Source organism: Haliotis rubra, unplaced genomic scaffold, assembly GCF_003918875.1.
Source record: "Haliotis rubra isolate DU_JTF1 unplaced genomic scaffold, ASM391887v1 Scf132, whole genome shotgun sequence".
NCBI classification, from domain to species: Eukaryota; Metazoa; Mollusca; class Gastropoda; order Lepetellida; family Haliotidae; genus Haliotis; species Haliotis rubra.
This window is the reverse complement of record NW_025765248.1, coordinates 919,981-1,208,338: the sequence shown is the minus strand read 5'-3', so window position 1 is coordinate 1,208,338 and position 288,358 is coordinate 919,981. Positions and strand designations below refer to the sequence as shown.

Here is a 288,358-nt window from a genome sequence, read left to right as displayed (position 1 = left end):
TGACCTGTTTAATTTTATTGCTGAAAACATAATAATATAAAAATAGAAATCTTCTTTCTTTTCATTCCAACACCGCCGACTCGAACCTAAACATACCACCTCGTCATATAAAATGTTTATCTTATAATCAGTCGCTGCTACAAGTCCAAGAACGCGGGAAATGTAAATAATTTTGTCTTTATTAAGTTGTTTTTTCTCTCTCTTTTTTCCCCCCGACCGACCGGCCCATGTTCAGAACTTGGTGGCTACGTGAAACACATAAAAAATATATGATGCCCTAAATAATCAAGGCAGGTTAGTTTATGAAGGAGAAACGCCCGAATTAAAGTATCTATTTGACATTTGCCACATTGGTGAAACCAACAATATTAATCACGTCTATTTTGTTGACCAATTAATTGTTATGGAATATGTTATGTGTATGTCGATTAAAGAAGACAATGATTGATTGGAGATGATATTGTTTCGACGTTTGGTATATTTCAAGGCCACAAAGTAAGGACAAACTGCTCATGCAAGTCAAGACTAAAGTTTCAGGGGAAGGTAAACTCTGTAAAGGAAACTTTTCTGAAGCAATATTTCTTGTTCCATGAAATTATCTCTCGCATCCGAAAACTACTTCACTGTTTGTTGCGTTTGCAAAGGGCATCCCATCTGGTGTGCATCAAGTTCCTTTCTTCTGATGAGAATTGATTTAAGAGGGTGGGTGACTGTTATAAACGAGTTTGTGTTATTTGCTACATCGAATTGATATAAAATGGCATAATAATGATTTTACATTTAACGACATCAATGTAAAACACAAAGGAGGGCCATTGATCGCCGGAATGTTTCAGTCTTTCAAAGCGGGAGTCATCCCTACCGTTCCAGGTTCTGTGATCAAAGAGGGGGAATGAGTTTCTTCTGAACTAAAGCCTTACATATTTCACACAGTAACAGATCTGATCCATTGTGGGTGAAGTCTATCCCTACATCTGGTTTTACAAAGCTCTAAGTCGTTGGAGAATTTGCACATCTTCACAACTGAAATTCAGATCACCCAGTCTTCGAGGATATCCTTTCTGTTATATTTCATAATTCCCCTGAAGTACCTTCATGTCAATGTTAGCTATAAATATCGACAAATCGGAACTATTTTGGTCAGGGAGACCCGCGCTTCCCATAATGCCAAGTGCGACGTACCGGTTGTTCCGTCTGAAGAACTTCTGTAGCTTCTGAGTGTAATCAGCCAAGAAACTGATTACCTGTCCTTGAAAATTCACACGGTATTAATTTGGATAATGGTTATGTGCTTGTGAGCAGCCTTCCAAAGACATGCTTTGTGTATCCAGAAGATATAAAATAAGATCTATTGCTATCATCAAACACGATGTCATATCTTGGTACGCGTGCACTGAATAGGCTGCGCACACAGTAGTCATACTTTCCATACAGCGTCTGTACGTCCGTAAAGATGCACGATATTGGAACAATTATCACCACATTTGATATGATAAAGTTATAGTGAATTCAGTGTTGCATGTTCACATGTTCTCCTGGATTAGTGGGACTAAAGTAAGGCCAGAAATGCTTGGAAAATGCTTTTTGGCTTCAATATCAATATGATGAATTTGACACAAGATAACAAGATAAAAGCATATATGTGATACATGTACGACTCTACCTAGTTTGATATTAAAGCTCAGATGAAAAAATGCACTTGTGGGGTGACTCCACAGGAGGTAATTTTGACGTTTTAACAACATTCGTAAATATTTTAAGTACAAACTGTAGTTTTGAAATACAGACTATAATTATTCATGTAGCCTCAACTAATTAAATTACATAAATTATTGTAAATTTTTTGTTTTTTTTAACATCTATATGTGAAAAAGATGGAACTCTTGTAGTAGTTATATTCAAAATAATTACGTAAAAAAGTCTTAATTCAAATCGCATAGATAATCTTGTTCACCCATAAAAGTTTCACTTCGTGTATGAGCATTGGACTTGCAACATGCGACTTGGTATCTCTGTAGAACAATTAATTTCAAATTTACCAGTATTTCATACTGGAGGAACCTCTCGTCAGCTATGACAGGGTTTACTATAGAACGTGTAAAGCCCTTAATTTGACATATAGTCAGGATTACAAAGTTGTTAACAAATCAGTTACCTTAGGGGTCGTGTCAAAATCAAAACCAGGTAGGAAACACAAACTGGATAGCTTTGATAAGGGTGTCATACGCCGTGCAGTTTATAAACTGTATGGACGCAAAATCCCACTGACGTGTGCTAAAATACAAGATGAGATCAAAGATACAATAAATGTCTCGAAAACAACACTTATTGTAGCTCTGGTAGAAATGGGGTTCAGGTACACCAAAATGCATAGCTGTGTTTAGAGAAAAGTACTCAATCCTGTCCATGCGATCAGCTTATCTCAGAACAGATGAAGAATACCCCAATTTGGGGTTTCAAATTATATACCTCGATCAAACCTGGTGAAATATAAATCACTCAGCCGATCGGATGTGGCTTCCTTCAGATTGTTCTAAGGCACCAGTGTTACTATCAGGCAAAGGTAGACGCCTGACCATCTTGCATGCTGGTACCCGTAGCAAGGGACTGATTGGGCGTTGTGGCTTTGTTTTTGAGGCCAAGAAATCTGATGGTGATTACCATAGCGAAATGAATGGACAGGTATTTTTGGACTGGTTCGAACATCAGCTTTTATCGCAGCTAGACGAACCAAGCGTTATCATTTTGGATAACGCCAGTTACCATAATCTACGTGTCGCAGACCCACCATGAGCAATCTCAAGGCTCAGTTGCAGGATTTTCTCACTTCCTGTAACGTGCCTTGTAAACAAAGCCCCAGCACATGGCAAAAATCCGGCAGCACAAAAAGCCAATCCAGTACATCACTGACGAACTAGCTGCAAAACCTAGTTGCCAAAACCTGCTTTTATATCTTGCAAAGAAGAAAACATATTTTATACGGATAGATTTTACACTGTATGTACCTATATAATTATTTATTATTTATTATTTATAATGTTTTAATACATTAGTCTCTCATAACCCTTAAAGGGTGGCTCACTTATATGCTGTATTTTTAAAATATATTCATATATGTATTTTATGTGAGGTGAGACTGAAATAAAATATCTGTCTGTCTGTCTGCAAAACAAGGCCACATAGTTCTGCGTACACCAGTACGGCACTGTGAGCTCAATCCCATCGAGCTGATCTGGGGTAACTGTAAGAATTTTATTGCTCGCAATAATACCACATTCACGCTTTCAGATGTTAAAGAGCTTGTGTATGCTTCTTTTGCGAGAATTACCCCAGAAGTGTGGCAAAAGGCGTAAGACCGTGTTCTCAAAATCGAGGACGAATACCGTCTGCGGGACGGCGTTAACGTCAGCCGAGTTGCACTTGTTGTAATTCCGCTTGAGTCCTCGACCAGCAGTGATACTGACACTTGATATTTTGAGACGGTCCCTGACATGTACTGCCCGTGCATTACATAACGCTGTCATCCTGTCTGCCTGCCAGATGGGTCACAGTATAGTATGTTTCTTTGAAGTGTTTCTACCATGGAATGTTTTTAAGTTTTTCGATATTTTACGAGTAATCATTATGATTAGGGTACATCGTAATTACTCATATGCCATATTAGGTCGAGGCGGTATGAATGGTTATATTTGAGGTTTGACTGAAATATCAACCATTATCAAATAATTGCCCAAAAGCGTTTTCTAAGCATTTCTGGCCTTACTTAGGGACAAGTTACTAGTGTGGTTTCATTTAAAAAACATCTCGATTTTCAAAGATGTGTTTTTGTTATATTTGATGTTGAACAAAGCATTAGGTGCATTTCTGAAACTAATTATACCTGAAAAACGTCATTGTGCTTCAAGTGAATTTGTAATTGAGAAGAAAAGAGGAATGTCATTAGATGTTTGATGTGGTCTCATTGAAGTGTCGAATTACGTCAGTTCAAACAGTGTTCTGGTTCATGAGCGAGAATCATCACAGATATATGGTTATTGACCTAGGATCACTTGCACAAAGGGATCATCAATCAGAATTACTACAGCCAGATTGAGTATTGTTTTATACCGTTTTAAGAATTATTCCGTGGAGAGTTGTTCTTAACACTGCATGGACACATAAGAGAATACAACTTTTTCAAACACGATAAATGATAGAAATCGAAAGACCTGATAATTTATATTGACACCTGACAGTGACAACTTACCTTCACTGCATAATACACGAGTGTACTACAACCGAGGACTTATGTGTCCATGCCCCAGTAATGCACGCTCTTGTAAACCTGATCTAAACCTTTGAGGCTTAAGCAGCAATTTGATGAGAGATCGATGATAACCATTAACATACCATCGAGTTCAAAGTGTTATCCCTGACCTACAGCTGTTACCATGATGTTGCACCAGGATATCTGAAAGAACTTCTCCAGAAATATACTTCATGCACATACCTGAGATCCAATGATCAACTTTTATTTACCGTCCCCAGGACCAACCTCAAATCCTTAGGCCAGAGATCATTCTCATTCTGTGCTCTTTCTCTCTGGAACTGTCTTCCTTTTGATATCAAAACCTCCCCATCTTTAGCTGTCTTCAAGTCCAAACTTAAAACCCATCTCTTCTCCAAGTACTATCCTTGATACCTGCGCTTTGAGCAACCGCAACGGATGGAAAGTAGCGCAATATAAATGCACTTATTATATTTTTATTATTATAATCAGTTGTGAAGCGGATTAGGAAATATTGTGGCAGTACACAATTCGAAGGCAGTATAATATCATAACACCGATAATGTTTATAATATTGCCTTTGTTGCAACAGTAGTCAATATAAGACGAGCATATGGATGGCAACTTCTTGTTTATTGTATATTGTATAACACAACGTTTCTGGGCTACTTCTTGCCCCTTCTTCACCTGTTATACAATATACAATAAACAAGAAGTTGCCATCCATATACTCGTCTTATATATTCACCAACTTCTAAATGCCTCTAAAGAATCTCAACAGTCAAGCTTCCAAAATGGTCTTCGTATTAAGTGAGACTTAATGTGACATATCTGAGACAAAAGCACGCCCTTTACTTATAGTGTAATTGATATGGAACTTTCCGTAACATTCTGGGTTGGACTATGCTGGAACGTTGCAGTTGTAGTTCAGAGTAGTACCTTCCAGAACTCTCAATATAACTATAGTGCCCTATTCTGATGAAAAGACAAATGTCTGAATTCGATTACTGGTAAAACAACAACCCACCTAAGATTTGACACCTGGCTGTGCGAGTTTATATTTGGTTGGGTTAAGGGTCTACGGAAAGAAATGTTTATGCAAAAATGTTTAAAATGGCAATATCTTTCAGAAATGTCTTCAATGGACAATCGTGTATTTGTACTTACTTATTTTTGCAATAAGGGAACAAAAATGTTTACCTGCACCCCTTAATTTTGTGTAATCGTGAAACACATTTTCATCTAATTGAATCTAACTAATATTTGTTCATTTGTTTCATTCAGACATTATTTGATTGTTCTGAACCTTTTTATGGAATTTATAGACTAAATAATATTTACAGCGACGTAGAACAGTTTATGAAGTAAATGAACAAACTGGTGTTTAACTCTTGAAGTTGTGATCGATATTTTCTACATATGGTCCGTGTAGAAACATTATGATCAAACTGTTGCCAGGTGAGATTACTGTGGTTTTGCGCTTAGCCGACCAGTCCGGCCAGGCTAAAATCCCTTTGCTTAATTTGAGGAGAAACAAAAACACCTTGGAACCGTCTGAGGTATCGCTGTTATGGGAACTGTGCAGGAAGCGGTCATTTGGAAAATAGGGTCCGGCAGATCAGAGCACAGGAAGTCAGATTGAACAGACGATGCTGGAAGGAAATGAAGTTTAAAAACTACATAATAAAGTTGCACTGAATATTGATGGATAATCACACGAATACGAATTTACATGCAGTGTGGACATGATGAATCAGTGGTGTGCTTTCACATCACCCAAACACAACATTCACCGAGCCTCACAAATAAAGGTATACTTTTAATCTGTGATGAAAAAGTATCCCCCGACAAAATATTTCCAGTGTACAAAGCAGTTTGTGTTTGTGACATTCGTACCTTCCTGTCACATTCATGACCTATCCATGGCCATTGCCTTGACGTATATGACCTTGTTGTGGCATGACCATCACATTGACCTCCATCATCTCTTCTTGAAATGGTCTTTCCCGTGACGTTCATGACGCTTTCCGTGACACTGATAGTTGATGTATTTAAACGTTTCACCTTCTCTGTCACTAAATATACTTTTGCGATTCTCCCAGTTAGGGTGATATGTATGCATTTTATTCGATAGGTGACAATTTATCCCTTTGTCTGAACTCTGAACACAGAACAGATTGACATGCTTTGTGATGGAAACAGCTGCTTAACGCTAGCTAACAGGGACACAGCGGTTGGTGGATCAATTCTCTAAGCCTCGATTCTTTTTCAAGAACGCACGAAGCCCTAGTAATTCAAAACCAGAGACTGATGTGGTCGTGATATTACTGCAAGTCCATTCACGGTGAAATTACAATAATTTGCAGGTGGGATGCTGATATGAGATACTATTGGGAATGCGACGCTTGTCAAATAAGAACGCCCGGGGTTTGGGTATTATACGTTACCCAATTTCTATCATACATGATGGTCATGAAAATTTCGATGAACCAATATTGACGTTTCAGTGTGAAATTCCTAGATTATGGACGTTTAAACCAAGGATCCTCTTCGTCCTTCTCTGAGGTACACCTTGGGATCTGTGAGAGGATAATAGCAATATGCGGAATGCCCTTATGATGCGTAGGAAGGTACCTTTTCAAACAAGCATGGGGCTTTAGATGTATCGTCGAATTCTATAGGGCGTTGTATTACATCTTGACAAAATTCCATGGGTCTGTCAAGCCACCGACTTTCGTGCCAGTCCTCGTGATCCCCATTACGATTACACCGGGTGGCGTGTGGCATACATATGTTCCTTCAACAATGGGACAATGAAATACGCAAATTTAATAAATGTTCCTACTGACAGCCTGTGGGGTGTCTGTATTTGATAAAGGTTGCCTTAGAAATTGGTGGCTGTTTTGGAAACTCTTTGCTGTATTTGCTGTGTTGCCCAACGCCGAACCCAGCAATATTCCAGCCATATGGTGGGTGTTTGCTGAGAGATATGTGAAAGGCAATCCTGACCTGATAGTTATGACACTGTCCTGGCTCAAGGTCAGATATCTAAGAATCAGGAAGAAAGATCGGTACCCCGATGCTTCTTACCCAACAGACTGATTTATATGATGAACACGTTTCTTTCAATAGGTATATTTAGAGGCATACTTTATCATGTTAAAGTTATATATATTTACGATGTTTAAAGCAATGCCCTTAAGAAACTCACCACACAAGTGTCAGCTGAAAGGTCATTATAACCCATAAATCACAATGGAATGCATAAAAATCACATGCAATGTGTACGTGCATATTTTGTGTTACCATGCGATATCAAGACCTCCTGTTTAAAAGCATCTATTATCCATCACAAATGCTCAGTTAATTCACTTCATTGTTGTTTAAACATCTCTGTTCCAACGATCGAATTCCAAGCTGGAAAGAGTTTCCAAGTGCTAAAACTAGGTGAATATGGGATCGATTTTGAAATCGAGTTTGTCAAAGTATTTGCCATGGTTGGAGGCGGTCTCTCCGAACTGACTGTGTTGTCAGTCACATAAATCCTTCCTCGACATATAACTAAATTATCACGAGCTGTGTGTGGCTGTGGACCAATCAAGTTTCAGGCAATCTGGCATGTGCGTCCAATTTAGGCACTTGTCAATATTTCAAAGATTAAACGTGCTCTGCATCAAATGAAAAGTTCTTTCAGTAATATCTGAGTATAATTACTTGATGAAAAGTGTAATAGGGAACTCTGTTTAACAACAAAGTAGTAAGCAAGGGCGGTAACTAAGACAGCAATCATGTAGTGCGGATTTTTACCAGATACATTCTATTCTTCGCTCTCCAACGATTACTTTCAAACTTGATTTCTTTAAATGACTACAATTAATGTTTTTTCAATTGGTATACCATCTCTACTAGAATTTAAATTCTTTCCTCATACATGTGGTGATGGGTTGGTGGCGGGGTGAACTTGCAATTGGCTCGTCGCATCAACTTCGAGTTCGAGTGTCTTGATCACATTGGATAAAATTATGTATTTCATCAACATTTACCTTAGTGGAGGAAGTTGAAGGTTTTCCTTCTCTTGGATCCTATGGAAGTCTCCCTCATCCCTTCTTGATCATGGACTTCCTGTCACTTAACAGTGATAAAGGAAGGATGCGACCCAAAAGTTGACATCATGTCCGCATGGATGGCTGTTGGGGCCCTTTCAGTTGGGGGTACCTGATGACAGTGTGGTAGCCATATTCTTAAAACGAGAATGCTTAGTCATTTTGATGCCGGCAAAATATGGTTGTGAATTTGGTTCAAATGCATCCAGTGATCATGTTCTCTATTGTACTTGATACATGGACACTGTTAGGACCTTCGTAGAAACGTTCAGAGCTTCAGCCCACCCGCGTATCTCATTACTGACATCGGATGAAAATTGAATTGTAATAGAGCTCGAATACTTCAGACAGCAAAAGACTTGCGCTTTAGCTCCTGTTAAATAAGGGCTGTCTGTTTTTTAGATCAACATTATAATTATGCTAGTAAAGTAGACACAAACTTGGAGATCAGCCAGCGTGCAATGAGAACTACCACTTGGTTGGATGTTGAGTCTTATTATAAACAGATCCTTCCGTGAAACCCCCGAATATGCATCATGTGACATTAATTACAGACGCTCAAGGTTTGTTGTTGAAATTTGTGCAAAATACAATCCAGAATAATTCTAACTTGGCACCAGTCTGTGGCTTGTGAAATCGGTCGGGAATGGTAATGAACTGGTTTGCCAAGCAGTAGGAAGATAGCCTTTGATCTGTACTAGCTGATTGAGCTCCGATGCAGATCTCGCAGTCTGAGATGGGTATCCAGCATGACACTGATGGAAACCGAAGGGGTTTAGTGCATGTAGAGCACAGGAGTTGCTGGGCGCTGCATGGGAGATGGGAGTCACTGACAGCGAACTTGTGATGCGGAGCCTGTGTTATTGTTTTAAATCACCGATCAGTCGTTGTCAATATGTATTGTCCATCATGAATGTTATCACAGCCAGCGCTGTGTCTGGTCTGCTTGAGACAGGAGCCGGTCAACAGGGAGTGACGAACTCCGCTCTTGTCGAGGTATTCTGTTTTCCAAACGAGACATCAGGCAGCAGAAAAAATAAGTTGTGTTCTTATGAAATATCAGTAAGTCCGCGAACCAACGTACAAACTTCACGTAAAATGACGACCGATCAATAAAATGCGTATTTAGTTTCTTCACAAAATGGTAATATTATATATTTGCTCGACAATACATGAATGAAGATCTCTTAAGTGATTACGTGAGTCGCGTTTCGGGCCAAAGGCTGTGTCAGGTACGTGGTATAACATTCACCACTTGTGTGCAAGTAAAGCAAACCTGACTTTTCCACATCAAGATCGACCCGTGAAGATCCGGGTTAGAATTGATCTTCAGTAACCCATGCTTCTCGTAAGAGGCCACTAACGGGATCAGGTGGTCCAGACTCGATTATTTACAGACCGCCGCCATATAGCTGGAATATTGCTAAATGCGGCGTAAAACTAAACTCAACATCACGACATCAGGATCAGGGGTCAGATGGGGGTAATGGGTTAGGCTGACGTCGCAGCCACATTTCATATTGGTTCGTGCCACATATCTGCACTCATGGGTTCGAATTCCGGTTCACTCTCAGGAGTTTATGGGTTTGTCAGCATCGTACCCGTGTTGATGGGTTTCTCCCATGTGGTAATTGTGAGAGATCTGCGTCATTTCGGGGTTCCCTCAAGATACCCCTGAAGGTCCGGGTTAGAATTGATCTTCAGTAACCCATGCTTGTCGTAAGAGGCCACTAATAATAATAATAATAATAATGCTACTTTTTGCGCCTAGAATCCAACACGATGCTGCTCTCTGACGTTACATTATTACCCTGACCGAAAGGTACTTTCAAAGCTGCTACTAAGCGTTTCTCGCGACCGTATAGGTCCGTACAACCGCTTCTCAGGTACCCATTTTGAACAGCTGGGTGGACTGAGTGCAATGTGGACGAAGTGCCTTGCCCAGGGACACAACACAGTATGAGACCCAGGTCACAAATTTTGGTGTCTCCACCGGGATTCGAACCCGGGCCTTTGGCGTGAGAGGCCAGCATGCTAACCACTACACCACCGTGCTCCACAAGACGGGATCGGGTGGTCTGGCTCGCTGACTGTGTTGACGTTGACGTTGATCCATGGATTGTCTGGTCCAGACTCGATCATTTACAGGCCGCCGCCATATAGCTGGAATATTACTGAGTGCGGCGTAAAACTAAACTCACTCACTCAAAAGTCAAGCATGAAATACTCTTCAAAGCTATCATAATAGCTCCTACAGACAATATAATGTAAGGACAGTTTGTTATTACAAGAAACACAATAACTTACAGGCGAATTCATTTGGGTTCAGTGTCTATGGAAGTAAATGTATATACAAATGACTACAGGTTTAGTATCATTAATTGAACGTTGTTTACACAGACGGCAATATTTCACCATACAACAAAGGACTGTATGTAAATGTTGTCTACACAGTCAGCAATATTCCAGTTGCACCGCCGGCCAGTAAGTAAATTGTTTTCCAAGTCAGCAATATTCCAAAGACTGTCAGTGAGTAAATGTTGCTTACACAAAGACACGCAACAACGGACAATAAGTAATTGCTGTTTACACAGACATCAATATTCCAGTTACACAACGATATTTAAATATGGACCAGGAAAACCAGCTTGTGGTCTGAATAAAACATACCAAAGTTTCAACAGCAGAGAGAAAATGAATGAAACGGTCAGTGACAAATAGTGTTGATCATGACAGGCCCGCAGTGCAATAGGTTGGTTAGTAAACATAATGACTTAATACAAAACAACATACAAATTCGCCGTAGGTTCGCTGGTATACTAACCTGCAAATATCAAATGCTTGCTTCCGACAAAACTTGTTGAAACTTCAGTTATTTTCGGCATGTGTCACGACAGTCCGCAAGTGAATCGGCAGTAAAATGCCTATTGTCCTCTGCGAGAAATGACCTCTGCAAGAATCATTAACAAACGTAGGAAATCTCACGATGAAGTCCTGTAGTGCTGTTCAACGATTTTAAAGGCTGTAGACCTTGTTGGCCTTTCATTTCACCAATTCATTAATGCGGCAACTTCATTTAACGTTCAATTTGAGCATTGCAGGTTGAAACCGACTATAGTCCGATTGACTTCATTTGAGACCTATGAATTGCTCAATAACACAAAATCTAATACATGCAACAAAATCAAACTTTGCACAGTCACATGTAATCGACAGACCAACCCTGATGATTTGTCTCATAATTTTGGACACCCGAATAAAATAGTTCTTTAACAAACGATCATTATTTTGTTGTAACTTTTCGCTATTTCTTACGAGGGTTGACCACTTGCTGGTAGAACAGCCAGGTAACCAACAAGCGTGTGCAGTGAGATTTCAATTTCACACGTTCAACTCGCACACTTGGCTGTTCTACCAGCAATTGCCCCCAGCGAAAAGCGACAACAAAATAATGATCGTTTGAATAAACAACTTTTTTATTCGGGTGTCCAAAATTATGAGAAGGGTGTAAAATAAACACTCCATCGCTCATCGTTTCCTTTCAAGTGAGTGAGTATCGTTTTACGCGCTTTTAGCAATATTCCAGCAATATCACGGCGGAGTACACCAGAAATAGGTTTTAACATTGTAACCATGTGGGGAAGCGAACCCGGGTCTTCGGTGTGACGAGCGAATACTACAACCACTAGGTTGCCCCAGTTCCACGTTTTCTTAAAAGACGAAGTATTTCTAAAATTGTAAAGTTAAAGATAAACTGCCGATGCTGACGAGGATGTAGTTCTAGTTTAGTGTATATCTGATCTATAAATCATTAAAGCCAAGTCCTTCATTTCTAGCCATGACTGCTTACGTCCTTAAGTGTGTTTGTTTTCACGCACTGCGTCATTGTTTATATTCGTAAACAATCAAATCTGTTTATAGCTTTGTGGTTAATGCGTTCAATCTGAAACTGAACTCAATTCCCCATGGGCAAGACACATTAAACCCAAATGTTACATTGCAATGGTTAATGCACTGATAATCAAAGAAATATATAATTATGCTGATTCAACATCAACAATGTTTTAAAATCCCATTAAAAATGTCATTTGTAAAGAAAAAATAAAAACTTGAGGATGGATTATGTTTCAGATGATTCAATCGTTAATGAAAACCTCCAGCAATAAGTCCTCACTCTAGAGACAAGTATTTTCCCATCAAGTGATGTAGCGTGTGATCATTCACCATACAGCCTGTCCGTGTTCTCCTATGTTTGCCAAGTCTCGGACCAGTGGCAGTCATCAGTATTAAACTACAGGATTCGACAGGTTTATTACCAATATCCCGAGGTCATTCTCATCACCGCTGATGTGTCAACACAACTATCAAATAGCACGCTCGTTTGAGAATCCTTGTTTGAGTAACACTTATATCTGTTTAGTTTTTACGTCAGGACTTGTTTTAATGTGTAACGATAGCAATTCAAAGTCAGTTCCGAAAACATAAATGTACCATAAACACCGACATTAAACTGTGTGCGTATCTAGTAAAATGCACCCTGGCTTGACTTGGCGTGTGTGATCAAACAGTATGTATTGATTGCTGTAATAAAGAACTCTAGAACACAACGTTAATTGTCAAGTCAGCAAGAAAACAGAGTATCTGTCTCCAATCGGTAAACAGAAGCAAAACGAGAACAGGAGACTGTATAGAATTGGATGCAATCAAGGTATCTAGGACATGTTAACATATTCCTTATCACGTACCGTAGTTCCTCATTCATATGCGTCCGTATCTTCCCTGACATGCTAATGTTAATTTCTGAGCTTGTTACCATAACTTGCCTATTCACACCATGCTCCGTTAACGAATCGTTCTGAATTGAAGATGTTTCCGATGAAAAATAACTACCAGTCTTGTTTGTATTGCTATCAACCGCCGTGTGTCGAAGTAAAAGTTTGTGTTTCTTTCGTATTCTTTTTCATTCGTCGTTTTACGGTTGCATCGAGCTACATATAACTGGAATGAGTTACGCAGGTCCGTTCACTTCGACAAAACATTGTGTATATTTATTGAAAAATATGTATTCATATTTATTGAATTTCATGTACGTATGCTCACGTGCTACCATTATTTTCGAGCAGGACAGAAAAGGTCTGAATTTATTGAAGATATTTTTTATTTATATTTATTGAATGTATGTACGTAAGATCATGTGCCTCCGTTTGGTTTTCCAATTATGATTGTAGTGAACCGTGACAAAATGTTGATTGATAATTATTTTCTTCATACATGTTTACGCCCATTGAAGTTGGTTGGTTGGTTTGTTGTTTAACGCCGCACTCAGCAATACTACAGCTATATGGCGGCGGTCTGTAAATAATCGTGTCTGGACCAGACAATCCAGTGATCAACAACATCAGCATCGATCTAGCAATTGGGATACGATGACAGTCAGCGAGCCTGACCACCCTGATCCCGTTAGTCGCCTCTTACGACAAGCATGGGGTTACTGAAGACCATTTCTAACCCGATCTTCACGGGTTACGCCCATTGAGATGTTTACCTGTCTTTTGGAAGGCCCACGTCTACTTATTGGTAGACCATCTCTTGTACCCTACCATCACTGGTATGTATGTGGCCGCCGAACTGATCCTCATACAATGTCTTCAAAAGTTATCGTACTGGGTACAGCCTATGCGATTCCAGTGAGACTTGGTTTCCTGTACCGGTGATTTGGGTTTTGTGCTTTGATCCTTGCAAACGTATACTCGAGACAATGTTTCGTTGGTCAGGTTTTCAGTTGGTCAAATCTGATTGATTTAAAGATATTTTGTTCACAAATGTGAAAGGGATTGGGGCCAAGTTATCCAACTTAAAATACCCGCTCCCTAATATTTACATATGTACATACATACATTTTCAATTATATACATCTTAGGAAAGAATAGAGAGAAGAGATAGGAAAGTTAAAGAGAGAGAGAGGAGGGACACGACTTATGTGATTACTCAAAACGTTTTGATTGATGAATAAAAGTTTGCACACATTTGAAAACGTATTTATTCTGTTGAATAGTCATATCAGGACTTCCAAGTAATATTAATGACAATGTGATTGGAGAGTCACGTTTTAAAATATTTTGTTAAATTTAACATTAATATCTCTCTTTGAATGTTGTACAGTTTACATTCTAATCGGAAGCGATGCACATTTTCACAAGCATTGCCACAGTAACAAGAAGCAGAATCTTTCATGTTGAAACGATACAGATCAAATCTACACACCGACCATTTCAAAAACGTTTACAGTTAACAGCAAGACTGTTAGTATAATCATAAGACGCTTGTATGGCGCCTAACTGTTGGAAGCACCGTATGTTATGTTACACGGGTCAATCTATGTCAATTCTACACTAGATATTTCATTACCAGGCCCTTAGGGAATATACAATTAAGGTACCTGTGAGAAGATAGAAAGTTACCAGTCATTTTACCACCTCATTCTACCGGGTACCGACTCATTATTTAAATCATTAATTGGTACAATGTAGATGCATGTCGTCCCACACTCCAATCGATCTGGGTTCTGTTCTACGACAAAGCTCTTCAGCCCCCACCCCACCCCCAAAACCCCCAAAACAAACCCAAAACAACAACAAAACAAAAACAACAACAACAACAACAACAAAACCAAACAAACCAACAAACCAAAAACACCGCAAAAATGGCAGTACACAATGAAATAGGTTTCTTCTGTCACCCCTTCCCAGCACTTCGGTGATGTGAACACTTCCTTGCCATTTCATGTGATAGGTCTGTTGCCATTTAATCAAATAATTCTGCGACTGGCGTTGATTTCTTATGGACCTAATTGGCGACTGATCGAATCTAAAATTAAAAGGTTTCACTTTGATGACGTATGCCCAAGTCGGTGCCGTTAATATTCAGGACATTATGATCTCCTGAAATTCCAAAGGTTATCCCGACAGTAGGCCTTAGTTATGTTCCCAATGATTCGACAACGCAGACTTACTTACACCTTCATTAAATATCCCCGCTGTTTATACGAGTTCCGCTTGTTGCTAAATCTGCTACATTTAATCTTACCATCTTTGTTCTGATTTCCGAACAACTTATTCTGTGTACCTACAGAGGTTGGTCTACGGCGATCGGACGGTTACCCAGACATCTCATTTGTTGTTGCAATGGAACCGAGTTACCTTTCAGGCGAAGAGCCAATGGGCAGATAAACACTATCGATTTTAAGGTAAAATTCCAGCTTCTCGGTTTTACTTGACGGTCTAGACCAGGAGAATCTTTATAATTATACCATGGATCTGTTTGCAAGAAGGTACGTGTTCAAATTGCTGAAACAATTGATGACTTGCAGTAAAGACGTGTTAGATCCAATCTATAAGCAAATTATATGTTGCAGCTTGGTGCCAAGAGGGTAAAAGGGGGAATATTCACATGTATCTGCCTCCAAGCACGTGCAAATATGACGCTTGACTTGACAATGTAGAAGACGTTCGCCCACTCTCGTTAGCAAAGGCTAATATACATGGGCGTATCTGTGAAAGAAAACGCCAGTACGAAAGCTATATATTGCGTGTAACGAGGCGTGAACGGGAATTTATGAGATTAGACAGTGCGTTGATTCAAGACATTTCCGTTCAACGAACCAGTCATAATGTGACGTTTTCATCACCGTTTAGAACCCTATCACTGATTGATAATAGCGTACATAATTTGCTTGAAGTTAGCTTTCGTGTAATAATAATTAAGACTTTCACCAATGTTGAAAACAAACCCTCCCTCCATCGCGTAAATGAGTAAAGCCCAGCGTTCGTGTAACATATTTTGTTACACCTTATCATAACATCGACAAGAATGATAACCTCAACCAAATAGATAGTCATTAACAAGTAGTTAGCTTTCCCTCATGGCGTGCAATGCAACAGCAGTTTTTGTCTTTGGTGCCTCCATGTCTCAAGTCTTCAGGTATAATATCACTCATGCTCAAAGGTGGTTTGCAATAGAGTTGCAATATTTCCGTTTTTTGTTTAGATTTTAAAACCTGGTATGTTAGACATGTGAAGGATAAACGTTTGTAGAATATCACTGATAGAGCAGGATACGCACACCTTTTGCAAACACCCGGTGTTATTGCTATTTGACAGTTATCCAGAAACACATGCTCACTGTATGGTTGTAATTGTACAGTCGACTCTGCAGTAGGCAGATATTTTGTATGGTTATGGTAATGTTATTTTCATGTAAAACAGGAATCCTGACTACGCGATAGTTTCTACTGCAGTCAACGGCACCAGGAAAAGTTCTTGCAAGCTAGAACTTGGTGTTAATTTGGTTGTTGCGGTGATTTCGCTACATGAAACTGTCAGTGCACACAGAGGAAGCATATACGCTCGGAGAAAATGATTTATGACGTTTCAGGTGTTTTGTGTTATTGTGAGTAAGTGAGTGTGGTTTTACGCCGCTTTGAGCAATATTGCAGCAATATCACGGCAATGGGCTTCACACATTGTACCCTTGTCGGGAATCGAAACCGGGTCTTCGGCGTTACGAGCCAACGCCTTAACCACTAGGCTACCCCACCGCCCCTTGTGTTATTGTGCTGGATTCCCAACTCTTTACGAATAGGTAAGAAGGTAGACCGAGTCTGACTAGATAGATAGATATGTAACGGATATTGGAATTACTACACACCTGCTCCTCCTATACCGATTTTGCTACAACCTATATAAAAATATTTAATTAGGGAGTGTAAATTGGGAAATGCACGAGTTGTAATAAATGGTGTATTTGAAAGAAACGATAGCATAGAAATACATTTTTTACTCTTTCAACTTTGCATATTGTATAAACCCAACGTTGAAAACAACACGTCGCAGGTATAAGAAACACATGTGGGTGCAATATTCGCAGCTGGTGATTCGACCACAGGCTGTTCCCGAAAGTTGCGAGCTGGCAATAAAGTGCGCTGCTTTCTTCGAGGTCGATCGATTGTAAGGAAAAAATCAGATTCAGATTCTAAACCATCTGCATTCAACGAGAAAATTTCAACTTCAAAATATCAAACTCGGCTTGGAGCTGCAGAGGGGAGCTAGAGAGACAATCGACCCTCCAATCATGAAGTGTGATTTTATAAAAGTGAGTATTTTGAGTTAGTATTTTGACATTAATTGCAATTGCCGTTAAGCACCTACCAACACTGACCGTTAAAAATTCAATACACGCGATTGCACACATGATAATTATATTTTTCCAACCGTCTTTTGACTATCCACTTGGTGAAATGGGGGCTACCCTTTACAGCTGCACGAAGCTCAAAGGTGTTTATTTGTTTTGTCTGTTTGTTTGTAATTGAACGCCGCAGTCAGCAATATTCCAGCTACTAGTATATGATGGCTGATCAAGGGTGTAAGTACACTGGGCGATGGGAGTTAATGTCGATAATGCTTTCTTACAAGGATTTTTGAAAATGCTCCAAACCCTATGTGTTCAGATCAAGTTTTACTTTTGATAATTAAAAGTGTCTGTGTACACCCATTTTGTTTAAAATATTTTGGTTCTAGAGGCCTGCGAAAGCTCAATGGCGACTGCACAAAACACACGTACCTCACAAATCCAAGCGAAGTAGCATGCAGCGAGATGCGTGACGCATGTACACTGTCGACATTTCCGTTCAACGAACCAGTCATAATGTGACGTTTTCATCACCGTTTAGAACCCTATCACTGATTGATAATAGCGTACATAATTTGCTTGAAGTTAGCTTTCGTGTAATAATAATTAAGACTTTCACCAATGTTGAAAACAAACCCTCCCTCCATCGCGTAAATGAGTAAAGCCCAGCGTTCGTGTAACATATTTTGTTACACCTTATCATAACATCGACAAGAATGATAACCTCAACCAAATAGATAGTCATTAACAAGTAGTTAGCTTTCCCTCATGGCGTGCAATGCAACAGCAGTTTTTGTCTTTGGTGCCTCCATGTCTCAAGTCTTCAGGTATAATATCACTCATGCTCAAAGGTGGTTTGCAATAGAGTTGCAATATTTCCGTTTTTTGTTTAGATTTTAAAACCTGGTATGTTGGACATATGAAGGATAAACGTTTGTAGAATATCACTGATAGAGCAGGATACGCACACCTTTTGCAAACACCCGGTGTCATTGCTATTTGACAGTTATCCAGAAACACATGCTCACTGTATGGTCGTAATTGTACAGTCGACTCTGCAGTAGACAGATATTTTGTATAGCTATGGAAATGTTATTTTCATGTAAAACAGGAATCCTGACTACGCGATAGTTTCTACTGCAGTCAACGGCACCAGGAACAGTTCCTGCAAGATAGAACTTGGCGTTAATTTGGTTGTTTCGGTGATTTCGCTACATGAAACTGTCAGTGCACACAGAGGAAGCATATAAGCTCGGAGAGAATGATTTATGACGCTTCAGGTGGTTTGTGTTATTGTGAGTGAGTGAGTGTGGTTTTACGCCGCTTTGAGCAATATTGCAGCAATATCACGGCAATGGGATTCACACATTGTACCTTTGTCGGGAATCGAAACCGGGTCTTCGGCGTTACGAGCCCACGCCTTAACCACTAGGCTACCCCACCGCTCCTTGTGTTATTGTGCTGGGTTCCCAACTCTTTACGAATAGGTAAAAACGTAGACCTAGTCTGACTAGATAGATAGATATGTAACGGATATTGGAATTACTACACACCTGCTCCTCCTACACCGATTTTGCTACAACCTATATAAAAATATTTAATTAGGGAGTGTAAATTGGGAAATGCACGAGTTGTAATAAATGGTGTATTTGAAAGAAACGAGCATAGAAATATATTTTTTACTCTTTCAACTTTGCATATTGTATAAACCCAACGTTGAAAACAACACGTCGCCGGTATAAGAAACACATGTGGGTGCAATAATCGCAGCTGGTGATTCGACCACAGGCTGTTCCCGAAAGTTGCGAGCTGGCAATAAAGTGCGCTGCTTTCTTCAAGGTCGATCGATTGTAAGGAAAAAATAAGATTCAGATTCTAAACCATCTGCATTCAACGAGAAAATTTCAACTTCAAAATATCAAACTCGGCTTGGAGCTGCAGAGGGGAGCTAGAGAGACAATCGACCCTCCAATCATGAAGTGTGATTTTATAAAAGTGAGTATTTTGAGTTAGTATTTTGACATTAATTGCAATTGCCGTTAAGCACCTACCAACACTGACCGTTAAAAATTCAATACACGCGATTGCACACATGATAATCATATTTTTCCAACCGTCTTTTGACTACCCACTTGGTGAAAGGGGGCTACCCTCATTAGCTGCACGAAGCTCAAAGGTGTTTATTTGTTTTGTCTGTTTGTTTGTAATTGAACGCCGCAGTCAGCAATATTCCAGCTACTAGTATATGATGGCTGATCAAGGGTGTAAGTACACTGGGCGATGGGAGTTAATGTCGATAATGCTTTCTTACAAGGATTTTTGAAAATGCTCCAAACCCTATGTGTTCAGATCAAGTTTTACTTTTGATAATTAAAAGTGTCTGTGTACACCCATTTTGTTTAAAATATTTTGGTTCTAGAGGCCTGCGAAAGCTCAATGGCGACTGCACAAAAACACACGTACCTCACAAATCCAAGCGAAGTAGCATGCAGCGAGATGCGTGACGCATGTACAATGTGTCGACGTACCTCTGATGTTGAGTACACATTAGTAGTGTCTATCTAGAATAGATAATCCACCAGGGAGTACACGGTGCAGAGAACAATTGCACAGGTGTACTTACGCCCCCTTTCGAATTACCAGCTAATGAAAAAAAAATAGCACCATCGAAGTGATACAATTAGACGCTGTATTAAAAAGGTGCACATTTATGGAACGATTGATCTTTACGGGGAATCGACACTGAGCTGAAGAAGCAATTCACATTGATGGGCATGCATGGAAATAACGAGGACACCGTTACCGTCCCTTGAAGAACATGGTAGAAGCCAAGCACTGAGCCGCGGAGGGATACTTCGGTTTATTATAGTCATTAGTCTTCATAGCCGTTAACGTTACGAGTTCAATCCCAAGATTAAAGCCAGAAATGTGTAACTACAGAACTAAACTTTTAAATCAGTAAACAAAAATACACAAGATCAATGAACAATCAACATATTTTATTGGAACATACTGGATTATGTTACCCATCAAATCTCAAAAAGACAATAAGTTGGTTAAATATGTCGTAGCAGTTATAAATAACAGGTCATATTAGACGAGTCAGTGTGTTAAATGGTGTCTATAAGTTGACGACCCGTGAAGATCCGGGTTAGAATTGATCTTCAACAACCCATGCTAGTAGTAAGAGGCGACTAACGGGGATCGGGTGGTCAGGCTTACTAACTTGGTTGACACATGTCATCGTAACCCAATTGCGTAGACCGATGCTCATGCTGTTGATCACTGGATTGTCTGGTCCAGACACGGTTATTCACAGACATCTAGCTTGAATATTAACGAGTGCGGCGTTAAACAAGCAAACCAAACCAAATCAACATTTGACACACTTGAAAGTGTTGAGTGAAACGCGTGCTCCTTCCTTGAACCCATGAAACAGTGTTGAAAGCATGCAGTAACGAGTATGCCGTATGGGGAAGTACTTAAGACGCAAATCAGATCGTAGAGGGCGTCCAATCGACCTCGTCTCGCTCTTGTCCAGGTACAGTTAGCCTTCTGAGACCTGTTGCTTCCCAAAGCGGCACGAACCAGGCAATTCCCCCGAGTTCTGTATACAAAGGCAGGTGACCCTCCGTATATTTGGTCACATACCACTAAAAATAAAACAACAACAGGTGATTACTCCTAACATTGTACGAACGCTTCATTACTGCTGCCACTTACAACCATCAGAAATACACTTAATAAATATCGCCACATGAAATCAGACCACTGTTCAAGAACTGGCAAGTATCCATAGGTTGCGTTTTTCAAATGATAATTTTCTGTTCTGTATGCCAGATGGAACGAAATGCCTCACGATATCATGATAATATTGATTTTCAAAATTTCACTGGTGTATATTAACAAAGTTTGCTTCTTACCAGTTTGGCCGACAATGTTTACATTCAGTATTTTCGGCCAACACATCATCGTTATATAGGATGATTCTTGCCCTCGCGGTAACAAGGGTAATATATTGTATTCTACGGCGATTATGTGGATGGCTGTTCAATTGCAAGAGAGAATCACCCTTCAAACCCAAGAATAATCCCTTTCCATAACCCCATGATGTATAGAGACATACTGACCCCCTTAATATGAGCGTAATTCCGTCCCTTATGTATTCTGGTCCTGCGTGTCAAAGATCGTGCGTATCGTCTCTAGCTGGAGGGACTACTTTGCCTGGCGTATTGTTCTTCAGATCATAAGGGTTGGGTGTTATTGGTCCACTAATTGCACATCGCCTATGGCGTGGAGGGAGACACGTCTTTTTTTATGAGCGTCTCGTTAACTCCTAGCACCGGACCGTCAAGCTGGCATATCCTTCGAGGGAAGAACTTACAAGACGGACTCGCGTTCACGTCAAGAAAGAATTAGATCACGTATTTGTAGTATTTATAGCTTGTTCTAAATGCAATTACTGGGGTTTTGTCTAGGAAACATCGTCTGACTAAAACACTTAAAACTAATATGGATCTCTCCATGAAAGTATAGGTGTTTTTGTTCCTGAGAAATATTGAATACACCAGAGCAAAGCTGATAGGATTACCTTCATATGTCACTCTGAGAACTTCTTTTATTTTATCGCAGAAATCTTAACCAGAAATCGTTACATTTGTTGAGGCATTATTTTTGAATGACATTAGGTAAAGTAAATACTTGTCAGAATGTGTAAAAACATGTTGTTTTTTGCTTAAGTCTGCAAAAACTGTTCATACCAACTGGATATGGGGAACCAAACTCCTTAACCCAAGAGAAAAGATCAAGAAAGGTATCCAGTTCAAGTCTTGAATGATTTGGCATGTTCAAATGTGGCACTGCTCTGGACTCCATTTAGAAGAGATCTTATGTTGGTGAGCATATTTAAAAATATATAATCTATATTACCTGGAATAAGTGTAAATCTGCTGCTAAACTCTGTTACTTGCTGCATAAGCACTATTGGGTCGTCACGATATGGCTGCAATATTACTTGTGCGTTAAATATTAACTCACTCACTCACTATTGGGTTTTAAGAGATGCAAATGAATAGATATCGTATTTGATAAACGGCAAGTCTCTGTTTAGAGTCGTGAGAGATATACTAACACTATACTCTGAGATGATATACTGACACATAACTGTTTTGTTCAGGACATGAGAGTAAAATACAAATGGCTAAACGTAAAGAGTTATGTATATTTTGATAGTTTTCATCGAAACAAGTCTTTGTGCTTTGTAAAATTCTATAGCTACAGCTAAGTGTCAGCGACAAGCAATGGTATGGAGAACACATCTTTCTGATCCATACACGTGTTTTGCAGTTATGGCGCTTACAGTAAACTACGTTCATACGCTTAAAACGAACTGACGGATGTAACTGGGCTTTTTTTGCTCCGGTCCCTTGCTGTATGTATTAGTCGAAATGCGTTCAACGACCGAACCCAAATTAGTGGTCCCTTTGAGTTCGTTTTAACCGTAGTTTACTCTAAATATGGCACGATATAATGGGGGATATTCCATTTTTGGATGATATTATTTGGGGACCAAACTTTATGATTGTATGTGGAATTAGAAAGTGGTTAGTTCATTCATGATATGTTATGAATGTCGTGCAAACACGCACTTTCGTGTAAGCGTTCTTCATGTACATGTGAACTTGCCCCGTAAAGATCCGGGTTATAATGAGCCTTCAGTAACCCATGCTTGTCGTAAGAGGCGACAAACGGGATCGGGTGGTCAGGCTCGCTGACTTGGTTGACACATGTCATCGGTTCCTAATTGCGCAGATCGATGCTTATGCTGTTGATCACTGGATTGTCTGGCCCAGACTCGATTATTTACAGACCGCCGCCATAAAGCTGAAATATTGCTGAGTGTGGCGTAAAACCAAACTCACTCACTCACTACATGTGAACATGGTCATGGTAAAATTCGATATTTAATATGAAACGTGTCAGTGTTATGCGATCGATACATTTCAGTGATAAAAGCCAGAAAGAGTTCTGATATTGTTTTACACTCAAATAAACGTGATTGCTTTACATGCGGCGTCTGTCACGTCAGGAAAGGACATGCCCATTTGGCATGTAGGAAATTGGAACACGACAGAGCATGGTGATACGAGCTCTTAACGTTTTACAGTCAGTAACAAGCACATTACAATCCCGATATCGACAGACAAATAACGTTGTTGACCTACGTTGATCTGGTCGACCAAGGGCAACAAGTGGCTTTCCATAAGAAGGAAGTTTCACAGAATTACAGGTTAAAGTGGTTAGTACTCGGCGACACACATGGAACCTGCTTGTCCGACTCCCACGTGTTATCCCACGCGTTTCCATGTCGTTGACGACAGACAGAACTGCAGCATCCTGGGGGCGCGGGGGGCGAGCTGGCTAAGGCGCCAGGCTAGTGATCCAGCGAGGTTGAGGTGTCGGGATCGAGCCCACTTGTGACCGGGTGTAAAAACCTTGGAGTCAACTTTGTGTGCAGACTCCTAGTGTACAGTACACAACCCTGTGCACTTAAAAGAACCCACGAATCCGTTGGTATATGACCAGATGGTGGCGACATGAATACGTGCAAACATGTAGTTGCGGGAACAGTGAACTTGGACAAAGTATTGTGACTATGTGTCCCAGTCCACCCAGCTGTGAATGGGTACCTCGTTAGGATGAGAAAGCCACAATAGCTCGGTGCGCCTAGTGGCAGCAAGAGTTGTATACTCCCCAGGTAGTTGAGAATGATAATACGATGTACCGTTGAGATATACATCCAATGATCGAGGGAAAAAATACCAGCGCCTTGAGCATGCACCAGTTGCGTGGATATGTGCGCTATATAAATATACTATAATGATCCTGGACGCACACGTGGTATTTTGCCCGCCAACATGGACGTCGTCTTGTGTTACAGGATGACAACACAAGAGCACACAGGGGTTGTTTTGTTACTGAGTGCCTCCAAAAAGAGTGAGTGAGTTTAGTTTTACGCCGCACTCCATAGCAATATTTCAGCTATATGACGGCGGTCTGTAAATAATCGAATCTGGAACAGACAATCCAGTGATCAACAGCATGAGCATCGATCTACGCAAACGGGATACGATGACATATCTCAACCAAGTCAGCGAGTCTGACCACCCGAACCCGTTACTCGCCTCTTACGACAAGAATGGATTACTGAACATCAAGCCTAACACGGATCTTCACGGGTTTCCAATAAGAAAACTTGCCACGGCCATCACTTGTTCAGACTTGTCATGCATCAAACATATCTGGAATATCCTTGATGGCGCTTACGCCAACGTCAGCAACCACCAACCACTCTCAATGGTCGTGGCGTTGTCCTGTAGGTAAAATGAGATGAAATCAAGCAAGTTGACATTGGATGTTTGATTTGGAGTATGCCTCGTCGAATCCTGGATTTTCTTGAGAATAGAAGCGGATGAGAATTTAACATTTGCCCTTGCTTGTTGTTCTCAACGTATATGTATATATATAAAAGTCCAGATGGTGGGGGTTCCCGAACAAGGGGGTCCAAGTTTTCGTAATACATATCTGTTGTTGAGATCACCGAATGGCGAGTGAGATCCGTCTTAACCTTTGCAAATAGAGCATTGAGCTATTGTATGTTTGTGTGATTTTAACGGCACTTTGAGCAAACTCCAGCCTACACAGCAGTCATGACTGTATCTGGACAAGACAGTTCAGTGGTCGACATCATGGGCATCGATCTACGTAATTGTGATATGATGACATGCTTCAATCTAGTCATGGTGTCTGACAACCCGATCCCGTCAGCCTCTGAAAAGCATGGGCTGTTGATAAAACCGGATCTTCATGGATGTGTAGTGGTGACAGCTAAAAAAGGATAAACTGTTCAAAATCTTAACAGGGAAGAGGACAAAGATAACAAACGATTACATTAAGGGAGGCGTGCTCATCCCTATAGCGAAACAATCGCAGACAAATGTATGCAAAACGCCACACAGTTTCATCCCTATAAATTTCTGAAGAGCTCTCTTCTACCTTTGAACTCTTTGAAAAATTGAAAAAAGACGCCCCAAACAATGTGCTCCTATACTTGCGGATCTGTTTCTTCATTATATGAATCTGAATATCTGTTGGCCAAATCAGTGCAAGGCAATTTGGTCAAGAAGTTTAATTTAAGCTTCGATATCGATGGTCAAATAGCGTTCAAGAACCATCAAACAATTCTCGTCCACTTATTTACCCACCTAAACTTGAAAATAAAGTAAACAAGCTAGTAAACTCAGAGTGACAAAAACTCTCCTCAAATCTGTTTGAGAAAAGGGCGGATTTCAACTTTCCAATAATCAACATTCCCTTCATGTCACTGTTTACATTTCACAACGTTTGAGGTATAATCGAGAATGCTCGTTATATATAGATTTCAAAGAGCGTCATAAGACTTCTGCTCAGTTGTAGTTGTTCAATCAAGGTTAAAATATTCAAGGCCTGAATAAGCTTTCTAGAAGTTTTATGGTAGATATGTGAAGTGAATTTCAAATTCTGATGTATCAGTGACAAAAATGGCAATTCCCTATTTTAACTATATAGGTTCTCGTTTTATGTTTTCGTGGGAACAATTGACTAGCCTTTGCATGTGTTTATGACCGGGCCACAGGAGGGTCACGATACGCTCAACTGGTGGCATCACTATTTGATAGTGATTTATAAACACACATGCTCTGTCATCGCATCTTAGGTCAATCACTGGATTGTCTGGCCCAGACTCGATTATTTACAGACCACCGTGATACAGCTGTGATACTGCTGAGTGCGGCATCAAACAAACAAACAAACAAACAAACACACAAACAAACAAGCACATGCTCATAATACATAATAATTGTACAATAGATTCGATTCGATAGATTATAAATTTGGAAAAGGTGTTTTCGCTCTTACTTTGAAATATCATGGTGTATGTTTGTGTGCGTGTTTGAGTGTTGGTATGTGTGATGGTGGTGTGTGTGGTTGATGCTGTGTCACACGAGTTAATCAAACTTTAATCCACGTGCTCGAACACGCCGTATCAGTTGGGTTTGGAAACCAAGCATTTATCACATTACACGTCTTTATATGTATGTATGGTTGAGATACCATTCTGTCTGATCAAGTAAAACGTCCTTGTGAACTTGTGTTGTAATCCAGGTTGTGGGTGGTTAATAATGTCATGAAAATAGAACCTGTCTGGTAAGTTGCTTCTCTTACCTGCAGCGTCTACATATATCCCTCTACCTGGTGGGTGTACTGACTGCGAGTGAGATGGTGAAGATGGTCCAATGTCTCACATTCGATTAAGTCACGGCGTTATATTCAAGGACTGTCTGGGAGGTATACGGTATATCTCAAGTATTTTCGATGTTCCATGTGAAAAGACATGCGATTACCGGTGTATACTAGGGTTATATAAATATGCCTTGGATATTACCGGTGTATACTAGAATTATATAGATATGTCTTGCGTATTACCGGTGTATACTAGAGTTATATAAATATATCTTGCGTATTACCGGCGTATACTGGAGTTATATAAATATGTCTTGCGTATTACCGGTGTATACTAGAGTTATATAAATATGTCTTGCGTATAACCGGTGTATACTAGGATTATATACATATGTCTTGCGTATTACCGGTGTGTAGTAGAGTGACTGACTGACTGAGTTTGGTTTTATGCCGCTTTTAGCAATATTCCAGCAACATCACGGCGGGGGGACACCAGAAATGGGCTTCACACATTGTACACATGAGGGGAATCGAACCCGGGTCTTCAGTGTAACGAACGACTTCTTAAACCACCAGGCTACCCAATCGCCAATGGCGAATAAGGAGACACTTGAACGACCTTATCGCTTTATTTCACCACTCACTCACTCTTTATTCGCCAAGATTCCTCTTTCCACGCTTTGTCCATACCAGACTTGTAAACCCCTACAACCTGCGTCATTACGACTTTCGTAAAATCGTAAGCTCGCACATAGCTAAAATATCATTAACCTCAACCCACTTCTTCACACCGAGATCTTCTTCCACGCATACAACACAACCATACAGTCATTTTGATACCTAACCATTTCATGTTGACGAACCTCTGGCAATTCCCATTACATTATTACCGGAAGTGACTGAATTGTCATCTGATACGCCATTAAGAGGTATACCACTACACAATAAAACTAATAACAATTTCAGTGACGTTGATAAGGTTTCGTTGAAATCTGTCTTCCCCCTCGATGACTTCACAGATTCTGGTCCAATGTGTCCGCGGCGTATATATGCGACTATTGCACCTCGCGAGGGCAACTAGACTGATACAAGGTCACTGACACCGGAAATACTATACGACCGCTTACGTTCCAGTTGCATTATTGGTCACTCAATCCTGTCACAACTCCCACGGAGGATATTCCCACTCATTTCCAGTCTGCAGGCGAGTTGTTTAATGTCAAGAAGTAAACGCTCACAGGGACAGGGTTTAGTAATTATTACATGAAAGCTTCAAAACTTGATGTGCCAACACAATATGCCAATTTCTCCTGTCACACATTCGACTATTTCAAAATTTTGTTTAATTCATGTTTTACCGAAAAGCCATTATCTTTGAAGATTTTTTTGTGCCCTTGCGTCAACTAAAATGATTCCTTTTGAAATCAGGGAAAACGGCAGAGTCAACATGATGGAATGTTCTGAATAACCAATCAGGGAACACGGGTTAAAAAACTACACCAACGTCAAATAATGGGTTCTCTTCGATGGCAAGTCAGAGCAACTAGGAACTGATGTAAACACATTCATGATCTGCCAATACAGAATGTCACTCGATGACATTTTCACATGAATCTGATGCCTAATCAGATAAATATTTCCATATTGGATTTGAATTTCAGTGTACATAATTTACAGCGACGGCGTGTTAATCTACATACTCTCATGTGTCCTGAGTTGGGAATCCATCTATGTTATGATATGCGTTCCACCGTTCTTTGCCCATAACGTTCAGTTTAAAAATATATTCTATTGAACATTGACAGTTATTTCTGAGCATATGTTCGTCAACCTGTGTTTTCGTAATTGCACATGACACAGCCCAGGCAGAGAAAGTCTCAATTCCAAATATTCTAAACAGGATTAATTCATTTTCCACCTCAATATTTATACAATATATAAAGACACTTCAACCTACATCATAGTATCTCGATCCATCTTTGGAGGTGTACTGAATGCAAAGCAAAACTAAAGTTAGTCGGATTTATTAAAAGGCAACCTTATATCGGATTCGGAAAAAGCTTCGATCATGACCTTTCATGTCACTTTGATTAGCATCCAATCAAACATCATAGTCAATCTTTTACACACGTGTTGCGTACGGCTTTAGTATCCTGTCACCTCTTTCTGGACCCAAGTGGATCATCCGATGTTCAAGAGCAGGACACAACGGAAAACACCAGAATTTCCTGTATCATTTTTTTTACAATAATATACATGTACCCTTCTGGAAGGACCGTTGACAAGGTCTTTTAGAGTTCATGCGGAGCGTGTTAAGAAGAATTATAACAATCTTGCAGTCCTTCGCTTGTATGTTGTGGCTGGCCTGAAAACTGAAACAGAAGGCATTCGATTTGCTGCTAAGAACGTCACTTTCCACTCGTGTCAACGTGTGATCAGAATGTAAATATGAAAAGTAGATTGTGCAATGAATTCAGTAAGACTGCCCAATGAGTTGCCAGTGGATGCCTAGCTTTGGAAAAAAGTGTTCTTGGTGATGATGCCAAGTTGCTGTCTTCGCCATGCTTGTGGTTTCAAATCAGATTTCCATTTTCATTATACGACCCAAATTGCTAGGGGTGTCTTGGAGTTTGATAATATTATAAATCTTTGGGCTCTGAGTTGCATCCAACTTATCCAAGCCAACAAACCTGATCACCTAGAATCACCCAAACCTTCTTTGTGGCAATATATATTTGAATCTGTAAATAATAATATTAACAATAAGAATGCAAAATTCATTCGCATTAATAAGAATGATGATAATGAATTCTGATTTTGATTTGTGCAAATGTATGTTGAAACTGTAGATTGTCTTGCTGGACTGTCGTGTTGAAGGATACCTCAACTTCCATTACATCTCCTTGACCCAGGAGTCAGTATTGGACCTTTCAAATCGATATGTGTTTTAAGCTGGATTAATATTATGATCAACTGAAAACATAGATGGTGGTAGCATTATGAGTTGAAGTAGTGTAAAGATATTGTCCTTCTTCCAGGTTCCCCGCCGTGATATTGCTGGAATAATGCAAAAAGCGGCGTAAAACCCAACTCACTCACTCACTTACTCCTTCTTCCAGTAAAACAGAAGTTCATTGTTGATCAAAGTACATAATATCAAGTGTTTTAGAATTTTCATTGGCTTGAGTATTTTAAATATTGGCTAGCATAACCTACAGCCACTGATAGCCAAAGGGATGGCTTAAATCCTGCTGGGAAATCATGTAGGAAGCAGAAGCAGTCCCCTTGATCCCTAGTAAGGTGGTCAACCTTTGGTTGTTAGTGGTTTATAGCCTGATTTTAATTGGTAAGAATGAATCTTTTGATTCTACTGTCTTCTTATCTTAATTATGGTCAGGTTGGTTTTATTTTAAAACTACTGTGATATACCCACCTATTTTACTGTATATTTTAAAATGATTACCATGGTTTCATCGCTATATGGCTGTAATATTGACATTAGATCTTTTCTTCATACATCTGCACCATTGTTTCTGTAACGTGTGTTGATATCTCGGGGGATTGGGTCAGTAGCAGTGGCACACTGCCGCCATCGATTGTTGCACATATTAACTTACAAATTACTGTGTGAGATGAAGTACGACTCCAACGTTATGACTGGGACTGGTAAACTCGAGGGAAGAAAGGCGAGGAGAGGTAAGACAGAGCTGGAGTTCCCACTCCCGAGACTCATCTTGAGGGTTTGCACAATCAGACATTATCAAGGAGGATTTATTTATTTCGGTTAGATACCGACAGATAATGATCAATTATGTCAGAATATATTGATGAAGTCTGTCAATACCGAGCAAAAATAAATATTAGCTTGTTTGCCCTCCCTACACAGAAGTAGTCGTAGGGCGTAGTCAATTTTGCACGCGCAACATGTGTCGCGTGATAACAAGTGATCAGCTATTTCTTTCATCAATAAGGACTGACTGACTGAGTTTGGTTTTACGCCGCTTTTAGCAATATTCCAGCAACATCACGGCGGGGGACACCAGAAATGGGCTTCACACATTTTACCCATGTGTGGATTCGATCATCAATAAGGAAGATATTTATGCATTTTTCCGATGTGATTGCATATTTCAGTTTAAGATCAGTTTACAAGAACAAAAAGTATGCGCCATTTGTTGAATAATCGCTGTAATTATTTCTGATATTTACAAAGCGATTCCCTTGGGATGTGTTAAGTTGAATGACAATGAGCTTCGTATCAACAACTAAATGCAATGTTTTGTTTGTGTTCGAATCATAGGCTTAAGAAAAATTACTGAGAGTTATGATTGTAGTGTAGGTGGATGGTGGTTAATAATTACCAGAGAAGAAAATGGTTATGTTTCATCGGGGTTTTAAATACTAGTTAAAATACAGTTTGTTATTAAGTTGTCATAAACTATCTGCAGGTGAGCTACAGGTTTGTAAATAAACATTACAGGTGACAGGAATTTCATTCCTTGAGAACTGGGCACAGCTGACGCCGAAAATATAGAGAACGTGATGTCATCATACGAATATCAGAAATTTCGGCTCCTGTTCATGAACTTGCAGAAATCGATTCCCATCTCCATTCTGTAATTGTTGCGGTTCACATGTGCCCTACTTAGTCTGTAGTTGGAGAGTTGGGTTTAAACCCGTTTTATAGAGTATTGGAGTTATAACATGGCGTGTCTGTTTAATGTGGGAGAAAACCCCGAAGTGATGCAGTCTACGATGTTCACCTTCGTAAGTAAAACCCGTGAGCACGGGTGGCATCGTACTGACAAACCTATGATCGTGGCGAGCCGGGAGTCGAACCTACAATTATATGTTTATATGCTGTACCAAACGGACGCGACTCTTCACAGCGAATTGCGGCAGTTCAGGCGACGCCATGTTAGCGAACATAAGTCATTACGTCATTTAAATCTGCCCTAGCTCATTATGCGCATGACCTGAAGGTTTAATGTTGTAGCAAACTGTCCGCTAACTGAGCGTGATATTGCTTTCAGAAAGTTTACGACAACATCTGATGTATTCCGTGAATGATACATTTTGTAAGCGAAGGATGTTTACTGTTTAGTGAAATGATCATATAGTGGGAAAAGGCCATGTTTCTCATTAAGATTTTAAAGGGGGTTATGAAACACGCGTAATGAAGTGAAAAGATCGACATAGTAACTGACGCAGGGTCATGCCTGCTCATAGGTAACGTGTTAGAAAAAGGTGAGTGAGTGAGTGAGTGAGTATGGTAAACGCCGCTTTTAGCAAAATTCCAGCAATATCACGGCGGGGGACACCAGAAATGGGTTTCACATGTTGTACCCATGTGGGGAATCGAACCCGGGTCTTTAGCGTGACGAGCCAACGCTTTGACCAGTAGGCTACCCCACCGCCCAGAAAAAGGTGGGAATGCATACGTCTTGCACATCACCAATCAAAACATTTTGTCATGGCGACCGTGTATCTTCAGACACTGGTTTCATGGCGACCAAATACCCTTTAAGCTCTGATATCATCGCGACTCTGTGTCCGCTACACGTTGCCATCATGACCCCAGAGTATGAGATCATGACATCATTGCGACCGAATATCCTTTAAATGGTGACATCATGACGACCGAGTATCCTTTAAATGGTGACATCATGACGACCAAGTATCCCTTAAATGGTGACATCATGACGTCCGTGTATCCCTTAAATGATGACATCATGACGAACGAATATCCTTTAAACGTTGTCATCATGACAACCGTGTATCTTTTGAACGTTGTCGTAATGGCGATCGAATATGATGACATCATGGCGACCGAATATCCTTTAAATGGTGACATCATGACGACCGAGTAATAATAATGATATAATAATGTCCACTTGTATGGCGCCGTTTCCACACACTAGTGTATGCTCATGGCGCCCCGTGTGTAAAGCTAAAAAACTGCAGCAATTGTACAAGTCATTCGTAATATTTCCTGAAAAGATGGGTCTTCAATGAAGATTTGAATAAGTCAAGAGATTTTGCTGTTTTGATGGTTATGGGAAGACTGTTCCACAGTGAAGGAGCAGCATAGCTGAATGATCTGTGACCATAGTTCTTGAGATTGACAGGGGGTGTTGTTAGGAGGAACTGTTGGTGTGATCTCAGCTGTCGTGGTGGTGTGTACACTGAGATGAGTTCAGAGAGGCACTGAGGCGCTAGGTCATGTAGACATTGGAACACAATGGTCAAGATCTTGAATTCGATTCTGGCTTGGATGGGCAACCAGTGAAGAGACTTTAGGACAGGGGTTATGTGAGATCTTTTAGATGTTAGGGATACAATGCGTATCCTCTAAATGGTGACATCATGACGACCAAGTATCCCTTAAATGGTGACATCATGACGTCCGTGTATCCCTTAAATGATGACATCATGACGACCGAATATCCTTTAAACGTTGTCATCATGACAACCGTGTATCTTTTGAACGTTGTCGTAATGGCGATCGAATATGATGACATCATGGCGACCGAGTATCCTTTAAATGATGACAGCATGACGTCCGGGTATCCTTTAAATGATGACATCATGACGTCCGGATATCCTTTAAATGGTGACATCATGACGTCTGGGTATTCTTTAAACGTTGTCGTAATGGCGACCGATTTTTAAGCGTTGTAATCATGGCGTTCGAATATCCTGTAAATGATGACATCATGGCGACCGAGTAGCCATTAAACGCTGATATAGCGATCGAGTATCAGCTAAACGTTGTAATCATGTCGCCAGGATATACTTTAAACGTTTTCATCAGGGCGACAGGTTATCCTTTAAACTCTGATATCAGACAACCGCGTACCCTTCAGAAGTTTATCGCCATGTTTACATAGCATTTCTAACCATGTCAACCCAACGAGCAAAAATATACTCGATAATTCATTGAAAGGGTATGTTTTAAGGATCAGTGACACGCCTTAACAACAAGACTCTCAGCCATTTCATAACTAAAGCGCGTCATCTTTTAAGAAGCCTATTGTTAAATGAATGCCGGTGTCATGACAACCCGACAGACAAGAAATAGCGACTCTAGTCTTTGAAAGTTCAGAGAGTGAGGCCGGAAGTTTTCCTGCATCTCGGTCCAGCCGGGAGGTGAAACACCGTTAGACACTGTCTCGTAAGAAAACAACTATTAGCAACATCATGTAGACTCTTCTATGCTCGTAATTCCGTGCCAGCCCGAGGATAGCAGCCTGACTAAGCCATCGTGTAAACTCAGCATTATGCTAGTAATACTTATCTCGCAGAAACGTTTGAACAGTCGGTACGTAGTTCTATGAATGCCTGAAAAATCGATATATGTTTCCTAGTTGCGTGATTAAAGAACAACTTTGTCTTTTGATGATACATAAATGCATTTTTTGAGATTTGATAGCTCCGCTGTGCTTCAATGCGGGAGCCTTTATTCAACACAGACGAAATCGTCTTTCATATTAAGCCCTACGTCGACAGAAAGGTTTCAAGCTAATGAGACCATTTCTGGTTTTCATACGAAAAGGTCATGCATGCAAGAATCCTCTTTCTTTTTCTGAACATTCAAATGATCTTTGAGCTGACTCGGATTATGTCCGGATTGTGTCTCTCTCACCTGACATCCAGGTACAATCCGTGACATTTTAGGTCAGGTGTAATGGGTTTTTTCATAACTAAAGCTTCACAGAAACCGTTATTTAAGGCCATGTCATGGGCATTATCCGTATGCTACCATCATATGCTTCATTGACAATGGTGATCATGTCAAGATAAAAAGGTAGATGCATGCAACGTGACTTGAAACAGAATTTCAGCCATATCACGAAATGAGTGAGTATCTTTTTATGCCGCTTTAAAGCAATATTCCAGAAATATCACAACAGGGGACACCAGACATTGTACCCATGTGGGGAATCGAACGTCTTTATGACTTGCTAACCTACTAGGATACCACAACGCCCTCACTTCCGAAATGAACAACGCACAAGCAACTTCCTCTGTAAATGATCTAGTCTTCACAATGACTGACATCATGAACATCGATCTACACAATTAGGATTCGATGTCATGCATCAATGAAATTATCGAGTTTGACATGTTACACAACTGTGTACTGAGGATTTATGCTAGTTGAAATCTCTTGGTTACATGGCCTTTTGAAGCCCCAAGACTTTTATACTGTCCATCTTCCTTTGAATCACTACAAGGAATACATTTACACCAGTTTATCTATGAGAAAGTTGTCATGGTAACCTTATAACAAAGCTTATAATGAAGTACGACATGTTCCTAGGATTCTGCAATATTAGCCAACCTTTAGCGGTCTAGACACTGGACAATTAACAAGAAGGAAATTGGGAATGTCAGTACATTGTCTGCTGACGATGAATCCATCTGAATATGCCTTTGAAAATGTCTCGCCCGTATTCTCAACGGACTTTTACTTAATTGATATCAGATGCCCTGTCTTCAGCTAAAAAATGAATAAGCAAGATTGAGAACCGACCTAGTTCGTTATGGGATTACTAGATCCAGTGCTGATATTTGTTCACTTGTCTCACACAGTCCTGGGTGATCTGAGAGGATATAGTTCAGAGCTGCAACCTTAGCTGTTTGTTCATATTTAATTGTTGCAATAGATATGGGTTGTATCATCGTTGGACAACATGTTGGACAAAATGTAGTGAAATATTCATATTTAAAAACAACAATATTTCAACATTTCAATATGTGAGTAAAGTGGTAAACACTTTCACCTGCTTTTACAAATAAAAATATTTCAGAAATATTAAGGCGAACGAACTCATTTTCCTTCCTTGTCCCACGGGACAAGGTGAGTGAGTGAGTGACTGAGTTTGGTTTTACGCCTCTTTTAGCAATATTCCAGCAACATCACGGCGGGGACACCAGAAATGGGCTTCACACATTGTGCCCATGTGGGGATTCGAACCCGGGTCTTCGGCGTGACGAGCCAAAGCTTTAACCATTAGGCTACCCCACCGCCCCGTACGGGACAAGGTGAACTAGGAATAGTACAATGTATGTGTGTAGGCCTACCCATCACTAAAACGTTCAAGAGATTGCGGTGTTGGGGTAGTCAGGTGGTTAAAGCGTTTGCACTTCACCCCGAAGTCCCGGGTTCGATTCCCTGCATGGATTCAATGTGTGAAGCCCATTTCTGACGTTTATCCAAGTGTGGATTCGCGGTTAGAACAGATCACTCGCAGCCTGTGCAGCCTGTGTTCCTGGATGACTGAACCCGATCGGTGCTCACATTATCAGTCACTTGTTTTTGCTGGTTCAGCCTCGACTATATACACAACACCGTTATAGAGATGGAATTGTGTGCGGCGTTAAATAAGACGCACACGCATATACACACGCAAACATAGACAAAAACACACAAAACAGATACACACATACAAACACACAGACACAAGAAAGCCAGAAACACGCACACACACACACAAAGGGGCGCAAAATGAAAAAACGAGATAAAAACAACGATATTTGCAGGTACGCTAGGGCCTAGAGAACATGCAGATATAGCTTTCTGCAAGCGTTATGTTATCAAATGACAGCTAATGGATATGTCTGATGCTCTCACAGATAACACATTTCCACAGCTTTGAACAGCACGTGTTCATAATATTGCCATCCGACGGATGTGAATGTGTATCCCCGGGCTATGTTGCACAAGGGGCAGAGTAGAAATCACCAAGACCCTGGGAGACTTGAGTATTTCATGAGACAGTATTTCCTTAACTCTCAGCGTCAGGCATTAAACTGGAAAAGAAAGACTGCTGTTCCATGTTCCTCGTGCATTACGGTGATAACACAATCGGACAACGAACGGAAGTCAGATTAAGTGCTTGTACGTTAGGCGTTGCAATAACATCTCATATGGTGGATGTATTATATCAGCGGCTTATGAGCGATATTTTCATAAGGAGCACCGTGTACTGCTATTTGTTTATATGACCTCGTCAGTTTATAATTGATAGTTTCTTTGATTGCTCGTTAAAAGAAGCATTTATATTACTATATCAAAATAATCTGCGTCCATGTAAGTTGAAGCAGTGGTATTTCCCCCCACTGATTTATATACACATGTATATTTCAACGATCAGTTTAGTGTTGTTCTCAGAATTTTCTGTTTAGATAACTTCCCGGGCTCAAAAACACCAACAGCAATCAAACCACGCGAAATTCCGATAAACATCGACTGCCAGGAAATAATCGAGATTGTGCCAAACAGATCTGTGATCGTACATCGATCAAACTACGACAGCACTCAATCATCCCGGTGACACACTGTAAACAACACGGGATACACTATAACTAACTCCATGCAGATGATAACCAGTGGGTCACAACCAACTGGTCACACACTGTAAGAAACAGGTCACACACTGTAAACAACACGGGATACACTATAACTAACTCTATGCAGATGATAACCAGTGGGTCACAACCAACTGGTCACACACTGTAAAACAGGTCACACACAATGTAAGCATCTCGTCACACACATAACTGGACACACATTGTAATGGTCACAACTGGTCACACACCATAAGAAACAGGTCACACACTGTATCGCAACAACACGTGAGCACTGGTCACACACAGTAAGCAGCTGGTCACATACTTTAATGGTCGCAGCTGGTCACACATTTTGACATCTTCTCAGACTGTAAGCAACTGTTCACACTATCAGCATCTGGTCACACACTGGAATGGTTACAACTGGCCACACACTGTAAACTACCCGAGTTCTCGAAACAAACTTAAGTGTGAGTTTTTACTCAAATCTGAGAAAACCGTTCAAAACGCATTTCACCGTAACCATGCCACTGGGCCCATCACCACAAAAAGTATGCATGTGATTACTTGTGTTACAGTCTGAGATCGCTTAACAGAACAGAAAATCCTTCAATGAAGCGAGCTCAACGCTTACGTGCTTGTAACTCTCGTACTATAACATAGTAGAAACCTTCATATCATTTTGGGAAACGGGGCCCAGGGCCTGGGCATGGTAGATCTGATCTGATATGAACTTTGAACCTATTCCAACCCGAATTCTCATGGTTGGTGACTGCAATGAAAAGGCACTGTCTACGCCTGAATGACGGTAGACATTATCGTTCATCGTTCCCTGAGTCTTCATCAAGCAAGACATCTCTTTCAGGGCAACCAATGTTTTTCTCATACAAGATAAGGAACAGCTCAACCTTCAGATTCATCCTCAGCAAAATCGATATTGGAACACCGATTTGGCGCCGAACTAGCAACCTGTTCTGTATTGGAATGAATAATAACTTTAATATGAGAACTGATGAATATAGCCCAGTGGTTGCGTTCGTTCGTGAAGATCCAAGTTTGATTTCCAACATGTGGCATCTCTATAGAGCTTATTATTGGCTCCCCCTTAACGGATGACGTCAACACACACCTTCCAGGAATATTCTTAGATGAAAATTCATTGCGAATTCGTTTGTTTAAACTCGCTTCCCTTCGGTATCAGATCGCATATGTCGCTCAGAGTTACTACAGCACATGGTGTCGTGTTTGTTGCGACCCGAGAAACAGACTATTGCTACAGCGTCCATTATGACCTTGTCAGTAATGTCGTTCCTTTTTATACCAAAACCAAAAACAAACAAGAAACACAAAAATAACATTAAAAAACATAACATTTCCCAAGGCAGAAGAAATAAAGAGTCTATAAAACGATTCCATCAGTATCAGGATCTTGTGTTCATGAAACACTGTCAACTACTGATGATGCTAAGTGATAAAAATGTGACTGTTTCCCACCCTATCGGTGGCACCCTGTTGGATATCTCTACATTTACGATCTGTCTATCAAATATCTGCACATTTGATATACGATCTGTCTGTTGAATATCTTTACATTTGAGACACGATCAGTCTTGTTACATATATCCACATTTGAGATATAATCTGTCGGTTTAATATCTCTACATTTGAGGTCCGATCTGTCTATTGAATATCGCTCCATTTGAGATACAATGTCCTTTAAATATATCTACATTTGAGATACAACCTGTTTCTTTAATATCTCTACATTTGAGACACGATGTCCGTTAGATATATACATTTGAGATACACATTTGAGATCCGATCTGTCCTTTAAATATATCTACATTTGAGATACTATGACCATCTGGGCTACACTAATATATCTAAAGTTGAGATACCATCTGTCTATTAAATGTCTCTACATTTGAGATCCGATCTGTCTATTAAATATCGCTCCATTTGAGATACGATGTCCTTTAAATATCTCTACACTTGAGACACAATCTGTCTATTGAATTTCTCTACATTTGAGATACGATGTCCTATAAATATATCTACATTTGAGATACTATGACCATTAATTATCTCTACACTTGAGACACAATCTGTCTATTGAATTTCTCTACATTTGAGATACGATGTCATATAAATATATCTACATTTGAGATACTATGACCATTAATTATCTCTACACTTGATACACGATCTGTCTATTGAATATCGCTCTATTTGAGATACAATGTCCTTTAAATATATCTACATTTGAGATACAACCTGTTTCTTTAATATCTCTACATTTGACATACGATTTGTCTCTCGAATTCTCTACATTCGAAATACCATCTGGGTTTTTTAATATATCTAAATTTGAGATACGATCTGTCTATTAAATGTCTCTACATTTAAGATACGATGTCCTATAAATATCGCTCCATTTGAGATACGATGTCCTTTAAATATCTCTACACTTGAGACACAATCTGTCTATTGAATTTCTCTACATTTGAGATACGATGTCCTATAAATATCTCTACACTTGAGACACAATCTGTCTATTGAATTTCTCTACATTTGAGATACGATGTCCTATAAATATATCTACATTTGAGATACTATGACCATTAATTATCTCTACACTTGAGATTTGAGATACATTTGATACGATGTCATATAAATATATCTACATTTGAGATACGATGCCCCTTAAATATATCTACATTTGAGATATGATCTGTCTGTTGAATATCTCCACATTTGAGATACGATCTGTCTGTTGAATATCTTCCCATTTGAGATACTATGACCATTAAAAATATCTACATTTGAGATACGATCTGTTGAATAGCTCTACATTTCAATAAAAATTGTATAATTGCATTGAGGCAAATGACTTGACGTCAGAAACCGTCGATAATCTATACAGCTATGTGTGTACACCAGCTGTCCCACATCCTCAGACAAAATATATCTTCCTTCAAAGGAGGGCGATGGCAAGACAATATCTGAATGAATAATGACAAACTAAAGATTTCCACCCTACTACAAATATCCATTATCCCATGAAAAAATACTGCCTCCCACAGACGTTCTAGTTGACGGTAAGCAATACTTTAATGTTTTCCTGCACGAAAGTATAATTGAATATAGGATTTCTTTTCTTAAAAGATATATATATCACCAGACAGATGCTCCAGCCGAGAGAAGCATAGAACCCGAAATGCTTTGAGAAGATTGGCAATATTCTGTTTCTATTAATCTATTTCTTGACAATCAGTTTCTATATTGCATGAACATGCTTTTAACGATGAAGCAGCATCATGCTCCAGGTCATTGCTTATGGAAATCCTGTATCCATAACTGTAATGATGAAGGTTAACAAGACCCCGAGAGGATGTGTATAAGAAAGTAAAATGGCGTTCATACCCTTCACCATCTTAGATAATATTGACCTGGTTTAAATCGAGGTTAATCAATGAAAGATCGCAGATTAAAGATTCACTTTGCGTAGTTAGATCACAGGGACATAAAACACGTCTTAGGTTTTATGTTTTATCTCGAAAATACTTACCTCCCTTTCAACGAAAAAAATGATATGTATTGATATCTGTATGAATTTTTAGGGAGTGAGTGTTCCGAGTTGAGGCATCTCTGGATATTGATCTACGGAGCTGTGTGAAGAAGGATGCTGGCGAGGTCTAGATGTGTCTCATTGTTTTCTAGGATTTCACATCAGATTCGAGGGCGATACGAAGTATTGCTCAGACTAGCGGATAAATTATTGGCTAGATTTTGAAGGCAATTCTTCTACTTGATGCTTACATCAACCTGAAGGTAAGTCTTCCATGAACGCGAATCGTTAACTGATGCATATCGCCACTGATGGGGCAAAGGGATTAAGAAACACTTAAACAGTAACAGATCGATGACGAAAGGCTAATCCGCACAGTGGTCCTACTGAGTGAAAACGATTGCATACTAGTTATATAATTTAAAGTGAAGGTCATTTTCTCGGTTGCTGTTATCGGTTTGTAAAGGATTGATGTAACGGTCCAGAGGCGTTCTCGCTTGTATGATATTGACTATCCTGGTGTATCTGCTTCTTTGTCAGGCCCATAGTTCAGAGTGAACAAGTTAAACGTCTCCCATAGTTTTCGTTTCATTATAAAATGAATGGAATACTGTATCGAACTGTGTTGTGGGCGTTATGACGCGGACAACAAGTTAAATTTCCTGAAACCCTGCCAGAATTATCGATCATAGTCATTGATACAACCAGACTATATCTGGTGGCGTCGGGACTAGGCTTGGGCAGCGATCGTTTATTGGAACTGAGGGCTATTCTAGGGTTGTTCGTTGCCCCTCCCAGTTCCTTGTTATTAATGGAATGGTAAACTAATGATATAGTTCATTGATCACTAAAGATTTCAACATACCACATCCTCTGAGAGAACCTCGAGGTGTTAAGCTGCCTTAAACCCTTAATGGGATGAAGTTATTCGGATGAGGTATTTGTCTCGAAAGTCCTTTTTAATACTTAGGTTTTCGCGGATACAAACGCTGTCAGAAGGTTAGTTGAATCTATGTTAATATGTTCTGCAGTCTTTCATTGACTCTACAGATTGTAGTATGTCATTCACTGTCGCCCATTACAGTAGTCTGGGATTCTCCAGTGTCGGGGACATCCACTGAGGGTGAATGACTTCTAACAATAAGGTCGCCCTCTGAAGTCTCTTGGTGTCAAGCTTCGTTCATTGAGTTTACAGGTCACCCATTAAGTCTACGGGTGGTAAAGTGCGATAGTCCCTCCACTTAATGTACAATTCGTTTGATATCTCGGTTTGTTCATTTGTCTTCATGTCGTCCACTGGTTCGTCCATTGCCCAGTGTTCGAGCTAATGTTTCGTTATAGTTCGTTCATTGAGAGTACAGATATTAGGGTTCGTCCATTCAATGTACAAGTCGACGAATGTGAGTGTTCGTTGATTGAAATGCTGAGGTAACCCAATGTTCCCTTTGGGTATACTCAATAGATCAGCCAATGGCATGGTATAACGACTGTGTCCATAGATCAGCCATTGGCATGGTACAACCACTCAGCGTGAGTCCATAGATCAGCCATTGACATGGTACAATCACTCAGCGTGAGTCCATAGATCAGCCATTGGCATGGTACAATCACTCAGCGTGAGTCCATAGATCAGCCATTGGCATGGTACAATCACTCAGCGTGAGTCCATAGATCAGCCATTGGCATGGTACAATCACTCAGTGTGAGTCCATAGATCAACCATTGACATGGTACAATCACTCAGCGTGAGTCCATAGATCAGCCATTGGCATGGTACAATCACTCAGTGTGAGTCCATAGATCAACTATTGACATGGTACAACCACTCAGCGTGAGTCCATAGATCAGCCATTAGCATGGTACAATCACTCAGTGTGAGTCCATTAATCAGCCAATAGAATGGTACAACCACTTAACGTGAGTCCATAGATGAGTCATTGGCATGGTACAATCACTCAGTGTGAGTCCATAGATCAACTATTGGCATGGTACAATCACTGAGTGTGAGGCCATAGATCAACTATTGACATGGTACAACCACTGAGTGTGAGTCCATAGATCAACTATTGACATGGTACAACCACTCAGTGTGAGTCCATAGATCAGCCTTTGGCATGGTATAGTCACTCAGAGATCTGCCTTTGGCATGGTATAGTTCATAGATCAACCAATGGCAATCAGCCAATATGGGCAATAACTGAACAGTTCAACAAGTAGTTCATGCAATCGCCATGTCCATACATCTGTCAATGTCATCCCTTGATGACCGACTCCATAGATCAGCCGTTATTGATAAGAATTAGTGATTCCAAAGAGAACTCAACAACATGGCCAAACCACTAAGTTTAATGGTCAACTAATAAAATCAATAAATAACTAAGTCCATAGATCTACAATATGTCATTATTCAATCATTGAGTCCATAGATCAGCCATTGGCATGGATTAACCATGCGTCCATAGATTAACAAATGATATTGTGAAGTCTCAACTGATCAACCACTGAGGTGATTCGGTCAGTGAATCTGCCAACAGCAGGCCAACCAATGGCAAGGTTTCTCCCCACTGCAATGTTGTGTTTAGTGGCGCTTCTCTAGGAGGGATGTTCTCTGCTTGACTATTATCTTGAGAGACTTGCTTCAACCAGTGCTAGCTTCTTGTCATTTACTGATGTTTCCAGAGGACCCTTTAATCACTGCTTGTGTTTTCGGGTTTTTTGTTCATTTTTCTCTTTCATGATTTATTAGTTCTGTTTGGTTGGATTATTGATTACTGAGATTTTCACGACAATGAGAATACGACTATTGGGGCTTTCTTTTCAAGACCGTTAGCACAACATCTAATTAACAAAACCCTAACGTGCCTTGTGTTGTAAGGTTATTCCGGCCATATGACCTCATAAAAAAGAGGCGGTGTGGTAGCCTAGTGGTTAAAGCGTTCGCTCATTACGCCGAAGACCCGGGTTCGATTCTCCACATGGGTACAATGTGTGAAGCCCATTTCTGGTGTTTATCCAAGTGTGGATTCACTGAAATATTGTTGAAATGTTTCAAAACGCGGCGTAAAATTAACTCACTCACACACTCACTCATTTAAAAAGTCATATTTTTACCTGCGTGTTGATAAGGTACAAAGTTTATCATTCTCTCCACTATATCACGTTTGTCTCCATAATCAGTTCGAAAAATATATCTTTTATTAATTTTAGACAGCATATTATCCGCAGTAATTGAATTTGGAATTTGTTTCAGTTATAAATGAGATCATCTCACTGACAAACATATGACATAACGTAAAAGTGCTTTTCAGAAACAAATGGTTATGGTAAACGTCACCGTCGTGTCGTATTTCCAATAGCCATGAAGGTATGCTCAAAGCATAGAAGCTAATCAGTTGATATTTTTTCTAAAACAGCAAGAGATAGTCGTGTACCGCACTGTCGTAATAATACCAGGTTGTCTATTAAGTATTGATTTTCAATTTGTGATAATGTAGTCTCTTCAGTTTGACCTAATGCTAGTCTTGTCGCCACTCGTCTGTCTGTGGAACCCTTCTTGTATTTCATTGCTAGGTTACCATATCCTTTGAATATATTTGAAACATTAAAACCTAATAGTCGGGCATTCCACGCTGTTGATATTCAGGAGTAACAAATATTATCAGCAGAAAAAAGGAAACAGTGCAATTTATGAAGTAGTGTAAATGTGGAGTAGTCCCGTAAGTTCCCGTAAGGTAAAAATCCTTTGATGTTCGATGTTGTGAAAACGGTGTTGCTTTAAGAGATTAAGACACTGGTTTTCTACAAAATGAAAAATGTATTCACTCAGGCAACGAAATATGAATATGTGTACCGGCGGGTTTAGTGAGTGAGTTTAATTCACTCAATTCATTGGTAGTGAGTTATTCAATTTCTTACATAAACTTGCATGCTATAAGAATCAGTTATGGCAAATGAACAATAAGTTTCTTCCTACTTCTCGTGGTGGAAGATACCTATGTGTAAATGGTTATATGTACATTGTGAACAAGAGGAAAAGGGGAGAATGGATCTCGTGGAAACTGCAGATCATCAGTCTCAACAGTGAACATAATAATTGGTCATTGCCTGACCAATGTGTGATGATAACAATTTAACTGGGTAGACCGATGGTTAGGTCCCGTAAGTCCGACCTTTGGATAAAAACAAACTGGTCGGTTTGCTGGGATGTTGTGCTCCTTCAGCCGGTTGCAAACAGTTCTGCTACTAACTGGTCTCAACCCACGACTTGTCGGAGCTGTTAACATGAAACTTTGGTAGATGTATCAACGAAATGAGGTTGCCTTGTCGACGTTACGTTACACGTTGCAAATCAAGAATGTTGCAACAGTTTAGAGTGAGTAAGTGAGTATGGTTTTGCGCCGCTTTTAGCAATATTCCAGCAATATCACGGCGGGGACACAAGACATGGGCTTCACACATTGTACCCATTTGCAGAATCGAATAGAGGTATTCCGCTTGACGAGCGAACGCTTTAACCACTAAGCTACCCCACCACCCCGCCTCAGTGTAGACTACGTCTCCACGGAGAAAATATTGTGTTTCGACAATTTCGTTTTGCGCAGCATGACATATTTATGCCATTCACCATATTTCCTTCACCTGTTGAACTATGTGGTTTGTGTTAACAATTCAGTTGAACTTCATAACCTTGTGTTACCTATATGTCAGAATATATTTCTATCTATGTTAGCAGTCGTATTGAATCTTTGGTGCTTTTGGAGTCTCTCGAACAGCTATAGACTAATTGAGCTTTGTATAGATATGTCAAAATGGACTATATAATGGGGCAAGAGCATGTCTCTCTCACCTCACTTTTCATCAAAACAAGATGTAACTTGTTTTAATTTGGCACTCGACACGTAACAAGATATACATGCCACTCTCTTTACACACACATCCTTACGCAACTCGCTACACTCACGTGTCAGGCAAGCGCCGAGTCACACACGCCATATGTGCAACAAACACCAGAAATGAGCTTCACACATTGTACCCGTGTGAGAAATCGAAACCGAGTCTTCAGCGTGGCGAGCGAACGCTTTAACCACTAGGCTACCCCACCGCCCCTCAAGACCAGAGAAAAATTAATTTTCAGCCCAAAGAGATTCCATTGAGCGTACACGGCTGAATGGTGGTGACAATTATATGAATAGGTCGCTGAGAATCAGTGATGACACCACATCGTCTTAAGTGGTGTATCTTGTTCGGTATGGGTAACATTTAGAAACACATGGTAGGTTTATCAACATCTTTTGCGGTCGAAACAAATGTTCAATAAACGTAATAACGCATAATCCTTTCACCTATATCTATAAGTGAGGATGGTGGAATACATGAAAGACGTGTGGTTATTGGGGCACTTCTTCAAAATGTAAAAAGGCAATGCAAACTTTAATCACTGTCGATTAACCGTTGAACTGATTTCTATTGTCCGTTAAAGGTAAACAGCTTTGGAAATGACCTGTGTGGCTTAGTGAAAATCAGTGACAACACCAGGTGTTCGACAAATCTCTCTTCTGATTTCATCGACTTTAGAGGTACTTTTGAAACCTGTAAACAGACTAAGCGTTTAAGTTTCCAGATAATTCCACATCAATGAAGTCGTTCTTTAGCAAATCTGTTAACCAAACAAACGAGAACATGCTAAAAATTCGTTATTATAATTCCAGCAAAAAGCATTTCAATTTCAGGAAAAATTATTTCACTGTGAATTTCAGCAAAACGCAAACGATCTCTTCGCGTTATGCGCTGAACACGTTAATCTGACGATTATATCAGTTTATTAATTCAAACTATAGAAGGACCGATCAAATAACACTAAGGCAAAAGATGGCTGTCTCAGCTGCATGTGTATTGTGCAAATGACAAAAAGTTATTTTGGAAGTGGTATTCCAAAAGCCTGCATCGATACTGTTATAGGGTCTTTAGCAGAAAAGGTCAAGACTCACAGCGAAAGACGATGTACTTTGTCAATGTCAAATAGGACGAGAGAGTGTGTACGTTACCCAGACATTCCTATTTAATCACATTTACCATGACTGATCTCCTTTTTGCGTGCACAAGGTCCATCTGTTTTCCAGATTGGAATATTCAATAAACTCACTTGACAAAAACGAAGCAATAGGATTTCAATATAAATGAGACAAGGATAAGAGTAATTGCAGTTGAATAAGTAATGTAAGCACTATCAGCTGCCCTGAGCTTTTTTCAGATCGAAATCAGCCAGGAAAGTTTGTAAAACGAAATAAAACGAAAGTATGCCTCCCACATAAAATAATACTATAAGCAAACGTACATGTACAGAAAACCTTTGCATCCAAAACAAAATTTCAAAGTGTATGTAATTTTATTCAGAACAAAATACATCTTTGATATTTCTAAATTACGAATCTGGCAATCTGCATCTGTGGGTTTGGAAGAAAAGAAATACGAGCTCACTATGCCCTGGAGAGATGTTCTGTAGAACTGTTGATTTCAAAATGGGCATGAAAAGTGGAAATAGTTGCCAACAGTTTCGATACACGTAGTGGAATAGAGGGATACTGTCAATGTTGTTTGGGGAATCGAATCCACAATCATTGGTTTCTGCCTTATCCAAGGATCGCAACTCTTCACAGCGAATTTAGACTTTATATTTTTTTCTGTTACAAATGTAAACCCTGTATAGTTTTAAGGGCAACTTGCAACAATTCCTTTTTTTAACGACGATATTTTCATTACATATAAAGCATTTTTTTCGTCTAATGACACAGGACAAGGCAGAGAATTGTTTCAGCCGGCCTCCCATATTGTGAGTGAGTTTAGTTTTACGCCGCACTTAGCAATATTCCAGCTATATGGCGGCGGTCAGTAAATAATCGAGTCTGGACCAGACAATCCAGTGATTGACAGCATGAGCTTCGATCTACGCAACTGGGATACAATGTCATGTGTCAACCAAGTCAGCGAACCCGTTAGTCGCCTCTTACGACAAGCATGGGATGCTGAAGATTGATTGATTGATTGAATAAAAGTAAATGATATGAATTATCAGAAATAGAATAAGTGAAAAGATAGAGAGAATGTGTGAAACGTTCAACGACTGTAAAATGATAATAATGTTGCAATTGATTGATAACCACTGAACCTGACATAGACGAGAAATATTTGATTAATATTAAACTGATGTATTTTTCAACATTTTCCCTTTCCACAATGACACACGCTTGCCAAAAGTGTCCGAGGGTTTTGATCCCAGTTTCGGAGAAGTCCTAGCTCATCTTGGCTGTCGAAGAATTTCCCCATATCTACTTCGTCTTCATTGTTCGTTTCGAAGATGGTACCAGCTTCTTCATCTCTGGGAACACAGAAGTCTCATGTAGTCATGTAGATCAGGAGATAAGGTGGGGCTATAGGGGTTAAAACAACTTGTGGATTGTAGCAGTGCAGAGGCGCTTTGACCTGAAGGAAGAGCGCATTTTTACAGCTTCTCTTGTCTGTTATTCTCAATTTCTTCTTGCTACTGGGAGCAGATTATGCTCAGTTTATTGTCTGGCCTTTCGGAAGATGATGACACACTCGGTGTCCAAGAGCACTTGGTCCTTAACGGTTCCATCTGGTGGTACAGGCTTTGCCTTCATCGGTGGTGATAATGTCAAATGTTTTTACTGTTGTGTGGAAGTGATGAAGCCAGGCCTTACCCATGGTAACTTGTTGCAATAACCTTCCTCGATGAGCCACAAACAGAGTAATATTACGCAATTCCTTCCTAATGCTGAGAACGCCATAATCTGTCGCATGTCCTATCTTACAACCAGTGTGACTATACATGTTTTATTCATTCACCCTTAAGGGATGTCTTGAAACACTATAATGTCTTGTTCACTGGCTACAGTGATACAGAGGCATCTTCATCGGCTTCTGTGATAGAGGTGGCTTCTATATTGGCTACTGTAATGGAGTTGACTATTGTGAAGAAGGTCGTCATCGTAGAACAGGCCTCAATGAGAATATCCACAGCAAACCATAAAGTTTTTTACAGATAAATGAATAAAAAGTTCTGAACGTAAAACTTTGTACTTTATATAAAAACTGCAACTGTGTTGAAAGAAAATTAAATTGAATTATATTACTATGTGTTAGTTTTCACATCTGGCGTCTGAAACAAAATAACTTAATTATTTTTTTCAAGATGTATGGCAGACGATTTCTTTTTCAACATCGAAAGATAATTAGTTTTAAAGCATTCTCTGTTGCAATTATATTTTTATAGTCCTGTAATGCCATTTATATCTGAGTGTGAGTGAGTGAGTTTAGTTTTACGCCGCATTCAGCAATATTCCAGCTATATGGCGGCGGTCAGTAAATAATCGAGTCTGGACCAGACAATCCAGTGATTGACAGCATGAGCTTCGATCTACGCAACTGGGATACAATGTCATGTGTCAACCAAGTCAGCGAACCCGTTAGTCGCCTCTTACGACAAGCATGGGATGCTGAAGATTGATTGATTGATTGAATAAAAGTAAATGATATGAATTATCAGAAATAGAATAAGTGAAAAGATAGAGAGAATGTGTGAAACGTTCAACGACTGTAAAATGATAATAATGTTGCAATTGATTGATAACCACTGAACCTGACATAGACGAGAAATATTTGATTAATATTAAACTGATGTATTTTTCAACATTTTCCCTTTCCACAATGACACAGGCTTGCCAAAAGTGTCCGAGGGTTTTGATCCGAGTTTCGGAGAAGTCCTAGCTCATCTTGGCTGTCGAAGAATTTCCCCATATCTACTTCGTCGTCATTGTTCGTTTCGAAGATGGTACCAGCTTCTTCATCTCTGGGAACACAGAAGTCTCATGTAGTCAGATCAGGAGATAAGGTGGGGCTATAGGGGTTAAAACAACTTGTGGATTGTAGCAGTGCAGAGGCGCTTTGACCTGAAGGAAGAGCGCATTTTTACAGCTTCTCTTGTCTGTTATTCTCAATTTCTTCTTGCTACTGGGAGCAGATTATGCTCAGTTTATTGTCTGGCCTTTCGGAAGATGATGACACACTCGGTGTCCAAGAGCACTTGGTCCTTAACGGTTCCATCTGGTGGTACAGGCTTTGCCTTCATCGGTGGTGATAATGTCAAATGTTTTACTGTTGTGTGGAAGTGATGAAGCCAGGCCTTACCCATGGTAACTTGTTGCAATAACCTTCCTCGATGAGCCACAAACAGAGTAATATTACGCAATTCCTTCCTAATGCTGAGAACGCCATAATCTGTCGCATGTCATATCTTACAACCAGTGTGACTATACATGTTTTATTCATTCACCCTTAAGGGATGTCTTGAAACACTATAATGTCATGTTCACTGGCTACAGTGATACAGAGGCATCTCCATCGGCTACTGTGATAGAGGTGGCTTCTATATTGGCTACTGTAATGGACTTGACTATTGTCAAGAAGGTCGTCATCGTAGAACAGGCCTCAATGAGAATATCCACTGCAAACCATAAACTTTTTTTTACAGATAAATGAATAAAAGCTCTGAATGTGAAACTTTGTAGCTTTATATAAAAACTGCAACTGTGTTGAAAGAAAATTAAATTGAATTATATTACCATGTGTTGGTTTTCACATCTGGCGTCTGAAACAAAATAACTTAATTATTTTTTTCAAGATGTATGGCAGACGATTTCTTTTTCAACATCGAAAGATAATTAGTTTTAAAGCATTCTCTGTTGCAATTATATTTTTATAGTCCTGTAATGCCATTTATATCTGAGTGTGAGTGAGTGAGTTTAGTTTTACGCCGCATTCAGCAATATTCCAGCTATATGGCGGCGGTCTGTAAATAATCGAGTCTGGACCAGACAATCCAGTGATCAACAGCATGAGCATCGGTCTGCGCAATTGGGAACCGATGACATGTATCAACCAAGTCGATCCCGATAGTCGCCTTTTACGACAAGCATAGTCGCCTTTTGTGGCAAGCATGGGTTGCTGAAGACCTACTCTACCCAGGATCTTAACGGGTCTCCTTTATATCTGAGGAAAGACACACTTGATGTATTGCCGTAGCAACAAGTAGGTAGGGTCTTCAGAACAGATCAATCGGTGCCATGTAAATACGTTTACAAGCAACAGCCGGTACAAGCTCAGGTTATATAAGGGGAATGTATCTCCTCCAGCAATCAGCGGGTACCAGGTAGGAATGATTTGTGTTTGTTTGTTGTTTACCACCGTATTTATCAATATTCCAGGTATATGAATGACTGCATGAGTTTCCGAAGAATAATTCTAACCCGGATCTACACGGGTTGGTAGGACTGATGCTTACAAGTCTGTCGTTTCTATTCTACCATTCAGATTTTAACCTAAGTAAAGATCCGTCTGTGAGGTGAGGTGAGGTGAAATTGGATTTAACGTCGTGCTTGAGAATATTTCGCTCATATGACGACGTGCATGCGTGTGTGTGTATGTGTGGCTGCTTGTACTAGCCCAGACTTAAGCTGGTTTTATAGTGCTAGCCCACTGAGATACCATGCCGCAGTGAAGCATGGATACCCCACTCAGACACATTATACTGACTCCTAGCCGACCAGTCCTTGTTGTACCCATTAATGCCAGGCAGGGACCAACAAGTACCATATTTTAACGTCTTTTGGTATGACGCGGTCGGGGATCGAACCCGCAACCTTCCGGGCGGACGCTCTAACCACTACACCACGGAGGCGGTAAAGATCCGTCTGTGACTCTGTCATCTCTTTCGAGCAATTAATGGGTACCGGTACCACTGAACCATCTTTCTGCTCTGGTTGGTACCCTGTAGACAGAAAGAACGTCTGTTATGTCTATCCCAACATTCATCGGGTATTTTGAGGGTATTCAGCGGTTGTTGTTTTCCTGAGATTCTTTGCACTGTTAACATCCCTGCCCCAACTTAAGCACTTGATCCTTGGGGCACTTGTTTCAAAACTCGGAGGGGCGGTGGGGTAGCCTGGTGGTTAAAGCGTTCGCTCGTGGCGCCGAAGACACGGGTTCGATTCCCCACATGGGTACAATGTGCATATTGGAGGAACATTGCTAAAAGCGGCGTAAAACGCGCTCACGTTGACCTTAGATAGAGCTCCACAACAATCTGCAGAGGTTAAGGACGATTTATCAAAAAAAGTAAAACAAATGTCATTTGAGGTATGCGTACGTATGTATGCTGAACGTTCACCTTATCACCATATCATCACTACTTGAAAGCGATTCGAAACACATGCTCACGATACAATCAGAATCTTACTTTCGACTCTGTTTTCAGCAGAGATTTCTCATGAATATTGAAAGCGTCTTATCGGTATATTTACATCACGGACTGGTATTCGACTATTGACCAAGTAACTTACCAAATACGTAATTCCATCACGAAGCCAAATTACGTGGTCTGCTCTGCAAGGTGTCCACACAAAGAAATTTCTCATCAATCACAGGGGGTTTTGTGTAAAAAGAGAAAGAGCTAGATTGATCAACAAACTTTGCTTACGTCAAATGATGAAGCATTTTTGCGCTTGGTTAAGTATGGACAGGCAATTGATAGCAGGAAAGTTCTTTTTCGTTCAACTAAATAAAATGCGATAAACGAAAAACAATATAGACTCGTTCTTTGAAGGTGTCAAACAGATTTTTCCATTGGAAAATGCATGTATCCCTTGAAAACGGTGAGCGGGAGGTTTTGGTGAGCACCGGTATGTTGGATGTGTTCGGGGCTGTTGGTGGGGGAAGTTCAAGGTGGAATCCGCACATGGAATTCCTGTTCCTGGCCAGAATTAAACGGCATTGCCTATCAGATCAACTACTTCTCTGATTCTGGTATTGAATCATGTGAATCATTTCTAATTTTGAATAGTATCCACCAGTCTGGTGGTTGACGATGTTTCAGATTACGCAGAGGCATTGTTTCCGTTGCAAGGTTAAGACACGAAAGAACACAACTCTTGGGTGTACTGTATTATCAGTTGAGAACAAAAATAATTCAGAATTCTTCCAGAAAGAAGGCCACATGGGCACAATATGTGAAGCCCATTTCTAGTGTCCTCAGTCGTGATATTACTGAAATATTGCTAAAGGCAGCGTAAAACTAAACTCACTCACCCACTCCAGAAAGAAGAATAAATGAAGACTTGTCACACCTTTATTAGGTTTATTCGTATAAAGGACGGTAATGCTTTACAGTAACTCAGACAATGTAAGCTAATATACAAGCTTTCAAAATTTATACGAGATACATGTACTTTGTTTTCATTTACGAAGTTTCAAACGTACATTTCAAATCTAAAAACTTCATCTTACCGCGAAAAGGGTTTGTGATTATTTTACAAAAAATAATGCAGTTTCAATTCCGCGTTCAATACCTGTGGTGCCTTGACAAGTACGCCAACGATGTAACAGTTTCATGGACGACGAAGCAAAAACGAGCACACATCGGCAACAGCCTGGAACAAGACAGCGACAAGATCCGCGCAGGGTCACCAGACCATGACGAATTTGGACGGAGAATAAGCAGTATCACTGCAGTTTGATCAGTTTGATCAGAGAACATACCTGTATATGGTCTCTTGTTTGATCGTGTAACACTCGATGTATCACAGACCCAATATGTATACGTTATGTGCCTATCTTGTGAGACATACACCCGCATACCGTGTTTTCTTATCAGAGAGTGATGATTACATAGCATTACTGAAAGAGAGACATTTGTCAACTACATGTATGGCTTGTTTGAGATGCATTTAGAAGTTGGAACACTAAAGAAAAATAACAATATATGGATGAACAATGTCTTAATGACAGTGAGAGCTCTCACTGTAATCAAGAAGACTGACTTAGTGAGTTGGATTTTACATCGCTTTTAGCAATATTCCAGCAATGTCAAGGCAGGGGACATTGTTATCCATGTGGGGAATCGAACCCGGGCGAACGCTTTAACCACTAGGCTACCCCACCGCCCCCGCAGTCAAGAAGATGTTCATCCATATATTGTTTTCCTTCCTTAACAATGTGTGGGCCTGTCATTATGGGGTATCTAACTACCTAATATATGTACGTTGCAATAGCTACTGTATCATGACATATGCTGCTGCTGTTGATGATGATGATTTCTGGTATCACCGTTTGGTTTGATTGATTGAATATTGCTACAATTTGTTGTCACTGAATCATTGGATTAAACTGACGTTTCAATTCTGGTATATTCAAAATGTGATTTAAAGTTCATCGGATGATATTTACCGTTCTCACGTAACTGAAATCCGAAGCGACGTCTACTCCCAATTCTCTCGTGGAAATAGACTAGTCAAACGATATTCATACGACGGTGATTTAGAGGCTAACCGCAGTCTGACGTATGTTCCCTTCCTTAAATAGAACAATCAGAATGAAAGATGAAAACCCGGTAAGCTAGGTTGTTTGGTACCACAGAGTTTTTATCAGTGGTAGGAGGGATCAAAATCGCAAGGTGTGTTGCTCGTATAGGTTGGACTTGTGTCAGTCTAAAACAAAGTCATTCGCCATGAAAGTAATCCTAAGTTGTTAGATTGATAAAAAACAACTTTGTTTTCGCACCTTAAATCAAACTTGTTACGACTGCTCCACCTCGTGCACGTGCCCCTTAAGTCCAGTGTAAAATATCCCAGAAAAACAGAGAACCTGTAACTTACATGGATAATCGTCTTAAAGAAGAGAATAATTCTATAAAGGGATATAATAACTCCTCTGGTTACATGGTGCGCATGCGTTGCAGTCAAGCTTGTGGTAACCTGAAACATTTACATGATCCATGTTTATACAGGTGTATTTACTTGTCACATGCATACACAGCTGGTTTAAGCAAAAACATAGACACGAGTTTCTTAAGCTAAACGTATGTATTTCTGGACAAACATCTAGTCGTAAGTTCCCTTTGATGTTTCTGTTATCATCAATAACCTGTCCGTCTTAGTTAATCTCTACGGCAGGTGACCAAAGCGTCCTCAAATCAACCGACCGACCTTGATTAGATGACCGGCCTTGACCTTGCCGCAACCTTAACAGGTGCATGTTTCTAGATGAAGATATTCTCTGGAGTGGTTCCACGAGCGTGACCAAAAACTGGAACTTCTGCTGGTCTGGGGAGAAGCTCAGGGATATCAAAGAGACGCAGCTATCCTCCTCCTCCCAGGGGGTTGGAGATCAGACACCACTTCCTGTTGTTTCGTTGCCCTCTCTCAGAACGGCGTTCGTGTCACCCGGCAGATGTCAGATTTAATAGGGATTCTCGCAGATAACATTCGTGATACATCTAATGATATTCCCTTCGCTCTTTTAAGGGTTCGTCCTTCCTATATCGAAGGACTTTGTTAATATACTCGTTACCAGAACAGTGTCTTAGTGAGCCCGGTTTCACTGTGTTATAGTGTGTACCTTCTTGGAGCAGAGGTCAGAAATAGCTTCACAATATTGCGTTTAATATGTATTTTCTGCAAACTGATGCTTATCGGTATCACCATGTTACGCCTACGGTGTACAAACGTGTATTCATCGACACCAAAACTGGAATTGAACTTATAATAGGTCAAACTAAAATACAACATTGAACATTGAATTAGACCAAAAATTACAAACGTTGTCAAAACGCTGCTGTCCTGGAAACTAGCAGAAACACCTCAAACTTAAGGCACAAAACACAAAAATATTTTTATCCTGTATCTGAAACATCATAATTATGTTTCGCTTTACCCACAATTAAACATATGTGTGCACTGTTTTTAATCCGTAAAAAGATAAGGCAATTGTTATCAGGGTGCCGTTGTACAAAACAACCTTAGCGCTAGGTTTATCGTAGAGGTGTGGAACATACGATCACCTTAGCGCTAAAGTTGTGTTGTACAGCGGCACCCTGGTAATGATTATGAGTATAAGTGTTTAACGTATTCTGTATAATGTTTATACTGCTAAGTGAAATAGCTGGAATGGTTAGACCCTTCACAGACAATTTGTTGCACCAAATATCTTTACCTGTATAGCAACCTCTGGTGTTTACGAAGAAATACTCAGTGTAGATTGTGCCCTAGGCTATCTGTAGAAAGTGATGTGGAACCTTTCTTATGTTCAGTGACGTGCAATAGAGCACAGCGCTTGGCTGCGCTCGGCGATCGAAATGTAAACAATTAGCTCTAGTCAGTAAAAAGGCCATTATTTATACTCATGCCAGTAATGGTTGTCACCCTCCCCACCCCCAACCCCCATTACACACCCCACACCCCTCTCCAATAATTTTTTTGAAGGGGTGACAACCGTTAATGGCATGAGTATATATGCATACTGTCAATTATAAGTTATAACTTTTGATCAGGCATGGTAGATTGTATTGATCCACAGATTCGATTTGTACTTCAGACCCCCATTAATTATATAAGAATCTATATAAACAATTTATATCACCAAAAGAATCTATATAAACAATTTATATCACCAGTGCAGCAAGCCTGGTACAGCTTTAATGCTATGTGTAGGTGTGAGAGAGAGGGGGAGGGAGAGAGATTTCTTAAAAAGTAAACATGTTTTTGTTTTGCTCGTCAGAATTATTTTGAACTTGTTGTACCTGTCTTCATACATGTTTATAAAACCACACCAGCTGATGGGGGACGCTAACCGGCTGTTGCACATGTGTGCTTTCCGCCCACAGCTGCACAACTGTTGGAGTCAATACAAACCCTGTTCAATGTTCACTATCTGAAGTGTGATATCACTATGTGTATAACTCCTGTATGTGGTATACACAATGTTCATCATCTGAAGTGTGATATCACTATGTGTATAACTGCTGTATGTGGTATACACAATGCTCACCATCTGAAGTGTGATATCACTATGTGTATAACTGCTGTATGTGGTATACACAATGTTCACCATCTGAAGTGTGATATCACGATGTGTATAACTGCTGTATGTGGTATACACAATGTTCACCATCTGAAGTGTGATATCACTATGTGTATAACTGCTGTATGTGGTATACACAATGCTCACCATCTCTATTTCCTCCTCTGCTTTACTTATGATAAGTGATATCTCCATGTTTATAATGACTGTGTGTAACGTATACAATGTTCTCCGTCAGTATTTCCCCATCTGATGTATTTGCGATGAATGATATCACCATGTTTATAATGGCCGTGTGTGATATGGACAATATTGAAATGAGTATTTCTCCATCTGATATCCATATGCTGTGTGATGTCACCATGTTTATAATAGCAATGTGTGATGTATACAATGTTCCCTGTCATTCTTTCCCCGTCTTGTGTAGTTGTTATGTACGTTTATTAATGAATGAGTGAGATATGCCTCTGTGATCCTGTCATACCTTAAAGATCCGGATCAGAATTCATCTTCAGCAACCCATGCTTGTCCTATGTGTTAATAACGGGTTCGGGTGGTCAGGCTCGCTGACTTGGATGACACATGTCATCGTATCCCAACATGATCGATGCTCATGCTGTTGATCACTGGAATTTCTGGTCCAGACACGATTATTTACAGGCCTCCACCATATAGCTGGCACATTCCTGAGTGCAGCGTAAAACTAAACTCACTCACTATGTGATCTTGTCCGTGAGATATCATTCCGTGATATATGTCTGCGTGAGGTGCCTGGTATGATTATTTGTGAAGATGATATGTGCGATAACTGTGATTACTGACTCGGATCATGCAATGTGTGTAATAGAGAATCCGTTGCCTCGTTAAAGGCTTAACATCTATAGTGAGAGTGTCGTGTTATATAACGGTAGACTGACACGACTCGGGAATGATATGAGTGCGTCATATGGTTCTGGTATTTTTTGTTTTGTGGTGTGGTATTTTCTGTTTAGCAATGTGTTATATGGCTGTGTAATAATTCTGTCTGATGGTTCCATCCGAGAATCATTTCTGAGTTGGATATGACTTTGTGATGATAGCTGTGTGATATATAACTGTGTGAGTGTGTGATTTAGTCCTCTGTGACAGGACTGTATGACGTAGCCCCAGTATAAGTGTTATGTGACCTTGCCCCTTGTGACAGGACCTGTAAGAGGGATGTGTGACCTTGCCCTCTGCGACATCTAGGTCCTTGTAACTGTGTGCCGTGATCTAGGTCCTTTATCTCTCTATGTCTCTCTCTCTCTCTCTCTCTCTCAGGACTCTCTCTCTCTCTCTCTCTCTCTCTCTCTCTCTCTCTCTCTCTCTCTGTCTCTGTCTCTATGATCTAGTGTTGTGTGTGTGTGCTGTGATCTAGCCCATGCGACATGACTGTGACCTAGGCCCCGGGACTGGACTGTGATCTGACCCCTGTTACAGGACTGTGATCTAACTCCGTGACATGATTGTATGACCCAGTCCGGTGACATTACTCTGTACCCATAACGCACCCTGTACACTGAAATACTTCAGCAGCTGATTGCCAGGAAGTACTAAACTACATACTCTGTCTACACGGATAGATTAAGCAGCTTATAAAACAAAGAAAAGAGACTTACACTGGAATGCAGTTGTTGAGGCATAGCGTGTCCTTCATGGCCCCGAGTTCAGCGAGTATGTCCTTAGTAAATGCATTGTACGTAAAACTGAACAATGTACTTGCCTGCATGTTCATTACACAAATTGAAAATTGTATACTCTATGACATAAATTGATTGTTCTGCACTGTACACCTGACAAGTAAAATTGGTTTTCAGAAAATCTAACCTAGTGTTGTTTGACACACAAATAACTTATCCATTAGGTTATCAGAAATTAACGTATAACGTCATGATATAAATATTCTTCAAAGAGGCATTAATACGATTCATTCACTCACTACCTAATCTAATTGTTGTTTCCTGCAAATACAAATTAAAGTGTTGTTGTAGCATGAAGACCGAAGTACCGGCATCATACATCATTACCCTTATACAAGTGCAGATGTACAGATCGAGAGCAACACGTCTTTCTGAGATACACCATTCATCCAAGGATCGTTTTGTTTTCTCTCTAAACCTGCAATTTCCCGTTGTTTTATATCGTACTATCATGGTTTTGTTACAAAGATCCGCAGTTGCGAGTCGCGTGTCTGAAACGACTGTGATTATCCAATCTAATTTGTCTATGGCTGAAGCTACTAACAGGTCAATAGTGTAGAGTTACCTCCCCTTTGATTGATGTTGTTTAATTGGGAAACATTTGATGCACTTTATATGTATTAGATTAATCACATTTTGTTCTCTATCAATAGAACCCGACTCAGACTGGGGTATTGGGGTCAGTACGAGATTGATACTATGGCCGATGCAAGGTGAAGTGGTTCCGCTTTGGAAGCCGCTTACACCAGTCGCAAAGCTCTTTGTAATGCCCAGAGAAGGGCAAGAATGAAGGGAATATCGATAGCGCTGTTTACCCATAATCGACCGAAGTCAACCGTTCATGAATTCTACACCGCCGTTCCGTCTCTTACTTAAACAAAAGGCCAATAAAACCACCATATAATAACAATGCAACGTGTGAGGATTTGATTAACTTTCCCCACGTGATTGCCTCAGACTTGGTTTTGTCACGCTTGAAGCGCGAGATCTCGCCGCCTTTCTACCTCCGCCGATTGAAGAGCTTCACAAACGTTCAGTCTGTGGTATGTCTTAGTATTGGGCGATTGCCTATTAAGGTAGAAGTGACCTATCACGGGTAATTAAGCGTGGCGATGCACATATATCTCTCCCAAATAATTTGAATAATAATGAAAAAAACCCTTGACAGTCAATGATCAGCTAACCGAAAATCGAAATGCATTACATTCATCGGTAACACAGCACACATAGCGCCCTCTTAATGCTTGAGGTAAGACAACGCCAGGATGATCCTGACTCCTGCAAATGTTCCTTTGATACAAGATGTCGTGGCGTCCGGCCTATGGAGTTAAGGTATCATGGCCCAGTATCATACGAGCCACACCACGATTCTCATTAACTCCTGTGGCTATCCAGTTCACCAGACAAAATTTAATAGAAGCTAAATGAAAGTTTAACAAAATCATGATTGCGATGAATCGTCTATGATTAATTACGATTCTCCAGCACATCAAAGAGGAAATCGAAGTGGAGTGGAAGCATTATGTTATTGAGCGGGCTCAACTGTTCGTTCAACGACATTATAATGATACAATTTCAAGATGCTTCAGGACCTGCTTGATTGCATGGGAGCCAATGATTTAGGTCACAGCTGGCGAGAGGAAACGTGTTCCATATTTCGAGTGTTCCATTCTGCGCAAGGTTTTTATTTTGAGATTTGCACACTTTTATGAACAGTGAAACGACCCACTTGTGATTTTTACATACAGTGATAGTTTCTCTGTACGGATATAGCGTCAACTTTCATTTTGTGCATAAAAGATAGATGACAAAAACTAGGATGCTGTGCTCCTAGTGGAGAACTCGGACACACTCAAGGGTCTGCTTCAGGGCATGAAGGGGTCCTGCATTTTTTCAGTGAGCTAGCCGCTCAAGGCGCTACAGAGTCAAGCATGTACATATGTACAGAAGTAATACTAGAGCACATTAAGGGAGATACTGCTGGAAGAAGTAGGTTATAAGTTTGGACTTGAACAAGTCGAAATTGTCAATAGTTTTGAGGTCATAAGGAAGAGAGTTCCAGAGAGTAGGGGCTGCATAGGTGAAAGAACGCTGTCCAAAAGTTTTCAGTCTGAAGGAAGGCACAGTGAGAAGATCCTGGCTGTTGGAACGAAGATTGCGTGAATTGGAGTATGGTGACAACATGTTAGACAAGTATTGGGGAGCAAGACCGTGCTTGGCTTTGTAGGTCAGACACAGTATCTTATGCTCGATCCTGGCTTTGATGGGCAACCAGTGAAGCTCCTTCAGTACTGGCTTGATATGGCAGCGTTTAGGGAGACGATAAATGATGCGGGCAGAAGTGTTTTGGATTTTCTGGAGTCTGTCACAGAGTTTCTGAGGAATGCCAAAAATACACTGTTGCAATAATCCATTCTTGAGGTTATGAGGGATCTGACCAAGGCATGGGTTGCATCCACTGAGAGATAGGGACGGATGTTACTGATGGAACGAAGGTGAAAATGGCAGGTTTTGCAGATATGAGAGACTTGAGCTTCCATCGAAAGTGAGGAGTCAAGGACAATACCAAGATCTTTTGCAGTGGAACAGATAGGGATGTCAGCATCAGCTATTGTCACAGATCTGGTAGGGATTTTCGACAGCAGTTGTTTGGATCCAATCAGAAGAGCTTCAGTCTTGGTGTCATTTAGTTTCAGCATATGAGCTGTCATCGAAGATTTGATGTGTCTTGTACAGTCAGAAATTCCAGCTGGACCGTCAGTGGGATTTTTGCAAGAAATTGCATTGATGAGTTGGTTATCATCTGCATATGAATGGTGCTGCAGATTGTGAGTTGAGATAATGTCAGCAACTGGACCAGCTCTTTAGCGAAGGACTCCTCTTCCTCACCCTCTTCTCCTCAACACACTGCACTTAAACCCCGTCGGTCGTACAGAGTCGAGCCTCCCTTGAAAACTGAGTCTGTGCTGATTTGATATGGCACTTCACATGGTTGACACCTATGTCTGTACTGTTCAGCAGTACAGCCCCCTCAACAAAATCCACATTGACGTGGTGATTCTGTGCAACATCCTTGGACCTCATAAGCCCACATTTTACAAAAGGATCATCAGACAAATATATGTGTCCAAAAGTGCACAATACAATTCTGTCAAATCACGCCAATTAGAACTGATACATATAAACCATTGAAGGAAGAGCGAGGTTTATGGACTCTATTGTCTAATATGATTTCCTTCTTGTGAAGGCATCAATACTCTTATGTTTTTTTGTTTCGAATCAACAGTACCACCATCCCGAGAGTGATAGAATCTATTGACACGATTCTTCATGTGAGGGTGTCAATATTCTGAATTCCTCGTTTCCCACAAACAACAACACCTAATAAAAAAGAAAGGACGGGCAACATAACTATCTGTACCGTCGACATTATTGCGAGTATTAAGGACTGAACTCCAGACCTTCCTAAGTCTACATTTGTACACTGCCTAAAGTTTGTCCATTATCTGAGCACTCTTGATGACCTGCATCCACTAGTACGTACAGACCTGACCATCCAGACAATGGTCAATAACTCCTCCCCCATCATACTGACTGACCCTTCTTTTTTCCTTATTGATACGTTTCAGCTGGAGAATATTTCATTGTCGAGCCAAAGGAGAATATTTTTTTCTTTGTGGAATACAAGATCATCCCTGTGAAGGAGGTGAGTAAGAAGTGTTAGGGATCTGTGCTGAGGATTTCCTGAGTGATAACCTTCCTTTGTGCTAACGACAGAGTTTAAGTTTGCTTTGGAATGTTGTATAACGCCACACTCAGCAATATTCCAGCTATAAGTCTGTAAATAATCGAGTCTGGAACAGACAATCCTGTGATTAACAGCATGAGCATCGATCTACGCAACTGAGATTCTGTGGCATGTGTCAACCAAGTCAGCGAGCCTGACCACCCGATCCTGTTAGTCACCTCTTACGACAAGCATGGGTCACTGAAGACCAATTCTAACCCGGATGTTCACGAGTAAAAATGCATAAGTGAAATACTCCTCTCATGGTGGAAATGGTCTCGGAAGTCCATCGAAGTCCTGTCCTTACCATACCAGTACATCTCAAGTTGAAACCTGAGATGACCAGCAATTCATAAAAACCTTGAACAAGTAACATTAAAACATCAAAATAATTTTCTCAGGTCTGTCGAACACATCGAGAGGTTACGGTGGTCAGTGATGATGTCACAATTTTGAACCATCATCAATAATCATCATCATCTTCTTCATCATCATTATAATCTATTTCCACCAGCCACAACAACAACATGATGCCGCTGATGCCGATTATCAGAGATCAGAGGATGGAAAATAGCAGAAAATGGAATTATTCGCAGCAAATGAAACAAATATGTAGGCGTTAATATTATGTACACAACTGAAGGCAGCTAATGCCCTGGCCGTTCCATCCCGCCACACAGGCTAAAATACGCCTTGTATTTCACAGGGGTAATACTGGTGCAGTAATTCACAAAACCACAACCTAACCTGAGCTATCTCATGACTGTATATAAGCAGTCAGCTATAGATAAAGCAATTGGTTAAACTCAATGCTTTAAAACGAATGTTTATATTGAAACAACTCTGTTAGATAATCATGAAATAAGCAGTCAGTTGTTAAATATATTTTAAAACAATGTGAAACATCTGTTACATAAATGTGAGAACTGGATAAGACAAGACTACCAGATCTTTGTGGTGATCTTAAACAGCTCTGTGCCAAAAACGCCTCCCCTTAAAATCCGTAAGGCGCTTATATAGGGATTCACCGATTCACTTGACGAATTAAATCAGAGATTTTCCCATGCTCGAGGAAGTATTTATTGCCATCGTGTTTTTTTCAGTAATATGTCTTTTTTCACATTACAAATTTTCCGTCAACAAAGCTCCGACATATGTATTAACACCATACTTAGGCCTTTTCTTTATCAGAGCAATGCCAGAAATCCCAAAACTAAACACAAAACAACTAAACAAAACAAAACCAGCCAACAAAAGCACGATGTATTCAATTAATTTTTGTCTAATTCTTTTTATATAAATAAAAAATGTTTATTATTTTTTCAGGCGTAAATAATAGTTTATCCAGAAATCAACCGTGTCCAACACACCTGCGGACATTTAAAAAACATGTCTATTGCACGCTTGGATGGTTAACTTAATACCATTGTATTCATATTGGCTTTGTAGGTGTTTTTCGGAAAAAGGTATTGATATGTACATTGTCCCTATTCTGATACATGGTGCTTCATGTACATGCAAGTGGGACTCCTAGGAACTCATAACTTACAGGTGTAGCAACCCGGTGTTATGTCACATTGGTCCCCCCAGTCTCCTCAATACCGGTGATGTAGCCACTCAGTGTTATGTCACATTGTTCCTGTCAGTCTCCCCAATACCCGGTGTTATGTCACATTGGTCCCCCAGTCTCCCCGATACCACTCAGTGTTATGTCACATTGTTCCCCCAGTCTCCCCAATACCCGATGTAGCCACTCAGTGTTATATCACATTGTTCCTCTCAGTCTCCTCTAGCCACCCGGTGTAGCCACCCAGTGTGTTATGTCACATTGTTCCATCCTCAGTCTCCCTAATACCCGGTGCAGCCACCCAGTGTGTTATGTCACATTGTTCCTCTCCAGTCTCCCTAATACCCGGTGTAGCCACCCAGTGTTTATGTCACATTGTTCCTCCAGTCTCCCTCAATACCCAATAGCCACCCAGTGTTATGCAGCCACTCCCCAATACCCGGTGTAGTGTTATATCACATTGTTCCTCTCAGTCTCCCCAATACCCGATGCAGCCACCCAGTGTTATATCACATTGTTCCTCCCAGTCTCCCCAATACCCGGTGCAGCCACCCAGTGTTATGTCACATTGTTCCTCTCAGTCTCCCCGGTGTAGCCACCCAGTGTTATGTCACATTGTTCACCCAGTCTCCCAGTGTTATGTCAATACCCGTTACCCAGTGTTATGTCACATTGTTCCTGTCACAGTCTCCCCTCCTCAATACCCGGTGTAGCCACCCAGTGTTATGTCACATTGTTCCTCCTTAGTCTCCCCAATACCCAGGTGCAGCCACCCAGTGTTAATATGTCACATTGTTCCTCCTCAGTCTCCCCAATACCCGATGCAGCCACCCAGTGTTATGTCACATTGTTCCTCCCAGTCTCCCCAATACCCGATGCAGCCACCCAGTGTGTTATGTCACATTGTTCCTCCCAGTCTCCCTCAATACCCGGTGTAGCCACCCAGTGTGTTATGTCACATTGTTCCTCCCAGTCTCCCAAATACCCGGTGCAGCCACCCAGTATTATGTCACATTGTTCCTCTCAGTCTCCCCAATACCCGATGTAGCCACCCAGTCTTATGTCACATTGTTCCTCTCAGTCTCCCCAATACCCGATGCAGCCACCCAGTCTTATGTCACATTGTTCCTCCCAGTCTCCCCAATACCTTATGATGCAGCCACCCAGTGTTATGCAGCCACATTGTTCCTCCTGCCAGTCTCCCCAATACCCGATGCAGCCACCCAGTCTTATGTCACATTGTTCCTGTCAGTCTCCCCAATACCCGATGCAGCCACCCAGTCTTATGTCACATTGTTCCTGTCAGTCTCCCCAATACCCGATGCAGCCACCCAGTCTTATGTCACATTGTTCCTCTCAGTCTCCCCAATACCCGATGCAGCCACCCAGTGTTATATCACATTGTTCCTCCTTGTCTCCCAAATACCCGATGCAGCCACCCAGTGTTATGTCACATTGTTCTCCTCAGTCTCCTCAATACCCAACATAGCCACCCTGTTGTACCATGCAAAGATCGTCAGGAAAATGCGATTATAAGAGAGTGAAGTTATGATTGTATTATATTGTATTTATTACACCGACCTCTACATCACTTAGCTTCCCATGCAATGCTTCCATACCTGAATACTGGTTAAAATCCATTCTTTTGAGAGATGTTTCATGTACCTTTATAACAGTGAGTGAGTCAGTGAGTTGGCTCTGACGCTGCTTGGGTCACAATACCAAATATGTCACTGCCTCCCTTCCTCTAGTTGTAGTGTTTGCTTAATTGTTATATTGTTTATTTCCTATTTAACGGACCCGTGAAGATCCGGGGTAGAATAGGTCTTCAGCAACCCATGCTTGCCACAAAAGGCGACTATGCTTGTCGTAAGAGGCGACTAACGGGATCGGGTGGTCAGGCTCGCTGACTTGGTTGACACATGTCATCGGTTCCCAATTGCGCAGATCGATGCTCATGCTGTTGATCACTGGATTGTCTGGTCCAGACTAGATTATTTACAGACCGCCGCCATATAGCTGGAATATTGCTGAGTGCGGCGTAAAACTAAACTCACTCACTCACTCTATTTGACGGAACAGTCAGCAACATTCCCTTTATATGACAGCTGTGTGTACATCCTGTCTGGACCAGACAATCCTGGACATGACATCATGAGCATCGATCCACACAATGGAGACATGTTGACATGCATCAAGTCATCGCAACACATCACCCGATCTATTTAACCACCTCTTACAAACTAAAGTCTCTGGGGACCTCTATTCTTATAAAGAACCCCATGGGTCTTGTGGCGTATTTTTTAGGGGCTGTGGGGTAGCCTAGTGGTTAAAGCGTTCGCTCGTCACGCCGAAGACCCGGGTTCGATTTCCCACATGGGTACAATGTGTGAAGCCTATATCTGGTGTTCTCCGCCGTGATATTGCGGGAATGTTGCTAACAGCGGCATAAAACTATACTCACTCACTCTCTCTGACGTATTTTACCCATCTGCTGGAACCATTTCTGCTAAAAAGGTCCAAATCCGGGACTAAAATACACGACCAGTACATCCATGTCATAGCTGGCTGCATCTCCTTAGGTCTCTGGCTACAACAAGGTGTGTTTGCAATACAGCTATTATCTCATGCTACATACACGTATACAAAGGTCAGGAGGGACATGTATTGATTAGTATTTACTTTAGTCGGTAAAGACAAACGGGAATCCCTCGAGCAAAGTTATATGTATGAATAGTGCAGTCAGTAAAGGCATGAAATATCCACAAATGATTTTATCACTGCCATTACAACGCTTCAAAGGTGCTGTTCATTTCCAGAACAATGCCTTGTTGTTGTACGATAACAGTGCAGTATACCACAAGGTGAAACGGAGTGCAGTGATCGAACATTGAGTTCTTGACTCTTGACTTACTTCTCGCCCGTGTGGCCCGATCGCTAAATAAGACCTCTTGGCGTAGGTATCTCCAAAGACATTCGTTTAAAATGAAGCTTTTAGGTTAGACTCTACACGATATATTTCAACCCTGCCGAATTATTTCTATAATTCGGGTCGTACCTCTCGCAGTGACCTGAGATCTGAAACATCATCAACTGGCCGAGAAACAGGCTCCGTTCTTGATGCACCCACTGGACCTGTTTAAGCTCTCTTCCTCCGATCGATGCTCTGCCGTCATAAAGCTTGCCTGTCGATTTGCTATTGTTAACAAATAATACTAATATTGCCGTGTTCGACATGAAACAGCCTTTCATAAGACACACACATAAGCCTGTGTCAATACTGAGCGGAGAGCGGTGTCGGCGAAAGGTATTCACGGCCGACGCAACTGCAAGACTATCGGAACTTATTAAACAGCATCAGGGGAAGCTACTCGAGTATAATTTCGGAATTTCGTCAATTTCTGAATCGATTGAAGCCTCCCCCACTTGTATGCAGTTACTAGTGAGGTGATTAATAGGGAAGGAAAAGCCCAATCAAAATCAAATCAGTTACGTGGGGCGTTTTGATTGTGATGGGAGTATTGCCTGTAACGTAGGGAGAACTGTGAACAGTCAAACAGTAATTTACGCTAACCGTGTACAGAAAGCTATTCTGGGTGCAGGGTCTATCTACATCGACCCTGCTCCACTGTGGAATTGGTGCATTGTGCTAGTGGTATTTGTTTCTTGGCTGATTGAGAGGGCCCGGGTCTCTGTGCTGAATCTATCCATCGATCGCCGACTGTGATAGACCGTGCTCCGGCGTCAGAAACCGTCACTGCGAGCCGTCATTACTTCACTAATGACAACCGCATAACGCTTGCTTTCTGCACGTGAGGATCTCGCGCCACGAGGTAGTTCCTGACAACGGGATTTAATACATGATAATCTGTGTGAGGGGCAACGGATCTTGACTGTAATCAGAGGTTTGTGTTCAGAACAGCAGTTGGAGTGAAGAGCTATAAATACCGTTAGACGGATCTCAGCGTACATTCCGATGGATGTTTAAGGAGTTTGAAAGGATTATTGGTGGGTGAGGGTCATACCAATGTAAGTATAATTAGATATACTCGTACACATTGCCACATTAGTTTGTCCTTCATACGACTTCTGGAGGAAGTGTCGATGACAGTTTGGTGTATGTAGGTTCCCAAGTTTGATTGTAAGACACAATTAACAATGACAAATTGATCTGAAAAAGATTGATTTAGATCCTTCTTGTAATAATCTTCATCAAAGCCCCCTAATCATAAAGAAACAACATATTCTATATTTGGAAGATTAGACATTGATTGCTGTCGATGAGACAACAATTTGTTGACACTAGTTGTATTTATTTTAAAAAGGGTTAAATCCTCAAAACAATTTGAATCTCAGGGATACAATCTGACCGATTAGATATGCTGAGGCAAAGTTCAAAGTGAATGGATAGAATCGTGTAAGATAACCATTATGTACAGAAAGAAACCGTGTACCAGCACAGCGACTCGGCTACAAACATCTATTTATTGCGTCACAGTTGAATTTCTGAGGTAATTGTTAAAAAAATTGTTAAAAATCGACTCGTTGAATTGGTTTATTGAGTACAGTCGTCCCAATTATGCTAGTCAATGGTATGGCTTGGTTGGAGAACTATAGCGAAATATTGCATAACGGATTGTACACAGTTACATATATATTGCAGGTTTCAGAGTTCTCAACGGACTCTGTAACATATGGTGTAGGGATGGACAAGACCTTGGGCTCATTGACCATACAGCCACATTAAAATCAAATTCGAGTGTCATTTTGTTAAATGAAACACAAACAAATTGGGATGAATGTCCATGAATGATTTGTCGTGAATTCCTACCAACCACACCTCCATTTTGTAGCAGTTGTACTAAATGATAACAGTGTCGCCAAACGGTTATCACGAACCTCACTACTGATCATGACGATGACGATGACGACGACGACGACGACGATGATGATGATGGTTATGATGATTATGATGATAACAGGACCTGACCGCTGTACAACAGTGACACTGTTTGTGTCAAATACTGACGGTTGAGCGTTAATCATAACAAGCTGATATGACGCAAGGGAGGGTCAATTTCCCTTGGCTTCTGACCAGTGTCCTTGTTGACCTTCACATTATAGTCGCTGCTCGTTTGTTGGTTGTTTGTTGCTTAACGCCGCAATCAGCAATATTCCAGCTAGATGGCGGCGGTCTGTAAATAATCGACCAGACACTCCAGTGATCAACATCAAGAGCATCGATCTACGCAGTTGGGATGCGATGACATGTGTCAACCAAGTCAGCGAGCCTGACCACCCGATCCCGTTAGTTGCCTCTTACGACAAGCATGGGTTACTGAAGATAGTTGTGTAATTAATGTAATCTGTTCACACTAACTTGATCATGATACATGTCATATCAACGGTATAGTGTGCTTCAATGACCTGACTGAAACTTGCTGAGATATCGCCCTGAACTAAAATTGCATTTTGTAGATCCTAAAGTAAATCTCAGTAATCTCTGTAATCTACATAATACATATGCATCGCGTGTTGCTCTAAAATATACCCAAGAGGGAATTAGTGTTTAAAAACGACTACAGTTAACATTGATGTACTCTATCTTGCCGTGCATGTCACCACCTCAACTGTCTCCACAAAACAAAATACAAACTTTCATCTCATCGAGTAATTCGATATGTCTTCACTTGAAGCGAGAGAGAGACAGATGTCAAGGTGTCGAGATTGAGATGACACTCATGGGAAGGTGTTAAAGTGTCGAGAGTGACATGACATACAGGTGGAAAGTTGTTAAGGTGTCGAGAGTGATAGATGAAATATTTATAGTAATCAAATGCTGAGTTTATAACTACGGTATTCCCAGGCGCCATATTACTTCATTCAAAATATAATTGATCTGTGAGCCACATTTCAGCCAGGGAACATGCCTTCCACATCTCCATAAATATTAACACAGGTGGAAATCACCGCACCATCTGACGCAGTCGGTCGAGGTCGGAGTCGTCGTAACAGATGGTCGGTGCAGGCCAGAAACCACGTGTTACGTTACATCATCGGCAAAGCCGTGTACAGTAGTAGAGGTCCAAGGCGTTCAGTAATTAAGCCGTCGTCGACGTCGTCCCTCTTCATTATTCATACATAAATGTCCCATCTCATTACTGTCTTATTCCCAGCAGGGATTGCTGAATCAATTGAGCCTGTATAATTAGCATAGCATATTGGGCATTTGATATTTTAATCAGTTTCGGTTATATTTAGACGTTTACTGATCTGTTAATCAATGTTGTACCACAGGATCTCTGCCACGATCAATGCAAGACGTAGAAAATATTTCTTAATTGTTCAAGAACATGTCAGTAGGAATAACGATCGAAGACCGATAGCTGATGCTCGACAAATCGTGTTATGTCCCGCCATATCAAAACAAAGATGACGTAACCCGGATGTACCTCATCACAGCTTGTAACGAGGCTAATAGATGCGGGATTAGCATTAGAGGAGTTGGTTTGTTTCCTGAAACAGTGAAAAGTTTATGACAACAACAATTTTAGCAGTTTCAATAATTAAATGACAAAACCCAACTGAAATATATACTAGTATTTAAACGCTCATTCATGTCTGTCCCAGTAGATATCCGTTGAAGAACAAGTTCACAGCAATCATTTCCAGTCGAAAATAATAGACACTTATCCCTTTCGATAGTTAACAAAATGTCTACCTAAAATCTATTTTACGATTCCGACTATTCCATTAGCATGAGCATATTAATGAATGTGAGCGAGGTTAGTTTTACGCCGTTTTTAGCAATATTCCACCGACATTACAGTCGGGGGGACACCAGAAACAGACTTCACACATTGTACCCACGTATGGAATCAAACCCGGGTCTTCCACCTGACGAGCGAGCGCTAGGCTACCCCACCGCCCCCATAAACAGGGTGTTCAGGCTAGTTGTTCATATGAAGAGATTCGGCAACACACAGTACGAATCAAACATCTGCATCTGACACCACATTTGTCATTGGGTGGTTGGGTAGCCTTAAGGTTAAAGCGTTCACTCATCACGCCAAAGACCTGGGTTCAATGCCCCATATGGATTCGATGAGTGAAGCCAGTTTTTGTGTCTCTTGCCGTGATATTGTTAAAAGACTCACTAAAACTTAATGATTGGTGACAATTGTCTCACAGCGTGTGACATAGAACCAAGACAATTCCCATGCAACTGTCGTTGCCTCAGATTGCTTTGGGAGACGATGCCGTTATCTGTTGGTATTATGTGTACATGTCTGTCACTTTGGAAAGTTCGGGTAGCTACAGTGTAGATCCAAATTACCGATGCTAAAAGGAAGCAAAGTTTCTCATTGGGGCGTGACGAAAATCGATACGGCATTTCGCCATTTATTATGCATTTGGTAATACGTTTCGGTTGACAAGCTGAGTAAATCGTGAGGTACTTACTACCTCATTTGTCAATATCTGTCAATATTTGTTTACGAACATGTTTGTAACTGTGTATATACTCCGTTTCCGGTGAGGTGAGGTGACATTTTGCTCAGTCTTAAGTCTTATATGCATTACGTCATATATTTTAAGGTCAACACTCTGTCGTAATCATGCAGTCATTACGTCATATACTTTAAGGTTAACTTACAATCCCTTTGCTGCAGTGTCATATACACACAATTGCTTCTTACATAATATACTTAAAGGTTAACTTTCAGTCGTAATGCCGGCATATATACGTCATATACTTTAAAGTTAACCTAGTGTCTTTTGCTGATCTTTATTACGTCATATACGTTAAAGTTAACTGTCAGTCCTTTTGCTGCAGTGTCATATAGAATGATATACTATTAGTGCTTACGTAATATACTTAAACGTTAACTTTCAGTCGTAATGCTGTCATATATACGTCATATACTTTACTGTTAACTTATAATCCTTTTGTTGCTCTGTATAACGACATATACGTTAATGTTAACTGCCAGTCCTTTTGCTACAGTGTCATATAGTATCATATACACACTATTAGTGCTTACGTAATATACTTAAACGTTAACTTTCAGTCGTAATGCTGTCATATATACGTCATATACTTTACTGTTAACTTATAATCCTTTTGTTGCTCTGTATAACGACATGTACGTTAAAGTTAACTGCCAGTCCTTTTGCTACAGTGTTCTATAGTAACACAAGTGTTGCTTAAGCCCACCATATAGCTGGAATATTGCTGAGTGCGGCTCTGAACAATAAAGCAAATAAACAGAACCAAAGCTTAAGTCTTTAAAGTTAACTTACAGTCGTAATTTCGTTATATATTCGTCATATACATTAACGGTAACTGACCGTGCTTTTGCTGCAGTGTATAACGGAACATATTTGAAAGTCAGTTTAAAACCTTAGTGCTGCAGGGCTATATACACAACTGCTGCACCTTGTATTGCTTCAGAGGCAACTTGAGTTATATGTACCTTGGGGGAGCCGAGATGCAAATCGAGCGCCCCATTGGTCCATTGACCGGGGTAATAATAATGTAGTGCCGGGGGCATTCTTTTGGTGAATGGAATCAGGAACGTTATAAATATATTAACTCACTGTTAAAGCGCTCATATTGTTTCATAAAATTTGAGTGAGTTCAGTTTTACGCCGCTTTTAGAAATATTCCAGCAATATCACGAAGGGGGACACCAGAAATGGGCTTCATACATTGTAGCCATGTGGAGAATCGAACCCGGGTCTTCGGCGTGACGAGCGAACGCTTTAACCACTAGGCTACTCCACCGCTACTCTACAACAGCAGTGTTATTGATGATTATGTGCATACCAGCGCGTCATGATATTATAACTTACAGAGAATTTAAGCTTGCAAGAGCTTGCAATGTCAAACCATATACATAGCTGCATGCATTATCGGCTGTCGGCAACTGAAAACTGGAAATGTGGGCGTAACTATTTAAGTATAATATTGACATCCAATCAGCTCTTGCAGTGAAAATATGCCTGAAGCTATGTACTTCATTTTACCAAGTACATTATGGACAGGAATCTGTCAATGTGGCAACGTATTGTGTTTCAAACGATGGTAATGGTCTGCCGGCATATATGTGTCGTGGTCTTACTGATTCAGCTGAGCGGTACATTAGCTGGGGAAATCAATGGCAACTGCTCCATAATTAAGATCACTTATTCTTCAAGTCCGTGATAAACCCAATGCTTTGTACCTCTGTGTGTGAAGCGAACAGACGGTGAAGACCCTGCAACATTTGACAGGAACGGCTTACATTGGGATCTGTCGGGAAAGCATCACGTGGTATGATCCAAATTAGAACCCCTGGTTTAACATTGGTTGTAAAGCTATTCACCTTCATTCCTGGGAACGACTGAAGTGGTCTGACTGAACCCATACTGGATTCGAACCCGGGTTGCCGGAGTGACAAGTGGCCCTTTTAACCACTATGCTAGCAGAGTGATACGTATGTGTTACATCCTTAAGGTAACACATAATCAGACGAATGAAGTGGTCTGATTGTACCAATACTGGATTCGAACCCAGGTTGTCGACGTGACAAGCAGCCCTTTTAACCACTAGGCTAGCAGAGAGATACGTATTTATTACATCCTTAAGGTTATGGACTCTGATATAAAGGTCAAGGGAAAGGTCAATGTGAAAGACTGGTTAAATTATTGATGCTAGCGTTTCAGACGCAGAGAAGACCATAAGTCGGAACACAACAAAGGTTTAGTGTTTCCATGACAAGAGCAAGTGAATATCGACCGTTCAGCTGCCGCTGATTTATATTCAATTTCATGGTTTTCAATTTATTAAATTTAAAAAATGGATGTATTTTATTGCAAACACGAACAACCAGATTTGAATCAAGTACTACCTCACTGTCCAATACTCCCAGCAGTAAATAGACACATGTTGCTGATTTTTTTAGGAAACTATCTATTTACGAAACAGATATTCTTCATCTTACGTCCGCGGAATATGTTTATTTCATTTTCAATATAGGCTTCCTAGTGAATGCCATTAGAAGGAAGTCCTTCACTTACAGTGTTGTAACTATTTCATTTTTCCATCTTCATATCATTCTTTACTTTCGTTTCTCATGCAGTTTATTGACTATAATAAGAAATCAGAATGATATCAGCCCAAATTGTAAATATACAATGTCAAGCTATCCTCAATACTTGACTAGACTAAACACTTAAACTACAAACATTAATTTTAAATTTAACCACTGTGTTGATACTCTCAGTTGAAGTTAAGCAACGTCGAGCTCGGACAATCCTTGGATGGGTGACCGTGTTTGGCAGCCTGACTCCTGAGAGTTTCTAGGACTTCAGTCCTGCCACACAACGAAGCACATGTGATGCATGTGGTCTCACCTTAGGCAAGTGAGTTTGTTCAAATTGCCTCTGTTCACCCAGCAGAAAAATGGGTACCCGGTGGGATAAAGTCTTGTGACTATAACCTTCTAGCGCCTAACAGGCAGCGCCGCGAGCAATCACTTGGTGTTTGGAGACTGTGCGCTATAGAAGATGACTTATTATTATTATATATGACTGGATCATTTATATTTCAAACCCCCCAACACAAACACAATGTGTGACAGCAATAGATATACGCTAAGGGAATGTCAGTGATTGATTAGGGTGGTGGGGTAGCCTAGTAGGTAAAGTGTTCGCCCGTTACCCGAAGACCCGGGTTCGATTCCCCAAATTGGTACAATGTGTGAAGCCCATTTCTGGTGTCCCCCGCTGTGATATTGCTAGAATATTGATAAAAGCTGCGTAAAACTATACTCACTCACTCAATAATTGATCAGAATGCAGATTCTAGGGGTGCAGGTATATCATGGACATGTATTAATGAGTCGCTGATTTGCCGATGACACCAGGTGTCCGGGAATGCTGAGCATATCCTGCCATGTTGCAGGAAACCGTTAAAACACGTGCACTGTTTTCGCCTGAAGAAATACAGGAACATATGGTAAAAATAGGGAAATTCATCAGACATCATTTTGTCGCTGATGAGTCAAGTTTGTAACTATTCCCACGTGTCGACTACAAATTATCCGAGAGCATAGATATATGACGCGACACCCCTCAAACACCTGGTGGCAAGTAAGGCGGTAGACTAAGGCTTAGTCTCTGAATATATATAATTTTGATAGTAACAAACAAGCCCATTTATATTGAAAAGGAACCCCAGGGAGACCAGAGAGCCTGAACCTGCGGAAATCTAGACTTGCTTTATTTAGGGCTTTAGCACTGCAGAGAGGGCTTGGCAGTAGGGAACTTAATGTGGTTCAGGGACTGTGAGACAGACTAGTAAGGCGGCTGTTGTGGTCCTTGACCAAATTTGTTTTTGTATTAGCATTATCTCCCTTCCTCTTGACGTGGCTCTGACACAAGTCCGTCACGTGATGTCTGAACAGAAATTGGAATAATGCATTTGTGTTTCGTCGCGATCAGCGTGCGTTATATGATCTCCTGGACTCTCGTCTTTGTGTTAACACAATAACGCCTCCGTAATGAAGTAAATACCGCCAAACAAATATGAGAAAACATTCAGAGCAGTGTCGCTAAGTGTGTGTCATGAAGTTCAATGCAAGGTTTTATCGATTACTTGATAGCGAAGACAAGATAGTCTATATCGACAGAGGCAGAAATCTATAGGTCGATAAACGAAGTGATATCGATGAAACGTCGCGCGTCTTACCCTTTCCTTCTTAGCTGTCGCGCGTCGCACCCTACCCTTTCCTACTTCATGTATTGATCCAGGGTTGTCAGTCGTGGTGAGACATTGGCATGCATAGGTCCCACAGGTCACTAGACGTAGAAGGTAGGAAACCGATTCGACGTTGACAACGATGTTTCGAGGCGTCATCATTGTTGACGTATAGCGGTTGATTTCTAAGTTGAACTTGTTCATTTGCTTGATACTTGGGCTAGGCTTTCGTTGATGATGCCAGTATACCTGTTTAGTGGTTCTGTTTCACAAGATCTTTCATTGGGAAAAGAATAGTCATACTAATAATCACAATAATAATGCCACTTATAAATGTGGCACTGAACTCCACACCGCACAGGCATGATCTACGCGCATACAACATAATGGGCAATATTGCCCCGGTTAACCCAAGCTGCCTGTCAGGCACTAGAAGGCTAATAGTCATAAGACGTATCCCACGGGGTACCCATCATCTGCTGGGTGAACTACGGTGAGACAAAAATGTGTCACGTGTGCTTCGTTGTGGGGCAGGACAGAAGTCCTAGAAACCCTCAGAAGTCAAGCTGTCAAACACGGTCACCCATCCAAAGACTCTCCGTGACCGGTGCTTAACGTCAACTGATTTGTGACCTGGTCCCGATTTCTCGAAACAAACTTCAGTCTGAGATTTGACTTAAGTTAGAGATTTTTCTCAAAGTTGAGAAAACGCAGGAAAATGCATTTCCCAGAATGAAAAGAAATCGGTATTAAACTCAAACATAGTAAACAATTTGAGTTTGGTGGATAGATTACTTAAGTTGTTTGGGCTTTTTTATCTTAAAAATGCAGTTTAGTTAAAATTTCAGCTGTTTCAAATTGTCAAACTCAGTTTGAAACTGGAGTATAAACTTAAGTTTGTTTCGAGAAATCGAGAAACCATACACCACCAACATGGAAGTTTATTCTTATTCCATTATCGGCAACTTTCACACGTTAAATGATTATCGTATCACACAAATACTATAGAAAGGTTTGAAACATGAAACGTTGAGGTCAGCTAATATTCAGTGTCGATTTTCTTCCAACTAAAAGACCGCTAGGATGAAGAATGATTAGTGTTTAATGGTACCGGTATAAATGGTAGTCAGTGATGACACCGGGTGTTCGCGAAAAGACCCTCCAATGTGAAGAATTCCGTGTCGGCGGTTTTATTTAGCAGTATGAGTTATGTGTTACATCTCCTGTGACAATAATCCAGCCATATCACAATGTGGGTCACCAGTAACGGGTTTCTCATATTACACCAATATGGAGATTCAACCTGGGTATCGGTGTGGCAAGCTAACGCTTTAACCACATAGCCACCCAACCGCTTCATATACACCATGTTAAATAATGAGCAGCTGTTCCTTTTCCAAAATGGGACACGGATAGCAAGAGTTGCGTCCTTCACATGTGTCAGGATCCGCTAGTCGTGAATCGAAACCAAGATCCGACCCAAATATGAACCTCGTCAGTTATACCACTCCTCGGACGAGTTTTTATCAAACCAGTAACGTCAAAGACGCGAGAAGCGTTGTTTTTCCATCCTCATTAAGTAGACACGCTTCAGGGCGGCGTTAAACAACACTCGCTCGTTCGTTATTCTTCGGGATATTTGAGAGCAAAAACACATAACTCATCTCATACAGATGTAGCGACACAGATACCAGAGAAAATAATTCGATTACCATGCATTGAATGATGAAAGTCTGTGCTGATATTGACAGTTTAACTAATTGACGGTGATGATTTATCACACGCGCTTCGTATATTGAAGTTTAATAACCTGCGACTGGGAGATGAGAGCCGGCGGTTTTATTACCCTGATTTGCATTGCGCCGTATTCTGCAGAGTTTTGGTTGCTTCGCGTGTTACTAATACAATTTGCGTGGCTCAAAACGTTATTATTGACGATTATTCATTCATACTTTTATCTTTGATGTATTGCTGTCCTTGGTGTCAGGGGCGCTTGAGCATTAGATGACAGCAATTACGGGTCCATTTGCCGACGCGAAAAACACTACGGAAGCCATACGGCTAGAATCAGCATCTAAATTGTGTTTTGTTAGTTAATATTTAGCCGACTAAACTTCCCAAACATCGCTTCCACAGCTTAGTGAAATTTGTTTCATCGCTCCACAATTTACAAATATTTTCATTATCACTTTTAGAATTACGTCGTGTAGTCAATCGCGACCTCGATTGCCAACAATGCAATGTTGTTAGGGGAAGAGTATCAACATTACAAGCTTGTTTACACGAGGCTGTAGATTTATGCGTCATTCCACCGGTCAGTGATGGCATTTCTTGAAGACCGGGAGTATTCAGACCAAACCGGCAGGTATTCATTACTGCCGTTAACGAACACCGTGAGGAGGTAACATTATCACCATCAATATGTTGACAGGCGTCCATTGAAAGGGTCTTCGTCTGAGAAGTCATTGGAAGTGATTCGTCCTTTCATTTGACAAATACTATCTGCAGAATGCGCAGAGATTACTCCGGTCGTTAGAAAGCCCAATCCTTTCGTGTGGTGCTGCCTTTTCCCGCTCGTATGGACTTTACCATCACTCGGCCATCAGTGTCGTCTGCTCTCTTGCCGTCACAAAGTCGTCTGCTGCCTTGCCATCTGAGTGTCGTCTGCTGAGCAGGATTGATGCCGATTTCCGTAATTACCCCTCATGACGCACATTTGTCGCGCGCTGATCCCGCACGTGGATTTAGTCAGGAACTGAAGAGACAACAAAGTCTGACCATCTCAGTGAGCGTTCAACGAGCGCGCCATGAGCAGTTGTGGGGATATATCTTGTCACCACTGACTGAAGTAAACAGTCACCAGTAACCTGGATATACGATAGTTAGCAAAAGTTGACGGATTTCTAGAGAGTTTTATGAGGAATTTGGTATCCGTGACGTCAGTGAGGTATGTATATTTGTAGTCCTTTGTTGTAGTGGTTACATTGATCATCTAGCTATTGCTTATCAATGTTTTCATTATATTACACACCTATATATTGTTGTGGATTTCATTTGTAACATTGCTTTGGAAAAACCTTCAAAGAAAAACATGAAAATGAAGTGTTCTGAAAACAATATGACACGTGCCGATTGAACATTTTTCATCCAGTTTTAACATTAACTCATAACTATTCTCTGTTTAATGGCTTCGTATGACGTGAAATGGGTTACAGTCCGCAAACCGTATATATATTATATTCAGATATTAAGCAGCTCGGTTGTGATTGGTTGCGATTTGTCAATCTGAATAAACCTAATATTTCTGGTAAGATAATTCTGTTGGGTGTATTCTGTAGACGCATCCATGAATAATATAGAGAATATCGAACAGTTAGTGTTTATAAACACCTACCGCCAACAGTTATGGATACATGGCTCAATGGCATTGCAATGTTGCAATCGGTTCTTGAAGAAATGTTTTGATAGATGTGTTCCTCCTGTGGAGGGAATATCCAAACTCAGAAGCGTTTCGGAACTTCAGAACAGAGCAGGCTTACGTCATCTTCATATTATTGATTTTCAAATCAACTTTACTATGACAGGGGCGCTCACTCATACACAGCCGTGTTTGCCTTAGCGGAAAACTTTGAAATTGAGTTTTTGTCGATAATCTGGTTTCTGTAGCTGGGCACGCCGTCCATCGCATGCATTGCACTAATTGCGTTGATTACTTGAGTGACGTCACGCCACGGGCTTCTTCCTCATTCAAATGATACTTGCTTTATTTGGAATTACCGGAAGTTGCGTGAAGTTAGAGTGTCCCACATTATGCTTTACCTCAGTAAGAACCCTGTTGGGCTGTGACGTGTATACACGATCCAGGTTACAAATGCTAAGTGTGTCACGTATATTGACTAACGAAATCTCTTGCTAGAGCACAGCTCAAAACACTTAGAAACCTTTGAAGATACGCTTGCTAACCCCAGAGAGTTCAATATATTTCGGGCATCTTTGGTCTAAATATAACGTTTAACAAAATCAGACATTTGCTTGTAGCCAGAGGAGAAAGTAACGTTGGGAGTGTTGATGACCTTGACCTTGACGCTGATTAAGTGTCTTCAAGGGAGAGACATGTCCTCGAGATAAGTAAGATGCATTTTGTATATCTGATATGAATTCCTGCACCGGGAATGTCATCATAGCTTAAGCCACAATGTTGATGTGGACAATGACGGGGAAAGAAGCATGTCAACACCATACGCTAAATGAGACTAATAATATCTGGCCCCCTTACCACTACCGTCAAATAACGCCGGCACCCCGGGGGAATCCACGTGGGAGAGACGCTGTGAATGAGAATTAAACTGACTGTTGCAGTTTGTATGGAGGCAACCTGGGGACACGTCCCCAGATGAGTGTTCGTGTGCAGTAGCGGCTGTCACTGTTGCCGACGTGGGAAAATTAGCTGTCATCGCTGCTTAGCGAAACAACCCTTGTTGGACATATTGAGCTTAAGATTCACGGTCGGCAGCGATTGACGGCTCATGAATAACGGTATACATAGCTTTGTCTGTAGGGATACACATCTTTGATCCAAAGGGTTATGGAATCGCTATTCAAATCTCAGGGGCAATCTTAGCTCATCGAAGTACAAGTTCCTGTCTGAAGATGTACGTATATTGAGCTGAAGGGTCAAGGTCCGAGTCGGATGCCTGAGGGACAACCGCAGTTCACAGTGGTAACGATTTACGATAAACCTTCCCTCAGAATTCATTGATAAGGGGTTGTCGAGAAACACTAATGAGTGGGTAATGAATGTAATGTTGTCTTGTACTGTTATGTGGGAGACTTGGAGAGGGAGTAATCATTACAGGCCGTGATCGCATCCTCTGCTGTATACAGAACAGCTAATCGTAACAGTGTGGTCGGGTTTCTTGTATTTCTGTATAAAAACGGGTAAAGTTCCGGATAATTGAAGTATTACACACCCAGAACACTGATTTCTAAAAGTTGACGTTATGAAAAAAATACATTATTATCAAAGCAGGGATTATGTATCAATCTTGTATTCAAGGTAAGACATCATTTGTCCTTCGTGGATGTATGTTTTGTAAATTTCTTTGAAACTCGTGAAACACGTGGAAGTTTGCTATTCAGAAGGAGAACAGACCCGCTCGTTGTATGATATTACCTTGATAAATTCATAGATGGATGGTTACGGGTGATCACGGGTGGATCGTTAAAGGCACTCTAATTTTCTTTGCCAGAATCTTATGTTCATGGGTTCAAATCCCAAATTAATCCTGATCGTCTTTCTAGGGACCTCAGAGCCACATTCACACTGTTCAAAGTGTTATAGGCTTTGCGTCAGATTTGGTTTTCTTCCCACATAAAGCTTACAAGGTGATATAAATAAAATACTGTTCAAGGCTGTGTTAACCCGAAAGTACTCATTCCTGATGGATATTGACACGCTGAACTGTTGGTACTGCAGTCAACATACCATTGACGTGATCTGATGATGTGACGAGTCCGGTTTAACTATCTACGCTCGTTCGCTCCAGCTGAGTGTAATATCTGGCACAGGGGTGCAGGTGTTTCCGAGCGACGTGTGACAATATCTTGCCCTTCTCAACCTCGGTCGCTGCTTACCTTTCCCCTCACCCAGAATACCCCCCGTCACTATAGACAAAACAAGTATATTGAGTGTCTGGCGCCCCCGGGAGAAATTGTAATAACATTTAAAAGACCATTCGGGGCTCCGTTACTGGATTAATGCTGAGGGCTCCACACATGGACATCGATTCTCAGACAGGTTAATTAGCCCATTTTACTGGCTGAGTTCCTGCCCCTGACAGGCTTTCTGAAGATGTCCACTATTGTTGGTCGTGGAGGATTATCTTTCTATGGTAGCGGCGCGATGGTGTAGAGTGACCATATTGATTTGATTGACGTATTCAAATCGATGTTACATTAGTTTCAGTGCAGTCCGTTACAAATGGAATTTGATGAAATCGAAGACATTTTCCTGTCTAACTGTGCGACACTCTACTTAAGTGATCAGTGTATTATAGGAAGGCCCGACATCAGTGCCTTGGGGAGCGCCATCTGAGCGCTCCCTTGCTCGATATGCGTTACTCTCCTGACATATACAGTCATCAGATGTGATAGTTCAGAGGTTCACTTTCTGGTTTGATTAACTGGTTCTGTGCCCGATATTTCCCTTGGTCAGTTCCATATGTATCTACCTGGTTCAGTAACTCCAGATTTACCAGGTTCAGCCTTTAGTTCAGTCCGTGGTTCAGTTCAGTGTTCCCTGGTGAAGACTATAATTCAGTCCATAGTTCAATGCAGTGTTCCATGATTCAGCTTCTCATTCAGTCCATGCTTCAATTCAGTGTTCCCAGTTATGCCTTTAGTTCAGTCCATGGTTCAGTTCAGTCTTCCCCGGTTCAGCCTTTAGTTCAGTCCGTGGTTCAGTCCAGTCTTCGCCGGTTGAACCTTTAGTTCAGTACGTGGTTCAGTTCAGTCTTCCCCGGTTCAGCCTTCAGTTCAATGCGTGAATCAGTTCAGTCCCCCCCAGTTCAGCCTTTAGTTCAGTCTGTGGTTCAATTCAATCTTCCCTGGTACAGCCTTTAATTCAGTCCGTTGTGAACTTCAGTCTTCCCCGGTTCAGCCTTTAGTTCAGTCCGTTGTTAACTTAAGTCTTCCCCGGTTTAGCCTTTAGTTCAGTCCATGGTTCAGTCCAGTCTTCCCCGGTTCAGCAATTCATACAGCCCATTTCGTCGCGAATAGCTGTAATATTACTGATGCGACGTAACTCAACAATTATGCATTCATCCATACAGTCCATAATTCAATTCGGTGTTCCAAGGTTCAGCTTGTCATTCAGTCCGTGGTTCAATTCAGTGTTCCTTGGTTCAGTCTCAAGTTCAATTCAGTTTCTTTTCAGTTCTTGTTCAGGTCAGTTCCCCCGTCCTATATATGGTATTTCCCTGGTTCTGATCCCAATTCCCTTCTTAGATTTATCACATAGTATAAACATTTGTTTCATTGTTCAGATCCTGGTGCCGCTCTCTGGTTCAGTCAGTGAGTGAGTTGAGTTTTACGCCGCACTCAGCAATTTTCCAGCTAGATGGCGGCGGTCTATAAATAATCGAGTCTGGACCAGACAATCCAGTAATCAACAGCATGAGCATCGATCTGTGCAATTGGGAACCGATGACATGTGTCAACAAAGTCAGCAAGCCTGACCACCAGATCCCGTTAGTCGCCTCTTACGACAAGTATGGGTTACTGAAGATCAATATTCTAACCCGGACCTTCACGGGTACTCTCTGGTTCAGTGATTGTTCAGTTTACTGAACACTCGAATTTTGAATACTTGGTTCAGATGCTGCTGCCGTTCCTTGGGTTAGTTTGGTAAAACGCGGAAACGAATCCGTCTCGTCAAACATTAACTTGATATACTGGGCCACCCAGCGTCTACCCAGGTAGGAGGCCAATGGTTGATCACGGCGGCATCGTAGTAAAAGATAAATCTTTAAAATGCGATGCATGATGTTACCCTGTCTGGTGTTCGGCATTCAGAGGATAAAACAGGGACAGGTCAACTCGGAGCCGGTAGATTATGTCAGAGTATTTTAGTGCCCTAAAACCGTCGTAAAAGGTGAGGTAAAGTGAACTTGGGTTTAACGTCTTGCTTGAGAATATTTCGCTCATATGGCGACGTGCATGCATGTGTATGCGGCTGCTTGTACTAGCCCAGACTGAAGCTGTTTTTTTAGTGCTAGCCCACTGAGATACCATGCCGTAGTGAAGCATGAATACCCCACTCAGACACATTATACTGACTCCGAGCCGACCAGTCCTTGATGTACCCAGGCAGGGACCAACAAGTACCATATTTTAACGTCTTTTGGTATGACGCGGTCGGGGAACGAACCCGCGACCTTCCGCACTCCGGACGCTCTAACCACTTCACCACGGAGGCGGTCGTAAAAACAGACCAAGATACGCAGACATATACTTGCACGCACGCACGCCGGCTTGTTCGCTCGCACCGCACGCTCGCAAACATCCTCATCCGGAACGCGACGTAAAGCCATTTCCTCACCCTCACCTCTGCTTTTCAGTTACCACTTACTCAGTTAAGTAACCGCGTCCATTCATTCCAGATGATTAATTCGTAGGTCACTTTGGCCAGAGAGATCTATTTTGCCCCACAAATACACTCAGCATCAGACTACCGGTTGCACGAAATAACATTACCAAGATATTTTCTGCTAACTAATTAATCTTCCATTTCCATTATAACTGCGGTGATTGTCTCACGCGAGGTCTCATTGTAATCCGTCACAAACAGATTTCAAAGCACGCTTAATGCAGTGTCTGTGCCAGGCAACACTGCGACCACTCATATCTTCTATTAAGGTAGAGACATTTGACTTGGTACGCCAGATCAATTATCTTTGACCAGAAAGCTTAGCAACCTGGCTTGGAATCTTTGAAGTTCAAAAGCATTAAGCAGAATAAATATTAATCTTAAACGGAATGGATTCTTGACAGCTGTGTGTTTTGACGTCCACTTTGTCTCAAAAACCTAATATTTCTCAGATCTTTTCAAGATCGTTGAGTGTTTGTAGCTGTGTGCCAACTACGTTATTATTTCATGATGTCAGTGTTCAAAATTGCAATTTGAATAATTTGGGGAACAATTATTGGTTATAGCTACTTTCTATGAAAATATGGAATTGCTAGTTTTATGAAGATATTGAGAAAACTTGAACTTATTCTTTGAATAACAAATCGGTAATGAATACACTATAATTTGTCATAAGTAATATCGTTAGTTGTTTGTTGAACACGCACGCACGCACGCGGGCAGGCACGTACGCGCGCTCGCTCGTACGCACGCACGCATGTAGGTACACACAGACACACGTTTCATCACAATACCATCTGCACTTAAAAGGCTCGCTTGAGTGGTTGGCATTAATTACTTACAGTGAGACTAGTTGTAAGGAAAGTGTTTTTTGTATAGAGTCATTTCAGTTCAGTCCAGTACACATTCAGCTGTATTCTGTCGTGGGTGATGTCGTGTAGACGTGGGTCAGCACGTGCAGCGTTCTCAGCCACGCCCATCCGACTCTGCCTCGCCAAGGACATACAATGAATATATCTTTTGTTTCTGTCTGTTTCACTTATCAATTACCCGGACGAGGAAACATGCGGTCGGAGGAACGGTGATAATGGCCGTCTTGTATTGTGAGTACGGAGGATGTTGATCATTTCGTTCATCACTTAACTGCTATAGTGGTATTAACGGTGCTTTCCTCCAGCCATTGTTTCAGCAGGAATTGGTGAGCCATGTTCATGTTTGTTATGAAGGTGGAAATGGCGGAATGTCGCTTATTATACAGGTTTGATTTATTGTATGTTGTTGACGCGACACTCAGCAATAATCCGGCTTTCCGTAAATAATCAAGCCTTGAGTGAGTGAGTTTAGTTTTACGCCGCTTGTTGCAATATTCCAGAAATATCACGGCGGGGACACTAGAAATGGGCTTCACGTATTGCATCCATGTGGGGAATCGAAAACGTTCCTTTGGCGTGACGAGCGAATGCTTTCACTACTGGGCTACCCCACAGCCCAATCAAGCCTGGACCAGACAATGGAGTGATTAACATCGTGAGCGTCGACCCACGCAATTGGGATACGATGCCATGGCAATCAAGTCAGTGAGCCTGACTACCCGATCCCGTTAGCGGCCTAGCAAGGATTGCTGAAGATCAATTCTAACCCGGATATTCACGGATATCGTTGACTGTCGAGGTGTCAGTCACGTTTCTTCTGTGTTTTTTTATGATTGGGAATGGTGGAATGACGTATTACGATGTTTCGTCACAAAAAAAACTCAGAAAGGCAGACTCAGTCATAGGTCACGTGTTCGATCTGTAACTGCCATATGTGTTTTGTGAATGAAATAAACGCAGATACATTAAGATTGCGGGATTTAATCAAGTACATACAGCCATAAGACGGTTGAAGTGAGGTCAGAATGACTAGTCCTGGGATCATTGAAGCATCATCTCCATGGGTCCTCCCTGACTGACTGGTAGGGACGTGTGGCTGGGACTCTCTGACTGTGATGGGGTGTGTGTGTGGGTGTGTGTGTGGGAAGGTGGGGGGTGGCTTGGGACTCTGACTGTGGTAGGGCGTGTGGCTTGGGACTCTCTGACTGTGATGGGGGTGTGGCTTGGAACTCTCTGACTGTGGTAGGGACGTGTGGCATGGGACTCTCTGACTGTGATGGCGGGGGCTGGGTGTGTGGCTTGGGACTCTGACTGTGGTAGGGGCGTGTGGCTTGGGACGTTCTGACTGTGGTAGGAGCGTGTGGCTTGGAGCTCTCTGACTGTGGTAGGGGCGTGTGGCTTGGGGCTCTCTGACTGGTATGGGCGTGTTGCTTGGAACACTCTGACTGTGGTAGGGGCGTGTGGCTTGGGACTCTCTGACTGTGGTAGGGACGTGTGGCTTGGGACTCTCTGACTGTGATGGGGGTGTTGCTTGGGACTCTCTGACTGTGGGAGGGGCGTGTGCCTTGCGACCCTCTGACTGTGGTAGGGGCGTGTGGCTTGGGTCTGTGACTGTTGTTGGGGCGTGTGGCTTGAGACTCTCTGACTGTGGTAGGGGCGTGTGGCTTGGGACTCTGTGACTGTGGGAGGGGCGTGTGGCTTGGGACTCTCTGATTGTGGAAGGGGCGTGTGGTTTGGGACTCTGTGACTGTGGTAAAGGCGTGTTGCTCTCTGACAGTGATGGGCGTGTGGCTTGGGTCGCTCTGACTGTGGTAGGGGCGTGTTGCTTGGGACTCTCTGACTGTGGTAGGGGCGTGTGGCTTGGGACTCTCTGACTGTGATAGGGGCGTGTGGCTTGGGGCTCTCTGACTGTGGGAGGGGCGTGTGGCTTGCGACCCTCTGACTGTGATGGGGGCGTGTGGTTTTGACTGACCGTAACAGGACGTGTGGTTTCATGTTGGTTGAGATTGTCTGACATACGTTGGGGCATGCATGTGTCTTTGACTGTGATAAGGCTGTCAACTGTCTGACAGATTTGCAACTGTCTGACTTTGATGGGGACTTTAGTGTATCGTTGACTGTCTGATCGATTGGGGCGTTTGGTTTCCCGCTGTCTGATTGTGATGAGGACAGGGGTGTGATTCAAACGTTTGTTTTTGATGTGGGTGTGACTGTAGTTTCCCAGTGACTGACACTGAGTGATATTAAATGTTAAACATGGTAGGTTGAACAATTATACGAACAATTGCAACACACATGTACCGTTATAGAGAATTAAACCAACAAAACGATGATCAATATGCTTTGTAGCTTTACCCTCTCCTGCTACATCCACTTGAACCGACTTTCACCCTGGTCAAGCTCCATTTTCGTTCATGTACAACAGATTTCTGGTCTAACCGTGGGATGGACAAAGGTGCCACTGGTGCTATCGTTATCTAATACATTGCTAATACAATAAGTACAATGGCAGTGGATGTTAACGCTTAGTAGACATTCCTTGCAGCGCCATTTAGCCTCGTATGCATACATATATCGTAAATGGTTAAATTAATTTCGATCAAAATACATGGGAATGTATCAAGGGGTTTACAAACCTAAATCGCGGAAATTCAAACACAGAATTGTACACAGACTGGGCAGGAAACACAAATGTGATGTTTGTCCTTATTGGCGTTACAGATTAAGCAGAACACTGACAAACCCGCAGGACTATACATATGACATGATTATGGTTGCAACCAATCTAATACGCCGAAGCGTACAATCGCGCATCAGTGTTAACCAAGACTCTATCGATTCTAAAGCCATTAGACATGTTGTCAAACGAGGTAGTAGCGCTCTCCAATACAGAATGGGTATTTGGGCATACAATCAGCATTTAAAGGATTGTAATTTCATCAAGCTCACACAAACTCGATACAAAGTAAATTGACAGTTGACGGAGGTACTCGTGTTCCACATTATTACAGACCACGGATAATCTGAGTTTAACAATCGATTCCCGATTCTTGCCGATTGTAAATGAGCGCTGCAAGTCAGGCATGTATCTGACTCAAGGTGGCGGAATTGCCCGAGGTCTTCCGAGTGTTGTTTGCTTACAAACAAACAAAGAGGCTCTCGCTCTACTTTTGAGACACTCTTCTAGCAATCCAAGATGGCGGCGCTTGTGAATTTCTGAACCGGAGGCGGAAGTCATTGATCTTTCACTTTTTCAACGAATATTAGACTTCATTGACCAATCAAAGGAACTCACCCGAGGCATCGTAAGTGTAATGTGCAGATGGTTTTCTTATGGAAATGTGTCGCGAAGTGTATTGTCGCCAGCACAATGCGACAGAAGAATGATTCCTAATAAGACCTTCTCTGCTTTCAATATTATCGGGGACAGTTTGAGCTCAGTTTTCTAATTACGTATTGGCGACATTCCAAATCAGGTGCAGTCGATGGACATTCTTATATCGGATATCGGTTATAACGAACTGTTATTTGGTTCTCCTCGCTTGCTGACAGTGTATATTTTAGTCGAAATGGGTATAACGAACTACCGTTATTACGAACTAAATTTAGTGGTCCCTTCAGTTCGTTACAAACGTAGCTTACTGTTACGGATACATGCTGCGCAAATGTAAGATCTTTTCTAGCTTATCCGACGTATCCATGTCGTCACTTCCGGTAGCCAAGAAACAATATCCGTACAATTCCAAGTCGATCGCTGCCTGGCGACAGTGTGAGGATGCGTAATGATCAACATCTCCCCACAATGACATCACTTTCTGCAGCCGCAGTCCAAACTGGGAAGTCAGAGTAAAACTACCCGTTTCCGAAACATGAGAACACCTGTGTCTCACATCGAACCAATGCGATAAAAAGAAATAACAATTTTTCAGCAAGGAAATATTTCTGTTACAAATACCAACAGCATCATCTTGCTTGGATGATTAGTTGTTGTCCTCGAAATCAAAACAGCTAAAAAATTAAAAATGAAACTCTATCCATATTCAAAACAAATGTCTGCTAAAAGCAAAGTGTATTGTACGGTTCTGAAAATAGCGGTAGCTGAGTGGACCACGGATTGTCGAACATTCTAGGTCCTAATTCTGTACTCGTAAAACATGTAAGCAAACAAGCATATTCCATCGTAAAGAGGTTTGTATTGATGCTGATATAAGTAAGACACTCGTCCGCTGTCGTATGGCATCAGTGGTATTACAACGTCGTTGTTTATTCATTGGCTTTAACACCGTCGGCTATTTTATCATGGGTTTCTCTCATGTCGGTGTTCAATAACTAAACATTCATCGTGCGTTGTCTATGTCGCTCGACTGAACCAAGCCATCGGGGATTTATCGTACTAAAATAACTCGTATGGCAGTAAAACTGGAGGCATTGTGCATTCGCATAGGAAAATTACTCTGGATCTAAAGAAGTGATTTGAAGAAGACCACCTAGGTGAGGAGAAGATTGTTGATGCAGCCTTTAGAGGAATTAACTAAAGAAGCAAGCAATTTTCCATTTCGACTTGAAGGCAGTTGACATTTTGGCATGTACATCATGTTCATTTTCCTTATGGCCGTCAGAGTGATCGTCTGCCAGAGAGCCTATTATAGAAATTTGTCTATATTCTATATGCCTAAAAACAGACTAAAGCCAGATTTGAAAATAGACATTTCAGACAGTTTTCTGTCCGGTCAACAATACATAAAAAGATTGTTTTGACTAGCAACGTCTCTACCCTGCCTTCTGATTAATAGTTTGGGTACCACCTGTATACCCAGTATTCTGTCACTCTTTTGTATTCGTTGTATCAAACATGCCGAACTGACGGATATAGGGAACTGGATTTCTGTCCTATTGCTGATTCGGATTATTTGTGTGTAACGAACTGCGGTTATGACGAGTTCGTTATACGCGTGGTTCACTGATTGCGTAGTTTAGTGTATATTTAAGAACAGCTATTGGATAGATTAGGATATAATCAAATGTCAGACGCATTCAACACAATATATATCCTTTAATATCCTAAGATTATTAAACATCAAACCCAACTAACAGGATCCGTCCAACACAAGATGATTGAAAATAAACCTATCCAACATCATTCCACCGAAAATTATATCATAATGCTAAATTATATAAAATTGAAAGAACGAAAACTGCTCCATTCACTGTCATCCAAGCCAAGGTCACAAAGTGCCAACGAAATCAAAAGCAATCCTTTCAACGCCAACCCACTCAAGATCCTCAACTACCAACCAACCCAATACCTTACTTTCAACGCCATCCCGGCCAAGATCCTTAACTACCAACCAACCCAATACCTTACTTTCAAGGTCATCACACCCAAGATCCTCAACTACCAACCAACCCAATACCTTACTTTCAAGGTCATCACACCCAAGATACTCAACTACCAACCAACCCAATACCTTACTTTCAAGGTCATCACACCTAAGATCCTCAACCACCTACCTACCAACAAACTAAAACAATCTCCCGTTCAACGTTCAACGCCGTCCCACCCAAGATCGGCCAACAACAACCAACCCGATACCTTACTTTCAACGTCATCCCACCCAAGATCCACAACTACCTACCAACCAACCCATCAATCTCCCGTTCAACGCCGTCCCACCCAAGATCGGCTGACGCCAACCAACCCGATAGCTTACTTTCAACGTCATCCCACCCAAGATCCACAACTACCTACCAACAATCTTCCGTTCAACACCATCCCACCCAAGATCGGCTGACGCCAACCAACCCAATACCTTACTTTCAACGCCATCCCACCTAAAATCCTCAACTACCAACCAACCCGAGATCACAAACTGCCAACACAAATCCAACAACAGTCCAAGGTCATTCCAGGTCATGAAGCACAAACCAACCAGCCCCGTCCAAACCCTTCCCAAAGCCTCCCGTCGACACTGTCAATAAAATAAGTTGTCAACACCATTATACGCCCCCCTGACCCATACTTTTGCCTTGAGAGTCCCGCAGCGACTTCATCAGACTTTTAGTGTGACTTCGCTCCAGGTTTAAGCTTCATCATAAATACAGTGGCAAGGCATTAGGGCCGATCCTTGCAGAAGGTGTCATGTCGTGTTCATGAAGGGAGGGTACTCGTGGGGCACCATTGTGGCGCGGCCCAAAACACATTCTAATATTTAAATGAAACCCTTTATGCTATCGGGAGCTAATTACTTCGACTTGGGAGTCTGTGAAGATCATCACAGTGGTGGCATGAATTTTACATGCCCTCTCCACTGCCATATACACAGCCTCCGAAGTTCTCGCGTGAACTCTTGATGGGGGTCGTCTCAACGTCCAGTAAAGTATTCATTATAAATGTTGCAGTCAGATAGACTTGTCTTTGATTTTGGATGAGACCATGTATGCAACCGTTGTGATGATAGCAAAGGATTTTTCCTGCTAGAGGGGTTTGTACACAACAGTATGTGTACATAACACGATGTTTTGATGGAGGTGATCGTGCATCAGTATTCTTAAATATGTGCTCAAAGAATCAGAGTTTTACAGGAACTACTAGACAAACATCCGGTTTCTGAAATAAACATATTTTACAGAAAAAAAAACAGTTCCTAAATTTTTCATTTTAGATATAGTAAATGTATGACAGACTAAGGAAACACAAATGTAAGTAATGTTTGTTAAAACGTATCAATTATATCTTTCAGTATCATACGTTTTTATGTGCGTATTTAACAAAATAACTTCGACAATTCCATGTGATAGATCAGTATTCACGAGAAGAACGATTTAGAGTTACTCTCTCTTTGTTGTTGTTGTTTAACACCACACAGTTTACCAGCATTGTCTGTAAATAATTGAATCTGGACCAGACAATCAAGTGATCAACAGCATGAGCAGGGTCGCTGAAGATCAATTCTAACGCGGAACTTCACGTGTTCTACAGATACTGGTCTTGCGGAAAGGAACCATTGGTCAGTACCTAACAGTCAATAGTTTGAATGAAAAATACAAACATAGCAAAATATCTATTACTGTTTGCTAATCAAATATATCAACTTCATGTAAACATTCCATTTTAGCTAGTTACTGCACGGAGTGAAATTGAGTTTTAAACTTCAAAGCAAAGTTCAACAACTTGAGAATTTTTCTAACCATAATCATCACACAGCGTAATCTTCGTCTTTGTACTGAACTTAAAAAAACACTATTGGAAGAGCACAGTTCTCACAAAATGCAATCATCTCCTTGCTTTAGATTAAAAACGACTGAAGGCACTCGCAACACTATGACTCACTTTGAGACTGCGGTTATTCTCGTAAACTAAGACGAATCACTGTGAGGTAAGAGCTGACACTTTCAAAATACCCATTTGAAGACAAATACTTGTTGACATATACGAGCATGTATGTGGAATCTACTCATCTTTGGCATTCACGTCAATACAGACAAACCTAGGCCTGGGATCAATGAGGAGCTCTGTCTTTCTTCTTCCACAGATAGTTTTTCACTATTGGCTGTGACGCAATTTCAGAATACAATCTCTTTAGGGAAAGAAGACGATATTATAAATATATCTAGACATCTTCACTCGGAAAGGTCAAGGTTGTAATAGGCCGGAAGTCAGAAGCTATTCTAATTATGTGTCTACCAACGTTTTGATCTACAGCAACGTTTTACATACATTTAAGTAGGTTTGCTCGCGTAATCCATCTTATTTCATCCAATCTTTGTACCGGCAAATAACAATATGTTCAAATAGTAACATCCATGGCTATGATGTATCATGTATGGGGAATCGAACCTGGGTTTTCGGCGTGACGAGCCAACGCATAGCCACAAGGCTAGCCTCACCGCCCCGAACTAAGTCAACGACCTTTGGAATTTACAAGAATAGCGAATGCTGAACTATTGACATAGTGAGGTTGAGATTAATAAACCAATCAATACTGAACCATGTCAGTGATCCACGAGATTGACACGAACTGTCAATCCTGAACCAGATATGTGAGATTTAAAACCAATGAAAGCTAACCGACGTCACCTGTCTATGAGATTTCCAAGAACAGTGGAAACTGAACAAGGTCAGTGACGAAGGAGGGTTGTAATCAAATCAATGCTGAACCGAGTCACTCATCAACGAGATTTAAAAGAACCATGAGTACTGAACCAGATATGTGAGATGAACAAACCAATCAAAATTGACCGACGTCAACTATCTATGAGATTTCCAAGAAAATGGATCCGTGATGTACAAGGGTTGTAAACCAATCAATGCTGAACCAAATCACTCATCCACGAGATTTAAAAGAACAAAGAATAGTGAACCCGATATTTGAACTACGAGATTTTAAATCCAGTGAATAACGTCAACTTACTATGAGACAGAAACAATGAACACAGGAAGGGGTAGTTATTCCACAAAGCTTTCGTTACCCAGGAACCTGCACATGACCAACAAACCTTACCAGATTATACCATGATATACGAGGTGAACAAGAAAGGTGAACACCGAGCATGTTATATTGTCAATTACGGAGGCAAGAATGAAGACACATTTATTAGAACAAATGGCTTTGTTATAACAGATCTTGTAGGGGGCCCTTCGAATAAATCTTTGTATAAACATATACGTATTAAAAACATTGCATCCTCCGTGGCCTGATAAATGTGGACCTTTGATCTGATTCCAGTCATTCTTCTTGCAGCCGTAGAGTCGACATCCATCTTTGTTTCTTGTGTTAGAATAGTAGTGTATCCTTTTTTCCGTTTCCTTACCATAATAAGGCAAAACAGTGAAACACAACGCAGTTGTCAGTTTTTATACAAGCTATTCTTTGAGAGCCGAGAAATCTATGGACGTCAAGCTGAATGTGTGGTAATTATGGTTCATGATATATACGCTGAAATTTTTAGACGTGATTCAAATCCATTTCGGCCTGAAAACCGAATGCTGGTTATTATCCGTGTTTTTTGATGATGCAGCTAAGTGTGAGGGAAGCGTTTTTGGAATAGAACAGATAGAACACTGAAGTAGTTCACCAAACAGATGCACATGAAGACGTCTATTTCTAGGCTTTCAAGTACAATAATTTGAGTTATTTATCTTTGAAACCGGATGCCCTACATATCGTGGACAGTGTGTGTTGGTAACGGTGTATGTACACAGGTCAATCCGCTGCTCAGCCACGGATAAGTCCACCTACTCGACCGGAAGAAGACAATGGAGTGTGACGTCACATGATGGCTTGCGCAAGAGGGAGATAAAAAACGTTCAGAGAAGGCCGCATACAGTTGTGAAATCTAACACCTACGAGAAAAGAAATTGCGGTTTGATAAAGGAAAGAATGTTGTCAAATATCTTAATCAGCAGCATTGTCCTGGCAACGTGACATTTAGCTTCGTCAGCATGTTACCTTTTTAACTAAAAGGGCACAACATGTCATGATATCGTCCTTGAGCTTCCACCCACACTGCAGCTATCAGCTCAATAAGGATTACGTGAGTGCAGATAAAGAAATATTATAACACGTAAATAACCCTTAAACAAACCCCGGTGCATCTGTTCCCTATCCCGTTGAAGATCTCACTATAGAATAGCTCTATGCCATATCGTGTTCAAAGTCTCACTATGGGATAGCATTGCGTCATATCGTGTTGAAAGTCTCACTGTGGGATATGTCTGTGGTATGACGTGCTTAAGGTTTCACAATCGAAACGCTCTGTTCCATATCAGGTTGAAAGTCTCACTATAGGAGTGAGTGAGTGAGTGAGTTGGTTTTACGCTGCTTTTAGCAGTATTCCAGCAATATCACGGCGGGGGACACCAGAAATGAGCTTCACACATTGTACCCATGTGGGGAATCGAACCCGGGTCTTCGGCGTGACGAGCGAACGCTTTAACCATCAGGCTACCCCACCGCCCCTCTCACTATAGGATAGCCTATAGGATAGCTCTGTGTCATATCGTGTTGAGAATCTCTCTATAGGATAGCAGTGTGTCTTATCTTGTTGAAGGTCTCACTATAGGATAGCAGTGTGCCTTATCTTGTTGAAGGTCTCACTATAGGATAGCAGTGTGCCATTTCTTGTTGAAGGTCTCACTATAGGATAGCAGTGTGCCATTTCTTGTTGAAGGTCTCACTATAGGATAGCAGTGTGCCATTTCTTGTTGAAGGTCTCACTATAGGATAGCAGTGTGCCTTATCTTGTTGAAGGTCTCACTATAGGATAGCAGTGTGCCTTATCTTGTTGAAGGTCTCACTATAGCATAGCAGTTTGCCTTATTTTGTTGAAGGTCTCACTATAGGATAGCATTGTGCCTTATCTTGTTGAAGGTCTCACTATAGGATAGCAGTGTGCCTTATGTTGTTGAGGATAGCAGTGTGCCTCACTATAGGATAGCAGTGTGTCTTATCGTGTTGAAGGTCTCACTATAGGATAGCAGTGTGCCTTATGTTGTTGAAGGTCTCACTATAGGATAGCAGTGTGTCTTATCTTGTTGAAGGTCTCACTATAGGATAGCAGTTTGCCTTATTTTGGTGAAGGTCTCACTATAGGATAGCAGTGTGCCTTATCTTGTTGAAGGTCTCACTATAGGATAGCAGTGTGTCTTATCTTGTTGAAGGTCTCACTATAGGATAGCAGTTTGCCTTATTTTGGTTGAAGGTCTCACTATAGGATAGCAATGTGCCTTATCTTGTTGAAGGTCTCACTATAGGATAGCAGTTTGCCTTATCTTGTTGAAGGTCTCACTATAGGATAGCATTGGGTCATATATTGTTGAAGGTCTCACTATAGGATAGCAGTTTGCCTTATTTTGTTGAAGGTCTCACTATAGGATAGCAGTGTGCCTTATCGTGTTGAAGGTCTCACTATAGGATAGCAGTGTGCCTTATGTTGTTGAAGGTCTCACTATAGGATAGCAGTGTGTCTTATCTTGTTGAAGGTCTCACTATAGGATAGCAGTTTGCCTTATTTTGGTGAAGGTCTCACTATAGGATAGCAGTGTGCCTTATCGTGTTGAAGGTCTCACTATAGGATAGCAGTGTGCCTTATCGTGTTGAAGGTCTCACTATAGGATAGCAGTGTGCCTTATCTTGTTGAAGGTCTCACTACAGGATAGCAGTGTGCCTTATCTTGTTGAAGGTCTCACTATGGGATAGCAGTGTGCCTTATCTTGTTGAAGGTCTCACTATAGGATAGTAGTGAGTCATATCTTGTTGAATGTCTCATTATAGATTAGTTCTGTGCATTATTTTCGTGTCAGTCATTTGTTGACGTGAGTGTAGGTACAGAAACATGATATCATAAACATACCCCTTAAACAATCCCCTGTCCCATTGAATGTCTCACTATAGGATAGGTCTGTGTGATGTCCTTGCTGCCGGTCTCACTATAGCATAGCATTGTGAAGGTCACACGATACGATAGCACTGCGTAATATCTTGTTAAAGCTCTCACGATACGACAGTATTGTAGCATACCTTGTTGAAAGTCTCACTGTAGGATAGCTATGTTATGTTGTGTTGAAGGTTTAGCAGTAGGATAACATTGTGAAGGTCTCACGATACGACAGCATTGTGTGATGTCCCTATGATGTCCTTGCTGATGGTCTCACTATAGGATAGCTAAGTGCCATATCGCCTTGATCCTATCACTAAAGTGTAACTTTTGTATGAAATCGTGTTCACAGTATGTCAAATCTAGTGTTCCATATCCATGTCAGAGCTTGTTGAAGAACTCACTTTAAGGTAGCTCTGTGCCATATCAATGGGATGATTTCACTGCAGGATAGAACTGTTAACATCGAAAGATCGTAGTGTGTCATGGTTTGTACAAGTGCCCTGCTTTACCATATAATATAGGAAGGTGTATTATACTCGGATCTTCCCTTGGGAAATGTAAAGGAATGTACAATAAAATGTACCTATTTGTGTCTCTTGAGAAATTCTAAGCGTTTGCAATAGTATATTATGTTTCATGCTCTCCAAGGTCAGACCAAGTATGCAAAACTGCATGTGGCGCCTGAGGAATGCATAAGAACGTATAGCGGTACTTCCGTTATAAAGACAGTTCCATTCTTCTCTGGAATGCATCAGAATCTACAAAATGACTTCTCTTTTATGTGGAATGTGCTGTAGAATATTCTGTAAATATATAGGAATGCATTCAGATTTCAGCCTGTTTTGATTTCCATGCTATAATACAAGAGGCTATGTAGTGTCTGTCCTGGTGTAACCAATGTTGACGTGTGCACTTTTAGTCGGTCTACATTTCTGGCAGGGGGTTCCTCTTCCTGTGGCTGGAAGTGAAGAGGGGGAATCACATGTCTTGGACAACTTTCCTCCTTATCGATCTCAATCTCGTCCCCATCGTCAATACCGTCGCTCCACCTCGTGATGTTCCTGCCCATGGATTCTTCTATGTGTCAACTGCCATCCAGCTTTGGTCCAGCTATCCGCCATTTTGACACGAGACGCAATTTACACAGGCACATGTGCTCTATGCGGCACTGTAACTGTCAATGATAATGCTTGCGGCCAAAAATTACTTTTTTATCTTCGATTTTCCTTTCCGTACTGTACACGTGGGTTTGCTATTCACAGATAAACTAGATTTGGTCGATGGATAGCCCGAGACCACATTTCTTCACCGTGGTAAGCTATTATAACGTGTTTGAAAGAAACTTGTGTTTTAAGATTTGCTTGGGGATCTTCGTAATACTTGAATTTATGTTTTGTTCGCTGAATATTTTTTCAAGTATACTTTCAGTCTAATGGCTAATCGTCACAGCAAAGAGACATTATACTATATACTAAAACAGCAGGCGAATACAGTGAAACATGTTGATTCCTCCAGGGCTGTCGCTGTTTGTTTTCGTCGTCCTTCAGGGCGTATTGGTCCACATGAGATGAAGTGAAATTGGGTTTAACGTCAGGTTTTTACACTCATATCACTGCATTTATATGGCGACGTATATGGTTCAGAAAAATCTGTAAAAGAAAGTTTGTTTATGGTTTCTTCTGTTTTTATCCAATCTCCGTTGGGGTGGACTTGATGCTTGATACAAAAACAAAGGTCATGTTACGACATCATCGACATCAGGAGGATGCTGCATCAGAAGGTTTTCATTCCTTCTTACACCTTATATAACCGTTATAAAGCTGTGAATAAGGCAAATTACGAATTGCTCTACCTGTAGCCAGCAGTATTTACCGTATATTACCGTTATAAATCTGTGAATAATGAAGATTGCGCGTTGCTTTACCTATAGTCAGCAGTGTTTACCGTATATTACCGTTATAAATCTGTGAATAATGAAGATTACGTTTTGCTGTAACAGTTTCCGATCCCCTTTACCGTATAAAACCGCTAAAATGTTTTTAATACTAATTAAGGGTTGCTGTAACACCTTTGAAAACCATTTACCGTAAAACAGCGTTATAGTGTTGTGAATAATGAAGGTTACATATTGATGTAACAGCCTTAGGTCCTTTTTCACCGTACAGAACCATATTGTGAAAGAAACTTGCGTTTTATTCACTCTGATCATGAAGGAGGCCTTTCAGATTAATCTAGTTGAGGAAATGTGTGCGATATCCTTGCCAAAGTGACGACGTCTCCTGATGTCCGGTGTGGTTCACCGATACGCCTACTAGTCTTTATAGGAGCCCTAACAGCAACCAACCGATATCATTGTAGCGTGTGTGTTGAACACGCAATGTGGGGAGAGATATTTGCACATTACATATCGCACTGCCAGGCCGTACAACTGTGTCATGGCAGGGTACAAGAAGGTACTAATGTGTGATATTGTGCGTTACAGCTGATTACTGCAAAGTAGCCAGGTCGGCGTGGACGGTCTTGTGGGGCTACAATATTAGTCGCCTCAGGCACGTGAATCTTGACCGATATCTCTGCGTGGGTTGGGTATATGCAGACCGATGTCCGTGAGTTTGGGTTGGCGTCTTGGTTAAGGTAGGCATGTACTGGAAGTTGAGGAATTTGCAACCAAACACGTGGAGGATGGTCGACATCTTGATAACGGTATAGACAACACTTGATACCAAACCATTTGATTAAAAGGATACTTACCTGCCACGCCTTATTATTGCTGTGTGCATTCCCAGCTAATTGTGTGTGTCCACCTGTATTCTGGTAAATCCATCAATTCCATGTACTTAATAGCGGTTCGATATCGATCTCGGAGTAAATACTTGTAGGTGATGATATAAATAAGCACGGTCGATTTGATATTGTGCGTACATCTTGAGGGTTGGAGTTTAACCCTTTACTAGCTGAAAACGCTGAAGGAACAGGCTTGTGATAAGCTATCGCACTTTGGCTTCATCTCCAACTGCATTGTGTCATCCTGTTCTGGGCACACTATAAACAATGCCCTAAATCTATCAACAAGAAGCTTAAACTGACCTTCCATTTTCAAATGGCCTCAGTGCAAATGACATTTTTTATGAAGGATGGAGGACTTCGTCATGCAAGCTCCAATACACAGACTTACACTGACTTTGGGATTAAATTATTCAGCTGCTTTATTGGTAAAATTAGTACCCGGTTTCATTCTTAATTGTGTAACAGAGTATCAAGAGAATGCAAAACCATTCGTTAAAAAACCGTTTAAACGTGCTGGGAAGACACAAAATGTGAAAAGGCACGTTATGTAAGGCTTCACATATAATCCATAAACACTGTGATACGTTTAATGAACGTGATTCATGCCACGAGCGCGTTTATTTATGTTTGTTTACATAAGTATGGCATACATGCGCGTAGCAAGCCCGTTAGGTTGCAAAGCTTCATATTTAGATAGTATTGAGGGCTTTTCCAACTTTCATTATTTTAATGAAACATTCAGTGTTATCGTTTGACGTTTGATGATTTCAGTAACTTATAGTGTTGTTATCTTATCAATATTTTGAAACCATTAGAAGGAGAACTTAGAGTAGTCTACCATTAATTCAGACAGAATAACAAATTACAAAACATTCACTTACATGTCGATGGAATCACTGTAAGAAAGACACTTTTCAAACTTATGATACGAGGAATAACATATTTACTGTACATGGTGACTGTATTGGTAGTGCTTTGTTATCGAGGAGCATTGCAGTCAAGAGATTACCATTAAATTGTTCTGATAGCGTGTTTGTAGGTATTTTTGGCACGAATGTTAGAAAAGAAATTGGGCAAAAATCATGTGTAAGCCCGGGCTTTTTTATAATGGTAGCTACACCCCTGGCATATATGCCTGTGCAATATTTGTGACGCAAGGCCTACTTTGGGGGTTTAAGTGTTTATCAGTGGAGTGAGCGCTTTACTTGAAATGGTGCTGACCCTCTGCTGGTCATTTTTGCAAGTAAACATCGTGTAATCCACTCAGTACCTTTCCAAAGCACCTGGTTCGGTGCAAACTCACTTGTAAATGTACCAATGACACTAAGTACCTTTGTACTAGTACCAAAGAAATTACATAGTCCATGGAGTAACAGTAACTGTAATAGTTATCATTGAACCGGGCGAGCATTGAATTGAACCGGGTTAGAATTTGGCTCGATTGGATTGGATGAGTGCTAACGCTTCTGGAAACCATACCCTGTCCATTACTCACATTGAATTATATAATACTCCTTGTGCGTACTGACTTACAGCATGTGATTATCATGTTCTTGTGAAGCAATTACTTTTGTAAAGGGATTTCCGAGTTCCGTTTTAAACATGAAGTATTACCTTGTAATATGATAACTTTTATCACGTAATTCTGGATGACGTACGCTTGTCCCCTGAAACTGACACGAAAGACTGCCAATTACTCAAGCAAAAATTGTACATTTCTTCACATTCCAGTGGATCTTTTGGCATACGTCAGCTCAGGCAAGCAAGCGGATCAATCACGTAACATTTTTAGGCGATATATTTCTTCGACGTTACCGTAAGCTTCAGGTATACAGATGATGCATGTGAGGATCGAACCCGAGTATTCGAGCGAACGCTTTCACCACTAGGCTACCCAACCACCCTTCTCAATCACTCAGAACTCTTGTTACCGTACCTGGTGGTGGCGTAGCCTAATGGTCAAAGCTTCCGCTCGTCGCGCTGAAGCCCGGGTTCGATTCCCCACATGGGTACAACGTGTGAAGCCTAGTTCTAGTGTCCCACGCCGTGATATTGCTTGAATACTGCTAAAAGCGGCGTAAAACCATACTCACTCACTCACTCCACCGATTAACCACCTGAAGTAGAACAAAAAAGAGAACAGTGAAACCGCCTCGTCTGTTTTTGTATCTAGATATATGAGCCCTGCTTCAACGAATGTTCAAACCTTATCCACCAGACTCAATGAGAAGAGAGATGACTTTATCTTCCCCCTAATGTCTAGCAATATTCTTTGGTGTCATTTCACAGCTTTTGAGGTATAATCAAGCATGTTCTTTCTACAAAGGTGTCAAAGAGTGCCTTACGAATCTTGCTCAAAAGTTATTTGATCAGTACAGTGTTAAAGTTATCTAAAGGTTTTATTATGGAAGACATGAGGAGGATTTAATAAATTTTGAAACATCAGTCGCTAATCTGGTTTCTGATTTAATTCCCTGTTTTAACGTAATGTTCCCTGTTTTTAAACGTAAAGAGTTGACTTGGTTTTGCATGTGTTTGTGAGTGAGTGAGTGAGTTTAGTTTTACGCCGTAGTCAGAATATTCCTGCTGTATGGCGGCGGTATGTAAATAATCGAGCCTGGACCAGACAATCCAGTGATCAACACCTATCCAGTGATACAATGACATATGTCAACCAAGTCTGCCAGTCTGACCACCCAACCCCGTTAGTCGCCTCTTGCATTTGTTTGTGAATTGTGACACAGTGAGACAGGCAACGCGCACCTTTTCCCAAACACCCGGTGTCACCACTGTCGGCCAGTTATACATAAAAACAAGCTTATTATAGTATCTGAATTGTACTCTGCTTTCAGCAGATACGTGAATCTCCTGATATAGGAAACAGTGCATGTCTTTTATTCGCATAGAGAATCTAGTCACGTCTTACTACAAGACTTTTAGAGTTGTGAGTCAGATTCATTTCGACACAATTCTATATGGCGTATTGGTGTGACATGACTAGTATGTTTATGATGGGTGCCTCCGGTGGGGCCTTTTTCGCGAACACCTGGTATCATCACGATTTCATAGTGATTCATAAACACATGCTCTGTCGTCGTATCTCATGGTGACAATCACTGGATTGTCTGGTTCAGACCCGATTTGTTTACAAACAGCATCATGCAGCTGTTATACTGCTGAAACAAACATCTGCTCGTGATACAGTCACAATTGTTCAATCGATTCTTGTGAACGTGGAAAGGGTTTTGTCGCTTCTAGTTACATGTGAACGAGACATCACCATGATTCCGATATGAACATATCACATAGATGCCAATGCCAAACAAGACAAATGTGTTGACATTAAATCTTTTAACGTGATCATTTTGCTAAACCCAAGGACATACATGTGGATTGATCAACAGCATTCAGAAGGTTGCCTCCCTTGCCGCCCCATCTGGAGGTGTTGGCAGTGCAAGCGTTAAGGGAAACGCAAACAGCAATCTATATCACTTACAACAGCTTCCTCGACGGATCCCAAACACTTTGTCGTGGTATAGGTGTGTGATGAGCAACGTTAAGTAACATCCACATGTGTATACAGAATGAAGTGTGCTTGATGTTGATGTGTGTATACTCCGTGAAGTGTGCTGGATGTTGATATGTGTATACACCGTGGAGTGTGCTTGATGTTGATGGTGTATACACCGTGAAGTGTGCTGAATGTTGATATGTGTATACACCGTGAAGTGTGCTGGATGTTGATATGTGTATACACCGTGAAGTGTGCTGGATGTTGATATGTGTATACACCGTGAAGTGTGTTACACATGAACATGTAACAACACAAAGAAGTATATTGTGCATATATACGTGTGTAAATACTGAACTCGCATTTAAATTTGCTGGACATGAACACGTATATACAAATTGAAGTGTGCTGGATCGGAACACGTGTATTCATCTGCAAATGTGATGAAAGCACACACCTGTATACGTCTTCAAAAGTGATGAATATAACATGTGTATACATCTGGAAGTGTGCTTGATATAAACACTTGCATTCAGGTTGAGTGTGATGTGTACAACCATATTATACTTTTGTCTTGTTTGTTATTCAACTCCAAACTAAAATATACTTTCTATTATATCAAGGCTGAATTGTTCTGCACTTGACCACATGTATCCTGGCTGTACTGGATAGTTAACATATCTATAGGCAAGCTATGTATGGTCGTATCTGCACACAATATAGTCACTGTGTAATAATTACAATGTGTACCTTTTGAAATGTGAAACAATGTATAAAGCAAAATGAAGTTTGTCTGTATGTATACACTTGCCTCTATGCAAGTGTACTTTTTCTGAATGTGTCCATATTGGTGTAATAAACATGCCGATTGCATGAATATATATTACAGGTATCATATGGTTTCAGGTAGAGGCGTACTGTAAGTATGCTGTACACTTTGCATACATTAATGCATATAAGGTTGCGTTATTCATTGCTTTATGTATGTGATTCAGACAGATGTGCAGTGTGTGCATGTATTACATATTGATTTGTCTCGGGGCAATCAGTGCACACTTGTGTCATCAGTGCCCACTTGTGCTGTCGGTCCAACTTGCTCTCACCCTAAACCACAGTAAGAACGAAATTAGCAATTGATTTTAATTGACACTATCATTAACAAATATTTATTCAGGAACCTTTCGACGTGCATCTCATGAGAATGCACTCGAGACATTCAGATTTTATTTCTGAAAGACGAAATCATATTAGAATGGAAGCAATCTAAAAAAACACTTAACACAAGATATGAAGCAATGAAATGGTTATTACTTTTTTAGAAGTCGCGTAAATATTGAGTCCATCACCATTATGACAATATGACATTTAGACCATGGAGCCGCAGTTCCAGCGACTTACGAAATATATCAATTCTGGCTAAAGAGTTCTACTGATCGATTGAATATCCAGCGGTTTCCATATCAGATTTGATCTTCATTCCAAATGAGAAGCACTACCGACGAGACACGTGCAGTCTGGACTCTCCCGTACCGTTTTCATTTATTTCTTTATGATTTGATTGGTCAAATTCACCGCCAATAATCTACATACAAAAGCCAGCTTTGTCCACTGTCAATCAAAAACCAATTTGGGATGAAATTCGTCCTTACCCCAAACCGTATCGGCCTTATTAGATTGGAACAAAACATAACAGTATTCATAAGATCTAAGTGAATCTCAGCCACAATATATCACAATTTCCTGGCGGTAGGCGAGATACTGCGACAAGAAGATTGCCATTTACCAGGAAATGACCAGAGACAGAGTCCAATCCCTGCAAGGAAATAACGTGGTTTTGTATAGCTGGGAAGTAAACTAAACCGAATGAAAGGAGACTACTATGAATATGAATGTTTATTTTGCCTGGGCGGTAAATTAATATTTCCACCAACGAGGCGAAAAATAGTAAATGATAAATAATAAATTATTTTTCGTTGGGTGTTTTCGCAGTCGTCATTAACGATGATGGGACACGAAACGCATGAACAATGGGTATATTTATTAATCTTAACACTTGAAGGTTGGATTAGACTAAGGAGATATTCCTTCGTTTCGATGTAGAGCCATGTTACCTGTAGGTTTAACGGCTCTGAATTGAGTTTGAAACCTAACTCCTTGCATAAGGTTTCAAGGTGAATTTCAGTGGTTAAATCTACTCTTTGGGTCTCTGGATTGACAATTCTTCATGTTAAACTCTAGGTAAACAGTCATAATTATCTATCGATTCAACCGCCATTTTGACAATTGCTCGAAACATTCACTGCTTAAAGAACGTTGCAAGGGCAAGTAACTCTGTGAACAGACGGTGAAACAGCTGTCACAGCGACACAAAACATTATGTGCAATCTGTCACAAATCCTTCATTCATGCCCTACATACATCCTGAGCCCACCATAACTACACAACATTTACAACCGTCGTTGTTTCCATGCCTGGATTTTCTGGAAGTGAACATTCAACATCCATCTCGTGATAATATTCACGGAGGTACGTAGTGTTTAGTTAAATGGCTTCCACATCAAAAGTATATATTCCTTTAGACGTAATACATTCAAGATGTCTTGATCGTTATGCAGAGCAAAGCTTATGGTAGCCCCAATAGAACAGCTAGGGCTCAACAGTGCTCGTTCAGGGCGAACACTATACGATACCATACAAGTCCGGAGAAGAAGGAAGAGACAGAACAAGGCTTCCTAATCCGCGATTTCGATTTCTTGCTGTATCTTTCCACTTGGATGCTCTATGCAGCCAAACCGGCCTCGCCAGACAATGTACAGTGGCCTCGTATTTCTTCACATCTCGTAAAATAGTCGGCCAATTGGAGCTCCTCGACACCGCGTTTACATAGGGAAATCCTGCCGCCCCAGTTTAGACCAGAAATCAATGAACATTAGAATTTTGGTATCATATCTCAAACTTAATTGACCACTTCGTCTCTTATATCACTTGTGTTGCCATGTCCGTGTGGATGTCCGGTGTGGCGGTCACCACGAAGAGTTCCGCCCACACACCGACGTTATCAGACACAAACAACTGTCCACGACGTTCTGTTTGTAATGAGATCATTTGATCATTAGAACATTACGACATTGGACTTATTTCCGGCATCTGCGCTTCAATGATGATAAAGGTGTTATATCTATTGTTATATATTGACTTAAACACATGCTTATGTTTCATTCGGAATCATGCAATTAACTCTGTTTTAATTAGAGACTTCTTATGAATATGGAAGGCTTGTGGCCTGTATTTATAGAAATGCGTATTTACAAATACCAACGGGTATAAAATGATCCAAATTGTTATGTTCCAGTAAAACCGGGCGTTTGTTACCGATAGAAAGTAAGCTTGTCTGACGTTAATAGAGCGAATGCCGAATCCAGTTACTTTAGGCATTGGTATACCTGAAATCACTCATAGTATAACAGAAAAAACGTGCACTCACCCAGTAACGGTAATTTCATTCGTAACCAAGCATTAACGATTTGAGTTTGGAATCAGAATTGTGCTCTTAGTAATGTCTCAGAAGTAGTAGCGTAAAACCATCGACCAAAGCCTTTAGAAATAGTCCACTCCATCTGCCTCCCCATTACAACTTAGGTTGCAGGATGGGTGTACGAGTTCTTCACTTACGTGGGTTGCAGCATCGTCCTTAGGCCCATTGCTTCATCTTTGCAGTCACTCAATGAGAGAGAGACAAATTGCACCAATCGCAAAACATCAATTGAACGGAAGAGATACTGCTTCCGTTAATTAGGAAAATGGGACCTGGCTACTCCGGTTCTTGTAACCCGAATAAGTTCCCGGTTCCCCTGACAACGCTGTCGACAAGCAAATGTAAAGGGAAATAACTCCCACCGGTAAATGCTCTGTCATAGTGAAGATTTTTAAGGATTACCGATGGCATTCATCCTGGTCGATACTCGTGAAGTACGCACAGCCTTTCGTAGATGATCATGTGACACGAAGGCATTAAACTGTTGTCATTTTTTGGACCAATATCAATAAATTTCCTTATGTCCATTCGTTTTGAACATAAATATTTGTATCTGAAATCTTCATAGAATGAAATATGGTTGTCGTAGTAGAGAGGATTTATTCCAAACAAGTCAATCGCACAAAGTAGACCAAGAATTTCACATTTCAACAACGAACTCGTACTGCATGCTCTTTTATCAAACGTTTGTCGTGAGTCATTTCAGATCCAAGGTCAAGGCGACCTAGGTTGTCAGGTTCTCAGAATGACTTGTTTGGAGGATGTTGAGATTGTTTGATATGAAATTATCGGGGCCGTGCAAGACGTGAACGATTGAATCAAATATTCTCTTTCTGTTTATTTTCTTTGATGTAAACACAGTCCTGTAGGTGTTTGCAATTCTTATATCAGCGTCAGACATGCCTTGAAAGGCCAGTGTGTTTCATCATGAGGAAATGTAATTAAAAAAGAGGAAATCGGAAAGAAACGACTTCGTCGTCAGTTGTAAAGAACGAGTAGTATTCATTAAAAATAGATATCGGGAAGAAGCAAAGATGTTCCCGCGTCACGTAGCTTGAAAACTGTGAATATCAAACGATTTTTCAGCTTGGCGCGGTCACGGTGATGGGTTAGTGAATCAAACACACAAATAAGCGACTGAAAGTGTGCTACAGTCTACATCAGCAAATTTTCACGTTTTGGCGGCGCCATTCTCTGTCGGGTTCAAGCGACCTTTTGGTACTGAGGCTTTCTTTCAGATGAGGATGCCCATAGGCCTTCTTTGTATTGAATGATACTTTACCCTTTAAGATCACCCATGTTCCATCAATCGCCATATCCTTTTTGACATTTCCACATTAAGTAAGAGTGTAAGAGTGAGTGAGGTTGGGTAACGGCGTGCCGGATTAATGTTGAAGAAGTGATGCAGATCTTAGACGTTTTAACACTTGAAGCAGGAGGGTCTGGCGCTAACGAAGCTAAAACATAGCAAAGTTGGATTCATGTGTCTATTAGGTTTCTGGCTCCGATTTCTCGAAAAAACTTAAGTTTTTACTCAAATTTCAAACTGAGTTTGACAATTTGAAACAGCTGATTTTTTAACTCAACTGCATTTTTTGTAATAAAAAAGCCCAAATAACTTAAGTAGCCTATCTACCCAACTCAAATTATCAACTATGTTTGAGTGTAATATCGAATTCAGTTCATTCTGGGAAATGCATTTTCCTGCTTTTTCTCAAATTTGAGTAAAAACTCTTACTTAAGTCAAAACTCAGACTTAAGTTTGTTTCGAGAAATCGGGGCCTGGTGTTCCCCATGAACGCAACTTTGCACAGCAAGTAACTGTGTCCTGTAACAATAACGTCATGTATATAATAATATTCTTATATGCAAACCTTAGTTTAAACAGGCGAGTTTAACTCTTCGTTAATAAGCACACCACTCAACATTTCTCTCAAGCATAATAGCCTATCGCATCCATCTTGGTGGGGCAGTGATTGAAGCAGGTTAAATCATATTTATCATGTCATAAATCAATTCTTATATATTCATGAATATATTTCCATTACATCCCAACCATGTGAATTCAAAATGCCAATGCCATATATTAACTAGATTAGCAATAGAAACGGATAATAATTACAGCTGATGTACAACGCATAAAATTGTATTATATTAAAGATAAAGACATGGGCCTACATTTTCGAAGCTCTCTTAGCGCTAAGATAGTCGTAAGTTAATGTTAATGTATGGCACTTACGACTATCTTAGCGCTAAGAGAGCTTCGAAAATCTAGGCCATGGATCCCTAACAGGGTTAGAGTGCCCTGTCCTACTGTTAGCACAAGCCATTCACGCAATTTGCAACTAACACTAATACATATGCCCAACTTGAAACCACTACGCCTTCATGTCCATATTGATTTTAACCACATAATTCATCCCAATACATATAGTTACAGAGTCCATCCTTATCCCAATTGCATTCTTCCGAACGGACACTTGTCTACTTGCACAATATGGTGTCTGTGACTTCCGCATATTTTACCAAACCTCATTAAGAGTGACTACAGAAGCTCAGTACACTGGTTATTTTCCTCTGAGACTGGAAAGCCTGTTGCGCATACGCAATCCATGATGAGCATGGCAAGTTCTCGCGATTTGTCTCCGGCTCGGAATAATTGTGAGAATTATGGCAGAGCAACAAGGAGCCGACTTTCGTCCCTCACTCCACTTCCTCCTCTTGCGCCAATCGTAATTTATTTTTTCACGATTCCGCCCTCGAGGTAAACAGCAATTGGTCGATACCGTTGCGTGCCCATTCGCTCCCAAAGCAGATTTAGTCCTGAATACTTTTATCGTTCGTTTCTTCCTTGGTACAGAGATGCTGGAGACATTAGCATGACTTGTTCTGCTTCACATCTCTTATTATGATGATTGGTATACTTAGTTGTTTCGGGATATGTGATACACCCACCGATGCTGTATTGACATTTTAGAAGATGCTGACAGATTGGTGCATCAGTTAATCTTGACAGGGTCGGGTTCCATGCCTGACTTACTAGTTCTGGATCAGTTGGTGTTGGTAGTTTATTTGTTTTTTGACCATGGGAATAGTGAATGTTGTTAATCATGACCCTGTACCTATCTGCACTGATTGGCTACGAAAGTTACTAAGACCTTCAGAAGGTTGTCCAGTTCAAGGAAATAATGATGTTTTATTTATTTAGGAAGTACTGTAAATGTTCGTGTTCGGATTTCTATAAACCTATGATTTTCTTTTATCAGAGGTTTAGTAGTTAAATGGAACTGAAACAACGTTCGGGGCGGTGGGGTAGCCTAGTGGTTAAAGCGTTGGCTCGTCACGCCGAAGACCCGGGTTCGAATCCCCACATGGGTACAATGTGTGAAGCCTATTTCTGTGTCCCCCGCCGTGATGTTGCTGGAATATTGCTAAAAGCGGCGTAAAACCAAACTCAGTCAATCAGTCAGTGAAACAACATTCAGATCAACACAAAGTACTACGCATGCCTTTCACTTGTCTGTCCTTTGAGATTGCACTATCCTGCACTGCTAATGGTTTGACAACTTGTAACAGATCTATCAAGTGTTTTTCCGTCAAATATTGTTTCTCATAGATTCGAGATTGTCAGGTAAAGGTAACTATAACCTTAGGAGTCTAACTGATCGCATATGCCTTGGACCGGAAATGGAGAGTTTCCGTCCATGAAAACAAAGTGTATGTGCAGTCTCTCTGGTTTCCAAATGAACAACGCTCAAGTTAAAGACTGTATTTCCTAGCTATGTGAATCCACGACGTGATGCCCCACTTCCGTGCCTTTGTTGTTATTAGCGTGACGTCAGGCAACAAGAAGAGCATGCCCGCAAGCCAACAATTACATTCAAAGGGAGTAATCTCCCCTTGTAGGCATAACATCATAGCATGCGTTGAGCATCGTTCTGTAAAGATGGTTTTGCGGTTGTTGTGCCATCTCCCCTTGTGGGCATAACACCATAGCACCTGTAGAGCATCGTTCTGTTAAGATGGCTTTGCGGTTGTTGTGCCATCAATTCCATCACTCAAAGCATAAGCGCTGTTCGTACAATGCCTCAAGGATTTCCCTGTCCTTATCGGATTAACTATTGATGATAATAACGTCATCACGATTGTACATGGTGTTCTTTCACCGATCTAAACGAAGGCAAATTAGGCGAATTCTTGTCAGTTGGAAACCACAAATATGATTGTCTCTATCGTCTAATTCAGTTTGTGATGTTCAGTAACACAGTCTTCTGTCGGTATAGATTTTTAGACTCGCGAGTTATGTAATCCCCCTTTTCTTTCTCCCCCTTCCTTTCTCCCCATCACCACGTTCCTGAAAAGGCCAATACACGGTCTTGTCAGATATAGGGGTCAATATTGAAGAAGATTAATGGAAATGGAAAAAAAGTGGCATTCGATGCTATTTTCTTATTCCGGCGAGAAATAATTAGAGCAAATTAATCTGTTTTTCATGTTTCTATCAATTAATGTTCCAATTATGTATCAAATGAATTAAGTGGAATGTTAGGAAGTATTACGCACTTTTCTAGTTGATTGAGCACCAATCAACTAACTGCTTGCCCACCTACTTAAGGCTCCACGTGTTTCTTCATGGCGGTTCTTCCGCTGTGTGTATCTTCACTGGGGTGAAATCCGTTTCAATTAATTGTTATTCATCTGTTACACTTTTCATGTTAATTCAATGAATATGCAATCAAATTAGAGTATTTTCCACGAGCTTTATTAACGTTTCGTGCACGAACTCGACACATATCATGGCACGTTAGATGGTTTAAAGCCGCAGTTCTCCTCCAACTCCTTCACCTCCTCCTCAAGCCTATGCCTCCTCAGGATCCCAATCAGTCAACGTGACGAACTGTCACAAACACTCCCTGCTCCACCGATAATCTCTATAGGGAGCTCCAGCTGACTTCAGAGGTCTTGACTTGCTAAACCGTATTGAAATCAGTAAATCTAAGTCGTTCAATACAAGTCGGTCTTTGTCTCAACCTCAACAAGCCAATTGAGCATCTTATCTAGTTGAAGCAGAATATAAGCCTTGCCTGTGCATATTAAGTTAGCCCAATCAAGATGGTTCTTCAGGATCGACTTGGTAGTTCAAGAGAATGGGAGGAAGTTTTATTGATTTTTAGACTGTAGTTGGGTGAGACTGGTGCATGGAATTAATATCTCGACAGGGATCCTTTAACATGATGTCCAGCTAGAACAACATACGACCTGCATCAGAGGGCCATCAATCTGAACATCAGCAGCATTGTGACTGTTAATTCGACCAAATATTCTTTTTTCCGTCTGTCGCCCTCACTTTATGTCCCCAAGGGACACACTGATTGTTGACCGTAGGTTTAATCTCACCCTTGTCACCCAACGTATGCATTAACCCGTACACGGCCGTTGCTTCATCCTGATTTGCACATCATCCAGATTCCCTCCAATGATTTGACATTTTCAGCGTCCGCTTTTCTAATTCCAATCTTGTTTCAAGAGGAGGTTTCAAAAGATATCCGTATTTTTTGTAACCGCCACGAACGAACCAGATTCACTTTGTGGAGTCTCCAGTGAGCAAAGCGGATTAGTGATCCACTAATGGTGTGTTGTGTTTCAAGGAATCCCATTTACTATATTAATGATCAATATAGGCTTTGCCTACCGTTTGATAGAAACCAAAGGTCAAGGCCTCGATATAGTCCATTCATTTCCAAAATGCATATCAGGCATCGGCGCGGGATAGACTCTTCTTGATTGATGTCAATAAACTTTTAACTTGTAGTTGGGGTAAACAGGTCCTGAGATACCGAGCGAGATCAATGAAGTCAAGGAGACGCCACAGAGGTCTGACTTAGAAGTGCTTGGTGATCTGTCAAGGGCTGGTCAGTCGTTTGTAGAGGGGCGATCGACAGGGTGACACGGGAAAGATTGTGGAGTAGTCAGATATTGAGATTGAGTGTAGAGAATATGTTACAGTCATTCTGTCATACCAGTCATTTGGTCGAATATATAGAGAGAGTGAATGTAGTGTAGAGAGAGAGTGTGTGTGTGAGAGAGAGAGAGAGAGAGAGAGAGAGAGAGAGAGAGAGAGAGAGAGGACAGTGAGTAGGCCAGAAGAGAGAGGATTTGTGTATCTGTGTGTTTTTCAGTCTGCGTGTGTGTGTGTGTGTGTCAGAGAGAGAGAGAGAGAGAGAGAGAGGAGAGAAAGGGGAGGTAGAAAGACTATGAGGGTGACAGCGAAAGGGCAAGTAAAGGGGAGGGTGTACATGTGTGTGTATGCGTGTGGGTATGTGTGTATGTGCGTGCGTGATTGTGACGTGGACAACGAATAGAGAGCATATCTGCTCGTGTGTGAGTTGAACAGAGGGAGGGTGCTCATATATGTGTGTATGTGTGCGTCTGTACGTGATTGTGTGAGTGAGTGAACAGCGTATATCTGTGTGTAAGCGTGTTTGTCTGAGCATGTGTGTAAGATGGACAGCGTGTTTGCCAGCTAAGGGAGATTGTGTGTGCGTGTGCGTTTGCGTGCGCGCGCACGTGAGTGTCAAGCGAACATTGAGTTGGCGAGTTGAGCGACGGTGTGAATAGCTGTTTGTATGCGTGTGTGCGTGTGCGTGTGCGTGTGCGTGTGCGAGTGTTTGTGTATGAGGTGGATAGCGAGTAGGCTAGCAGAGCGGTGGGTGTCCGTATATACACATACATCTATCTATCATTCTATCTTTTTATCTCTCTATCTATCTGGAATAATGGATGAATGAGTGTGGGTGTATGTTGGTATCTATCTATCTATCTATCTATCTATCTATCTATCTATGCTGTGTGTGTGTTTGTGTGACGTGGATAGTGAACAGAGAGGATGGTTTGTGTGTTACCTCTTATACTGTTTATCTGAAACCGTTGCTCTGTGCCTCTCTGCTTTCACTTTCGACATTTATTGAACTGTTATACACTACACCGATCCCCTCATACACTACACAGATATTTCCTTAGACATTTGCCATCGGCCTTTCCAATCACTATCCAAGTGCATTTCGATTTTTTGGTACCCCCAATTCTCGAAACGCTACTTTTAAGACTGGAAATGTATTTTGTTAGGATTTATGAACCAGAAAACACGAACGAGTGGAAACTCTTCTCATTTCCATAATGTCTTCTAAAAATAGTAACTTTAGTTTAAAGGTTCGAGCTGATTTACGAGTGATATTACAGTGGTCCATATTTGTTTTCCGGAGGCCATATGTATGACCCGATCATTTCCGACGGAAAAGGAAAGTGCATGTTTGAAACGAGCTCTATGAAATTTTGTAACAAATGATTGTGCACGTGGTTTTGGACCCAAGACAGAACATTTGGTAAAATTGGCCAGTGTGGGAGGGATGTGAGACATGCGTGACACGAGTATGAATGGGCGTGATACGGATGTACACTCAACTCACTGACCCACACCCCACCCCCCATACCCGACCAAACCACTCACTCACTCATCAATCCTCCCACCCACCAATCAACCTGCACGCTCGCTCGTTCACTCACTCACTCAGCCATCCATCCCACCCACCGTCCATCCTACACGTTCACTCACTCACAAAACTCAGTCATCCGACCTTTCACCCACCGTCCACTCCACACGTTCACTCACTCACTCAGCCATCCATCCCCCCACCGTCCATCCTACACCCTCACTCACTCAGTCATCCGTCCTTCCACCCACCGTCCACTCCACACGTCATCCTCACTCAGTCCGTCCTTCCACCCACCGTCCACACTCCACACGTTTACTCACTCACTCAGCCATCCACCCCCACCCTACACCCTCACTCACTCACTCACAACTCATTCATCCCACCCACCTTCCACCTCACCTCACCGTCCATCCGTCCACACCCCACCGTCCATCGTACACCCTCACTCACTCACACAACTCATTCATCCATCCTTTCACCTACCGTCCATCGTACACCCTCACTCACTCACTTACACAACTCATGCATCCGTCCTTCCACCCACCGTCCATCGTACACCCTCACTCACTCACTTACACAACTCATGCATCCGTCCTTCCACCCACCGTCCACTCCACACGATCATTCACTCACTCACTCAGCCATCCATCCCACCCACCGTCCATCCTACACCCTCACTCACTCACTCACACAACTCATTCATAATTCCTTCCACCCACCGTCCATCCTACACCCTCACTCATTCACTCACTCAGTCATCCGTCCTTTCACCCACCGTCCACTCCACACGTTCACTCACTCACTCACTCAGTCATCCGTCCTTCCACCCATCGACCAACCCACACGCTCACTCACTCACCCATCCACCCAGTGAGTCACCCATTCACAAACGAACAAAACATTCGTAATTGTCTCATTTATGGACGATAACAAGTCACGTAAGTGACATTTTCAATTTGTCTAAAAAACAACATTATGTGTATAAACTCGCCTTACCCTATTGCCATCTTCTAGCCGCTTTCCAGTAACAAAAAAAGATGAAATTGTATTAAGATTATCGATTGAATCGTGTTTCTCTTCCCACAGCATGAGAATTAATGCAGGGGGACATGACGTGATGTAAATGGGGAGGCTGGGGAATCTCAACCAAATCATGGTGTGCTTCGGTCTCAATATTCTTTACAGCGATTACATTATGTGTGTTTTTTCATCCTGTGGTCCTTTTTTAGGGATCATTTTTCATCTGGCACGTTCTACAGGGAGTGTGTTAAACGGTTTTAATCATCGTTGCAATATTGTGGCAATATCCCGACGGGGTGCACAAGGAAGGGCTATAAGTACAAGACACATTTTGGAAGATCCAAACGTGGCTGAGCGTCATCCCTCTGTCGGAGTACGTTTCGTTGGGATCGCTGGGATTCAACCCACGACAAGCAGATCCAGTAGAATTCAGCAAAAAAAACCCGAATCCTTGACCACTTGACCCTCTGCCAAACTGAGTAAATTGAGATTTTCAAATGATATTTTACATCTTTAATTAGGACAAAGATGCCCGTCAGTGGTTTCTTCCAGTCATCAATCATCACCTTTCTCATCACCCGACCTTGACCCCTGATCCTTAACATTCGAACCCCGATCTCTTCCCCGCGCTCCTTTGTATTGGAGGTAACTTTGCTATATGCATTGATTTGTCCTTTTCCTGCTCACAATTATCGTTATTGCTCCTAGGTATGCGCAGACACGAATTGTCTTGACGAATTTCCACGCCATGTTTGTTTAAGGGTTAGTAATGAAGAAAACTTGAACAGCGCTTTTCCAAGCCACGTCTGTCAAGCAAATCTCCATCACTCTTGAGTGAATATGATTGTACGCCGCTTTTAGCAATAGTTCTCAAACAACGTTGCGGGGGACACTAGAAATGAAGGTCACAATGTACCAATGCGGAGAAACGAACCGAGCCGTCGGCGTGACAAGCGAACGCTTTGACCACTGGGCTACCCACCGCCCGGACTACCAGAAGTAGTCGACTCACTTCTGAAAGATTTATCCCATGTATTAGAAAATGTACATCAGAGCTATACAAACTCATGGATTGGCGATACCAGAGTAGCATACCCCTTGATGGGTAGTGATGTTAGATCTTCCTGAAGACAAATCTTGACAATGTTTACCACAGATTAATATGGTCAAGTGGTCTGGAGGCTCCCACTGTGAATGAAGTATGAATGTACGGGTGGGGTCGGGTGGACGTGGGTTTACATGTCACGTTTGCTCACAATTTCACCATCCATCCCATGTTGCTTTCGCCAAAATAGAAAAAACCCAACTAATCTGCGTTAAAATTTACTCCGTCATCGAGTTGTTACGTAACGTAAGAACCAAATCAGCGTTAAACGAAACTTACTAACTCTGTTCTCTGCCTTAGATGGTTGTGGAACATCCAGCCCCAATGTGTGGAAAAATCTTCCTTTCGACATCCATAAGCAGTTGTGGTTATAGTAATATGTGTCCGGCAGAGATAACCTTGACCTTCAATGAGGTCATCAATGGCGGATCTGACGCTGTTGTCCGTCACTGTCATGTTTTCGTTGTCCGGGGTGAATGACGAATACGTTAAACGCGCGTACAGCAGGTTTAATGCGCTGAAATGAGTAATTACTGTAGTTGGAGTTGTTTAATCGCGTGGAAGAGCTTTTGTGGGTCGGTTGCCGGACGAGATTGACAAGGGTAATGAAGCATGAGATGCCTTCAGACAGGAATAGATGCAGTCGAGGAAAATCAATTCCAAATTTGTATATAGGCCTTCATAATTTTCGCGCTGAGAATCACCGCATGTTCACATATAACACCCTGTTATATCGCCACCTTCATTATAACTAGGTTGCCAAGTGGATAGAGTGTCTGCCGAAGGTCTTTGGTTCGACACCCGGACGCGTCATTCGAGATTTTAATAAATGTACTAAAGTCTTTTTGTTACCCAGCCTGGAATTCGGCATTAAGGAGATAAAACGAGGTGGGGTAACCGGCTAAATGGCGGCGGTCTGTAGATAATCGAGTCTGGACCAGGCAATGCAGTGATCAACATCATGAGCATCGATCTACGCAATTGGGATACCTGGCCAGTGGCCACCCAATCCCGTTAGGCTCCTCTTATCACAAACATGGGTTGCTGAAGACCAATATGAGAGAGAGAGAGAGAGAGAGAGAGAGAGAGAGAGAGAGAGAGAGAGAGAGAGAGAGAGAGAGGAGGGGGAAGTGATGTATACGTGTATGTCGCTATAACAGTGCACAAAATTCGACCTTGAACATCGCCTCAGTTTTATCGCTTGGAAACGCTGAGTGTGTATAGCAAGCAGTACACGTATTTCTCATAAACACTGGAAACGTGTGCTATGTGAGATGTGACATGCATACGCCCGCATGGGTGGGAACGACATGGCTTACACGTGACCATGCTCCCATTAATCAACCCCTAATCAGATCACAAAGAACACGCAGAACGTCGCATTTTGACGTTATTGTAGAGATATGATTTACAGAAAGGGTTTTCTGACATTGAGAATGATGACGCCATCTTTGACCTACCAGAAACCAGATGACCTTAAAACTGAAACCCATGCTTGTCGTAAAAGGCGACTAACGGGATCGGTTGGTCAGGCGCTCTGATTTGGCTGGCATGTCATGGTATCCGTATGCGCATCGCATGATGTCAGTCACCCAATTATCTGGTCCATATTATTTACAGACCACCTTCACAAAGCCTGAATATTGCTGATTGCAGCGTTACAACAACACACATACAAGAGCCTGTATACAATTCAGATGAGTTTCGATCATGTTTTTCACATATGTTGAACAAAATGTCATGCATCACCTTTATAAGTAATTAAAGTTAATATCATATTTCAAGTACCTCAGATCTGAGGTACTGTGTCAGGACATGTATCCAGCACCATAACCATCGATAACAGCCTGATGAGTACGCATTAATCAGGCGATAGGATGCCGTTAGTTTCAGAGCATGATAGATTGCCGCTAGGTGGCATGGAGGTGATTGGTCCACGTTATTTGCCATTCCTTCCGTCAATGAAAGCGAAAAGCGTCCTTCTTTGTGGATGAAGTTGAAGCTAAAATTCCCGTGCATGCTGTCACCCGTGATCGTTATTTTACCGAAGCTCTCCCGGGGTGAAATAGTCCCAAGTAGATATCACACTTATAACAGGATACGAGGGACCCTGGGACTGATGTTAAACGCCGCTTGTAACAGGTACCGTATTTCAGTCATATCGTCCTGGTATTAGGGGAGTGAGTTTAGTTTAGTTTAGTTTTACGCCGCGCTCAGCAATATTCCAGCTATATGGCGGCGGTCTGTAAATAATCGAGTCTGGACCAGACAATCCAGTGATCAACAGCATGAGCATCGATCTGCGCAATTGGGAACCGATGACGTGTCAACCAAGTCAGCGAGCCTGACCACCCGATCCCGTTAGTCGCCTCTTACGACAAGCATGGGTTACTGAAGGTTCATTCTAACCCGGACCTTCACGGGTGGTGTTACGGGGAAAGCGTGCGTCGACGTTAATACTCTTTTAGCACTCGTGTAATATAACCTGCAAGACGGTTGTTTTGTTAACAGAATAATTATCATAATGACAAAAACGGAAATGTGCTAGGTTGTTGCTGATGCTTCTTCATGCTGTCAATAACTGGTTTCAGATACGAACATTTATAGCCCGCTGGGTCATGATTGAAAGCAAGTCACTCCCAATTGCACATGCGTGTGTCACAATGCTGGGTAAAATATAACCCGTTATTTCAAAATAGACATGCCAGTGAACTATTACTGGTTCGATATTCCTATTATAACGGTATGATTAACCTGTCTACACACATAATCGTTTCAATGGAGGCATAGTTGCTGTCACTCATGGCGAAAAATTTATGAAACGCGTCATTGCCTCCGTTAAGCCCAAAATAAACTTTTCAAATGTCCCGTCACCATAGCAACAGGAATACACAGGTCATTGTGTAATGAACATGGATATTGTGTGTTATTATCTCATAACATTAGCTCCAGTATACTAGATTGATTGAGTTTGGTTTTACGCCGCTTTTAGAACAATATCCCAGCAATATCCCGGCGGGGGACACCAGAAATGGGCTTCACACATTGTACCCATGTGGGAATCGAACTAAGGTCTTCGGCGTGACGAGCGAACGCTTTAACCACTAGGCTACCCTACTACCCCACTACTAGTATACTGGAAGCAGGGAAACCAGTCAGCTTAAGTACCCATGTATCGAATGGAATATGAGTCATCTGTGTGCCAGGTTCCGGATACACGTTAATAGTGAGTGAGTATTGTTTCATGCCACTTTCAACAATATTCCAGTAACATAACTGCTCAGTATACCAATATTGGTTCCATACAGTTGCCCCGTCTTCAGCCGGACGAGGAAACGTTTGAAACTGGCTGCCCTGACATGACCATACTTGTCCTAAAGCGAAAACCGTTCATTCACCCAGTTCCCCAAGTTTCTCTCTTTAAATGGATAATAATTTGGTTAAATGTTCCACTATCGTCAGGGGGTTGTTTTACTTCATGCAGCCTAATCTTGGCATATAACGCTGTCAGCGTCTCCAGTGACTACCCAATGCACCACATCCAGCTGAGACATCCCGACTGCGGCTGTCTGGCTCGACCTGGCCCCCGGGCCATGGCCATCACACATTTACTCCCACATTCTCTTGTTTTGGAAGCAGCGTCCGTGATAAGTAGCTAATGGACGGCGTCTGTGATGGCTGACGTAGACAAACACGTTAAGTAGACACAGAGACTACTACGACAGTAACGCCGCCGTCGTGGATGATGATGAGGCGGAGCGTAGTCCTCGGCAGCCACTGAAACCCTACCTGTGTTCTGCATCTGACCGAGTGATTCAATGTGTCTCTTAATGGGCTTAGAACTAACCGCCGAGAGGTCTATCGCACCGCGTCGGCGTATGATCTTCATAAACGCGGCAGGTGGATTGGGAGCCATGTGGTTTGCGAGTTTGTTGTTTTCGGACATGGCGGGTTCAATTCCCGAAATGTATAGACCGAACTCTGTTTTGTGTTCCCAGTTCCCATAGGATCACAAGAGCACCAATACGAGTGCGTTGATGTCTCAACTCATCGGCGTTCCTTGCCGTTAACATTATATAAGGCTTTGTTTCTCATCCCCGCGTCGGGGTGGGTGGGCGTGCTGGTTGGTTATATTTATGGCATTTGACCAAATTGCGACGCAATTCACCAAGATAGTTATTGTTGGAATATTGACAAAAGCGGCGTAAAACCATACTGACTTCTTAGGTTTGCTTGGGCTGGGGGCCTACAAGTTAAAATCATCAGGGTTTCTTTCAGACAATTAATAACAGCTCAAACTGTCATATCAATAATAATGTGCACTATAATACAACCACTCGGGTAACAACTCTGATGTTACGGATAATAAGTATTCCATGGTGATGCGACTTTTGTATTTTCTCTATCGTAAATCCCTTTGAACATGCCAAGATTTTCACAATGACGTTTTAGGACATGTAATGGTATGCCTGAAACCTAAAAACTGGAACTTGTAAACCAATCACTCGTGTGGAATGGCATTATTTCTGGTTGGTTTGTTGTTTAACGCCGCACTCAGCAATATTCCAGCTATATGGCGGCGGTCGATAAATAATCGAGTCTGGACCAGACAATCCAGTGACCAACAGCATGGGCTTTACGCAGTTGGGATACGATGACACGTGTGTTTCCAGTTGTACGTGGGTCAAGCCCTTATTACCGATGAGGGACGGTGGGGTAGTCTAGTGGTTAAGGCGTTTGCTCGTCACATCAAAGACCTGGCTTCTATTCCCCACATGGGCTCAATGTGTGGAGCCCATTTCTGGTATCCCCAGCCGTAATATTGCTGGAATATTGTTAAAAGCGGCGTAAAACCAAACTCACACACTCACTATTACCGATGCTGAAGACGAGTCCACAAATCATTCCTCGTGTGCGATTATTCTTGAAAATATCTGCATAAGTTGGCGATGTCTTTTAAGGCCACAGTATTAGCCGGGTATTCACCTATAATCAAACTTCACCTAATTCACATCATTATGATCCTTATTATTATTTCATAAAAAACTGTTTGAAAAAGCACAGACACAAGTATATCCATGTATGTGGTTATTCTGTCGTATTCATGTGTTCTAACGTGTGTTTATTTTGCTGATTAAACGTCTTTGTTATTCATCCTTTTTTCATGAAACAAATGGCTTTTGGTTCGGGAAAAGAGATGAGATATCCTTGAAAAACACCATTAAAACCTTTTGAAACCATCCATTTTCCATACCGGAATATTTTATCTTTTTTCGAATTACCATATACCAGTTTAACTGACTGGTTGTAATGCTTTCCAACGATTCGTAATTATGGAGCAACAGAAATTGATTCATCTCTGAACATCTAATATAAGAATGTTGGAATATCAATGTAAATACAGTTTAAATGGGCAACGATTTTATGTTTTGTGTCTCATCCCTGACCGATGCGAAAGTGGCGTGTTCTCTGTGGAGTAATATCGGCCACGACGCTCGATTATCCAGCTCATAATGTGTATACTCTTTTAGGACACACTCTATAATCGAGGATAGTTCGGTCTGAAGTGACAAATGACGTCGAGGGCATGTCACGTGATACATGATACTAATAGCAGACAACTATTAACAGTGAAACAGCGTACGTCCGGACCACGGTTGTCAGGAAACCATCCCTTTTGCTCGATTACCGATGGGAACGTCTACATACGCCGTATCGATGGCCCAAAGTCTGCTGTAACAATAAATGTTTTACCTTATCCTCAAAACCATCAAACTACATCAATGCCACTGAAAGACATCAGCACTAGAGGTCGACGTTCAGACATCAAAGGCTTCGAAAAGTTCAATCATTCCGAGCCTGGGCAGGCTAATTCGGCTAAGAATGACATATCAGTGTTCCGAATGCACTTTTCATGTATATTACGTCATTGCTCGGGTTCTAACTAATGACGCCATTATTTATCGAAACGTTCCTTGTGCGTAGAATCGTCAAATATAAATGCGTACAATGATAACAGATTGTTGATCAGGTGGGCACTTTGAAGACGCTATTACAGCGATGAGTTCACATGACGGTTGCAGTCATTACGTCTGAGATTGTGAAATGTAGAGTCACCTGAATTGTTCATGGTTATAGTGGGTGCCGCCTCTTCTGTAATAGACCATTACGACAGTTTATGGCATAAAATACTTTCTCGATTTGGACATTGTGTATGTCAAAGACACGTTGGAATAGGTACACCCACACAGACAGACATACATGCACGCACACACGTACACGCGCACGCACACACACACACACACCGCACGCACGCACGCACACACCGCACGCACACAAGCACGGACGCACATACATACATACATACATACATACATACATACGTTGTACGTACGCACGCACGCAGGCTCATGCATACATGCATGCTTACATTCATACACGCACATAGGCGTATTGTATAATTGACATCTACGCAGTACAGACATTTCTGTTATGACTGCTGTATATCATATATCTTATCTTACTTCTCACTTAACCAATTTCTTCTGCTTTCCCGCTCTAATGTCGCATTGTATTGTCATTTAGAATACTAATCAGACAGTGAATCACTTTTAAGCCCGCTTCATATCATCTATCATTTGACGGTGCACTGTGTTAACTGTCACCGACTTGCCTACTCAGTATCATATGCCATTCAGATTACTGGTAAGTAACTGTCCACAAATACAACCACGAGTGTGATCTGTTGAATGTATCGATCCCCGCTTACACGGCATGATAGGGATGCGACTGAATGCTATTGATCAAAGTGTGATGAATGACACAATCGGACCTGTCCCACTGAAGCACGAACACCTGTCACAGGACGCCTCGCTAGCTTCTCTGCGCCTGAGTTGTAGCGGGACAATTCTGTTACTCTCCACCAGCTGTTTCAATCTCCTGCATTTTTAAAAACTCCAAAACATATTGTTTCAAACAGACATAGTGTTATATAAATAAAAGAGACAAAACTATTTCCATAATCTGTAAAAATCATTGCTCTTTTTCCGCTATAAGTCATGCGTATCATATATTTATGGAACAAAACACTCGTTAAGAATATACAAAATAGGCTTAAATTAAATAAAACTGGATACACACACTATTTTAAACGCAATTAAAGTTATTGAGGGAAAACAATCGGAACAAAATAATAGGGAACAAAGTTAGAATGTCTTTAACTGATGTCGTTTTGACGTTACGTACGTGTCACATTATACATTACGTATTCATATATACCCGATCATTTCGTTCAAATATACGGTTTTTAGCCGGCGTTGAACACGACGTCCATGTACCTGTGACGTGGGTGTCTTAGATGAAAGACGTTGTATGACATCCACAAACACTGTTGTGGACCTGATTTTGTTTGACATTACGTCCCCAGGTTCCCAAAATTCCCACGGTGGTTAGACATAACATTCATATATATATCCGGGTTGATCTGACGTGGTTTAATATGACGTCAGTACACTTGTGTTGACTCGAGGTTGTTTGACATTACGTCAGTGGCCACTTACGTCAGTGGACTTGTGTTGACTCGAGGTGTTTGACTTGTGTTGACTTGTTTGACGAGGTTGTTGACTCGAGGTTGTTTGACATTACGTCAGTGGCGGTCAGTTGTAATGACTACAGTAGACACTGTAACTGACTCGTAAGAAGTTGTTTGACATAACGTTGTACATTACGTAGAATTGTTGACCTGGGGTTGTTTCACATGCAGTAGACCATTGTGTACCCGAGATAACGGGAGAGTGATGACATGGCCTCAACACAATTTATACCGTTTATATTTAGCAATAAATGAGACCATCTAAGCGATCATCTATTGATTGTCAGTCGTATTGTCTTCATGAGTGAGTGAGTATAGTTTTACGCCCCTTTTAGCAATATTCCAGCAATGTCACGGCAGGGGACATCAGGAATGAACGTCACACATTGTACCCATGTGAGGAATTAAACCCGGATCGTCAGCGTGACAATCGAGCGCTTTAACCACTAGGCTACCCAACTGTCCTGCCTTTATATAGTGAAGTAAAACCAATCATTGCATTCTCCACTGTTCGATCTACGTCCTGGTCAGTTGAATAAGGTAAAATGATCAATACTTACTGAAGCTAATAGTCGATTTCGGTTCTGAAAAGCAAACATGAACTATTTCAGTTCGATGTAACAGACACCATATGATATTGACAAGCCATTTGCTGTTTTGAAAGAATTCGACTCCTAATGAATGGTCAGTATGTTACACCCGAGACTGGCGATGACCTGTTGAACTCCGATGAACCACACGCATGTGTCTTGGATATCCCTCACCTTTGGTTCAATAAATACCATCGTCATTCGATGTGACACGTTCTAAGTCTAATTCAAAAACGTCTTCTTGGCACTCGCGGTCCCTCCTTGAAAAGGTTAATCATCTCGTTCAGTGATACACCGCCATGATGGTACGGTTGACGTGTACCTTTAAAGGTTGATCTTATCAGTACAGCTGTACCTAAACGTTGAGGGACGTGCACTTTGGAGACTGTTCAGGTTTGGAATGAGTAATAATTTGAATTTTACTTTTTTTTAATTTGAAAAATGTAAATGTCGTCCTGTCATATACCCTCCAACCACCATGTCATGTTTTGTACTCTTCTGTGGTTGGGCGGTAGTAAACGTAAACTTTGGGATTATCTTAGCAGTGAAATGACTGACTGAGTGAGTATCATTATTGTTGAATGACGGTGGGGCACACTAGAAATGTCCTTCACACATAATATCCATGAGGAGAATCGAACCCGATCTTTCAGCGTGTCGAACGAATGCTTTAACCACTAGGCTACCCTACCGTTCCCGTCGATTGGAGTATCATAAAACTGCAATGCTAAAAGCGTTGTTTAAGCGTACATAACGCTACATCGCCAGTGGACTAAGTCGTGTAATATTTTCCCAATTTGATGTACAGAGTTGTGTCCCTTAGGCAGCCGATACCTACCATTGTGGGTTCGAATCCCGGTTCGTCCCGGTACCATACTCTTACTCAAGGATTTCCCCAAAGTGGTAATCGTGATAATACAAGTGACATATTTGCTGTTTTGACTGATGCTATCCCACCAGGAAGTAAATTGAAAACGCCAACGAATGAGAATTATTTTCTTCATCTACAGTATCCTTCACCTGTCGTTCTAAACAGATGCCGCTGGGGGTAAAATGAAAAGACAGAAATTGTGAATGTATCTTGTAAAGTAATGACACCGGGTGTTTGTGTATAGGGCAATCACGTCATGCCAGTCACATTATAAGATGTAAGAGGTGACTAACGGGATCGAGTAGTCAGGCTCGCTGACTTGGTTGACACATGGCATTGTATCCCAATTGCGTAGATCGATGCTCATGCTGTTGATCATTGTATTGTCTGGTCCAGACTCGATTAATTACAGACCGCCGCCATATGGATGGAATATTGCTGAGTGCGGCGTAAAACTAAACTCACTCACTCACTCACTCATTATTAGAAGGACATAGGTATACGATGCCACATAGTGTAATAAACATGACTTCCAGTCCCTTAAAATACGAAATATCACCTCCGGTGTTTAGTTACACATGCCTTAAATCACTGAAATATGACACCACCTGTTCAATATTCGCGTCTACTGCACCTGTGCTCATCTTAAAGTAGAAATTGAGAAAATCGTTATTTGATTTTTGTACGCTTTGGCCAACAAATGAGATTCCCCGTGCAAAGGCGAAGGAATGTCGAATCAATATAGTTTCACATCGGCAGCATATTGTAATAATAGCTTTTGAAGAAATTATGCACTTAAGCCATCGTCTAAAAACAACGCATTCAGATGGTGTGCAACGCGCACGTCGTAGATAACAGTTAGACCTAGTTTAGAAAGCACATAGGGTGCTTGTGTATAGATATCACAGTACCGACGTGTGGATGTGCCGGACTGGGAACATCCTCCATGACGTTAGGTGCTGGTTTAACAGTTCTCGTTTTTCCTTCAGGCGTCCTTGTTTAATGGAGTACCAGTGCTGAACGGCTACCACGAACGAAAGGTAAGATCATTTTACCAATGCATTTAATTTTATTGAATAATGTTCATTGCCTAATTCAATCAAATACGTTCGACTGACAATTAATTTGACTGAAACCTGCCTCGATATAACGAAAATGCATGGACGTGCAGGATTACGCCACACGTACGGGTGCAGCTACACTAAGCAAGTAAGAAGCCAGACATACGTGAAGATGAGACTTACAACACGTGTGTATGCGTCCATAGGTTTGTAGATAGGACAACTGTATATATGAATGTGGACGGTTATCGATTTTTTAAAGATATATTGAATTCAAGACTGTGCTATACTGTTTGTGTTAACTGTGGGGACTCTTTGTAAGAACACATTAATGTCGTTGTTCAAATCCACCATCAGCTCTCTGCCAGTGTTGATTTGACTCTTGTTCTGTTTGATGACAAAGGTTCCTTCTACTCACTCGACCCTGGAACAAGGCCGATAGGCCAAAAAAGAATCGCAAAGTCTTATTTAATGTTACCGAGTGGAGATATAGCCCGTATATCACCCCCAAGGGGGAAATTAATCTACTGTTATATGTTGCAAGCCTGGGCTGCGCCCATCTTGTCAGAGGGGACAAATTTATCAAGCAATCTAGGAAATAAGTCCAGGTTTTTTCATCAGCAGCTGTCGAGCGAAACACATTTATTGGAGATGATTTGCCTTGGTGTCGGTCGGTGGTGAAATTGGGTGGTTTCTGATAAGGCGGATTGTGCACGATAACAAACCAAGTGCATGGCACGTGTGTCGACGTAATAATCGCCTCATCGGTTTTGATGACTCCTTGTGATGTCTGACTGACAAACACGATTGTCTGAGCATGATCTCCGGTGTGTAAGAGGTGTACCTTGATGGCAGCTCTGGTAGAGGTTATCCACGCATGCTACTGTTTGTTCCGGGTCGAGCGCTCCCCCCTACTTTGTATCTGTGCTCTGCCACCAAGGGGGTGATATAATCCTTCCCCATGTTAACACCTCGTGGGCAGATCAGAGCATCAGCTTGCGCAACAATTTCAAAACAGTGTTAAGCTAACAAGCGATTAGTCGTTCCATCAGGGCGGTTGTCAAATCGGACAGAATAAACACTGTTTAATGCACTAATCGGAGTGAGTGAGTGAGTGAGTGAGATTTACGCCACGTTTAGTAACAAGCCTTCCGAATAACGGAGTTGGAGACGAAGAGGCAATAATTTATAGTGTTACACAGATGGAGGCTGAATCGAACCAAGTAATTCGTCGCGTCGGAAAATCGCTTTCGCATGTATTCATCCTGAGTAAGGACACCAGAAATGGGCTTCACACATTGTACCCATTTTGTGAGAATCGAACCCAGTCTTCAGTGTGACGAGCGGGGGCTTTAACCATCAGGTTACCCCATCGCCCTGTATGGTGCAAAGAGTTATAAATGACTGAGAAGGGTGGTAGAGTAGCCTAGAGGTTAAAGCGTTCGCTCGTCACGCCGAATACTCGGGTTCGATTCCCCACACGGATTGAATGTGTGAAGTCAATTTCTGGTGTTCGTGATATTGCTGGAATAGAGCCAAAAACGGCGTAAAACCACATTCACTCACTCACTAATTGAGATAGCAATGATGCATACGCTGACACATCATTCCACTGACGACGCGGGTTTTTGTCTCATGCATTATACATTCAACACACATTTAAATTGCTGTTAGAGTGTTAAATGTACGTTAGATCTATACGCCCAATCAGTCTTTTACAACATGTAAATAGAGCACTAACAAGCTCTAGCGGTTGCAGCAACATATTTTAAACAAACGCCAGTTATGTTAATTTATTGATCCCGATGACGTGAGGTTTTCCCTGTTACCGCGAGAATAACTGTAGGTGATGCGTAATTAATTGTTGTTGAAATGTTCTCGCTTCAGATGAAGGAGAAAATTCCTTATTTCTAACGAGAACAGACTGTGCTCTTTGTGCAAGTTCAGCGGCTTAAATAATGACTATCGACTCAAACAGGTTTTTGCCTTCTCCGATGCCAAGAGACGTATTCCCTCTCGAAACCTACGGGGCCGTATCAAAGTTATGTTTTCGTAAAAAAACATTGTCATATTTAATTAACAAGACTTCTATCCATAAGTCGCTTTTAATGAAGTCTGTGATCACCAAACCATAAATGTTAATTCATAAAAGGAAATATTGAACATTGAACCTAAGACACGAAGACTATCTCATCGAATTTAGATTAGTTTGAAACAAGCCCCCAAAGAAACGTCATCTAGCGTTAAAGTGTCGCCTTTACATCGACCACCTTGCACAGCACCATCCGAGTCTGTCTCTGGTCATAACGGATTGATGATAGCAACGTGTTGGACACTTTGGGCCGGGCCGAACTTTAACTGTTGATAGGAAGCAGCGTGTTTCTGGCGATTGATGGGCTCATCAGTTACAAAAACTAGGAAATAAAGTTAATGCCGTACTGTTGACACTTCATGTATTGTAGGCGCGTGCAGGCATCTTTAAACCAAATCGATAGGGTTTCTCAGCAACACATTCCCGAAGAGTCTCAGGAAACGATTATCCCAATAGCATTTTGTTGAGAGTAAATACGATTAAAAGAAAATCGTAAAGGCGTATTGCAATCTATCTGGAACAGGAAATTATTAAGCTTCAGTTCACAAACACCTTATTTTAAATGGATTTAAACATTTTCAATTTCGAAATACATTATTAAGGCATGAAATGTGACAGTTTGAATAATCCCATCAGAGTTGGTTAATGAAACTCATCATGGCGCTTTTCATAGTAACGCTGTAAGGATATTCATCAGAGGGCAATATTCCACGATCCATTGCGTAGACATTGTGAAACTGGAAACCAAAATAAAGAAAATTAAAATGCCGAAAATAAATCATTTACGCTATTCAAAGTGAAAGTTTTACTTCGGTCGCAAGTCACACGACGAAAAATGTCTTTCGGTACACGTGCATGTTCGTTTTAATATAAATCGCTTGCAGTGAAAACTGTCACATTCTAAAGAACAGAGAAAACCTTTGAATGTCAGCGTCCTTATTGAAAGAAGTGAGTGAGTGAGTGAGTTTAGTTTTACGCCGCACTCACCAATATTCCAGCTGGCGGCGGTCTGTAAACAATCGAGTCTGGACCAGACAATCCAGTGATCAACATGATGAGCATCGATCTATGCAATTGGGAACCGATGACATGTGTCAACCAAACCAGCGAGCCGGACCACCCGATCCCGTTAGTCGCCTCTTACGACAAGCATGGGTTATTGAAGATCAATATTCTAACCCGGACCTTCACGGGTCTTATTGAAAGGAACATAAACTGAGTTTATTCTTAATCCTTCATCAGATGGGTCATCCTCTTCATTCTGATCAATGTGAGAAGGTGACGTTGGAAGGATGGGTTTGCGTAAATGATGTCATGCCTTTTGTCAGTGTAGAATGTGTAGTCGTAGACTTTAACACCCATCAATACAAAAATTCACTGTGATCCTCTTGAAAAGGCATTTGGGCCATCAAAAGCCTTTCCCTGCAGAGATAAAACTAGTTTCTATTTGCTGAAAGTACATTTGTCAATTTGAATTCTTTGACACATGTTGGTTGATGCAAAATTGTCAAACAGCATTCACAATGCTGAGTTATCTAATGATGTGTTAACCCTGAAGGACATTAGACTAATGGTCAACATTTGAATATTTACTTCATTTTGAATAGTTCCTGCTCTGGCGGTGGGGTAGCCTATTGGTTAACATCGTCACATCGAAGAATCGGGTTCGATTCCCCACATGGGTACAATGCATCAATCCCATTTCTGGTGTCCCCTGTCGTGATATTTCTGGAATATTGCTAAAAGCAGCGTGAAACTAGACTCACTCACTTACTCGCTATTTATTGCTTACTGGAAGTGTCCAAGAGCGTTCGTCGGGGATATTCTCGGATGGCAGTTCAGGATGGTGGACAAGAGACGGAGGACAAAAGTCAGCGGTAGAGTTGAAGACAGCAGCAGCCATTTTTATTATGGTTGGGGAATAATGGTAGAAATGGTACATAAGATGGAAATCACCTGACAGAACGCACATCGGGACCGTGTGGCCAATGTTCCCGATGTGGAGACCCGCTCTGTCACTTACACACATTCAGAAGTCGGACGGCGATTCTTCATCGTCGGATTATGTTGTTTGAATATATGAAGTTTTACAGAAACTTATTGAAATGGTTTACTCTATGACAGAAGTATGCTCAAAACGTCAACGCCTGAAATGAACCAGCGCCGATTATCTGAAAAGACAGATTCCTTTGGACAGAATTAAGGAAGACAAAAAGTAAAAAAGTAAATTACTAATGTTAATGGATCACTGAAAATCAGTGATGACACCAGGTGTTCGAGAAAGTACTGTTGTTCCGTAATGTGAAAACTCCTTAGTCAAGACGCAGGACCAAGGAACAGGCATCCTGATCAAAGGGGTTTCGGTGTAGATGGTCGATCAATGGTCCCTGTTAACCTGTCTTTAAGAAATGCTGCAAGCGAGAACACATATTAGGCTTCATTGCTTCATTGCACATATTAGCCTTCTAATAAAAGACCTCATTAAACGCTTCAAGCATTAGGATCTCAATTATTATGCCAATAGTATATAAGAGAGTAAGAGGGCCGTGTGCTACCGGAAGGGCAGGAAATGCTTACACCTTGCCGAACAACTGGTGTCCATAGCTTACAATTATTCATGAGTTTGATTTTCACTCCTATTTTGCCTTTAATCGAGGCTTATTATTCTCTGATGTGACATGCCACATTTTTTAAAATGCAGGTTTGGACAATGGTACCACCAACTTGCTAAGGGACCGTTTATGGCTAGTGAGTGAGTGAGTGAGTGAGTGTGTGTGTGTGTGTGATAATGTTTATGGAGAAACATGTACAGTGTTAATTACACCCCACTCCCAAAAGTGACCCCCCCCCGTATGTGTACAAAATTAGGTAACCCCCTACCAGTCTATGTGTACAAGATGATGACCTCTCTCTACTCCTCTCTCTCTCTCTCTCTCTCACAACAATGAGTAATGGTTAAAGCGTTGGCTCGTCACGCCGAAGACCCGGGTTCGAATCTCTCACAATGTGTGAAGCCCATTTCTGGTGTCCCCCGCCGTGATGTCGCTGGAATATTGCTAAAAGCGGCGTAAAACCAAACTCAGTCAGTCTCTCTCACACAAAATCAATGGTCGTAGTCATTTACACGTATCATTTCATGAGCACGCAGTTATGCTGATAGATTATGGAATCGGACTCAGAACAAACTTGGGACTCAAACCCGAAATGAGCGGATCCTGTCTGGTTTGACTAAGCGATTCTTCTTACGACGTAGCTGAGAACTGCCTTTAGGACAACCATAAGACAAAAACCCCGCAAGTTCAGATGTAATCTTAAAGATTAATGTCATGCAATAATAGTCGTGATATTATTCAAATATATCTTGACCTTCTTATATGAAATCTTTCACCATTATATTCAAGATAATACCAGTTAGATATACACGTATGAATTACTTATCCATGAAACAAGTAATGCTTGAAATGTTAATATGATTTTAGGAAATATATATTATTATTATCAGTAACCATTTAAACTTAAAATCCGAATAATAAAAGGACAAAAAACCTTAGACGTTTCAGTAATTCACATGTGATTGAATCTGTGTAGTTTTTATGGCTTTTCACATTGTTATACTAGCGAAGGAAATCTGATCCTATCTAAACAGTGTTTAAGAAGACACTTATAAAACAGTCAAGTCACCAAAGTAGGCTGTTTCGAAATATCAATGTCTAAGCGAAAGTTCAGAAAACGACGTTTAGGCTCTATTTTAGGAGACGCTTCGAATAACGTTAATAAATACATACTTTGACATCACAGTCATTATTCCTTTACGTATTGGAATCGGAATAGGGAACTCGTACGTTTTCGTGTGTTTAATATGTCCAATGCATAAAATGTGGGGATATAAAATGCCATCTGTCCATCGTACTATCGGGTCATATCTACACTGACTGTCATTTTCATGTCTACTTCATTCATGTTGGTCCTGAAAGTGACCGTGGAATGTGTAAATGTATATATACCTTGGATATTTTAAGATTTGACTTGATCATTTCCGCGTATATAGAACTATTAACGTAAAACTGGTGAACGTACTGTAAATGGGCTTCAAGTACTCGTACAGTCTTACAATTGGCATACTGGCTTACGATGTCAATGACATCGTTCAAAATCACAATGGAATCAAGCCCCGCCCATTCAAGTATCATCCATTCAGGAAAGAGTAGGTCGTTTGTGGGTGGTCCATTATTTTAGTTTGGTTTATGGAAATAAAAGCGACAAAACCACAGAAAATTCTTTGAAGAAGAGTTGTATGTATGATTTGCATGTGTATATGAATCATTTTCAGAGTTCTGGTGTTCTCAATGAAAATCCTTCCCCGGTGATCCAAATCATGCTTCCCAAAATACACAGCCAGTGAACTTCATGATGCTATAATCCCTTGTTTTTGATTTGCCAATGCGATTCACTTCTTCTGCAGAAACGAATTTTGCCGTTAAATAAAACTTCAATCCCTTGTTTTGATTTAGTAAAATGCAACTTCCAATGTATTTAGTCAGAAAACATGTCTTATCATATTACCAATATCATGTGATATCCCTGTATGCTTGATATCCTTTATATGAGGTCACTCACCTTTGGTATACCCTCCTCTGGTAGGTCTTCTCGATGGAGGCATATGAAGTAGTGGTGTAGTATGTCGTTTTTAAAGAATTATGTTTCAGATTTATGTTTATATTTCAGATATGTTTTGTCACCATTGTATCCGTGGTCATGGGGGCAGTGGGGTAGCCTAGTGGTTAAAGCGTTCGCTCGTCACGCCGAAGACCCGGGTTCGATTGCCCACATGGGTACAATGTGTGAAGCCCATTTCTGGTGTCCCCCGCCGTGATATTGCTGGAATATTGCTAAAAGCGGCGTAAAACCATACTCACTCACTCACCCCGTGGTCATGGATTGCATTCGTTCTTTCGTCACCCATTCACTGAGAGTCGATCTCCCACTTGATTCAGGGGTAGCCTTGTGGGACATTCACTCATGTCGTTTCGAGTTCCTATTCGGGTATACTTGCTATCGATTTACGATATTCCACTGTACCAACATTACCCATGGAGACAAATCAGTAAAAAGTCATTCAGAACCTTTCCACGTTTTGGGCTTTAGTTGTAAATGTTTACCCATTCTTTTTAAAACGCAACCTTGAATTAAATGTAATCAATCCTATCTCAAATTTTCTTAACCTCAGTCTCAAACTAGGCAGATCCACCTTCGGCTTTGAAACAGCTACAGATTCCTCTAGCGACAATGTCTGCATTCTTTAAGTGAATAACCCATCAGTTATGCTTTTTATGAACACCTCCAAAGGTACACTCCAGCAGCAATCATCTCCTATTCTCCAGCTATATAATTACTGCATTTTCCAATTTGTACCTGTAATGATATATCAGTCACGTAACTCGAGCGCGATTGTTTCAATAGCCCAGCGTTTACTGCGCTGATAAGACGAGTGTCTGGCTTTGCTCTTCAGCCTCATTTGTCGAGAACTATCTCCTCACCTCGGGAAGAAGCAAGGTTGATGCTAATTACGTACTACACGCTTAAGAAGAGAAAAAACCGCCTGAACTTGATCACTTAGCTTTCCGAGATGGACGTGCTTCGACACGTTTACTGCTAATCTGCCCATTGGGAGGGCGCCTCTAATATCTAGTGCCAGGCAGTTGGGAGTCTCCTTGCTCAAGATATTGCCGACAGACCCATGAGTCCATGTCTCTGCTTGATGGACTAGCCATGCAAAGGAGGCAATACGTATCTCAATATATTTCCATGCTGCCTGCTTTCCTGCTATAATGGCAGTCATTGCTGTATTTGATCATAGATTGTCTCAGTCGGTCCGCTTCTTGGTTGATGTGCTATATTTTCTTTGAAGTGTCGTCTTGAATACTACTTATAATAATCATAATAATAACAAGGTCAAATCCACAAATACTTTTGCGGTGCCAGACCAAACAAGACATCCAGAGTCTTTACCGCCTTACTGGAAGGATCATATCTGACAACAGAGCCCACCATCCTCGGTCATCTCTTAATCGTTTATATATGCCAATCAATTCGGAAGGTTTGATAAAAGGGTTTGATAAATGTGGAGGCTATTCATGATTTTATTGTGTACTCTTGCACATATGCATTTATCCGATGATCCTCTGGTGATGCATGTCAAGACTCATGATGAAAATAAGGAATTCCTAAGCTTTTTGAAGCGTGCCAAGAATCTCAAAGTTGAAATTGATTTTGCTTACGACGATATACTGCCTGACGGTACAGCGATGGGAGTAAACCAGGGGAATGTCATTCACAAAGTCTGCCCAGAATCGGTTATTTAAGGAAAGGCTTTCTGAGGAAATCTGCATCTTGTATACATGTAGTGTGTCGAACAGAATAACAATCCAACCGACACTTTCGCCTGGATTAAGTCGCCTTGACTTAAATGTGAAACAGAGGGCTTTCATTTTGCTGCCCAGGACCAGTCACTTCCCACTCGAAATCGCCAAAATGTGATTCTTAAGGATAATGTTGACATAAAATATCAACAATGCACTGAGACTTTTTAACACATTGCCAGTGGATTACCTTCCTTGGTACAAACAGCATATCTTAAACGCCATGATGTCATGGCTCGTTGCTTCTATTGCCATCTTCGCCATGCCTGCGGCTTTGACTCCAAGGTCCATCCATGTCCTGGGCGTCATGGAAAGTGCAAACGTCTTTGGAATAAATATTCATAGCTTAGGCTATATTTTGATAAGTACAGGAGCGCGCAAGAGCAACTGGAATTATAGAGAATCACGTTTACTGACATGTATGAGTGAGAACTCAGACGCTCTTGATGATGATGCCATCCTTTTATCATACTTATGTTGGCTGTTACCCATCTTGACCACCGCTGGTTCAGGTAAAATCCAGGATAAAACTGCCAAAATCTGTCAGCCGTGTGGGTTATAAACACGTTGGGTGATTATAGCCAATTTCACCTTCCGTAAATATATGCTAACGCTCGGAATATGTTTTATTATCGCCAGTTACCGTAACAACCGTTAATCGAGAGATACAACATACACGGGATATGATGATAAGCTGTTGGAAGCAGCCACTGTTAAACATTCGCTCATTTTATCGGAGACCAGGGTTCCAGTCCACTCATGGGAAAGAAATGTGAAAAACATTTAGTTTTTTTGCTGAAATATTGCTAAACGCGACGTACATCCTTAATTCCTCAATAATATACATAATTTAAGTTTCTAAAAAAAGTTTCGACTGTACGACTATACTATGGGCATATGTTTATAAGTCATTATTAGAAATTCTGATAGTGATGATACAGTTGTTCGCGAAAGATCCTTCCAAACTTTTGACAAACACATGCAAAGGCAAGCCAATTGTTCCCTGAAAAGCCATTTCTGCACGCTTTATGATCCCCGTGATAACTGCAACTTTCATCTTATTGTTGTAGACAGTGAGAACGACAGACACAAAAACGATTACGACAGGAAAAACGGTCCACATTCGCCCCATACTCGTTCCTCGTGCAATATTACATTAGAAATTGTAATATCGACAGTTATGGTGTATCCCAAATTGCTGACTTTGGTTGCACTGTTGGAACCACAATTTACATAACCCAATACCATCAATCAATGTTTACAAGTTTTTTTTTGCTTTACGGCATATTTCTTTTGGGTTAATGTTCATAGCAATGTTTGGAATTGATTTTAACGACAGTCACAAAAATGCACATTCGGCAATTTATGTTTATTTCCAGCAACTTTTATTACCTGTGAGAGCGACGAGGGAATTATTCGTTTTTTTATTTGATGTTCCTCTCCATCACTGCAAGATAGTGCAGCATGCCGCTGCAGATGCCGGCGACAGCAGTGTTGGAGATCAATGTTAATAGGCTTAACTCTGAGAAACGGCATAAAAAGGCAGTTTGTCAGAATTGGCGGAGCGTTGTGAAGCGTCGTAGCTTTTATGGCCTGAATATTGAAGATCGTTTTCCTTTGGTGCCGAGTGATGTATGAACACCATACCATGCCTGTGGAAGAAGTTCTGTCATATTGTCTGATTTAACGAGATCTATGCGTAATTTAACTGTTCTTTGAATAACTTTTGTCGTTGCGCCTTCTCTGAACGCATTTGAAACCTTTGAAGTTGTATTGACATGAAGAAGGGTGGCACTGAAGTGAAGAATGAACCGCACACTGTACCCCGCCATTTGTATGGACACGTGCTGTGATATATACACATACGAAGAGTATGATCGATAAGTTGCTAGTACTCGGTTTCTCCTTGGTTTTATTTGATGCTAGTATTGAAGGATGATTTCTTTCAAGCAGGATCAAACGCCAACAGTAAAAGCGGTCCTAATGCGTATTGTTTGCCTTTCCCTGAATATACACCGAACGCAGTCTTCACCAGGATTGGTAAATGTTATACACAGTGTATAATATAGTTAGTTTTCCAGGACATTATTATTATTTCCATCAGTAAATGTGTGTTACTTAAGTGCATTAGCATAGGTGAAATAGACAATGTTGCTTGCAACAGCAGCAATAGTAGAGGCAGTATCATCAGTTGCAATAGTAGAGACAGCATTTAGAAATAGTGGAGACGGTACCAATAGCCGCAATAGTGGAGGCAGTGTCATTTGCTGCAATAATAGAGGCCAGTAGCTGCAATAGTAGAGGCATCATCAGTTGCAATAGTAGAGACAGCATTTAGAAATAGTGGAGACGGTACCAATAGCTGCAATAGTGGAGGCAGTGCAATAATAGAGGCAGTATCATCAGCAATAATAGTAGAGACAGCATCTTTAGAAATAGTGGAGACGGTACCAATAGCTGCAATAGTGGAGGCAGTCATTTGCTGCAATAATAGAGTATCATCAGTTGCAATAGTAGAGACAGCATAGAAATAGTGGAGACGGTACCAATAGCTGTAATAGTGGAGGCAGTGTCATTTGCTGCAATAATAGAGAAATCGTGGAGGTATCAGTAGTTGCAATAGTAGAGGCACAACATCAATAGTATAATCAGTATCAATAGTGGAAATGGTATCATCACCAGCTGCAATAGTAGAATCAGTATCATCAGTTGCAATAGTAGAATCAGTATCATCAGTTGCAATAGTAGAATCAGTATCATCAGTTGCAATAGTAGAGACAGCATCTTCAGCTGTGATGGAAGCGGTACCAATAGCTGCAATAGTGGAGGCAGTGCCATTAGGTGTTCTAATACAGACAGCATTGAAAAGAAGCTTCGGAGACAACTTCGGTTGCAACTGCAGCGACAGCATCGGATTGATAGCGGATTGGACATACGGGTAAGCATCGGATGCATTCATTATAATAGCGGTCTGGGTCTGGGTGGCTGTAGCCTTAATACAACTGAAAGCTGTAGCTCAGCTACAGTTGCACTTATCTGTGGCGTTGCAACAGTAGCAGCAATTCCTGCAGCAGCATCAACAACGATGACAGTAGCAACCGTTGCAGCAGTAGCAGCAATTCCTGTAGCAGCATCAACAACGATGACAGTAGCAACCGTTGCAGCAGTAGCAGCAATTCCTGTAGCAGCATCAACAACGATGACAGTAGCAACCGTTGCAGCAGTAGCAGCAATTCCTGTAGCAGCATCAACAACGATGACAGTAGCAACCGTTGCAGCAGTAGCAGCAATTCCTGTAGCAGCATCAACAACGATGACAGTAGCAACCGTTGCAGCAGTAGCAGCAATTCCTGTAGCAACATCAACAATGATGACAGTAGCAACCGTTGCAGCAGTAGCAGCAATTCCTGTAGCAACATCAACAACGATGACAGTAGCAACCGTTGCAGCAGTAGCAGCAATTCCTGTAGCAGCATCAACAACGATGACAGTAGCAACCGTTGCAGCAGTAGCAGCAATTCCTGTAGCAGCATCAACAACGATGACAGTAGCAACCGTTGCAGCAGTAGCAGCAATTCCTGTAACAGCATCAACAACGATGACAGTAGCAACCGTTGCAGCAGTAGCAGCAATTCCTGTAGCAACATCAACAACGATGACAGTAGCAACCGTTGCAGCAGTAGCAGCAATTCCTGTAACAGCATCAACAACGATGACAGTAGCAACCGTTGCAGCAGTAGCAGCAATTCCTGTAGCAGCATCAACAACGATGACACTAGCAACCGTTGAAGCAGTAGCAGCAATTCCTGTAGCAACATCAACAATGATGACAGTAGCAACCGTTGCAGCAGTAGCAGCAATTCCTGTAGCAACATCAACAACGATGACAGTAGCAACCGTTGCAGCAGTAGCAGCAATTCCTGTAACAGCATCAACAACGATGACAGTAGCAACCGTTGCAGCAGTAGCAGCAATTCCTGTAGCAGCATCAACAACGATGACAGTAGCAACCGTTGCAGCAGTAGCAGCAATTCCTGTAGCAGCATCAACAACGATGACAGTAGCAACCGTTGCAGCAGTAGCAGCAATTCCTGTAGCAACATCAACAACGATGACAGTAGCAACAGCTGAGTATGTATTCATAATCGACCAATAGCAATCTGTTTCAGTTTCGAATTACATTGACACTCTGCATTGCGTTGTATGAAATGACAGATAACATTCATGAGTGTTAAGTGGCCGTATTCGTAGCTGATGAAGTAGATGATGAGGTGGACACAGCTGTGACGGAGGCGAGGAATCAGTTTGCCAGCATCCAGCAGGTAATGAATTGATGGATCTGTGCACGAGTATCACACACATGACACCACGACTCCGCAAGTTAACCCATGTGATCATTCTCACCCGTAATTGACAATTACGTAATCTTATAATTTACTGCACGCATATGGCTCATTAGCGTATTAATACCACGAGGAGACTCACACGTTTATACTTCAGCTCAGATAGTTCCACAACCAGGGTGGTCTGACCGCGTCGTGTTTCACGATGAAGTTTACATTCATGTCTCACGTCAACATCATGATCCCCATGCATCTCCTCCATCATGGGCGACCTGGGCTGCGACGGCGACCACGGCTCTGACCGTATTGACCAGAGCGATCCGGGAAATGACTTCGTTCAGAACAGACTCAACATAACGAGATGCCATTGCTCGGGATTAGAGGTGGAAAGCCCTTTTCACATCTATCAGTTTCTGCGAGACACTTAATTTACTGGCTAATCCTGGGACAGGCCCGTGTTGGCCCCACTTCGATCGCCGTCTCTTGGTCTCAAGAACACACCACAGAATGCACGCGCAGCCAGGGCAATACGTGAGGCGTTAGCTACACTAAATGGGATAACATGTACCGGATTCTTTTGAGGTTAGGTAGTCAAACCAGATTTGATCATCTTAACCATGCTGTCTGTTCGTTTTAAGTACATCTGGTGTTCTAAACGTACGTAAATCTGGATATAGTTGAGTTTATGAAGACTTTCATGTCTTGGTCTCAAGAACACACCACAGAATACACGCGCAGCCAGGGCAATACTTGATTCTTGTCTGCATGAACCAGATTGGATCAGCTTAACCATCCTGTCTGTCCGTTTTAAGTACATCTGGTGTTTAAAACGTACGTAAAGCTGGATATAGTTGAGGCTACGACGACATTCTCTTGTCGTACTTTTCTTGGATTCTTGGTTCAACGCTGCACTCAACATTCTTCCACATATATGGTGCAAGATAATTTTAAGTTATTGACACCATGAGCATCGGCCGCAACTGTGACCACCCGATCCCATTATTCGCTTCTTTCGACGAGCATGGATTGTTGAAGACGAATTCTAACCAGCATCTTCGTAGATCTCTGATTGTACTTTAATGCCTAGTGGATGCAAACTGTTTGGTTTGAATGTCCTTGTAAAGCATTAACAGCACGAAACATAATATGATGTCTGTAAATATTTGCGGAAGATTTGAGAACACAACCATCTTTCATAGCTCTTCATCATTATTAAATTTACATTACACAGAAAATGAACTGACACTCAATACGGTTTGGCATGCGGAATGTAATATAATTGCATCATATTCTACTATCGTGGAACATATGGCCTGGAGGAATATTGTCTGAACCCGATACGTTGTAGCTCCGTGGCCTTTTGGTGAACACATAAAATACTTCTAAAACCGTGTCATTGCCATAACTTAACAGTGCATTGATCCATCAAGAGGGAGGAAATAACAAAATTGAAGATCCGAGTTAGAATTTGTCTTCAGCAACCCATGCTTGTCGTAAGAGGCGACTAACTGGGTCGGGTGCAAGTGGCCAGGCTCCCTGACTTGATTTCTTTGAGTGGCATTTTAGAAGTTTGGACGTACAATATTGAACAAACTTTAAGGATAACAACTTCTTTATTTCGTGAGTGGGACGTTCCGATGCAGATTCTTGTACCGTTGTCAAGCAGAAAGAAAGTGACTTTTTCTGTTAACGTAATCCACCCGTTCACACAATCACAATACCCACCTGACCTCTGACATAGCAATGTACTGCACTATTCCTGACTGACTGACTGAGTTTGGTTTTACTCCGCTTTTAGCAATATTCCAGCAATATCACGGCGGGGACACCAGAAATGGGCTTCACACATTTTGCCCATGTGGGGATTCGAACCCGGGTCTTCGGCGTGACGAGCCAACGCTTTAACCATTAGGCTACCCCACCGCCCCCCACTATTCCTGAATGCTCCAACGGTCCTTTGTTCACTACTTAATGGCTGTCCACCTTTGCTTAACCTTGCTCCAAGTCCATTGATGTACAGTAATTTTGTTAACATAATAGGCAAAACTAGACAAGCGGAGCCCTTTACAAGTGCACCTTGTTATCATTCTTATATATCTTAAGCTCAACTTTCAGAGACAGTACCTGTTTTCTAAATTATCAGCATTCTTTCTTCTGCATATCTAACATATACTCCTGTTATCAAACAATCATATATATGATTAAACATCTCCCTCACCTCATTGTAATTCTGGGGCGGTGTGGTCGACTGGTGGCTAAAGCGTTCGCTCGTCACGCTGAAGACACGGGTTCGATTCCACACATGGGCACAATGGGTAAAGCCCATTTCTGGCGTCCGTCGCCAAGATATTGCTGGAATATTGTTAAAGGCGGCGTAAAACTGAACTCACTAAATAGAGTAAGTCTACATTTTCCGTATACACTCCCATTCCACTAGAGGCTCCTTTTCAATAACAATGGAGTTGTTTCTACTGCCAAATATATTTCAGAGACCAAGCGATTGTCTGACCATGCATAAAAGTGCGATGATATTGGCCACAACGCTCAACCCCATTACACCTCATTACAGGATAATGACGATTGCAATACAAGAGATTGAAGACGATCGGCAAACCCCGCCATGTTGTCTAATACCACTACACCTCCCGTATTCCCTGGACTCCCCAGGGCTTATCTAGACCACTATCTGCGCCATGTTATATATTCTGTGTCTCTACTCCACGCGTTCCGGAAAGCGGTTTTTGACGGGCGACGTCTACCGCGATCATCCGGAATATTCCCCATTTCGTGCAGACGTTACTAATGCTCCTTCATTAACTCATAGAAAATACGACGTCGCCAACAGCGTGGCTGTTGACGTTACTGTGACCCGCTGTCGTCTTCTTCTCTCGCCCAGACACGGTGTGTCAGCACCACTGCTGTTCCCCTTTCCTTAAAGACAACATTGAGTGGAAAGATTTACGCTACTGCTGTCAACATATTCTTTGTTAAATTGGTCATAGATCTTGCCAAGCAATTCTTCGTGCGAAAGGTTTTAACGCTAAAGGTTTTAGGGGATTACCCAGCGAGGGACCACGGTTCCAGTCATTGTCGTATTCACAAACCCAGCATTTCATCATTACAACAAATAATTACTTTTCGGCTGTTAATAGTGTTATATAGTTAACGTTTCTGCCGGAGTGGTTGGATTGGAAAGACAGGAAGCTTACTTGGGAAGAAACCGTCAGAGCTCCTCACAGTGAAGCAACCTGCACTGCCAGGAGTTACTAAGCTCTTTCCGTCTGTTTACGACAGTCACAAAAATGCTACATCTGGCAATTTAGGAGTAGTTTTATTTCCAGCAACTTCTATTACCTGTGAGGAGCCGACGAGGGAATTATTCACTTTTTTATTTGATGTTCCTCTCCATCACTGCAAGATAGTGCAGCATGCCGCTTTAAGATGCCGGCGACAGCAGTGTTGGAGATCAATGTTAATAGGCTTAACTCTGGAGAAACGGGTACTAAAAAAGGCAGTTTGGTCGTGGAATTGGCGGAGCGTTGAAATGTGAAGCGTCGTAGCTTTTATGGCCTGAATATTGAAGATCGTTTCCTTTGGTGCCGAGCGGATGTATGAACACCACTACCATGCCTTGTGGAAGAAGTTCCCCATATTGTCTGATTTTAACGAGAGATCTATGCGTAATTAAGTGTTCTTTGAATAACTTTGTCGTTGCGCCTTCTCTGAACGCATTTGAAACCTTTGAAGTTGTATTGACGCATGAAGAAGGGTGGCACTGGAAGTGAAGAATGAACCTGTACCCCGCCATTTGTATGGACGCTACGTGCTGTGGTGATATATACACATACAGAAGAGTATGATCGATAAGTTGCTAGTACTCAGTTTCTCCTTGGTTTCGGTTTGATGCTAGTATTGAAGGATGATTTCTTTCAAGCAAGGATCAAACGCCAAAAATAAGCGGTCCTAATGCGTATTGTTTGGCCTTTTCCCTGAATATACACCGAACGCTAAGTCTTCACCCAGGATTGGTAAATGTTATTTCACAATGTATAATATAGTTAGTTTTCCCAGGACATTATTATTATTTCCATCAGTAAATGTAGTAAGTTACTTTAAGTGCATTAGCATAGGTGAAATAGACAATGTTGCTTTGGCAACAGCAGCAATAATAGAGGCAGTATCATCAGTTGCAATTGTAGAGACAGCATCTTTAGAAATAGTGGAGACGGTACCAATAGCTGCAACAGTGGATGCGGTGTCATTTGCTGCAATAGTAGAGACATCATCTTTAGAGCTAGTGGAGACAGGTACCCAGTAGCCAGCGTCAAAAGCGGTGAAAGCCCAGTATCATCCCAGTTGTGAAATAGTGGAGATTTGGTACCAGTCATCTTTAGAAATAGTGGAGACGGTACCAATTGCTGCAATAGTGGAGGCAGTATCATCAGTTGCAAATAGTAGAGAACAGCATCTCTTTAGAAATAAAGTGGAGACGGTTACCAGTAGCCGCAATAGTGGAGGCAATCATCAGCTGCAGGTAAAATAGTAGAGACAGCATCTTTAGAAATAGTGGAGACGGGTACCAGTAGCTGCAAAGTAGAGAGGCAGTGTCATTTGCTGCAATAATAATAGAGGCAGTATCATCAGTTGCAATGAGTAGGGACAATCTCTTTAGCAAATAGTGGAGACGGTATCCGTAGCTGCAATAGTGGAGCCATTGTCATTGCTGCAATGATAGAGACATCATCTTTGAAATCGTGGACGTTACCAGTACGGCTGCAATAGTAGAGGCGGTATCACCAGCTGCAGAACGCATCATCGGTATCAGCAGTTGCAATAGTAGAATCAGCATCACCACTAGCAATAGTAGAATCAGTATCATCAGTTGCAATAGTAAAGATCAGTATCATCAGTTGCAATAGTAGAAATCAGTATCATCAGTTGCAATAGTAGAGAGACAGCATCTCAGTAGCCGTGATGGAAGCGGTACTGTGATAGAAGCGCTGTAATAAGTGGAGGGAGGCAGATGCCATTAGGTGTTCCCGAATACAGACAGGCATTGAAAAGCGGTATCCGGAGACAACTTCGGTTTCGCAACTGCAGCGACAGCATCGGATACGATAAGCGGAAACTATAAACATACGGGTAGGGATTATCATCGATTACAAAATATCCATCATTATAATAAAGTATATTTTAGCTTCGGTCCGGGTGGCAATAGCCTTTAATACAACTGAAAAGCTGTAAACTCAGCCACAGTTGCAGAATTTTATCTGTGGCGTTACAGCAGCAGCCTTAATTCCTGCAGCAGCATCAACAACGATGACGAGTAGCAACCGTTGCAGCAGTAAGCAGCAATTCCTGTAGCAGCATCAACAACGATGACACAGTAGCAAACCGTTGCAGCAGTAGCAGCAGCAATTCCTGTAAGCAGCATCAACAAGCAAGATGACAACGATGTAGCAACCGTTGCAGCAGTAGCAGCAGCACCTGCAAGCAACATCAACAACGATGACAGTAGCAACCGTTGCAGCAGTAGCAGCAATTCCTGTAGCAACATCAACAACGCAGCAACATGTACAACGATGACAGCTAGCAACCGTTGGTAAGCGGTAGCAGCAATTCCTGTAAGCGTTAATCAACAACGATGACAGAAAACCGCCAGGCAGCGTAGCAGTAAATTCCTCCTGTATAAGTAATAAACGATGCATAGAAACCAGCGTAAGCAGGTGCACCCTGGGTGGTGCAGCATCAGCAATGATGACGGTAGCGGCCTTGCCGCGAAGTTGTGCAGCAGCAATTCCTGTAGCAACATCAACAATGATGACAGTAGCTTACTCGCTGTTGGTGAAAGAAACCAATCTCTTGTAGCAGCATCAGCAATGATGGCCAGTAGCAACTCGTTTGTAAGCAGTAGAAGCAATTCCTGTAGCAGCATCAACAATGATGACCAGTAGCAACCGTTGCAGCAGTAGCAGCAATTCTAGTTCCAACGTGTAGTAGCATCAACAATGATGACAGTAGCAGCCGTTGCGGCAGTAGAAGCAATTCCTGTAGCAGCATCAACAATGATGACGGTAGCAACTCGTTGCAGCAAGTAGCAGCAATTCCTGTAGCAGCATCAACTAAATGATGAGCCGTAGCAGTAGCAGCAATTCGTGTGCAGGCATCAGCAACATTGCAGTAGCAGCCGTTCCGGCAGTAGCAGCAGCATCAACAACGATGACGAGTAGCAACCAGTTGCAAGCAGTAGCAGCAATTCCTGTAGCAACATCAACAATGATGACACTGGCAACTGTTGCGGCAGCAGCAGCAATTCCTGTAGCAACATCAACAATGATGACAGTAGCAGTAGCAATGTAGCAATTCCTGTAACATCAACAACATGACAGTAGCAACCGTTGCGGCGGCATCAACAACGAGCAGTTCCAGCAGCACCCCTGCAGCAGCATCAACAACGATGACGAGTAGCAACCGTTGCAGCGGTAGCGTAATTCCTGTGAAAGCATCAACAACGATGATAATAGTTGCAACCTGTTGCAGCAGTAGCAGCAATTCCTGTAGCAGCATCAGCAAACGATGATAGTAGCAACCGTTGCAGCAGTAGCAGCAATTCCTGTAGCAGCATCAACAACGATGACGGTAGCAACAGCTGGTATGTATTCATAATCGACTAATAATAGCAATCTGTTTCAGTTAGCCGAGATTACATTGACACTCTGCATTGGCCAAGTTGTATGGAAATGACAGATAACATTCATGAGTGTTAAGTGGCCGTATTCGTAGCTGATGAAGTAGATGATGAGGTGGACACAGCTGTAGTGACGGAGGCGAGGAATCAGTTTGCCAGCAGCATCCAGCAGGTAATAAATTGATGGATCTGTGCACGAGTATCACACCCATGACACCACGACTCCGCAAGCTAACCCATGTGATCATTCTCACCTTGTACTTGACAATTACGTAATCTTATAATTTACTGCACGCATATGGCTCATTGGCGTATTAATACCACGAGGAGACTCACAGACGTTTATACTTCAGCTCAGATAGTTCCACAACCAGGGTGGTCTCGACCGCGTCGTGTTTCACGATGAAGTTTACATTCATGTCTCACGTCAACATCATGATCCCCATCCATCTCCTCCATCATGGGCGACCTGGGCTGCGACGGCGACCACTGTCAACTGACCGTATTATTGACCAGAGCGATCCGGGAAATGAGGACTTCGTTCAGAACAGACTCAACATAACGAGATGCCATTGCTCGGGATTAGAGGTGGAAAGCCCTTTTCACATCTATCAGTTTCTGCGAGACACTTAATTTACTGGTGGCTAATCCTGGGACAGGCCCGTGTTGGCCCACTTCGATCGCCGTCTCTTGGTCTCAAGAACGCACACCACAGGAATGCACGCGCAGCCAGGGCAATATTACGTGAGGCGTTAGCTTCACTAAATGGGATAACATGTACTGGATTCTTTTGAGGAGGTTAGGTAGTCAAACCAGATTTGATCATCTTAACCATGCTGTCTGTTCGTTTTAAGTACATCTGGTGTTCTAAACGTACGTAAATCTGGATATAGTTGAGTTTATAGAAGACTTTCATGTCTGCATTGTCTCAAGAACACACCACAAGAATACACGCGCAGCCAGGCAATACTCTGATGTCGTTACTTAGACTACATGGGATAACGTGTACACGGATTCTTCTGTGTTTGAACCCTCATCTCATGGATTCTTAAGTCTGCATGAACCAGATTGGATCAAGCTTAATCCATTATCCTGTCTGGTCCGTTCTTAAGGCGGCGATCTGGTGCTCTTCTTAAAACGTACGTAAAGAAACTGGATATAGTTGAAATTTACTGATTACCCCTCTTGTCGTACTTTTCTTGGATTCTTGGTTCAACGCTGCACTCAACATGCTCCTTCATCCATTATGGCGGTGCAAGATAATTTTAAGTTATTGGATACCATGAGCATCGGCCGCACCTGGTGATCCACCTGATCCCATTATTCGGCTTCTTTCGACGAGCATGGATTGTTGAAGACGAATTCTTAACCAGCCTCTGGTAGATCTCTTGATTGTGGTAATTTTAATGCCCAGAAGTGGATGCAAAACTGTTTGGTTTTGAAATTCCTTGTAAAGCATTAACAGCACCAGCACGAGCCATACCATGATGTCTGTATTTATTTGCGGAAGATTTGAGAACACAACCATCTTTCATAGCTCTTCATCATTATTAAATTTACATTACACAGAAAATGAACTGACACTCAATACGGTTTGGCATGCGGAATGTAATATAATTGCATCATATTCTACTATCGTGGAACATATGGCCTGGAGGAATATTGTCTGAACCCGATACGTTGTAGCTCCGTGGCCTTTTGGTGAACACATAAAATACTTCTAAAACCGTGTCATTGCCATAACTTAACAGTGCATTGATCCATCAAGAGGGAGGAAACAACAAAATTGAAGATCCGGGTTAGAACTGATCTTCAGCAACCCATGCTTGTCGTAAGAGGCGACTAACTGGGTCGGGTGCAAGTGGCCAGGCTCCCTGACTTGATTTCTTTGAGTGGCATTTTAGAAGTTTGGACGTACAATATTGAACAAACTTTAAGGATAACAACTTCTTTATTTCGTGAGCGGGACGTTTCGATACAGATTCTTGTACCGTTGTCAAGCAGAAAGAAAGTGACTTTTTCTGTTAACGTAATCCACCCGTTCACACAATCACATTACCCACCTGACCTCTGACATTAGCAATGTACTGCACTATTCCTGACTGACTGACTGAGTTTGGTTTTACGCCGCTTTTAGCAATATTCAACAATATCACGGCGGGGACGCCAGAAATGGGCTTCACACATTGTTGCCCATGGGGGATTCGAACCCGGGTCTTCGGCGTGACGAGCCAACGCTTTAACCATTAGGCTACCCCACCGCCCCCACTATTCCTGAATGCTCCAACGGTCCTTTATTCACTACTTAATGGCTGTCCACCTTTGCTTAACCTTGCTCCAAGTCCATTGATGTACAGTAATTCTGTTAACATAATAGGCAAAACTAGACAAGCGGAGCCCTTTACAAGTGCAACTTGTTATCATTCTTATATATCTTAAGCTCAACTTTCAGAGACAGTACCTGTTTTCTAAATTATCAGCATTCTTTCTTCTACATATCTAACATATACTCCTGTTATTAAACAATCATATATATGATTAAACATCTCCCTCACCTCATTGTAATTCTGGGGCGGTGTGGTCGACTAGTGGGTAAAGCGTTCGCTCGTCACGAGGAAGACACGGGTTCGATTCCACACATGGGCATAATGTGTAAAGCCCATTTCTGGCGTGCGTTGCCAATATATTGCTGGAATATTGTTAAAGGCGGCGTAAAACTGAACTCACTCAAATAAGTAAGTCTACATTTTCCGTACACTCCCATTCCACTAGGGCTCCTTTTCATTAAAAATGGAGTTGTTTCTTACTGCCAAATATATTTCAGAGACCAAGCGATTGTCTGACCATGCATAAAAAGTGCGATGATATTGGCCACAAAGCTCAACCCCATTACACCTCATTACAGGATAATGACGATTGCAATACAAGAGATTGAAGACGATCGGCAAACCCCGCCATGTTGTCTAATACCACTACACCTCCCCGTATTCCCTGGACTTCAAGGGCTTATCTAGACCACTATCTGCGCCATGTTATATATTCTGTGTCTCTACTCCACGCGTTCCGGAAAGCGGGTTTTTTGACAGGCGACGCGTCTACCGCGATCATCCGGAATATTCCCCATTTCGTGCAGACGTTACTAATGCTCCTTCATTAACTCATAGAAATACGACGTCGCCAACAGCGTGGCTGTTGACGTTACTGTGACCCGCTGTCGTCTTCTTCTCTCGCCCAGACACGGTGTGTCAGCACCACTGCTGTTCCCTTTCCTTAAGACAACATTGAGTGGAAAGATTTACGCTACTGCTGTCAACATATTCTTTGTTAAATTGGTCATAGATCTTGCCAAGCAATTCTTCGTGCGAAAGGTTTTAACGCTAAAGGTTTTAGGGGATTACCCAGCGAGGGACCACGGTTCCAGTCATTGTCGTATTCACAAACCCAGCATTTCATCATTACAACAAATAATTACTTTTCGGCTGTTAATAGTGTTATATAGTTAACGTTTCTGCCGGAGTGGTTGGATTGGAAAGACAGGAAGCTTACTTGGGAAGAAACCGTCAGAGCTCCTCACAGTGAAGCACCTGCACTGCCAGGAGTTACTAAGCTCTTTCCGTCTGTTTGGCAACTGTCTGCTACAATGTGGCGCTTTATTTGACTGTTAGAATGAAGATCATCTGCTATAAATATTTGCTAGATCCACTTGAGAGCTAATGGAATCTGTTTTGAGATCAATACTTTATTATTTTGTGACGTTGACGTAGTATTCATAACGGCCTGAATATAACACTATATATTGATAATTGGAAATTGTGTTCGTTAACATTTCCCTCAGATTAAAACTTACGAACTCAAAACAATTTGCGACAAAGGTTGACGTTAATAACTTGATGAATAATGTCGACCAGTTGACCAGTTGATGAAACACTTTAGCGGACACAGAAACGCTAAACGCTGGAAGAATTCATTTTTACGTTTAATGTATATGTATTTGTAAACAGTGCGTACTTCTATATCCTACGGTTCCTATCTTATATCGTACCATGTCATTAAACCTCAATTGTTATTCGCTGTTTCCCGGAGCGCGCGTTGAGAAGATCCGCTTTGATAACACGGTTTGGGTTGAGATCTGCGATTTTGCCTCTCTAATTGCCGTCACCCAGTACGTACAAGGCTCATCTGTCAAACCAAATTACTTCTTTAACGTCGATCCTGAGATAACAGATATTTAAAATGAGTCGTTACCCAAACCGGCTTCGTCGCTGGAACTTCTGTAGCAAATCAGAACGATAAAATATGGCCAGACATGTCGGAACAAGATTTGAGTTGGGCCGAAACATACCAATTGAACTATCGTGTTGCTCACACCGTACACGATGTTGCCAAATGCATTTACGTCCCCGTTGAGCTGGCTGGCTCCACAAATTAGCGCCAGTTTGAGCGCATGACCCCCAACACCCTTTGATTGATTGTATCCCCTTACAATAGGCTGCCCTTTATCAATGTGCTTCTTGAAAGACGGTCCACCGGGGCAAACAAGTTTGAAATTGCAGCAATCGATACTGGAATGAAAATTGCCAGGATATCTGTTTTACCACCCGTTTCTACTTCTTCTAGACTTAATTGAGTGTTCCATTTCCCTTGGCCCACTGCCGAAGGCTCCTGAAAGCAGCAATGTGTGTTTTCATGTTCTTGTTCAACAGTGTAGCTATGTTTACAGAGTTGCAAATTGCGATTACGGAACAGACTGTAAGCAGTTGGTCCATCACCTTCAGCACTTTCAGTCGGATCTCTAGACCTAGCTCGAGGTGTACCTCTTGGAGCCTCCCACGCTCTTTCAAAGGGAATATCCCTGTAAGTGTTCTATATTTGTTGGGGCTAGAACAAGAATAGAAAAAGGACTTGCTGAATAGAGCTGAATTGTGTTATTTCTGGTAAGAGAGGTATGTGTTGTATGAAGAAAGTATCACTCACGAGGTAGCCAAGTCGAAAGTGAAGACAACTGGATCTTTGAGGAAAAGCAGAACCATGGCTGTATGTCAACGGTTGGGCTCTATCTACCAAGCGTCTGTCTTGTTGCAAAACAGTATAAAGCTGTTTTAAGGAAGGAATGGTTATTAGAATACCTCTGCATTGTTGGCAGTTTTGGGAACACCTTTCTGCCAAAGTGTCTGTAAACATTCCTACCCGTGTTTTGTGGTGAGATCTGTCTGTCGCAGCATAAAACACGCACAGCATTCGGGGAGAAATTTGGTGTAATTCCTCTCCCTTTTAACATATTTAGCTGGTGAATGTGTGTGATCTGTCCCTGGTGATTTGACTAACTTGCCTAACACGTTCGCCGTATTATCGCTTTGAAGTTCACGTACGGGCGTCAGAAGCTAAGGCAGTGTTGAAGACGTGGTATAGCTGTTCGTTATATGTGAGTTTACCGGATTCATGGCGTAAATCTTATGTTTGCCGTGAGCATATAAACATTATACGTTTCACAGATGCGTTGCAATTGAATAATCGATGTCAGGATGTCATTCGGAACCGACGGCAAATCACGGAGGTTTCAAATATTTAAATACCACGCGTCGAGAACCTAATATCAAATGGTATATATTCAAAATTATGAAATATGAGTTTTTTCGGTATTGTAAATACAACTCGATTTTGGTACATTACCGTAAGACTCTTTCAACGTGTGCGTGTGCATGACGTCACTCTTGAAGGGTGTTTCATCATTATAGTGAATGGCATCAAAAATGGCAACAGCGGGGCCTGCCATGCAAGCAGAATCGAACCGAAAAAGGTTTAATGGCCATAATGGATGGATTTTAGCCATGGTGGAGTATGCCATAAGTCCCTCTTGCAGTATGTCAGCAGTATTAGAGGACGGCAAATTGTACACATCTAGGGAATCGAAATGGGGACGCTTGCGCTACGAATAAGCTTTTTAACCACTCGGCTATACCCCAACCGCCCATCATAACTTACGATTCATTCTGAACAGGTTGTCTTTGCTGAACCTGAAGATTTATAAATATCAAGACGTTTAGGCCAGAGAACAGTGCCGAAACAAATTCCATTTTGCGTACAAGATTAAATAGTGATAAAAATTGTATGAATGACTGACTGACTGACTGAGTTCGGTTTTTCGCCGCTTTTAGCAATATTCCAGCAACATCACGGAAGGGGTCACCAGAAATGGGCTTCACACATTGTGCCCATGTGGGGATTCGAACCCGGGTCCTCGGCGTGACGAGCCAACGCTTTAACCACTAGGCTACCCCACTGCCCGTATGAATGAAGAACCAGCAGGAGTAGCAACATAAGTTTCGTTTTTATCATGTTAGTCTAAGGAAAACAAAACAAAAGAATTCCCCCAAAGCGTATCAGTTGTCTCGTCAGTAAACCGTTCAGACGGATAAATGACCTTTTCAGTTTTTTATAACGATGACAGTCCTTCAGTAAACTCGACCATTGTAATCTGACCTGTATGTATGCTACTGTTTACAGAGCCAGTTGCAGGTGTTATGTTCAAGGCTGATTTATACTTACAGTACAGATTATTTACGCGTCGGAACGCGGCGTTTGGGACACAGTTACAGTATCGACGGCAGCAACATCAACGCCGTTGGTAAGAAACTACTCCCACGGGAGCCTTCACTGTATAAATCTCCCTGCTGGACGACGTCGTTCGCGGTATTCTGATGTAACCTGTAACTACTGGTTGACTAAAGCACCCATAACCTCACTTCTTTGATAGTCATAACACGAGCATGTCATAAAGGCTTTGACAGAGCACATAATAATAACTGGAGCGAAAAATTGCCATGATTGTATTTAAGTGGTCCATCAAACGACACATAATCGCTTTTTCTCGGTTGTGTTAATATTAAATTTGTTCGTGTGATGAATAGTTTGGGTAAAATCACGTTTGAGGTTAATCAATAACGATCAATGCGCTTTTATCGGAGGATTGCGATATGAAATCCCTCTCCATTTTCTATTCAGATTTTACCTGGAGCATTGTCTCGTTTAGGTTCAACGGTAGAATGAATGCGATCATGTTCCCGCTGCTCTGGGATAAATGTTCAATATTTACTTTTTACGCTTGATATTGAGGGACATGATCACACCCGCTGTTGTATAAACAATGGTACAGATGAAGTGTAGCTGTGTGATTTTATAGCATGCGAGGGCTCCCATATAACGGGATTCGTTTATATCAGGTTTCACTTTTCAATGTCACCGATCTTGGCCACTGATTCGCCTCCAATGACGCAAGGTTGCTGGGGTCCTATTAAAACTCGGAATCCCTACTTTTAATTGATGTTCAAAATTTTTTATGAGTATTTTCGACCCGTAAACTCTTTTCCTTATTATTTTTCACCCAATGCATTGAGGCTTTTGCGCCTTATTTTTTAGTTTTTGCTAAACGTTTCAGCGATATTAGTATAATTTTGCTTTAATGTAAAAAGCATGCGTAAAACTTGAAAACGTTAGATGTATATTATGGTCTTATTTGGTGTGCATTTAACGTCACATTCAACACAAGATGTTAGGGTTTGTGGAGGGTGGGTCCTGCTGAAATAATATGTATTTATTGCAGTTAATCTTTGTTACTGGAAATCATTATCAATATACCTCCGCCAAATTCTGGTAGTAGTTTTTGAAAGAAGTAAGGATTCAACTGAGTTATCTAAGGCATGACATGTGTTCCTCCTTCTCCTAGTTCCTCCGTACTGCGTCCTCTATCTTCAGCATCTTGTATAACTGTCAGCACTGTGGGTATAAATTGATCCTACAAAAACAGTTTGATAACGTTCACAATTATCGCATTCGACATATTTACATGACGATCCTAACTGATGGAGCCTTCCCTTCTGAATTTGTCATTTGGAACGCAAACTGCTTAGATGGTGTCTTAGCTCGCCTACAGCTTAATATCAACAAAAACGTCTCAATAGATAGGACGTTGTTTCACCGGCGTTAAGATTGCATCGAACACGGGAGTTTTTGCGCGTGAGCATCCCAGCACGTGGGAGGGTGAGATATATCTTCCCAGCATGCAACAGTGAATGTTGTATGGCTGGCACAACAAGATATTCTCCAAACCTGTTCAAACGATTTCACTGAAAACGACGCGGTAAATATTGACGTTGATGAGCATGATATTTTTGTTAAAGCTTGGCACGAGAGAGAATGTTTTGTGTTTCCGATCTGTTAAGAATATTATTAGTAATATTGTTATTATTTCGTTTGCTTTTCCAGCTTAGCGCACTTAAGCAGGCCATCACGCTGTGATCAGGCCGACGTTCAACATATGGGCTGGAGATAACAAAACGTAATGACCACTGCTTTTCCACTAGCATCAATAACTGTCATATCGCGTGTGTCATATATATTCCGCGACGAGCTTTTCAAAACAATCAAACGTTTTTGATAACTGATTTGCATATTTCATCATGTTATTTGAGAAAATAGGAAACGAAAGACCTATCTTATGGTTTGATTGGCATCCTAGAAGTTGGTGAGTCAATAGTGAAGCATATGACTTTCGGGGTAACAACTTCTGGTTTATTGCATAGAGCGACGTGTGGGTGTACATTCTTACACAGTTATCAAGTTGCTGTTCTGTGCAGTAAGAATCTAGCCATGAACGTCGCTCTGTGCAATAAACGAAGCTTTTGCTTGATAACGGTGTAAGAATCTACCCAGGAACGTCGCTCGCAATCTATTTTGCAAACGATAAAATCTACCCAGAACGCTTTGCAATAAACGAGAAGCTTTTGCTTGATAACGGTGTAAGAATCTACCCAGGAACGTCGCTCTGTGCAATAAACGAGAAGCTTTTGCTTGATAACGGTGTAAGAATCTACCCAGGAACGTCGCTCTATGCAATAAACGAGAAGCTTTTGCTTGATGACGGTGTAAGAATCTACCCAGGAACGTCGGTCGCTCTATGCAATAAACGAGAAGTTGTCATCCATAGAACCGTATGCTTCGTTATTGAAACACCTATCAACTATCATTCAGAACCGAGAACTCCTATTGCAAATATGTGAGTTGGTTCTGTTGGTGAAGTGAAGAGCGCGTCATGGCGTAGATGTACGTCGTTTAACACCTTGGTGGAACCCGCGAACACCTTTACATTGCTGGTCTTCTAATATCATTAACAGGTCGATTTGAAGCTCTCACATATTTCAGAGGCACATGGCCCGTCTTAATTCCACAGTGAAATAAACCGAACGGTGTCGCGTGAATCCATTATCAGTGGCGTGAATGCAGCTTCCAGCATTAATGGCTTCTCACCTGTGGTTTTACTTAATCTTTGAGCAATGTATTGAGCAAGCTCGTGCATATTCTACTACTACTTCTATTACTACTACTACTACTACTACTACTACTACTACTGCTACTACTACTACTACTACTACTACTGCTGCTGCTGCTACTAACTACCACTCACCACTAATGCTACTACTCACTAACTGCTACTACTACACTACTTACTACCACTAATCTCTACTCACTAATGCTGCTGCTACTACCACTACTACTACTAATGCTGCTACTACTACCACTAATGCTGCCTACTACTACTACTACTGCTGCTACTACTACTACTACTACTACTTCATCACTACTACTAATGCTAATGCTACTACTACTACTCAACGCTACTACTACCACTACTAATGCCACTACTACTACTACTACTACTACTACTGCCTACTACTACTACTGCTACTACTACTGCTACTACTACTACTACTACTACTACTACTACTACTACTACTACTACTACTACTACTACTACTACTACTGCTACTACTACTACTACTACTACTACTGCTACTACTACTACTACTACTACTACTACTACTACTACTAATGCTACTACTACTACTAATGCTACAACAACAGCACTACTAGCTACTAATGCTTCTACAACTACTACAACTATACTGTACTATTGTAGTGACGACTGCATGTTTGAATCCAAACTTCGTCCGATTATAATACTTCGTTTGTCCACGTGCTTGTTAGTTTTAAAACAGTTTTGAAAGGGTTACCAGCCACAGCAATGGCTCACTCACGCCAAATGACGTGCCCTAACATAACAAATAGATACCGGTACTTTTTAAAAAAACGCCGAGGATATTCGGGGTAGGAAGTGGATCCCAGAAACCTATGTTGGTCTTGAAAGTTTAGGCTCTGTCACTCGTTCTCCTACAACGACATCGTGGTTTGTTAGTCATAACATCGACTGACTGAGTTTGGTTTTACGCCGCTTTTAGCAATATTCCAGCAACATCACGGCGGGGCACACCAGAAATGGGCTTCACACATTGTACCCATGTGGGGATTCGAACCCGGATCTTCGGCGTGACGAGCGAACGCTTTAACCATTAGGCTACCCCACCGCCCCTCATAACATCGACCACTGAACTTACTTATATGTCTGTATAGCTGTAATATTGCTGAGTGCGGCGCTACAACTTTAGAAAGCGACAGCAAACTTCATAAGGATGACTCTCAACACCGACTTACTACCACTGCTACTACCATCACTACAACCACTACCACCATTACCATTTCTGTATCATCGCTTCGACGGCTGGTCCGTCGCAGGTGAATCAGTGAAACCGTTATCCGTTCAGTTACCTCATTCTGCTTAACAAAACACCAATTTTGTTCAAACGATTCCGTACAGTGTACTTAGTCAAATGGTGTATTTAAGCGTGGTTTAAACAACATTTAACTTTCATTATCGTTTATACAATCAACTGGAAGCATATACCTTGGAGAGTGTAGAAATGTTTTTCTAAAGAGTTGTGTCGTGAGAATGATGGCAAAAAAGATTGGAAATTATTTTGATTTAATTTGATAAAATTTAGATGCAGTTTAGATGAAATGTAGCATTTTGGAAACCTGACAGAATTCCACATTAATCTGAAAACAATCTCCTTAAAATGACCTTAAACAGTCCCCCGCCATTAAAGGCACTTTCGTTTCTATAGCGACTGAAGTTAAAAATCGATCATGTGGTATTAATTGTTATGTTTTAGAAATAGTTTATATTTCAGTCTATTATTAAGTGTTGATTGCAGCACATTCAAGTGAAATTTTAGCTAATGTCCGCCTTTGGGTGATGTATGCCGATCGATAATGTTGAAAGTCGACAGGAGAGATGGTGGTCCGCTTAATCAAAGTCGATGCTAACTCCCACAAGTCCAGTTATAAATGACGTTACTACGGGATGACGATCCCCCATGTTGTTATATTGGGAGTGAGATTCTAATTCAAGTAACGCATGGGCGAAATGGAGTTTTACAGTCGTAAACGTCCACGCCAACACCTTTAATTCAAGTTACTTTCACTTCTTAATCTCGTGCTCCTAATCCTTAACGAAAACCAATCCGAATCAAACACTGATCCGTGGCGTTCTGACTGTTATGTCGTGTCAAACCGACTGACACTCGTATTCATGGCCGTTTCGTCATGATTAGTTGTGACGAATATGCTACATGGCCGTGCCATGAAATACCAACTCTGTCTTAGTGTCAATCAGTATTTGCCGTCCGTCCATCTGCCACAACACTGTCAACGCCATGTCAGCACTGATGAGCAATCTGCGCTGACACACTGCGATGTTGACGTCGTTTTACGACGCCGCCGTCGGGGGTAGAGGATGTTGAAAGCTACATTGATTTCTTAAGTGTTTTCCGAAACGGCGAAGTTCTCTTCAGATAATCCATTTTGTTGGTAGTGAAACAAACACCTATTGTCAGTCCCCCATTGTGGCGGGCAACGCTGTAACGTCAGCGACGTCACACAGCACACCATTATCGACGTTTCCAAAAGCAATTACGATCAAGTAAACTGCAACATGATTTAAGCCGATAGACTTAATTGAGATGGGATAGTATATACAAAGTCAGCGTGATAGAATGAGACAACGATACATATCAGAATGTGGCTGGGTGGGTGGTTTCTATTTTAACTTAAGAAGGGCATTTGGATCTGTGGCTTAGTCCGTTTGACACGTACTGTTTACCAATAGATAGGACCTTGCCAAGACGATGCCTGCAAAAATAAGTATCTACAAATCAACATACGACCCGAGTCCGTACTTTCAAATTCCTGTCTTAAAATGTGTCCTTGTTTAAATTAATTTCTGATCAAAGTAAGGACTTTGGTTCTATTATGTTTTCATATCCGGATCCTTTGTAAAATGTTTGACCGTTGGACGTGCTGTATGACTCATGTGGCACGTGACCCAGACCGGTCACGTGACAGGAAGACACAAGCTGTAGGTCCTAACAGGATCACGGAAGCACAGTGTCACAAATGTCGCGAAAGGAGGCCATACGTGGGCTGATTAAACCTGTAAATCAAATTTCCAGACAGACAGAAGGCCCTGGTAGTTGTCAGAGCTCGACTGAAGGGACATATCGAGTGCTACTAAAGGCTTTGTATTACTGTAGGAAGAAAGGGTAAGGGGGTCGCTGACAGTCGCCTTCAGACATCAGGAGGTCGTGCTACGTCTGGAGGGCTCTTGTATGTAGATGGTGTATGACTTGGGATGTACAACAGGTTTGTCTATTATCTAAATGTTTTCCCCGAGAAAGACCGGAGTGTTGCACTACAGCTTACCGATTCCTTTCCGTGTTATTGCCTGTGATCATAGTGTGCTGTGTGACTTGAACTGGTGCCACAATGTTCGGCGTTCAAACATGTTTGCTTAGAAGTATGATACCATGCACTTCCCTTTATCGTGTCAGGATCCGCTGATTGTGGTTTCATGTTACCTTCGTCACTTTCATGATCTATGTTTCATATGGCCATACGAAATTCAAACTTCCTGCTCACCTGACTGAATCAGTACCTCTTGCATAGCTGGCTGAATCTGTACCTCCTGCCCACCTGCTAAATCAGGACCACTTGCATAGCTGGCTGAATCAGTACCTCCTGCCAACCTGACTGAATCGGTACCTCCTGCCCATCTGACTGAATCAGCCCATCCACCTGACTGACTGAATCGTTACCTCCTGCTCCTCCTGCCCACCTGACTGAATCGGTACCTCCTGTACCTGTCCACCTCCTGTCCACCTGACTGAATCGGTACCTCCTGTCCACCTGACTGAATCAGTACCTCCTGCATACCTGATTGAATCAGTATCTCCTGCCCACCTGGCTGAATCAGCACCTCCTTAAATAACCACTTGCCTCAATCAGTGTCTCCTGCATACAGGACTGAATCATCCCTTTCCCACAAATTTTCACTTACACGTCATGATAATATAACTGAAATACTGTTCCAAGCAACGTTAAACCAAACTCACTCACTCACCCTCATATAATGATGTTACTTACATGTAAACTATTTCTCTCAGCAGTATCGGTTAATTAGCTACTTGATGAAACGTTTGTCAAATACAAAATGAGACTTCGATACCCCACATACGCGATCCAGTCGCGGGTGTTACCGCCATGAAATTGGTGTGACTGTGTCGCTGCAGCGCCAAATCTGTCGCACTCACTTCAATTCATCTGTATCTGTTAATGTGTTTTGACATAAATGAAATGATCGGAACGCATGCGGTCTAAAGCTGAGAGTTAGCTTACAGGATTAGATGCTTTCTTCAGATCGTCAAGTGACAATACTCTACCGTCCATTATGGAATTATAACTTCATCCCGTGGAGCTGACTTAATTGACCAGAAAGATTGAGAGTGCCCTTGTCGATCCAGTCACCATACTCAAATATGAGCTGGTACGTCTTAATGCCAGTTTCAGGCGAGTGTTCAAGATCCATAATATTTTCTCACAGCTGGAGTTAAAGCGGTCAGCAGTTTTCTGGTCCGTTTGAGATAATTAGCACATTACTGGCGGCAACTGGCTTCGCTTTCCCACTCGACAGATTTAGCCGTAGTCTATTCATTTTCAACCGCTTTGCCGAGTGGCCAGGTTTCCGTCCTTAGAGGGCCACAACAGTAGGCATGTGCTCAGTTTTTGCGTGTGGACAATGGATCACCTTGAACCATCTCGTCCATGGCATTTTGACTTGGGAACTTCTTGCAGTTGACGATGTGGACGTTTCAACAAGTATCTTTATTTTGTATGGTGAAGTTGTCCATTCTCCACGAGGTCGTAGCTGATCGATGGTGACCTAATTGGTATTTTCGTTTCTCCTTCGAGCAATCTTGTTTGAAAAGTCCGGTTTATCTTATATGACATAATAAACGAGAAGAAGAAGATTGAAGAAGCAATTGAATTGGTTTCATGAAAGCCAGAAAATTATTCAGGTTTAAACATTTTCGGCGATTTGCTGCAGTTTCCATGTCAAGAAACCGTAGTGATAGTTACCAAAGCAATATATCTGTTTAATATGCTCACACTTTAAGGCTTTGTTGTCATCAGAGGCGATTTCATATGTCATGCAGTTGCCATTGCTGTCCACGATGCCACGATGCTGGTGGTGTTGCTGTTTCATCCAGAATTTTTGCCGGTTTTGTAAGATTTTGCTACTGATGTTGGCAATACTGATGCTGTTTTGCGTTGCTACTGGACGTGCTTCTAAATGCTCATGAAGACATCAGTTGTCGAGAAGGCTGTACTGTGATGCTGTTGATGTTGACATGGTAACTATCCCCACGACGTTGATGTTGTTGCTACTTGTTGATGTCACATGGCAATAGTGATAATGACGTTGTCATGTTGTGGTGTTGATGCTGTCGTAAAAGGTTCTTCACCAAGTCACTAGTGACGATGTCACTGTGATTTTTGTCCATTTTCATGTTGACGACGACGACGATGATGATAAACAATGATGATAATGATGATGTGATATTAGTCGTATACCATTAAGATCGATACCGTCAACGTCACTAATTTGAACATGACGTCGTCTGCATAAAAGAAGCTGTCACTGCCAATGATTGATGTTCGCTGACCCAGGTCGATGTCCGGTCGAACCAACCAGCTCCTTTTAGGCTGGTGATGGCGTATCAGCCTGCGTGACAACGTCGCTCTATAATGGCGTTGATGACCACGTTCGATGAAGGTCCTCAAGAGGTTCTCTTGCTGCTAGACGTTGTGGGTGACAGGTCTTAATGTGCGTCCAGCTCTTCGACAAAAGAAAGCTTTTAGAGCAATAACTTGCGGGATTTGCTGCTAATTGGCATATGCTCTTTACCATCCATTGCACATTCTTGCCTAGCTGTCTCTGTTCTCTCACATAGGTCATTTCCAGGGAGGTATGCATTTTGACCTACAGCTAATTGACTTTGCTGGTTCGTGTGTCTGATGACGAGATTGTTAGAGAAAATAGTCCCCTTTCGTAGAAGCAAATGCGGAGAATGGTATGTCTGTCAGGTCTGAGGGCTAAAATGTGATAAATTAAGGGGTCTGTATTGTTGTATACATACAATAATGTATATGATATTTGCCTTCCAATTAGGCAGAGACACATTAATTGCAGCACTGGCGCGTTGGCCGGTCTGGGCCAGAAAGGTTGCATTCAATATGTCGTATGTAACAACTTTGCCAAATTTGGCTGCTGAGCACGTAGCCAAAGACGGGATTTCATCCCCACGCGTGTACAAAAAACAACTGAATCACACATACACGCATGTCGTATTACAAAGTGACAATCTCTTCCATAAAACCACTTCCAAAATGGTGTCCTTCTGTCTGTTTTTGCCAGCAATAACTACCACTTTAATCGAATATCCTTCCGCGCCTAAAGCTAGTCCCTATCTCATCACTGCTTCCTTGCGTTGCATCAGCATCCTCGTGCTTACTTCTAATCAGATTTGGACCTTAAATGGGCCTTAAATTGAAAATCGATGAGACAGCAAGAAGCTACAGGCTCATGCAGAGGGCACTCTTCTAGAGGGTTAATGTATCCATTAAACACCATTATTGGTGTCACTGGACGGAATCCAGTTATATCTTCCAGTAGTGGAGGTGAAGGATGTGCTGCAGTCGCGCCATGTCGCCTTCCCTCCGACGGGGTCGAAGTTTCTCCCTCGGGAGCTGCCATGAAATGATCTGATTTATTTAACTAACAAAAATATATCGACAACCTAGGTTCCACGTACCACTTCTTGTTGCTCTGGCAATGATTGGCATATTGTCAACTCAATCGCGACCTTCCGTAACGTGTGTCTGGCTCTCGTAATCATACGATGAGGCTTGTGGCATTCCTTTGTCCATTTCGGTTTTAGGGACTGTCATTATCTGTCTCGTCTTCCGGTGCTTACTTTGTCTCAAGACGGAAGCTGCCATTCTACGGAAATAAGCAGTCAACGCTCTGGTACACACGCGTTGGCTTTAAACGTATATATTTTAAACCTTTCTTTATTTGTACTTTTCCAAATAAAGGCTTATTGAGAATTAGGTACTTTGTAATTTGCATAGAATTTGAAAACATTATTTTCTACATGGTGATTTTGGACATGGTGATTCACCATATCGGAATGGAATGTTCTCATCGACTTTCCATGAGGGCAGAATAGAATTAGCATCTGTTGTGTTGCTAAAAACGTTTAAAGTGTATATGCGAAACAGAAACATCAATGATCACTGGTGTCCTGAAATACATTCCAAACAGCTTCTACTTCAGCAAATCAACAAACAACCTGCATATCACAAACATATGTAGAATACACGTACAGGTGAAACGAGTACTCGATGATAACTAAACACTTGGTAGATATGTTTTTACATTGTTATGGCTGTTTGCGCCCCAATAGTGTGTTCACAAGAAATCCAGTACCAATCTCGTTTCTTAAAGGATCTTAATTTATTTTCTATAAAATATTATTCCACACTTACATGAAAACAAATACATTTGTACTCTTAGGATATAAAATGAAAATATTTGGCTCCACCTTCACTACAAAACTGCATATTTTGAAGGTCCGACCAAATATATCTTGTTTCGAAGAAACCAGATGTATAGCATGGCATTGGTTTGTACTTAATATGTAGCTGAACAATCTTTTTTCTTTATAGTCGGAAACATATATTATTTAGTCAAATCAAATGTTGAAGCAGAAACCAAATGCTTAGAAAGATAATCAGAAGAATAGTCCCGATTTACTATGGCATGGCGAGGAAAGGGTCTGGGTGGTGTGTGTGTAAGGTGGCCATCATCGTGTTCAAGGTATATTTCACATATATAGCAAGTAGGGTTGGGTATTGCCAAAATTTTCGTATTGCGATATATTGTGATATGTGTCGGCGTATTGCAAAATGTATTGCAATATATTGTGAAAGTGTAACAGATGGTTTATGTTATGAAATTATTGTTTCCTTTCTTTTGAAACAATGCCGCTGGCCACAGTCATGATTCAGATATGATTCTACAATCAATTGAAAATGTTTCCAAATTGAAGATTTCGCTCTAAAGTTTTGAACTGGAGAAAAAGCGTCTGCAGAGGCGTCCGCCATTTTGGTTTGTTTATCAATACAACGAGTACCGGTATCAATCTATTTTTTTATTTATATGGTTTAAAAGTCATGCAAATGCAATCATATGACCAACAAACATTCTCAAAACTATTAATATAAAAAAATACAAATGTTATTAGTATTTCTACAACATCACGAAAATTACCGATCATGGTCACGGAAATTGCCCGATCGTATCGGGTGAACCGGTTCGTGAAAAGTGTACCGCAGTATATCGTATTGTGTAAGTTCGAATTGCAATATACCGGTTAACAGGTATTATCGCACACACCTAATAGCAAGGTGTATGCACGTATGTGTGTGTAGCGTCTTGTCCTTGTCCTGCTTGAAACCTCTCAGTCACAGGCATGCTCCATCCATTGCTCCACGGTGCCAGTCTTAAGCAGTGTTGTCATCCTTTATCCTGTTTTATTTATCAAAATATCTTACATCTCAGAAACTGTTTTACCAAATAAATTACGTTTTAATTGCGCAATTAGAACAATACTCTGACCATATTCTGTCAGCTCTGACATCTGGCCTCACAGACATCCTGTTATCACTAGACAGCTAAAGGGTTCACCACATTAGGCATTCAGTTCTACCTTGGGAGCAGCAATGCCTTGGCGATTTCTTACGTTTGTTCCAGCTGGGCTCAACAGTTGTTCTCTATACTGAATATATCTTTTTTTCGTTTCTACTCCTTTTACATTATCAATAACGCTCAATCAATCAATAATAATTAAGTTGATTATGGTCTCCATGATGTATATTTCACAGTGTATATGTATATATAATGCAAGCTTTCTTGAGATGTCCATAACATATGTCATATGTTTGTACTACATAGTTATCCTCTAGTGCTTCTAACAAACAGGGAATTCATGATAAGATATAGGGCATTCCTGAGATGTGTAAAAGAAATAGGCATTCCTGGGATGTCAATAGCATAAAGGCTTTCCTGAGATGTGTCGAACATATAGGGCATTCCTGAGATGTGTCTAACATTAAGGGCGTTCCTGAGAGGTGTCTCTACCTTGTTTACATGACCCCAGACCTAAAATATAAATATATATACATATGTATAATTGAGCACGTTTCTACCCGTCAATAAATCCAATTCAGTAGATGGAAGCAGGTCAGTTTATGAAACATATTTATGAACACAATTTTTCAGTTAACTCCAAATGAGCATATGTAATGAGAGAGATGGATTCAATGCATGCAGGTACGAGAAACAATGAGATTCAATGCACAATTTTGAGAGTATGCAGAGAGCTCGATCCAGTTATCATTATGAAATCTGTGAGGGGCCTTCAGACTCATTTCATAGTAAAATAGCGTCTTCATGAGATTGGTGTACTGCAGCAAGTTATGACAAACTGTAAGATTAACTGCATAACACACTGAACATCCGGAGAGAGAGAGAGAGAGAGAAAGAGAGAGAGAGAGAGAGAGAGAGAGAGAGAGAGAGAGAGAGAGAGAGAGAAAGAAAGAAAGAAAGAAAGAAAGAAAGAAAGAAAGAAAGAGAGAGAGGAGCGAGAGAGAGTGTGTATTCAGGAGTTAACAAACATTCTAGACGATGTGTATGACAAATTAAAACTGCCTAAACAATTAAATTGTAACGAGATAGATTGACTATATCATATTATCCGCGTTTGTAATGCGATAAGATAGATTGGTTGAGTGACATTTTGAGCGTCTGTAACGGGATAAAATAAATGGATTGGCTAGATGACATTATAACATATGTTATATTTGGGATTACACTTTCTTAGTAAATGGCATTGTGTATTTCATAGATGACATTAAGAGTGTAACAAGATAGTTTAGATTAGCCATATGACATGAGTGTACGTAACACAGCCGATATGACACATGGATGCCTGCAATGAGATCGCCAGATAGACAATGTGAGAGTGAGAGCATGTAATGAGATAGTTAAATTGGCAGTGTGACATTATGAGACTCTGTAACGAGATAGTTACATTGGCTTCGTGATATTATGAGAGTCTGTAACGAGATCGTTAAATTGGCAGTGTGACATTACGAGAGTCTGTAACGAGATATATAGATTGATCATACGAAATTACGAGTATCTGTAACGAGATAGCTAGGTTTGATATATGATAATATGAGTGTCTGTAACGAGATAGTTAAATTGGCAGTGTGACATTACGAGAGTCTGTAACGAGATATATAGATTGATCATACGAAATTACGAGTATCTGTAACGAGATAGCTAGGTTTGACAAATGATAATATGAGTCTCTGCAGCGAGATAGCTAGGTTTGATATATGATATACGAGTGTCTGTAACGAGATACCTTGATTGGATATTTGATAACATGAGTGTCTGTAACGAGATACCTTGATTGGATATTTGATAACATGAGTGTCTGTAACGAGATACCTTGATTGGATATTTGATAACATGAGTGTCTGTAACGAGATACCTTGATTGGATATTTGATAACATGAGTGTCTGTAACGAGATACCTTGATTGGATATTTGATAACATGAGTGTCTGTAACGAGATACCTTGATTGGATATTTGATAACATGAGTGTCTGTAACGAGATACCTTGATTGGATATTTGATAACATGAGTGACTGTAACGAGATACCTTGATTGGATATTTGATAATATGAGTGACTGTAACGAGATACCTGTATTGGATATTTGATAACATGAGTGTCTGTAATGAGATACCTTGTTTGGATATTTGATAACATGAGTGTCTGTAACGAGATACCTTGATTGGATATTTGATAACATGAGTGTCTGTAACGAGATCCCTTGATTGGATATTTGATAACATGAGTGACTGTAACGAGATAGCTAGATTGGATATTTGATAACATGAGTGTATGTAATGAGATACCTTGATTGGATATATGATAATATGAGTGTCTGTAACGAGATAGCTTGATTGGATATTTGATAACATGAGTGTCTGTAACGAGATAACTTGATTGGATATTTGATAACATGAGTGTCTGTAACGAGATAGCTAGATTGGATATTTGATAACATGAGTGTCTGTAACGAGATACCTTGATTGGATATTTGATAATATGAGTGACTGTAACGAGATAGCTAGATTGGATATTTGATAACATGAGTGTATGTAATGAGATACCTTGATTGGATATATGATAATATGAGTGTCTGTAACGAGATAGCTAGATTGGATATATGATAACATGAGTGTATGTAATGAGATACCTTGATTGGATATATGATAACATGAGTGTCTGCAGCGAGATGGATTGGATACATTATAACATGGATGTCTGTATCGAGACATCTAGATTGGATATATGATAACATGAGTGTCTGTAACGAGATATATTAGATATATAATAATATGAGATTGGCAATATTCTGTACCGATACACGCATCCAGGCTGTTTTCAGTTTATTGACTTTGTATTTACGTTTATATTTTCCTCTTGTTCATTTTCACAGTTTTGAACGACAGTATATAATGTAAAATTAGTGGGCACGATCACATGTAAATCTTCCGCAATTTTAATGTTAAGCAATATATTTATGTTAAGTCCCTCTCTCTCGCTCTCTCTCTCTCTCTCTCTCTCTCTCTCTCTCTCTCTCTCCTCTCTCTCTCTCTCTCTCTCTCTCTCTCTCTCTCTCTCTCTCTCTCTCTCTCTCTCTCTCTCTCTCTCTCTCTCTCTCTCTCTCTCTCTCTCTCTCTCCCTCTCTCTCCTCTCTCTACGAATGTCCAGTGTTTTATGCATTTAATCGTACAGTTTGTCATAACTGGCTGCATTACATCAGTGTCATGAAGACGCTATTGTATCATGCAATGGGTGGGTAACATGCGTGTGTTACACTGTGCGTTCAGAGAGTGAAATATCTGTAACGGTACAATCTGATGACGTCACAACCGGCTTTATCCGGCATCGAGAGGTATAAACAGACTGCAATCACTTGAACAAAATACCAGTCTGCGTTAAGCGGGGAACAACCTGTACAGAGATAGCTCAACGTCGCGGACGTGACTTGGAACAAGCATCTTTATCAGACAATGATAGCATTGGCTGCTATACTCGCCTTATTCGCCAGCCTCTGCACCTATAAAGAGAAATCGTCGTCATATGGTGCCTTCATACACGAATATGGCATGATAACTCGCCGACAGACGGCTGGATAGTGGAAATATATATTGTAGTATCTCCGATATAAGACGCATATGGCTGTCCTACATGAAAGTGTTACATCTAATCTATTGTAGTAGTCTCTCTCTCTCTCTCTCTCTCTCTCTCTCTCTCTCTCTCTCTCTCTCTCTCTCTCTCTCTCTCTCTCTCTCTCTCTCTCTCTCTCTCTCTCTCTCTCTCTCTCTCTCTCTCTCTCTCTCTCTCTCTCTCTCTCTCTGGGTTATGACCAGAGAAAAATATATTACGTAACTCATATCAACTCATTTCCTAGGGTACTAGAGAGGAAAACCAGTAATACTTTTTGTTATATATCATATGTAACCAGATATATCTGGTCTTCAATACGCAAAGAAATGCTGAAGACAACTAACACATTCAAATATCTTAATGGTATATTGATTGACAAGATTATCATCATTACGACATCTTCAGAAATCATCTTTCATAACAAATGAGTACCATTAGATAGTAGGCTTTCAGCGAAATCAGGCCTCGGTTACCTCCCTTCCTTTACCGATCCACTGGGAGAATATTCATAAACAAATGTATTAAATTTAACATCTTCAGCAGGAATAATATAGATCGGTATTAACTTTGAATGATATATATTTGTGATCGTGTGATGATTAATTCGGTGTTAAAGTTAAAAATGTACAAAACAGGAAATTTATCAACCCAACAGTGACAATGAACAAGGCCTTCACAAACCGTACCTTGTCATCAGCGTATATTGAGTGAATGCTTTAGTTGTTTAAGGCTGCTTTGCCAGACGAATATATGCACGTATATATCATTTTCAAAACGCAGTTGAAGAACAGGCGTGTTCATTACACCAACATCTGCTTCGCTTCCCTGTACTTGATGTTGATAAAACTATTTCATTGATCTTTTGAGTCTCTGCGACTGAAGCTACACTGATATATATGCAGCCGGTGTTGTGTTTTTGTGAATAACTTCCCGACTGCTGTAGGCGACTGCGCCAGACCGAATCTATACCGTCATTCAGTTTTGATGAAACTGGATATCTGACTATATCAAGCTACGTATCTAGTATCAGACAATCAGGTATCAATTTTCAAGGTGTTATTAGGCTAATAATCTCAAGAAACGCGGGGATTCACATTCAATGACTGCTGAATGACTTTATGAAGCTCATAAGCTTATAAGCGATGACTTAGCAATACACAAACACTTGGTCATGAACTGTCAACTGTTATCTTTCGTAACTGCAGGATAGATTTTACCTGTCGACATTCGCTGTGTAGGGCAACTCGCTTTTAAGAAACAACGACTGCTTACATGCTTACACGCTTACATGCATTAAATGACCACTCCCTGTTATCTCAGTCGGCACTTACATTTTACGCAGTCGACCTTTAATTGCTACCACGCACTTGCCTTGCAAGTCGCGGTCGATACGCACTATGTACTGGCTAATAACTACGTACTCGCTGACGGTGCATTCGATATACAATAAGCACTGGCTAATATTCTTTCGCAGCGCAAATATATTGTTCATTATCCACGCTATTTACTTACTGAGTACTTGCCTCTCACTTATGTCATTGCGCATTCGCTACTCGGCCTTTTGGCTAAGATCAAAGTGTAGACAGTCTACGTCCTACGTAGCAATCACAAAACACTACTCAAACACTTCTCTATTGTACACTGCACATTTGCTACTCAATCACTGCGTACCCGCTACTTACTCAGTACGCTTTGTTCCTCAATCACTACGTGCTCGTTACTCACTACGTGTACTTCACTTCGCATTTTACTAAGTCCTTGCTACTCACTACTCCGGCACTGCGCACTCGCTACTCCACCACAACGTACTCGCAACTCAATCACTACGTACACGACACTCACTACGCATTATTCCGCCACTGTGCACTCGCTACTCAATCACAACGTACTTGCAACTCAATCACAACGTACTTGCAACTCAATCACAACGTACCCGACGCTCAATGCGCATTATTCCATCATTGCGCACTCGCTACTCAATCACTACGTACTTGCAACTCAATCACAACGTACCCGACGCTCAATGCGCATTATTCCATCATTGCGCACTCGCTACTCAATCACTACGTACTTGCAACTCAATCACTACGTACCCGACGCTCAATGCGCATTATTCCATCACTGCGCACTCGCTACTCAATCACTACGTACTTGCAACTCAATCACTACGTACCCGACACTCACTGCGCACTATTCCGCCACTGCGCACTCGCTACTCAATCACTACGTACTCGCAACTCAATCACTACGTACCCGACACTCACTACACAATATTCCGTCACTGCGCACTCGCTGCTTACCGGCAACGCAGTCGCTCCTCGCAGTCGCAGTCGTACACTAGCCTCTGAAAACGCCGTCACTACTCACTACCTAAACGCACAGCGCAAAGTTATCACAGAGTACAAACAACATGCGCTTATGGCTGTAGTTCTGGACATGATTCTGAAGGCTTAAATCTGCACTTTTGTCTGCTTATACAGGTCTCATGTGGGTAAAACCTGACTCACTCGGAGACCGCCTTGCGACAGCGGCTGATTAGGGAAAGAAAATGTTTCTGTCACTCTCAAGAACAAGTGACGATAGGCTTGTCTGTTTGTGACTACAATGGCCCTTGTAATCTGGATCCCAGGGACGACATACGGCCCTTCATATTTCAAGTTGACAGTCACGAGATTTCCACAAGGATCTGTACTCATCAATTTCAGATTAAGACGAGAGGACGAGATAAGAGTTGGTAGAAATACGCGAGATCTCGGCAGCTGCGAGGTTATTGCACGTTCATTGTAGCCTCTCGCACCTGAGTTGTAGAGGCCGTACAGTTATAAAGAGCTCCTCGTTGAATGCGATGTAACTTAATGGAATGGCTGGTACGTAGTGTAAGACATATCAACACGTGCGATAACATTAACTCAATGTTAGGGGCGCGAAGCTGAAGTTTTATTACTCCTATTTTGAAGAGCAATGGATGTGTAGCTCCCGCGAACGTCTCACTTCCGTGTTCAAGCCTATTATGCGAGCGTCGCGTAATTACACAGAGTGTAGAGTTCTAACTTTGGCAGTGTAAGGAGCTTGGTTTGAGTTGCTCAGATGTGCTTCCTCATCGAACGTCGTGTTACAGTGCCATTTGATTTACTAGCATGTCTTGATTTCCCGCGGTTTGCTCAATCTGCTAAGTGTGTTGTGACTGTACTTCCTCATCCGCTTTAGTCAGCTGACATTAGCTTGAGTAGAATCTCTTCATCTGCAAGAACGGACCGGCAAACCGTATTTATCACCTTAATACTCGACACGCAAGCCAGTATCCATGTTGTCTGTATCTGCACATGCTGATTACATTGGGTTTGGAATTCAATTTAGGAATAGCGCCTATTGTGATATTTGGTTCGAAGTCCTTGGCAAAAAACAATTTTTGCCTCGATTGCAATAATCTTTTCTCTGAAAAAATATTCACCAGTGCTCATGGATTACACCAAAGTGGTAAACATTTGAGAGTTACATCACTTTGCCTTTCCTCCCACAGTGATTCGCAGTGATACGTTCATCGTGGCGTTCATCCCAATTCACCCACTCTTTCAATCATTCAGCCTTTTCCATCTTAAATAGTATAATAATTTATGAATTATTGTGTACAAAAAAAACCGATAAAATATTTTTACGTAAATATCAAGAAAATTTACCTTTGTCATTAATTGGGCACTGAAATACTGGCTTCCAACCAAGCCCATTTATCAGGTTAGTTGGTTGATTGGTTGGTTGGTTGGTCGGTTGGTTGGTTGTTTAACACCGCACTCAGCAATATTCCAATTACATATGTATATAGTGGCGGTCTGTAAATAATCGAATCTGGACCAGACAATCTAGTGATCAACAGCATGCGCATCGATCTACGCAATTGGGAACCGATGACATGTGACAACCAAGTCAGCGAGTCTGACCACCCGATCCCGTTAGTCGTCTCTTACAAGCGTGGCTTACTGAAGACCAATTCTCACCCGGATCTTCACGGGTTCTATTTATCAGGAGGCGAATGGTTCAGGTTCGAGAGTTCTTCTCGTCTTGATATAACACGAAATATATTTCAAAGCTGCGTTGCTGTGTGCCTAAATTGAAGGAAAAGTCTGCATAATTGTTGTAATTTACCTTACTTATACGCAGATCTTGATAGGTAGACAGTTGATTTTTATGAAAATATTTACCTGTTAATGTTGAGGACTGACTTCAACATATTTCCCATTAACGGAGGAGCAAACGTAATAATCATTGTGCATACTCTGTAAATTTCTGCAAAGTGTGCCCACCTGACTTAACGCCAATAACACCATGAAACTAAAACAGGTTGAAGCCAATTCATAGGACGACCTGTGTCAACACAGTCAACAGAACATGTTGGCGGCATAACTGCTTTTTATTGTAGTTGAAACAATCTAAAAATACGACAGCGGTGAGTAATTGGAAAGGGACGTTTGAAATGATTAGATCTGTTCTGTCCAAGCCCTAAAGAATCTCCCCATGACGATATCGATGTCTTTCATTCCTCGTGAAGCGCTTCTCCCAGTTTTCGCTAACAGCTAACAGAGCGTTTGTTCATATTATGTCCCAGACAAATGGCCCTCTCATTCTGGTGATGCTTTTCTGCCGGTGGTAGTCATGATACGCGCACGTTGACACGAGCGTTTTCGTCTGATCACATGAATTGCATTCGGTTAAACAGAGAGCTTACGTGTCACTGTGGGTGGGGGTAATGGAAAGCAACAATACAAATTGCTCAGAGCTATTTGACGATCGTACACTGAAGTGTCAAAGCCAAGAATGACCTCCCACACTAGTGCACAGGGGAACGGTATGGTTCAAACACAATGTTACGGTGTTTTGGGGCGTTAGGGCATTAGGGTTTGGTTCCGAAACCTGGGTATCTTTGGGAATCGCTTCAACAAGGTTAATCTTCCTTCTAATGATTCATCAGCCATGCATACAGAAGGAGTGAGAGAGAGAGAGAGAGATTGAGAGAGAGAGAGAGGGGAGGGAGAGAGGGAGAGAGAGAGTCATTTCGGGGTCCATGACACAATATCCATACCAAAATGAGTTGTATCCCCCATCAAGAGCATGTTACGACAATCATGAGATACAAGAACCGTCTTGATGTCTTGCTATCAGATTGGACTGGCAAAACTATTGATTCTGTATCCTCAGACGGAAATGCGAGAAATGCACTGCCTTTATAAATAGTCTCCTGGATTGTCTGACGAAAACCGGCATCTGTATACATAATAAACATGCGCTCTAGATGAAAAAGATGTTCACATGGGGAACAATGTTGTTTAAAGGGACACTCTTCTACACTTCGTGGTGAATACAAAACTGGTTCTGGATGTTCTAGTGAAGGCCTGTATGAAACTGTCACTGTGACATTATCTCATCATCTCGTTAAAAATGGTAGGTTAATCTGCTTCAGAAACTTGAAACAATCTGGTTTGTTGTTTAACATTGCACTCAGCAATATTAAAGCTAAATGACGGTGACCTGTAAATAATCGAATCTGGACCAGACAATACAGTGATTTACATCGTAACCATCTATCCAAGTAGTGGGGATACGATTGCATGCAATCGGCCAGGTCACCAAGCACATAGCATATATAGATATATCATCATTATCATCATCATCATCATCATCATCATCATTATCATCAACAACAACAACATCCTTATTATAATCATCATCGTTGTCGTCGCCGTTATCATCAACAACAGCATCCGAATTATAATCATCATCGTTGTCGTCGCCGTTATCATCAACAACAACATCCTAATTATAATCATCATCGTTGTCGTCGCCGTTATCATCATCAACAACAACAACATCCTAATTATAATCATCATCGTTGTCGTCGCCGTTATCATCATCAACAACAACAACAACATCCTAATTATAATCATCATCGTTGTCGTCGCCGTTATCATCCTCAACAACAACATCCTTATAATAATGATAATAATCATCGCCATATTGAGTACTGACAATACTATCACTTGAACCGAACTCATCTGTTCTTCACTAAGTGTGAAAAGTTTAAACATATTTTCGTACGAAAAGGTCATAACTGTTCGGGGGATGGGAAATACCATTGTTTATCACATGTTGTCCACACTATCATATTGTCTGCGTGTTCGATGTCGTCGACAACAGCTGCATCGTCACTCATTGATCGAGGTTTTAAAAGGATAATTTTCAGTGCAACTCATCTCACGCCGTACATATATACAGGCCGATTGAAACGCACCAAATCCCCCCAGGTGTATAATGCCAGGTAGGTTTGCCGAGTACACAGAATGCGACTGGGTTGTGTTTGCAAAGAAGACGTCAAGTTGGGGTAAATTAGGTCACATGCACTAAATTATGCAATAAGGCACGAGTGCACGTTGACGCTTGCCTTCTGTTAAGATCCAATCTGTAAGCTGATATGTCGCATTGCCTTTGAATGGCTTTATTAATAAGTTTATTCAAGTTATATTGTGCACAGCACAGCATTGGGTCATTTTCAATGACACTTGATGAAGTATGTGTTCTTTTTGTGATACCATATGTACAACCACCTGTTGCGAGAGTTACTCCCCTTTCATTGTCAGGGTGAACTGGTTACCCGTTTCTCGGGCTCCTTACATAGACTAGGGTACTCACAGGGTGTAAGTTGCTTATGTTAAAGCGTATCTTTTCCTGTTGTCAAATTGGCCCTTTGTCACTATTGTCCCTTTAGTAAGTATTCCCATTGAACAATATTTACTCGTCCAGTTATACACAATACATGTACATTGGCAATATTTGATTTTGATGGAACAAATTCCGCGTTGATGTGATCATCGTTGAGTGGAGTGGAGTGGAGTGGAGTGGAGTGGAGTGGAGTGTTCACCAATGTATGGCGCACAAATGCGAATAGGACGTTCGGGGACTTGGGTGCTCGAAAAGTAGGGTGCTCCTAAGTTATACGATGTTAGAAGGGTGTAGGGTGCCAACAGAGTGTAGTTGATGACAGAGTGAGTGAGTGAGTGTAGCTTTACGCCGCTTTTAGCAATATTCCAGCAATATCACGGCGAGGGACACCAGAAATGGGCTTCACACATTGTACCCATGTGGGGAATGGAACCCGGGTGTTCGGCATGACGAGGAAACGCATTAACCATTAGGCTACCCCACCGCCGCAGTTGGTCACAGAGATTAGGGTGCTTTCATGGTGCAGGGTGCTCACATGGTGATGGGTGCTCACACAGCGTATGGTGCTCAGAGAGATTAGGGTGATGACAGGGTGTTTGATGCTTGCAGAGTCCAGGGTGCTCCCAGAGTGTAATGTGCTCAGAGAGATCGGGTTGCTCGCAATGTGTAGGGGGCACACAGGGTGTTTGGTGTACACAGAGCGTAATGTGCTCAGATAGATTAGGGTTCTCAGTGTTTGGTGTTCACAGCGCGTAATGTGCTCAGAGTGATTGGAGTATTCAACCGGTGTAGGGTGCGCACAGGGTGTTTGGTGTTCACAGAGCGTATGTGATCAGAGAGATTAGAGTGTTCAACTGGTGTAGGGTGCTCACAGGGTGTTTGGTGTTCACAGAGCGTAATGTGCTCAGATAGATTAGAGTGTTTAACTGGTGTAGGGTGCTCACAGGGTGTTTGGTGTTCACAGAGCGTAATGTGCTCAGATAGATTAGAGTGTTCAACTGGTGTAGGGTGCTCACAGGGTGTTTGGTGTTCACAGAGCGTATGTGCTCAGATAGATTAGAGTGTTTAACTGGTGTAGGGTGCTCACAGGGTGTTGGGTGCTGTCAGAGCGTATGGTGCTCACATGGTGTAGGGTGCTCACTGAGCACAAGGTGCTCAAAGAGTTTAGGGTGCTCACAAGGTGTAGGGTTCTCACAAAGATTAGGGTGGTCACAGGATTCTGGGTGCTGATAGCGTGTATGGTGCTCACGAATAGCAGGAAGTCAGTAATAACCCCGCTGTACGTGGGCGCCAATGAAATAATAGAATCATGCGCAGGGTAACCGATGACTGCAAACGTTCCCACGCCACCGGGGCAAAGTGACACATAACCTGACCAGTGACAAGCATTTGTTACTGGTGACCAATTCCACTCGGGAAAGCCAAGGGGGATGTTATTCTATGGTTTCATTACCAGAAACAGCGTTACACCAGTGGAGTGATGTTGCCTTGAGCGTCACAAGACACGCCGGTATAACCCAAAGGACTCGCCGGTGTAACCCAGTGATTGAGTGAGTGAGTGAGTTTAGTTTTACGCCGCTTTTAGCAATATACCAGCAATATCAGCAAGGGACACCAGAAATGGGTTTCACACATTGTACCCATGTGGGGAATCGAACCCGGGTGGTCGGCATGACGAGCGAACGCTTTCACCACTAGGCTACCCCACCGCCCCACACGTCGGAGTAACCCAAGGACACGCTAGTGTGTAAAACAGAACGCAGGATAACAACATGTCAGTGAGTGGAGGCCAAGTGTCATTTAATTACTGGGATCATCATCTTCATCGCGGCTGCCATCGATCACGCATGTCGTTACATCCATTTGGATCCAGATTCCTCTGTAACACTCACACAACGCTAGTGTGTCACACACAGGTCCCCGACACGATCAGCATTCATGTTTTGTTTGATTATTCATTGAAGCCAATCACTGTATTAATGGAAATAACATTTGTAAATATGACTAGGAATGAGTCGTTACCGGCAGCGTTCCCGGCGTCGATAACTTCAGCACGGTATTGTCATCCATTCCACATCTCTCATCTGTCATCGATAATCACATCGACGTTACGTTGATTCCTTGTCTACTCAGGGCAACGCTCAGTGCCACACAGAACAACTGTGGATACATACAATCGGCCTGCTACTGTTGGAAATCGTTGTTAGGTCTACTTACTCCGACCACTCCCACTCCGCCCAAACTCCTTCCCGTCCCCAAAGAGCACGCCAAACACCCCACAGCTGCCACAAATACGTACACACACCTCACACACTCATGTTCAAATATTCTCACACTGACACACGCTCTCTTTCTCTCTCTCTCTCTCTTGCACTCACATATACACAAACTCACGCACATAAACGGACTCCCACAAACACAGACACACTTATATATATAATAAGTCTATACTGTACACTTAAGTCTATCATATTTTCTATCACAAATATGATCACCTATGACATGAATGCTTACATAAGGAAGAAATCCTGCTCCAACGTGCCATTCCAATCAAATATAAGTCTATATCGGTTTGTGCTTTAGGTGCTTATTCAAGGGTATTTAGCTAAATCGTCCGCTGCAGACGAGGTATCAGTTTATGTTCGACCAATGAATTAGAAAGGATATTTCAGAGCCATATACCACCCAGACGGTGTTCAAGAATACGACTCCTGTGGCCGTATTCATTGTATCCCCAGCATTGTCATTATACCATCAGGAACATCATGGCGTCTCAATGTTACATGAGACAGGAATCGAAATGGCTGTTGTAGATTGAAATAATCATACGGAATGGAGAATACCGATACAGACTGATCAGGAAGATAGAACCGACGCCATTTTTCTGCAAACCGGAAGTGAAAGGCGTCGTGTCGCTCCACACAACAAATCTTCCAAATCTCCTCTCTGGCATTATACAAGAGTCCCCCTGAAGGTCTTTTGTCAGAAACCAATGAGATGCGTTCTGCTCTTATGAACAGACAACTTTCATTACATCAAACATGAGACCAGCCATAGCAACAATAACAGTCGGAAACTGGATTAGGATTCTGTCGTATCGGGGCTGTATAAAAATGACGAATGAAAGGCCAAAAAGCCTTTAGTGCTGCAAAATACATATGTTACGTGACACGATCAATGTTCGATATACATATCTTTCAGAAAAGAGATTTTCTCAGAAATGTGATATTTGCTCGCTGTAATGAAGCTTTGGGGTCGGCATTACGAGTGCCGGTTCATCTAAGGAATCATAATTACTCGCCTTGCTCTGAGCATATAACTGTGTGTTAATCTGTCTTACATGACACAGTGTGTTTACACTGGATTAGATTGGTCTGCGTCTTCTATTGAAAAAGGCAGGGTTGCGGCAAGTTAGGATGATTCTGTGCCATTTCTAGCACTTTTCTACAAATCTCATAGCAAGGTATATGTCAAGTCCATATTCAAAGTTGACAAATCGACAAAGGTTTTCTTTGCCACTGATTGCAAGATAATACTTTTTTCATCGTCAACGAAAACACCTTGGAAAGCTGTTGGGTGACACATGAGTCTACATTAGGTTAGTTGGTTGGTATGTTGTTAAACGTCGCACTCAGCAATATTCCAGCTATATGGCGGCGGTCTGTAAATAATCGAGTCTGGACCTGCAATCCAGTGATCAACAGCATGAGCATCGATAAACGCAAATGGGATGCGATGACATGTGTCAATCAAGTCAGCGGGCCTGTCCACCCGATCCCGTTAGTCGCCTCTTACGATAAGCATGGGTTACTGAAGACCGATTCTAACCCGGATCGTCACGGGTCAGTTGACATTGAGTGAACACCTGGTAGCATCATATTTTGATAGCGATGTCTATAATTTAACCGAAATCATATAATGAACAAATCAAGATATGAAAGGGTATATATTTCCAAATTATTTTGTTTTATTGAGATCCGTTTGAAGTAATAACAACACACATGCATATTAACACTAATAATTACAAAAAGCCCACTACAAACATAGGAAATCGCTTGGACAGTGAAACGTATGCACCGCACCGCACCGCACCGCACCGCACCGCACCGCACTCAATCACATGTTATCTCCATAACGACTGTGCATTACAAGGGTAAAACGAGATCAGGAATTGATGACTCTTTGACATACAACATTGGGGAGGAGAGAGGCAATACACAGGCACCGAGTGTTTGGTTTGTGAAGGAGCCAGCACAACAGATCTTGCCATCGAGAAAGGTTTCACAGTTTAATACATTGTCTGCGTTTGTGTTCAGTCTGAACCTTTGAACGCTGTTGTCTAAGTATACAATGATTGGGAAACGATCACAAGTAGTATTCGCATGGGAATGTGCGGGTGTGTATATACACGTACTGACTGAAGTGCACAAATCTCTGGCCGACACAAGCTGTATCCAGAATCTAAATGGATGAATGGTTAACACGCAGGTAGTTATGTATGTTATATCTCGAAGTGTCCCTTTAAGGGATCGTGTCCTCAAAAACATCGCCAGTATATCAACTTCACTACATTTTCACCACTATAGATGAACAACGTCCTGTGTAAAGTGTTTGAATGGCATTTAGATGTGATACACATAAAGATTGATAACTTATGGATGTCAACTTCTGCAGCATGAGGGGCACGACGTTTTCGGAGTTAAGTGCCCATCATTGTCATCTTGTCGGTGGTGTTGTTTTACATGCACTTACATAGCTATCTGATTTTTTTTTCGTCGTTTTCTTTACCAAAAGGAGAAAGAATATACTCGGAAACGTCGTGTCGATCATTTTACAGAAGTTGACATCACTATATGTATGCACCTGCTCATAGCTCTTCCTTGCCTCGACGTACTCATCGGCGGTGTCCTCCATGCCCCGAAATTGTTCTCTTACATAATGGGAATCTCCGGTACACACTCTGACAATGTATGTATTTTGATTGAGGGCATGGTCACGTGTTTTTTGTTGAAGATGTATGCGTGTTATGTTTATATCGTATACAAATAACATCATTGTTTCCCCAACAATGAGAGGGTTGTGGTAATTCAGCTGACCCGCAGCGCAACGCATTGTTCACGTCTGAAATTCACTTAAATTGGATCAGAATACACAGACGTTCTAACAAAGTTCAAAAAACGTTTCTTCGTTTAATCATAACAAACAATGACTGCGGTTTTTTATCCATCTAAGCTTCTCAAACACATATGTGAGCAGTAAGACTCCCCGTGGGTACTATAAAAAGCTTTGATAATTGGTACACAAACGTAGACATGCCCAGAAATATACATTGCAAGTGATTCAAAGACAGATAATAGGCATCAATTCTAAGATATGGAAATTTGTATGTATTCGCAAACATAGCGATGAAAGGGTCTTCTTTGTGTTAACCGGATGTTTGCCGTTGCCACGAAACACCGCTGTAGACAGAACCCAGTTTAAAAAGATGGGACGTCTAATATATTTTTCCTGAACACAATAACGATACGAAAGCCCTGAACACAATAACGATACGAAAGCCAAACAAATTATATTTCTTTTCTATTCTATTTTCATTTTATTCATTTCGGACAAACACGTCCTGTGATCCTGTCGGTGAGGTGAGGTGAAATTGGGTTTTACGTCGTGCTTGAGAATATTTCGCTCATATGACGACGTGCATGCATGTGTATGTGTATGTGCGGCTGCTTGTACTAGCCCAGACTTAAGCTGGTTTTATAGTGCTAGCCCACTGAGATACCATGCCGCAGTGAAGCATGAATACCCCACTCAGACACATTATACTGACAAATACAAACACACAAATAGAGGGTGGAGAAAACAACTAATCTATGTCTGCTGAAGGTAAGATGAAGATAAGATGAGGTGAGATGAAGTACGCTTCTAATACTAGTCCGTAGATCGATGCTCATGATGTTGATCACTGGATTGTCTGGTCCAGACTCGATTATTTACAGACCGCCGCCATATAGCTGGAATATTGAGTCAACTCACTCATTCACTAGTCCGGACTGACGCCGGTTTCACAGTTCCAGCTCAGATACCATACCGCAATTTAACACGGATACCGCACTCGGGCCGAATACTGACTCTGTGCTGAACGGTCTTTATTCAATCCCTTTACTCCAAGGGTCAGGCAGGGTAGCAAGCAGTTTCGTGATCCATCGACCTTCCGCTCTCCTACAACACGTGTCTGTTTAATACGTAAACAAAGCCCGTAGTTATAAGGTCTTAAATATACACCACCTAGTTGAAATCCACAAACACAGGTAGGATACTGACAAACCAATATCATAATCAGCCCATATCAATGATTCAAACCCACGAGCATCGGACGCCACACCACGAAATTGTAATCATTTTTAACACACTGGCTTATACTAGTACACGTCGACGTCCACATACCGTACGCTGTTGTCTTGTCATACTACAGGTTACACTACACCAAATCAGAATCCGTATTTTAACAAGCACTTTGCGTCTCGAAGTGCGGACTGAATAATCTGCCAACTGTGATTGGGTGATTTTTGTGGAAGATTTTCATGTTTTTTAAAACGTATATCCATCCAGTAATTAAAACTGACCATATTGTTCACTATTTAGTGCTGTCTTTTTTCACTGATGACTTATACTGAATGTGACCACAGGTATTTTCAAGCAGTTGTCATTTTGTGCGGAACTGGGATTGGTCTGTTCAGCTTCCTGTACTCGGAAAAGGAGCTGCCTGAGATGATCATATTTATATTTTTATTGCTTCTTTAAGGCCAAATTATGCACGCATGTACATGTAATAGCTGTTGATATCTTAGTTAATTTTTATTAAAAATATAACGTTACTATAGAAATCAATGGGAAAATATTTGGTTTTGTGTAACATTGTGAGTGACATTGTAGAGGTACACGGATACACACATCAGTTGTTGTGTATAACGGTTCCGTCAGAATTCTGCGACAGTGGAATCAGATGTAGACCTAATTTCCCAATCACAAAGGCACCATTATGGCACTGGGCGTGTCCACGAACAACTTCAGATCACAAATTACATATACAAACTCATAAAACCATAAAAACACATTTTTAATGCGCTTCACACCAACCTTGTTGAGACACAACTGCCTGTTAATAGATATATTTTAACAGCTTCTAATCTAATAACGAGGCGACTCACCTTGACCAGTCAGCCGTCCTTTCTATTGGCCAAATATATTTCGCAAAATATTTTGTATAAAGGCTCTACTTTCGTGAATTGACGGGCTCCTTTGGAATCATGGCGGTTCACTGAGCCCTTCTTAAAAGCAATCTATCATCTATTATAGTCTCAGCTATCATATTGGGCCATGAACATGTTTACAATTATGCTGCAAAACGTTGCGTTTGTGATAAGGGAAGCATAATATATATAATCTAAACATTTTATTTGGCTAATGTCCTCTTATTGCTGATGTCTGTCACTGTTGGTTATTGTAATGATGACAATAATCATTATAAGATATGAGCAACAAGCTTAATCAGTTGAGTGTTACCATGGTAATCTATCATCAGTACAAGATACTAACACTGTTAGGATTATTTGTTTCATTGTATCATCTATCATCAGGCACAGCAGGCTTAATTTGATATACAGATTTATTTCTCATTTTTGGTTCTCAGCCCTAATTCGTATGTATATATCTTCCTTGGGATCATTACGTGAAGCCCAGTAACGGTCGCAATAACGTAAATGTATGATGGATGCAAACACACACACACACACGCACGCAAGCACGCGCGCGCACACACACACACACACACACACACACACACACACACACACACACACACACACACCACCACCACCACCACACAGCAGCACAGCATAGCACACACACACACACACACACACACACACACACATACACCCAGCACACACACCCAGCCCCAGCCCCACACCCCACCCCAAAATAAAAAACAAAAACAAAAAAACACAACAACAAAAACAAACAAAAAACCCAACCCAACAACAACATTGTATGGATAATTAGATGTGATATATTGGACACTTTAAGTTATGGAACTTATGTTTAAGTGTGCCTCCAACTTTTTTCATTTAACTTTCAGTTATCAAATTCAAATTTATAGTGTATGCTTTTTGCCCGGTAGTATCTTACGTTTATTAAAACCTCATTGAACTTGTTTCATCACAATGTGTACTATATTGACCCGGTTTAGTGTTATATTTAGAAAGTAGTGTAAGGTAAGGATGATCTCTCCAGAGTGATTTAGTTGTGTAAATCTCGATCTTTGCCGGCGGGCATATAATTTGTAATTCCTCGTGTCTCGTATTCATTTTAGATATTACGCGTAGAATTTAGTTCATGGAAAAAGTGCGACAAGACTGAACAATACTGAATGAAATGTCCGGTCACTTAAATATTTTTGTAACATCGTGTCATAAACGTCTCTGACGTCATGAGAAATTAACGACGTCACAGATTTACATAAATGGTTGTTTAATCAGTTTGCTGATGCTCCCCTTTGTCTATCTGTCTCATATGCCTATGTGTGTTCTTATATACCTTTGTCTGGCTCTCTCCTTCCATGGCTTTATATGCCTATCCTTTTTTCCTATCCATTGTTTCCTTTCATTACTTCAATTGCTGGTCGTCTTGTTCACCATTAACACAATACCTCGTCTTCTTCTTACGGTACTTGGACTGCTAGTCTATTATTCTCACTTTACTGCCGTTGTTAGACTTCTTGCATTACTTCAGGGACCAGTTTTCGTCATTTCTTACTTATTAAGTCATTTTTTACACATTTCAACGACTAATCTTCCTTACGATACTCAAGTAAATAGTCTTCAATTTTCTTACATTACTTGAATGGCTCGTCTTCATTTTATTTAAATGTGTTCACGATATCTTTGCACCACTGCACATTCATCTCATCTGATTGTGATTCAGGGATGTGGACCCCTTACTGGTCATATCGTTAACGTATGTGCCCTCCCATGGTCATACCCTTAAAACGTGTCTCCCAATGTTCAAACCATTACAAAATGTCCCCCATGGTCGCAACTATGAAGTAAGATATTGGAATAAAGCAATGTTTAATGACTTCGAAACAAAATGGGCTATGTATGAAAATTTAATTAATGAAAATTTATGACTTGTTTACTTTTAGGTGTGTACCTACAGACAAAAGACAAAAACAACAACATATGTGTCCTCATGGTCGCAACCATTAACATATATGCCCTCATGGCCGCAGCCCTCAAACCATGTGCCCCCATGGTCGCAACCATTAACATGTGTGACCCCATGGTCGCAACCCTCAAACCATGTTATCCCTTGGCCGCAACCATTAACATGTGTGACCCCATGGTCGCAACCCTCAAACCATGTTATCCCATGGTCGCCACCATTAGCATATGTGCCCCCTTGGCCGCAACCATTAACATGTGTGACCCCATGGTCGCAACCCTCAAACCATGTTATCCCATGGTCGCAACCATTAACATATGTGCCCCCTTGGCCGCAACCATTAACATGTGTGACCCCATGGTCGCAACCCTCAAACCATGTTATCCCATGGTCGCAACCCTCAAACCATGTGCCCCCTTGGCCGCAACCATTAACATGTGTGACCCTATGGTCGCAACCCTCAAACCATGTGCCCCCATGTCGCACCCCTCAAGCCATGTGCCCCCATGGACACACCTTTAAAACATGTGTCCCCATAGTCACAACCCTTAAAACTTGTGCCTCTATTCCCCCTTATTCATATATTTAACACATGTGTCGCCTGGTCACACCCTGTGTTCTCTGTTGACTACTCCATTGTCAAGAAAAGGCCGAATTACACATTAGTTATAATTGACATCAAGATTGACACATGTCATAAAATATAACATTTTTAATGAAAAATGGTGAAATAAATCTCGATCGAATTCCAAGCAGTTCCAAGGACTGGGACATAGTTGTGATATCAATTACTGATATCGCCAGTCTTCCATGATTTATAGCTGTCATTTGTAGGCTAATTGAGACACAGTTATTCATTGGTGTGATTACCGGCAGGAATGTGCTACGCGAGATTCACTATAGAACAAACACTATTTAGGTCACTGATACTAATGACCAATGGCAAGCATAGTACGTGCCTGCCTAGATATCGAACCAGCCTCACTCTGCTCTGTTATCAAATTATGCAAGATATATTTGGATGATACAATATTTAATTTTAATAACTCAGCGAGATACTTTGAAGTGATTATTGAAAACGATGACTAATCCACATTTAACGTCGATGTAACAACTGTTTATGTAAATATATATACGGAAGAGAAAAACTAGTGTTGATTATTTGTCCAAATAGATTCATTTAACGGTAAAAATATATAAGTGAGTGAGTGAGGTTTTACGCAGGGTTAGCATATTCCAGCAATATCACGCCAGGGGACACCAGAAATGGGCTTCACACATTGTACCCATGTGGGGAATCGAACCCAGGTCTTCAGGGTGACGAGCTGACGCTTTAACCATTAGGCTACCCACTGCCCCTTAAAAATATATAAATGGATCACTGACAATCCCTAATGACACTGGGTTTTCTGAAAAAGATTAAGATCTTGTTCTACGGGCCGTGCCTGCAACTCACACATAGTACTGACATTGCCCTCTCAGAATAGCTTCAACTTAAGATTTATATGGAACACCTCGAAACAATAATTGTGATCTAGATTTGTTTGTGAAATGAAAGCAGAGAACCCTTACGAATGAAGTAATTATGAATTAAGGCAATGTTGTGTCTTCTCAAAGGTAATTCCTCTTTGTATATTTTAAACAAATGACTAATAAATATGTGTCGGACATCACGCGGTTATTAAACGTTGAGACAAAATAACACGAAATCTACGTTAATGACGTGTTACGCAGTGTCGCATCAATATCAGAACTATGTACAACTTGTGTAATGTTTTGTGAATTGTGCACAGCACAGATGTTCAACGGACGGGTACAGACAATTAAGACTCCATATCAGTAATCTTTACATTTCAAAACCCGACATTATAACACTGTTAACTTTTAACGTGGGAAATCCCTTCATACTAAGATGAATATAGATGTATGGTTAAACTTACTGAACCACACGTCGGTATATGACAATGCATTTCTTTGGGCATATTATCCCCTCTAATGAGCGTTCCCTTGTTCAATAGTATACGGTGTGGGAACCATTTGAATGATGTCTGTACAACCGAGAGTCAAGATTCATCAATCACGTGGGATAATGGCGCTTTAGAAAAAACCCAAATACTGCTTATTATGCTCGTTTTAGTTCATTTACCAAAGCTATTTGTCTTTCAAACTAGCATGAGAACGTTGTCTGTCTTACAGAGGTGAGTGTAATGTTCCGGTATGAGCACTGGGAGTATCGGGCTCATGGTTGCTGATGTGAAGGATGCCTAGCCTGTCTGTGTTCTTCATCCTCAAGTCATAATTAAGTATTTAATAATACACTACACTCGGATCACTTATGTGTCGGATGCAAAACATGATATGAAACAGGTGATTAATTGAACGTCATGCAACCTCAGTGGGAGTATTTATTAAAGATATCACAACGGTAATGGATTGTTCACGTGGGAAAGTGAAGGACAGGTTTAATGAAGATGCAGATTTCAGTTGTCATACTTCATCATTCACCTGAGATTTAGGGATGTGAACAATGGTTATTTAAGTATTATCTCGCTAGAAATGACGTTTCTCTAGCTTTCATACAGAGCGTAGTATTACTTTTAAGAACCCGTGAAGATCCGGGTTAGAATTGGTTTTCTGCAACCCATGCTTGTCGTAAGAGGCGACTAACAGGATCGGGTGGTCAGGCTCGCTGGCTTGGTTGACACATGTCATCGTATACCAATTGCGTAGATCGATGCTCATGATGTTGATCAGTGGATTGTCTGGTCCAGACTCGATTATTTACAGGAAACTGCCATATAGCTGGAATAATGTTGAGTGAGGCGTTAAACAACAAACAAATTGTGTTTAATATCTTTCAGGTTTTTAAAAGTGCACATATGGAATTAGGTGGTCAGCTTCCCGTCCATGGTTTGGACATTTCTTTTAGCGGTAAGGTAGCCAGTTGGTGTAGGTGTTCGCCTATCTCACCATCACCACGGGTTCGATTTCTCCATCTGGTTACATCGTGTGGATACAATTCACTGTGTTTCTGGTCTCACACTACTGAATTCAACTTAAAAACATTCTCAATCACTATTCGTGCTGAAGGGGCGGTGGGGTAGCCCAGTGGTTAAAGCGTTCGCTCGTCACGCCGAAGACCCGGGTTCGATTCCCCACATGGATATAATGTGTGAAGTCCATTTCTGGTGTCCCCCGCCGTGATATTGCTGGAATCTTGCTAAAAGCGACGTAAAACCATACTCACTCACTCATCGTGCTGAAGCGATGTAAAACACAGTCGTCACTAAGAGCATGACTATTGTGCTTACACACCTAACACTATAACCTGGGACTCGAGCACAAGACGAAAGGAACCTTCCAAACAATTGGACCAATACCTTTGGCATTATGTATAAACACTGAGCTACCCGGCACCCGAGGTATCTGGGCAGCAATCCCTGGGTTAGGATGATCGTAATTCCTCTATTAAGCATAGGCTTACGATGACCATATTGTTACGATCGCATTAAAGAGCGGGACGCCGGTAACTTTAAATAATCTGTTTCAGTGCATCTGCATTGATAACCAACAACACACATTAAAACAGGATACAACAAACACTTGCTGTTTAAGGCCACAGAGTCTTACTTTTTATGCAATTTGTCGATGCTTATGCTGTTGATCACTGGATTGTCTGGTCCAGACCCGATTATTTACAGACCGCTGCCATATAGCTGGAATATTGCTCAGTGCGGCGTAAAACTAAACTCACTCACTCACTAATGCAATTTGTCTAAGTGGCAAGTACTATGGGTATTTACGTATTTGTTTACCTTTCATGAACACCTGGTGTCATCAATGATTTTCATTGATCAATATCAAATTTCACACTATTTTGCCAGTTTACAAGTCCATGTTATACGGCTGATGCTTGCAATCACTCAGATTCTGATCATGAATAACCTAGTTTAGAATCGGTTTCGGCAGGAAATGGAGAGTGGTTATTTTTCTGACCTCGACATCAAATATCCTCAGTATACATAAGATGACCAAAGCAAGTCGATAGTTGTCAGAAACCATCGGACTGAGAACAATCAAGTAGGTTCCCATGTTATGGAGGTTCATGAAACTTAAATCGAATAGAAATAACACTGATGTGGAAGCCGCGGTTGGCTGAGTGGGTTAGATGGCTGACTTTGTGTGCTGGCAATTACGTACCTCACTCTGAGGGTGTAGGTTCGAATCCCGGAGGGGACTCAAGCCAATCAAATTTCACTTTCTAAATGGCATTGTGTATTCATAACACCGGTGTGCTTGTAAAATAGCATTACAAACTGTTGGACAAATGAAAGTAGGCATGTTTAATGTTGGCTGTAAATGAGTGAGTGAGTGAGTGAGTTTAGTTTTACGCCGCTTTTAGCAATATTTCAGCTATATCACGGCGGGGGACACCAGAAATGGGCTTCCCATATTGTACCCATGTGGGGAATCGAACCCGGGTCTTCGGCGTGACAAACGAACGCTTTAACCACTACACTACCCCACCGCCCCGGCTGAAAATGAAACAATAACAAAAGGTTATTTGATAGTGGTGTATTTGATACGGATATTATTGCTCTGTTTGCACCTTTCATTAGTGAGTGAGTGAGTTTAGTTTTACGCCGCACTCAGCAATATTCCAGCTATATGGCGGCGGTCTGTAAATAATCGAGTCTGGACCAGACAATCCAGTGATAAACATCATGAACATCGATCTACACAATTGTGATACGACGACATGTGTCAGCCAGGTCAGCGAGTCTGACCACCCGATCCCGTTTGTCGCCTCTTACGACAAGCACGGGTTGCTGAAGACCAATTCTAACCCGGATCTTCACGGGTCTCCTTTCATTAGTGTTGTAGCAGCAGCTATTTTCAACATTTTGATAAGTGAATGAATGAGTATAGTTTTACGCCGCTTTTAGCAACATTCTATCAATATCACGGTGGGGCACACCAGAAATGGGTTTCACACATTGTACCCATGTGGGGAATCGAACCTGGCGTGACGAGCGAACGTTTTAACCACTAGGCTACCCCACTGCCCCCATTTCGATAGGTAAAGGTTTGTGAGGTATTTTGTCAGATGTTATTTTCAAGTATATACTTTCCTATTATACGTAATTTATATCTGTGTGTCTTTATTTACATGATATATCAGATTATGTTCATAACTGCTACGCAAACTGTACACGTCTCTCGTACTTCGTGCCTCCGTTATTGACAACGCGATTTTTTCAGAATTCTGTACAACCGTCTGCACCAAACACTGCAGTCTGAATATCCATTCTTGTGTATATTTTATGACAAACCCAGCTGTTTGTGGAATTGCAAATCCACGTGCGCCGCTCTCTTTGATTTCTTTGAATTCATTGTATCATCGCGTAGCGGCGTGTCTTATCAGTGCCACACTACCTGGCTTGGTGAATACACTGTATATATTAGCACGTTACCCTGTGCTGATCGCGATAATACTCAACCCTTACCATTATTGGCACTTTATTACTTCCGACAGGTATACCACCATCTTGACCATGCCTACACGATCGTGGGGCACCTGTTGACCATATGGTCATTGTTCTGTCCATTAAAACACTATGGACTTCGTTTTTGTTATTATAATTCAAGAAGTTGGTTTTAGGAGTGCACTCAACGTAGCTACAACCTAGTGAGTGCCAACAAACGGACGGGGAAATATTATTCGCTATTCAGTATATTATGCGCTTTACTGAGCACTAAAGGATTAAACCTGAATATAGAGATTATATTGTGAATGTGCTTCCTTCTTCAACCATAGGTACATTTACAAAGCCTAAGCTTAGATCCTTTAAAGGCTATAAATAGACCTATTCTTTAAGCAGTCATACAGAAATCAATTTAAAGCATATATACAGCTTTCTGCAAAGGCGATATATATCTATATAATGCATTTCTTATATCCGGGGTTGAATGGGCTTTTGTACAAAGGGGAGCCTTGTCATTGAGCAAGGCCTGCACCATACGTGCCATATACGCTCAATACGCTCAGTGGTCCGAGTGTTACAAGGGTATTGTATGTGCTGTTATGTCGCGTTCAATGTAACACACAAGATCGACTGTGAGAAAGGGGGTACCTGGCTAGACCCGGGGTAGCTACAACGCGGGTTGTCTGACACAGAGGCGCAGGTTAGTGGTTGAGGTCTTTCTACGTATACTGTATTTACTATATATATGTAGCACATTCATTAGTAGGTTGTAAGAATTACGTGTGAATATTTACCTGTATAGATTAATTTCATGAAATGAACGAACTGGCTGAACTGAGTATTTAGTTGGTGTTCCAGAGTGTGAATGTTCATACCTAAAAGAAGCTTCCAATAACAGGAAATGTCCTTATGTTTGCCTTCTGTGGAGGCTTGAAGTATGTTACCTCGCTGAACACTGGTATGGCTGTAGGGGAGTGTGGTGAACGTTGTTTTTTCATATTTGTTAGTGTCGATAATCATCTGAGTGTGTGCCTCTCTATCTGTGCGTGTGTGTGTGTGTGTGTGTGTGTGTGTGTGTGTGTGTGGAGACAGGTGTATGTGCATACGTGTATGTTTGCTTGTGGTGTGGGTAGGTGTGAGTGAGGGTGTGTGTATCAGAGAGAGAGACAGAGAGACAGACACACAGAGAGAAACAGAGAGAAACAGAGAGGGAGAGATTGTGTGTGTTCTTTAAAACTTACATTCCTAGAAAAACAACAATACCCACTTTTCTCGATGTACAGAAACCGAAAGTGAGCTCTGGAATCCCGAGACTTTCGACATAAAGGATAGCATTGAATAGTTTGACAATGGGAACTTCGACACACAAAATGTGTCGAGATATCCGGGTAACACTAGACTTGAAGTAGTAATAATGAATCATGATCGTCTTAAATTCAGGTACCAGTTATTTCAACTTAACAACCCAAACACATTTTTTATACTGATACAATTTGGAAATTATCACATCATTATTGAACCTTCTTTTTCCATTTTTCCAGATCGACCAATCGCAGCAACGGATATTACAATCCAGTAAACGTAAGTTTCTCTAAATATCTCCAGTGTTTCTTCTCGTATCATGCACAGTGTTATGACCGCTTGGTTCCATTGATAGTTAGACGTTGCAGACATGTTGTTATGTGGCGTTATGCCAAAGAAGACAATGCATGGAACTCTCCAAAGACCACATGTACGCACCATGAAGAATAGAAATGGTCTGACATAGACTTCGGTGCTTGTTTCCAAACCACAGTGGAACGTTAATTAAAAGGATCAGGAATGATTCTACAGTGGTGATCCATAATTCATTTCAAAAACCCCAAACTCTGTTTCTTGAGCAATAATGCAACGAGGTGTGTATTAGCTAATTAGAACATAATCCCGGAACAGCAGCGCTTCATTGATAGTTGAAGCAAAGGGAAATATATTAACTTTCTCTTGTTGGTATCAATATCATTTGCAGGTTAAAATAAATAAATAAATACATGAATGCAGTGAAGAGGGTTCGTATGACCTCTATCATCATCATCATTATCATCATCATCATTATCATCATCATCACCATCATCATCACCATCATCATTACTAGAATAAACTTTTTAACACTGTAAATAAAATTGATATTAAAACCTATTTTAGGAATGTCATCATCATCATCATCACCATCATCATCATTAGAATACACTTTTTTAACAGTATATATAAGAATGATATTTTAAATTATATTTAGGGATGTGTGTTTTTAATACAAATCCGTTGTTGACAAATGGCAGTTGTCTGTAACTACGCCACAAGATTATAGATTTAAAACGGCGATAAGACAAAACCACTCTGGGAATATACTGAAGTGAACACACCTGACATCCATTACATTTCCCGTCATATCCATATTTAGTCCATTGCTCTATGAATATTAATAAACCTTCAGTACATTATACGATCTGGCAATGATAAGTACTTGACGAATCTACAGTTGAGTCTAGGTAAATACTGTCACGGCTAAAATACATGTTTATGCAAAGTGGTCTTATTCACATATCTAGAATACACTTTTTAACAGTATATATAAGAATGATATTTTAAATTATATTTAGGGATGTGTGTTTTAATACAAAAATTAACGAATGACAAGGTTCAGGTGGATATATAATTAAGTAGGGACCGTTGTTGACAAATGGCAGTTGTCTGTAACTACGCCACAAGATTATAGATTTAAAACGGCGATAAGACAAAACCACTCTGGGAATATACTGAAGTGAACACACCTGACATCCATTACCTAAACTAGGACTGAACAAACAAACCAATACTCGTTTTGTTTGTTTCGTTTTGTTTATCTATGATTCATATGTTTGTATATAACATTGGAAATTTTCATTCGTCATTACATACTTTCCTTATTGGCTCTCTAAAAAGCTTAACATTGTGTGTACGGCCAAGCCGTTACCTCGGCGTTTTTGCCTTATTCGCCTATAGTTTGCATGCTTACGCATATGGTGTTTTTGCATACGTCAATATTTGTAGAAGCAGAAACTAGGATAGATATACTACAGTTAAATATGTCCCTTCCCTACAACGTTGTCTCTGAGAATGAACCGATGCAATATGGCGGTTAGACTAACGCTTAGTCTCTGAATATATGTAATTTTGATTGTAACAAATAAACCCATTTAAATTGAACAGGAGCCCCAGGGAGACCAGAGATTCAGAGACCCTGAACCTGGGGAAATCTAGACTTGCTCATTTAGATTTAGCATTGCAGGGAGGGCTAGGCTGTTGGGAAAATGATATGGTTTCGGGACTGTGAGACGGTGGCGGTGGTAGATGCCATTCAACTGCCTGTACTCTTATAGGGTCAGGAATATAATCTGGATTAAACGAAAGTGGATAATCCGTTCTAGGTGTTTCGTTTTGGGTTAATGTTAATGTAATTATTCATAGAATGTTAGTGTAGCACACCACATGCAACCTATTAACCAATTTTTTTTCCTTTAGGACGAATAGTAACTCTATAACATCACTGAAATATCGTGCAATATATAGTACAGTAATTACAATAAATACGGTATAAGTACATAACACCATCCATATGTTCTGCGTATGAAATCGATTCGAAAACCGTGTGTATCGCATACAGTTGATACTTTCAGTACATAAGCTTATGTATAGCCATACATATACTTGCTAGCACTATTTGCCTAAAGGAATCGAGTCTGATTATTCTCTGACATTAACGGTTTTCTACATTAATATATGCGAAACATCAAACGAACGAAAGCGTTAATTATAACCAAAAGTTTCATATACACAAAAAAGTCCGTTCCAAGCCTTATATAACATTGCGTTTCATATAAAGACAAAGCCCGTTATTTTGGACACCCGTGAAGATCTTGGTTAGAATTGGTCTTCAGTAACCCATGCTTGTTGTAAGAGGCGATTAACGGGATCGGGGATCATCGTATCCCAATTGCGTAGATTGATGCTCATGCTGTTGATCACTGGATTGTCTGGTCCAGACTCGATTACTTACAGACCGCCGCCACTATATTGCTGGAATATTGCTGAGTACGGCTTAAAACAACAAACCAGCCAACCAACCGTTAATGCGGACGGTTGTTTTCCCAATATAAACGATGCTGCTACTGCTACTGCTACTGCTACTGCTACTGCTACTGCTACTGCTGCTGCTAATGATGATGATCATTATTATTTTACGAACGAGCAGAAACGTCCAGATTAAAGGATCGTGACTATAGAATAATGTAAATTTTATGTATGTTTTCTTGCGAGACTTTCGGACTAGCGAGATTCGCCATAGTACATGTTCTAAATGTAAACTCAAAATGAATATTTTGACATGGATACAAAGAACCGTTAACACGTTATATTGGCAAGGAAAAGAACTTCAGTGCTGTTGTCGGGTTAACAGAAGGGCCTCTGTGGTCCCACCTACACTGTACACCCAATGTCCAGTTGAGACACAATACCCCGTATCCAAAGGAGATCAAATACCATAATCATCAGCTTTATTGATAATCCCCTAATCCCTGGATGGACATTGTTCTCGAGCATAGCTGCCTGGGCGTATCATATTTCAACACCTTCTCTGTAAGGTCGACAAGCTAATATGTCAAGCGTATTCTCGGAATACAATAGCAAATTAACCGTAATTGATTCAGAGTATATCAGAGAGTGGAGAGTATTGCCCACACGTTTCATCCGTGTATTTACATGCTTGTTTACAGGTCTATGTGATTCCTCTGGCACCGTGTTTGTCCAGTTTGGTGATTGGCACGGGCCCATGCTATTGTCAGCAATACGTGTCATAGGTCAGATATTGCAATATTGTGTCCATAATTCCAACGGGAGGTCTACCGGTTACAGGTAGTAAGCATGGCACGTTGACCATTAGGAAATATCAGAATACATAATTACTGAAACCTAGGAATACTTGATATGAAAAAAAGGACACATTCGTGTGACTCATATCAAAATGTTGTCGATTTCGTTTGAAACTTACATCTTTGTGACAGATGCTTTAAACAAGGACCGGTAGATGGTCTTAATGATATGTAACGGTTGTCAGTATGATAAAAGCATATGTTCAGACATATCCCCAAATATGCATGTTCTGCAAATGTTCATGAAATGATTAAGTATGGCCATAGTATGAGCTGTTAGTATGAAAAGATGACAATGTAATATTGATAGAGCCCATATAAAACTGTTGCCTCTTACGTTCTAATATTCAATGTCTATGATTTGTCATATGATTAGTACCGAAATATGACCTTAATATGATGTTTAAGAGCACATTCAGGTTTACATATTGTAAAGCATGGCAACGGGCGTCCCTAGAGTTTGCTCGTCACACCGAAGGAACGAGTTCGAGTCCCGACATTGGTATAATGTGCGAAGCTCTGAGCATTGTGTTTTGCTGTGAAAGAACAACGTGATAATCAGGGACGTGTGACCCCTGGGACATGATTGAGGAACGTGCAATGATCAAGTACATGCAGATTGTTGCTTGCACTCAATGATGAATCCATGTTTCATTCACAGTCAAACAATTCGCTGAAAGAACCTTTTGGGGTCAGCTTCAAATTGAACTGGATTGTCAGTTTGGCCTGGTGCGTTTTCGATCCGATGTCAGAAGCTGCAAGAACCCTCAGAGGTGACAGTGTCTCCATTGCCAACGTGTCTGTGATGCCAGAATGTACTCTCTATAGGGAAATGCCAACTGAAGGAGCAATATGACGCCAAGTCATTCTCCGGTCAGTCATCAACAGTTCTTGACTTACTGTCGTGACAGGCCTTCAACGACGATGGTCACCTTCAAGACTCTCAATGCCACTCACACACTCACCTACCCACCTGGGTACGTCCTTATGGGGTCCTACTATTTTCATAGTTGACCTTCGGTGTTAAGCTCTTTCGTGAACGTATGTCGTCACTGCACCTTTCTCCACGTTGTCCATATCCAAAGAACACAGATTCCTGCTTATTTTACTGACTCGTCAGAACGACACAGTTTGTTTTCATCTCTTTTGTTGTTGTGTTGTTGGGGACACCAGTAATGGCTTCACACATTGTACCCATATGGGGAATCGAACCCAGGTCTTCAGCGTGACGAGCGGACGCTTTAAGCACTTTAATCCCATAAAGTATATAAAAGGATTACTGATAATCCCTGATTACACTGGGTTTTCTCCGAAAGGGTAACCATGTCTTGTTCCACTGGCTGCGCCTGCAACTCACGCATAGTGTTTTCATTGCCCCGACATTATAACACTATTTAACTTTTAACGTGGGAAATCGCTTGAGACTTAGCAGATGAATATGGAAGTATGGCTAAACTTACTGAACAACTCGTTAGCACATGACAATGCATGACGAACGAACGCTTTAACCACTATTGTGTACATACCTCAATGACATCATGTAATGTCAACAACAAAGATTTCTGTATTACGCAGTTTCATCTTTGTGAGTCTTAGAACATAACAGTAAACCACCCGTCATATCCCAAACCATCATTTTCCTGCATTTCTGATACAATGCAGACATAATAGGCCCAAAGAAACTGCACTTTATCCAACATGCCAGCGTGGAACCTTTCACCAAATTGAATTATTTATGGAATCAGCAGACTTCTGTTTTCATTTAGCAGTAAATGTGTGATAGGTGTTTAACAATTTAGTGTGATGGTTCAGTTTGCAGCCAACTGGAAATGCCATGCTAACGTATCTTACGTTTGGGCAACAGACGTGTTCTAATGAACACCGGCGCGCTGAGGGAGGTATTGGGTAGCCCAGTCATTTGTGTATTCTCTCGTCACGAGTAAGGCCGGTTTAATCCCCTGGTAGGTAGACTGAAACAATGGCGCCCGTCGGCACTTCGATCACTCTGAGAGGTCAAACTTTGACATGCAACGTTCCATGAAACTGTGCTTTCCTGAAACATTTTGAAAAAGCATCCTGGATTTTGACCCATGATAAGTAACAAGTAACTGGAACTATGTCCAGGATTCAACCTCATTAATGTAATATTGCATTCAGGCCTCTCTACAACATACAAATTCCTTAGTTTTCGGTCGGTCGGTTTAATGTGGGAGCAAATCCCGGAGTCATGCATGTCTTAGACGTTAAACAACGCGTCTACAGTATTGCAGCTGTATAAGGGTGTGCCGGCGCGATGTAGGTGGGAGGGCCCTAACTGATGTTGGTCTCAGACGTGAGATATGCATATGCTGACATATTTACAAACCTACCTGGGGAGGACCGGGATTCGAAAACAGAATCATATATGTCTGGCGTGTGCAGTTGACCCAACTCTGCACAGGGAATTATAGCACCTAAGACCAAAGTGTCCTGCGTGTTCTTAGTGTATCAGGGTGCACTGTAACATCAAGTAGCCATCAGGTGGTGCCATTCTGGCTAAAACATGTTCTTCCTCACATCGTGGTTTGGAATTATAGCTTTTCACAACAAAAGTGATGATAATTATAATATACGAGGTCTCAGGGGATTAAGACATTTAAAGGGTGCATTAGGGTAGCCTAGTGGTTAAAGTGTTTGCTCGTCACGCCGAAGATCCGGCTTCGATTCCCCGATTCGATTCCAGTGTGTGAGGCCCAGTTCTGGTGTTCCCCGCCGTGATATTGCTGGAATATATAATCGGCGTACACTCACTCACTCACTCACTCACTCACATGACGGGATACCGAGTAACCGACTGTCCAGATTTTGGATGTTCATTGTTACGTTAACAAATAAAGCAAATAATCGTTTTATTCACATAATCAATAATCCATCTTAATCCCCTGGCTATGTATTAGCAGATATATTCAGAATGCAAATCACCGGAGGCCATTTACTCAAACACGTATGCCCGAAGCCCACTAATCTAGTAAGCGTTGCGTCCGTTGTTTTAAATTATTGAAGTGCGAGACATTGTAAAGTTGACTGTCACATGGAAGGACTTGTTAAAGCACCCACATATCACCATGTACAGTTGACTGTCACACGAGTTCAAAAGCAGGATTGTTGGAATCGATATGGTGAGTTGATCTAGTCACTGGGCTATGTCGTCGCAGCTTTAAATCTGCTTCAAGTTTTAACAGTTTGATCATACACAATGCTAACTAGCCTTAGATTGCATTGTCTCCGCGGGTAGTGCCAATCGCTTGACTAACTGTCCGTAGCAATTGTCCTGATATCAAACGGACCTGTCTCCAATGGGACAGGGATTCCGATGGATAATTGTATTACCTAAAGCTTGGCAGGCTTCGGCAATTTCAACCAGATTCCCTGACAAGGGTATCCGACTTCAAAGATGTGATGCTGGGTCCGATTTCCTCAACTGAGTGTTCCATCATTTCATCAGATGTGGGACACGCGTGGATATTTTTTTATGTTGGTCTCAGAGATGGCCATCGGTAAGTCCCACTGCAGCTGTTATTTTACGGTTTCCATAGCAACGGTAGGCCAATGGGATAAGTGTCGACTCATCACAGTGTGGAACAGTGTCAACTCCTTTTATGTCAAAACTGAGCTGTTTAAAACTTGTTTTGGTTTGTTGTTTAACGCCGCACTCTAGTCTAGCTACGTGTAAATACCCGCGCTCATACTGTGACATTGCAAGCAAGGATCAACACCGGCTACGATGACACGTCATCCAGTATCAACCAAGCTTGACAACCTGATCCGTTTAGACTCCTAAACGGTATTGTATAGGTTGTTGACGACCAATTCCAACACGGAAGTTATAAAACTTAACTTCCACAAATAGCAACAGTTTGACTGGTCCTACTGATAACGATTTTAGAAACATCTTTTCGTGGTGAAATGGTGCAAGGTCCCAATCCACAAAGCGTTCGTAACGTTACGACCCATCGTAACTCTATAGATTACCATAGGCTTACGAATTTGGTAGCGCTACGAACGTTTTGTGGATTGGAACCCATGTCTCAGAGGTTTGCCACTCAGGTGATGTCCCCGAGCAAGGGTATAACGCTGTCAAACCGAGAACCATAATAGGCCAAACCGATCATAGGATACTGGCGAGCCTAAGGGACGCAACTCGTCTGCCATACGGACCCTGAAACAAATACACCCAATATAGCCCATGTAAGTCTATATAATATGTGGCAAGTCTAGATAAGTAGAATGAAGACAGTTTCTGGCCTCCTTTTTTATTATATTTCATGAATATATTTTATGAACCTTTTTTCTGTAATAAATGTTCATTTCAGACTATAGGCGTTCGTCTATCCATACCCTGTAAGTCATTATCTCTTTGTTGCTTAGCAACGTAATCAGGCAATATGCTGTCTACATGGTCAGAGTCTGTAGATAATCAAGCTGTGACCAGACGATCCAGTGATTAACGTTATGAGAAGTCTACTTACGAACATCGTCCTAGATTGACTCCCCAACTTTCTTATTGTGCACATAGACGCTGAAAACAATGCATGAGAAAATATAAACCACGTCCCGTAAAATCCCTGCCCACATCACTGTACCATGCTAGATAATGAGGCTACCGTAAGTGACAAACGTGTGACAGGAGATGAGAAATATGTCACACGATATATTATTAGGTGCATGTAACTGCATTATAATGATATGCACCAAACAGCTGCGAGTCAGTTATTACCTCGTCATGAATATTTAGCAGTTATATAATCTCCATCCATATATATAACATTCCACCAGCACGCTAGATATGCCTCGCTGACTTCTGTATATGTGAAAACGGTTTATTGAGGTAAGTTTAGGTTTTTATTGAAAGGACATTCGCTATTGAAAGGACATTCGCTATTGAAAGGACATTCGCAAAGAAGCTTACAATCACATGTCTGTGTTCTTTATGGGAACTGAGACCCCATGCATTAATCTTCCGTTTATTTTCAAGCTTGTTCGTATACAATTGTATAGTTCCTTCAGTACAGAAGGTAATGTGATATGAGGCTTTATAGGATGTAGATAATGTCTCTGGTACATTGTATGATTTAATATGATGCTGTGCCGGTTTTACCAACAAATGTTTGAATATTGGTGGTAGATCACTGGGGCTTAATTCCCTTTTAACAATATTCAACAATATCACGGTTAGAGGCAGGTAGAATAGGATTCACGCGTTTTATCCATATGTGAATAAAATAGGCGTGACAAGCGAACGCTGTAACGACTGAGCTATCACTTAAGAACTCACATCACATATAAATTGTGTAGTCATAATAATTCCCGACCCATAATCCGGGTTAGAATTAGTCTTCAGAAAAGTATGCATGTCGTAAGGGGCGACAAACGGGATCGCCTTGCATGATGAAAATTACCGAGTGCGGATTTAAACAAAACACAAACATAATAAGTCATAATAGGGTTCGAACCCAGAATCCAGAGGTACGAGTCAAAACTGGTCCCAATTTCACTACCCATGTTATTGAATTTATATCACACATGTTATTCTCTCGGCAACACCGAGTCCCATTGGGCGTCTCTTCAAAGTTATTGTTGCAAGGCAGGCATGTGTCGGCATAATGGACCAGTGTCATCTTTCATGCTGAAATCTTTCCTAACACAAACAGGTGATTCAGAAGCAGTGCAACATGTAGGCTGTACAAAGTTCACCACTGTACACTGCCGTCGCCATGTTCGAGACAATTGTTTTGACAGTCGTTGCACCAAACAAACGCCCCCGGCTCGCCACCTGCTTCCCCAGTTCGTCCTGCCTGTATTATGGTTGGTTAGTCATGATAATTATAAGACAGTTGAAACTATTTTATAATTAAACAAATTGTGAGCATTTTCGTTATTTTCTGTTGACTGTACCATTTCCTTGATTATGATAACGATGTTGTGACTTAAATTTGTGTTATTGTCCAACATCACCTTGAATAACGGCTACATTAGTTCACTGATTTGACAATTACGACAATCGGATATAGATATCTTACAGGGCCCTGACTGATACAGATCCGTATTAATCTCACACGCATATTGACATCATATTCACATACAGATATATATCACCGCCACATGTAGATGTATATCATCGTTACATACAGATATCATATCACCACCACATGTAGATGTATATCATCGTTACATACAGATGTATATCACCACCACATGTAGATGTATATCATCGTTACATACAGATATATATCACCACCACATGTAGATGTATATCATCGTTACATACAGATGTATATCATCGTTACATACATATATATATCACCACCACATGTAGATGTATATCGTCGTTACATACAGATGTATATCACTGTCACACACAGATGTATATCATCGTTACATGTAGATGTATATCATCGTTACATACAGATATATATCCCCGCCACATGTAGATGTATATCATCGTTACATACAGATATATATCACCGTCACATGTAGATGTATATCATCGTTACATGTAGATGTATATCATCGTTACATACAGATATATATCACTGTCACACACAGATGTATATCATTGTTACATACAGATATATATCACCGTCACATGTAGATGTATATCATCGTTACATACAGATGTATATCACTGTCACACACACAGATGTATATCATCGTTACATACAGATGTATATCACTGTCACACAGATGTATATCATCGTTACATACAGATGTATATCACCGTCACATGTAGATGTTTATCATCTTTACATACAGATGTATATCACTGTCACACAGATATATATCATCGTTACATACAGATGTATATCATCGTTACATACAGATGAATATCACTGTCACATACACATGTATATCATCGTTACATACAGATGAATATCACTGTCACATACACATGTATATCATCATTACATACATATATATGCCCATGTGGGATAACCAATATATCACATATTTTATGTTATCTGGCACAGTTTTAGCTGATGCAATGAAGAACCTAGATGAACATCTAATTACTCGGGTTTGATACCCCACATTGGTACAATGTGTAAAGCAAATTTCTGGTGTCCGCCGGCGTGATATTGCTAAAGGAGGCGTTAAACAAATACTCACTCACTCAGACAAGGACAATACTTTATGTACTGAAGACTGCATACTGCGATATGACTAAGTGTGTGATACGAGCATTAACAGTTGAGGTGTAATCATATATTTGTTCCAGTGGTGTATGTCACAGTAACATACCTCAATCCCTCATGCCAAGAAAGTGCCTGTAAATAAGTGTCAACGCAAAATGCTTTGTAAATATCTTGTGTAAACTGGATTACAAATGTAGTTACTCTCTGAAAGAAATATGAAAACGTGAGTTAATGTAATTAGCACCATTCGTTTACATTTCCTTCTCTGAAATCAATAATATCTGAATACAATTACTGGCGTAATTAACTTATGGACATGTTTCACAACATCATAATTGTATCGACCGCGTACTTTCCTGACAAACCATATCCTACTGCAGCAACATTAATCCATGCAAACATCATATTATATTTCCTCGATCGCGACATATGCAATGAAGCAGAAGGTTTGGCAGAGAATGGGGGCGTGGCAGCCTGGCGGTTAAAGCGTTCACTTGTCACACTGATGATTCAGATTCGATTCACAAATTGAGTACAATGTGTGAAGCCCATTTCTTGCCCCCGCCGTGATATTGCGGGAATATTGCTATAATATATAAAATTTCATTTTGGGGATGTTTTTACTCCTCAGCAACCCATGCTATTCGCAAGAGGCGACTGACAGTGGTCACTCGCAGACTTGGTTGACATATGTCATCGTATCCATATTGCTTAGATCGATGCTCATGCTGTTGATCACCGGATTGTCTGGTCCAGACTCGAGTGTTAACAGACCGCCGCCATATAGCTGGAATATTGCTGAGTGTGGCGTTAAACAACAAACCAACCACCCATTAACCCCACCACGACCCATTCCCTCCAAACAATTGTCCACTTTGCAAGATGTCTCCACTAGCCAAATACATAACGATACCTGAACGCCTCCTGACACTGAACATCTATAAAGGTTCAATATAGGTTTAGTCGTGAACCCTGCAGGTAAGAGAAAACCAAACAGCGTTTCCTTGGTGGACACAATGACCTCAACACGCGCCAGTACATAAATATTATAGATTACTGCACCTGCTTTGTTAGCGAAACTATAGACAGCATGTGGACAGAGACAGGTAGCGGCCATTATGTAGCAGATAAAGGAGACAATATCGCGGGAAAAACGATGAAACAAACCATTGAGAAACAAGCAGTTGTTCTGCAGAGGTCTCGCCGACCTTTCCCTTGCGAGTCGTGTGTCTCGACGTTGTCTAAAAATGAATGCGGTCCAATTTTATTTCAATGTACTTTATTTCAACAGAACTTAAACAAGGTATGGAAATAATACCTTTTTAATTTGTGTTATTTCATAAGTCTGCGGCAGGAATATTATTCGTTTGAAGTTTGACAATGCATTTTGTGCATTAATTTAATTTATGGTTTTTCATCACCAGAAAAATGAGAATTAGATTTAATTTGAAACTATTTATATGTGTGGTAACTTAGTCCCTAACTTGGAACAGTTCATTTATTGTAGTAATCTCTTTATGTTTAGATACAGTGATGTTTACTGGTTTATTCAATCGCTTAGTCAAGACCCAACCATTATACTTGGTCATGTAACTTTATCGGCAGTCGCCATGATGACGAAATGCAAACTGTGTGAATCGTGACACCAGGTGTTCATGTAATGGTGTCCAGCGTTCTCACAATCTAGGCCACGTTCAGGATGCCTGTACGGAAGTTCTATTTATATATCACCTGACGTGACTATCAATACAAGTCCTTATTTACTCTGAAGGTATAAAGTTCCGTATGGCTCATGTTGCTTTGAAGAAGGCCTACACTTTATCACTCGCCATTCTCGGCTGTAAGCATTGGTACAGGCACATCTTTAGCCAACCCCACCTTACAGTCTCCGTCAAACACATTGTTAAATGTACTGGTAGGTCCGTTCTCTGCCTTCAGTCTCCATCAAACACATTGTTGCATGCACTGGTAGGTCGGTTCTCTGCCTTCAGTGTCCGTCAAACACATCGTTACATGCACTGGTAGAGCGGTTCTCAGCTTTCAGTCTCGGTCAAACACATTGTTACATGCAATGGTAGGGCGGTTCTCTGCCTTCAGTCTCGGTCAAACACATTGTTACATGCACTGGTAGGCCGTTCTCTGCCTTCAGTCTCCGTCAAACACATTGTTGCATGCACTGGTAGGTCAGTTCTCTGCCTTCAGTCTCCGTCAAACACATTGTTACATGCACTGGTAGTCCTTCTATGTCTTCAGTCTCCGTCAAACACATTGTTACATGCACTGGTAGGTCCGTTCTCTGCCTTCAGTCTCCGTCAAACACATTGTTACAGACACTCCTGTTCACTGCCTTCAGTCTCCGTCAAACACATTGTTACATACACTTGTTACAGTCTCCGCACTGGTAGGTCACTGGTTCTCTTCTCTGCCTTCAGTCTCCGTCAAACACATTGTTACATGCACTGGTAGGTAGGCCTTCGGTTCTCTGCCTTCAGTTCTCCCAGTCTCCGTCAAACACATTGTTACATGCACTGGTAGGTCGGTTCTCTGCCTTCAGTCTCCGTCAAACACATTGTTTACATGCACTGGTAGGTCGGTTCTCTGCCTTCAGTCTCCGTCAAACACATTGTTACATGCACTGGTAGGTCGGTTCTCTGCCTTCAGTCTCCGTCAAACACATTGTTACATGCACTGGTAGGTCGGTTCTCTGCCTTCAGTCTCCATCAAACACATTGTTGCATGCACTGGTAGGTCGGTTCTCTGCCTTCAGTCTCCGTCAAACACATTGTTACAGACACTGGTAGTCCCGTTCACTGCCTTCAGTGTCCGTCAAACACATTGTTACAGACACTGGTAGTCCCGTTCTCTGCCTTCAGTGTCCGTCAAACACATTGTTACAGACACTGGTAGGTCTGTTCTCTGCCTTCAGTCTCCGTCAAACACATTGTTACAGACACTGGTAGTCCCGTTCTCTGCCTTCAGTCTCCGTCAAACACATTGTTACATGCACTGGTAGGTCCGTTCTCTGCCTTCAGTCTCCGTCAAACACATTGTTACATGACACTGGTAGTCCCGTTCTCTGCCTTCAGTCTCCGTCAAACACATTGTTACAGACACTGGTAGTCCCGTTCTCTGCCTTCAGTGTCCGTCAAACACATTGTTACATGCACTGGTAGTCCCGTTCTCTGCCTTCAGTCTCCGTCAAACACATTGTTACAGACACTGGTAGTCCCGTTCACTGCCTTCAGTGTCCGTCAAACACATTGTTACAGACACTGGTAGTCCCGTTCTCTGCCTTCAGTGTCCGTCAAACACATTGTTACATGCACTGGTAGGCCCGTTCTCTGCCTTCAGTCTCCGTCAAACACATTGTTACAGCACTGGTAGTCCCGTTCTCTGCCTTCAGTCTCCATCAAACACATTGTTACATGCACTGGTAGGTCGGTTCTCTGCCTTCAGTCTCCGTCAAACACATTGTTACATGCACTGGTAGGTCGGTTCTCTGCCTTCAGTGTCCGTCAAACACATTGTTACATGCACTGTTAGGTCGGTTCTCTGCCTTCAGTCTCCGTCAAACACATTGTTACCTGCACTGGTAGGCCCGTTCTCTACCTTCAGTCTCCGTCAAACATATTGTTAGAGGCACTGGTAGGCCCGTTCTCTGCCTTCGGTCTGCCTTCTAGTACACAATCAGTTTTACGTGTCATGACCTCAAGATTTCGGTACAATAACAGGATGACAGCGTAATAATGTGAATCCAAAACACAGTGTGTCCCTTACTGACAGGATCTTCTTGTCGTGGGCTCAGGTCCCGATTATGATCCTTGGGTCACCAACAGTAACAGCGTCTACAGCATCGTCATGACTTACACGCATTTATCACACATTTGACAGGTATGACTTTAATTCACTCATTCACTCAAGGATGTATAGAAATACATCTTATCGTATCACATTACAACGTCGACAATGACTGCCATAATTGGTGAATGTAAGGTAGTGTCCGTGTGGTAACTAAATAAACACCCAACGTTTACAAAGCACAAGGATCTACTCAGTGACTGAGGGCGCTCCTCAATACGGGTTGCCCCGCCCTATATTCAGGGGCTCACGTGTCACTAGGTTTTCCTGGGTAGACAACACTTCCTGCTTCTGTATGCCATCCTATTTTAAACGTTGTTCCTCTCAGGTCACGGTCGTACATCAAGTTTGGTGAATGATTTTTTAGCAACACCATAGGGTGGTGAATGATTTGTTAGCAACACCATAGGGTGGTGAATATTTTCTTAGCAACACCATAGGGTGGTGAATATTTCTCAACAACAGCTTGGTGTACATGTGATGAATGATTTCTTAGCAATACCATAGTGTGGTGAATAATTTGTTAGCAACACCATAGGGTAGTGAATGATATGTTAGCAACACCATAGTATGGTGAATGATTTCTTAGCAACACCATAGTGTGGTGAATGATTTGTTAGCAACACCATAGGGTGGTGAATGATTTCTTAGCAACACCATAGGGTGATGATTGATTTGTTAGCAACACCATAGGGTGATGAATGATTTCTTAGCAACACCATAGGGTGATTTGATTTGTTAGCAACACCATAGGGTGATGAATGATTTCTTAGCAACACCATAGGGTGGTGAATGATTTCTTAGCAACACCATAGGGTGATGAATGATTTCTTAGCAACACCATAGGGTGGTGAATGATTTGTTAGCAACACCATAGTATGGTGAATGATTTCTTAGCAACACCATAGGGTGATGAATGATTTGTTAGCAACAACATAGTGTGGTGAATGATTTGTTAGCAACACCATAGGGTGGTGAATGATTTGTTAGCAACACCATAGGGTGATGAATGATTTCTTAGCAACACCATAGGGTGGTGAATGATTTCTTAGCAACACCATAGGGTGATGAATGATTTCTTAGCAACACCATAGGGTGATGAATGATTTCTTAGCAACACCATAGGGTGATTTGATTTTTCTTAGCACACCATTCTTAGCAACACCATAGGGTGGTGAATGATTTGTTAGCAACACCATAGGGTGGTGAATGATTTCTTAGCAACACCATAGGGTGATGAATGATTTCTTAGCAACACCATAGTGTGGTGAATGATTTCTTAGCAACACCATTGGGTGGTGAATGATTTCTTAGCAACACCATAGGGTGGTGAATGATTTGTTAGCAACACCATAGGGTGATGAATGATTTCTTAGCAACACCATAGGGTGGTGAATGATTTCTTGGCAACACCATTTGTGGTGAATGATTTCTTAGCAACACCATTGGGTGGTGAATGATTTCTTAGCAACACCATAGGGTGATGAATGATTTATTAGCAACACCATAGTGTGGTGAATGATTTCTTAGCAACACCATAGGGTTATGAATGATTTCTTAGCAACACAATAGGGTGGTGAATGATTTCTTAGCAACACCATAGGGTGGTGAATGATTTCTTAGCAACACCCTACGGTGGTAAATGATTTCTTAGCAACACCATAGGGTGGTGAATGATTTGTTATCAACACCATAGGTTGGTGAATGATTTCTTAGCAACACCATAGGGTGGTGAATGATTTGTTATCAACACCATAGGGTGATGAATGATTTCTTAGCAACACCATAGGGTGGTGAATGATTTCTTAGCAACACCATAGTGTGGTGAATAATTTGTTAGCAACACCATAGGGTGATGAATGATTTCTTAGCAACACCATAGGGTGATGAATGATTTATTAGCCACACCATAGGACGGTGAATGATTTCTTAGCAACACCATAGGGTGGTGAATGATTTCTTAGCAACACCATACGGTGGTGAATGATTTCTTAGCAACACCATAGGGTGGTGAATGATTTCTTAGCAACACCATAGGGTGGTGAATGATTTCTTAGCAACACCATAGGGTGGTGAATGATTTCTTAGCAACACCATAGGTTGGTGAATGAGTTCTTAGTAACACCATAGGGTGGTGAATGATTTCTTAGCAACACCATAGTGTGGTAATATCTATTGTGATAAATCCTGGCAGCACAGTGGGATATGGGTGGCATTCACTTCTAGCAATTTTCTTTTATTTCTATTCTTTTTAATGAAACCTCTGACCACCCTCTCTTGCCTCATCCTCTGAATAAACTGACTTGGATTTAACCGACATATCGAATTCTCACATTTCCTGTCATCTATAATGAAGTCTTAAGTGATTTCGAGTTTCACGATTGTCAGGCAACGAGTTTTGTTCTGGGAGGCCAAAGATCTCAATCGGGGTGAATCAGCGCGTCTTGGCACGGCAAAGGGAGACAACTCTTTCCCCAAAGTATTCATGAATTGAACAAGCAGTTGATGAAATCCAATGTCCGCTTTCCTGCTTCAGAACATGCTTGTGTACAGCCGAGATATGAAACACATGACGTCATGCTCAATATCAGTGCAATTGCCGATTGTATGCTAATTTTATACTGATTAGAATCAGATAAGTCAACGATCACATCAACATATATCTATTTCTGTCCCCATTAAAGATACATAAATAGTTTTAGGACAAGACGATGACCCTGAAAGCTAACAGGCTGGTTGTGTCCCCACATGACTTCGTCACTATGACTATGCATGCTTATACGTCTAAGTATAGAATAAATGAGCCGTAGATCGGTCTCAGGTCCCAGCAGTGTTTAAACAAACGTTTAAATGTAAATATGTTTGTAAATGCACAGTGACTTTAAACAAATAATGACGGGATAAAAGTAAGGTTGTGTCATCATATGTATTCTTGGTGTAACGATATCAGTGATAGCCTGGTTATGAGACTGGCATTAGATAATATGCATGTGACGTTGACTGGTATACTGTCTGGTATCAGCTGCATGCTCTGACGCATGATCTTCTAGTACGTACAATCTTCGTAAATACGTTGCATACGGTGTCTCGGTTGTATAAAAATATCGCGGTTGTGGTACGATTGTGTGGGTTCATAGCGTTAACGTTGTCGTGCAGGGATCCAAGCGTTAACGTTGTCGTGCAGGGATCATAGCGTTAACGTTGTCGTGCAGGGATCATAGCGTTAACGTTGTCGTGCAGGTATCATAGCGTTAACGTTGTCGTGCAGGGATCATAGCGTTAACGTTGTCGTGCAGGGATCATAGCGTTAACGTTGTCGTGCAGGGATCATAGCGTTAACGTTGTCGTGCAGGGATCATAGCGTTAACGTTGTCGTGCAGGTATCATAGCGTTAACGTTGTCGTGCAGGGATCATAGCGTTAACGTTGTCGTGCAGGGATCATGGCGTTAACGTTGTCGTGCAGGGATCATAGCGTTAACGTTGTCGTGCAGGTATCATAGCGTTAACGTTGTCGTGCAGGTATCATAGCGTTAACGTTGTCGTGCAGGTATCATAGCGTTAACGTTGTCGTGCAGGGATCATAGCGTTAACGTTGTCGTGCAGGGATCATAGCGTTAACGTTGTCGTGCAGGTATCATAGCGTTAACGTTGTCGTGCAGGTATCATAGCGTTAACGTTGTCGTGCAGGGATCATAGCGTTAACGTTGTCGTGCAGGGATCATAGCGTTAACGTTGTCGTGCAGGGATCATGGCGTTAACGTTGTCGTGCAGGGATCATAGCGTTAACGTTGTCGTGCAGGGATCATAGCGTAGGTATCATAGCGTTATTGTTGTCGTGCAGGTATCATAGCGTTAACGTTGTCGTGCAGGTATCATAGCGTTAACGTTGTCGTGCAGGTATCATAGCGTTAACGTTGTCGTGCAGGTATCATAGCGTTAACGTTGTCGTGCAGGGATCACAGCGTTAACGTTGTCGTGCAGGGATCATAGCGTAGGTATCATAGCGTTATTGTTGTCGTGCAGGTATCATAGCGTTAACGTTGTCGTGCAGGTATCATAGCGTTAACGTTGACGTGCAGGGATCATAGCGTTAACGTTGTCGTGCAGGGATCCAGGTATCATAGCGTTAACGTTGTCGTGCAAGTATCATAGCGTTAACGTTGTGGTGCAGGTATCATAGCGTTAACGTTGTCGTGCAGGGATCATAGCGTTAACGTTGTCGTGCAGGGATCATAGCGTTAACGTTGTCGTGCAGGTATCATAGCGTTAACGTTGTCGTGCAGGTATCATAGCGTTAACGTTGTCATGCAGGGATCATAGCGTTAACGTTGTCGTGCAGGGATCATAGCGTTAACGTTGTCGTGCAGGTATCATAGCGTTAACGTTGTCGTGCAGGGATCATAGCGTAGGTATCATAGCGTTATTGTTGTCGTGCAGGTATCATAGCGTTAACGTTGTCGCAGGGATCATAGCGTTAACGTTGTCGTGCAGGGATCATAGCGTTAACGTTGTCGTGCAGGGATCATAGCGTTAACGTTGTCGTGCAGGGATCATAGCGTTAACGTTGTCGTGCAGGGATCATAGCGTTAACGTTGTCGTGCAGGTATCATAGCGTTAACGTTAGTCTGAAAATGAAGAAAGTCTCAGGGCTCCTTTTCATTATATTTTTTTTTTCAGTAAAATATGTTCATTTCAGAGACTAGTTGTTAGTCTACGTTAACGTTGTCGTGCAGGGATCTTTGTGGTACGTTTGTCGCGAATGAATCTTAGCGTTATGTTGTGGTGGGATTCTGGTGTTAAGATTGTCCCAAATGAATCTTAACGTTACGTTTGACGCAAAGGGATCTTGGCGTTAACATTGTCCCAAATGAATTTTAGAGTTAAGATTTTAAGAAGATAAAGAAAGATATGTCAAGAATACACTCATTTTTCGTTGATGGTATGTAATGTAATGTACTGTGCTTGATTGATGATTGATCCCATGGAACTTCTTATTCCATACACAGTGTACGTTCAAATATCTGGTTATGATTATTTCTAGTTTGAGATGATCAGTATCATGCATCTGATGATGACCAGTTGATGACTAATATATCGCATATGACGACATTCAACCAGGGTATGACAACACATGCATATTCAGCGACGAAATGCAATTAATTCATTATTAGGGTAAACTATGAAACATATGACTATCATGCATTCAGAATAAGGATAAAATATGCATACAACAGGAGTTTGCAGGGTAGAATAGGCCCTTATTTACCATAATCATAGTGACAAATGGATCGGATGAATATCAGGATGGTCAGGCTTGATGTCACCGTACCCCGCCAGCATGAGGTGCTGCTCATGATATCAGTCACAGGTTTGTCTGGTCCAGACACTGTTAGGTAGAGTAGTGGTTAAAGCGCTCGCTAGTCACGCTGAAGACCCGGCTTCGATTTCACACATGGGTACAACTTGTGAGGCCATTTCTGGTGTCACCCGCCTTGATATTGCTGGAATATTGCTAAAGGCGGTGTAAAACTCAAATCACTCACTCACTCACCAGACTATCATTTACAGCCCTCGTGCTATAGACAGAGAATTGGTGAGTACGGGGTTTTGTAACAATGAAATCATATTTTATAAATGAGTAAATACTTTGCATTATACACATTTGAAAAAAAAGAAACGCATAAGCAATTTTTAGAAGAATTTATTGCCGCATGCGTTAGTTTAAGAGCAATTATTTCATGTAATTCCAATGGTGAAAAAGGTGAAAAGTCACACGACTATAGACAAAGAATTCGCCAACACAACAGCCTTTATTGTTATGTTTCTGTTTACTGGAGTCCACAAGATGACGTCAAAGTCAGTACTTTGTATGGCCACCATTGGCAGCAATTACTGTTCGGCACCGTCTCGGCACAGACTGGATAAGTCGACGAAGTCGCTCTGGAGGAATTCTTCCCCACTCTTTCTCCAATGCAATGGCCAGTTGTGGCAGTGTCTGGGTCGTATTTTGACGTTGACGTACACGTCGATCGAATTCATCCCATAGGTGTTCTATCGGGTTTAGATCAGGTTATCGTGAAGGCCATGGCAAGACATTGACGTTAGAATTAGCGTACCGTGCTGTATTTGACGTAGTGTTGTCATGCAGGAACAACTCCCTCTGTCAGTCCATAATCGGAAACCCATGAAGATCCGAGTTAGAATTGATTTTCAGTAACCCATGCTTGTCGTAAGAGGCGAATCGCGGGATCAGGTGGTCAGGCTCGCTGACTTGGTTGACACATGTCATCGTATCCCAATTGCTTGGAACTTTGCTCATGATGTTGATCACTGGATTGTCAGATCCAGACTCGATTATTTACAGACCGCCGCCATGTAGCTGGAATATTGCTGAGTGCGACGTTAAACAACCAGCCAACCAAATTCTCCTGAACCACCACTAAATCAGATCTTTCTGTGCTGGATATCTCACCCATGACACTGCCTCCACCGAATCTGTCGACCTGTCGAATGCAATTAGGGACAAAACGTTCATTTCTCCGACGGTAAACACACTGTCTGTCTTCCATCTCGCTGGTGAAGAAGAAATCGTGAATCATCCGCAAGCGATTGCGCCGATGAAAGTCTCTCAAAACAGGGGCGACAACTGGCCTTCTTGGTCGAATCCCCACTCCAAGCAATCGATTCCTGATAGTTTGGTCGGAAGTTCTTCTCAAACCAGAGATTTGTGCGTTGTGCAGTCTCCACGGCTGTGGCAAGACGATGACGCAAGTGAGTAACCCGGATGTAGCGGTTCTGGGCTTGGGTGGTAACTCTTGGACAGCCGATCCCAAAGGCGAGATATGGTGCTCTGATGAAATGTCGGGCAAATGCAGACTGCGACTCCCCAACTTCAAGGCGGCCTATGGCGATGTTTCTATCGGCGGCACTCAGTCGTGGCATGATGGGTTCCTCTTTTCCAGGCAAAAATGACACACAAAAAATGTCCAAATTAAACACAACGTTTGCCTTTTTATGGTGATCGATACCACATGCTTTTCCGCTTACTTGCACGTTGATTTTGCTTTGCATGTTTTCTTGGTGACATTTTGGCGAATATTTCTTCAAACGCTTCTAAAAGAAGGGAAACAGTTAAAATTGCCGCGTTTTCCCCGCTGAAGTCCTTTACAATCACACAAAGATGACGTTTTGGAAAGAACTAGTATACTTGTACTGTTTTTGCCGTTGCTACATGAATCCAATATTCTCAAAATCACCTATGCGTTTCTTTTTCTGAAGAGTGTACATGTAAGTATAATTATTTCTGAATGAGGATGCGCTGTGCTCACTGCATTGTTCAGGTGTAGCCATCTCTGCATTGGTGTGAGGTGAGGTGAGGTGAAATTGGGTTTAACGTCGTGCTTGAGAATATTTCGCTCATATGACGACGTGCATGCGTGTGTATGTGTATGTGCGGCTGCTTGTACTAGCCCAGACTTAAGCTGGTTTTATAGTGCTAGCTCACTGAGATACCATGCCGCAGTGAAGCATGAATACCCCACTCAGACACAGTATACTGACTCCGATCCGACCAGTCCTTGTTGTACCCAATAATGCCGAGCGCCAGGCAGGGACCAACAAGTACCATATTTTAACGTCTTTTGGTATGACGCGGTCGGGGATCGAACCCGCGACCTTCCGCTCTCCGGGCGGACGCTCTAACCACTACACCACGGAGGCGGTCTGCATTGGTGTGAACGCAAACACATTCCATTCAGTTGTTCATCCAATACTTCGGACAAAAAGCACATGCATTCATAGCCCGGTTGTAATTATCAAACACGCTCCTGCATACAACCCTGGCGATGACAGTTCACTACCTGCAAACACATATTGTCTCTACTCCATGGTAACTATTGTCACTAAATCCTGGGTAACTATTGTCACGAAATCCAGGGTAACGTGGCTTAATTCAGTTTTAAGGTCGATAATCGAATTCAAGAAGACCTGACTCTCTCAATGTTTACTTTTCATTTGTTTGTATCGACGATTCTCTAAACGCAATTTAGCCAGTTCCTTTATGCCCAGTTTAACAAGCTGATGAAAGCTAATGTCAACATAGGCGGTTGATCTGTTAATGCTGTATTTTTTTAATCTATTCGTTGTAGCAGTATTAGCGCGGATGCTAAAAATAAGCTACGTCACATCGCCGAGTGAAGAGGTCATGAGAACCTTAAAGGCGGACTGTACGGCAACTTATCGGGCATATACGTCCAGCTAATGTCCAGTTGTTGTATCAAGGGATTTGTATCCAGCCGCTACAGTGTGTCCTTGTAATTCGGGTTAGCATTAGCGCCAGGAAAATATCAACTAGAATCTGTTGGAACCGGACCATGACTAATCCGGATTTCTGTCAATCCAGGACCCACCTTACCACCCTGAATGTATTGCATTAGTTTATCATATGTAAAATCGAAAAGAAATATTTCTTCATTCATGTTCCTATCGTGTCACAGGGGACGCAACTCGTGCTAAAATTTCGTTAATCCATATTCCAGAGTAGACCAAGCTTGCAAGGAATGTCAATTACCCGAGCCTCACCCCCAGAAGCCCACCTAGGTAGAGGTTGTACATTTTAATTATTATTATTCCAATATGTTAATTGGTGTTAAGTAGTATTTATTCGAGAACCGTCAAACTCAGTTTGTATTCATAGATTACCCGCAAGTTCTCTTGTCTGCTGTTAATATTACCATACGGGTACCTGCGCCTACCCGGGGTGCTTGTATACGTAACATTGCACACCAACAATGAACTACACTCGAGTCGGCGATCTATGCTTCCTTCGTAACACGGCCCTGCTGAGCTCCGTCTTATCTGATCTGAAAACAATATCCACTAATCATTATATCTCAACATTTGGCTCACTTATGCGTTAAAATTATAGGTATAGCAGATCAGTACAAGAAGATAAACGAGCCCAGAAATGTCTGCCAGCTATATTGTTGCACGGCTACCAAATGGCTTCTGCTATTTTACAACTTAAGCCTGTGGCGAGAAACGAGATGCATTTGCCACACTAGTGTAGCATGGTATTCCGTAGCAGTCAACTTCGGCTTCGGCAGTAGTAAACCTATAAAAGAGTTCATCCACCCCTGTGAATGTTACGTGCTACTACTTAATAGTGAGTGAGTGAGTTAGTTAGTGAGTGAGCATGGTTTTACGCCGCTTTTAGCAATGCTCCATCAATATCACGGCGGGGGGCACCAGAAATGGGCTTCACACATTGTACCCATGTTGGGAACTCTCTAACCACTACGCTACCCCACCGCCCCTACTACTTACAAAATATTTCGAAATGGTATTCAGGAATGTATAAAGTATTATTCTAAATATATCCAACAGCTTTATCTAAGCATCTCGTGATATCGACTTAAAGTTTATCCGATGTGTGTATGAAATTAATATGTGTCAGTCAAACTCTGTTTGTGATTAAATTTCTGAATGCTGATAAGTATATAACCAGTAATTAAGTCGTGTGTACTATACCATGTATTAATGTTAAGTAAAATCTCCGGTTATAATGCTCCGGGGCTTAATTTCACTATTAGCGATGCGTGCAATTAATGACATTTATACCCGCACATGTCACGTGTCCTCATGGAGGGCGTTAGCGGTGTTCATTGCAGGCTAGTTTATTAAACTGTTCTACTTTTAGAATCGACAGCCTCTACATCTGCAGCTATGAAGGTCAAATTCATCATGACCGGTAATAGTAGACGTGAGCAATTATTTATATATACATATGTAAGAGAAATATGTTCAGTTTCCCTAGTATATATTTTCATGTTGAAAACATGTGTAAAGTGTTGAACTAAGAGGTATACTGTAACAATTCAGTAAACTAATACATTCCAGGTGTAAATATAAGCGATAATAATCGTATACTTATAAGAAAAGTGTGTGTCTAATTTGAGTTGGTCAGGACTAAATTTGCGATCTCAAATGGGCTTTGACTATTTAAAAGTATACTTTTGTCCAAGCACTAGCGGTTCAACACCGAATCTGTGCTTAGCTGAATAACATTATATTTTTAATTTTTAAACATATTATATCTTATTTGAAACTATGTACCGATTATCGGTATTGTGTTGAAGAATTTTGATAACGGGAGGGTTTTGTGGAGAGCCCGTGTGGTATAACCCGCTTTGCCTTTCATAAACTACACAAAAGCCGGTATAAGGGGGGAACACTCTCTGGATGTGTGCTCGAGGAAGCAGTGAGTGGGGATGTATAATACAGTACATATGCTAAAATAGACCGTGGAAGCTAAAAATAACGCTAGCATTTAGCGTGACGCGAAGGATTATTTTACAAAGCGTCCACGTTACCGCAGCACTACAGATCTTAATCTGCAACAGTCAAAGACTGCTCTCCCACTCCGAACGAGGATTCTAAATCCGCTAGTTCCCTGACCCAGTCAGAGCTCCGCCTAGAAGGAGGAGGTGGGTTTGAGTCGGGCTGGCAGATATTACAGCGTGCTGTACGCTAGACAACAGCGATTGAGCCAGTCATATAAAGTGCTTTCGTTTTTTGGTGATGAGGCGATTCGCTCTGGTGGTCATGTGTAACAACTGTGAACAGCTCTCATGAACTGGATTCAGTGGGAAATCTTTTTCCGGGTTGTATTAAATGAATGAGAAAGGGTGTCTACTCCTGACTTCAACTACATATGACTATTGGTTGCTGTAAAAGGTAGGTTGCTTGTATATTGACTGATATTTGGTTACATGTTTAATAGGTTAATTCAGGCCTCGTACAATATGGACGCGTTGTCTCAGAGGACATTCCGGCGTTCAGTGACTTTCAGTAACGACACGTGGTGGTGATCGGCGCTTGTATATAACCGTCAATCAGATTCTCTTACACTCGCTCAAGCCCGCGTACCAGGGTCAATATCACGCTCATGTCAGTCAGTCACTAACTCGGCTGTACATTCATGAATATTAATAATTACAGCATTCAACATATATTTATCTAGTTCATGTTAGTTTTGACGAGTCATATCTGTAAAGATAAGCAGACACTTGAACATCTATACAAACACCAAATGCCTTCGAGGTGTGGACGAGCTGGGTCGAGTCTTTGACAGATGTCCACATCTAATATTTAGCTCGTGCGTTGATTGATAAGTAATCGGTTGGGAAATTAGGTATATTAGGTGATTTATGTGTTTGACCCCGCTGTTCGGGTCCCGCGATAAACCGAGATTGGGAGCCCCATCTCGCGCCTGTATCTAAGGATCGTTTACACCGTGTTTTTATTGGAGGGAAAACACCCTTTAGCTGGATAAAGTTTCTCTCAACTTTAAACTCGACAGCTGTCGCGTCAAGCTCAATCGCAATGCTCGTAATGTAGGAATTCAAGAACGCAAGGCTGCATAGCAACATATTGATACTCGCATTATATGTTTTTACTTGTATCAACATAATATCACCATGTATATGTGTTATATTTGATATATTGCTATTTACATCATATCGAACAATTTGATTGAATTAATAATGAAACCAATAAAGTTTTACCCAGCGTTACATATGCACACCACGCCATGCTCAGTGCCTTACATAATATGAATGCAACTAATAACATTTTAACGATAATATTTATTGAAAACAACATCGGTAACTCCGTGCTAAGTGTAGCCAGGCATACCAGTAATATTTCACAAAAATACAGCATCAGCTGTTGCCATAGCTATAATCAATGCACATATCTAAACCTTCATACATGATAATATATCATTTCCCAAATTCTTATTCTACCCCACCTGTCAACACCTGGAACTCGTTTTCTAGGTAGTTGATGATCTTTCACCCCGCAAAACAGTAACAATCCGTGCTGTACAGGAATACCATTAACGTCTACCCACCTTTATATCTGACCCTAGTGAGCGTCCTGCCTACCGTGGGCTGTTTATCTGTTTAACGTTGTATAGCCGTGCATGACGATGCCTCGGGCTACCGTCCATCAACATAAATACTTACTTTCACCCTCACCTTCTTTGCAAATATCATTTTGACAAATCTAATCGCTTTTGCCAAAGGCAGTTGTAAAATACATGTGCATTATGATTTAGAGATTGGGGAAATGGGTTTATTGCCAACGTGATGATCGTTTAGTGTTTTCTTTACAGTGTTGTATATTGAATGATAAATCTAACAGGTTTGCCATACACCGTTGATATCGTTTTTAATAACATAAATTATATGCTGTCGGACAATAGTCAAAGCAGTTATTGAATTCGACATGTTTTATCGTGTCTTGACATGAACAACAGTATATTAGCAATTTGATGTGAGTCAGAAAAAGGATGTCTGTAGCATAATATACTCATGCCAATAATGGTTTTCACCCCCTTCAATTTTTTTAATTGGAGAGGGGGTGGAGGTGTGGGGGTTGGGGTGAGGGGGGTGACAACCATTATTGGCATGAGTATATAATCATTACACATAGGTTTAGTGACGGTGATAGTGATACTGTATACACTAGGAATCGTATAATATTTACATTATTGAATATGAGTTTGAAATGGGTATGATATATCATAGTAAATACAAAGTTTTTAATTATTTGAACTTTCTACGTTTGTTTATGTATATCACTTCTACATTGACCATAACAACTATCCTTGTGTTTTCCAATGTTAAAAAGTCCTGTAAACATCTGTATCTGGCATAGTGTTAGCATTGTGTAAGAAATGGAAGAATTTATTTCAATTTAATGTTGAGTGTAGAAACGTAGATTTAACATTCATACGACCTATTTTTAAAAAGTAAGCTTTGCTATGCGTTTTTATATACATTAAAGAAACTGTAATGAACATTTTATCATAATTCTGATACAGTTGCCCCTTAATGAGACATTAAATTTGACGCCACTTAACATCAACCCCCGTTAGGATCCAGGTAGCTGATTACACACCTGTACGTGTATTTCATGTTTTGGCGTTCTCAACAGGGGCTGTTCATTTCGCTGCATGTGATCAGGATATGTGCATTTTATTACAACCTGGGTCTTGTTCGTTTCAAGCTGCACTTAATAAGAGATAATCACCAATATACACCTGGCACGCTTCCAACAGAGCCCAGAATATACACCATAAACAATGTTATCTCATGATTGACAGGTTTTGACAGCTACAAGCAATCTATGGCCATTAAATAGAAACGATGAGCTTTATATAGTACACGAGGGATATCGTACTTTAAATTAATGAAATTTTTAAATATCATGCAAAATATAACGATTCTGATCTTTACAAAATAGATGTTAATATAAATTATTATTAGCAGACATGTTGGAGTTCGATTCGATATACAAATGACCTCTGACCTCCTCGACGCTAAGGTTGTATTTTTCATGAATGCACTTTAGAACGCGTTTGTTGACTGATGACAAACTCTTGCGGTAGAAGCGACAGTTGTTTGGGAATATCTGAAGGGAAGTCACATGTGCAATTTTGCATGACAAATACATGTCAGGATAGGAGTATGTCATTGCTTATCGTAAACATGATATCAGTTTCGTTGGATATGTAACCTTTGGGACTAGTTCAATCACCGAGGAAGAAAGGACACCTGTACAGAGTAAGTCTCTAGTAATACCGTGATAGTATGTCTCTTTGTTTCATATCTACTGGTTACATTAGTTCTAGATCAATCGCCCAGATTAACGAATATCCGTATTAACAAATCATGAGTATGTAGTAATGTCCTTGGAATATAGCATAACAGCTGTACAGTATAAGTCTTGATATCCTGACTGACGGCGTCCGGATTAACGAGGTCTGACTTGGACATATACTGCTTCAACACAAAAGAGTTATTTACATAAAGCGTTGATATTACACTCTACAACTGACATGTGGTATTTTAGAATGGCCTATTACGTAGTCACAATCATTAACCGCCTGCGTGATATACGATAGAGGAAAACATTTATGAAGATGTCATAGACGACAGATATCAATATATGAGTTATCCTCGTCGTCGTCTGCAGGTAATATGTAGTATCCTCGACATCGTCTACAACTAATATGTATTATCCTCGACATCGTCTACAACTAATATGTGTTATCCTCGACATCGTCTACAGGTAAAATGTATTATCCTCGACATCGTCTACAACTAATATGTGTTATCCTCGACATCGTCTACAGGTAATATGTATTATCCTCGGCATCGTCTACAGGTAATATGTATTATCCTCGACAGCGTCTACAACTAATATGTGTTATCCTCGGCATCGTCTACAGGTAATATGTATTATCCTCGACATCGTCAACAGGTAAAATGTATTATCCTCGACATCGTCTACAGGTAAAATGTATTATCCTCGACATTGTCTACAGGTAATATGTATTATCCTCGACATCGTCTACAACTAATATGTGTTATCCTCGACATCGTCTACAGGTAAAATGTATTATCCTCGACATCGTCTACAACTAATATGTGTTATCCTCGACATCGTCTACAGGTAATATGTATTATCCTCGGCATCGTCTACAGGTAATATGTATTATCCTCGACAGCGTCTACAACTAATATGTGTTATCCTCGGCATCGTCTACAGGTAATATGTATTATCCTCGACATTGTCTACAGGTAATATGTATTGTCCTCGACATCGTCTACAGGTAATATGTATTATCCTCGGCATCGTCTACAGGTAATATGTATTATCCTCGACATCGTCAACAGGTAAAATGTATTATCCTCGACATCGTCTACAGGTAATATGTATTATCCTCGACATTGTCTACAGGTAATATGTATTATCCTCGACATTGTCTACAGGTAATATGTGTTATCCTCGACATCGCCTACAGGTAAAATGTATTATCCTCGACATTGTCTACAGGTAATATGTATTATCCTCGACATTGTCTACAGGTAATATGTGTTATCCTCGACATCGCCTACAGGTAAAATGTATTGTCCTCGACATCGTCTACAACTAATATGTGTTATCCTCGGCATCGCCTACAGGTAAAATGTATTATCCTCGACATCGTCTACAGGTAATATGTATTATCCTCGACATTGTCTACAGGTAATATGTATTGTCCTCGACATTGTCTACAGGTAATATGTATTGTCCTCGACATCGTCTACAGGTAATATGTATTATCCTCGACATTGTCTACAGGTAATATGTATTGTCCTCGACATCGTCTACGGGTAAAATGTATTATCCTCGACATTGTCTACAGGTAATATGTATTGTCCTCGACATCGTCTACAGGTAATATGTATTATCCTCGACATTGTCTACAGGTAATATGTATTGTCCTCGACATCGTCTACGGGTAAAATGTATTATCCTCGACATTGTCTACAGGTAATATGTATTATCCTCGACATTGTCTACAGGTAATATGTATTGTCCTCGACATCGTCTACAGGTAATATGTATTGTCCTCGACATCGTCTACAACTAATATGTGTTATCCTCGACATCGTCAACAGGTAATATGTATTATCCTCGACATCGTCTACAGGTAATATGTATTGTCCTCGACATCGTCAACAGGTAATATGTAGTATCCTCGACATCGTCTACGGGTAAAATGTATTATCCTCGACATCGTCTACGGGTAAAATGTATTATCTTCGACATCGTCTACAGGTAATATGTAGTATCCTCGACATCGTAATATGTCGCCAGCGTATCGCGTTATGTTAATATTGTAGACGAGCTTGTGCTATGTAATAAACAGGTCGTGTACTTAGAGACATTTCTGGGTTTCGTCTGACAATCATTAATATTGTAACATTTTTATTATTTCTGTGAAACGTTATCATATATTGTACAGATTGTCATTCTCAAGATTAGGGCCAGGGAACATGTACAAGCAAAGCTCACAAAGAGTCCAATGGAATTTCAAACTTGTTGAAACTACAAGCTCTCTGTTTTTGCATCATGATGGATGGGCGTGAAATGTAGAAGCCGTGTGTCGACAAAAAGCATGTTTATTTGTAATTTGCAACAACTACACACACGGTTGAAATCATTAAGGGAAATTCTCAGAAGATTATACACGGCAAGCGTCTTTTTAATCATCATAAAACCCATTTCTATTTGTTGCATGTTGGTTTTTTCCTTCCAGCTGGAGAATGTCATAGGTCGGATATTGTGTAGGATCTACTTCTGTGTATTTTCGCTTTAATGTGTTAGTGTCTGTGTCGGCGTGGTGTTATTTACCGTGGGTGGGGGTGGGGGGCTGGTAGTGAGCTGTATTGACAGGCTACTAGTCTGTCTCACAGTCCCTGAACCATATTATTTTCCCTACTGCCAAGCCATCTCTGCAATGCTAAAGCCCTAAATGAAGCAGCTCTAGATTTCCAGGTCTCCCTAGGGGTCCTTTTCAATTTAAATGGATCTATTTGTTACTATCAAAATTCTATATATTCAGGGACTAAGGCTTTAGTTTGTCTAATAGGCCACGTCACTCATGATAATCACACACCAGGACAAATGTTGCAACAAGGAAAGTTACTGACATTCAGTATTGTTCTTTTTATTTCACTACACAATCAATAAACTACCAGGACAGTATTTGGTTCATACCAGGTTCAGATCGGGTTCAGGTCCTTCCACGTCATGTAGTTCAGATACAGATTAGAATCAAATTCACCAATCAGTCAATTTCAGGTCAGGTTCAGGCGAGGTGCAGATCTGGTTCGGAGTAGATACAAATATATCAGTAGTTGAGTTTTACGTCTCATCGACGTTTCAGCCATTTAGTGACGCGACCAAGTATGCATTCGTACACTTTAAATAGATCAGTAACAGCATCATACAAATGAATATAATTTTGTGTATTGGCTGCTTATATATGCGTGTATGAAGTTATATATTAACAGACCAGAGGCCCGTTTCACAACGCCCTCGTAAGCCGAAGAACTTTTCTCGTAGCATTCGCACTTTCTATACTGTAACATTGACTTACGATAGTCGTAGCGCTACAAGAGCTTTGTGAAACGGGGCCCAGGAAAACAATCCTAGTCATTGGCAGAGACCATATACCGATATATGGTCTCTGTCATTAGTAACTATCGCAAGAGGTCAACGTACCCATGACATTTCCCAGTCAAAGATTCTTATGAACACCACAGTCTAAGCATGTAATAGCCCTTCTTGTATTTCAAATAACTAGTTAATATTCTGTTGTGGAATAATTTCACAGGCGTTGGACAGGAATTACTGTGCTATATATTCTGCTTAAATATACAACCACACACAGTGTGACCTCATTAAAACGAAATCAACTGTCCGGTCAAACAAGAAATATGTGTTTGATGGCGTTGTATGTGATATGGCTATCATAGATGGTTGTGGGACCTCTGTTTCAGTAACTGATTTCAGCCTAGTGACGTATTATATGAATATTTTAGGTCAAAGTCTCTTTGCAAGTGTTTGGTTTTGAGGTTTTATCGTTAAGCTGCACAACACTATAGTCAAATGAAATAATCAATCACTGTTAGATTTAATTTCTACCCTCCAGAGTTAATTATTTCCCAATGCATGTATATCACATGTACTCAAATTACATGTATAATTAACGCTATATGAATGTTGAATCATTATGAAACAATTAGCAATATATGCTGCGTTAAACACACACACACACACACACACACCAAACTAAACCGTTGATATCAATTCATAATAGCGTAATAATATGCTCATAAGTGAATAGGTGAGTGAGTTTAGTTTTACGCCGCATTCAGCAATATTCCAGCTACATGGCGGCAGCCTGTAAATAGTCTAGTCTGGACAAGACAATCCAGTGATCAAAAGCACGAGCATCGATCTACGCAACTGGGAACCGATGAGAAGTGTCAACCAAGTCAGCGAGCCTGACCACCTGATCCCGTTAGTCGCTTCTCACTGGGTTACTGAAGATCAATTCTAACCCGGATCTTCACGGGTAATATGCTCATAAAACCTATCGAAGATATATTTCTGTATTTTCAAATTGTCAGTTCAACAAACTACATGTATAAGTTTAGATTTGTAAAAATATAAGTGAGTGATATTTTTACAGCATATTTATTTGTAGGTGTCATTTTTAACCCCGAAACATATACACATAATCATGTCATGATTCTGGTTGATAAACTCTGCACTGACCGTCATAATTGTTTATCTGTTTCATGTTGGAATTCTGTTCTTAACAGTCAGGAAGACAGCTCCGTGTCCTTGCTACAATGCACGGTCAAATTTGAAATATCTAAATACAATTTTATAAATAAAAAACCTATCAAGTGCACAAAAATGACGCCATGAGGATACCACCATGACAATGTGTGCAGGGAATTGCTAGCTCTCGCTGAAAAGAACAACACAAGTCAATATCGCAGACAAGCAATAGACTTCAAGACTCGAGTAATTTCCAATATTGTGTTTCTTATTCAAGAAGCTGAAGTGTGAGTCATTGTACAGCTGAAAAAGGGATAATATGAGATGTTTGTTTTATGTATGTCATTATTTTTGTCCTGTAAAAACAGGTGGTAAAATAATTGCCAGAGAAATAATCGCTACACTCGCAGAATTGTTCCGGGATTTTGACATGTGGTGAAGCGAAATTGGTTTCAGGAAATGTGGATTGCTGCAAAGTGGGATTTGGCTAATGTTTCTAACGAAATAGGATACTGGAAATAAATTTTATTGCGAGGCAGTATTGAACGGGTATTGGTTACAAAAGGTATGGTATTACTAGCTGCATATAAAACGAAATCGAATGTAACGAATATGGGATATAACGAAGTGGGATATGGAATGTATCGGTCACAACGGAGTTTCATGTAATGAATGTCGTTTATAACGAAGAGAATAATAAATATCGGATATAACGAAATCGGAAAAACGAATGTCCGTTATAACGAAATAGGAAAAGCGAATATCGGTTATAACGAAGTGGGATATACAGAAAAACTGTAATAATGGATACAGTAAATTTCAGATGAAACAAAGTAGGACACAGAGAGTCTCAAAGATGTAATAAAGGAGGATATAGTTGTTATATCGTAAAGAAGGCGGGGCGGTGGGGTAGCATAGTGGTTAAAGCGTTCGCTCGTCACGCCGAAGACCCGGGTTCGATTCCCCACATGGATACAATCTGTGAAGCCTATTTCTGGTGTCCCCTTTCGTGATATTGCTGGAATATTGCTAAAAGCGGAATAAAACTAAACTCACTCACTCGTAAAGTAGGACATACCGGTAATATCGACATCGGTTAAAGCGAATATCGTTACAGCCCTCATGCTATAGGCAGAGAATTGTCGAGTACGGGGATTTGCAACAATGAAATCATATTTTATGAATGAGTAAATACTTTGCAATATACACTTTTGAATAAAAAGACCTGGTTTAGAAATGGAGTGGTACATGTTAGAGGTCAGTTGAACCTATTCCCGGAGCTCATTCAACAAGGTTCGTTATCACACCGGCATATTTAACTACATTTTAATCTAAGGATCAGTGAGACCTTTCACCATTATTCAGCATCTCAAAATTGAGGGGCGAGGGATGTGCGCGTTAAATCCCCTGTAACGTTACCAAGAAATAGTTTTATATTACACAAGTGTTGTTTTTTAAGATACTGATATAACTGAAAGACAATATGCGGTTTATGAAATACATCGTAATGATGCTCTGAAACAAGAGAGGTGTTATAGCTGAATAGCATGTTGGAGTACAAGATTCGTTGTGTATCTGTTAATCACCCTTGTTATTAATCACATACGTGCACACTGTTTCAACCCATCCAACCAAATCGCCTGTAAATCACACCGACAGCTTATGATCATCAATAGGTGTAGCATTGAAAACCCATATTTGTAGGTTTGCTTCAATTTTCATATGAACATTACAGCACTAATAAATCGCCCCATATTTAACCACTCAACAATGTTTTAACACATGTAATTTCATCATTTCTATATAAATAAAAATACATTAATATACCAAATGGCAGAATATGACAGCAGTCGAGGTAATAATTGCATGAAGTATGGGGTCGATTTATCAATAAATATGAATATATAACGTTGCACCGCCGCTTAACAGCTGGAGCGTGGTGCTATACATTACGGCGGGATAAGTCGACTCCCGCGCCATCGCAGGCAGTCTTTACCTGGTGGGTGTGTATTTCACCTGACGTAGCTGATTGCTTGAAGTGTCGTGTTAATGAGATCCCATAAAGAGCATGCGGAGGGACTGGTTATGAAGATAATTATGTGTTTAACGGTAATTACCTCCCTTGGGGACCCCAACAGGGAGTTGAGGGGGCTGGAGTGATAAATTGACAAGCACTGTGAGTATACACTGTCTTTGTTATGATGATGCAGTATTGGATTTAGTCGGATGAAAGTGGAGGTCATATTGAAACCATGTGTAACCTCGTTAATCAGGACGTTATGTTATCCAGATAAACGAAGCATGGTAAAGTCCACATACATAAATGATAAAGGATGTCAAGTCTTCATCAGGTGTTTTGCAGATTCAGTTACTGGTAGGTTAGTTCAGTCCATGTGAATAATAGCTCATGATTTTTGTGACGTAAGCTCACGCACGCACGCACGCACGCACGCACGCACGCACGCACACACACACACACAATCGTTCCCAACACACTGACCAGAAAGCGGAGAGTCCGGATAGACGAGGTTCTTTGTTCGTGAAAATTCTTCAGTGATTATTGTTTTGGGGCTTTGTTTCTTGTTTTTGTCTTTTGGGATATTGTTTTGGAGGGGTGGGGGTTGTTTGTTGTTTTTTTTTGGTAGTGTGTTATTTTTTGTTTTGTATTCAAGTCAAAACATTGATTACACAACAGTCTCGTTTCCTGCTGACTGGCTTCCACCCTATTGCGCAACTTAGTACAATAACCAGTCCAGAATTTTGAGACCAATTCATTCAGCTGGATACATAAATATTAATCAGTATTATTTGATACATCTAACCACTTGTATATTGCAACACTACGCTCCTTCTAATCCTTGCAAACACGTTGTGCAGCGTGCTCTGTCGTACAGCGTGCTCTGACAAACGGAAATCATGGAAATCTCAAAACGAGGCTCTGCCGCTAGAAAAGTTTGGCAGTCTGGTACGGACTTGATATTATTTCAATCACATTGTGCATTACAAAAATACACTGAATAAGCGCAAACGACACATAACAGGTGTAACCAGTGATCAGATGAATTGTGAATCATTTTACGACCTCATCTAACGGGGGCAGTCTGTGACGTCTTAGTTAAGGTCATGCTACCTCGCCATAAAATATAGAAATACGATGTTATTAAAGTTTAAAATTAAAATTAACTTGTAAATACCATTGTCTTTTGAAACAACGAATTGGAATTCAGTGTAACCATAGTTGTTTGTAGTGTCTCTTTTCACTTTCACACGAGAAAATTCGGATCGGCTGAAAAGTAGGTCATTGTCTGAATAGGTTAATTAGACTCATCGTAATGTTTCCAAAATCGAAGAACAACACGAGAAACCACATTCCAGTCAATTTTCATTTCGTATTCGCACATATAACATCGCAGTCCAAAATTCAATCCCCTCACGGGCCAACGTTCGCAAATCTCACAATCGTAACAACACAAACTTCCACGTTTGACCTGTACGCGCTGGCACTGTTAGTGCTGCTGACTATTGAGCACGTGCAACGTTATGCTGCATCAGAGTACACAATGACTTGGTAAGTTCGCAAGACCACATCGCACCCATGTTTCCCGCTCGCTCCCAGCATCCGTTCACAAGGGAACTAACTCCCATGAATCAAACTGTCAACCGCTAAGAAACTTGCCGTAACACTCATGTTTTGGTTTGCTCATACATTTTGAATAGTCTTAGCCTTCTTTTAATCGTCACCCAAAGTCACATCCAAGCCACTCGGTTCCTAATCAGCCAAATCCGGACATTCCAGTGACAAGACATCCTCGATAATCTTCAGGGTATACGTTACGATCACTCTCCACTATATCCTGGATGCATCCACGGCTTGGCCCGATGATTTTATACCTCCCTTTGCTGGCTTTTTATCCAATCAGGTGTCTACGCTGGGAAGTTGAGCGAACCAATCACAACTTACTTTCGCTTCTTAAATTATCTAACCGTTTAAACTTGGCAACACAATTGATGCAGAGATACTCGAGGCGAGAGGTGCAGTGGGGGTATTGTTAATGTCTCTGCCCAGACTATTGTTATATTTCTGATATAAAGATCACAGTCACCAATGTCTGCCCAGACTATTGTTATATTTCTGATATAAAGATCACAGTCACCAATGTCTGCCCAGACTTTTGTTATATTACTGATATAAAGATCACAGTCAGTATACGAAATCCGGCTGCGTGCTGTTAAAGTCATATTTGCCATATCTACATGATGGACGCAGTAACACGAGCTGCACGGAGCCCATGTTTTCACGCATGACCATGCTTGATATGTAGTTCAAGAAGGACCCTGTAAGAAGTTTATCCCATGGGGATTAGCAAACCACCAAGGTCTTACCTCCAGGTTGTGTCAGTTGTCGAGGGTCGTTAACTTACATTTTATCGATTAGTCGTGTGTGATATGCCTAGAAAAAGGTGGTGTATGGTCTGTTTATGTTTTTTATACTCTGTCAACAGGTAGGTGTTTTACAGCGACAGACGTAGATGGCTACGCGCACAGAGTTCGTATGAGTCATTCCCATCACACGATGCAACATGTATATCTTATGCATTGATCAGGGCCCCGTTCCTCAAAGCGATCGTAGCGCTACGACAGTCCTAAGTCTATGTTAAAGTATGGGAGTTACGATCACCCTAGCGCTACGATCGCTTTGAGGAACGGGGCCCAGAACGTTTTAACGAAATGAAAACGGCTTGTACAATAGTCGGCGCAAATGCATATATCTTTTTGAGAAATGTGGATACCCAGTGCCATATAGTGTTCTGAACTTACTAATGCGTTCAAATACCATATGCAGCTAAAGTCCAATATATTGACAGAGAAAAAACAGCTGTCCGGTTGGTTGGTATAGGGAAAACATCTACCTTTTCACTCACACTTCAATGAGCCATTTGTAACATTTCCATCACTATTTGACCACAATCAAATCTGTTCCGGATCATAATCGAGACCGATTATTCTCTTGAATTGGCTTATATATTTTTTATCATAATAAATATATGCAGATTGTTAAAGGCCTCATATTGGCCATAAACGTATTAGCACGTGTTTCATATTTGTGTCATGAGATCTACTGAGTTTATGTTCAGGGCAGTCCAATCTACTAACATATGCCTAGTATTTGTATATTTAATGGATGTATATGGATTTTTCATGCTCGTTACTGCCACATCCGTAAAAAAGGCCATAAAAATTTAAGTAGTTGGAACATTATTGATTTAATTTAATACGGCATTCCTGGCAGGTTAAGAGAGGTTAAGCTGATAGACCCCTTTGTAAGTCCTTATACTAACAGTAGGGTTGTATGTAGTGACAGGATGTATGGTGCGAGGTATTTATATGACCTGAAGGTTTTAAAACAACAAAATAACCCTACAGTACGTTGATTAATATGAACACCCCACCCTCTCTCTTTCTCTCTCTGTGTGTCTCTCTCTCTGTCTCCCAACTGTATGTTGATTAATATGAACACCGATTTCGCTCTCTCTCCCTTCCTCTCCCTCCCTCTCTCTCTCTCTCTCTCTCTCTCTCTCTCTCTCTCTCTCTCTCTCTCTCTCTCTCTCTCTCTCTCTGTCTCCCAACTGTATGTTGATTAATATGAACACCGATCTCTCTATCTCTCCCTCTCCTCCCTCCCTCTCTCTCTCTCTCTCTCTCTCTCTCTCTCTCTCTCTCTCTCTCTCTCTCTCTCTCTCTCTCTCTCTCTCTCTCTCGTTTTCTCTCGTGGGGTATTTTAGGTTAGGAATGTTTAGATAAATATTTTAAATAAGTTGGTCAAAGCGTTGGGTCCTGAGCAGACTGTGTTGGTTATTAGAGGTAATAAATGAATCGCTTGGTGGCTTGTTCGATTACATGCCATATTACCCGGGTGGAGTAAATCCTTGTACACACTATCAATCACTTGATTGTCTGGTTTAGAATCGGTAGGTTTAAAGCAGCTGTTTTGAATGGAACTTTGCTGAGCGAGGCTTTAAACAACGAACAAACAAGCAAACGAACAAACACGTTGATTTAGTTAATGTTTTTAAGTATGTATTCCCATATATGTTTATACTAGTATTCAAATATCAAATATGATAATTAATAGAAAATTATGGCTTACTCGGTGTTATTAATTCGTTCATACGTCAACAAGCGAAACATTATTGTGGAGTGAGAATCTCTCAGTGACCCATGCACGAAAACTGGACTGTATTATTTCATTTTCGATTGTCACTGTGGGCTTTTATACTTCCTGTTAACCGCTATATTTCGTGTGTAACCGACCACCCGGAGGTGTGGCGTAGAAGTCGGCAGGTTGTTGTTGGCGTTGCTGGTGTAAGCCAGCATGGTATGTGGCCGTGACACTCGGATGGGTAAGCCTGGCCTGTTAACTCAAGTTCCCGTCGCTTCATCAAAGGTTGGTTTCATAGACTGAGGCAATATCTTTCTATATTTCTCCCATTTTGTCTACAGATTTAGCTTCAGTACAATTATAGTTAATAGACTGGTTGAACAACTTGTTGTATGCAATGGAATACAAAAGGTGACAGAGTAAAGAGGAAGTAGCAATACTAATTTTAGATTATTCATTAAATAGTTTCTATTCTTCATCACGCTTGTCTGTATATAGTATGTTTGCATATTAACAACTTGTGATACCTGTGTAGCAGGGTTAATATGAAATTGCTGGATTAATCAAATCCGTCAAATTAAAGACCAACAGACACGAAAATATACATCGTGCGATTTGCTGAAATGAGCCAATTACGGAACCACTGAATGTGCCTTTAATGACACAATATTATGAGGGCCGGGTTTTTGTTGTTAGATGTTATTTCAGTACGTCCCAGGAGTCATAATACTGTTGTGTATATGAGCTGTGTGTGTGTGTTAGTTACACGCTAATTACGTTTTTGTTGTGGCACGTGACAGGTGTAAACTGATGCGGCGTTTCTGGGATTATCATATGTACTAATGGTAAATTGAATATGTGTATACATTGTGCGTCCTTATAATTATTGTACACAAGGTAATGTTATACTGCAGTTAGTACAGCCACACTCCACACTCCCTACCACCACACCCCTACCACTGTCTCTCACAAACTCCACTTATCCCCCATCCACCCCCACACCACCCTAACCACTGACTCTCACACACCAACCACCCCATCCCTACCATCACACCCGCAGCCACTGTCTCTCCCACGCACACACCAATCCCCCATCCACCCCCAACCCCACCCTAGCTACTGTCTCTCCCACAAACCACGCGTCACACACACATCCTCCACCCCTCCGCCACTGACTCTCGCACACTCCGCACCCCATAGTCCTAGCTACTGACTCCACCATACCCATCCTCATCCCTCCCACCGCCTCGACATAGCTAGCCACTGAAACCCCCAAACACCATACACACCCACATCCCACTCCATCCCCTTCCCACACACCACACCCTTTACCACTGACTCTTCCACACACCACACCCCACCCCTAACCACTGACTCCACCACCACCGCCCCAGCCACTGTCTCAACCACCCCCTCAGACACCCCCACCACCCACTCCTTCCAACCCCACCACCACCACCGCTCGCCGCTGACTCCACCCCAAAACCACTGACTCCACCCCCACCTACCCCACCACATACACACCCTACACTCAACCCCCATCCCCACCCCCCACCCCCCTCGCCACTGATTTCATGCCAACCCCCCCTGCCACAGACTTCACCACACATCCCACACCCACCACCCACCCCTCGCCACTGACTCCACCCCCACCCCTCTCCACTGACTGTCACCCCCACCCCCTCCATCCTTCTCCCACACTGCGACGTTGTGGCACAAAGTACCGAATCAATACCAAACTTCACCCCCATCACATCCACCAACTCGTCCACGAGGAAACGTGGTTATTGATATAAGGTAATGGAAATCAAGACTATATTAAGTACTGTAAACTGAATACTGAAACCGTATTTATTCCACAGATGATTGATATTTACGTGGCACGTGTGTTGAAGTTATTCAGCATTAGCAGCGAGAGATGATTGCCGTAGGTGACGATGCTATGGTATGTGTTTCGTGACGGGAATACCAATGAACCAGGAAGCTATAGTGTGTTGCGTGAGCCGAATGGGGAGACGTGATTGTCCCACTCACTCACCACATAAACTCTACTTATGTCTTTCACAATCTGAAGGCAGTTCAGGGATAATGTTTTACACTGACTGGGACGATGAGGGTCATTCTGGGTTGAATCAGACCCTGGGGATAGGGTGGGGCGGTGTTTATTAGGAAGGGGCATGAGTGGATGGTGTTTCGTAAGATGGGGTTGGAATAGGTTTCATAATCCCCATCCACACACCCCCACACCCCTCCCATGCTGTTCCATCCCTATCCCCACTCCCCACCCCTAATTGCGTGACCGGTTTCCCGTGTCAGATCGGGCAGTGGTTTGAAACCTCTCGCTCGAACTTCCGGGTTCAAATATCAACATGAAGTGAGCGTTGGAAGCCTGTTTCGGTGTCTCGTATTGTAAGTGGCCATGGTTTGAATACAGCTGAAACGTCGTATTGTATTCACTGTCAGTAACCATTGTCTATTAAACATTTTAAAACGAATCACTTTAATTCCTTTTTTTGTGATAAAAAGTATTTTACAGAAGACTAAATCGATGTCCCAGATGCCGAAGTACCTCATTTCTCTCAGAGTTCCCTCCCTTAGCCGAACCAGGCTTCAATTATCGGAGATTGCAATCCCAGATTCACCCTTATTAACCCCTGCACCACACCGGGCTTCCCCTCTACATCTCGACACCGGGTGGTTATAACAAAAACTATGTGAGCTAAGTGAACTGTGTGATTAGTCCAATTAAGTGAAGCCCTGTTTGAAAGTGTTACATCAAGAACACCCCGGGAATTACTGAGGAATATTTGGGTTGGTTTGGTTGGTTGTTTAACGCCGCACTCGGCAATATTCCAGCTATATGGTGGCGTTCTGTAAATAATCGAGTCTGGACCAAACAATCCACTGATCAACAGCATGAGCATCGATCTACGCAATTGGGATACGATGACATGTGTCGACCAAGCTTGACCACCCGATCCCGTTAGTCGCCTCTTACAACAAGCATGGGTTACTGAAGATCAATTCTAACCAGGATCTTCACGGGTCACTGAGGAATACCCATGTAAGTACAAAGGAATTCCCAGGTTTATCTGATGCGATTTCCGTGGTATCCTTCTAATAGTTCACTTTTTGTGACGTACAGCAGGGGAGGGACTTTCCAACAAATAACGGACAATCACGAATCATTCTTTATACACAAACTGTTGACATATTTTTCTCAAATACATTAGAAATTGAAGTTCAGTGTGAAGTGAGTTTTGTCACGGCTGACAGTCTCTTCAGCGGACACAACAGAAGCTGTAGACAGGGTAGGCAGCTTATCAGATATTCCCTTGGTATCCGCGGGTGTCTTGGGACTTTCTGTACCTCCTTTGTAATGATGTCGGAGCGAGTTTGTTCGTCGGATGACCTCTTGTAGATTCGGACCGCTTTACTTTGGGGTAAAATAGGAAAATATCTGTATTCTCTCCCGCAGAACTGAAACAGAAGGAATTGCTTGATTTTTGCATTGCCTCAAAAGTATTTGGCGTCAAAATTACAACGTAGGTTTAATGAATGTTTACAATAATCCTTCACAAATGAACTTGTAACATTACGAGAAAACCTGTTTTAAGAACTCAATTAAAAAGGTCACCCTCATTACTCAAATACTCGTTTATCCGATAATGACATTAATCTGACAAAACAATGGACCCATTTAAAATAGTAACACTTAGATTAGCGTATACCTATGCAAGATGTACAATTAAAGTTGTAAAGACAAACTTTATTTATCACAAGCACTTGTATCTCATCCATATTATCATACCATTTCCATCATCATCATTATCATCCTCTACAACTTGCGCCCTCATCATTCTGTCTGTTCATTGAGTTAGTAGAGACAACCTCCTTACTGTTGCTACGTGGTCACGTGATTACATGTCTTGCGGCATGCACGTGCAAGCACGAACAAAGCGTATAAGCCTGAGGGATGACATTTTGTTGTAACGCGTATCAGGTGTCCATTACCTTCGTTATAGCGTAATTGAAGGTAAACAGTTTTTGCGATAATAAAAAGGTAAAGTTTCGAATTATGTCAGATAAAACACTTCTCGGGTGTACTTCTCCTCAGGCGTACAACATCCTTCATTTGTTTAAAGTCTGTTTCGTCAAACACAGCTCGCTCATTATTTCACAGAGGACTGGTGATGTCATTGTCTAGCGAGATCTCAGCGCGGTATACGCCTAGTGCTCTATAACAGCTGCTGTGCACTAAGTACCCGGGTCTGGGTGCTCTGATGCTTCAGATTTGTGTTGTTTGTATACACGAGCTGGGACTGAGAAAACGTGAAAAGTGCATTTAGATTTGTCCATATTTATTCTAATTAAAATGCGATTGGCCCTGACCATAGGGGTTAACTTAAGGTGTCTTTGTTGTTTAACGACGCCCTCCAGCAATGTTGGACCTATATAATGGCTGTCTGTTAATGATTGAGTCTAGATCAGACAATCCAGTGATCCACATCATGAGCATGTACACAATTTGGATACGACGACCTGCATCAACAAACTCACCGCGCGATCGCACGTCAGTCAACAAGTGTGGGATGCTAAAGACCGGATTCATACCGGATCTTTAGGCGGGTTAAGTTTCGATTTTGGCATAAAAATATGAAATTTATTTCAATATGGCCAACCAGCAGCAGTTGTTAGATTAAACTCAAAACTCTGGTTAGATTAAGTATATACATGTATTGCCTTGTCGGCTCGGAGTCAGTATAATGTGTCTGAGTGGGGTATCCATGCTTCACTGCGGCATGGTATCTCAGCACTATAAAACCAGCTTAAATCTGGGCTAGTACAAGCAGCCACATACACATACACACGCATGCACGTCGTCATATGAGCGAAATATTCTCAAGAACGAAGTTAAACCCAGTTTCACCTCACCTCACCTCTCACAGGTAAGGAGTGACTCGAAAGCAAATGAGTATAGTTTTATTCCGCTTTCAGCAATATTCCAGCATCACCATAACGGGGAAACACAAGGAACATGCTGCACACACTGAATCCATAATAAGAACTGAATCCGGACCTTTTAGCGAACACTTTAACCAATAGGCCACCCAACCGCCCCAGTCACATCTCGATGAATGTCTAGATCTCTTACACTATATACAGTTAAACTGTTAATCGGAACTTTGATGTTAGGCTGTACATACTGATTGAAAATGGTAGTGAGTTGTGATAGTTATTTGCTCAGCTGTTTCAGTACATTTTAATGAGAGCAACTGACACCTGATTTAAAATATCTAATATTTTCTTAAATACGAACCACACTGTTGGTACATGTCATCAGTAAGTACATATTTGTATATGTTATATGAATATGTATGAATAATGTTCATATCAATGCGTGTCAATGATGCACTGTTCATCTCATCTAATGAATAGCAAAAAGCTATGATTTGTGTAATTATCGATACTATTGAATCTGATTTTGTAAAGAATGAGTATGACAGTTCCAAAAATTGGAATTCTTTGGAACATGAATTGATATTATCTCAGTCGTTGACTGACTGAATTTATAATGGCAGTTGTTGCTATTAATGCATCTGGTTTGACAAACCTCATCATGTTTGAGAGTTTTACATATCGTGAGTTGAATTTATTATTTTATTATAAATAATTTTCTATATGTATGCAGTTATTGTAAATATTATTTTGACAGTTCATTTGTAATCAGTTTCAGTACCGATACTGTAAACTCATAGTGCAATGCATGTTCACGTCAACATAGCGAACCATTTGTAATAATGTAAGGCTACAGTTTAGCTCTGGCACTAAACGTCGTGCTCGTAGAAATATATTGAAATGTGTTTTATATGTACTTGCACATGTTACATATGTAATGATGTAATGAAAAAAATACAATCACCTCAATACGATAAATCACATGCGTCATTCATGTATATTGCCAATTACAGAAATCGGTTTCATAAAAATCGTTTTCGTAGTAAAAACAATGGCATCTGCCAACAACTGTTAACCGACAAAACTATACATGTATATATATATATGTGTTTTGGGTAGAGGAAGAATAACAAGCGTTCGCCCTTGTTACTTTTTTTCCGACAGAATTGAGAAAAACGTTCCATATGTGTTCTAGAAACATATTTTTTTGTCTCCAGTATCAGTGACAGGCCAGCTGTACAACAAGTTGGTTATGAATAGGTATTTCTGAGTTCGGTAGCATGGGCTGTCTCGCACAGTTAAACAGTCCTTAATCTAAATTCTTTTCAGTTCAACAGCATTACCATATCTGTAAGTGTTGAAAGAACGAAGCATCTCATCTACAAGCCACGTATTTGAATATGTATGCCTCAAACTTCCTGCTGTCAGGAAAAAACAGATGGAAATATGAATTATTAATATTTCGTTAACAGTTTTCCCATTTATTATATATGGAGTTAAGGATATTAGACCATTTATTACTACTGTAGATAACCATTATAAACTTTAACTGAGATTTGCCTATATTACAGAGACATAGCATTGCTATCTTTTATCGTTTTGCATGCTTCAGTTAGTTCCACTTGGGTCCACAGGCATGTTCAAATATGACTATGAATGAAGCTATGTGGTGAATTTGAAAGCCTACAAAGAATTTCTACAAAGCGTTTGAACGACTTTTTTTAACGACGAGTTCTACATCCTTGTTTCATCTCAGTAACCCGAATAGGATATCCGATTACAGACACTCAGTCCAGGATGGGGAATCGAATTAACACATCCTGGTCCACGATCTTGATGATATAATTGACCGTAAACTTATATAGTTTTTCCTGGTATAATTACACCACGTCGGTATTCTATCACCACGTCTGTATTGTGTTGATCATGTCCTCGAACCAGCATGTGACTGTAGCTATTCAGTGAGAATAGCGTCTAAATATTTATTTTTCTCGATTTACTCGTCAAACAGGTTTAACAATACAAATAAATAAATCTCTGTAAGCAGACGCGTAGTTTACGTAAAAACGTTGAGTCTATTTAAATTCTAAATTGTAGGATCGTAAACACAAATTGAGCCGGGGTATCCTACCGTACAAGGAAAGTGTACACCTATGATTGTATATCTAAAACTGAAACAAGCAGGAGATGGCTACATGATACCGATGTATTTGGTACAGGTATCACAACTGTGTTTTGTTTGTTTTCGGCAACTCTTGCAACGTTCAGGGCCCCGTTCCTCAAAGCGCGATCGTAGCGCTACGACAGTCGTAAGTCTATGTTAAAGTATGGGAGTTACGATCACCTTAGCGCTACGATCGCTTTGAGGAACGGGGCCCTGGTGCCTTTTGTGACTTGTGTTAAATACAGATTCCATTGGGCAGGGGAAGCATAAGACTCATGACCCGTGAAGGTCCGGGTTAGAATTGATCTTCAGTAACCCATGCTTGTTGTAAGAGGCGACTAACAGGATCGGGTGGTCAGGCTCGCTGACTTGGTTGACACGTCATTGTATCCCAAATGCGTTGATCGATGATCGTGCTGTTGGTCACTGGATTGTCTGGTCCAGACTCGATTATTTACAGACCGCTGTCATATAGCTGGAATATTGCTGAGTGCGGCGTTAAACAACCAACCAACCAACCAACCAAGAAACCACAACACTGGTGAAAATTATTCACTTGAAAATCAGTAATGACACCAGGTGTCTACGAACAGGGTACATGTCCTGCATAACAATTATGAAATGAGTAAAATCCCTTTTACGTCACCGTAACTTATAAAACATGATCTTTATTGTCTGAATAATACACGCAAGAATAATGGCGCTTATTCAACATTTTTCTACCAGCACGTGCAGGTCGTTATACAAGAATATATAACGCTTATTCAACATATTTCTGCGAGTACGTTTAGGTCGTAATTCGTCAGTTAGGTATTTCCACTAATCACATGTACGATCGGTAATTTTATCCTAAATCCTATCACGTGATCGTTGCATGTATAACCTTGTGCCACATATCGCGCTTCTGCACACGTGTAGACAAAGTGCGTATTAGTGCATTGTTTCTGACTGTATAGAGTTTTACATGGTCTCTTGGGTACGTACCGGTCGCTAGTCGGTACTTGTTGTCTTATTACCTTCTGGAAAGATTTCAATCAGGATATTTTTACGAGTCCACTGCAAGGATATCGGTGACAGATATGTCCCACACTGAGGGCGAGATTAGTCGCCGGACTCTTGGACCATGCATAACGATACAATTAACTTTCCCAATGTATGTACTAGTTGGGGTTGGTCATCAGGTTGCATGTAGACACCAGTTTAGGTATTCCTTAGAGTTGAATGATGCATTACCTTATGTTTAATGATGATTATCAAAATTTACATTGTCCAACCGAACTTCATTGCAGGGGGGTAGATTAGTGGTTAATGCGTTTGTCGATCACACCACGCACGGGTTCGATTCCCCACATTGGTGAAGCCCATTTCTTGTATCCGTCTCTGTCCTGTTGCTGGAATATTGCCCAAACCGGAGAAACCACAACTCACTCACTCGCGCACTCACTCACTCACCCATTTATCCAATGGAGTTCTACGGTACATCCCACTGGATAATATGGGCATTCTGATTGCGAGAAGCAGGTATATATTTAAAGTGAATTTAACTCGATCATTATACTGCTAGTGAAAGACAGTTGGTATTGTTGTACTCCTCTTTTTTGCAATCGTCCAGCAGTATTGAGGTGAAGGACGCCAGAATTGGCCTTCACACATTGTACCCATGCTTGTGGGTAATCCGATACTTGGCATTCTAACTGCAAGAAACATCTTTCCATTTAGAGTGAGTTAAACTCGATCATTGTAGTGAAAGAGAGTAGGTATTGTTTCACGGCTCTTTTTGCAATACTCCAGCAGTGCTGAGGTGAAGGACACCAGACTTCACTCATTAAACCCATGCATGCTGGTTATGCAACACTTGTCTTCAGCATGAGAAGCGAACCCTTCATCCACCACGTTACCGTATCGCCCCCTTACAGTTATAAACGCCACATTACTGTATATACTTTCCAAAACTTCGGTATGTGGTTATACAATTAATTCTTTCAAAGTTGTAGGTAATCTACAATTTCAGTCACATAGTTCTTTCTGGAGTCGAGTTTCTGAAGTCAGATCTCCTTTATTCCTGTCTTCAGAATCAAAGAAGGATCTGTGCTGAAGTATTGTATAGCTAGGTATATTGGCCAGCGGCCATTGATCATATCTACCGTTATTATTGATGATTGCGTGCGCCGTCTTGGACGTCCGTGTCAAGAACATGGTCGAGGGCATGTAACCCGATAGTCCACTGACAATATTATATACACAATCAATATCATTTTCAACACGCAACTTGTTGACTGCCTGTAGGCTGACGCAGGGATGTCAATAGTCCGCCATGATATTGGCTTATTACCCGGTAAGCATGTTGTATATTTCTAACAAGGACTTTACGTGTTGGATACGACGAACATCCCGCGTAAGTTCTATCAACGGCGTTGAGTGAGTATTGTAGCTATATCATATATCATTACGGGATACACAGAAATTGGTGCACGGTATCCCAAGAGGGGAATCGAACTCGGCTTTTGTCGAGAGAAGCCAACACTTTAATCACTAATAACGTACTGAGCCCCGTTTCACAAAGCTATCGTAGCGCTACGACTGTCGTACCTCCTATACTGTAACATAGACTTACGACAGTCGTAGCGCCGTATAGCTTTGTGAAACGGGCACCTGATCTGGTCCTTGCAAAGTAAAAGTATTCTGCCTTACCAGCCATCACGGTGTGACCTCGTGGGGTGAGTGAGTAAGTTTCTCCGTGGCTTTAAGAGGCATTTCAGTTATGTAAGCCTCTCCTCTTCGATAATTGTAACGAGGTGAGATACGGTGCTTGCAAGGAGATTATAATTATTATTACCGCGCAAGGTGATCGTGGCCCTACCTGCAACGTGTAAATTTAATTTCCCGATGATTTTATCAAGGAGTGTTGACATACCTATGAATGATTATTATTATTGAATGGAATTGCACTAATCCAGACAACATGCCAGTGAATTTGTATACCGGCTTGAAACTGCTAAGCGTACCGCCTATGTTCTTCAGCCCATAACGCTCATCGGAAACGCTTAGGCATCGTGTATGTCTTGGAGTTACGTCAACATTTAGATACGTGTGGTACATTGTTTCCTCACCTTTCGTCAGATAAAAACACAATGTGTCTATAAACACCAGCAATTCCATTGAGAAATAGAAAGAATGTTTCCCAGTCCACCATTATGTCATAATGACCTGCTGCGTTACGCGTGCGTCCATGGCAGAATGGATAGAAGCGAGCAAGTGAACGGGTTCTATCAAACATGTATTTGATTACATTCTTAAAGGTCAGTTGGGTGGGAAGAGTTGGGTAAAGATCTTAATATAGCCTGAAGATGTCTGCAGGGAATCGACTGTTGGCTGGAAACGGCCGAAGATGCTTCGGTTACTCTTGATTATAACACGTCGGACATTTTGCGACGTTGCAGCGCGGGATAGCTTGTGCAGCATTGTTGGAGAGGCGAGGTTTAACGGCTGGTTCAAGATTATTGCACTTAAACAGTTACATGCATGCACGTGTATGTGCATGTATTGGTGTTTGTACTAGTCCTGACTCATGTTAGTTTCAGGTGAAAGAGACTTGTTATTCTATGGCATTGGGAGTCTATATTACAGTGCTGGACCACTAAAACACAGTATATTGACTCCGAGAAGACTAATTCTTGTTTTACCCCTTACTACCGAGCAGGCAGGGAGACAACAAATACCACTTTATAACATGATGTGGTATTACGCGATAGGGGATCTGCGCTCAGGACAGGCTCTCTATCCACTGCACCACGGGAGTGGTCTAGGATAGAAAAAGACATAGTGGGGCAGCATGGCGGAGATATAGGTCTGACTAGTTGGAGAATGGATATAGCAAGGGATAGTGCGGGCATAAAACGAGAAGCTGAAGATTGGACATGGGATACTGCAATGTATAAGGAGCATAGCAAGGGTGGATTTTCTTGTATAGATCCTGCAATGGTAATATTTGAATGGTGGTGTTGGAAGGAGCATAGCAAGGGGTGGTTTTGGCATGGCTATTGCAATGGTGGTGTTGGAAGGAGCATAGCAAGGGGTGGTTTTGGCATGGATATTGCAATGGTGGTGTTGGAAGGAGCATAGCGAGGGATGGTTTTGGCATGGATATTGCAATGGTAGTGTTGGAAGGAGCATAGCGAGGGGTGGTTTTGGCATAGATATTGCAATGGTAGTGTTGGAAGGAGCATAGCGAAGCGTGGTTTTGGCATAGATATTACAATGGTAGTGTTGGAAGGAGCATAGCGATGGGTGGTTTTGGCATAGATATTACAATGGTAGTGTTGGAAGGAGCATAGCGATGGGTGGTTTTGGCATAGATATTGCAATGGTGGTGTTGGAAGGAGCATAGCGAGGGGTGGTTTTGGCATGGATACTGCAATGGTGGTGTTGGAAGGAGCATAGCGAGGGGTGGTTTTGGCATGGATATTGCAATGGTAGTGTTGGAAGGAGAATAGCGAAGGGTGGTTTTGGCATAGATATTGCAATGGTAGTGTTGGAAGGAGCATAGCGATGGGTGGTTTTGGCATAGATATTGCAATGGTGGTGTTGGAAGGAGCATAGCGATGGGTGGTTTTGGCATAGATATTGCAATGGTAGTGTTGGAAGGAGCATAGCGAGGGGTGGTTTTGGCATGGATATTGCAATGGTAGTGTTGGAAGGAGCATAGCGAGGGGTGGTTTTGGCATAGATATTGCAATGGTGGTGTTGGAAGGAGCATAGCGAAGGGTGGTTTTGGCATGGATATTGCAATGGTAGTGTTGGAAGGAGCATAGCGAAGGGTGGTTCTGGCATGGATTTTGCAATGGTGGTGTTGGAAGGAGAATAGCGAGGGGTGGTTTTGGCATAGATATTGCAATGGTAGTGTTGGAAGGAGCATAGCGAGGGGTGGTTTTGGCATAGATATTGCAATGCTAGTGTTGGAAGGAGCATAACGAAGGGTGGTTCTGGCATGGATTTTGCAATGGTGGTGGAAGGAGCATAGCGAGGGGTGGTTTTGGCATAGATATTACAATGGTAGTGTTGGAAGGAGCATAGCGAGGGGCGATTTTGGCATGGATATTGCAATGGTGGTGGTGGAAGGAGCATAGCGATGGGTGGTTTTGGCATGGATATTGCAATGGTGGTGTTGGAAGGAGCATAGCGAGGGGTGGTTTTGGCATGGATATTACAATGGTAGTGTTGGAAGGAGCATAGCGATGGGTGATTTTGGCATGGATATTGCAATGGTAGTGTTGGAAGGAGCATAGCGATGGGTGGTTTTGGCATGGATATTGCAATGGTGGTGTTGGAAGGAGCATAGCGAAGGGTGGTTTTGGCATGGAAATTGCAATGGTGATGTTGGAAGGAGCATAGCAAGGGGTGGTTTTGGCATTGGTAATATTTGAAGGAGTACACCAATGAGTTGTTTGGGCTGGAAGCTAACCAGAACGATGTCTTGAAATGACATTAGAAGGAAAATATATGTTCCTCAACGCAGTACCTTAAGTTTATTCCTTAAAATTGCTGAGTGTAAGATATATCTATTTGTACAGAGACAGCTCCAAGACCCAGAAGTGGGCGGTCTTATCACTGCATTGGCTGTGAGTTCCATTGTCCTATCATCATACAGGCTATCATTGTGCACACAATCAGTGCAAATGTCACTTGTGTACATGCTGTCTGGCACAGGTCACCTGTGTCTCAGGTCTGTAGGACATACCTAATCACCACTTTGCCACAGGCGGACAGTGCCAGACGAGGGACAAAGGAAAACAGAGGCGTGCATTATCTCGGCCAAATGCGTCCTGCCCACATATGTTGTGGAAATGTCGAACCCACCTTACATGTATGTTTCCGAATGATGATTATATACACAGCCACTGTCCTCAGATGACCAGGTCACCAGGCCATTCGTCTCCATCGAAAACTAGCCGGAAACCATTTTGGTGTTGATCTAACAAGGGAAGATAACCTTTCCAATGAAATCCCGATAATCTTGAGAATGGTGCTGGATTTCATCATCGGCTAATCAACAATAATTATTCACCCCGAAAAATTACAGGAAAGCTGTAAATGACATGATGAAAAGAAACATATAATTTACTTTTCAAAGCCTTGGAAATAACATAGTTCAAGCCTGTGATGAAATAGGATTTGTATGCGTCCGTACATGGTCATGCGTCTTGACAATAAAATGTTACAGTTGATGATGTAAAAGCTGTGTGCCATGCGAATGTTATACACCTCAAAACTAGAGACTGACATGTTACTAAAACATCTAAAACATACACGAAAGGTTAAACTGATTTCCACTGTACCAGAATAGTCTGCAAAAAAACCAAGCTTTCGCAACACTGCAATTGTAATTGCAAGCGAATTACACAATACAAATTAACAGTCGCGGTGCAAAACATTGCATCGCATGTCGACAGCTCTACCAGAACCAGACGGAGTCTCATGAAACGAGAGACCGGACTTCGGCTACAATTGAAGTCTCCTGGCGATCTATTCTCACGAAAGGAGGCGATCATTTAGGAATTATATTTACACATCGATGCTCATTCGACTGGAGACCCTAGGATCCAATGACCTATTAACCCATTGTGAAGAAACGTGATATATGTGATAATAATGACGTCTATTGCTGGACACAATGACCGCCTGGACACCGTTCTTCTAGTCAGTCTCAAGAGGAAATGCGTTGATCAGCCATTCCACTGATCATCTGATGTCAATCGTTGGTCTAACGAAGAAATCCAAGCATAGATATATGTTAAGTAAAGCTCGTTTTGTTAAAGACCTGGGTTCCTTTCAGAGAGATACCACATTGGTATGATCGACTTCGTGATAAAGTCACATGGTATGTTCATAGCCAAGGTCGAAGTATTGATATATCTGGGTTAGTCTTTGTAGCGTGTCCGTAATTGGATGAACTGCCGGGTATATCTCGGAGAATGAGATACCCGTACGTTCATTAGCCTGCAAGACATTTGTTTAGCATTGTCTGTTGTTATAGTGCCAGCTAGGCGAAAGAACGCAGAACACCCGGTGTCTTCATATATATTAGCGTGTGCTGATAGCTGGTAACGGTTCGACTGGAACAAATGGCCGTTTCTCGGTGTCTCCTCGTTGCATTAGTCAAGTAGTGCTTAAGAAGGCATAAAACCATATTATACATCTACTTTCGTTTCGCCGACTTGGGATTATTGAAGTAACACAATGCTTAAAGTATTCGCTCCTTCTGCCACAGTCCTGGGTTTAAATCTCCACGTAAATACAAGAGGCACGCGAAATGGGTTTCATGGCGCTTTAAAAAGAAATTTAGAACAATATGGGAAACCATTCTTGTCAATATTTGTAATATTAATGCAATAAATATATTACAAGTCATTTTATGGCGTTCGATTGGCAAACCAAGCAATCATTTTTGCGTTTATGTTTCAATAAACCGAAAACAGGTCAGTCTAATGCCACTAACCGACAACTGTTTGCTGATTTTGTGATTACAGATGGACTTGGGTCATTATTGCGTAAATCGATGCCACAGATTTCGCATAGATGTCTACGTTTTTCTGTCTTAATGATTAAATAACAAGCCTGCGTGGAGTATTTACGGCGTATCCCACCGGTTCATACGTTTATACATCCATAAAAGAAAAAACTCAATTTTCAAGAAATGTCTAACGGTATATATGTCAAGTGGGCATCCATCTTTTTGTCAACTTTAACATCATGGACAACGTTCGATTCTGAACACGCCTCTATTAACACACCTACACACAGCTCAAACCATTTAATTACAAATACAATTCTTGAATTGGGTGCTGAGACAGGGACATATGTTTCCCCGCAGTCTTTAATCTGGATCGACACGAGGCCCGTGTGAGCAGCACTGTGATGGCTATTGCTCTCGTTTAGATCGAAATACACTTCGAGTTAGAGATCAGCGTTTCAAATTTCCAAGCGGTCTGCCTCGCTTTACGTTAATGTTTTGCATACATGTGATCCCGAGGACTCCTTCCGTGTTTCTTGGCCATGTTTCAACATTGCCCGATAGCATTATATTCTTGTATGTCCTCAAATGAGAATTTGTAAGGCTGAAGCGATTGGTGAAGATTGCGATTTGACAGCCAATGTTTTTTTCTGCTGGATCTGATCGATGCAAGTGAGTTAATTCTTGAATTGATCCCGTGCAGCACTACAATCAGGTTGTAAATACCACACTATACATAATTCGCTGTTCCCGATGCAGTCTATTGTGTTTTATGTTTGAAACTTTGAAACTTTCTCGATTCTCACCCTTTGAATGTAGATAATCACTGCAGTGGGTTGTGTTTTATTTTGGGACCTGTATCACTTTAAAACAATTATTTAATCTGTCTTTCCATCAATCTAAAATAGTATGTAATTACATAGTGAAGTATTAGACAATTGATCTGCCTTTGCATGTGTTTGTGACAAACCAGGTGGGTAGGATAGACTCATTGTTTCTCGAACACCTTATATCACAACTATTTCATAGGGAATCGCACAACACGTTTGCCTTCAATACAGAGTTGTAACTATTTCTGGGAATGGTTTTGTCGCTTCTGTTAACGGTTTGAGTGATTTGTATCACGTCACCATTATTGAAGGTAATACAATATACCAATAGAAAACGCCGCAATATACCTGGCACATTTATCAGTTAGATTCACATTTAATGTGTGTAAATAACACCTTTCAACCCGACATCACAACTGAGTGACTGTGTGATGTTTAGACTGTAAAGCTTTGTGATTGAACAGTATAAACCCAGACATCTTACCATACATTTGCTTCCTGCTAAGATGTATGTATTTATGCCATTTTCAAACCATGAAGACAGACGTAATTACTCTTTTATCATATAAACAGGGGTCTCTTGGCATGTTAACAACATTTACCTAATCCCTGCTTGTATTGAATGGGCTACCGTCTAGACCTGTCATGTGTGTACCGACTATATGTATAATTGATGGATAGATTGAACAGTCATTCAAACCCGATCACAAAAATGCCTCAGAAATTCACAAGGAACCCTGTACTAATTACGTCAAGAATTGCGTCCCATGACGCAATATTTCCTTAAATAGTTTATCCTGAAGTACAGTCCGGTTGTTTTATTGTGCAAGTTAGTCACAAGATGTGTTTAAAGTTTGCCTGGTGTTGACTTTCATGGTAGGGTAAGGTCCGGATCGTTGCGATAGTTTTGTTCCACCTTCGTGATTGGAGTTGATTAGCTCTGCAAATGCCAATTTGGACCCGGTTTGATATAATCAGTATTATATTTGTCATATTCAGCACACAAGCACAAGACAATACGGAGAAGTCATTTCGTATATGCCTGCATGTAGACAGCGTGCTAAGACCTCATTAACAACATATTACCTGGAAAACCTTGTTCTGTTCGACCAGCATCCATTGAGGAAACATTTACGTTTCAAGTGTGTTACCTGGAATTAGTGCTTGTGCACGGAAGTTATGTCTCTTTAAAACACTGGCTGGTTGTGGTGTGTTTATCTGAGTATATATGGAGTGTATTTACCAAATGACTTTGCGTTGAAATTTGAAATAGAAGACAGCTGCCAAGGATAGCGTGTGTGACATGTGGTGAGTGTATGAAATATTATACCTGCATACCGCGTACCACGTATATTAACATTGATCAGACAGCCTGGTGCCCAATAATTCCTCCCTCTCTCTCTTTCTCTCCCTCTCTCTCTTTCTCTCTCTCTCTCTCTCTCTCTCTCTCTCTCTCCTCTGTCACTCTCTCGCTCTAACTGTCTCTCTCACTGCCTCTCTCTCTCCTCTTTCTGTCTTTCTGTCTCTCTCTACCTCACTGACTCTCTAGATCTTTCTCTCCCTTTCTGTCTCTCTCTCCCCCTCTCTCTCCCTCTCGCTCTCTGTCTCTCTGTCTCTCTCTCTCTCTCTCTCTCTCTCTCTCTCTCTCTCTCTCTCTCTCTCGCTCTCTCTCTCGACGTTCTATCACACATTTCCTTAATGACTTCAATCTTTCTAATCGTGGAATTCTGACAAACTTATGCAGTTATATTTGTTTCTTTCAGGTTTGCCAAGCAGCTGTTCCAGTTGACAAGCTCAGATATAACAGGTATGTGACAAGGCTATAACCAGGCCCAGTCAGATCGTTATGGCTTGACACCACTAACTGTTGCGTTGTTACCTGCTGCATATGACCTGTTCCCAGAACACAGGATATTTCGTTACCTGTGAAGAAACGCCTCATTGTTGCTACACCCTGTTTAAACACTAACGAAGACGGGACCCCAGCCGGATCCGATGTTGGTCTTGTCACTGCTTGTGAGTGTACCCTGTATCTAATAGGAACTGTTTCAATCTGCTTGTCATGGTGTTGCATTGCCGGTAGTGTGAGACGTGGGTTGGGGTGAATCTGTCGGGTGATCCTACCCTTCTGAAGCTTCAGGTGGCTGGGATCGTTGCAGTCGAGGGGGTGTGGTGAGGAGGATGGGTTTGTTGATGACGAGACCGGGGCACCTCATCCTTGCAGTGACGTACACATGTAGTATTGTCTATCATTTTCGCAATATATCATATTTCGCAACGTTGACTCCAATTGTGTTATTGATACGTGGATAGGGTTTCTGTTGTCGATGCGAGAGGCGCCAGAAGGTGACTAACCACACTGCTATGATGATGACTGGAGTGTCATACATGTTCATGAAACATAGGTGTTCCGGGTTGACTAGATGGTGATACAGGTTGTCCAACCAACACATATGTTGCTATGCATCTGTCCAGGCCAGATGAGGATCTGTTACATCAATGATCACAGGCGTGTGTGGGTGAGTTTAGTTTTAGGCCGTTTATATGATGGTGTGTCTGCTTACTGTAGGAGGACATACCGAGATGATGGAACTCAGCACTTAATAGCATCAGTATTGTCGACATGTATAGCACTGTATGACATCAGTATTGTCGACATGTATAGCACTTATGGCATCAGTATTGTCGAGTATAGCACATGGCATCAGTATTGTCGACATGTATGATGGAATGTATAGCACTGTATGGCATCAGTATTGTCGACATGTATATAGCATCAGTATTGTCGACATGTATAGCACTGTATGGCATCAGTATTGTCGACATGTATAGCACTGTATGGCATCAGTATTGTCGACATGTATAGCACTGTATAGCATCAGTATTGTCGACATGTATAGCAATGTATAGCATCAGTATTGTCGACATGTATAGCACTGTATGGCATCAGTATTGTCGACATGTATAGCACTGTATGGCATCAGTATTGTCGACATGTATAGCACTGTATAGCATCAGTATTGTCGACATGTATAGCACATCTGTATGGCATCAGTATTGTCGACATGTATAGCACTGTATGGTCATCAGTATTGTTGACATGTATAGCACTGTATAGCATCAGTATTGTCGACATGTATAGCACTGTATGGCATCAGTATTGTCGACATGTATAGCACTGTATGGCATCAGTATTGTCGACATGTATAGCACTGTATGGCATCAGTATTGTCGACATGTATAGCACTGTATAGCATCAGTATTGTCGACATGTATAGCACTGTATATGTCAGTATGTATAGCATCAGTATTGTCGACATGTACATGCACTGTATGGCATTAGTATTGTCAACATGTACAGCACTGTATGGCATCAGTATTGTCGACATGTACAGCACTGTATGGCATCAGTATTGTCACATGTATGTATGCATCAGTAATGTCATAGCATGTACAGCACTGTATGGCATCAGTATTGTCGACATGTACACTGTATAGCATACACATGTATAGCACTGTATGGCATCAGTATTGTCAACATGTACAGCACTGTATAGCATCAGTAATGTCAACATGTACAGCACTGTATGGCATCAGTATTGTCGACATGTACAGCACTGTATGGCATCAGTATTGTCGACATGTATAGCACTGTATGGCATCAGTATTGTCAACATGTACAGCACTGTATGGCATCAGTATTGTCAACATGTACAGCACTGTATAGCATCAGTAATGTCAACATATACAGCACTGTATGGCATCAGTAATGTCAACATGTACAGCACTGTATGGCATCAGTATTGTCAACATGTACAGCACTGTATGGCATTAGTATTGTCAACATGTACAGCACTGTATGGCATCAGTATTGTCAACATATACAGCACTGTGTAGCATCAGTATTGTCAACATATACAGCACTGTATGGCATCGGTATTGTCAACATATACAGCACTGTGTTGCATCAGTAATGTCAACATGTATAGCACTGTATGGCATCAATAATGTCAACATGTACAGCACTGTATGGCATCAGTAATGTCAACATGTACAGCACTGTATGGCATCAGTATTGTCAACATGTATGGCATCAGTATTGTCAACATGTATGGCATCAGTATTGTCAACATTTTTGTCAACAATATGGAATCACTAGTGACCACTGCACTATGTGGATCACTAAAACGTAGTGACCAGAGCACTCTATGGGATCACCCCTGGCCACAGCACTGTACGCAATTACTAGTGACCATGCACCCCTTGACTTACTGACCAGAACAATATACTGTACTCGTGTTCTGGTTCAAGTTGTAATCTGCGATTAATCGTGCTGTGGAAGCCCTTGACTCCGTGAGATGGTGGTCAGTCTTGTCCAGCACTATCGAACCAGATTCAGGCCATTACTGAAAGCAGGCCCAGGGTAATTGAAGGAGAATCATCGGCTGCAATAACTGTCTTGGGGTTAATTAGTGGAGGTCCTTCCGCCATATCAGTAACACTGCCGTCACATGGACGTGTTTACGACCCAAGGCAAGGCAATCTCAGATATGCGACCAGCATCGTCCCAGGTTCTATCACGTGTTTCACAAATCAACATAGGGTCATATACATACGGTCGTGAACACATCATTAATGTTTCGATGAATATCCTAATGATGGTCTATTTTCAGACTTCGAGATGATTACTTCTTGGAAATATTTTGATTGAAACATTACAATCAACTGTAATCCTACCCTTTCCGAGTAACGCTTGGTCTAACATAAGAGCCCAAGAGAATAGAACATTTATTTTTGAGAATTTTATATTGAGTTGAATAACATTGTCATGAATAGTGTATGATGTCAATGTTTAATCGAATTTTTAAAACACTCTATGAAAGATTCTAGATTTGAAAAACTTGTAACGTTTTGGAATGAATGCATTTGGGTCCAATAAAACTATGCAATGTATCTGACGCTGGGGTATGGCTCAAATTACATGGTTTTATCTCTAGCGTGCTTTGCATAACAAAGGGCATGAGTGTCCCAGTCTTTAGGCGTGTCTTCTTCATTCACCTGGACTAGGCGCGTCCCTTAACAGCCTATGGCCAAGGGATTAAATCCAAGAATCTTGCCCAAGAAGTTTCATCAGGATTACACCATTTAAGGCCTTAGCAAAGCTTTCAAAATGTTGTGTAAGGACATTTATAAGTTGGATACTTTACAATTAACGTCCGATGCAGGTCCCAATTTTGACTGGTACCTGTGTTTTAACATGAACAATTGACATGCCTTTGTGTGCGTTTGCGTTGGTAGGGCCGGATACTTTCACTTCGTCATTAAAACACAGGCATCATCACTATTTCATATAGTCGGAATCCTCCAATGGACTGTAGAAGACGTTGGTTGTTTTTTTTATTATAGTGATTTTTTTGCCAATTTTACGTTTTTTCATGTGATATGTTCCTAATGTTTCCGATGATTTGTCGTTCACGACACGTACTTCTACATACTTCTACATATTTCAAAATAATAGTGTCAATAAATATCTCCGAAACAAATTTCGACTTGATTCACGGTCCGGGCGATTATATCTTGTTTATAAGGCATTGCTTATCGCTGAGCGTAAGTCGAAGTTTCCAAGTTGTCAGTTTTTAGTTAACTGCATCCCAGTTCAGTTTACAACCCCATTCCACTCGAGGAAGGGTGTCCCCTGAGAATAGATGAAGATGATGATGATGATGATGATGATGAAGATGCTGATGCTGAAGATGATGGTGATGAAGAAGATGATGATGGTGATGATGATGATGATGATGATGGTTATGATAATGATGGTGACGATGATGATGGTGATGATGGTGATGATGATGATCAGGCTTACAAAATTCAATTCATTCGGTCTGACAGTCATTCAGTCTTTCCACCAACCTTTCGATTTTTAATTCATCCGTCTATGCACACATTCCAGTGACACTTTATTCATTCACTGTTCTTTCATAAAAAGCTTTTCTCTCACATCCATTCATCTTTACATCCATTCACCAGTGCATCCAGCTGTGCTTCCACCTTTTTTATGCGTTTATACAACACCCACCCACACATCTATCCGTTCTGTACATTCACTCATGCAATCATGCATATAACCAGTCAATCGCTGATTCCGTTATTCATTCGTTTCTTCATTAATTCATTCAGTTTATTTGTTCAATATTTCATGCATTCATAGATTACGATTTTTTTATCACAAGTTTCGTTATTGGCCTGATACTCAAATCCATCCAAGCTTGTACATTGTTAATTATGGAGCAGTTCTGTGATAGTTTCCATGCCAACTTCACACATTCTTCCCTCTGTTTACTGCAACGTTGTGGTCTCTTCCATCCGAATTGGGCATTGGGGTAGCCAAGTGATCAAAGCGTTCGCTCGTAGCGCCGAGGAGCCAGGTTCGATTCCCTACATGAGTGCAATGTGTGAAGCCCATTTCTGGTGTCCCCCGCCGTGATATTGCTGGAATATTGCTAAAAGCGGCGTAAAACCCAACTCACTCACTCACTCCAGTTTTATCACACTAACGTATGTCAAGATGCAATGGCTTCACACAAGCATATTCCTTCTACATTTATGACGACTCTAAGTGCAACGTCAACTCATTAAAAGTTGAAAAAATAAGGATTTATGGCATATATAAGACCCATTTATTCACAGAATGTGTATATATTTAGCCCAGTCACGCGATAAGAAAACCACATTATGTTCAACATGTTTTCATAGAGTGCTTCCGCGGAAGTTGTCAAAAAATATTCAAACACGATTTATGTCAGTAGATGTATGGGTCTCGCTGTGATAACAGAACATATTCATCTCACCGAAAATACATATGTTTGCTCTCGTGTAGTGATATGATAATATATATGAAACATCATTTATGAAAAGATAGATAAATACCAGTAGCGTATATCAACACAATTACACATGACAGAATGTTTGTTCACATACTGTGTGGATGTTATTGATATCCTAATGTAAAACATGGTGCAGAATAATCTTACTGACAGGTTTGAAATACTTCCACTGCTTCATATAAACAAAGCTGTACGGCATAAGCATGTCTGCACCAGTTTCCAGATCCTATCAATCATAGGCTTCTCTGTACATTGGTCTGTCGTAAAGATTGTGAAAGAAATATATTCAATACAGCCCATGCAAGTCTATAATATTAGATAATGCATACACAATACCTTTGTTTTAAGAAAGTTGTCAAATATGAATATATTATATTGGGGATTAGCTTTTTTCTGTAATGTACAGATTCGAGTATTTTGGGATGGGTGGGTGAAATTGGCGATGGCTGAGTGGGTTAGATCGCTGATTTTGTGCGCTGGCGATTAAGGAGGGACTCTGTGAGTTGTGGGTTTGAATCCCGGATGGGACTCAACCCTCTATTAGTACTAAATATGTACATTGCTGAGAATAATATGCTGAAATCTCAAGGCTCATTTCCATTATATTTTATCAATATAATTTATAATAAACATTATATTTATGACGCTCAAATGATAGATATTAAGGATAAGTCAGTCTGATGACATACGTCCTCAGTATCATGTTACAGGGATTGCGGGTCAAACGTACTTTGATATCCCTTGCATTCTTTCTGTGGTATATAAATATAAGCCATCGACGTGACTTAGACAAATGTCAAGGTCAGCGTTCAAAGTGTCTGAGACATCCCACAAACATGTCTGGGCATCTGTCCTCGCCAACAGCAGTAAACCAGTCGAATACCTACGTGAACCATATATTCATAGTATTTAATAATACCCCATTGTATGGCAATTCAATGAAATACCGGGGTATTACTCAACCCACAGATATGTTCTCCAGGTTTTGTTCATACAGCTGACAAGACTTAAGTACTGTGTACAGAGAAGCAATATATAATTTGCACCTGGGTCGAGCTGGTATTTGACCTGTGATGCGTGCTCTTAACGTTTCGGCTACTGCTGTAAGTCTAATTACAGGGCTATCTCGCTGCAAGACAGAAACAAGTCTGGTCAATGCTCCTGGTATGTCTACGTGCTGCTCGTATGACTTATGATTATAATGTTGATGTTGGTGTATTTTACTCCTTTAAATCGATGTGATCGTATTGTGTTTTTTGTATAACGAGAATATTTGGTCCAGCAACACTAAGACTCATGATGCTTAATTGCCTCCTTTGTCAACTCGGAATCTGGTATGCATGGGCACACATTAAACTCTCATTGACTCCTTATCTTGATCCATTATTTCAAAATGATGCGACGTAAAGGCACCATCTGAATCCGTATCATTACGATGGTACTCGCACTGTGTTCTCTGTGCTTTGTAAGAGGGGCAATGGGTGTGAGTGAGTGAGTTTAGTTTTACGCCACAATCAGCAATATTCAAGCAATATAGCAGCGGTCTGTAAATAATAGAGTCTGGACAGACAATCCAGTGATCAAGAGCATGAGCATCGATCTACGCAATTGGGATACGATGATGGGCGATGAAGTAGCCAAGTGGTTAAGATGTTTGCTCATTACGCTATAGGTCCGGGTTTGACTCCAATTTGGTACATGTTAAACCCTGTTACTGCTGGGGATACTGCGGGAGTGAATATCGTCGTAAAAGCATAATTATTCTTTCTCTCTATAATACATTGTGTCGTTAGACCGTCTCAACACGACCAAGTTGTACAGGATGTAAAGGTCATTTTTTAATTGGCAACAATTATGTTTCTTTTGTATACGAAAGTGGTTAGAAACTGTCGAAATTCCCGAAATTTGGTCTCGTCGCTATAGGGGTGAAATAATGCCGATGCATGTGTCGTTGAATTTTAACTCATTCACTCTTCCTTGTCAAAGTTGGCTCACTGCAAGGTGTTGGTATTAGGCTTGGCCTTGGCGATATGCTGGCACAAATCTGTAGGGCAATGTTTGAGTTTAAATTATAACTTCCAGACTATGTAAATAAGAACCAGTTTTACCAATTTAAAGATTAGAGTTGTTCTGTTACTTTACATTTATAGACGTATCGTTTGAGCGAGCCTTGCAGCAAGGTACAAGTCTAGTTATAGATAGCTATAATAATACTCATAATAATCGTGTCATCACTGAAACAAGAGCGACAGGTGCGTTTCCATGATTGTAAGAAATGAAAACCTCAAGGTACGTGAAAGGTAAAGGTGTCAAATTATCTTTGTTACATTTGTAACATGTAACAGGCACGGCCTGGGGCGTATAAGTGTCCTGTTACAGTAAAGTATAGAAGCCTCGGAAACTGTGCCGCGGGGGGTCGGAGTGTGATCCCCTGTTCACAAACTCCTGGTATCATCACTAACTGATAGCGATTTAAAGACACACGCTTGTGATTAAACGGAATCGGCTTTTAAGAGATATTTTTTGTAAGTACTTAAAGTAAGTGAGTGAGTGAGTTTAATTTTACGCCGCGTTTAGCAATATTCCAGCAAATGGGCTTCACACATTGTACCCATGTGGGATTCGACCCCGGGTCTTCGGCGTGACAAGCGAACCTTTAACCACTAGGCTACCCCACCGCCCCAATAACTTAAAGGGTTTTGACGCTTTTACTTGTTGCAGTGTCATTTACGTGTTCATCAACCAGTAGGTTTCCACGACTAAAAGCAGGTGATTGATTACGAGACAGATTGCCTGCCGCCAGAACTACATTATCTCACTATATCTACACGGAATTCTTCTGTGATATTATTTAGATGTATGCAAAATATTATTCCCACGAACTATCTGAAAAATTATTTAAGAGTGCCTACTGCGACTTTTATGTCTATCTTTCATTATTTAATTCTTTTTTCTTTTTCCATACTTCAAAGGAGAAACAATTTCATTACTCTCATTGACTTTCACGGTCCAGCTTAGCCTATTAACGACGACAGCTTTACCACAATGGTATCCTTCAGATTTTTATGAATAGGGGCTTGTTCTTGATTCAGTGTACTGGAACATACGTTTTCTAATTCATAAAGATTCAGTTGAATCACAAACCATTCAGTATATATCAGACCAGGGAAATAAAGCCATACGCGACTTGAGCAGGTGTCTAACAGGTAATAAAAGACCTGTGTAGCATTATCACCAAACTGACATATTTGGGGAAATTAATATGTATATGTAGATATACCTATATCACCACTATCATCACCCCTGCCGCCAGGGACAAAATCAACCCACCCCAACCCCCCACCGGCAACTACCATTTATCAAGGATGAAGGTCTATGGCCATCCATCACACCCCAAACTGCTTTTTTTGAGGTAAGACTGGACGACTGGGGTTAGGCGTGACCCAGATATTTGTCTGTCATATCATGACCTATCACCGATATCCCAGGGTTGCCATTGAGTGATACAGTGTGAGTGTCATTGTGTGATGGGTTATATATAGCCAGAGAGTCTCTGTCCCGCCCCACTGGCTGTCAATGGCGGTGTACACTGCTACAACGTGGGTCAAGACGTAACCAATACGGTAGAAGCTGGTGACGCTCTGTCAGGGGGTCAGGAACGTTGTCACGTCGTCGTCTCCAGTTTCTATAACTGCTACCTCAGCAGTCAAGAATGCATGCCCTTAACGTTTGTTACCACGCTCGGGAAATACTCATGAATAATAATATAATGAGTATCACACTATGACAACGCAGTTTTAGCGTTTAGAGTGGAATCCCTATACAAGGAAAAGTTGCGTATCGTTTTCTTAATGGTTAGAGTGCCTGCTAGAAGATATAACCCTAATGGGTATGGAGGTGGTTAGGTAGCTTAGAGTGTCAGGCATTCGCTCGTCACACCGAGAAACCGGGTTCTATTCCACACATGGTTTCAATGTGCGAAGCCCGCTCCTGGTGTGCACTCTTCGGTAATGCTTGAATAGTGCTAAAAGCGACGTAAAATCGTACTCACTCACTTAATCAACAAGTGAGTAGTGTTTTGTGCCTCTTTTACAATTATTCTAGGCTGTGACCTAGGCTGTTATATGTGACCTGTGAAGATCCGGGTTATAATTGGTCTTCAGTAAACCATGCTTGTCGTAAGAGGCGACTAACGGGATCGGAGTGGTCAGGATAGCTGACTTGGTTGACACATGTCATGGGTTCCCAATTGTGTAGATCGATGCTCATGCTGTTGATCACTGGATTGTCTGGTCCAGACTCGATTATTTACAGACCACCGCCATGTAGCTGGAATTTTGCTGAGTGCGGCATTAAACAATAACCTAACCATATTACATGTGACCTACATTTATGATTGATTTCGGAGTTTCTGTGATTCGATTTCTGTGTCTTTTGCGTCCAATGTCTGAGATTGGGGTAAATTATATAATTTCATAAGCATCCTGTTTCATTATATGGACAACGTGTTGACTTGTGTACTTAATCCCGAGACAGCTGCCGATTTCCCAGTGCCATCATATCTATAGCAGCATTAAGTGAAAACCATCCACGTTGTTGCCCACATCAACTAAACAAATATTTGGTGTCCCCTCGAATGAAAGTATTATGACGGTAAATATACAACTGCAATTGATTCACAAACAAAGGCAGTATTAACCTAGGCTTATCCTAATCAAATGTTCTAGCTCAAATTAATTGTATTACTTCACCAACGGACCATCTTAATTGTCTGTGTTCCACGATGGTCTGTTAGCGCGGAGAACGTTTGTACATGCTCCTCGTGTTACAGCAACGGATTGCAGAGTGTATTGATTGGCTAGGACTGGGTCGAGTTGAGGGGTTTCTTTGCTATTTACAAACTCTCCCCACTCTCACGGTATCTCATGATTTGATCACCATTCCCGTTAATTCCCTGTAATAATATTTACATTGATAATCCCGCGTTGCTTAGTGACGTTTTTCTCAAAGAGAAAAAGACAAATATGCTTATTATTATCATATGTCGTCCCTGTTCTTGTCTGGCAATTAGTGTTTATTTTCACTGTGTCGTATCTTTGAAGACATGGGTAAAGAAGATACATTAAAGATGTATTTGATAATTGCAGTAAGGATTCACACAGGTGCGTATTGTGTATGTCGAGATCTGAGCCGCGCGTTCAATTATCGTGCACCTGGCTATTATTATGGAGACGGTGAATCATACGTTTGTATATGTATATATCAACAGATGTTTTTTACAGAAATAATTGTCGTATAAATTCAATATTTATGTCTGGAAATTCCTCTTGTCGGCACGGGCAGTTATAGCATATTGCAGCCGTGAACGGGATAAGATAACGATTCAGTTGCCAGCTTTTCTGAGATGAGATGATACTGTATCAAGTGTTCCTCCTAACAGTTGGTGCCGAAATCTCAAACAAACTCCGTGTTTGTGTTGCACTCAATGGATGCACGTACTTGAATGACTGTCTAAATTGAGACTGATTTTTTAATTTATTTATTTATTTATTTATTTATTATTTTATTTTTTTTATGTTTTATTTTTTTTATCTATTTTTATGTTGTTATATTTCATTTTATTTTATTATATTTTATTTCATTATTGGGGAGAGAGGCAAACCTATAGTTGAGAGGATGAGCCCACGATGACACAGTCAGACAGGTCGCAGATTTGAAATATCAAGTGAAACGAACATCTTGTAATACAGAATTCGGTTGTCTCGAGTATGATTGCGTACCGTATGCTCAGGTCGAATCCTCTGGTTTTTAGATGAACCAATGAAAGTATCATACTCCTGACGGCAGGAATTTAAGGGATGGGGTCGGGTTTAACCCACAGTTTAAGTGCTTGACGCCATACTGTGTTCGATTCTCCCAGCAAGGGGTACTATGTGTGCAGTTCTTCGTCGTTGCCTCCAGGCGGGATATAGATGGAATATTTCTGTTACACCGTCAAAACCTTACCACTCTTCACTATCCCCATGCAGGCTCCTGGTTGCCGTAGTACATTGCTGCGGGTAGCCTAGTGGTTAGGGGTGGGTATTGCAGAGAATTTTCATATTGCGCTATATTGCGATGCGAAAGCATATATTGCGCTATATATTGCAATACATTGCAAGAGGTTTTCTTAAACAAAAAAATACATAAAATCGAGTTAATGCTTGATTTATAAAGCAAAAACACAACAAAATCACTATGCTTCATTAAGTTTTAATAAAAAACTTTTGATAATGACCAAATAAATATGTAAATGATATTTGGCACATATGAAACAAGGAAAAGAACAATTTAACATCAACATAGTGGTTACTAGTTTAAACTAGTTTCTCCACTCTCCAAAAAGCCCTGAGATTTTAGACAGCAACTTGACCTGGTCAGGACATATCAGAGATCACTGGTCATTAATGAGTAAATATTAAAACATTCAGATCCAAAACATTGCGAAACACTTAAAATAATATAAGAACACAACTTCAAACCGAACTTAACTTGACTTCCGGTGTGAAAACGGAAATATCCGAAGCTTTCCGAGTGTTACGAAGTTTCCTGAATGCATGTCAAAATACCGGTTTTCGATCAGCGTATCGCAATACGTATCGTTTTCGTGTCTGAACCGGTAAATACCAGTATATGGCGCAGCCCTACTAGTGGTTAGAGCGTTCGCTCGTCATGCCGAAGACCCCAGTTCGATTCCCCACATCGGTACAAAGTGTGAAGCCCATTTCTGGTGTCCTCCGATGTGATATTGCTGGAACATTGCTAACAGCGGCGTAAAACTAAACTCACTCACTGCAGTATATATCTACTCCTCAAATAATCCATAACCTATATTAATCATTCTCTTTAATTTTTATTATTACATCGCGTTGATTTTTAAAACATTTTAAACAAGTGACAATTCATTTTAGAAAGTGACCCGACGAAAATGACTCAAGGTGTGTACTTGTGACATTCAGTAACATAGCCTTACATTGGATACTATCGTCACGTCATGAGGTCACTCGATACCTCAAACGCTAATAAAATTAACATGTTTCGAATCAACGTTCAATACCTCTGAACTGAAAACATACCAGGTCCAAAATAAAAAAATCTGTTTATGTGAATTATCTTTTCGTACCCCTGTCAGGTCGAAAATTGCTGGCAGAAACGATATGCCTCGAGCGAATATATCGGTCAGTCAAAAAGACCCGACCCAACAGCATAAAAGCTTAGGGCTGTACCGACCAAGGTCGACATATTCAAAGTTCAAGAGAAAGGTTTGTCACCAAGCGCCGGTATTCGTGAATGGGACCAAACCGCCCAGGCAGCAATTATACAGGGCATTCACGGCTATCCAAAAACCTGAATACATCTATTTTACATAAATTCATTTTATTAAATGAAGCAACTAACAGTTACGGCTTTTAAATCAGTACATATGAGGATGATTTTTTAGCTTTTGGAAAAACAAACTAATAGAGGTTAAAAGATGTTTATCTTGCATGTAGACAAAAAGCTTTTGAACCTGTCAATCATGCAGTGTTTGAAACCGGGACGAGTTGCCCATCTGCCCGCTTTTTGACTCAAGTTGGATATCCCATTGACTTCAATCTCCAAAAGCCAGGGAGCTCTGTCGACAGCTATCAAAGCGCAACGGGCAAAAACTAACCGTCAATAGCGCCTTTATGTTTGTTTCTTAGGCCGTATATTCTTTCTCAAACCTTGATGCCTCACTTTCTATATTTAACCAACGATCTATAAATAGCTGGCTAGTTTCAAAGCAGTTGCAAGGTGGCTGAGACGCGGGTCACACCCTGAAATGAATAGGCGGCTGTTCTGTGATGCGCCCTGTCGGGTGGTGGCGGCTGTGTCGTGCTACCTCCCACCGGGATTTAGTGTAAGGGCACTTACGTGGAAATGTAAAGTTCTGGCAATTTATTCACAATCACGCCTTGGAATCAGCGCCAGATTTCGCTTCTAGTACTTATCAGCAGTAGTTAAAGAGGTCGAGTGTGGGAAGATGACATCAACGCCTTTAGAATAAAACTATTCCCGATATTCCCTTGCAATGTTTGAATGTCACCGCCCATTATGTTAAGTGTTTGTACTTGTTCTTCTGTGTATAGCAGTGAGTAGGGTTTTACACCTCTTTAAGCAATATTCATCTAAAACCTCTGCGGGGGACGGGAGGAATGCGTTTGACACTTTGCACCATGTTAGAATTTGAACCCGGAAGATCTGCAAAAGCAAAACTAGCTACCTATTTAACCATAGCCAGATGACCTGTGTCTGTGAGAATTCCTCACCTGTATGATAGTGAGTGAATATTGTTTTATGCCCCATTAACAAGTTCGGAGCCATTCGTTGCGAACTATGCGTTGATGTTTTTTGGATTTTGTTATTTGATTGGGGTTTTTTTGGGGGGAGGGGTTGTTGTTTTACGCCGCACTCAGTAATATTCCAGCTATATAACTGTGGTCTGTGATCAACAGCATGACTGACTGACTGACTGACTGACTGAGTTTAGTTTTACGCCGCTTTTAGCAATATTCCAGCAATATCACGGCGGGGGACACCAGAAATGGGCTTCACACATTGTGCCCATGTGGGGAATCGAACCCGGGTCTTCGGCGTGACGAGCCAACGCTTTAACCACTAGGCTGCCCCACCGCCCCTCAACAGCATGAGCATCAATCGACGCAATTGGGATACGATATGTGTCAACCAAGTCAGCAAGCCTGACCAGCCGTTGCCGTTAGTCACCAAGCATGGGTTACTGAAGATCAATTCTTACCCGAATCTTCACGGATTGACTATATGTGAGCGTGTAGATATTAGTTGGTAGGCCTGTGTTACACATTTTAAGGCGATGTGAGTTTGTGAGTGAGATAGTCTATGAGGGTCCGTCAGTGGCTGAGCGCATGTTGTTTTACACCAGTACCGGCAACATTCAACTCTATATTTAAGGCAACTTGCATATCATGAAGACACACGGCCAGCCTGTCCTGTCATTTTGACTTTTTACGAATTTAGGACAATCACGGTGTACCGAGTCATGCTGTCCTTGAACCGCCGAGGGTAAAAAGTGTGAACCCGCGTGCATACGTGTAGGAAATGAAAACGATAAGCAAATGTCACCTACGTCCCAAAATAGACATTTCTGAAAGAACATTTTAAGATTAGGAGATAATTGTGTGTGGATTCCAACGAAAGTCGCAAGTCACCAAGCTGTGGGATACAGACGATGTCAAGGTCAAGGCCGAGTGATGTCCCTTGAGTGAGATTACTCCACGCGACATGGAGGTAGCGTTGGCACGTTAAGTGGGTATACATTAATCTGTTGTTCGGTTGGTTGGATTCCTGTGTATCATTTGATGGGAGCAACAGTCAAGGAATCTCCCATAAAATCTACCCTTACAATGTCAGCGAAAAGCAGGGCTAATTACTGAGGCAACCGCATTGGTATGTAACGTATGACCTTAGAATCGCCAACATATTATGTGGAACACATGCTACGGTTCTCAGTAACAGGATGGTCACTCCTTGAGGCATCCATATGTGTCGTGTCCGCATGCGACCGAAATGTGTTGCAGTATCCTTGATTGTCATTATCTCAATGGGGCCGGTGGGGTAGCCTAGTGGTTCAAGCGTTGCTCGTTACACCGAAGACCCGGGTTCGATTCCCCACATGGGTACAATGTGTTAAGTCCACAATGGTGTCCCCCACCGTGATATTGCTAAAAGCGGCGTAAAACCCAACTCACTCACTCACTTTATCTTAATGCTCTCTACTAATTGATAATTGTTTCAGTAAATACACAAAAACAATTCAAAAGGAAGGGTTAAAATAATTACACGTTTATTGGCAAGTTTTGTGGTTTTAAAACAGAAATGAAGCAAATTAGTTGTTTTGTCTTTGATCTTGTTTGGAATATCCACCATAGTGTTGTGTAAAACCAGTCGAACATTGATGCAAATTGGCATGGAATATCCGGCTAATGACGTCAAGTATTACGTGAACATCTATTTTAACAGGCATTGCGTTTCTATTGGGTGTTTTTGGTATTTTAACATATACCGTTAATTCCTTGGAGTAATAGCTTCACAACATTGCCGTGAGGGTGACTCCCATAAACTTTCATTTAGCCGATTGTTTTAAAAAAATTGTCATTTGTCAATCAGAAATTACATTTTCATTCCCAGATTGATTGCAGATAAATCCTCTTTTTAAATACCTAACACTTATCATTTTTATCTTAAATTTGAATTTTGAAGACCAAATACTTTTCAATTTCGTTTAGCTTTTACACACGGTATCGCGCTCGTAGCATGGCAGATACTGTTACCGAGAATAGCTAATTCCAGGCACTGCAATACTTTACCGTTATTTATATACCTGAGGACCTTTCTCTGACACTATATTTGAAGCCTTGGGACGTTCATGATCTGGACATGTTAAAGTGTAAAATTAGTGGCTAGACCTCATTGTACTTATCTGAAGGGATACATTTGGTACATAGACTTTATTAAGGAAGTATGGTGGCGATTGCGGCACCTGTTATAAATGTTTACGTTGTAATTAGATCGAAAGTTGTGTTTGATCGTCCACGAGGGTATAGGGACGTGTGTCTGTTTCAAACGTCATGTTATGTTTGCCCCAGATTTGATCCTGTAGATAACCCATGGGTATGGCTTCGACATCGCTGACTGCTTGTCATACGTACGTGTCTGAGTATTATTTTACGCCGCGACATTCAAACCATACTTTGAGAACACCAAGAATGGGCGTCACATGTTGCATTCTTTATTCGGAGTCTTAAGCGATAAGCATGAGTGCATTGCACGGCAAGACTGCCTCACCGTTTCCAGTTTATAAGGTGGTGAAGCATCTTTCCATTGACGTGGATGCTGATGATATGTACCTATGTCATTGGAAGTGTTAATGTCGCATACAATTTCTTTGAATAAAAGCGAGAGAATCCTTTCATATTAACAGCGCTTAAAACGGACTGTCCGGAACGGACGGTCAGATTTCAAAAGTAGCCTGTCCGGTGGTCTGGTAGATGTTTTTTACCCTTAATAGTAAATAATTCATAATATCAGTTCTCTTGTCGTCAGTTTGAGGTGTTTAAGGTATTATAATAATTAGGTTAACCTATTTACGATTGGACGGTTCATTTTACAATAACCAATCACAATACACGTACTTTCAGTTTACCTAAACTCTTTGCATTGCCTGTTAGTGCTATGTTCTTTATTGCGATGCCTACAAACAGTAAAGTATTCAGAAACCTGATTTTTTTTCATTGTTGAAAACCGGACAGGCAAGTTTGTATCCGGACTGGTAATATTTTAAAGTTACCAGTCCGGCTGTCTGGCTTGGAATTTTGGGAGTTTTAAACACTGATATTAATATGACACCTAATAAAGACATATTCTATCGTACCATTCCGATTTTATCATGACCATGTTTTTCGTGGATCGCTATCAAAACGTGGTCTTCGTGAAAACGTGGATGTGGTATACAAAACATTACTTCCCGATGAAGACTTTTAAGCGTAATGGTAGAGAGGTTTACTGCTTCTAGGTTCGTTTCCTCAAACAGCACGTGAACCAAACCCTCTCGTCCGTGGTATAAGTGAAACAAAGCTGACCTGAAGCTTGACCTTGACGCGAGCACGTGACCACTACCGAGATCTCACAAGGAAACACAAGACGGTCGTGTCTGTCAGTTTATTGAACGTAAGCATGTAGTATAGGTGCCACCATGGGTAGACTGCCCCCAAGGGGGTATTTGATGTTTGTACGATAACAAGGGCTTCTAGCGCGCAACCTCCTGAGACCCCAAAAGGAGGTGAGGTGAGGTGAAATTGGGTTTAACGTCGTGCTTGAGAATATTTCGCTCATATGACGACCCCAAAAGGAACAGTTGTTGATAACCATGTAGACACTTGCTTCTATACCCAAATCACTCAGAGTGACTGTCCAGCAACGCTGACCATTGTCCACTGTCAACACAGACAGGGGAAGGGGTACGGATCTGTGTATTGCCCATTCTTCAATGCCCGCCATGATGGGCTATTTATAGCGTATCATCTTTTGTTTGATTGGTTCAAACGTCAGAGTACTGTCTACTTTCGGATAAAATCGATGTCAGTGGACAGGTCCTCTAGTTGAGTATTTGTCATCCTCCTCAAACGCATCAATCCTTCAAACCAAACGCTCGGTGTCATCGCCTGACACGTAGGTCCACGACAGCCACACTCGTACACCAACAATTCAATTTTGACCTCGAAAGAGGAAACGAACTATCAATTTTCCTTTAACTGATCTGACAGACGTGTCCAGTCATTGGGGCGGTGGGGCAGCCAAGTGGTTCAAGCGTTCGCTCGTCACGTCGAAGACCCGGGTTCGATTCCCCACAATGTGTGAAGCCCATTTCTGGTGTCCCCACCGTGATAATGCTTGAATAGTGCTAAAAACGGCATAAAACTATACTCACTCACTCACTATCCAGTCAATGCAACACTCTTTTATGTTTTAACACAGAACCCTAAATATACATGACGGAGGAAAGGTGGCGGAGCCGAAGTACCTTGGCTCCTCATCACGACTGAGGTCGTGGATCTATTCCCACCATCGACCCCCCTACTGTAGGCTGATATCGCCTACTGTAGGCTGATATCGCCATCCATGTTATGAATGAATAGTGCTAAAAGCGGCGTAAAACAATTTTTACCGACATTGCCCGATGTTGCAATCCGTGACAACTTCCTTTATTCCCTGAAACGTGAAGCTTCATAGATATCTATTGCATGCTTACTTTTGTTTTTTTATCAAAAGGTCACGCACCTTTATCTTCTCTTCAAGGAAAACATTATTTGGTAGGCCTTGACGCAGACGAGAAACAAAACAGTTTTTATCTTCAGTTCATGCCGCGGTAGACACATATATCTCAGTCTATCACTAGAGCTGCCGGCGATGGGTTTACTTGCAAGGAACGCCTTCCCATCCGTGAAGCCATTGCATGGGAATACCTCATCGCCATAGTGAGTCTTGCCCACCTCTTCCCATCCCCAAATCCGTTGTTATCAGCTAATACTCTCCACTCACCTCCGTCTGGCCAATAGATCACACACCCACTCCCTCGGCTACAGCGCCATCCTCGATTACATCCACTCCTACGACGACATCTTGCATGCTGTGGGCTATGGCAACTGCACTTTCTCACTTTTCCTACTTTCATAAATGTCGTCTGCGACCAACTTTGGATAAATCGTCTGCAATCAATTTCGGATATTTCGTCTAAAACCCATTTAGATATATGGCTCTCGTCACATTTCCTGTCGTCGACCGAAATATGTCGTCTTTGGCCTCTTTGGGATATTGTGCCTGCCTTAGTTTATACCTGTCGCCTGTGACCAATTTTGGAAGCATCGCCTGCGATCTTGTTACCGACCTCGCCCTTCCCACCGTTCCGTCCTACATGATGTCTGATATATTGGCTGAAGTACATGTATATTAAGTACTGCATCAGTCAATCTCTGGTTACGTCTCTCAATAATGTGAATAAAACTGAGTTATTAGTTCCCTGTCTGACCACTTTCAGATATTACAGATCACCAAGTTGTCTTTAAATGCTATGTAAATGGCAAGAGTAATTTTCTACTATATTCCTCGAGGTCGTTTACATTTCTTAGAATATGAGGCAATTATAGGCCTGCCAGCGTATTATGAAAAGTAAGGTTCAGTCCATCCTTCAGTCTCTCCAGGAAGCCGAAGGTCGATGGTTCGATCCCAAGTCTGGTCTCACCAAAAGAGAGTACTTCTTGTTACCCTGCATTGCGCTATTACTGGCATAAAACACGGACTGATCAGCTTGTCAGTATACTGTGTGAGCCCGAGGTGCTCGTGTTTGTAACCCAGGGTTTACCTTTTGACGAGCGAACACTCGAACCACTATGCTACTCTACACCTAGTCTGTCTCACAGTCCTGGACCACATTATTTTCCTTACTGCCTTGTCCTCCCTGCAATGCTAAAGCCATGAAGCAAGTCTATATTCCGTCAGGTTCTGAATTTCCCATCTGACTGGGGCTCCTTTCCAATTCCAATGGGTTATTTGTCACTAACCAAATGGTATGTATTCCGAGACTACATGCGTTAATCTACCCTACACCCTTGACCTCCTTCCCCGAACCCGTGAACATCCGGATTAGAATTTGTCTTCAATAACCCATGCTTGTCGTAAGAGGCACATGTTTGACACATGTTATCGTATCCCAATTGCATAGATCGATGCTCATGCTGTTGATCACTTGATTGTCTTGTACAGGCTCGATTATTTACTGACGGCCGCCATATAGCTGGAATATTGCTGAGTGCGGCGTTAAATAACCAACCAACCAACCAACCAACCAACCAACCAACCAACCAACCTACTTCCCCGTACATGTAGGTAATGCGTAAATCAGAGGTACGTAAGATATCCAGTTTACGGGGACAGCAAGACTGACTGACTGACTGAGTTTGGTTTTACGCCGCTTTTAGCAATATTCCAGCAACATCACGGCGGGGGACACCAGAAATGTGCTTCACACATTGTGCCCATGTGGGGGATTCGAACCCGGGTCTTCGGCGTGACGAGCCAACGCTTTAACCATTAGGCTACCCCATCGCCCCGGGACAGCAAGAAAGACAACGTACGCTATCGTTGTACTTCAACAGTATACTCTCTTAAACGTTTCCAAAAATATTTATGGTTGCACACAGAACCATTTTAGACTTCACTAGAAGAAGTGTTTTTATTTATACACACCAACACAAGCTCATGGTCCGTATGGTGAAGTGTTTAGGACTATTTCCCAGCGGAAGGATTATGTATCTCTGTGTTTGTAGTTGAGGGAGGGGAAGATACCTCCTGACCTGGGAGGCTGTGCTTCCATGGCCAAGGTTACAGAGTTCGCTATGTGTTAACACCGTGCAATACGAGAACCCTGATACATGCCCGAGTACAACCATTTACCATCTAACTAAACTCACCCGGGACTTCGGTGCTCAATATTATGGCTACAAAGTGCGTACTGTTATCAGATTCTCCCATCAAACGGCAATTAGACAATAATTGGAAGTGTTAGATTGCACCAATTAATGAAATAAGTGTCTTGCACTAACGGCTTTCATTTAAGTGCAATAACCTTTATCGTCAATAACATTATTTTTTTAATTTCTATCAAATTAGTAATTTTCTGTAGCAAATGTACTTCAGTGGCCTCTGAACCTATATCTGTACTTGTTTACTAACGGTGTTTATTTACCATGGTACCATGTTTAGGTTATATGTAACATAACAAATCTTGCAGCAACAGATTGAAATAGATGGAAAGGAAATAATTGTAAAACCAACCAAGGTTGTCCCATAACTTGTTTCAAAAGTTACGTATTAAGCAAAGAATAAATCAATGCAATGTCGGCATATGTAGCAGCAATATAATTTCCTGGCCTTGAAAAAACCAAGCCTCGTAGAGTTTCGCCTCTAACTGGTTATGTTAAAATCCAATTCCATTCGACCGTTTTGTGAGGCTAATCGATGTATAAGGGCATTCTTTTACTGCAGTGGGATGTCACTCGTCTAGACGCCCATGGAAATAGTACAAGACATGAACTAAGCTCATCATTTTAATAATTACGAATTCATCTTGTCTGAAATCGGTGTGCCATGTCTTACCATCAACCTTAATAACTATTTCAACTCTAAGCATCCTTTTCCGGTATCAAACTACCGCATTGATCCCTGGGAAATCACGTGGTCACCTTCTTCAATATATTGATTTTAATGCTACGGATAAAACATATCGACGAATTCATCGTGTTCCTTTCTTCAATCGATTCCTGCACTTTTCGCCGCAAAGCCTGCAATAGGAATCTTGCGTAGTGGAGGCGTATCGTCGACAGGCATGGCGCGTTGTGAAGATGCAGCTCACTACAGGGCCTGGCCAATGAGCGATGCCTCCCGGCCAGGGCGAGATTACAAGCCCGGGTCATACCCTGATAGGTGCATGGGTAGAGTAGGGGGAAATACACAATAACTCCATTTAAACTATTACAGCCAATCTCACACAATTAGTGGGCCTATTAGTAGGAAACTCTATCCATAGCACTTGAGGCCTATCACACGCTGACCAGTACTGCAGATTACACGGACCTTCAGGTAGACTTGGGCCGTGGTCAGCAGCGGTCCGAACATCGCTTGTTTTGTAACCATTTTTGGGACATTATGTAATTTCTCACTTTGGTCCATCTGTATTTTAAGAGCAGAGTTTTCCCATTCTCCACTCCCTTGGTCCACTTTGATCATATTATATTTATTTTAATATATTAGTTATTTTAATATATTTTAATTGTCATATTTTATTTAATCCTAAATTGGGGATGGTGGGGGTTGCCTTATGTTCAAAGCGTTCACTCGTCACGCCGAAGACCCGGATTTGACTCCCACGTGGGTACAATGTGTGAAGCCCATCTCTGGTGTCCTCCTCCTTCCGTTGACATTGCTTCAATATTGCTAAATGCGGCACAAAACAATACTCACTGAAATAATACTCACTACTGAATCCTAGAATAATCTTTGAATGTATTTTTATCGTCATTGTAAATAACGGCTTGCATCAGCTGAATATTTGTAGGCATCATATCTGTTTCAGGCGAACGCATGTACAGAATAGTTTCAAAATCTCAATAGTCTTATGTACCTAGGGGCGGTGGGGTAGCCTAGTGGTTCAAGCGTTCGCTCGTCACGCCGAAGACCCGGGTTCGATTCCCCACAGGGGTACAATGTGTGAAGCCCATTTGTGGTGTCCCTCGCCGTGATATTGCTGGACTATTGCTGAAAGCGGCGTAAAACTAGCCCCACTCACTCACTTATGTACCTAACTATGTTTCAGTTATTCAGTATCCTTAAACTTCCTTCTTGAATGTCAAGAATCTTAAGAAACGCGGTCCGATTTAATGTTTTTAGAATCACAAAATCAATACATTCGTGCAGGGCGTTATGGCTAGGCATTATGTGGAGAATATTTCATCATACTTTAATTTCGCTGGCATCGTCTTTTATAGTGTTAAAAATATCCTTTACACTACAGATATACAAAACTTTCACTGAACTAGCCAGGCAGCTTTCCGTGTGCGTGCGTGCGTGCGTGCGTGCGTGCATACGTGCGTGTGTAAATGTGCGTGTGTTTTGATTTTAATTCAAGTATGTAAAAAGTATATTTATATTTTTAAATTTAACACATAACGCAGTCCTGTCAGCGTTTCCTAATATATTTCATTGGCATCACCAGGTAAGGATGACATCACTCTGCTGATACGAATGTTACAGGTAAAAGAACGTTGTTACTGTTTTGGCTCTATATACGGTGAACCATGAAATAAAAATGCAGTACTTTTGTTTTTTATAGTGTTATAATAGATGTCACATATGTGTTGAAACAAATTGGGTTTGGTCTCATTAGACTAACAAATAGTCTCTGAAATCAACATATTTCATAGATAAAACAGTTCATAATGAAATATAATAAAGAAGAGCCCTGAGACTCTATACTTGCCACATATTCTAGACTTGCATGGGGTTTCTTGGATATATTTCAGGGTCTGTATGACAGACTAGGTCTCAGTGTAAACACAAAATATACACACGACCTATAACACGGAAAAATAACAGAAAAAACATTATCCCAAGAAATTGCAAATTCAAACAATGCCTTTGACATTTTACCAATAGTCATTGGTCTTCAGTACCGTCCATCACAAGATCCAATTTCCAGGCCCTTAATCCCCTTAATAGGACGGTTAGAAAACACCACAATCAGGAATGTGGTTGTGGAGTTTTAAAATCTATATACAGAGGGATCGTACACTCATTATCGCACTGCTAACATCTATCTGTGATCAATACTGTACTAAAACGTCCTTTATGTTGGTTTTGATTTAATTACCTATTTTGGCATCTGCTCACCATGTGTGAGATTAAAAAGCTACATCTTATATTTGTTCAAACGATACGTATGAATATCAGAGTTGTAATCTATTAGGCACTATGAAATGTGTTTATATACGTACATTTCAGGCTTTGTAAGTCGGGAGTGTAAAATGTGAAACACATCATATAAAATGGGTATGAACGCTTCTAACCGACTAACTCTCATGACTTTCAAATGTCGATGTTGTGGAATAAAGTGGGTTTTTTTCTACCCTACGAGCGTTAACTTGTTGGCCGCAAGAACGAAATGCCGGTATGGCCTCAGCGTGTGCATTGGGGAACAGTTTAACAGAAGAGCGTCCCAGTAAACAATACAGCTAGCCATGAGATTCACAGTCTTTGCTTTGAAACTTGTGCCTCCCCGGTAACGAATCCCCGTACACTAGTGTAATATTGCTATACCTCAATGACACACCGTCACCGCCGCTTCAATACCTCCACCCCCAGCCTGACTGTAGAAAGGTGTTTATCACCCTGCCCACTTGAAGGTTAAAGAACAGAATATTTCACTACCTAAGCGGATACGTCTGAATGTGGCCACACTGTGAATTAGTATAGGGAAGACTGGACATTTACTCAATTACTGGTATAATCACGGAGGGTCAGTGTTGTACTTGCATTCATAGCTTACTGACCGGTCCGAGACCTCGACTTATAAGTACAGTCACACTGTGAAACTGAGTTAACGCTTTCATTTTTCTTTTTCAGTGACCTGGTAGCGGCCTGGTGAAATCGGGATAATACAGAAACCAAATTGGTGCTAAAACGAAACTCTGCTGTAAGGTAGTGGATATTTTATACTGTGAACGGTGTGCACTTCCACTACAACCTGGAACATCACCTAGTGTTGAAACGGGCGCAGAAACATAATCGACCGAGATGAACCTCCACACAGGACTTACTCAACACGGATGAAAATAAGCAAGTTAGATTGTGTAACAAGTAGCCTCTACCCTAATCTGGGATATAAGCTCCGGTGAGAGTTAGCCGGTTAACCCGCTTTCTATCCACTCCTCGGCACTGCTAATCTATGAACTGGCTGACAAAACAAGGATTTTGATATGAATACCTTCATTAGATCGCTTGTGCAGATATACCTGTTGGTACATGAGCGCCGGGTTAAGTCATAGTATCGTTCCACGACTCAAGTTGTTACAGTGTCCATGCTGAGTGGTTTGCTTCGCGAGTGCTTCTTGGAGTGTAGGATGTGACATACGCTAGGGTGGCACTCTGGACAGCATGTTGGCCTGGAAACCATTGATACAGGCGACCCTTGAGTTGTGACTTGGTCAGTTGGAGAATCTGGAATTGTGTTGTGATACCTGCAAGCGTGGAAGCCAGTCCGCCTGCTTGGAGTACCAGAGAGAGCGAAGGATGGAGGTAGACGTCGGAGTATTGAACAGGCTACAGTTCTATCGATTCCTGGAGTCTCCGATGAACACACGGTAGTAACTGGTGGTGAGCCTGTGGGCAGACAGGCCGGGAGGGACGGGGGCTCGTTGGAGTTAGTGACGTCTCTCTCAGCTACCGCAGCCTCTACACCAACACCACCACGACTGATTCAACTGTCACCTTTGACAGATTTGAGAAAGTGGAAACTGTGACGGGAAGCTAGTGCTGTGATAAAAGTGTTTCAACTCCAGTAACACCTCGCGCCCATGTTGTCAGCCTTCACCACTGACTCGACTGTTTCCTCTATCACAAGGTGTTTGGAATTCTTGGGATAAAGTGTGTTTTGTTACTTCGGATTCATTCTTACAAAGTTCTGTGCTTGATATTATTTTACTTATGGAATTTCTGGATCGTGCATGTACCCATCCCGCACGTGGGTCGTGAGTGATATGGCGTCCACGTTGGGTTCTCCCACAGTCGACTACAACGACAGCACTTCAACGTCAAGTGTGGACAACATCACGAATACGACCTCACAGCCCCTGAACAAGGAGTCCAGTTACGAGGTGTGGCTGCAAGTTCTCATCTCCCTCATCTTGAGCTGCATGATCGTCGGCACAGTGATAGGCAACTCTCTCGTGTGCATCGCGGTGGGGATTGTGAAGCGCCTGCAAACACCCTCCAACCTTCTGATTGTGTCCCTTGCGACGGCGGACCTTTTGGTTGCCATCCTCGTAATGCCACTCTCGCTGTACACGGAGATTCGAACGAAATGGCGTCTCGGAGAAGCTGTTTGTGACATGTGGACATCCCTAGACGTGCTCCTGTGCACTGCATCTATACTTAATCTCTGTATGATCAGCGTGGATCGTTATTTCGTCATCACCAGACCACTACAGTATGCCATGAAACGGACGCCTAAACGCATGGGAATAATGATAGCCGTTGTATGGGTGGCCTCAGCTCTGATATCTATCCCCCCAATTTTCGGCTGGAAGGCCGACAGGGGTGCTTTTGACTGTTATATTAGTAACGAACTAGGGTATCAGATCTATGCAACTCTGGGTGCCTTTTACTTGCCTCTAGCTGTGATGATCGTGGTCTATTATAAAATCTGGCGAGTGTCATCTCGGATAGCAAAGGCCGAGCAAAGGTCACATATTGGCAACATAGACCGGCCACCCGAGTTCCAAGTGGGTCGGCCATCGAGGGACAGTGGTGACAGCCACATTCTACCCAATGGCTCAATCAAAGATTCGAACTTACTATCGTCAGAGGATGATACGACGAAAGAAAACCTTTTAAAGAGAAACTCTATTAAACGTCGTCGATTCACAATCAAGTCAATAATACCATCAAAACAACGTATGTCCACTTCGAAGGAGCGTAAGGCTACCAAAACTCTGGGTATTATCATGGGTTGTTTCACGGCGTGTTGGCTCCCATTCTTCATACTTGCTGTAGTGCAAGCCGTCTGTTTTAAGGTATACGGAGCATCATTTGACAAGGTACCACCATGGGTCTCCTCAGTGCTTATGTGGTTGGGTTATGCGAATTCCTTCTTGAATCCTGTTATATATGCTCGATTCAACCGTGAATTTAGGACTCCCTTTAAGGAAATATTGTGTTGTAGATGTCGTGGAATAAACGTTCGAATGCGTTCCGAGAGTTATGTGGAGCAGTATGGTGCCGATCATGCTGTCAAAGACAGTCTGAGACCCCCAGCGGAAACAATGGTGCGTTACAACAGTCATGGTCAAACCTTGGTTCAGATTGGGAACGGATCGCCTAATAGCCAAGGGGAGTCTAAGATATAGTAATACAGTGATATTGTGTTATTGGATTTTTCCCTAATGCCACGTGGTTTGCACGTGCAAATGTGATATATGATATCACGTGACGTGACGTTCAGTGCTGGCTGACGTCACGTGGCTGTACAGATATAGAGTGAGAATCAACAAGCAAATGTGATTTGTGAATTACTTTAAATGGCTGATCTCAACGGCTGCTGAAACTGCTCTTGGATGGAATAACATTGATCGGATGCCACTTCCATAACCCGTCGTCATAACTGTGGTTACTTTTCGTCTCACTTGCCAAATTGAAGGATTCCAAATCCTTGTAAAAATGAAGTTATGTTGTTGTAGTGTTCCTGCTTGGGAGGTGATATTCGTGAAACAAGCCGTGGTACTGTGGACGTCCACGCACCATTGACCACGAGAGAGGCCCCGGCTGAGGCTGTAATACAGTGGGCAGTGAGCCACGCCTGCAGTCCGGGATCCGGACGATTCAAGACACTTAAAACACGAACTAGAATTAGCTGCTCAGTTTTCTCACACTGGGTAGGTTCCCCTTCCCCTCCCCTCATTTCCCGCCAAAGTGCGGTGTCGTCTGCCGACCTGCCTGGCCAACCATTGCTCTTAGCCTTAAACAGTCTGCTATGTGTAGAAACTTCTGTGCAATGCTTTGTAACGATTGTCTATGGAGTGCAGATTTAGGCTTCTGTTGTAAAATGCCCGTAACTCGCCGTTGTACAGATGCACCTTCACGGATCGCATGAGCTGGCACCTTGCCAAGCCTACAGGGTACAGAATAAGTTCGTATAGTGTAAAGCCCTCTGTTGCAAAGCCCAGGATCAGAATTAGTTTCACAGTAGCAGAGATGTTCGACTGGAGTGGTTTCAATGCGTGTTTAGACACATTCAATGCTGACTTTACCGACAAATTATCCTCTAGAAGCTACACTGCGTGTTTTCCTTTGAAGCAAGTAACATCCAATGCTAACTCCATCTACGTCCAGCCATCTCTAAACTCCATAGCTGTTGGTTTTTCAGTAGCAATTTTACCTTGAAAATGTAGTTGTCAGTGATGGCCAACATCGGAAACTTGTTTAACTGTGCGTTCATTGTATATTTATTGATTCGTTATCTATCTAGAATATCGATCATCTTTATGGCAGGCTGTTCTTGATGTTGGTCATGTAATTGAAAATTATTACTGAGAAGATCTTAATGTATCCCAATCGTTTGAAATCAAACGTAGGAATTAAACGGTTATGATGGAAACGTGAAGATGATGCTCTCTAATTCTTGATTTTAGCTTCACCATTAAATATGTGTGCTCGTCAGTGATAAGAAAGACAGGTGGGCGGACGCACCACGTAACCTCCATATGATAAGCCATCATGTATATCGACAAGGTGCAAGACGGGGTAGATTAGCCTTCACGTTGATTGTTGCTATAGGTAATATGTAGACAGCGGTACTGGCGTGTTGCAACAGACGCTTCAAGAGCATGCAGTAATATTTGGCGCGTTGTGACATGGCTACGTCAAACCTAGTAGATTATAAATATATTTTGCTTTCTAGGGGTATGATAAACAACAAAAAATTTAATCTTAATGGCATTTTCACCTAACGTTCATCATTCCGTTATGGGGTGGATAGAATCATTGCCTCAAAATGAAACTGGGTCTGCATGGACCATCGTGGGCATGCCACAGTAACAGAAACTCGCTAGAACATTTGCTAATTTGTACATTGCAGTTAGAAATATGTTACATTTAGCACTTTTATATTTAGTTTAAAAACTGCATTATGCAGACTGTAAGATCCTTTGGAAATGTTAACTGTGTCAGTTGTATATTTCCAAGAGTTGTTTGTCGTACCCATGAGACAGATCTTCTTCTTCCATCCCGACTGGCAGGCAGCCCCACCCAGGTCCTCCCCTCCCTCCCTCCCTCCCCAGATCTTCCAGTGAGTCGTGTACTGCTGCCGACAACAGTGGTGTCTGTCCCGAGGGACGACTCTGAGCCACATGTTTGCAATACAATGTATTATGTAAGCTGAACAAACTAACCATGTGTATGTTAGAACATTGTCTTACATTGTGTTGAACTACTGATTTTGCTGAGAATGTGTGTTATTTCAGGACGGTTGGACAATGTCGGTTCGCATCGTTTTGTCAATGATCATTAGATGTTTGTTATTAGGGTAAGCAGATTACGTGTACATCGGTTTCTGTAGCATCCACCAGGACCTGTTGAAGGTTGTATTGGACGTCCACGTCAGATACAAGACGCTGATCGACCTCGCTTGGTGCATTGATTAATGCTGTTCCCTCCCTCAATGAGCAATCTGACCGTACTACCAAGGTGACTGAGCAACTGAAGCCTGTTAATACACAGAACAGCAATAACCAGTATATCGTCTATGGGAAAATATGCTCTTCCTACCTAGTAATCTCCAGGTTGTCGAAATTCTCTATAGCAGGATCCTAACGTTTCAATGGCCACAAGGGAGATACCATCACAGACGTAGCTGTCCACGTATATGGTTCTGTTCTGAAAGCATTAATGTCACGATTTAAGTATTTACAGAAACAAAAGTAATATTTAGAAGAAGCAGTGTGCATGAAACATATTGGTAATAGCAATGGCCTTGGGAATAAAGGTGTTAAACAGTATTTCATAACGACTATTACATCTAGATAGTATTGTGAAGGTATCTGATATAATAGTGGAGAGCAATCAGTAAAACGTAAAGATTCGGTTAATCAGAGTTACGTCCCTTACTCGCATATGGATCCGATTCCACTGGTCCAAGGTATTGAGGCTGTCTATACTTGCATAGGATAAAAACTGTTACTCAAACTGTTAACTAGTTGTCCATTACAGTTACAGTTGGTTGAAAGGGTACTGATGGCACCGAAGTCATCTGTGCATGGCTGCGAATCCCGGGTTCGAATCCGGGGTCGCCCTGGTGACGTGTCTACGTTTGTTAACACCATACCTGTGCTAGGGGGTTACACCAAAGTTATAAACGTCTATGACCTGCGTTACTTCGGGGTTTCTTCCCACATTAACCAGACAATCTGATATAAATATATGCGTTAAGAGTGACATTGAGGCAAACTCATTGTTGCGCAGCATCAATTTATATTCTACAGAAAGCACAAATTATATTTGATAGTTATTGCCTTGAGCATCAGCATTGATGGATGTAACAATATTTATTTCATCCGAGAAATGGCTGATTTGATTGTTGATATGAGGAATGGACCTTGTTCTGCGTGAAATGCTCAATTTGTAAAAGTCAACGAAAAGCGATGTCATTAGGCGCGTTAGTGTCAAGGACATGATAAGTCGAGACCCGTGTTGCTTCATTACAGGTGCCCTATGCACGCGTTAACTGTTTATCATTTTCCCAGCTTATTTATAGTAAACAAATAGGTCATTATGGTGTTAGGAAACGCTACAGCTGTCCTAGCTTACTCGCTGCATGTCTTAAACAGATTAGTATTTAATAGTTAACGTGAATGTAACTTAAAGGGGGACTACGCTCAAGCCAATTGACAGGCCCGGCAGTTTAGTTTCCAGTTCAAAACCCAGTGCTTACTTTAATTTTAGTGTGTATTAAGCTAGCTGATGCTGATTAGCCTATAATATTATGGATACAATGTGTCAGGTCCAAATAGGGCAGTAGTTACGATGTGAAACCGGACACGATCACAATGTATGTGAGTATCCATGTTTGAAAGGGCGAATTCAAAATCAACATGGTGATATTTGACTACTTGACAGTTATTTTGTTGACCCTATTCAATAAACATGCAGTATTACTAGGGATATCAGTGTGTTTGAACAATCATGCGAAACACACAATTTATCGAGTAGTATGTGTTCAGATTGAATGTTGTTTATCTTCATTAGACCATATGTGTGTGTCATCCTGTGTCATATAGCGCCTGAATTGTCCAGCCGTCCGACATGTCTGACCACTGTCCACCAATTGACAGAATTATATCCGTGAACAATTCGTTAGTAATCTAACTCTTTGCCAATCACCAGATGTTTTCGAAGTCGACGAGAACTGACCAATCACCGTGCCAGAAATCTACGAAGTTACCAATCACTGCTCGAGAAGTCAATTTGAATATCATTTCTGTTTAAGAAGCACAAGGCTTAAAGTGTTAGCGTACAGAAGAAACTGTTATTATATTCATGTGTAAATTTTATGTACACTTCCCATGAATACTGTTAAATCCTTACCCCGAGAACACTTGATTCGGTATCCTATAGAATAATGTTATGTTTATATTATAGTTTTGCCAAATTTATGTTTGAGTCTATTTTGATAACAGAAATATTTTTGGCTTCACGTTTGTTACTCTGTTTCAAATTTAAAAATGAATATATTGTTTAAACAAACACACTGTTCTTTGTTGTTGTGTTCATGGTAAGTACAATTAGTTACCATAGCCATTACGATTGTGGAAAAAATGTATCATGTGTATTGTTTTTCTTTCTTCCTATCTTTCAAGTTTGTTTACTCATTCTCACCTTAGTAACGGCAATTTGAATTCAAAAACAGAAACGGAATGTCGCATAGATTTCCAGTTCATTGCCTATGATATAATTACTATTATTATTCACTGCACCGATATGAACATAATAATATGAATGATATGAACAGGTCCATGTTCTTGTATCAGTAATTGAATTTATGGCCTTTCGGAAAAATACCTATCCCTAGAACCAAAGGTAGACCATTAGGGCTGAGGGTGTTGTGATTGCCATCTCATCGTTGATGTCGTTGATGCTCAATGCAAGGCCTCTAATTCGAAATTTAGGGGGACCGTTGTAAATCCGTCGACTTATCCAAAGGTCGAGACAACGAATTTTAATATCAGACCTCTATCGGGACCATAATGTTACATCGTCTACACGATACATCGAGATAACAGACTTCGTGTTAATGAGGTTTCATTTTACAGCCATGAATACCGCGAAACGGGGCAAAGGAAATAATTAATCTACAAGTGACCTGGTGATTCGAATCAAGTGTTCTCGCTACAACCAACATTGATCAATTAGGTCCTAAGTTTTATGTAATACATTGTGGCCATGTCAAATTACTGATATTTACAAGTCTCGTTCAGGGATCACATCACACAATTTCCCCATTATTTCATCATTTCGTACGGTCATCAATTTCTGCTGAACGACACTGTCACTTGAATCTACATGTGTGATCATTATTTATTTATTGCATAAAATTACATGGTTTCCTTTCGATATCAGGTTACCGTTAAGGCAATTCGTATGTTGTCACGTTAATTTGTTGGTTTACAGTTCGCAATATTTCATGGCAACAACATTCGTCTTTGATCATTTGATCATTTGATCAGACATGCCCTCATTGAATCTCTCGACTCAGTATGACCTATATATGTGTATAATTCAATAACATCGACGTCATCGACGCCATCATGACGCCGTGGGTAGTTTGTATTGATATGGCATCCCCTATCGTATTCCAGAAATAACGTTGTTCACGTTCCCTATGTCCATTCCGTGTGAGACGCCATTTTGTTCCGTATGTCACATGTAACGTCACGTGACCCTTTCTTCTTGTGCCTTTATTGATCCTTAGGGTGAGCGTTTCCGTCTGTCTTTAAGTTACTCTCAAATCTAGAAAAGTTAGTTCAATGCCTTATGATACACAGTTTCCATGGATACAGTATAATAATACAGCAGAACCATTTCAGAAAAGAAATTCTGTTGCTGTCTATATGCATGATAGTGTGTGAGTGAGTTGAGTTTAACGCCGTTCTGAAACATATCCAGTAATCACGTCATGTAAGTTAATATGGACGTCAAGATTCATAAATGGACCTGCCAATCTGTGTACAGTGCGTGAAGCCCATCCTATTTACAGCCGTCACATTGCAGGGATGAAATACACAATGCCATTTTAGAAAGTAATCAAATGTAACACGTTATATTTGGGATTACACTTTCTTAGTAAAGTACAGATTCTAGTACTTTTTGGGTTGAGTCCCATCCGGGATTCGAACCCACACCCTCAGAGTCAGTCACCTAATCGCCAGCACACAAAGCGGTCTAGGCGTATGACTTTGTGTGCTGGCGATTAGGTGCTTTACTAAGAAAGTGTAATCCCAAACATAACATATGTTACACATTGCAGGGATATTATTAAAAACCACGTAAGCCCACTCACTCACTCACATATATTCAGAATGCGGAATACCTTTCTGTAATTGGTCATTATTTCTCATTTAATGTTTTTTTCGGTTTGATTAAGACTGTTTAACAGTATCCATTGAAACAAAACATGAAATGAAAATAGAGGCAATAAGTGTATTGCCTTTGAAATTTCAGCCAAGATATTTTTTTCAGGTTAAAGCCAGAGTAGGTAGAACTATGAAGCAAGGAAGATCTGTTGAATGTTTCTGAACGTCATAATGAATCAATTAATGTAGATAATAGGTAGGTAATGATAGACAAACGGTCTACTTTGTTATTTAATAACTGCAATTACAATAGACATTGATTCTTTGATGATAAGATATCAGTATAATGTGTTGGATGTGCAGGGATTAACGTGACCTCCCCTAAATTCCTCTACTTATCTGTCTTTTGCGAATTACCAAGGATTATTGACCGATGTGTGGTTAGTTGAATGTTTCGGCCGAGTCCTTACACACACGGCGTCCTCTCGAGATCCGACTTGCGTGTGTGTGGACACTAATTGATTCCTCCGTGTTTGCTTGTAACTAGTTCTCAGGAATGTAGCTTGTGCTGATGATTCTCACGTGACCATCTTGTCAGCCTCTTACCATGTGTGACGTCATAATCATTGCCCTCCGGGTGATCGTTATCAATAACGAAGCATAAATATTGATATGGATTTGCTCAATCACTGGATCTGAGAGGGATTTTCATCTTTCAGTTGTCTCCGTAGACCGTGTGACCTGTACTTCCAGGTCCGTCATTGTGGGAATCGACATCCCTCGGACCCGAGCTAATTGCTTGTCACTTTCCCAAGAACACGGCGCTAATCTCTGTTTCCAATTTGTCGTATACCAGAATGTGCTTATTTCGATTAAAGCACAAACTCTGGAGAACTGAATTGTATGAGTAACCTTGTTCGGTTAGTGACCTTGTAACGATAAAGGGCCACCGCGAGTAGTAATACCCAGTCGAGATTATGTTCACATTGAGACTCAAAGGTCAGACTTTTAAATTAAATGTTGGTTAATGATGTAAATGATTAATTTGAAATATATTGACGCATTTCCTCTCGATTTGTCATACATGTAACACGTTGCATTTTGATTTTTGAGATTTAAACAATGCCTTATTTTCATTAATCATTAATCTCAGTAAATGAGGATTGTGAATTATTTCCTGTGGGCAGATTTTAAAAAAATATAAGTAAATTAAAATATATTTTTCATATTTCATTTTTTGTATTCATAAACCAGTTTTATGAAAAGTCTGGCCTCAGTGAGCTATGACATAACATATAAAGCCATATTGTTGATGCACAAATGTGGACCAACTGGAACCACACCCAAACCAATTGTCAAATTTTTATTTTGAAAAGTCTGTGAAAAAAGTTGTAATATTTTCTGGCGCTAATATATTCATTGCAATTATTTGTAATCTCTCAATGTCCCGCGAGATGTCAGATGTTTGGTCGCGTGGCGTGTCATATAGTCTGTTATACGTGGTTTGACTGTCCATCTATGGGAAATAACTGTACATGCACTAAACTTGAAGAATACGTTAATTTATTCCATAAAATTCATCCGTACAAATTCATCTATTTAAAGTATGTCAGCTTGAGGTGAAGACTGTGTTCATGACATGTTTATGGCTAATTACATTTCAAAATGCAGAGTTTTTACAGCTAAATTAAGCCTCTATTATCTGGATGATCCATTTCCAGTTAAATCGTACTGATTAACACATTTTCTGATCATTGATCAGATGGTACTTTGGACAAAGATATTTCCCAAGAAAAATAATCGGAAGAAAATGGAGTTAGGCTAAGGAAGTTTTACTGTTAATATTCTCCCATCACAAAATAATCAGTCATCAAAGTGCTGATCAAGTTACCCTAATCAGCTGTGAGACATTCTCCGAGTTTTAAACAACATAAGACGACCATCTCAATTCAATGTTTCCTGTTCATTAAGGTAAACACTTAAGAGATTTATTTCGTTTGATACACCCACTGTGCTATGGCTCTCACAATACGATAGCGGTATGGAAATGTCGCAGGCTATTTTCGGCCTATTTGGCAGATGCTCGTTTCCAGGGTTAGGATGAAGACACTTTGTCTGCTTCTGTTGTCTAAAGCGTGAGATGATAGCAATGTTAGCACGAATGTACAGCGGATATAGACCTAACATACACAAGGGATGATGCCGCCATCTTGTTCGACCGCTGCGTAACCTCATACGTGCCAACTGCGTATTGTACGCAATCGAAAACACCAGTTCCGTGTAGAATTAGAAAATGCAATCGCTGATCTTCTTGCAGAGGTCAGTCAATTATATCAACTGGTGTTTTCATCAGTATGAGTTCGTAACGTATCGTTTTCCATGGCAAATAATCTGAGTAGATTACGAGCTAGGGTGTCTCGCGTGTACACGACAGAAGGAAGAAACTCGCGTGTTCATTACAAAATGGCGCCTAGACCGTGTATGTGATAACACGCAATCTACTGGCTTCATCGCATTGTATGTATCAAAGACAGCAAACTAATCTCGTTTGAAATTATATACATGTTTAGAAGAAAGAATTATTTACTCGTAAAAGATTGCTGGAAAGGGTCCTTTTTCATCTGTGAAGTGCATTTTGTCTTCATTTCGTTAATAGCAGGTTACGGGAATATCTGAACTTTAGTTTCTCTTGAAAAAGAAAAGCTTGCGTCAGGGTCTGAAAAGAATCTAAAAGTGTTTTAGCTTACTTCCGTCAGTTATAAATCTACATAAAAAAGGTCATTGGTTCAACCATGTCAATCGTCTCCGACCTGGGTTGATTTTGACATTCAGAATTAAACCGAAATGCTGTTACAGCTAAAAACTATCCACCGTAAGTACAATCCGCTACTGCTTAGTAGATAATATCTTATGTTCCCTGTTTCATGACCTTTGTCCCGACTAATGCCAGAGTTCCCTCGACAATGGGGTTGGTTGCCCAGAGCCTGAAATATTAGCTCGCCACGCCGAAGATTCGTCCCCGTTTCACTACAGGGACGCTACGTCAGGAACAAAACAAGCAAAACTTCACGAATCCCCCATGTAGAATTCCTCTCATCAATCTATCTTCTTAATACATTCGGATAGCACCTTACGAAAAATACACACAAAATGCATGAAATAGGAGTGAGGAGGGTTTTAGGCTTCTTTTAAGAACATTTCACCAATCTCGATGTTCCCCTATGAGGATGCAAACCCGGATCCCCGGCCGATATGACGAGCGAACGCTGCAACCATATGGCTACCAATCCGCCCTTATGATACAAATGTTCAGTAATCAAATTTCTCAAATGTACTTCTTACTATTTAAAACGTGCAGAGGTACCCGTGATTAATTCTGGTCTTAAAAGTATATTTCTAGTTTAGCGAATGCCGTTATTTTCAAGAATCTGTATATTTTGAACGCACGATTCATTTGACCGTTTTAACCAAGAATATTCGAGAAAGATCCGTTTATGTGTTTCTTAAACTCATAATGTCTTGCCTTTGTATATCAATACACAACTCTTGAAAGAACAAAGTACCCACGTAATATCAACCGATTGATATTTTAGAATAATAATAGTGTATTTTGAATACTTCCAAATATCTCCCAGAGGCAATTACTGTGCGGTGAGATGAAATTCACCCTTCTCCGAGGTGTTCAAATATGCGTTTAAAAGACATTTCCAGACTGCCCTGATTGATAGCACAGGATCGCTTTCTGTCAGAGTAACATTGAAATCATAGTGACCTCCGACCCCTCTCCTGGGAAGTCGCTTGTTCGACAACTATTTTATTACCGCCGTATCCGGGCTCGCTACACATCTCGCGAGAATTACTACCCAACTCACGTCTTGGCCTCGCTTTGAGGAGAGAAGTAATGACTGTTAGATTGATTTTGTCCCCATCTTGTGTGTTTGTTACCATAAATACAGGACATGCGTGGACAAAAAGACCACACATTTGCATGGAAAACGAGCGTCCACAATGCCCACTGGGTTCTAGCGCCTTACAAGATGAAACTGTTTTGAACCGTATTTGGCCAAAACTAATTTAGTTGCCTTCCCCGTTCATTCTATTGCTCCAAAATATAAACATGGCAAGGGATTAACTCGATATCATGTTGCTGAATTCTGAGTCATAGACATGACTTCTATCTCAACGCGATATGTTTTCAAAATACTACAAGCCATTCATGATGTTCTTTAATCGTTAAATATCTCAGATTTCACCATTTGAATTTCATATCCACTGCGAGGATACCCATATGTACACGAGGAAGCCTTTTCATGTTAAAATATTGCGTCAGTTTTATACAAAGCGGTTAATGTGAAACGTCAACTCCAGCCGACACTTTTCTGTGGGACAGGTTTCATTGGGGTTACATTGCAAATGACCTACCCTATGGATAGTAGCCTTGACTCACACAATTTGCATAAAACGTAAGTTTTATTTTTGTCTCCCGCTGCACTGAAATACTCCTAAGAATCCTCGAAAATATGTATGCGCTGAGCAGTGGTCGAGTGGATGCATCGTTCTCTCGTCACACCGAAGTCGTGGTTCGACTCTCCCGCTTGAATATTAATATATAACACTAACACCATTTCCATATATATGATTTATTATATACTGGGTATTCAAACCATATCCAATTAATATTCAGCTATATTTGTATCTGGAAAAGTAGAACGATGATTCTGGCTCAAAAGATCTTCACGCCAGATACGGGGTTCCATTCTCCATATCACTAACGTGCGCGGCATGTAATGGTTAATCCGCAATATTTCTAAAATCGGACTTTGCTCATACTGATTTACACGTTTTGTAGTATATTTACCTCAATCAATACATTCCTAGATATAGGAACCAGTCTCTTTAACGATATCCTGTATTGATTACAGGCATTGATGCAAACAAGTATGTAGCTATAACATTGATAACAGTACCCAGTTTGGCCTCAAACACCCCAAGATATCAATAGCCTCTCCAAAGAGTCTTTACTTCTGTAAGCAAGCATAATCAATTAAAACACCGTGTTTGTCGAAGATCTTTAAGGTCAAGAGTGTCCATGTTAGTGGGTGTATGATTCGTCAGTAAATACTCAAAGGATTTTATTCTTCTCTTTGAAGATGAGAGTGCTTTTGTTCTTTATTCAATTAAGATTGGTAAATGTATTATTTTTCTATGAATTATCCGTACAACATGCCTTGCACGCGTTTTCTAAAAAAATAACCTAACAATGTTAAAGGATGCTCTGGTATCACGTACTTTAATCAGTCATTTCATGTATCAACTTCTGTGATTGGTCCGTGTTTTGCAAGCTGCAATCTAATTGGCGGTTTGAAACACGTGTTGTTTGTTACCCCCCTCCCAATTGGAGATTTCTGATACGGCGTACTCCAAAGTGCTTTGAAAGCTAACATTAGACTTCCATTGTTATAGAAATTTATTGACATAACAAAATGTGCGTGACCTTCGGATTGATCACGTGACTTGTGTCATGTGACCTAGGGCCGCCATGTTGAAATGATGTTGATATTTTTGTTGATTGTTCGTGTCTATGTGATCGGAGATTTATTTTGTAGCAAGCTTTTGTACAAAAGCCCCAAAAATGTTGCTAATGAATAAATTGTAAAACAGTTCAAAGTCTCGGTTGTTCTACTTCATCAAAGCCAACATGGATGCTCGACTTAAAAGAAAAACACTACGCTACTTCAACGACATTCCTTCTTTATTTGACACAAGAAACGAGTTGTTATTGGACACACGGGACTTGACTCTTCTTTCTATGTTTTTGTGTTTTCAATAGACTTCCTATTGCTCGTATCCATTTGGGGATTTATTTGATTCCCTTCTTTTGAAGACTCACTTTCATTACTTGTTCTGGAATTTGGTTTACGATTCTGGGTCCCGATCCACAAAGCGTTCGTAGCGTTACGACCCGTCGTAACTTTATAGTTTATCATAGTCTTACGAATGTCGTAGCGCTATGAACGTTTTTTGCATCGGGACCCTGTTTCAGTGGTGTGTTTCAGATTTACACGAATCCACCAAAACGTGAATAGCGGCTGTTAATTCAAATCAGGTATTATTATTTCATCTTGTCCAAGTGGAGAGAAACTTAACATTGAACCGAGAAATGCAAGACATGCATCATTGTAAACAGCTATGACACCCGGTGTTGGCGTGTGTGTATATATACTGCAGCAGCAATAGCTGAAGCACTGGTCAGCACCATGTACAAGTTAAGGACCATACTCGGCTATCAAGTGTATTTTTTTCATTCCATTTTGATAAATGTTACCGCGCATGCCGCCTCTGGCTGATTCGAATGACGTAACACTAAAAATAGCCTTCCACTCAACGTACTCCCTGTGTGATGGAACCGGAAATTTGGCGAATACTCACTCACTCACTCACTCACTCACTCACTCACTCACCACTCACCACTCACCCACTCACTCACTCACTCACTCACTCACTCACTGCTGGGTGATGAGGATCGGATAATGATGCCCGCGTCGACTAAGGTGCTACAGTTCGCCGACTGGAGAAGAGCCCTTCAGGCGTAAAAGATCAAATGGCAGTGCCCTCTTGATTATGATTTCTCAACACTGGACCCTAAAGCAGTTAACGTTTACGAACCTGAATCACTGCCGGATTCACCATACCTTTCTCGTAATTTCCATCAAATATGTTTTAAAACGTCAACGCCAGAGAAAAATGTATCTCTAGCAAAACAGTTTCAATTTGGAACAAATGTCACATGAAAGTGATATCTTAATCAGTGATGGCACCAGGTGTTCGTAAAGAAAGGTTGTAGTTATTGGTTGTAGAAATTTCACCAAAGTAGTTAACGTCTGACCATTGCTTCGGTCTACATTGCTTCGCTCTTTCCAAACGCAATAAACAGACACACCGAGATATATTCGATGCTCAATCTTTCACGCTCTCAAAGCCTTGGATTACGACAACCAGGCCTGCATGTGTTTAAATTCTACAATTCCTAATTAAGGACGCAAGCCACGAATTGCAGATTCTGGAGGATTAAACCCCTATCAAATCTTTATCAAATACCCTAACGGAAAAAATAAATACAAGAAAAATAAATTTATACTGAATATTCATAACACTTCGAGTTTGGTGACTCACAAATAGCATGTAAATGCACGGCGCACCATTTGCGGTTTGCCTTTTTCTTGGATGCAAGATGCTCATACAGGTGTTTTTTGTTTAACTGAAGAATACGCTTACGCAAATCCTCTGCTTGCTGAAAATCAACGCCTACGCCCCGTGCGTATGCAGAAAGAAAGCAAGGAGCTGAACAGACATTTTAGTGCTCATCGATACGTGGTATCATCTCTGTTATAGACTCTTTCTGTCAGCAGGGACACACTCGTGAATTGCCTTGACATGAATTTGCATACGACGTAACGCCAATAATAATATAAATAATTATAGATGGATATTTCTTGTGCGCCGTAGTCATCCAGAGTATGCTCAAAGCGCTACATATAAAAAGAGTTCATGAGGAAGATATGACAGTTCGTCAAAAAGGCCATCAGAATATTTTGACAGTTCTTGGTTGTAGAATCTTTTTGAAGAGCAGGTTTTGAGTCCCGGATTGAATGCTTCTGAGGATGAAGCATTTTGATAGGAGAAGGAAGACTGTTCCACAGGGCTCGTGCTGCAAATTTGAATGATCTATGCCAAAAGTGTTTCCGATGAACTTGGGGTACTGAGAGAAGATCTTGATTCTGGGAGCGGAGAGAACGGGCAGGCATGTATGTAACTATATGTATGACAACCGTATTCGGTTAGTGCATCTACGACATTATCATGAAACTGCTACATTAACAGCTTAGACAGTTCTGGGGTTCAGATCAAATAGTTGAAGAACCGTACGCAACCTGGTAAGGGAGCCGCATCTCAGGCCCCGATACCAGACAATGCCCTTAACTTACTTCCACGTCGCCGTCAGCCACGCCTAGTCCGGAGTTGGGCCCAGATGACAAAACAGGAACAGTATACTGTTCACAGAGTAGTTTCATCTGGACATCGCTGGGAGTCGTGCAAAAGACTGCACGTGAATGTTTTAGCAACGGTTGCGTTACATAATGTCGTCAGTTTAATTTTGGTGAACGTGTAAGGGTCTAGGGTGTCACTACAACACATTAGAGACCATAATTCATCCTTGTTTGTAGCACTTTAAATGTGAGTTCGAGTTCATGTCCTACCCTTTGTGTACGTGCTGAGATCTAACGTGAGGATGCAGACGGATAATTTCCGCTGACATTTTGCACGTGTTGTACTTTTATTTAGGCAGGATGACTTTGTCTGGAATGAGACGGAACGACGCCTACTAAAGGACCAGAACCAGCCTATAACGCTTGCACAGGTGATCTCGGTTAACACTTGGAACAACATGCCGCAGGCTGCTACAGTCATTTGGTGTCACCCCCAACAAAATCAATACATCAACAAAATCGTGGTCACATTCGATATGGAAATTATCAACCTTCTAGTCACACTAATCCTCTTTTAGGGCGTTTGACCCTGTATTCAGTTACGAGGGGTTTTATCAATGCTTTGTGATGATAAAAATCATACGAATGATCAAATTATATGTTGTTAGTCCACTGATATAAAGTTTAAATCAGTTGAAGCACTTTATTTATTCTCCGCTAGTATACCCGACGGAAAATTTGAATTACACCATACGTGAATTTATAGTCCCAACACCACATCAGACAGAAACAACGATGTCAATGAAAATTCCAGACGTATCCCAGATTCACGACAACCAATCAATAACGAAAGCAACCGCGAGACACTGAATTATATTCCACAAGAAATTACAAGATTAGTTTCAAAACACATTTTAAATATTCGCAATTCTTGCACCACATCGAAACCTGAGGACTCAGACGCTTGCTTTCCTGCTCAGAATGTACATTGCAAATATTCAGGGCGTCGCTGCACGCTCAATAATCCCATATTGAGGCCAACTAGACGCGAATCTAATCTTTTAGAAGTTAAATATTTCAAATAAAAGAAACTTTCTTATCAGTGTAAGATATTACTTTTAAACGGTCTCGTTGCCAAGGCTCCGGCCCACACGCGCTACTGCCCCTAATCAATGAAGCCCATGTGTACAATAAGTAATTCTCAAATACTCTATCTTCCTATAGGCCAATGTGATGAATTTCGACTTAATTTTAACATGGCTATGATAGCTGACGAAAATCGATTTTATCCCATAAAATTGGGGGGGACGACACAGTAGATATCGCCTTCCAATCTCATCCTTGCCCTTGCCCCTAGGCGAAGATAGCCGTGTCTAAAATGACGCTAGCACTGGTTAATTTCCAATCTATGAGTCTGGTAGACGCATCTGCTCTGATTACAATCACTTTACTGATGTCTACCTATTGGCAGTTCTTCACGCTTCCACAATATTCTTACCGGTCGGAATTAATGGGATAAATTATCACTAGAGAGCGTCCGTTGTTGCGCTCTCTTGACGCGTTAATATTGCTCTTAACGCTCACCAAATCACGAGAGAGCCTCCGCTGTTGCGTGCTCTTGACACCTTCATATCGCTCTCAACCCCCAATAACTCACGAGGGAGCGACCGTCAGTGCGTGCTCTTGACGCTTTCATAAGGCTCTTGGCTCTTTCATATCGCTATCAACCCCCAATAACTCACCAGGGAGCGACCGTCAGTGCGTGCTCTTGTCGCTTTCATATCACTCTCAATCCCCAATAACTCACGAGGGAGCGCCCGTCAGTGCGTGCTCTTGAAGCTTTCATAAAGCTCTTCACTCTTTCATATCGCTCTCAACCCCCAATAACTCACGAGGAGCGCCTGTCAGTGCGTGCTCTTGTCGCTTTCATAAGGCTCTTGACTGTTTCATATCGCTATCAACCCCCAATAACTCACCAGGGAGCGACCGTCAGTGCGTGCTCTTGTCGCTTTCATATCGCTTTCAATCCCGAATAACTCAGGAGGGAGCGCCCGTCAGTGCGTGCTCTTGTCGCTTTCATATCGCTTTCAATCCCGAATAACTCACGAGGGAGCGCCCGTCAGTGCGT

The 288,358-nt window shown here is 41.3% G+C and overlaps 3 protein-coding genes, 1 long non-coding RNA gene and 1 other non-coding gene across 10 annotated transcripts; 1 reads left to right on the top strand and 4 right to left on the bottom strand.

Annotated features, from left to right (window-relative positions):
• Nucleotides 1-10,354: 10,354 nt before the first annotated feature.
• On the bottom strand, nucleotides 10,355-10,421 carry Trnae-cuc. Its single transcript has one exon. It is a non-coding gene; the product is annotated as a tRNA-Glu (tRNA).
• Nucleotides 10,422-67,543: 57,122 nt separating this feature from the next.
• On the top strand, nucleotides 67,544-273,273 carry LOC124267557 (5-hydroxytryptamine receptor 1F-like). 6 transcript variants are annotated; one of them, XM_046702500.1, is made up of 5 exons: nucleotides 67,544-67,790; nucleotides 125,391-125,441; nucleotides 189,623-189,662; nucleotides 245,631-245,674; nucleotides 269,526-273,273. In XM_046702500.1, the coding sequence occupies exon 5, from the start codon at nucleotides 270,626-270,628 to the stop codon at nucleotides 272,024-272,026; it is 1,401 nt and encodes a 466-aa protein (XP_046558456.1). In that variant the 5' UTR covers nucleotides 67,544-67,790; nucleotides 125,391-125,441; nucleotides 189,623-189,662; nucleotides 245,631-245,674; nucleotides 269,526-270,625; the 3' UTR covers nucleotides 272,027-273,273. The 6 variants fall into 6 exon arrangements, with proteins under 6 accessions (XP_046558456.1, XP_046558454.1, XP_046558458.1 ...); XM_046702498.1 differs by lacking the exons at nucleotides 67,544-67,790; nucleotides 125,391-125,441 and adding an exon at nucleotides 188,635-188,781; XM_046702502.1 differs by lacking the exons at nucleotides 67,544-67,790; nucleotides 125,391-125,441; nucleotides 189,623-189,662 and adding an exon at nucleotides 214,352-214,789.
• Nucleotides 85,561-86,514, bottom strand: LOC124267586 (pollen-specific leucine-rich repeat extensin-like protein 1). Its single transcript, XM_046702541.1, has one exon. It carries the CDS (start codon nucleotides 86,512-86,514, stop codon nucleotides 85,561-85,563), a length of 954 nt encoding a protein of 317 aa, XP_046558497.1.
• Nucleotides 136,932-138,116, bottom strand: LOC124267585 (endoglucanase B-like). The gene has a single exon (XM_046702540.1). It carries the CDS (start codon nucleotides 138,114-138,116, stop codon nucleotides 136,932-136,934), a length of 1,185 nt encoding a protein of 394 aa, XP_046558496.1.
• On the bottom strand, nucleotides 231,583-232,567 carry LOC124267558. The gene is made up of 2 exons (XR_006896061.1): nucleotides 232,216-232,567; nucleotides 231,583-231,884 (listed from the first exon to the last, which is right to left on the bottom strand). It is a non-coding gene; the product is annotated as an uncharacterized LOC124267558 (long non-coding RNA).
• Nucleotides 273,274-288,358: the final 15,085 nt, after the last annotated feature.

Excerpts from the sequence above, each read along its gene's own strand:
- LOC124267586 (XM_046702541.1), bottom strand. The coding sequence starts at position 86,514 with ATGAAACCACACGTCCTGTTACGGTCAGTCAAAACCACACGCCCCCAT.
- LOC124267585 (XM_046702540.1), bottom strand. The coding sequence starts at position 138,116 with ATGAATACATACTCAGCTGTTGCTACTGTCATCGTTGTTGATGTTGCT.
- LOC124267557 (XM_046702500.1), top strand. The coding sequence starts at position 270,626 with ATGTACCCATCCCGCACGTGGGTCGTGAGTGATATGGCGTCCACGTTG.